We start from the raw sequence: 288,358 nt of genomic DNA, 5'->3' as shown, positions 1-288,358 counted from the left end.
AAAAAACACAAAAACAAAAACCAAAACCAACCAACCAACCAAACAAAAAAGACAAAACCAAATTACTTTTTTGTATCATCTTCCTATACATTTTTGGAATTTCATTTTTTTAGGCTTTATCCCTTAACAGTGCTAAAATTTACAGCTTTTCCTATGAAAGGAAGCAATTGTTGTGCTCCCAGTTTTCTGTCCACATTGAGGCTGCGGGAAAAATTTGCGATATTTACCAGCTCTGAAATTGCTGTATTTCTGACTGAAATGATGAGGCTTTGCTGTGCATCACCTCTCCCTCCTCCTGACAGAAATGTTATGAATGGGCCAGGAGACACATCTCCCTTTAAATGCCTTTATTAGGGCAGCTTTGGGTGGGGAGCCCGAGGGATCGCGCAGGAGGAGGAGGAGGTGAAACAGCTTTGCCAGATGATTGTGTGACAAATAGGTATGATTGGTGCTGACAAAATTAAAACTAATCAATATCTTAAGACAGTAGTGAAAATGTAACTTTTTAGGAGAAGAGGGAGGGGGAAGTTTCCTCCCCTTCTCCAGCAGATGTTCAGTAGAAAGGAAGAGACTGAGATAAGAAGAGATGCATTTATCTAGGAGACTGAAGAACTGGGGGAAGTCCAGGAAAGTATTAATTGTATTAAATTTATTGCTTTAGTGTTTCCAGTAAGGTAGTAGTATGTACAAATTTGGTATTTACTGACATAATATAGACCTAATAGGCATGTGTAAACAAAAGGGTCATTTACAGGACACTGAGGAGGAACACTGGTCTTCATCCCTGCGACCCCCAAAGGTGGGTAGAATCCTAAAAAGGGGGTGGTGGAGTATGTGCAGTGGAGGAGGAAATGGGTGGTGATGAGATCAGTGATGTAAATCTTACGACTCGAAAATAGGAGGGAATGGGAGGTGACCCACAGTATAAAAATGTTAATTTTAGAACATCTTACTGGTACGGTGGACAGGAGACGAAGCCCTGCTCTGTACCCCACAGGAATGGAACCCTGGATATAAAATTGCTTTTGTATTATATTGTTTTTAGAACCAATATTATCTACTATTGGCAAATTATTGCAACTTTTAAACTTGTTGAATGTTTAATTTTGTTTGGTTTTTTTTTTCTTTTTTTGATTGAAAAATTAAGCAGCACATCCATTTGTAACAGTTTACAGACCCAGAGCTTCTCTCTTTATGAGAGCTGCAGAAAACAACTAGCTTGTTGTAGGCCTGGGGTAGTCATGTGGAGCAGATGTTATTTAAGTCATGGTGATGAGGCAAGGGGCCCCAGCAAGTAGCCCGTGTTTTCCCTATTCACTGGTGTAGTTTGGAGTCCTGTCTGGGCAATGGCTCGCTGGCTCTAGGGGTTTTTAGGTGTCCACTCCACTTCCTCTGGGCACTGTCGTCCATGGGAGTTCTCTGGTTTGCATGTCTGGTGGTGTCATTGTTAAGATAGGATTAAGAATTTCTGTGACCACAAAGCTGGGAATAGAACCTCAGCTCTACTGCAGCCAGGATGTGCTTTCATTGTTGCAACCAAATCAAGTATGACTTTGCCTGGGTAATCGGGGGGGAGGAAGGATTTGCTATGTATTTTAGAAATAAAGCTATCCTCTACTAGGTCGGGTGAAACTGTACCTAATCATCATAAGATAGATGATATAATTGTAACAATTGTTGGTAGCTGAACATGATTATTATCCTAAACTAGAATCGTGAGAATCATAAAGGAAGATGTTTACCAAAATTCATGCTTGGGTGTATAGAATAGAACAATGGAGGTTTAATGTTTAGCATAGAGTTGTGTAACGAAATGGTATAATACAGGGCCCCTTTTGGGCCCCCGTTAGAGTTGGATTTGGGTGTGTACCCCGACTCCCAGAGCTCTCAATAAAGCACCTCATAATCATCCATGATTATGTGTTTACCTCGCTAACATCATCTCCATCAGGGCTGTGCGGGAGCAGTGGAGTCAATGCTCGACAGGAAGGATACAGTTATAAAATGGATGCCTGTATGGAGTGGGGGATGAGGGATAGGGGTAAAAGTGTACAAATGAACTTATTCAACAATATTTTACAAGTAAACTTGGAATGACTTATGGCGGTACGGAGTGGGGATGAGGGGCAGGCGTAAAGTTATACCCCTTTATGAACTTATTCAACGATATTTTACAAGTAAACTTGGAATGATAAGGGGATACAATTACAAGGTAGGGGATAAACAACTTGGAGCATTAGCAAGGGTAGAGTTGCAGGGTGGAGGATAAAACAACTAGGAGCATTAGGAACAGCTTTGAGGTAGCATTAACAGATGATACAAACATTAACAACGAGTAACCATTAACAACAGTGAACAACAGTGATTACTTAAGTACACACCTTGTAAGAATCTTGTGTTTTGGGGATTTATTCCCCACAGAAACAATATTGGGACAGCTACATAAACCCAACATCTTTGTTGGGAGGGAGGAAGCATTTTCGTTTTCATCTTCAAAACACCAAATACCAAACAATCAAATAAAAACCACAGGAACAAATACCCAATTTAAATGTTCCAATCCCCACCCCCCTCAAATTTTGGGATATCTTAGTTTTCATATTCCACAGGAGAGGGGAAAAAAAAAATCACTGTTTATCTTCACATTCCCTGAGAATGCATTTACTTTATGAATATTTCACTAATCAATTTAATGTTTTCATTAAACGGGCAGGCACAGGGAAAAAATTCTCTCAATTTTTCCAAAGCAACATTTGTTCCTAAGTCATTTCCTTGATCAAAAAAATTTTTTTCTTCTTAGTCTCCTAGAAAATTCTGTAAACAAGGTGTTCTGTGGAGCAATATTTATCTATGAATTGCACTTACATCAACCAAATCAATATCTGCTGGAAATGCCTTGCAGATAGCTGCAGCAGTGTCAATCATTTGAAAGTAGGTATCTTTTTATAGAAGGCTTCTCAGGCTGTCTTCTTGAACTTTCCTTTGAATTTTTGCATAAAACAAATTAGTCCTTCCATCAGTAAATTAGAAGATTGAAGCGAGTAGCTGTTCAAATCAACGTGTTGTTATCATTAGGCACCTCAGATCCATATTAAAATGTGGATATATTAGTTGTTTTTCCTCCTCATTCCCTCACACCTGATCATAAAGCTGTCATAGGTGCCTGATTTGCAGCTGAGCTGTACAAAAGGCATCAGTCTCTTCAGGCTGCCATGAAGGCACAGCTTCAGGTAGTTACACTGGCGATGGTGTGATTGAAGTAGGAGATGGAAAAAGGCGTAAATGAAATAATGTTCTGGTCAGACAAAGCAGCTCAGGAAAAGAAGTGTTTCCTTTTGTTCTGGACGTTGTTTAATCTTCTGGCACTTGGCTTATACAGAATTTTGTATGGTTTAGCTTTGATCTGCTTCAAATGTGAGAGAACAATCTGTGTGTTGGTTTAATGTCTCTCTCAGGGCGCTTTCCTGGTGTGCTTGGAATGAGGTGTTCACAACCTAATTTGAATCTGTTTTCCCTGCATTTGAATCCACCTATTCCTAACGACTTTTTTCCTTTCATGCATTTATATCTGTGGCATGAAGAGCCCATTCTTTGGAGTTATTGCTAAAAGAGAGTTTGAGAGCGTTTGAGGAAAGGCAAGAGTTCTTAACTACTTTGCGCTTAGTAAGATTTAACTGTTATGGTTTTTTTTGTCAGCTATGATTGTTAACGTGTCCTGATTTTGGTTTAAAAGCCACTGTCAGTGGGTAATTGTTGTTTTTTAAGTCAGTCTCATATATTTATACATATAGAGGCAGATCACCTCTTGTCTTTGTAGATACAATATTATAAAAGTATGCAGCGTCTTGTATCCTTGAGCCCAAATAGGGAAAATAACAGGTAGGGGAAAAGACTTGAGGCTCCCCTTTACCTTTGCTCATAGATAACCTGCTTCCCTGTCACGTGTAGACCTTCTCAAATCCTCAGGACCAAATAACCTTTTCCTGCTATTAAATATGCAGAAAATTCCAGGTGTTAACAGGAGTCAGAAGCACAAGCACAGCTGAAAGAGCCTCTCGTGAGGTGTTCCACTGCAAGTGCTTTAGGAGTGGTCACACAAATGCTCCTGCAGGGCTGTCAGGGTGGCAGCATACAGAGAAATAGGTGCTGTTATCTCAGGCAAGACAAGAGAAATTATTTCATTCGGGCGGGTTTTGTTTTGCTTGGAGGGAGCAGTTCAGGACAAACAGTGATTTGGGGACATTATCAAGTTCCAAAGCCAGGAGTTTGATTTAATGTGTTGTCTTTTCTCAAAGCACCAAGGGAATGCGTGCTTTGGACCAGTTGCAGAAAGGAAGCACTAGAAACTTGTAGTTTGTGAGATAAGCAAGTTTCATCTTTGAGTTTCTCTATAAACTTTGTGAAGAGAAACCACAGATTGCTTTTAGGAGTAGTACAAGTGGTGCAATTACAAGAGGCAAGAAAAGGGTGATGGAGTAGATAATTCTTAATATATAAATATGGTGAAACGGCTGTTTAGACAAACTCCTTAATGAATAGGGTAGAGCAGACAGAAAGGAAATTGTGCTATTTTGTCACTCACTAGATATTTCAACCTAGCCTCATCAAGGTTGATACAAATGTGTATTGAAACTGATTTGCTGATATTATAAGCCCTGAAATCACTATGTTTCTGAAAGAATTAAAGCCACTGATAACGTTTAAAAAGACCCCAAAAAACCAAGCAACTCTGCATTGGAAAATGGGTAATTTTTAGCCAAGCGTGTTTTTTCAAATGTTTATAAAAGAAGGTTGTGTGAGGAAATTCCTCTTTTTTTGTGCTTCCTTGATGGTTGGTGCAACTGTGCATGAATAAATGTTACTTCAAGCCACTTCAACTATAGAAAGGAGAAGTCCCAGAAGGCAGCAGTGTCTTTAAATGATGTAAAGCTCTGTGTCACTCTGAAAGCTATCTGTAAGGATATATACGATGCTGCATGTTAGGATGTACACTGGTGAAATTACTTTTTTATCTCTGTGCCTGTATCTCAGGGCTTATTCAGAGACTTTTGGCCACAGCTTGTGGTTTTGCCTCTTAAGTAGCTATGGAATTACTGACCAAAAACTGCTGAAGTCACTGAAAAAACTTATTTAAAATTGTGCTCAAGTTAACCAGGTCTTGTAAAATCTTGAGTTGAAGCTGATGTCATGGAGCTTAGAGATATTAAATAATTTACAAAAATCTTTTCAAACTTCTTGCTTTTCAGAATTCTAATCTAGATACTAAACCCTTTTTAAAAATCTTTTTTTTATCCTTTTCCTCAAGGGCCCATCATTCAGAAATGTTCTCCAGTGACTGATTTTAACACACTTAGGTAAGAGAACTAATTCATTTTCTCCCTGCAAAGTAGTGATTACGAAACAAAAAGAAAAAATAGAGAAAATTATACGAGCTGCAATCACAACCCAAAAAGCAGAAAACCCTAATAGCAATCACATTCATCAAGATCTTTAGGAGAGAATATGATTGTCCCAAGAGCTGCTTATGACTGGTAGAGAATGTGGAAATATTTATCTAGTCTTTAGGTTTGCTTGTGTGCTGCTTTCAGTAGAACATTGTGTACAATGTATGGGCTTTTTATTACTCAGTTCCTTTATTGTGGGAGCAGCTCAGGAAAGCAGTGCCACATGTGCCTCTCCCACAGCTGTATGGATGGCCCTCTCTCAGGGACACCTGCAGCAGCTCCAGCGCCCAGATGTGTGTGTGTGACACACAACAGGTGAGCCCCAAGTACTCCAGAGCAGCATGTTGCATTTGGGATGCATTTGGGATGTTGGTGAGGAATGCTGGTTGTAGTTCTCCACATTTGGATGATGGGAGAAAAGAGATTTGCCTTTCATAAACAGCTGGGTGGGATTATATGCTTTGCTGCTGTTTATTGTGTAAGTGCTAAAGTTTTTGCATGTAAACTCTTGTTACCCATCTTAAAATAAGAAAACTCCTGTAGGAGGAAAGTATGGTAATGTTTTCTGTAAAAGCAAATTTTATCAAGTTTTGTTCAGCTTTTCATAGCTCTGACTGAGAATATGCTGGTTTTTTTAACCTATATAAACCTAGAATGCCAGGAAATAAGAATTCTTGAAAAAATACTGGGTTAAATAGATTTTGCCTCTTGGGTACAAAATGGAACAAGGACGTGCTGTTTGTTTACCATGGTAACGCTTGGAACTGAAACCTTGGCTTGTGTTATCTCACAGTTGGATGAAAGAATACATTAAGACAGATTCAAATCAGAATTTGAAGCACTGTGCTGCTTCTAGGGTAGCACAGGTCTAGGTGACTGTGTGGGGCACCAGAAAAAAAAAGGAAAAATCTTGCCCAACTTTACTTTTTTCAGATTCTTAGCCATTATTGTGTTGTTCAGCTCATGCTGGCTGTGTGTGCTTGTGCAACCAATGGCTTTGCACCAAGCAATTGAGGCAATAATTGGGTAGGGATTCATCCTGCTCTGCTGTTAGCAATTCTAAACTATAATATAGATTTGGTCTGTGAACCTATAAAATGCTGTAAAGCAAAAGTAGGTGGGGATTGGAATGACAAGTTAGAAGATGTATCCTACAAGGGATAGATAGCCATTATAAATCAGCTAATACTGGAGAAGCACAGTAGATGTTTTCTGAACTCTGCTTTGTAAAAACGAATGGAAATGTAATGATCGGATCCAAAAAAGAATATGAATAAACACTCCTGGAAGCCCTGTCCCTTGATGCCAGCTCCTTATCCACTTGGCATTGTTTAAATCTGCTGATGCACTTATGAACTGCCTCAGGAGCTGGCTCTTCTGTTTTAATCCAATACACAATTGGACTGAGGTTTTCAAAGCAGATCATTGATTAAAACTGATGGGGAAAAGGGTTTCTAAATTATCTGCATGTTTTGAAAATTTTAGCCTTTGGGTGTTAATGTGCAGTCTTTAATCTGTCCTTAATCAACTAGAATTCTCACTGGGACTTTTGTTTGAATAAAACTACACAGCTTGATCTTTTGGCAAGAAGGTTTTGCAGGAAACCAGTTGCTGCAAGCAGAATTTGTGCAAGAAACCTTCTAAAGTACATGACAATGGCACCTTTTCCCAGTTTTAAGTAGCTGAATTCCTTTTGCTGATTGTGGTGGTGGGGTTTTGGTGAGCAAGAATAGACTAGTTGGTAATCTGAAATGCAAATAAAATGGAAATAATTGCTTCAGTTGATGTTCTGAGTGTTTCTAGTTAATGCTTTTTATGTCACAAAAAATATTTTCATATGTCATTGTAATTTTAATTTTCACTTACTACTTCTTACAAAATAGAGACAATGTTTACAGGGTAGTGAACATAACTGTTTGTGCTGCCTCTGTTTCTGAAGAGGCATTCTCAGAAAGATGAGTGCCATGATCTCCTGTTTAAGCACCATCAGCAGTGATGCATTTATCTGAATCTAAACTCCATAATTCTGTGTATCTATATATTTTTGCAAAGATATTTGTGACTCAAACCAAAATGCAACTCTGCAGTTAAGAAAATCCAGTTTACAGGCATGAAAGAAAGTAATGTTTTGCATTTTCTTTTTTGGCAGTTCAAATGATCCCTTATTTATTTTGAAGTGAGGCATAGCTACTCTTCAGATTTATGTTATGTAAAACAGTTAGAAAATCACATATATTAAGGAAAAAAATAAGCAAGATGTTCTGCTGTGATTGAAATCTTGCAAGACAAGATTTTTTTTTTTTTTTTCCCCCAGAAATAGGGGTGATGGGGGCAACATCCCACACTTGAAGTCTGGAGAAAAGATATAGGGACACCGTCTTACATAATGCAGTACTGCACTTAAAGTAGGCCTAAAGGTTTTCTTATTTAAAGCTCAGGGAAATTGCAGTCCTGTAAATTCCACTACCAAAAAATTCCAGAGATGCACTGCTTTCTTTACAGCTCTTGTGCATCAGTTGGGTTTTTGTTGTTTTGGTTTTGGGTTTTTTTTTTTGCATCAGTACTCCTGGAGCCAGGCTCTAATTTTTGCAAATGCTTTGAACTGTAGTTAACCTCACTTCTGTTTAAAAATGATTCTCAGTTAAAGGTACTTCTGAGAAGTGTCCACTGCCCTTTTGAATTCTTTCAGGACATTGAATGAGGGAAATACCATAAAAGAAGTAAAAGAATAGCGGGAAGCACTTGATTAAACAATGAAGTCTGTACATGTGTAGCTTCCCTACAAAGCTCTCTTTCCTAACACCAGCATATCTTTTATTTCTCTAAGAGTTCCTCGGTTTTGGTGGTGATTTATTTGGGGAACTACCCAAACAAATGTCTGGCGGGAAACGGAAGAACCAGGTGGCATTTGTCAAGAGATAGTTTTAAATTTTTCCTGCTGACAAAAGTGGCAAAGGTCTGTATCACACTTACAATTTCCAGGGTTCTCCTGACCTGTGGCATGATCCTGTTATACTTCTTGCTATGCCTCATCTGGGAAATCAATGATAAAATCCTGCCACAGGACGGGGCCTAGATTCAGCAGCATTCATCTCCATTTTTACTGAGCGCCGAAGTTGGGTCTTGATCAAGAGGTATTGAGGAAATTCATGCATTATTTATGTCTGTCTGTGTGGAGAATGATTTTCACAATGTATTTGTGTACGAGAGTCAAAATGATTAATGGAAACAGAGCAGTCACTTTATAAGGTAGAGACGAGGCTGGGAAAAAAGGAAGCTTGGAGATAATAAGGCTGAAAGTTGATATGATCAATGTTCACAAAATCATGAAGGTCATGGGTAAAATGAATACAGAGTTGTTATTTTCCTATCCTGCAACGTTTGAGCTGCAGAGTATTGATGAAAATATTAGGAGTTGGGCTTGAAGCTTAGGAGAAAGCACTTGGAATTCTGAGATTTATTGCCAAAGGAGGATGTGGAGGCAGATTCAAATTCATGGCCAAGAAGTTCATGTAAAGACACCAAGGGAATAGACAAGGGTATACTTTCCAATATATTTTGCCTAATAAGATGCCAGCTAAACATCCCAACAGGGATCTCCAGCATTTTTAATCTTCTGTATATTAAAAACTCTACCTATAGATAAACCCTAGGATTTGAAAGGAGATTTTCATTTCAGCTGGATTAATGCTTCGTTATTTCATGAGCAGAATAATAGGAAAGTCTTTCAAGAGGGGTGGTTTCAATCTGGAATGTGCAGCAGAAATCCACTGTTCAATAATTCTTCAGCATGTATGTAGATCAACAAAGGAATGCTAAGAAATTCTGAGGTAAATTTTTGGTGAATCTAAATATAACAGTGTGTTGGCCTGGTAATCCTACCATCTTGCTGCTTTACTCTTGCTGTCCCCAAAACAGGACACTTGAAATACAAAGCACATTGCAGCTGAGCTAGATGGGGTGTTTTGGTGGCTGGAGCGTGGAGTGTTACTGTGGAGCAGACATTTTTTCGAAATCAAACAGTAGCTGGTGTGTGTTTGGCAGCAGAACAATCGTGGAGGAGACATCTCAGTGTCAACGTGAGCTTGTAACAAACCTGCCTCTGTGGGACCACGGGCTGTTGTGTGACTGTAACAGGAGAATTTCAGTGTTCTGATATGTCAAATACCACTTCATAAAAAGGATTAGTATTTGACGGATGTCTGGTAATGGACATTTGTCTCTGGATCCCCTGAAACGGTGGCAGCTCTGAAACAAGTGTTCTAGAGGGGGCTCTAGGGATACCAGACATTAGATTCTCAAAAATCCTCTATGTTTTAATACGAAGAGTTAATATCTGATTTTGCTAACTTTCTATACAATGCATCCTTGACAGGTCATCTCAGAATTTCTGTGGTCTATTCTCTAACTTTAACCTAAGCTCTATAAAAGTGAGGGCCTGTTCAGTCTTGAAAAACTTCAAGTGAACCTGATCAGCTTGTCATACTCATGTGCTTTTCTTTGCTGTGCTGTGCTTTTATCTACCCCTAAGGCATTCTAATTTACAACTCCTTTTTTTACAAGGCTATTAAAGACATTTTGTGCAGTGACTTTACTTTATTATCTGATGCTCTGAAACACTGGGTCAGATAGAACAGCACTGCATCAGCTGGAACTTGATTTGAGGCAGGTTTGGGTGTGGTGTTTTTTTTTTTTTTTTTTTTTTTTTTTTTTTTTTTTTTTTTTTTTTTTTTGTTTTTTTTGTTTTTTTTTCCCTGAACTGAAATTTGTCTGATAAATTAAGCAGTCGTTTTTTGTGACCTTGCCATGCGATAAAATGTGCAGATGAGGGGAAACTGCAGCTTCCTGGGATTCACTGTGTGCCACAGATTTGGGTTTTCTTGTTTTTTTCCTTTTATAACAAAAGAGATAGCCCTCTGCCATTAAAAAGTATATTAAGGATCAAAAATTCACGATGAAAGAAAAAGGTAGTTGAAATGCAGTTGCAAATATTTGTAATGAAATTGTTAGACTTTTCATTAATGTGAGTAACTGGGATGATCCCTTGTTGAAGGAGATTTTCATCATCTTTATTTATGGAATCCATGAACAGCCTGAGGTTTTTTTCCTTTATCCACTATTTTCTTACAGGTTATAGGACTCTCATTTCTCTAGTGGTGATCCACTGCAGCTGGAAGATTTTTCAACTCTGCCAGAAAGATTTCTGACCTTGAATCAGTGATTCTGGCTGCAAGTGAAACCTGAATGAATTGCTTGGACCAGAGAACAACTGACAGCTGTAGCACAAATCTGAGTCCCATGAACATTGAATCTCGTATGACTGAGATCTCAGGCTGCAAAAATCAGTCCATCAGAAATCTCGTATTTTTTTCCTATGAAAGGATTTCTGAGAATAAAGTGGGAAGTTTTTTTAGAAAGCATATGAAGAGGAACTAAATTCTGTAATGAAGTAATGGATAGGGTAATTAGGGGATAAATTCTTGGGTACTTGATTTCTTACAGGAAAAATACTGGTTTCTAACAAGGAATTTTGTAATAGAAATATGAGAGAATGCATGAACTCTCTCAGAAAGCACAGAAAGGATGTAAAATACTGTCCTGACACACTGGCAAAGGCTATGGAAGATATCTGTATATCTTCTTAAAAATATCCAAGAGTTTAAGACTAAGAGAAGAAATGTGTAAGGCAAGAAAATCCACAATTTTGGCTGAAGGTCTGTTCTTACATCCCTGGATTCTTGAAGTCTTTCTTGACATGGAAGGAGGGTATTGACTATTCTATAGCATATCTGTTAATAGCATTTTGTAATTTTCTGTGATTGTTTTATTTTTCTCAGATGATACATAGTCTAGCTAAATAAGTGAGCTTGACTAGGTGTTTCACCATTAAAGAGGAGTAGTTAATGTATGGAGAACTTTCTCACCTACAGAATTGTGGTAGCATGAGCAATGAGCAGTGCCAGGTCCAGCCTTCTAGAAGCCCTTTCTGAGAAACAAAGAAAAACTTGTTTGGTTGAAAAGAACGTGTTGTACATGTCCCTCAGTTCTTAAATGAAAAAAAAAAAAAAAAAAAAAAGAGTTGTTGACAACTGACAGCTTGGAACCTTGTGTGTTACAGCTATTTCCCACTAAGAAATGGTGTTTCAAATAACCTGGTACCTCTGGCTAGAGTGCCTTGTAAAAGCAGAAATATTGCCTGTGGCTGCATTATGGATGTTGAAAATTGTGTGGTTCTGTGACTGCCAGTCCCATTAGAGGCTCTGTAGAGATCAATAATTGATGAAAAATCATGTTTTCATGCTGGAAAACATGCTTTATAGACAATTAAAAATAAAAAAGCCCCACGTTTTCTAAATCAGAAAAGATTTATAACAAGAAATATCTTTGGTTATATGCATTTGAATTAAATAATTCATTTACTTTTGTTGAGGTCTATGTGGTAAAGTATTACCTGTGCTCTGTAGCCAATATTCTTTTCTGTTCTTTGCACCTTTCATGTTATTGGATTGAAGCATTCTGCTGACCAGTGTCCTGCCAGCAAGGCTTTGTGTCAAAATTCCATTTGTGTTTTAAAGTAATCACTACCTGAAGGGGATTTGTGACTGAAGATGTCAGTGGCACTTCCTCTGTTTTATGCCCTGCTCTGAATGGACTAACAAGAGTATGGAAAGGTTAAGTATGGCTCTAGTGGCAGCTGACTCCAGGACTTAGCTTGGGATCTCTTACTTTGGCATTAATTTGGCATTTTATTAAATTGTGTTTATACCAACTGCTCACAGTCACTGGAACCAGGAGGATGGCTGGGCCTGGGCTCTCATGGCACTGCTCAGCCCTTACACTAGAGCTCAGGAAAGATTTAGTAATTAACTGTGTGTCAAAGATATTTTCAAGAGGATTGGGAGCACCTCCGTGGCTTGAGGGGGGAAAAGGTGGGTGTGAATCTGCCAGAGGCTTTTCCAAAGGAAGATGTAGAACCCCCTTCCTTGAGACACCCAAAATTCACAGAATCACAGAATAGCTGGGGTAGGAACGGACCTCTAGTCTAACCCAAAATTTAATGAGACAAGACCATAATAAGGAAGCTGACTCATCTTTTACGTTATCCTTAATGTATCCTTGAAGTTATCCCTGCTTTGAGGAGGAGTTAACAAGAAGCAAAAGCATAAAATCCACTATGAGTTTGTAATTTCATAATAATTTCAAAAATCTCATAAACATCTGTGAGGTTTCTTCTGCTTCTTGGGAATTCCCTCCATAGGAACTAAAAATCCTCCCAGATCGTGTGTTTGCAGACTACTAATCCAAGTCTGGATCCTATTTTACTGTTCCTGGGAGCAAGTCCCAAAGTACTTTTGTGTATCCTAAAGGCTTGAACATGTGAGTTTTAGAAAAGAAAACAATATTTATGTCCTTTCCTGATGTTTCAGAGGAATAGCTTATATAACTAAAGGGAAATTTTGGAGCATGTGGACCTATTTACAAAATTAAACACACTTATTAAAAAAAAAGGAGAGTTAGGACACAGAGAAAAAATAAAGCCCTGAAGCAAAGCAATCCATTATGAAATCCTTCAGTAAAAATATTCCTTTGATGTTAATTTTTATGGAAATATTAGTTAAAGTTGCATGTACTTCCAGAGAGCTAGGATATGATTTTATATTAGTTGTTAAACAGGTCATTAATATTCAGTGCCAAAGTCATTATTTTTCAGCAAGTAATGTAATTCCAAGCTGTCCAGAGAGAAAGAGTGAGTCTGTGGTGCACATGCTGAGAAATGCACGTGTTTGTCAAGGTGTGGGGTGTTCCTGGGCACTGAAAATCCCTCATCCTGAGAATGTTCTATTCTGCTGCATTTTAATGAGTGCTGCTGAAGCTCTGAATGGTCTGTCAGCACTTTTATTAGGCATCTTATTATTAGGGAGTTTATGGCTTGGCTATAAAGCCCTTGCTGTAGGCTAAAAGTAGTTAAATAATACTTTCAGAGCACTGTTTTGTGCCAAATTTAATTCAGATAGCTTTAGGCGTTTTTCCATGTTCATATCAGAAGGCAATATTCGAGTTCTGATTGAAATCTTTTGAAGTAGGGCAAGGCAAAATACAAATGGCCTAGACCTGCAGCTTCACTCACAGGAGGCAGCAAGACATCCTAGTACAGCAGAATGTATTTTTCATGGAATAACCATATACAGGGGCTGCAGCAGTGGGACCCAGTGCTTCAGGGTGAATGATAAAGTCCTTATTGAAACAGAATCCTGGTTTGCCTGGGTAGGGGCTTAGAGCTGGAGTGCCCTGAGGCGGGCTGTGGAAGCTCTAAATGATTCCCTCTGACAGAAATGGATGACATAGTTTCAAATAAAAACTCTTAATTTGAGACCCTGTTGAAAGATCCTGTTGCTTTTTTTCCTGAGTAGTACCCAGAGAACAGCTCAGCAGAGCAGGGAGCTTGCAGGACTCTGCTTTCCCTTTGTTCACAGTTTGCTGGGGCTGTTCTGCCAAATAAGGCAAAGAACTTTCAGGAGGAGGTGACAAAAAGTACTGCATCATTTTATTTTCACTTCAAGACCTTGGGCATGGAAGTGTATTATTCTTAACAAAGATTGTTGTCAGAGAAGTTGCATATGCCTGTAGCTAAAGAATCTTCAGCTTAACAGAAAAAAAAAAAAAAAAGAAAAAAAAAGAAAAAGAAAAAAAAAGATAAAATATAATAAGTTCTGTGAAAACGTACCAAGTGCTTGTTTTATTTCAGCACAACACGAGGGGACAGATTGCCACATGGAGTACATATTGCTTCAGTAATTCTCACAAAGTCTTTCATCAGCTGCCAGTCACAGGCAAGTTCCTGAGGGTGAAAAAACTTCCCCATGTACTTGTCAGCAGTGCTATGTCTGGAGAAACTTTTCTGAACTGATCTGCAGTGCCTTCCTCCCAAACCAGCATGCTGTGGAAATCTCTGGTTGGTTAGAAAAGCTCTGTCATGTAGCAATGTCACCCTGGCCACAGGTCCCAGTCTGTGCAGGCTTCTGGGTGTCAATGGACTGCTGTGGAGCAAGTTGAAGTAGAAGTTGGTAGAGACAGACAGATTTTATTAACCTGGTGGTGGTGGTTGTTTGGAGTTTTCTGGCGGTGTTTGTTTTTTTTTTTTTTTTTTCCTATAAGATTTGGTCCCTGAAAGCATGGAATTGAAAGAACAAAATCAGAACTGAAGGAGTTCTTCCTCTGTACACCTCTTTCATTTGCCTTTCATGTTCATTGCTTCACCTGTGTCCCACCGAAGGCAGCTGCCAGTTCCAGTGCAAAACATCACCTGGCAAATAGTTTCAGGTAGTTCCTGTGAGAATCCAGCTGCAGTGGAACATGAATTACATAGGAATCCAATTTATGCAGTTTCTAGCCAAAACCTAATTTGTAAGGTTTTGCAGGTCAAACAATTGTTTTTAAAATTAGCACTGAGTGGATATTAAAGGTGAAACCCAAGCGCTTCTGAACACAGTCAGGAATCTAATTCTGAAAATGTGGATGTGATTAATTGCATCAGGCTATTAAGCATTACAGTTGTGCTAAATGTTGGATGATGCGAGAGCATCAACCTCTTCATTTCTTCCACTCCATTACAGTGGAGAGTCCTCTCTGTAGTAGCTTCCAATTGGAACCACAGGTTATTCCTGTTGTTGAGTTTTCAACAGACTAATGGAAAAATGTAACAGATAAAATAACAGATAAAGGTTTCTAAAAGATTACTTAGTAGTCTTTCTTCGCATTAAAAATTAGGTAGATGGTGTTCAGATTTTGAGAACGCCTTCAAAGTAAAGGAACTGTCAGTTGCAATTTAAAATATTCTTTTTCCCCTGTCCTGCTAAAGAAGCTTGTTTATCCAACATCCAAGGCATCTGCACTTGCCTTTGAGTGTTCGCTTCAGTATATTCCTGCACAGAAAATCTAATATGTGGCCCACTGAGCTGCACAGTTTATAAGAGCTCATCTGCAACGTGGAGAGTTTTTCACTCTATTGATTTGTGGAAGCAGGACTGGGTTTTTGTCCTTCAGTATTCAATTTGTTTTCGCTACTGTTTTCATGAAGGGCTATTTTTGCCGTGCACAAATAGGTTGCTTTTTTCTGTACATGTTGAAGGTTTCAATTAAATACCCAACAGAACAAATATTAAGGTAGCAGTGGTAAAGATACTTCAGGTGCAGATGGCTCGAGCTAAAAGGTACTTGCATCACAGGATGTGATTCAGTCTGGAGCATTAATCCCTGCTCTAGACCTAGAAAACATTTTTTTCAAACTTGAGGAAACACTGTGATTTTTCAGCCTTTTTAATGCTTTCCTGTCTTTGAAGGAAACTGGTCAACAGTTTTGGAAATGTAAGGGCTGGAGGAGGGAGACTGGCACAGAGGGTGGTTATGTTTTCTGTGCTTCCTTAGGCAATCAAGCTCAAAATGAGCAGGGAGATGTGCACTTACACCAAGTCTGATTATATATTTCAAAGCCCAACTTTGTGCGGAAGTGCTTTGATGAATTTTTAAACAGTCTCACAGAAATTCCGGAAAAACATTTGTACTGCCTGTGACTTCAAAAAAGTAATACTCAATTAAGGTACTTTTTCTTGAGTTAGTAGTTTTTTGCTTGTTTTTTTTTTTTGGTAAATCCAAATGCTAACTTTTCATAATTACATCCTTGTTTCAGACATGATGAGTGAGCATAAGAAAACTAAAGTAGATGTTTAAAGAATGTATATATTCATAGAATATGTATATTAAGTCCACGGGAACAAAAGAAATATTGCTCTTGTTTTAAATAAATTAGAAGCATAGGATGAACACCTTATTTACATCATTGCAGATCCTTATCAAGTCTATCTCACTTTTATGGATGTGCAGAAACAAATTCTGTGCCCAAGAGATATTCTCCAGGTGGGGTGATGTGAGGACAGAAGGGAAAAATGACATTCTGTTGGATATATACCCCAGCAGCTGCTAAGGACTAGTCAGAGGAAATCAGGAAGAAGATTGATGAGATTACAAAAATAAAAAAATATGCCTAAGAGAGGGGTTTTTTAAGTGCTGGTGAGACAATTAAAAAGGGAAAGAAAAGAGGGCTTGATGAGCTCTGTACAAGTTTTCCTACTTTGAGGTGATGACAGTTCTGTCAGCATCTGTGCCACCTGTTTGAAAGGGTCTAGTATTCACTTGAACTTCTGAACTTGTAGTATTTATTGTTAGCTTGTATCTTGCTTTCAGCACCTGTAACTTTTCTAGTAGTCTGAAATATGTCAAACTATTGTTATATAAGGCCTGTAAACAGTGCTGATCAGACAATGCCTCTTTTTCTAGTTCAGAAGCAGAAAGAACAATTAGGTTTATCCAACGTGACTTTTTACATCTCACAGTCCATTACATTTCATCCAGATACTCCATTTTACAGATGGAGATTGCAGTAAACAAGTAAATTAAGCCAATTAATCTGGGAGATATTACTTTGTACCACACACTGAGTAGCAGGGATCATGATGCATTTGCTTTCAAGTATCTGCAGCAGCCAAAAAAATAGAGTGAGATATGCCTAGGTGGTATGAATTGCTGTTTGATAGATATTTCTGTTGCATTCCAGCTTCCCCTTAATCTGGCATCTCTATTAAAGAGAGTACCTGACAGCTGGAGATGTTCTGATTTTTTTTTTGTTAACAAGTAGCATTTCTTGAAACAATAATGAATGTCTCCAAAGGCAAGAGTAGTGATAATTCTTTGAATCTTTTTACTGGTCTTGTGCCTTGGAGTTTGTGCTTGTCCCTTCCATTTGTAAATCAAGATTTTTTTTAATTTATTTTAAGTGGTTCTGTACTATTTTATTGTAAATCCCTTCTTCCTTAGGTCTTTAAAACTATTTCAATTTGTGTTTTACTTGTGTTTACTTGTGACTTTACTCGAGTCAGATGGTGTTATAGCACTTAGGTGCATTCTCTTTTTCTCAACTTCTTATTCTTTCAGCTTCCCTGACGACCCTCAAAGACCTGTCCTATGGTAAAGGAATTTCTGAGCTTGGTTTTGAGATATTGCTCTTAGAGGAAAAAGGTAAACTCCCCAAAAAGATAAAACAAGAATGCTAAAAAATGAATGCAAAATGCATTTTAAACCTTTCCTAAATGACTGCAGGCACTATCAGCTGTAGCATCAGTTCCAGGGCAGGTTGTGGCTATCCAGTGTAACCAAAGAATGTTCATCAGGAGAAAAGAAACATTGACTCAAGCTGCAGTTTCTCATTAAAATCTGCATTTGATTGAGGCTTGCTGGCAATAACAAGGCAGACCCTTAGTTCAGTTCTGTCTTTAAGACTTAAAATTTCAGAGGTTATTCTTCTTAAAGGTTAAACATAAGTTACAACATGTTTGTTGTTTCTGAGTGGGAGAATTGCTTTCAGCAGAGACAAGCAAACTGGAAGAAAACAGGAAATGTCAAATAATTTGGCTTATGAGAAATCTGACTTTCTATTTCTGTTGTTTTGTGAATGCTCATAGCTTGAGATGGTCAAATTCACAAGTTACACCAATCTCACACCTCCACAAGCTGCTCTTGGATCTAGGGAGAAAGGGAATGTTGTGATAACACAATCCATCTCTGTGGCTTTGCATACTTCATGTTTCAGGAGCTGGCTAAGTAAGGTGAACAGTGGTAACATTAGTAATAGCAGGCATTGAGCTATTTCCCTGTGCAAGGACAGACATTTACTTATTTGACCAGATTTTTCCCACTGCTTCACTAATGGGATGTTCTCAGTTTGTGGCACACTGAACGAAATTTGGGAATGTAAAACTTTCTTAAACTGTCTTAGGTTCATGACTTTAATTTTTTCAAGACTTTAAAGTACTTTTGACAATTGGCAGATAGCTCTACAATTTACCAGAAAAAAGACCATCACAGTATGAGGAGACATTCAAGTGCATATTTTTTATGCTAAAAATAAGTCCAATTATCATTTTTTGTATCACAGCAGGCACTTTACAGAAAACTAATTTGTGAAAGCAGAGAAAAGTATGCCCATCAAGGAATATGTTTTAAAAATCAATATAGCAAGTAGATGTGTATAACTTCACTGCATCTATTCTCTTTTGCTGTATGTTTTTATGTCCCCATTCTGTCAGTCTGCAGTTTTAAACAAACAGTTCCAAATGCCACTGGTATTTTTGCGTAAAAGACAGAATCTGTAACCCTTCAGAGATTATATTAATAGCTGCAGCACTTTGCTGCATGTGGTATTTCAGCATTTTCCTTATATGCACAACCTAGGAGGACTAAATCTGCAATCACTAACCTTTCTTTTATTACTAAAAAAAAATTTGTTAAATTAAATGATGCATTATTAATAAGCATTCTTGAAAATGGAACCTAGGAAAGTTAATGCACTTTGTATTCTATTACAAAGAATAAGCTGCACTAAATTTCTCTGTCCACCTGTTCTGGCACTGTAATGCTTCCCTGTTTATTGTTCACATGGCTGATTATTTTAGCTTAATTTTTTGCTGTCTGTTTGCTTATTCTTTTGCAAGTATGCACATGTAAGCAAAGGAATTCAAGGCCAAGGTGGATGGAGCCCTGAAAAATCTGGTCTATTTTTAATTTCATAAGCATATCCAGTAGGCATTAGTAGTTTTCTATTCGTATATTGCAGCATAATAATCAAGAAAGATTATCATATCCAAAGATGCTTTTACAATCCACTTTATTTTTGGGGGGTAGGGAGTGTATTTCAAGGAAGGAATGTTGTGTAAACTTTCCATGTTCTTCAGTATTAGCTGGAACTTTTAAAGCCACTGCTGGAGCTTTGTGGTGCCAAGCCAGAGGGATCCTTGGATATTTTAAATAATTTTCTCAAAGTTTGGACAGGAGTGATTTATCATCAAATCAGTGCTTTAATATGGCATTGATTAGAGAATGTCATATGTGGAAATCTATTATGAGTTTTGCATCTACTTTCTCCTCTTGATGTTATGGAAACATTGGCATGCATGATTTTAGGTTAGTTTCTTTTCAGAGAGGAATAATGTCTCTCTAGTGAGCTGGTAATGAAACTGCTTGGAAACATGCAATTTATGCAGCCTCATGAGAATGCATTTTGTACTTTGTAGACCTTTCTGGGAAAATAAAGTAATTGCTCACCAGAGCAAATGTCTCCTGAATTCCATAGCTCTCAGGAGCTACCAGTTTTTCATCTCAGATGGGTAGCTGTCCTGAGTTTTGAAAAGTTCTACTTATCTGGAGTTTAACTTATGTATTCAGTTCTCATTTTGCATAATATATATTATGTAATAGATACTTTGGCTTGCATCTCGTGGACTCATTCCATGGCCATTGCACATAAAGAGGGGATCCAAGATATTGTAAGATAAAGTCAGTTCATTTTGTAAATGAAGCCCACTGATGCTTTTGGGAAGATCGAGGTGTGAAGCAATTTAAAAATATCTTAAGAAAAAAAAAACAGAAAAAAAAAAAAAAAACGGTTCCTTGCAAGGCTTTTGTTGTGGTAAAGAACACAAAGCTTGTGTTTGAAAAACCCACATATACTTGGACAGAATTGAGATTGCCCTTGTGTATGGATTTTTGGAAATGGTACCAAAGGAAATGTTACATTGCTAAAATGCGATTAAAAGATTTTTCTGTTTAACTGTTCAGTGGAAACCTAAGGTATGTTGCTGTACTCCTTGACTCTTTTCTCTAATATGAAGTTATGAATGCACATGACACAGATTATCTTCCAGAAGCATTTATAAACAGAGCAGTGTTCGGTGGTAGAATGGATGATGTGGTGATTCAAGCTTCTCTTTAGAGCTGTGGCTGGAGGTAATGGAAAACCCAGGTGTGCTAACAGTGCCAGAAGAGCTGGAGCAGATTTGCTGGAAGTTTTATAGGCTCTCCAAAACCACTGGCTTTTTAGTCTAGGCACTGGCTCAGTTGACTGCCTAGTGGTGAGTCTGATTTGGAGGCATTGGAATTCCATAGGTCACTAAATAACTCCATTTCTTGGGGGAAGCTGTTAGGACTCGCCCTCTGTACTAAGGTTTATATTTTAAATTAGTTAACTTACTGGTGTCCAGGATGATGCATTTCTGCCTCCTGATTTCTAAATAAGCCTTTTCACATGCTTGTGCAGTGTCTAGAAGCAGTAACAGGTATTATCCATAAGCAAACACCAAGGAACAGACTGGTGCATTTGTATTAGGCTTTCGTTTGGAAATTTTTCTTCTTGCTGTCCCATCATGAACTCTGGAGCTGAAGAGAAATTTTCTGTTTTGACCAGAAGACTTTGTTTCGTTTCAACCAAAGAAGCTAATCTAGGCACAGCTGCAGCCATTCATTTTTTTTAAGGCAAAATTTCAGATCAAAACAACGGAAGGTGTCATGACACGTTCCCTTACCTCACAAAAGTTACAGTAGGCTGGGGGCTAATGCTAATATTCCCCAAGAGTTAGATGTTATAGTACAAAAGCTGGCCTCTTCCTATTCTAAACACAAATTTAAGTCCTTAAAACTCCCTTTCCTGAGTACTCTAAACAAAATTATCTCAGTTTTGAGACTATAAGTGGGCACAGGCTTAGCAGCTTTTAAAAGTGTCAGCTTGGCTTTACTGTAACATCTGAGATATTTGCATCAGGCAGGAAAACTATTTATTTTGCCATCTCATCATGACTGTCCCTGTATTATATCTAGCAGCATTTTTCTCTAGATGTCCAGCTGTGTAAATTTGTTGCTTGAAAGAGAAAACTTCATATTTAATGAGTCCACATGGAGCTTTTGGAAAGTGAATGATGTGATTTTTGTAGCACTAATTTTTTCAACTTATGTGCATCAATTTCTTTGATTAAATGACAAATAATTTTCTTTTGTACTGAGTTATACATGGAGTTTCTACTTTATAGTTCCACACTTTCTATTGGAACCTTTTGGTGCAATGATTAAAGACCTCCTTTTCAGTCCTTTTGACACTTTTTTCCTATTTCCTGTGCTATGCAGTGCAATGTCAAGGATAAATACTTGGCTAGAATAGTGGATTTTATATAAATTATTCTGTAAGTGGTGTAAAATACTTAAGCAATTTAAAGAAATCTGCAAGGGCAGTGGCATTTCAAATTCCATGAAGCATGTTGCTCAAGTCAAAAATGTCCCTGATGCTTTCATTTGACATTCTAAATACAAATTAAAAGAGTCGTCAGGCAAGATTTCCCACCTTTAAAAGCTCAGAAGGAATGGAAAATGAGAAGTTAAAAGGGAGCAAACCTCTCTGGAGAGGTTTTTCAAATAGCAAGTGGGTGATTGGTGTCTCTCAGGGAGGAGTCTCAATATCCAAGAATATTTGGGGTTGAAAAGGACCTCTAAAGACCATTGAGTCCAGTTCCTACTGCTGCTTTATCTCCTGGCTGTTCTCAGCTCTACTGCCCCAAGGTAAGAAGAACAAACAAATCAAACCATCAGAACTCAACAGCAGTGATGTTTTTCTCTTTTATTTAGGGAAAAAAAAAAAAAAAAAAAAAAAAAAAAAAAAAAAAAAAAAAAGGTCTTCTGTGCAGAGAAAATGTCCAGGAATATAGAGCACTAGACATGCACCCATGAAAGAAATTAAATGCTCTGCTATACCCTCCCAAGAGGGAAGAAATCTGCAGGGTGCACAGGTGCACAGCTGTAGCTGTGTTTTGCACACTGTTTCTGTGGTGTTTTTATTTGGGCCTGTAAGAGGAGTGCACAGTGCAAGGACAATGGCAGAGGCCAAAGAGAAGAGGAAGTCGTGCAGTGGAAACAATTCTAAGTTTATTCCTTTGTTTGAATCTACCTTCCTAACAGAAGCCTAGGAGTTCTAACAATCAGTACAGTGACTATTTTTATCAACAGAGTTTAAAAATCAATATGGATTGTTTATAATCACTACAGAGACTATCAGAATCAATACAGAGACTATTTCTAGCAATCAATACAAAGAGTATAACAATCAATACATATTTTTTCTAAGAATTAGTTCAGTGACTATTGCTAACTATCAATACAGAGTATAAAATTATACAGAGTATTTCTAACAATCAATACAGAGTATTTCTAGTGATCAAGATGGAGTATAAAAATTATACAATTATTTTTAAGATTCATTATAGAGACTTTCTGACTAATACATAGACTCTTTCTATGAAGTAATAGAGTACTTTAACAACCAATACAGAGTATTTCTAATAATCAACAGGGTTTAAAAATTATAGTGATTATTTCTAAGATTCATTACAGACATTTTGTTCAATACATAGACTAATTCTAGCAATTAATCCAATGCATTTCTAACTATCAATCCAAAGCTTATAACAATTACACACATTACTTATAAGAATCATTAAAGAAACCAACAAATCAATACAGAGGCTATTTCTAACTATCAATACAAAAAGGAAACAGTTCACCTCACAAAGCACCAAGACTTTGGGGGTAAAACAAAGTGATTTCCAGGGCAGTTGGAACAGTCGACATGCAAGTACCCAGAGAGTTCTGTCCTGGAGTTCTGTCCGTGGAGATGGAAATGGCCCTGAGCAGGGGCTTGGTCAGGAAGGTCACTCCTTTGCAGGCTCTGTCCAGGAGTCCCTGGTCAGTGTGTCCTTGTCCTGTGTGCTGTGGCTCCCTGCCAGTGCTGCCTGCAGAGCAGGAGCAGTGCAGGGATGGCCAAGCCAAGCACGGTGCCCATGTGCCCCTGGATCCTCCTTTCCCAGTGCTGGAGCCTCCCGGCTGGCTTCCACGTCTGCAATTTCTCTCTCCAAGTGCAGCTGGTGCAGCCCAAGTCTCACCTCGCTCTCCTTCATCCTCTGCAGGGTTTCAACCCTGCCCTGGGGAACAATTCCCTTCTTTTCCCAGGGCCTCAGTTGTAGCAGAGTTTCTAAGAGATGGAGGACATGATTTGTATTTGGAGTGAAGTGTGAGCAATTCCAGACTGGGCCCTTTGGCCTGTGGGCTCCTTGGGTCTGCGGGACCTGTGGGCCTTTGTGGCGCAGTGGAAATTCAGGTTGTGGCACAGCAAAAATTCACCTCTCTTTCTTAAGGCATTTCGGGTACTAACGAGTGTTCACATGTAGATGTATAATGCTAATACAGTAGCCACCTTAAGGCGGGAAATGCGTACACTCTTTGTGTGCCTTGTAATGTCAATAAAGTTGTAAGAGGATAAATATGAATGCACAAACAATAAACGTCAGTATGGCATTTATCATTGCATCAGTGTGGATGTGTCGTAGCTTGGTACGACCTCTCAAAAGGACTCTAACTTTACTCAGTGGCTGGTTGATGCTCACCATGGCCATCAGCACCAGGCACATCTGCAGGATTCCTGCACCTGTGGCTGATTCTTCCTTGAAAGAGAGAGAAAGGAGGAAAGAGCCAAGATCCAGACTGTATTTCCTCAAGAAGAGAAGGGAAAGCAGCTCCCCACTGGAAGAAAAGCTCTGGCATCCTTGCTATCCCTGCAGAAAGGCTGGAGGCCAGAGGTGCTCCTTGGGGCACTCCTGCTACTGCTGCAAGTTCAAAGCCGGCTGCCCAAAGAGGCTCCATCAGCAGGTGGGAAGGAGGAAGGTGTGAGACCCAGGAAACGCAAACCTTGAAGAGCCAAGTTTGAGGGGAGGGCAGTTCAGCATGGAGAAGGACACAGAAAGCAAGCCCAGTTCCCCTGGGCAGGGGGAGGAGAGGAAGGGCCCCCCAAGCTGGCTGCAGACAGACCATGGAGACCTTGCCCAGATGTTGCCACATGGGCTGGGAAGAGGGAATGCGTGGCCCTGCATTCTAGCTGCTCTCATCACTTCTGACCCTGCCCCTGTCTTGAGACCAAGCCTGATGAACTCCTGCTCAGCATGAGCAGCTGGGTCCTTGAAGGGTCTAGTGTCAGGTCAAGGCTTCCTTGCCTTCCCAAAGGCCTTCCCGTGGCAGCCTTGGCCAGAGGATTTGTCTGCCCTACCTCCCTCCTTCCCACAGACCTGCCCTGATCCACCCTGTGGGCACACATTCCCTTCTCTGTGTCTGCCCAACGGGGTCGGTGGGCTCTGCCCTGAGCTGCCAGGACCTGGCAGGCTGCAGATGCCAGTGCTCAGCTACACCACAGCACTTCCAGCACCAACAGCAGCAAGAGCCTCTCAGCTCAACCTTCTCTGACTGCCCAGGAGACAGCCCTAGAGTCCATCTGTGGATTCCACACATGGATTCCTTGAGCCATGGAATCCTGGGGTCCCAGGCATCCACAGGTTCTGGTGCCCAGCTTGGCTGTGAAGAGAATGCAGTGAAATGAGGTTCCTGAGGAGGCTCTGCCCTTCAGGAATGGTCTGGAGAGTTTCACTCTATTGCCTGTCTCTCTGGATGCAGGCTTCTCTTGTTCATTCCTTCAGATCCTTGCTCTTTGATTCTTCCCCTTGGGGAAACATACTCTGAGAATGCTGGAAAGTGTCAGGAGTGCCATGCCTCCATCGCTCTCCCCAGCCCTCCAAAGCCAGAGGTGGAACTGGCTTTCAATTTTGTGTTGGAACATCCTACATCTATTACATCAATTATTTTCACTTTATTTCTTTATTTATTTAGTGCCTAATAAACTATATACCAAAGGAGAAGAAATGGCTTCTTCCTTATTATGCAATTTATTGTGGAGGCATGAAGGATTAGGGAATTTTTAGAGCTCACTTTTGTAAATAATGTTCTTTTGAACTAAAGTTCAAGGGGGGGGCCTCTTGACATATATGGCAGTGCTACCCAAACTAGTAGAGAGATGAATGTTTGGAAAGGAGAAAAGTTTGAAATCCTTGAATTCAGTGTCCAGTTGGCTTCAACAGCTCCAGTCTGTCAGAAGGTTTATATGTGCTCAAGATTTAGTATCCCCTTTCTTTATTTTGTGTGGAACAATGCATACTTGATGACTTCCAGTAAGACATGGAACCAAAACAAAGGAATTATAAAAACTGTGTGCAATCACGTGTCTGTACAATTGTATGTGGGAAACAGAATCCATACTTTTCCAGACTTAGGTTTTTTAGAAGTTGGCTTACATGTTTTTTTTTTTGGACTGATGTCCAGCTGTGGAATTTTTGGACATCTGTGTGTGTTAGACTTTCATTTCTAGTGGCTTTCTAATGTTTTTCAGCAGTTGAAAGTGAATTAGATTAGTGACTAGAAGGAAATTACTCTGTTTTTCAGCCTTGTCTCCAGTCTGTTTGTGATGATCATTGTAGATTTCAAGAATGCACAGTTAGAGTTTTTTTTAATCAGTGACTTACAGTCATATCAGTAATATCAGTGATATTAACTGACTTACATACAGAGATTAATGCAGTGGCCTCTTTTTTACTGTGTGATACTTGACTGTTTTCAATAATCATATTAAATCTCCTGTATTTGTTCTTTGTGTTGTGTTAGAGGAACCAATTCATTTGTGGTTTTTTTGTTTGGTTTTGCTTGTTTACCAAATTGAACTAAAACTGGACGGACATGTGGCACTGCAACATTTTAGCAAGTTACTTCCCATCATATATAGAAATTGTGTAACAAACAAATTGTAGCAAAAAAGTTCTGCAGAATTAGAGTTGAATACGGTAGGCACTCAAAATTTAGAAATACAGGTTTGCTAACGATGGAAAGCCTTCAACTGATATTTCCGACAGATTCTCTGGAAATGAGATCTAGCTTTAATTTTTTTAAGGAATGACTGTCAAAACTTCAATTTTATGAAGAAAATTTGTGATTTTATTCTGATGCTTTTGTGGGAAAAAAATTCTTACTGAAGTGTTTTATTTATTTAAAACTATTATTGATCATCAAAGCCTTTTTTGCTGGATCCTAAAGTATAGCATGGAAAACACTCTACATATTTTTTATTTGGCAGTAATTAATCATGCAATTGATATCAGGACCTGTCTAACATTTTTTATCGTATTCTCTCCCTTCCAATAGCTGCTCCCCAACTTCCATCTCAGATGATGGGAATAATGTCCTGTTCAACCATCATCAATGAGGTCTCTGTCACTAGGCTTTATCCACATGTTTTTCTTTTTAAAATATTTTTCTTTCTTTCTTTTCTTCTGTATTTCATGTCTTTTTTCTCCTACATTATTGCCTTAATGATTCTTTTAATTTCTGGGTTAGGAGTTTTTGTCTGCCATTAGACAACATCACAGTTTCAATATTGAAAAACCACAAAAACCTTCTGATGTTAGTATTGTGAACTGTTAATTGAAAGTAAATTTATAGGTTTCTCATATTGCTATGTAATAAATGAACAAGTTGCTCCTTCCTTACACAAGGAACAGCCAGGTAAATTCATTGTATTGCTCTCTTCAAAGGCTAATGAATGCTAAAATCAGCCAAAAAAACCAAAATTTGGGAAGCTGTGTACCAGGTTAATTTGTGTCAAAGCATGACAACTGAGACACATCATCTTGTAGGAGGTCTTGCACATCTTTTTTTGGAAATTTATAGATCCTATAGAGGTGTTTTTGAGATTGGAATGAGGGAAGAAACAGGCATAAAAATAAAACATTTTTAGCAGTTCCCAGTATATTGCTCTTGTCACTACTTGCTTTATTTATGAGCCTATTGGACCCAAATACATACTCACTCTTACCTATGACAAACTGACAAGTGGGATATAAAAATGAAAAGTTTTTTCCCTGAGCTGGTGGCTAAGGAATCATTGATCTTCTCTAAACTAACATTAATCTTGGAAAGGCAGCAAGAGGTTTATAGGTCTTCCATGGAGTTTGAAAGTGGTAAATTGGAAACCAACAACAACAAAAAAGCTCTTTTGTCCATATTCCTTATTTCTGGGAATATTTTATGACACTGTGGTTGCCAGTTGGTCATAACTTATAGTTCATTCAAGTTTTATGCTTGGATCATAACCAGAAACTCTATAAAATAATTAACTTGGGTAGCACTCTATAACATAATTGGTTAGAAAATTAAATGTCCTTTGCTGCCTGTGTCGTTAATGAAACTCTCAGGTGATGAGCTTTTAGACAATCCTCTGAAATATTCCATATAACAATAATTCGTGAGAAATTCCAAAATAGCAACAGACAGTATCTTATTTTCTTAGCAGATCAGGTAATTTTAAAGACCATAAATGTGCATGAAGGCAGTTATTTTTAGCTTTCTGAAATCAAAATAGCAGGGCTTGAGAGCATGATACGCAGACATTCGGGGGTGTAGGTTGTGTGTTTTGATTGCCATATCATCTAAAATCTTTTTCTGCATTTCCCATCCACAGTTCTACAGGAAAATTTTATGTAACCTCTGATGGCTTTTTTGTTGTTATGAAGAAGGACCTGAACTGGTAAAACTGAATTTGCATCCCAGCTAGGGCGCAGTTTTTTTTGAAGAAATTGTCAATATTTTAGATTTTATAAAATGAGTTTGTACATGGTGGATTAGTCCTTATTACACAGTAAACACATGCACCTTGCTTTTAGCTCAAAACTCCCCGAGAACCTGACAGCAGCAAACACAAAAATTTCGTATCTCTTGGCCTCTACAATAAAAACAAGCCCCCTCTCTCAGCCCCCCCAGTCTATCAAATGGGCATTAAACAGACTTTGCAGTTTAGCAACTTTCTTTCTCTATAATTAGTAAAATGCGTAAGCAACTTGCTCTAATGCAACTTGAGAACAATTTCTAAACTCTCCTGTTTTCCTCTGACAGATCAATGAAACATCTTACTGGGATTTACCTGCTGTTTTCTGTCCACTAATGCTTGGGGTAGCTCATGCCTGTGTGTGTAGGAGGGGTTATTCTCCTTATAGCCATGCTCTTCCATAATTCTGGAGGCATGCACCAGCCACCTCACAGGCTGTCATCACTGCTGCCACACATGAACAGCTCCTGAGTGAAACCTGGACATGCTTGCTGTGTGCCAGGAGAGTCAAGAAAATGTCCTTCACTGTCCATCTTTGGCCCTGCTTTTTGGAAATATGTCCATTTGAGTGTGGCTTCACCTCCATTACCGAGGTCTTGCCCATCTTTTATAAATACCCTTTTCAAATGTACTTCCAGGTTCTGAAATTCAGAAAGGCTTTCTTTGTGTTTTGGAGTGCCAGTTCAGAACGGGATTTGGTTTTCTTTATGTGGTAGGCCTGGATTCAAATGGAGGGGGCGTCTCGACCTGAAGCTGCGCTACATTGAGGTCCTGTGGTTTTTGTTTAAAGGGAGCTAAGGCCTGAACCATTCCCAAGTTTAGCTTTGCAGATGGAATCAAGTAGTTTTCAGAGAAGTTCAAGTCCCCCAGTTTACCCCGATTTAACGGGAGGGAAAGCAGACACAGAACCCCATTGCTCCCTACAAATGCACGAAGGGAGGTTGCAGCAAGGCGAAGCCTGGCCACCTCTCCCAGGTAACAAGAAACAGGACAGGAGGAAATGGCCTCAAGCTGTGCCAGGGAAGGCTAAAATTGACTGTTAGGAAAAATTTTGCAGTGAAAAAGTGGTCAGGCATTGGAATGGGCTGCCCAGGGAGGTGATGGAGTCACTGCCCCTTGGAGGTCTGACACTTGGGGACTTGGTTTAGTGGGGTTTGGCAGCGCTGGGTTAATGATTGGACTCAGTGATGTTAGAGGAGTTTTCCGAACTTTTTTTTCCACGCTTGAATTTTCCATTTTCCTCATCTCCCAGACTATTCTGGTGATTAAATTGTACACTACAACGAGTTCAAATTAAGAGTTTAATTTGGAACATTTCAACATTTGCATGATTATACAGTAAATTATATATAAAACAATGTATATAATGTATGCTGTAAGGTACCAAGCCATCTAATCCTAATTATGAATGTAAAATATTTAGCCATATAGTCATGATATGATTGGATAAAGAAAGAAAAGTTTATAATTATAGCATGCTTTTCCATGATGAACAGAGGCTCTAATAGAACTCTGGAAATGTACATATTAATAGTTTCCATTGTTCGTACATGAACAAAATATTTTGATGCCAGGGGAATTTAATTCTTTGGACTTACTAATTTGGAGGAAAATTTTGAGAGTTGGTAACATTTTCTTTCAACTATGAAGCACATATATTATTCCAAATGTGAACTGTGACTTCTATAGGGAAAGAAAGATGAAGAGATCAGTTTTGTACAGCTGGAAATTTACTTGATACTAGAACTTAATGGATGAAGACATTTATAACAGTATGATTTCACATCTTTTATTCATGTACAATTTTATCAAAGTATTTCCATCAGCCTGCTATTTTCATTTCCCATATATTTACATACACTTTCTCAAATAAAGTAAAAATCTGTGGAAAAAAAGATTGTTAAATTATTTTTTTTTGAGAGCAAGAAAATGAAAGTAAAAGAAAAGAATGTCAGAAGTTATGCTCTGGTATAAAATATAAAAGAAATTAAAAGATGGGGAGGCTGCAAGGTTTCGGCTCTATATTTTCTGTGTCTCTGTATTTCAGGCCACTTATCTGAGAGCACCTTTGATTCCCAATGCATTAAGAGCAGAACTCTCTCCAAAACCTCATTATGGGCACATAGATTCCTATTTCTAAATATTTGAATATTTTGCACTCCTAGGACTGTCTGTTAATCAATAGACTGTACAACAAGAGCAAACCAGCACCTCATGGCAACACATTGGTCAAAGGAAAAGAATCAATCCCATATTCTGTGCTGGGAAAAGGCTGTTCATGGTGTTCTTTTGAAAGGGAGGAGAGGCAAAGTTAATTCATTGAATAATATGTTGCAAGTGTCAGAGAACAGAACCAATCATTAAAAAGAAACTAATTACATTTGGATGGTCGTTTGGAGGGCCTGAGAGGGGAGGGCAGAGCCTCACAGCAGTTGTTTGTCCTTGTGGAGACACAAGCACACCTGACAGAGAAAAACAACAACAGTGAGTGATCTTTGCCTTGGGACAGACAAGCACCTGCATGTCCATCACCTGGTGACTTCTGGTGGGGCAGGGCAAGGCCAAGTGCTCAGAAAGAGCCCAGGAGCTGGTTTTCTTAGAAATAAAATGCCTCTTTCCACAGTCTGCAGTGAACATCCTGAGAAGAACATCCTAAAAATCCTTCACTGCCTGAAGAAGAAGGAGGTGCGCAGTTCTGAGGTGCTAAATAAATGTTGGACCAGGGTTATTTTGAGTTCTGTAAATAACTGGTGAAAGACATAGGTGTTGGAGAGGAAGTTTGGTGTAATTAACAGACCAGCAAATGTCTGTGTTCAAAAAGGAAGGGCATTCTGTGGGAAAGGTTTGGTTTTTACAACCATTTTTCTACCCTGAGAAGGAGGTGGAGGTGGGTGGAACAAGGTGCTTATATTAAAATCGACCTGTAATCCTCCAATGATCCCTTTGGTCCAGACAGTCTGAGCAAAAAAAAAAAAAAAAATGGAGAAAAGAAGTAAGCAGCTCAGTATGCAAATATGAAACAAACCTGTGTCAGGCATCCTTTCCAATGACAATCATGAGTGGAACATGAATAGCATGCTGACCCTTTCTTGCTTTTAGTTTGAGTACTTCTTGTGCACCACCTTCAACGTTCTGAGGAACAAAAAAAAAAAATCTGATTGTTGATGAGCACAAAATATTATGCTGGAATTAGAGAAAGCTTAGTGTGTTACAGTGTTAAGCACTCTGAAATTGTTCAGTCATATATAAACCACATGACATAATAAATGTGAATTATCATGCTACATATCAATTCTCATGTCCTGGGCTGTGGCTGGACATGGACTCATTTTATATGAGTACAGTTGGTCATTTTGAAACAATAATTATCTATTTTGGAATATCATAAATCAAGATTTTCAAGGGAAAAAAAAAAAAAAAGCTCTTTAATGGATGAATTGCAAAACTTTTCCAGACTCACCTGTGTTTCTTGGATGCTTTGGAAATGATGGGAGGAATATTTAGGATAGTATATGTTGGAATTCACCAATTGTAAATCAGTGAGACCCAGAAAAGACAGAGCAGGCCCCTAAGGGGACTTAGGGTGAGTCTGGAAGACAAAAGAGTTTGGCTGCCTCACCATGTGATGGTTCTGTTCTGGTCATAGATGAGTTACTAAAGTAACCTTGAGCTTATTGATGTTCTCTAAATGGTCCAGGTCATTAGAGCTCAGCTGGTAGTCCCACAGTTTTTTGTGTCAAGTTCATTTGCTTGCCTTTGTAATTGGAATTTTTTAAGGTACATATTAAGGCGTTTATTTGTGGCCCCTTTTTTTACATGATCATTTTCCAGGCATGCTACTCACAAATTGGTACAAAGGTAGGTCAGGTTTTGGCCTAACTAAACATGAGAGATTCTTTTACTAAGAATTTAAGAAGAACAAATCTTTAGAAATTGCAGAAAAGCATTCTTTTGCATGATGTTGTCATTTAAAAGAAAATGAGAAGTTAATACTAATTATTACATTGTCACATTCTGTGGGACTTCTAATTGCACAAGTTTATGTTAAAAATTTCCAAGAAATTCATGCAATGAACTGCCCTAGTTTGTCTTGGCTTTCTGTAATATTTTTGCAGGAGATTTAGACAGTAATCAAATCCAGACCTACTTTGTCTCAGAGAAAAACAGTGCTTTCTCTTCTAAACAAAGCTAATAGTTTTGAGATATTATTTTCATAGCTGTAATGACATTTAACCATGGGCCAGGCATTGTGTCCTGTGCTGGACAGGCAGAACAAAGCCTTTACTCCTAAAAACAGAGAACCTGAGGGTGGGTGGGAGAGAAACCCAGGTAGGTAGGTCTCTGTTGTGGTTCAAGCCCAGGCAGCAGCCCAGCCCCATAGAGCCACTCACTCTCTCCCCCACAGTGGGTCTGGAGAGAGAATTGGGAGGGGAAAAGCTACAAAACTCAGGGGCTGAGGTAAGGACAGTTTAGTAGGGAAAGCAAAAGCTGTGCACACAACCAGAGCCAAACAAGAACTCAATTCACTGCTTCCCACGGGCAGGCAGGAGTTCAGCCTTCACCAGCAGGGCCCCACCACAGGAAAGATTTGGGAACACAAACACCGTCACTCCAAATGTCCCCCTTTTCCTCCTTCTTCCCCACTTTCTGTACTGACCATGACATCCCATGGTGTGGACTGTCCCTTTGGCCAGCTGGGTCACCTGTCCTGGCTGTGTCCCCTCCCAGGCACCCCCAGCTCCCTCACCAGTCGCTCCCAAACAGCAGAGGCAGCCTTGGCTCCGTGTGAGCCCTGCTCAGCAAGAACAGAAACATCTCTGTGTTATCAGCCCAGGGTTCAGCACAAATCCAAAGACAGCCCCACAGCAGCCCCTGCAAAGAAAATTAACTCTACCCCAGCCCAAACCAGCACAGCCTAATATCACTAAGCAAGTGCAAGAATTAGAGAAGGAGAACAGATGAGAGAGCTGTCTGTGTTGTATGGTGGAAGGAAAAGGTGGGAGAAAGGAAAGAAGGTGAGCAGAAGCAAAAGAACCAGAGCATTTAATCAATTCTTGTTTTGAAGAAACATGCGAAATTCTCTTTGGGGGGGTAGGTGGAAGATGCATTTGGAGAGGTGGTTTTAGAAGAGACCTTATGGATGTGGAGTCTGATTAAAGCAGGTGAAGCAGAACGATGCAATTCAATGAGCTGAGGGACAACCACACAGTTGACATTTGGTAGAGATGCTGACCCCTGATGAGTACAGGCTGTGATAACCTGGACTGACTCTCTCCGGGGTCTTCTGGCTTACTGCTAGCTTGAAGAATGAGTTTTATGAGTCACCACAATCTGCCCACACCATGGAAACTCCTTCCTGTAAAGAGGAAGAATGATGGAGAGAGCTGAGTATGTAGTCACTGACAGAAATGTACGAGAATAAGAAAGAATAAGAGCTACAGAGTTTCAAAAAACTCTGGAAGAGGATTTAAAGCTGAAAATGACACCAGATTGTGTCGGAAACTACAGTCTGACCCCCCGGCATGAAGCAAGAGGAAATTGCTGCAAATTATGAATTAAATGAGATAATAATGCATATCAACTAATGAACTTCATAAAGGTGGCTGAATTTATATTAGAAATTGTTTTTAAAGTAGGTAGTCAGATCTGAAATGTGCAGCTTTGTTTGTTCTGTTATTTTATGCAGCTATCTTCTAGAAAGCCCAGGTGTGAATTCCTTTTCTTGCTTTTTTTCCCTCCCCCCTTTGAGATGCAGAGCTGATTACAAAGGCTTTAGAAAAGTTTGCTTCCTCAACAAAATATTTCAAGGTCATTTCAATCCTCTTGAATACAAGATTAATTGTTTTCCTGCAGTAAGACATTATATTGGGTATAATTGAATTCTGATAGCTTACTGCACGAGTTGCTTGTGAATGTTTACAAGTAACCGATTTTTCCTTCTACAAGTTCATACATAATAAAGTAGTCGTGATTTCTTTGGGCTTCTAGAGATGGAAATCAGCCTGTTTGCATGAACTGGGACCAAGATGCTCTGCAGCCTAAGAGCACAATCAGCAGTTATTTTGGGGAAAAGGTTCTCAGTGGTTGAGTGTTTGAATTTTGCTGGCCAAGCGGGCACACACTGCGTGGGGAATGAAGCAAAAAATTTTTCAGACTACTAGTTTCTGTTTTGCCCTATGCTGACTTCCCAATCCTATCCATGTACCATGAGAGTTAGATTGTTACTAATTCTTCGTGTAGGAAAACCAAGCTACTCTTGTAAAGCCCAAAGACCACCCAGTCCTGCCCTCACTTCTTTCTCTCTTGGCTGTTCTCAGCCTTACTGCCCCAAGGTAAGGAAAACAGATAAATACCTAAGCATCAGAACCCAATACTGGTGTTTCTCTTTTTATGTAGGGAAAAAAGGGTTCCTGTCCACTTATCCATGCATAATAGCCAGGAACATAAATAGGTAGCCATGCCAGTAAGGAATGAATACTCAAATAAAATTGCCTGAAGACATGGACTTGCTCTGCTACAGCCTCCCCAGAGAGCAGAGATTTGCAGGAGTGGTTCTGAAGGCCAGAATGAGCCCTTTAAATTACTGCTGCAAGTCTCCTCAAGAAGACTTTTCTTTATAACTGCAGTTCCCTTTGGATTAATCTCCTTGTCTTGCACATGCCTTAATACTGCTTCCATAATGATCTACTCCGTAATCTTCACAGAAGGCCTATATTTCTCCAGGTATTTCTTTCTTCCCTTGGTAAAAAAGGAGTTTCTGGTCTGTCTTTCTTGATTTCTTACACACCACGTGGAGAGTCCTTGTACTTCTAAGAAAAGTGGTCCTAAAATGTGGCCAGCTCTGCTGACTCTAAGGAGAGCTTCCCAGGAGATCTCATCCATTCATTCTTTAAACAACTACAAGTCCACTCTTCTGGAATTCAGAGTCCTGATTTTGCTCTTTGCCAAACCCGTGTTCCTTGAGATCAGGAGCTCGGCCAGGGCATGGTCAGTACAGCCCAGGCTGCCTCCAGTCCTAATTCCTCTCTTAAGCATATCTTTACTGCTGAGCACCACATCCAGTTATGCTCCTACTCCATTTGGTTTGTCTCATACTTGAAAGTTTTTCTTCTTGTTCTCCTGGACAGCTATATTTCCTTCCCAGGAGATATCTGGGTGGTTGAAATCCCACATCAAGATGAGAGCTTGGGAGTGTGACTCTTCCTGCAGCTGAAGCAGGACCTTGTGGACAGCTTGCCCTGATCAGGTGGCCCATAGTGCACCCCAGGCACACAGTGTGCTGTGCCTCATCCTTCCTTTGTACCCACGGGCTCTCAGCCTGCTTCTGGCTGCTCCTCCCAACCTATCCATTCCTTAACACCACCTGCAACACCTCCGCTCCTCCTCCCCAGCCTCTCCTAAAAAGAGCAGGTTCAGAAGCAGAGTGTCATTTCAGCAGCTTCCAAAACAAGATGATGGAAACATACGGTGGTGAGTTCACACCAGGCGACAGAGAATTCAGTGTTGTTTTTTGCCCCCTGATCATATGCATTGTCTAAATTTGAACTGCAGATTTGTTGTCGGGCTGACACACTCTTGATAAACAAATACTGGGATTTAATGAGCAAGCACAGAGTGTGGAATATCACAGGAGAAACGACACACGAGTATCAAAATGATTCTAATGGACAGTGAAGTGTTTGCAGCATAAATGTAATATTGTACACAAAGAGTCTCTGTAGGTAGCAGGATAATGTTCTTTGATGGTCTAACAGTTTCTCCTCCTCAGGGATACCTTGTAAAAGAATCTTTGAAATGTTTGTGTCAACCTATTTTCATAACTCTTGTCAGTTTTAGATGGTTCTTTTCAGTTTAGTTAAATGAATTTCACTTTTGACATATACTCTGAAGTGTAGTTCTGCTCCATAAAAATGACACTATTGGGTCCTATATTTACTTTACTTCAGCAACTAAATGTCAAGTGCATTTACTGTTGAAAGTGTTGCTTGATAAATCCTGTATCTGAAAACTCAGGCTATATTGTAAATGCTGCATGCTTTTGTTCCTTTTTTTAAAATCCATTTTTACTGATGCAGGGAAAGTTGTGCAAGAGAAATTGTGCTGCTGAACTTGCAAAGGTACAGCTGACCAGAACTCATTGGAGAACTGTTTTGATGATGCCCAAGAATGCAAATAAATCTATTTTCTTGCCCTTGTCTAGAAAAAAACCTCATAAGATAACATAACAAACATATAACATAACTCATGCTGGAGCTGCCTGGCCACATATTTGCTGGTGGTGGTGCTTGTGTTGCCTTGATTAAAGAATGAAACTAATCACAATAATTAGTCACCTTTGCAGAAATTCTGTGTTCAAAGAAACATTTCTAAGCATGTCATATCTGCTAATAATTAAACCAAAATATTCTCCTTAGCAGTTATTATAATGTGTTGTAATAAGAACAGGTGTTTTTTAATGAACGCACTGTGTTTTAAAAGGTTGGAAAACAAAGCCATGCAACAACTATTGGTACTTGAATGTTTATTAAAGGCTGTGCTAAGTGGGATTTTATAGCATACTTCCTACTGACATGGATAAGTCTCATTTGAGTGAGCTGCACTGGTTGTGGCTTCCCAAATTTTACTTCATTTCTCATCAACAAAGCCTGATTTTTAAAGAATCTGCAATACAGGCATTCTTGATCATTTATCTTGCTATGTTTTAAAAGTCTGTGTCATTGTAGAGCAACTGCTGCCCTGCTGGCGTCAATCTGAATTTTAGACTGGAACCTTATTCAGAGGGTGTGACATTTTAATGCCTTAGTCTTCATCTGTCAGATTCTTTTGGTTCTTTGTACAATGAAATATTCCTTTGAATTCATTCACTTTTTTAGGGACAATCTATTTATCCAGACAAATGACTGGATTTTTAAAAAATGGTTCTAACCTAAGGAATAGCATATCTGAAACCTGGAAAGGTTTATCTGAAAGTAGGTAAACAGAGCTGCATGATGAAGTTTTAAATTAGCATCTTAATCTAAGAAGCTGATCTTGCTGCTTTTCTGACAAAAATTGTGTCCTGAGGCCGCCCCAGAAAAATGGATTTTAGCACATGGCTGATGAACATGCCCAAGTGTGATTTACTTCAGCTGATGAACTTTCTGATTTCAGTGCTCCTCAAGTCAGGCTGACTGCAGTGGGAGAGATCCTGGTGTCTCCAAAGACCAGAAGATGGTGTATGTTTTACCACATATCTGGAAGCTGTGCTGAAAGACAGGCTGAGCGTATCTGAAGGTGAATCTTGTAGATAAAAAATCAGGCTGTTCAGGTGAAGGTCTGTTTTGACCAAATAACCAGAAATATGGGAACGTGTCTGAGGGTTTGGTGGTTTTTAATTTGCTTTGATTATTCAAGTAAAAAATTAAAAACAGGTATTGATCTCAGTATGATCCCTTGTGCAATTGGTTATTTGATATTTGCTGTATTTTTCCTTCTTGGGGTGCGAGGAAGAGATGGAAAGAGCATTCAGTGACTTGTAAAGCTCCATATAATTTCTGGTCCCATATCCCCTTACCAAAACTCCTGAGAGAACAATTTGTGGTCTGGCCAGGTAATAAAACAAGTTATTCAAACAGAGGGTAGCAACTGTGAATAATCCTGAGCGGATTTTAAGTGAAATGTTCACCCAAAAATGGTGCTGGATTGTTGTATAAATTTCTCTAAAAATATCTAGAGTGATGTAACAGTAGATGCTGTGAAGGAAGACACCTACAGTGTTTGACAGTGTATTCCCTAATTTCTGCTTCTATTTTCATTGGCTTTTTTGTGTTCCATGTGGGAAGTGGGCCTTGAAGGGAAGGGGGTTGGGATGGAAAATGTTCCTCAATGACACAGGAAATACCAAGTGGCAGCCAGACAGACATGAAATACTTCATTCCTGGCTTAGAAATTGTCAGATAAGATTCATACAACCTATAAAAATGAGACTTCTTGTGTTAGAAAGGGATACTGTTTGCCACAGGACTGGAGGGATCACCAAGGTCATTGGGGAGAGGAGAGAGGGCTTTTTCAGAACAGAGCATTCCCCTCAATGGGTGAGGTTTCAGCTGCTTCTTTCCCATACAATTCTTACCCCATTTTATATTTTTTTCCCATCATTCAGTCTTGACTGATTGATTTCAGCCAAACTGAGAAAGATGCTGCTGTTGAAAATATTCAGAGACAGGCAGCAAAATCCTCTCAGCAGCTGACTGATGTTGGACGCTGAATCTCATACTTGTAGGGGCTGAGCTCTGCCAGCAGAGAAATGTGTTCTAAAAAGCCAGCATTTTGTGTAGTTTATGATCCTGGGCTTGACTTTTCTAGGTAGGAGTTTCTCTTTTTGTTCCTCTTGATAGTTTATGAATTAAGAATGAGTGTACTCCTACAGATATGTAATAAAATATACAAGAAATGCTCTGCAATGTGTCCAGTCAAGGTTTTTGCAGAGTGTAGAGCTTTTGACATTTCACAGATTTGCATCTCAGTTCATGAGAGATTAGAGTTCGTTAGCACTTTTCACTCACTTAAAGCACGAAGGGGCATGAAAATGGAAATGCAGAGCAGACTGTGGATTGCTGTGATTCTTCTTTTATCTGTGGGAACTCTTTGTCCCAGATTCAGTGCTGTTCACAGTAAAACAAAAGTGGTTTGTCTCCTATGTGAGCTGCAAATTTCCTTCTGAATAAACATTTTAAAGATTTTATTTGATTAGTGTGTCTTCCTTTAGCACTTCAGCACCATCAACTGCCTCTTTATTTACAATGTTTTTGGGTTTGAACTTGACCCAAAAGTTTGTATATTCTGGTGTATTTGGAGACTTTCCACAACAGTAACTTTTACTCTTTTCCAAGTATTTAGTACTTGGAAATCTCAAAGATGTTTTTTCCAGAACACACTGTGAACATCTACAGGAGACCATTCTCCAGTTGCTCTATATCTGTTCTTATGCATATCTTGTTGGAAGGAATCCTTGCTAAAGCTGCTCTACACAATCACTGTGTGATTAGTAAGCATTTGAGTTTTGGATTCTCTACTTCCTTTTGGATGCTCCATCCACACAAATCCTTGTCTCAGTCTGCTGTGTGTAAACAATCTGAATTACTTCTCTGAATTATTTGGAATATTTTAAAGTGCCTACTGGAGAACTTTGTTCCCTTTTACAGGCAGTACTTACAAACCCAAAGGCTTTTCCCTATGATTTCTCACTGAGGGAAGATATAAACACAAGGCTTCATTACAAAATTAATGTACTTTCATTTAATCTAAACTGGATCAGATTTAGAAGCTAGAAAATGGATGAATGAGGTTGCTCTATAATTGAAGCATGTGAAATTAATAAAATTATCTTTAGCTTTTTTTTTTCTTTCATGCCTTTCTCCATTTCTAATTTATTGTCAGTGGTGCTGAAATACAGAGATTAAACTGTATATCCCATGTGAGGAATTATCTGATTTTCTTACAGAAATACTTTCAGCTAAATGTTGATGTAACTTCACTGGGAAAGTTCCTCAGAAATCAGGCAAATGGAAGCAAACTTTTTTCTCTCATTCTTAAAATTAAATCAGCTTTAAACAGATACCCAACGTTTTGGGTTTTTTAAAAGTCGACGTGTTCAATGTTGCTTTTTGCACACTTCCAGAGCTGCTAATTAAGGTTATGAAGGCAAATCCTGCTGTAATTTCGATTATTACACATTGCAGCTCCTTCCCAGGAAGCTTTACTGCAGTGAGTTGTGCTACCTACGATGTTAAGCTACAGCTGGCACGCAGGAAAATGACACAGAGAGCAGGCATTACACCACCCATGGTTTAATGCCACATAATAAATGACATTATGGGTCTCACAGAGTTTAGGAGAAGAGCAGCCAGTTGATTTACAGCACCGAATCCTGATCCCGTTAAAACCACTGGGAGCCTTGCAATGGCTTGGTTCATTCCAAGATCTGAATTGTGAATACTGTGAATACTGGCAAGTGTTCAACTACAGAACAATAGCAGAAGTATTTTCAGAATTTAAAAAAATATTAAAAATTAAAAAAAAAAAACAAACACTAAAAAATTAAGAAAAATTAAACTAAACCAAAAAAAACACCACCCCCCTTCCTCCCCAAAAAAATCACCCCAAAAAGTCCTTCAGTCCTTCAAAGGCCTTTTTTAGCAGATCAGTGATCTTTTATTTAAGGCAGAAAACAGAGCTGCCCATCTTCTCGTGCAAGCAAGGTGAGGATAACTTTATGTAGCTAAAATAGAGGCTCATCTAGGAAGTTTAGGAAGAAGCGGCATAAAGATTCTTTATGGCCTACACAGGTGAAAATCAAAGACCCTGCCTTAACAAAAGCTTGAAATAAACACAAATTTCAACAAATGAGCAGTTCTGCAGGTTAAAAAAAGGGCAAGCACTTCTTTACGGTAGCAAATATGCTTGCATATATATTGTAGCAAATTACTGTTCCCAGTGCAAATGTTTCTTGCAAAAATCACTTAATATCTCACTTTCCCCTCTGTTTTTATGCCTTTTTCATTGTTTTACTCTTGCCAATTTGCAGTTGATTTAGCTGAGCTCTCCTGCTTCAGAAGCAGCAGTAGATTGGTATCAGTAGATTGGTATCACCTGAAAGAGCTTCAAAAGCAAATGCTAAATTATTCTCAATGTGAATGTCCCCCATGTGATTGGGAAAATTAATTATATCAAAGTTTGTAAGGAAAAAAAAAATCTATTAAAGATTTGAAACTTAGCAGAACTTTTCCACTGTGATGAACAACTAGAGTTCTTTGGTTTTTAATTAAAAATTTAAAGTGACTATGAAATTTTCTTTTCATTCAAGATCAATATGCAAAAATGCAGCATCGGGTCTTGTGTTATGAATTTACCCCAAAACAAAATATTTTATGAGAGTCCAAAAGTTTAATGAAACTTTGTTTTTCCTGTTTTACAGCTGAGAGAGCTCTGCAGAAATATTTCTACAGTTCCCAAGGTTTCTAAGACTCCTCTAGTTTCTTAGGAAATTTATGCCTTGAAGATTTCTAAACTTAAGTTGCCACGTTTCCTTTAGTCTTTTTTGGGACTTTTGTGTTATGTTATGTTATGTTATGTTATGTTATGTTATGTTATGTTATGTTATGTTATGTTATGTTATGTGATTTCTAGCAATTATAAACAAATGTAAAATTTGGGAGGTTTTTTGGGAGGGACAGTGTTTTGTTCTTTTTTTAATTTTACCAAGCTTATCAAACTTATTGCAGTCATGATATTTTGTGTAGTGTTGTGAGGTGAAAAATAGTGATATTCCTATGTTTTTGCAAATTCTTTCTCTTTTAAGGCTGGAGTTTTCATAAACAGACAATACTGGTTTCTGTGGAGTAAAAACTAGGAAGAATTTTCAGTGAGAAGTAAATTTCAGCCCATTAGAAAAATGAGATTCTATTTCATGCAGTTGTCAGAGACTGGTGGTGAAATTTTTAGGGATGTGGGAAAAATATTGAAGCCTGTAGTAATTAATTTGGAGTAATTAATCATAATACAAGTTATGTTTGCTGCAGAATTTGTAAACAGAATTTTGCTTTAGAATAACGTTAAATATAACTTGATGTTAGTAATTTAATTTTCAGAAAGTCCAATAAAGATTATTTTTTGGTATTAAATTATTTCAGCAATTGCTTATAGTTTTGTTTACAGGGAAAATTTTTAAGTCTTTCACATATGTGAAATACATGTATGGAAACATATGGTATTTATCCCTCTTAAACAAGGCAATGGGTTTAGTACTTCTTATTACCATTTCCTAATTTTATGGTTCTCCTTTTTTTTTTTTTTTTTCCTTGTCTTTGCTGATTATTCTTCTAGTAGAAAGATTATCTAAATTGGAGAGGAATACAAGAATTTGGGGCATCATATCCATGGTGTTTATGAAAGTTCAACCAGGTAACATGAGCAAAATTTGCCTGTTTTATCTGAAATCTCATGGCAGGCTGGTCAACAGAACAGTTTTAACATAAATTTTATTTTTGGCCTTGTAGATTGAATAATTCAGAAGCAGATATGGAAGGTTCTGGTATTGGATAAAAAAGTATGTTGACTGTCAATGAAGTCCTAAATATCTTTTCTATTTAGATGGGCACAAAGAGCAAAAATAGGAAAAATGGGTATTAATTTTTAGATGAAAAATTTGTCTAATATAATTTCTTTTTCATGTGAATAAATTGAGAAACTGAGTTCTTTGAACTGAAGTGCTTCAGAAAATGAATGTGAAACGTAACTGTGGTCTGAAAAGATACATAAAAATTCAGGAGGAAAGAAAAGAACTGTGTTGCTTTTGATCTGCAATACTTTTTTTCTGCATCATCTTATTTACAGCTGGCATCAGCCTCTCCAAAAAGGTAAATCCCCTGAGTGGAGGCTGTGATTAGGGATAAGCAAATGTCAGCAGGTGTTATGAACTCTATTATTAGTTGCTTCAACTCCTGAACCATTCCCCAGCCTTCTGAGGCTTTTATGAAGCCACTCACAGGTTGCCTGAAAATTAGGAAATTTAGAAGGGCTTTTAAAAGATGCAAAATGATTTCTTTTTAAAAGGGCTTTAAAAAGAAAAGAAATCCTTCAAGAATGGTAACAAGGATGAATAGGAGCATTTGTGGAGAAGCCTTGGATAAAAGCATTTTTGGAAAGGGTATTGAAATACAATAAAAAATGGGCAGTTACTTCTCAAAAGTGTTTTTTCAATTCTTAACTGCTGGAATAGAAAAATAACTGAAGGCTTCACAGCACTTCTAGAAGTGCCAGGTTTTCCTGTTCTTTTTAAAAGGTCTTATTTTTGCCTCTTCCACATAAGAAAATGCTGGAAATGGAAGACTGTGCTGTGGAAACTTTCCTAAGAGATGTTTTGGTCTACAGTTAATGTTTCCATCTTACAGAATAACTGAATAAAGCAAGGGAGGGACTCTACCATCATTTCTAGGATCACATTTTAGTGCAAGCTTAAGCTATAATGATCAACTGCAACTTTTTTTTTCAAGACCAAGTGACTTTAATTGGGATTGGCTTTTATTATCACTGTTAATGTAAGAAGGCTGCATGAGTAAAGCTTTATTCCTTTAAAGCTGATTAAAAAAAAAAAATCTCTCTTCTTCACAGAAAATGCGTTCCTCAGAGTAAATTATCTCAAACAAAATGAGAATCAAATCAACTCATTTGCTAGGCATCTATAGGGAATAAACTAATTCTTGAACTTTTAGGCCATGTAGAATTTTCTTCATTACTTTTCTTTTTTGGTATGCACTACTACTTTCAGGTTTCTGTTCTAGCTGTGAGGATCAAAATAAAGTGAAAGTCTTACTTTCAGGTTTTTCTTCTCTTTCAGTTGAAGACGAAGAAATCTTTTAGGTCCTATTCTTGTCACAATCTAAGACCTTTCGTACAAAAATTTGAAACATCTGAAGCGGCGTGTGGTGTTTCTATGACTAGAACATCCAATCTAAATTCACCAATGAATAAAAAAATCATAAGTGTCATGAAAACTGTCTCATGTACCTTTTATTTCTTCCTGTGTGGCTTAAGGCCAGCAGACCAGTCCTGGCATTTACTGGTAAAATTTGCAAGGTTTTTCATGCCAGGTCATTCACGTGATCTGTTCTGTCTGCAGATCAGAAATGCAATAATGGATTAAAAGATCTTAGGGTATGCTATGATTTTTCATGGCCATTCATACTTTATCTTTAGCAATATTCTGACAATAGTTAAGTTAAACAAGTAACATGGGCTTGGATGTACTGGATTTGCAGGAATTCAAAATCCTATAAACGGATTAAGTAAGTGACTGCATCCCACTAAGGATTTAATTGTGGTACAACCTTTTATACATGTTCATATACTTGAACATTTTTGCTAATCTGGCTCATACTAGCTAAAATTTATCTAAAGACTAAGTCTGTTTTTGAGGTGGAAACCAAGAATTTCTTAGGAACAGAAATAGTCTTGAGGGTAGAAAAGGAAAGGCTGGTTTTGGAAGTCAGATGGAATGGGAGTAGGCAGGAAGCAGATGACCCACATGGGGTTGGGGCAGCAGTTCAGGGCCTCTGGTTTTACCAGTTAAACAAAACTGGTTTTACAAGTTACGGGTTTTTCCCACTGATGCTGCAGAGACAGCCTGCTTTGGTTCAGGGAGGAAGTTATTTCCTTCAGCAATTTCTCCTTCGTGTCTCTCTGATGGGTAAATTAATGAAACTCAGGGACTGGTGGTAAAAAATTTTGAGGGCTACAAACCTTGCCCATCAATGGAGGAGAAACTAATCTCTTCACAATTTGTGAATTCGTTTTTTTCTGTATGCAAAGCTCCTTCAGGTTGGGTGAAACTCCCGGGGCTAAGAGCCTGGATGATCCCTTTGAATTTCCTCAGGACTCTGCCCCCATGGCCACTTGATGGGGAGAGGCATCCTTGATCCAATTCTCCAGAAAGGAATTTTAATAATGCAAAAGTAACAAACAATAAGGCGTTCACTATATTCGGAGTGAACTGGAACAAGGCAGTAACATGGGCCAAAAGGCAGGGTCCAGGGTCAGACAGGGGTATTTATACAGCCCAGTGTGGGGAGGAGTCAGGGCAGGGTCTGAGGGAAGGGTCCGATAGGGGAGAACGATTAAGAATATTAAAATTCCTGCACCAAAAATCAACACAAAGAGCTAGGAACCTTCCAGCAACAATTTGCATACTTGAACTGAGGGAGCATGTGAGCAAGCCTCTGGCTTACTGTACTTAGAAAGGCGTTTTCCAGGGTGTTAGTCCAGGGTTTTCCTCTTCTCCAGGGAAACCACTCTCTACAGTTTGGAAACACCATGGCATTGTCAGGTATTTAAATCTTACATTTCCAAAGGCAGAAAAACAGGATGTGGGTGTGTTTCTGCCTCTATCTCTTATTCCCTCATAAACAGCCCAGGCTGGTATGAGCTGTGCTGCTGGAGAAGGGCAGTTTGTCTGTCTGTCCCATGTTTGGGCAGACAGAAGGAGAGCAGATCCCAGCTCTTCCCAGCTGCTGGAATGATGGGCAGGCTGGAAACGAGCACCACCACCTGCCTGGAACTTCCCCCAGACTCCTTCCCAGATGTGACAGTTCTGGCTTTTTTTTCTCCTTGCCCACATCAGGATGATTAATACCCAGGAAACACAAGTTTCGAGTTCAGACTTGGACGTTTATTGTTTCTTCTCTATTTACAGACTCACGAGGCATGAGCTCCAGCTAGCAGGTCAGAGAAATGAAACCCATAGAGAAGAAGGATTCAGACAATGCCCAAAGTCCTCCATCTTGACTCATTCGTATTACTATATACTAAAATGTTAAATCTATGTTTCCAGAATTCCAACACTCAGACATTCCGCACTCATCCTTCATCCTCATAAGGAAAAACCAGCAAGAATAGCTTTTCCTGTGGGCTAGCATTATTTCATATTTCTTCCTTTTTTTATTTTCTTTTGGTTTGCTGCAGATTTAAAAGCTGGCCTTGCCACCTCACTGCCAATCCCATTGTTGGTGGGGACTTAGAGAGCTGCAGCTCAGTGTTCTGTGTATCTCCTGGGATGGTGGCACTGAGGGAGGGGAAACTGCTGTCATGTTTTACATAAATAACATGTAAGGATGTACCCAGAGGTATTTACTCCAGATCCTCAAAGGTATTCATGCACCTAATTAATATATTGGAAATAGATAAATTTGGGGAATTGGCCACTGACTTTAATGGAAAGTTGTGGCAGTAAGGAGAAGAGATTTGGATGATGCTATCCATTCCAAGCCTCTTGAGAGTACTCAATAAAACTGACATGTCTAAGCTGTGAGAAAGTTTTCTGCTTTGGAAAGCCTTCTTCTTTTGTGTATGGATAAACACAGATTGACTCTTGTTCAAAAAAAAATTAAAAACCTAAAGGAAGTTGTACTTGGAAGAGTTCTACAGGTGTATTATTTGTACAAGATGTTTACCACAGAACAAAGTACTGTCATGAAAATTTGGGGTTTTACACCAACGCTGGTAAAAATTTCCAGATCCAGCATGGTAAAAAGTGTAAGGTTGATTTTCAGGGTAAGAATGATAAGAAATCTCTTCTAGTATACAGGCATATTATGTTTTAATCGTATTATGATTAAATGGTCAAGAGGTGACTGGAAAAAATTTTGGCAAAGTTTTAAGTCTTTCTGATGAATTTGCACTTCTATCATGTGTCATTAGTCATGTGTAAAAGACATAATCCACTGTCTTCTACTTGAAGAAGGTGCTCAATTTATATAACTCAGAATAAGCCATTTATGTTTGATGGACATAAATCATAATGTTTTTTGAGATGTGGAATTTTTGAGAAAGTCTCCCAAATTAATTATATTTAGTCATCAACTTTTTTTTTTTTTTTTTTTTTTTTTTTTTTTAAGATCCAGATTGTTTTATCTGCCCCTTAGAAATGTGTCAGAACAATAAACTGATATTTTAAGAACATGTCTGCATCTGGAGGCAAAGGATGAAAATTATAATCAAACTGTTTGAAAAGATGAGTTTTAATGTCTTACAGTTTCAATCTTGGTATGATAGACTTATTCAAATATCCCAATTCCAAATACTGCACCTGAACTGTAATTCAGCTTTCACTGTTTTATGGGCAGATTTGTTGAAATGGTTCCCACCAAGTTACTTATTTATGTGATTTCCTGATGTGTTAAGACATCAAAGAGGGGAAAATTCCAAGTGCATGTGACTGATTCCTGGCTGCTACGTCACTAAAATATTTCTAAGGGCAGGGGATTCCTTTCATTTTTGTGTGGTAGATAATTGTTTATCTCTGTTAAGCAGAAAGCTGGAGCTTCTGGAGGCTATCAGGTTCTGGCACAGAATTGTTTAGCCAGAAATAAAGACTTGTTTTGGAAGCACTGAATTCCTCAAGCATTAGTGGACTTCATCCCTGTCAACAGATTTGGGGCTGGTAGAAGTATCCCCTCTCCACACTATAACTGTTATCTAAAAATTTGAGAATCTTTTTCATGTTCTCTCGGGCCCTAAGTGATAAGAGAGATTTGAGAGACTTGAGGAGTCTCTAGAGAGGTAGGGTTTTCTTGTTTTGGTTTTGTTGTTTGTTTGGGGGTTGGTTTTTTGGCTCTTTTTTTTTTTTTTTTTTTTTTTTTTTTTTTTTTTTTTTTTTTGTGGAGGAGGTTTGGTTCATTCTAAATTTTTAAAAAGAAAAATATTAAAACTTAAGTCTGAAATTAGGTGACGATCAGGTTGAATGGAGTCAGCCAGGTCAAACAATGGTAGATATGACTATGAGATTAAGGAAAAATGCAGTAATAGGTTGTTATGTGTGTCCCGCCTAAATACCTTGTGCTGTGATTGAAAAAGAAATATGTAAATATTCTGTCAGGTGTGTGTGTGTGCATGACTTGCTGGTATTGCCTAAATGTTATTGTCTCCATACTTCAGCAGTATCTTTCAATCCCAGCTCCTCAATTCACGATGACAATTTTTCTAGGTCAATCTTAAGGAAGTATGAAATTTGGCATCAGAATTTAGGGCAGGGTTTATTCCTGTCCTTAACGTCTGCATCAGAATGTCTGGATTTTGAGTACTCCCTGGAGGATCTTTAATTATCCCCGAGGAAGCATTAATGATAGAGATCATCTTCCCACTGTGGGACAAGGGTATTGAACTATGTTGGTGCTTCATAAACCTCCTGGAAACTTCAGGCACTAAGACTAATTGTTGTTACAATACCTTTTTAGACAGTCAACTAAAAATGCAGATTTGCTGCTGCATCCCACTCCAGAGAATTAGCTAAGGTTGCCTTGTGCTAGGCCTGCATATTAATTGAGGTCTATCTGCTGGAACTTTCATATGGTCTGAGTAGCTTTTTTCATTAGAAGTTATTTTGGAGAGTTTGGTTTTGTTCAGTTAGCTTACAAATGCAATTAGAATTAGCATATATCCCTAAAGCTGTAATATTTCTTCAGGGAATTAAATTTTCAAGTAAATAGAAATGCTTTGATTGTGTTCAATATTTGCACATTTAAATCTGAGCTTGGCTCTTCATCTTGGGAACCTAAGTAAAGCCCAGCATTTTTATGCTTTAGGAACATTTGTGCTCTAGAGCTGTACTTGGTCTCTAGAATAAGTTATTTGCAAACCCAAATACTGGAAGTTGAAATCCAAACATTTTCCCTGGTTTTTCTTTGCTCCTTATGCTTTCCTCTGAAAGTGCTAAATAAATTCAGACGTTTCTCAGGCTGCAGCTTAGTCTTTGTTGAAAGCTTTGAGGGATTTAACACACTTTTCAACAGACCAGCCTCCAGCTTTTGGTATGTAAATAAGCTGCTGCTTAGCTCTTGTGTTTTATAGTTTTGATATAACAATTAAGGAAAAATTACGTAATCACCTCCTGAATAAATACCCTTTCTAGGAACTGGGAAAGTCAGAGAAGTTAAATTCTAAGCCAGTAGGCAATTTGTGCTAAATCCTGAATCATAAAACCGCTGTAAGAGCTTGGGTCCCTCCTTGTTCCCTGATAAAAGGAGGAATAGTCAGAAGTTAAATGTAATTAAAAGAGTATTTGTTCCTTTTTATTTCAGGATTACTTTGACAAGTAAAATATAAGTACTATGGCTGATAACATTAAATTTGACTTCTTTGAGTAATAACTCTCCCAAAATATTTTCCCTAAAAATTTTCTCAAAGAGCAATGTAATATTTTAGTCCAGGATTGAGCTGGATTTATTAACATTTGTTTAAATACATCTATCTACTTTATAGAGATATTTATGGGAAATACAGTAGGCTTAGAAAATACTTAAGACTTTATTGCTTTTTCTTGGATAGAACTAAACCCCTTGTTCTGCCATTTTGTGATTGATGTACTGTAGAACATAAATCCTCGATAACTAGAAGTGATTATCAGGTAGATGATTTGCTATCCATAAGAAATTACATTATTCATATGACAAAATTAATCATTACTAGGTACTATGATAATACAGCAGTGAAGGTCACTGTGAAGATGCTTTTAACACTTCAGTGAGGAAAAATTCATGGAGGTGCACGAGCTAAATATATAATTTAACATAAAATTAAAGTACGTATATTTTTTCCCTTTATTCCTTTCCTGACAGTCACATTCTGTGGTTCAGTTTGGCAATAGATTTATCTGAAAAAAACCTACAGAATCTGCTCTTTTCCCAGTGCAGGATGCCATTTCTGCAGCCTGAGACATGTGGTCCTTGGCTCTATGAACTGGGCTCTGCTTTTCTTAGGATCAAAGAATCCTAATCCACCATGTCAAAACTTTGGGCAATGGCAACTCTTGGAAAGGACTCAGGTTGCATTTATGCCTAAATATTTCAGGCCAGTGCATGACAGCAACAATGAAAAATAAAGAGGAGAAATGATGCATCAAGAAAATATAACTTAGTGGGACAAGCTGATGAAACATAGTATTTTATAGAGAGAATGATTCAGTTATGTTTATGACATAGGTGTATATATATATATATAACATTGTTAACTTTATTTCAAATACACAAGATAGTTCAAGTCTATCAGTTTTTTACTTTAAAAGTGGAGACTTTTTGTCATGCTTGGTTGATATTTGGAGTCCCTGGGTGCATGATCTCAGTTTCTATTTAATGTACCTATGCATAAAACAGGGAGAGTATGTACTATGAGAAAAAAACTGGAAATCAATGCAGCCTACTCAACATTACAGCATGTATTAATTTATTGGTCTGGGTTTCACTGAAACCCAGGTAGTTTATTATACCATTATCCAGTTACACTCCTATGCTTCTGATTTTCAGGAGTAGTTTCTTTTAAGCATTAATCTTGCTTCTAAATATTGCTGTGAAATTCTAGGTTTGAGGAACTGACGCAGAACAGACACTGCCATTGCTTTCCTTGTCAAGCAAAGCACATAAAAAAGTGGAATGAACTCTGTAGAGCTCTGCGCAATTACCAGTGCCACCGACTGTCTCTTGCATTAAGGCAACCTTTGAGGGAGAACATGAAATTATGAAATATGAAAATTTTCATTTTTTAAAAGAAAAAGCTCATTATTGTTCTTGGTATAATTTTCATCAGCTCCAGTAGGAGTTAGAGTGGGTTTTGAAGCTGGAGTGAACTTGTCTGAAGACTCATCTGTATTCTGAGAGTTGAATAACTGTTTCCTTTTCCTGGTTGTTCCTGCATTGCCTACCTATGGCTGAAAGCACAAATGCTGGAATGCTGTGCAAGGAGTTACTGCTGTGGGTGATGTGTTGCTGAACAAAAACTGGGATTCTTTAAAAGCAAATCCACACAAGTTGTGTGCTTAATTTTACAGGCTCCAGGGTGAGATGAGCTAGAGAATTGCTCTTTATTGCATCTCACTTCTCTCCCTTGGCATCCCTCCATAATGTTGTGTATCTACTTATTGTGTTTTATATTCAGCATCTGAATGAGCCAAATAATGCTCTTCTCCAGCATCTCCCTCTGAGCACAGACACCTGAAACACCAAGCTGCAAACCCCACTTGACTGAGCACATGTCCATGATGGGCAAATCGATGTGCAGGGAGTCCTTGTTCTCCCTCCCATGATAAATCAGACCAAAGCAAAAACACCATGGTGACAATCTGCCAGTTGAGTGTTGTTTGCCTTTGAATTAAATGTTCATGCATGTTGCTCATACTCATGGTTGAAATGTGTGATTATTGTCGAAGTATTGTTGATGAGCAGGAAAACATAAATGATGTTGCTCTTGTAACATCACAAACCTACAAATTCTGACATTGAGAACAAATGCAGTTAAAAATAACAATAGAAGTGCAAAAAAGGAGAATTATTATTGTTATAACAGCTTGTTTATTTGAAATTATGCACACAGTCTTTTGTGTAAATACTGTCTTCTGAGACAAATATATAACAAGATTGTCATAAAGTATTTCTAAACACTGTAAATTGGCTTCTTCATAGTATCTCATTCTGCTGTTGAAAGAACTGAAACTCAAAGAGGTCTAAGTGACTTGTCCGTGCTTAAATTGATATATTGGAAAAAGCTAATACTATGTCCTCAATAGGGGCTCAAAATTCCTTTCTATAGCCTAAGACTTATACAGGAAATATGGGCTGTCACTTGGCAAAGTTAACAATTTAGGCAATATTGAACACCTTCATCTGGAAAGACCAAAGATTAGATAGAAAGTTTATTCCAGTTCCTAGAAATTAAAGCACTGCCTCAAACAAATCTTGTGTTTCTCATGCAAAGCACAAGCTCCATCAGAGTGAAATAAAACCCCACTTTGCACAGGACCTGGCTTGCCCCAGCACTGCTTTGAGCTGCAGAAATAAATTTTTATTGTTGCCCAAAAAGAGATCACGGAATGAAGCTTGTTGTATCTTATTAAGAGATTCTCTGGAATGAGGAATTCTGGAACTGAAGCACAATTTCCAAACGGTGTTTTATGAACCCCATTTTTTCCTTGGTGTGTGTGACAAATTATCACATTTTATAAAGTGATAATCTGACCCAGCCACTGAGGGTCCAAAGTTCAATGAAGGCTGGGGGAAGTTAGCATCAAGGTTTGATCACTGCTCTGAATATTGCTACTTCCAGCATCTTCCAGCTTCGCCTGGAAATAAAATGTTGGAGGATTTGTAACAAAAAATTGAAAGGGACACAAAGCAAAATGCACAGATCTTGCGAAAGTGTTTTTATGGCGCACATCCTTATTCACAGAGGTGAATATATTCTTCCATTTTAAAACCAATTTGCATTAGAGGGAAAAAAACCCTGAGTGGAGACCATTTTTGACCACATTCATGATCTTTTGTAAAACTGATGTGCATTAAAGATTCACAGGAGTTTAAAAAACACCAACATCCCCTCATTAAAACATACTAATACCCCTGTGGTATCCATCAAGTGATGCTGCTTTAACCCCCTCCTCAGACTGGTTTGCTTTCACTATTATATATTCCTGTCTGTGCACCATGCAGCTAGGAGGCTGTTGCCATATGCACTTAAAAACATTAAAGAGAAATATATTCTGATGAAATGGAGATATTCCTGGTGTCTAGTAACTGTGCAAAGCATGTGGCATACATATTCCAAGTGGAGACAAGTGCCAGCCTTTTTGATTAGGAGCTTTCCTGCATTAATTCCTTCTGGAATTGCACTGTTTTAAGAATCTGTTGTGAAATTAGGGTTGTTTATTATTCTGTGTTGTTTCTCATAACTAGATGTCTCTAAGCATCTGGTGGGTGGGTGGCATTGACTGAGGATTTTGAGACTCTGTGTGATTCTGGCACCAAAGTTACCCTGTGGATTTAGCACCGTTTTTGTATAGGAGCCTGAAGTGACAGAACCCATAAATAATGTACAAAGCTGTACACTACAACAGAAGGATACAAAGTTATGCCTCCTGTTAGTATAGATTGGTCTTCTATTTAAAAAAAAAAAAAAAAAAAAAAAAAAAAAAAAAAAAAAAAAAAAAAAAAAAAAAAAAAAAGAAGAGAAGGAGCCATCTGAGAAAGTGCAATTGTGACATTAGAGATTGACTCACAGATACATGTGCGTTTCTGCTTAGCTATGACCCAATGTCCACCTACCAAAGGGTGTAATTAGATATTTTTTTATTTAAAAATCTGGTGATAGCAGGTAGATTTTAGAAGAATAGATAAGATCCCTCTTAATCTGATGACAGTATTTCCCTTTGGACTGGAGGTATTTGGGTTTCAGCTTTCTCTGGTTAATCAGCAACTGCTGATGAACTTGTCAGATCATTTAAAAATATCTTGACAATTTTCTATTGCAAGTGCCATGGGCATCATGACTTTAACTTTGACTAATACTTTCCAAACCTTACCCCTCTAGCTGAAGTGGTGGACAGCTCTGAGCTCAAGTGTTTTCCAAGTCACCTTAGCTAAGCATGACAGACTTAAAACACTGAGGAAATACCTTTTTTAGCATCACTATGCACAACACTTTTATTCTGTAGTTTAGTACAAATCGTTTGATTAGTTTCTTGCACATACTTTTGGAATGAACATAGCTGATCCTTTCCAAAACTCTGTTGCCTCAATGTTTCTACAACATTCAGTGTTGTTTTCTGCCTTCACTAAACATTCAGTGTGCACTTCAAGTTCTCTTTGCAACAAGACTAATGTTTTAAGAACCGACTTATGTAATGGAGCATTTGCCTGCCATTACAACCCAAAATATAGCTTCCCCACATTTGGCAGAACATATGTTCTGGGGGAGGGACAATGGCAAAGACCTAAAGAAATCTAAACATCTAAACAAGAAGTGAAACAAAGCAGCACAATTCATTAGTGGAAAACCACTTGGGGCACCAGTTAGTCTAATTCTCTATCGCTGTAGACAATTATAATCCCAGAGAAAGGTTTCCCTGGCAGCATTTCAGGGGAAGGCTTATATTTTCATTATGAGGGAGTACTCTTGAAAAATATCCTTAATTAGGTCAGGATTGACTGAGGTTTCTTTAACACAAGCTAAAAGTGTCTTCTTCTTTTTATTTTTTACTGTTGTCAAACTGTTTATTGCAATCCCTTACATAAAAATAAGAAGAAAGCTGATAATATGCAGAGAGAGATGATTTGGACATTGGTCTGTTGCTCCACCATCTCCACTGAGTCACAGTCATTTTCTGACCTTTTATTATCACCTCTTCTGAAATAGATTATTTTCCTTAGCTTTGGGAAGAGCCAGTAGGATAAGATGTCTTGATATCTTTCGTAGCCCAAAAATATGCAATTCTGCAACAGCTGAATCATCATCAGCTTTTAAAGAGTGAAGATGGAATTTTTACTGGGCTTATTTTCCCACCTAAGCCTTATGTCTCCACAAACCCAGGCTCCTAAGCAGAGTTCCATAAAACATGCCCAAGTGTGTTTGGTTTGGTGTGGATTCACTGCCTTTGTGAAATATTGACCTCTTGTCAGGGGTAGTTTACCTTCCTCCCATTTCCAGGGAAGCCTTCTGATCAAGCACAAAAACATAGGAAAAAGCCTTGAAAACAGTCTTTAAGTTACAAGAACTGAATGAGATGGTTCCTATTAATATGAGGATGGTTTGGCCACAGTCTTGGAATCATTTCTGGTCACTCCACATCCCAGAATGGGACATGCTCCAGCCAGAGATCTGGCATTCTTTCTTCACGGTTTTCAGATTATTGCGTATTATTAATCTGCTCCTTCTCTGAGGGTCTCTGAGACCACAGTGACCTAAAAATTATCACAAAGTAACTTTGGCACAAATGCCTCCTTTTTTCTGAGAATCTTTTATCTTCACACCTCTAATCACAAAAGCTGGATCTTGTAAAAGACGTGTCTTCCTTTATTTCATATTTGACTCACCCAAAAGACCACCAGAAACAGATACCACAAATGAGTTCTGCAACTAAATATTCAGGGCTGCAAATGTTTTTATTTGTTTTACTCACCTTGCCATTGGTTTTTCCAGTCTACACTTAATTATTTTTTTGGCTTTGACAATCATTTTGTAGATCAGTTATAAATATATTTCATCAAATTCTTGTTCTGTGTTTGCCAGCTTTACGTGAGACTTTGAGAACCACACAGTGATAAATATGAAAGTAGAAAAATACTTCTCCCCAACTCATAAGGGTTTCTATTTTTTTCCCAGAATTATGCTTTTGGCTTTTGAATTTTTAAATTATTAATGTGCACCTGCAGTGGTGCCACCTTTTATTATTTAGCATGTTATTTGTGGTAAAGATCAAAGTGTGACATTTATTTCTGCCTTTGAAAAAAATTGAAATTATGAAACAAACATTTAAACCATTGCTAAATGCTAAATGTATTGATTTTCTTGGTTGTAATGTCCTGCACTAGCTGCAGTAAATGCTGATGTCTTTACCAAGGGAAGGTAAATTATGTTGTATATTTTCACAAAGTAGTTAAGGCTCTGTGTGTGTAAGAGTGCATAATTTAACATCTGTTTCAGGCTGCACAAAGAAAACTCTGAAAAAACGAGATTATTAGAAAAAATATGCAACATAGCTAGCTTTTTAATTCTTTCAGGAGATCTTGCTGATGTCTTTGCAGCTTTAGGTGCTCAAGTCTTATCCTGATACCTGTCATGACCATGCTACTGATAGACTCTAAGTATCATCTGTAAATGGGCTTCAAAAGCTGTAACTCTTTTAATATGTAATTTTAAAGGTATTTTTGAACCCTAGTTCACTTATGGCCACTAATTCCAGGTAGACAGATGGGTGTTATTTACTCTTATCTTACAGTTCCTTATTTTTGATTGTCTGTTCCTCTGGAAATCACGAAGTGCCATGTTTTTTTCTCTGATTCTGGAAAAACCTACTCATATTTGTCTTTTCCTCAGTATGTTTCAACAGTTGTAATTCAAGCCTGTTTTGTGATTCCTATGAGCCCTCACACATTGCATAAATTAAATTCTGAGGACCTGTATGTGACCATAAATTGTTGCAGTCAGTAGAGCAAAGGAATACTCTAAGAATTTGCCACTCCAGGCAGTAATTTTAGGTCTAATTTTCTCGCAGAAAACCATTTATGAGTGACCCATTTTGTCTCCAGCTGTTCCTCATGATGCAAGGTGCCGTCTCTCATGAACAAAGATTTTTCTTAATGTTCCACAGTAATTTTTCAAAAAATATCATATTTCATCAAAGATAATTTAGATTTTTTTTCTGTGTGTTAGGTATTTCTGCTTCAACAACCTGTTGTTCTTTTAGCGACATCTTCCCTGCTTCAGTGGGAGCATTTGTAAAATGCAGGAATGTGGCTGTACTTTCAATTAGGAAACAAGGAAATCACAGGTCCTTTTGTTGATCTTTTCCCTTTCCACTACATATTAAGATGCCCAAATGAAGGTATTGAATTCACACAGCATGCGTGGCTCTGGCTTTTCATGTGAAATTTGAGGGAAATAGGACTGAGTGTCTAGGGAGAGCTAAGTCAGGCAGCATTTTGACTCCCCCAAAGCTCTCCCTGCATTTTCAGGCTGTGGGATATCTTTTGCTTCAGAGGTTTTGAGTAGTCTCCCTCTACGGTGGTTTGTCCTTTGATGAAATGTCCAGGTAAAGAAGATAGCTTATTTAATTATTTTTCTCTCAATTTCAGTACTCTCAGGCTTTCGCTTTTTAAAAAGGATATGGTTTCCATAGTTACAAGTTTAAATCACCTTTGATGCCATTACCTTTGTGCACATATCTTACAAAAGCATCTTGCTATGTTTTTTAGACAGTTTCAATTTTCGAATAATTTCTGAGGACAAGTTAAAATGTATTTTCTTTTCCAAGTGCTTTATAATTTTCAAAAGCTCTTATCTATATGTCTAGAACTTGTAGTAAACAGACTGCATGCATTTTTTTTCTTATCAAACAGTGGAAAACAATATTGCCCTACTAGTCTAGTTGGGATTTATTTAGTGACAAACCAAGAGAGGTACTTCTGTGCATGTTATTATAAACCTTAACACTTCAGAATAGTCTGTTGAAAGTTTTATAGCCTTTGCAGTGCATTCCTTGCTATGAAGTTTCACAAGACTGTTCCTGTGATCCAATCACAGTCATCAATAGCTGTGGTTATGATTAATTTTTCATAAATGGGTCTAATGTGGAACTGAGTGAGCAGTAACATGATTTATATCGCTGAGTGAAAGGACATAAAGACTTGCTTTTGACAAAATACTAAAAATTTCACTTTATGGCTACTGGATTACTGTCTCAAGTCATTTGTGGTGTGCATAAGAAACAGAGGATGATTGTGAGTTCTTAATAATGGAACAAATGAGTAGATACAAAAGTAGAAGAGATATATTTATGTACCTCTTGGAGAAGAAGCAAAACTTTTCTGTGTGAATTTTTTTTTTTTTTCACACATTTTACTAATGAAATCATTTAACTGTCAAGGAGGGGAGAAGAATGCACCAACCCAACTGTAGATGTATTTCATCCCTGTGATAATATCATAGTTTGTTAACCTTAAAGCCAATTTAGGATTTTCAAGGTCTTCATTCAAATAATTTGGGCAGCTGCCATCTTATGAAGTTTATTTTAGAACAAATTTACTTGACTGGTATTTTTGGATCAGATTTCTGACAATTATAAAGACTTTTGAAGAACAGTCTCTACAATAACAGTTTCAGGCCCATTTCCCTTAAGTTTGTTCTGGCTAAAATAATTAAATGAGCAAATCGAGCCCTTGCTATTTTTAGTCTGCAGTAATTTTAACTGCAGTAATTTTTTTGTAATTTTTTTTTGTAATTTTAACTGCAGTTATTAATTATTAATTATTTTAAATTATCCATTGGCAATTAATTATTTTTAAAATTAACTATTTTAAATTAACTATTAGCAATAACTTCATTAATTAACAAAAATTATACAAAATTATCTATTGTATGTATAAAATATTGTTATATTACATAACAACACATGATTTATTATTGTGGTTATTACTTATACTTCTACTAATTAATAAATATTTGAATGCTGTTATTAATGGCATTTTAAAATTTTAACTGCAGTCCTGCTGAAGGCATCCAGGTGAATCTGTGAATTGGGGTTTTTTTGGTAGAGGGAAGTCTGTTTTAGACTGGAAATTTTAAAAACACTGCAATGCACCAATGTCATACCATTTTTAATGGTTTGTTCTGCAGGTCTCTGTAAAAATGAATGAGGTATAAAACAATAAATAATATCCTTTTTTTTTTTTTTTTTTTTTTTGATTGCTAATGCTTTTCAAAGGTTATTCCACAGTAGTCCCACGCACGATACTTTCTTTATAATTGCCAAGTAGATTTGATAAGAAATATAGTTCATCTGGTTCTGATCAACAATGGCCCAGGAATAACTCAGTCTTGGAGCTGGAAAACTTCTGCCCTATTTGAATCCCGCTGGAAGTGAAAACACTGAATGGAAGACAAGTTGCAGGGGAGGCTGAATTTAAAATGGAACAGAATTTGTACCGGAAAACACTATTTTTTTCAGTGTGATATGAATTTTTTATGGAGACACCAGAGTTTATCTCAATTAGAGTGTGGTGCCATTGACATCATGGCCCTGTTTGGAAAAATCACTTCAAGTCTGGACTCAATGATCCTTGTGGTCTCTCCCAATTCCAAATTTTCTGTGGTATATAGGTCCATATGCACACCTTTTAATCCTATTTTTTGTGATTTATAACTAAAACATACAGAATGCAATTGCAACTGACCATGTTTATGTAAATGCTATGTACAATATTAGAATGAGATATGATCAAGGTTTAAATATTTATTTTCATGCATAATGCAGTTTCCATACAGTACAAGTTTCTGACAGCCAATAATGGACATTTGTTCGTGTTTTTTTTAAAGAACATTTCCATTGAATCAGCTGAAAAAAATACTTTTGACTTCTGAGCCTGTTCTGATAAACTCAGTTCCATGGTGCAATTTCCTCATATACTTACATTTGAGAGTAGAGGACTCCTTATTTCTGATAGACCCTTTCATCATAACCCTCTTGTGGAATTGTTTTACTCTAAGAAAACCTTAACTTTAACAAAAAAAAAAAAAACCAAAACAAAACAAAAAAAAACACCACCCAAAAATATTTTAAAAATATGGTTTTACCTGGTCATAAGGGAGAATACAATGCTTACAAATTATATTAGTTGACATTACTTAAAAGATTAGAAGTGAAATGAAACAGACTATTTTGAAAGAGAGGTTAGAAGTGAAATGAAACAACATTTTGAAGGATAAGAAGCAAATTAAGCATATTCTACTAACAGCAGAAACTTTTAGTTGTCAGCATAGAAAAGAAAAGTGGTATAAAACTTTTTTTGGACACTGGTATTTTACATTTGATTTTCTTATGTGACAGTGCAGAGTAATGAAAAAATCTCAGTCACTGAAGGGGATTGATGAAATATGGTATTATGTGATACTTTGCTTTCAGCAGGAGAAGACAGGACACTTGGTAGTTTGAGAAATCCATGCCCTGTGATTTATTTTTAAAAAGGGAAAAGAAAGATAGATATGTTTTGTAAATGTGTTGGATTCTAGGCTTGTCTTGTACAGCGGGGTTAGAGCAGCACACGTAATTCTGTGTCCAGAACTTCTCTTGAGAATTCTTCTGATTCATCCAGGACCATTCCAAGTGAATACCTGTCAGTTTTCAGAACCAAAATCTGGATGGAGCCTGTCACGCTTCATCATCCGCTCAGGCAAAAAATGCGACCTGGGAAACAGATACTGAAAAGAAAAAAACCGAAACAATAGAAGTAATTTGCTGACAATTTGTCAGTCCTCACTGTGCTTGTGGTTACTGGTGGATTGTGTGTCAGGGCAGGGGAGATCCTCTCCCAGGACACCAGTGAGCCTCTGGGAGATCCATCCAGCACACCACTCCCAGCTGCCATTCCCAGGCTTTTCCCAGCAAAGCACGTCTCTCTCTCTCTTCATATCAACGAGGAAAACTTGGAAAATACTTTCCCAAGCTGAGCCTGCAAACCAAACCATAGCGAAATTTAAGGCACCCAAACCCAGGAGCTTGCTGGAGACATTGTTTTATGGCATTCTGCAGGACTGCTCTCCCACACAAACTGCCCTTTATTCTGCAGGCTATAAAAACTCTCTCTTTCACCAGCTCATCACTGTCCTCCTCTCTCCCTGGCACCTCCCTCCTTCCTCCCCTTTAGCATCCTGTTTTCTTCATAGGTACCAATTGCTTCTCTCCTCAGAGATCTTCTAATCACTGTGTAGCCAACTAAGCTCTGAGGAATCGTTGTGAGCATGCATTTAGCTTTGTAGAAGAGCCCATTTTCAGACCTGCAGAAGGGCTGCAGGTTTGAAAGATTGGAGAGTTTTTTTCAGTAATGCCAGCTGCTCTGGGAAAAGATATTTCCTCCTCCCACAACCCCTGTTCTGCATTACCAGCTTGCAATTTTAGCTTTGTATGCTGATGACAATTAAAATAAGGTATGTCCACAAAACACACAGTGAAGTACATTGTTAACATACCTTTGCCTATTTGACTTTCCATCTGTTTACCAAGCAAGAAATGATAACTTTTAATGTATAGTAATTTTCTCCCCATGTATATGGATATCTGTATTTGAAATGTCTTCATATATGTCTATTTTACCCACTTGCTGTCAGATAGTTTAGATTCCTTTTTAAATTACAGAAACAAAACTTCCTTTGATATAAAAAAAGATGTGGATCTGCAAATCTTCAGAAGATTTCCCAAAGCTCCTTTAATATTTGAGCTGGAAGTCTGAGATTTAAGAAACTTTCTTGGAGAACTATTAGGGTTTTTTTTTTCCAATATCCCCAGCTGCAGAATCCCTCTGCAGGGATTCTCTGGGCAGTGACTATTTGCTCTTTGTCTGAGCTCCTGGTGATCCACAGGAATATCTAGCAATACTTGACATAATTTGAATTTCACAAATAAACCAAAGGAAAATTTTTCAAAAACCTTTCATTATGCAAAAGCTTCTTTGGAACCACTTTCTAGTACTTGCAGAGCTTTAGCCATTGCAGTTATAACACACTGCTATTGTATGATATTGTCTGTTCTTGTGTGATGTTTTTTATCTGTAGATGTTCTGCCTGATAAGGAACTGATCTACAGAGGGACATGGTGACCTCAGTGGCAGAATGAATTCTGGAATCAAGTCTCCTCTGAGTCCTGCATTCTCAGCTTGGCCATGCTCTCTCCTTGGTAGGACGTGGTGTCAGATGAACACCTGCCCCTTTAGAACTCACTGTACTTCCAAATATTTAAATTTGCATCGTGCTGGAGGTGGAAGTAGCTGATTTAGATTCCCAGGGACAATGGGTCTTGTGAGGGAAGTGTCAACAGTCCATAAACCACGGGAATGCTGCACTTGGCAGCCTGAGGTTCGAATAAACCTGCCAGCTGATGATGAAAGAAGATGCAATGGTCTAGCGTGGTACAGTAAATATTTCCTTTAAAAGGAATGGCTATTGAATACGGCAGGAGAACATGGGCAAGATCAATTCATAACACGTAGCAGGAGGAGGTTGTAAAGAGCTTGCTTTGGAAGACAATTCTATTCTGTAAATATCAGAGTGCTTGGAGTATAGCCTCTGCTTCCAAATGTGTCAGCGAGTTCACTGATGGCATCACCTTATACTTATGATTTATTCTTGTTTTTCTCTGTCTTGATTTCATGGTCAGCGCCAGAAATCCCAAAGAATTTTTCATCCTTCCCTTATCTACTTGGCTGTGAGGTTTTGTTGGTTTTACTTTCTGGGGTGTTGTTTTGTTGGGTTTTTTTTCCTGTTTAGTTTCAGCTTTGCGGGTTGTTTTGGTCTCTGAAGATGATGTCATTCTTGCTTTTGGGCCTGTTATGTTCGTGGGATGTGTTACTGCACTTTTTCCTTCCATATTTGCAGCCTAATTATGACCTATTCCAACCAGAATTGGCTGAATATTTAATAACTTACTATGTCACTAAAAAAATATGTTTTGAAAAAGAGGATGGATTGATTGCTTGATTGATTGAATAAATAATAGGCATGTGTAAAACTTGGTGCTTTTTTATAAATTACTTGTCTAGATATAAACCATTTCTTTATTCTTAGACAGTGCAAGTTGTTTTGTTTATGATCTTCCTGGTAAAACATCCAGCCTGAAAATTGGTTAAGAAAGGTTTTCTTCTGTATGAAAAAAAAATTATTTCTGTTATGACTTTGAGAGATCAGCTACTGAAAAAAAAAATAGGAACTTTATCACATACCTCATTTCTTGGAGAAATACAGAGTGAGCAGGTGAGAGCAACAGCCAATCTACAGGTGTTGAGCACTCCAAGGACGAAAATATGGTGATAAGAAAACACTGAATAGCTGGCTTTGAATAGCAAAGATGCCAAAAAGCTGAGTTCAGTTTGGTTATTGTTCATTAGTATTTTAGCCAGATATAGTCAAGCTAGAGGCACTGAGGTCAAGGTAGATACAGAAGAACATGCAATCATGTAAAATCAGTGACAGGTGATTCAATAAATTGCCAAGATTCTGAATTTTAGGTTGGTATTAATATTAATTAATTTAAATTAACACAACCTCCTGCAGAATTATTGTGTGGCTTAGTTGGAAGGAGCAGAGATGAAATTTCGGGGTGGGGGATTTATGGTTTTTTCTGTCCTGTCTGTAGAAACTGGGAAGTTCCTGAAGGCAGAGGCTGCTGAGGGAGAAAGCGGGGTGTAATTGGAGGGGATGTGACCTAGAAATGCTGCTCCAGGTTCACAGCAGTGAATTTTCTTAAGGATAAATGAACCTCATACTGGGCTTGGAGGAACCTGTTGTTTGCTCGGCTCTTGGGAGCTTTCAGGGATTCCCAAGACAGATCATGAGTAGCTGCATGGGATAAAGGGAGAGAATTTTTAAAGAATATATTTATTTTGTGATATCGGAAGGAATCTTGAGTTAAATATTCCAAGAAGCCTGGGTCTTTCCTTAGCAAACCTCCTCCCCAAAATAGACTCTGTGTGGAAGATAAGATTCTGTCAACTTTTGATCTTGAAAAATCCATTCAAGAGTGGCCTTAGTTTAAATCACATTCTGCCTGTGTTATCCAGAGCGCTGGATGGACTTTTCTAGATCTTTTGCAGCCTTTGTGCTGTTTCAAAACATGTGTTTTGTCCCACAGTTTCCCAGCTTCATTGAGGTTTTGGCCCAGTCAAGCCCAGGAGGAACCTGAACAGAGCTGCTCCCTCTGCCTCCCTTTCTCTCAGCACTGCAGTGCTCCTCCAGCAATATGTATGATGCTATTCTCACCATGTCAGGGACAAAATATTTCCATAAAATGCCCTGGAAATGAAAACTCTCTGCATTGTCAGTGTGAAAATATGCTGAAGGCATGCATGACTGAACAGGCAAATATAACGAGCTGCTGGGAAGTTTAATTTTGGAGATACATGGTATTGACTGACAGTGGTGTAAATGGCGAACAGACCTCTGCAAACATTTACTGTCATTACTTGTCACTGCTTGAATTTTTAAGAGAAAAGAAGTTGAGAACAGTGCTACAGAGAAGTAAGAAATCATTTTAAGTGTCTCCCAAGCTCTTTACTTTGTCTAATAGGACAGCAGATATCTCTGGATCCCTTTCTAAACATGCTTCAGACAGCATGGACTATATTAGAAAAGCCTCATTCTTGCTGTAGATAGAGGGGGATTTTAATAGCAAGAGGGTTATTATTCCAACTAAATCAATAGAGGGAGTTTCTATCTTGTTTAAGAAAAACTGACTGTCACTGCTGGAGCAGTGGGAAAGGAGAGAGATGCAAATTAGACTAATAGCTAAATCTATAGAAAGACACAAAGGTCTGAAAATGAGATAGGCACCTTGGGAAGTGCAATCCTCAGATTCCCTTCTTGCCCCCCAGTCACCAAAGGTTTTATCGTAGATTGTGTTGCAGTGAGTTTTTTCGCAGTCATCCAGAGCACTTCTCTTTTGCCTGAACAGCAGCATCCTCTGCCCTGGGGTCTGTGACCAATGGAATGTTTAGCTGATGAGGAAAAGTCAAAAGTCACTTTTGGTGACATTCCTCAACTTATTTCTCTTAATTTAGTAGAGGTATTCAGAATGCACTTACTGCAAAGTTATGATGGTAGGTGACCACCTGAACCCTTGGAGAGCTTTTGATCTCAATACAATTAATGTCTGAGTAGGAGAAGGAAAAGGTACCCTAAGTCTGTCTCCAGAAAATCCATTCCAATTCATACAACATCCTCCATCTCCTTTCTCTCATTTCAGCATCAGTTCAACTTTAGAAGTCTAAAATTTCCATCAGGGACTGAGAGTGCTTAGAGAAGATTTAAATTTTCACAATGAGCAGCTTCTTGAAAGACGAGGATCTGAAGACTTGCAAACAAAGCAAGGAGCCGAAACCCATTTGTCTCTGACATTCTACAAGAATATTTTAATCATTAGTTCTTGTGGAAGAGCGGGTAACCTTCCTGCCAGACATCTTGTGAACAAGATGTATCCCCCTGTTGTTGTTATTACTGTATTTAATTCTAGAAAATACTGAAGCTCCTGAGGTTAGGAAGGTGAACCCTACAGCCCTGAGAAGTTATCAAGCACCTGATGGTTGTGAGATTTAGGGCACCTGCCACCCTGATGTTTTATTTTGGCTGGGTTTTTTGGCCTCTGCTCTTTTGAAGAGTCTAATATTCACGTGATCAGTTTAGCTATTTACCTGAGGCACTTGTTTACGTTGAGGTCTAGGGCCTCTCAAATCAGGCATTGTGTAGCCAAGCATTGCATTGCACATTGTTGCTTTGTAGACAATTCCCAAGCCTTAAACAGCTAATTGAAATCATTGAAATCATAGAAGCAGAAGGAAAAAATACCCCCAAAACCCCAAAAAACCCCAAAAAACCACCAAACCTATTAAACACCCCCTATTACATCTTCCAGTGAGTGCAGGGGGGATATTCTGCAGCAGTTAATGCAGTCTTCTAAAATGCCACTTGAAAAAACAGGCTCCTTTCCTGGGGAAGCAAAAAGTAAGGAAGACTGCTGACATTGTGGAATGGTTTTTGTTTGTTAGGAGAGCCCATTTTGTGGAGATGAAGGGGAGGGGAGTGAAGGATTCCTGCAACCATTACAGCTCCAGCAGATGCAATATTATCCCAGTAATGATTGTTATGCCTAATGGTCATGGACAGCAACTTTATTTGTCCTAGAAAGTGCACAAAGGAAAGCAGTCTCCAGGATGTGAGGCTTCCTCTGTTAAATTTGCCATGGATGGTTGGGCTCATCAGTTTGCGTGGGTCTCTGACTGATACATCATGCTGGATGCTTTAGGCAAACGCACACTAATTAGTAGAGCAAATAGAAAACCCCGAGGATGCCCATGCTTAATGACATTGCCCATACTCTAAACCATCTCTACAACGAATTACTCATTTCATGGCTGTAGGCAGTGCAGGTTAATTTGTCTGTATCAGTTGCTAAGTTGATGCATTCACTTTTAGCAAGACGATGTGTTATGCCTTTCTAGGAAACTTTAAAATGCTTTTGAACAAAAAAAGTACCAGAAGTAACAGACCACGCCATTTCAGGAATTAAAAGGTAAGAGATATAAAGTCTACTGGAAGCTGAGAGTCAATAGGTGCTGATGAATTAGTTACCATATAAATGCCAAAAAGATCTGAGAAGGACTAAAAACAACTTTGAGGAGTGTTGAGTTAGAACACGACACTGATTCAAAACAAAGGTGGATTGTGCAGAAGGCTGTGCAGTTCCTGTGAGGAATGCTTTAGTCAGGTAATTGCTTTTCAATCAATCTCAGCAAAAGAAATGAGAAGTCAAATATGGAGAATTAATCAAATTCACAGGCATCTTTGAGGGACCTGTATAAAGCAAAGCTTGTTCTCACAAATGAATGAGGTGAAGATCATGGTCAAATGAGACCCAAGAGTTTCTGACATTGCTGAACTGTAGTCACTTAATTACCCACATGAACATGGGTCTTTGGAAGCATGAAACTAAATATCCTGCATAACTGTGCCAACTCAAGGCTTCAGTAGCAAAAGCAGGCTGAATATTGTTGCCTGAAGGATGATGGATCAATTTGCCCTCATACTGGCAGGTTGGGTGGGAGGCAAACAGTGAAGGGAGCAGACTGAGTGGAAGCAGAGGACCCGGTGTATTACACTGGAAAGTCAGGACTGCTCATTCTCCTTCCTCCAGCAAGATAAGAGGAAGAGAAAAAGCATCTTGTGCTGCAAAGACCTCTTATCCTTCCCTAATTAAACCCTTTTCTCAGCAGTGGAAGTCTCTGCAGTCAGCCCCAGCCACTGCAGCAGGTGTCTAGGCAGGCATGTCCTCACAGACAGGATTTTACCATTCAGTTTGCTACCAAAGCTTGACTGCCACCTCTTCACACACGTGGAGGGACATTACCAGTAGCTCTGTGTTTGCAGCAAAAGCTAAAATCTCACCCAACCAACCCCATCTTTGTTAACATAACCTTTGGTGAATGAAGAGTTTGAGGCTGTGACGGTTTACATTCTTTATAAGCATGTAACAGAGACTGAAATATAAACAAGCTTGAAGTAGCAAAGCTCTTGGCAAGCAATCTTGCCGAAAATAAAGGTCCTGCATCCTCACAGGCACCTTAAATAAACACCTTTATTTGACACACAATGTGAAGTTGTTGGTAATCAACATCCAAAGCTAAATTTGGAACCCAAAAATTGGCAAATCGGAGGCTAACAAATGTCTTAGTGGGATCCAGGAGGACTTCAAACTGCTTGCTGTTTCTCCTACTTCTTGGAAGTTGGGCATAAAAGCAGCTGGATTCATCCATCTACTACAGTCCTCTCCTGGAGAAAGGGGTTAGAAAGGGATTTGTGCCCTCTTGTGCATCTGTCATCCTGAAAGTATTCAGGTCCTGCTTGAAGACCTTTCCTGCCTTCTCCTCCACTTACAAAGCAGTGGAGAGAAGGAGAGAGGGAGACAGAGAGAGAGAAGAGCATTTTAGGATCAAACCCCTGAAGTTAGGGACCCGAGAGGTCTAGGCTCACTTTCTTTTTTCCACCGTTGTAATCTTCTTTTGTGGGCTTAGATAAGTCATTCGGTGTCGCTGCGCCTCAGTGTGCCTGGAGTGGAGGCGAAACGAGGAGCCCTGCTCCGTGTGCCGGGCTTTTCCCGGCTGTCGGAGCAGACCTCCCACGCTGCGTGGACACGATGTCCACGCTGTGTCCACGATGTGTGGACACAGAATTTGGCCCCCGCGTTTCTGCCACGGCCACTTTCCCCGTCCCTCTGTCTGTGCCTGTCCGCGGTACCCGCGGAGCCGCAGCCGGCGCTCGCCGCCCGTCACGGCGTTCAGTCCGTGATGTTTGCCGTGTCTGCCGGTTCGGAGAGCGACGGGAGGGCAGTTCTTTGAGCCGTGTGATCCCTACAGTAACTATAGACTTCGGCCGGAATGCGGGTGATGAATGTCGGTCTGTGGGCTCAGCTCTGCGCTGGGTGTCTGGGAGACAGCAGCGCCCCTCGCTCCGCTCCTGCACCGAGCGCTGGGAATTCAGCTCGCCTAAGTAAACACCACCCAGCCGCTAATCGCCCGCTGTGAAACAAAACAGCACTTCTGTTCGGGATCTGGGCAAGCTCAGCCATCCCTCGTCCCCTCCCCTTGGCCGCCGTCCCCTCCCTCTCTGCCCCCTCCCCGCCTTTCCCCTCCCTCTCGCCGGCAGCAGCCGAGCCGGTCCCTGCCACCGGAGCTGGGCAGCCTCCGGCCGGGAACGCTGCCGCCTGCGGCTGCCCGGGAGCGCTCCGGCCGTGCTGCCGTGTCCTGCTCTGCCTGTCCTGCCTGTCCTGCCGTGTCCTGCCTGCCCTGCCCTGCCTGCCCTGCCCGGCCCCGCCGTGTCCCCTGTCCCCCGCTCCCGCCGCCGCCCCGGCCGCAAAAAAAGTTGTGCGGAGCTGTGCCGAGGATGGGAGCGCATCTGCAGCCGCTGGCCCTGCGGCTCCTGGCGCTGACTTTCCCCTTGGTGGCCAAGGGTTTTCCCGACGAAACCTTGGAGAAAGCCGCCAAATCCGAGGGATACTGCAGTCGGATCCTGCGAGCCCAAGGCACCAGGAGGGAAGGGTACAATGAATTCAGCCTCAGGGTGGAGGGCGATCCAGAATTTTACAAGCCTGGAAACAGTTACCGGGGTAAGTTGGACATCCTCTGCATCCCACGCTAACGATAATGGTGAGGATAAGTGGCTCTGGAGCTGTAGCGTGTCTCTGCCTGTCATCCCCGGATCCCTCCTGGCGTGTGTGTAACTGTGTGGGTTAAGGCAGGGTAATGGCCCCCCACGCATTACTTTATTGGGGATGCTTCCATGACAAATGAGAGGAGTTGGGTTTCGGTGTATCACTTTACTCCCAAGCATTCCTCATTAAGAGGAATTTCCTTTCTTTTACGAACCCTCTCTGCCGGCTCAGCGCTCGCACAGGATCACGAGTTGCAGCGATGCAAAGCGCACTCTTCCCTCGTTTACCCACTTCTGTGGGATTTCTTCCTGTCCCTTTTAGTATAAGCCCGCTGCATGGGAGAAGCTTTAACATTCGGCAGGAAGGAGGAGAGGAAACTCGGAGCTAATCGTTCTTGCCCTGAAATATGAATGTTAATATAATGAGTTAGCATATGGGCAAACATGATGCGGCACACTGCCAGCTTCCCACATTTTCTATTTACGTTTATCCCACCTTTTTTTTAATATATTTTTTTTCTGGGTAAATGAACAGATGGTTCAAACAGGAAAGAGGCAGAGATAGTGCTAACGACCACTGTAAATAAGAGATGGAGGCATTCGTTCTTCCCTGAGTATGTCACATAGAACCCCTTGGAATGAACTTCCAAAGCACATTTTGGGAGTATTTTACTAATTAACAGGCAAAGACAGGTTTTGGTCACTGTTCTTGCCTCACTATATGTCTTTAGAAATAAACCTTCTTGGAATGTACTGCTAATCTTGTATTATGAAAGCACTTTTAAAAGAATTTGGACATTTTTAGGTGCCATAACTAACATACTTTTAGGGAAAAAAAATATTGGGAGATTTTTCGAAGTGTTTCTTGGATCCAGGGTAAAGAGCAATGTTTTCCCATTGCATGAACGTGGGAATCTTAGTATATACAGGGAGAAAAAAAAGTGTGGATGTAGCATAATCCTTGTGTTTCTTCAGAGGCTGAGAAATAGATCTGCAGCAGTGGTTCACCTGCCTTGAGCACCAGTCTGTAACTTTGCATGCTACTGATTTGACGTTCTCCCAAAAATTGTTTTATTTCAACACGATGGAAGGAAATGCACATTACCCACAAGCTGGGTAACTGTTCCAGGCGTTAGGGTTAGTACCTTGAGTCTGTAGGATTTCGTCTGGAGTGTCAGCTCGATACAATCTACCAAGCAGGACAAAGATGTGCCAAGTTTTTTGATAGTGACAGATGCAAACTTTCATTAAAAGTTTTGGAATTCACTCCTGTGAAAACTTTACTGGACGTTTTCAGTCATCTGCCAAAGAAGTTTCTATTGCCTAGAAATGTCAGGAGAAAGAAACTCCCAGATGAATTAGCATAACTAATTTTCTAGAGATATTAGGTCTTGGCATTAGGAACTCAATTAATAAAATCACATTAGGCTATTATAGCTGCTTGGGAGTGAGAAAATCACTGCTAATAGTAAAAGTTAAAATGTAGAACAGAATGTTTGCCTATGTTTCTGACACTTAGGACTGAAGTATTCAGGTGGCACATTGGGGTGTGTAGATTGTGCTTTAAAGACACATTCCTGAATGGTTGGAAGAACACAAATAGATGTGGCTGTAACATAGCAGTAGTTAAAACTGACAATATACAGAAAGTTTTGAGAGCTTGTTTTCAAAGGCATTTCCAGTTTCCAACTGGAACTTTATTACTGTTTTATGCAAAGGATGGAAAATCCAGCTAATGATTTAAAAAAAAAAAAAAAAGAGATATTATGACAAGTTTGTGGGCTTTTGTTTGTTTGTTTGTATTTATTTATCGGCAAATTACTCGATATGCGGCATGGCAGAAGACTTGCACAACCTCCATAGCACTGGGGCCAGATATTCCCGTTTCCATGGCCCCTGCCTGCATGGATGCAATCTGGATCCTTGGCACATTCCCTAGTGGGTTTTTGGAATAAAGTAGTATTTTCACGGTGGGTAACACAGGAATTATCTATACATACAAATGTACTCCGCTAAAGTGTCATTGTGGGGACATCCGTTTATCTTCACGCCATCGGCTGATGTGACACGGCAGGCTTTAAAGCCCCAAAGCCTGGAGGAAATATCCCAGCCTCTTGCAGTGTGGGGAATCAGGAGACCACAGCTCACGGCTGCTGTTTGCCTCTGGGGGGGTTTTAGGGCTCCCCTGCAGTTATTCGCCTTTACATCAGCCACAATCTATCTGCCCTGAGGGTGGATCTGTGTGTAAGGAGCTGTGAAGCCTCGGTTCTCCACCTCTGGAGCTGTGATGGAAAACAGCGGCCCTGGGCACCGAGTAACTTCTCTGAGTGGGTGTTCAGCTCCTCTGTCCGCCGACACCGGCAGCGCGAAATAAGAGCGCGTTCTCCCGTCAGACAATTAAAAATGTCATCCTGTAGGACCAGCTCCTCTCCTAGGACCAGCTTCATGGGCACACCATCCCAGGGTGGAGGTCTTCTCCTAGGACCAGCTTTGTGGGCACACCATCTCAGGGTGGAGGTCTTCTCCTAGGACCAGCTTTGTGGGCACACCATCCCAGGGTGGAGGTCTTCTCTAGGACCAGCTTCGTGGGCACACCATCCCAGGGTGGAGGTCCTCTCCTAGGACCAGCTTCGTGGGCACACCATCTCAGGGTCGAGGTCTTCTCCTCCCTGCTGGGCACCCTCGACCTTGATGGAGCTGCTCTGGCTGAAGGTCAGAGTTCTCACTGCATTCAGAGGCACAAATGAGCCTTGAGTTTGGATGGTGATACAGGGTAATGATCCTTGAAAATACTCAGTCCTGGCTTTATTGATTGTAGAGTTAGATTAATGATTGCATGAGATTTCCATGAAAAAAAAAAAAAAAGAGGTTTCACGCTATTAAAATGTAAATAAACTTGCTTCTACAAAAAGGCAGTAGTGTGCCCATTTCCCATGCCAACGTGCAGTAGACATACTTTCTGCTATGATATCATGAAGTTATTATTCTGAAGAAGAAAAAGAGTACTAGACTACTTATAATCTTTACATATACCTTCTGTGTGGAGACTGTTTCTGGTTTTAATGAGATTTCCACTTGTAGGTCAGTTCACTTTCTCAGGTTTTGAGGGAAGCCTCATTTGAGGTGTTGTGCTTCATTGCATTGGTTTGGGGACTTCTAAGGAGTTGTCGAGTCTTTTTCTTTCCATTTCTTTCTCCCCCCTGAACGTGCAAACACTTTGCAAACAAGCACTCGTTCTCTAACTGCATTAGCCATTCCCACATTTCACAAAATACGGATGAAATTTGGAACGGGTTTTTGTTGGTACTTGTGCACAACGTACAGCACAGGATGTGCAATTGTGTAGGATGAGAAAAGTCAGATTTCCTGCCTGCAACCAAAGGAGCGACCGCTTTGATCACCCACCTTCAGCCTGGGACACTGGGGAAGGAGGAACGTGTTGGAGGCGTGCGCCAAAGTGCAATTTGTAAAGTAATCAGAGGTTTGCCGGAGGGATGGAAGCAGACAAAAGTAACTGCTGCTGTGTAATCTTCCCTTTAAAGTGAAATCCCTGACTCTGAGCCTTGCGCTGAAGTTTAACTGGTCCTCGCAAGAAGTTCTCATTGTTCAGAGAGAGTTGATGGGTGCGAAGGCGATGCGAGCGAGGCGCAGCTGGCGCTGAAAACGGCGGAGCTGAGCCCGAGAACTCGCAGCTCTTATGCAAGCCCCTTGTAAAGAACAGATGCGGTGTGACAGCCTCCAGCGCTGCCCCTGCAGGGCCGAGTGTGTGCCGGGCTGCAGCCCCCAGCCCAGAGGCACAGGCTCCAGAACCACCGCAGGATCACCTCTGGATTTGGGAGCTCCTGGGAGAACCCCGGGGTGGCCACCTGAGCGCACGGCTGGTTCCGAGCGCTGGCAGAAACCTTCCCTGTCGGGGGGGGTTTCCTCACCCGAGCTTTGGGTGGTTTAAAGTTTTTGGCTCTCTAAAAAGTTTGAGTTGCGTCTGTGTAAAAAAGCAGAGTCTTTAAGGTTTGTTTTTTAGGTTTTTTGTGTTGTTTATTATTCGAGATTTTAAAATTTTCTCTGCTCTTAGCTGAGGTTCGGATAGCAGCTGGGACACGAGGCCACTGCCCCACAGATGGGATGTCCCCTAACATTTATAGAGATAATTACGTACTAGTTATATATTATTTTGTGCTAATGCCTAGTGCCTACACCAGAAGTGACATTCCACTTCGGTCCAATCCACTCTAACTACTTTATGCCATCACCGCCCCAAAAACTGGAGGATGAGGAAGAAGAAGTACATGAGGTACTACCCAAATTTCACCATCTTGTCCTCATTTATTTCTATTCTAAAAATTCTAAAACTATTAAATTCTACATCATTTATTGTGCCAAATTACAACTTTCACATCCTGGAAGTTTGTAATTACTTCTGCAATGCTGAAAGCTTTTCCCATGGACCAAAATCAAACCCGGTGTCTCCCTGGGCTCTGTGCCAAGGTCTCCGAGCCCCCTCGACCGTCTCCACACCCCCCTGTCCAGGGCTCAAACTCCTTTCCTCAGGTCCCAGGCCATCCAAGGGGATGTCCTGGACTCCAACACTTCCCAGTGCGAGTGTTCCCATCCCCGAGTGTTCCCTTCCCCGAGTGTTCCCATCCCCGAGTGTTCCCTTCCCCGAGTGTTCCCTTCCCCGAGTGTTCCCTTCCCCGGGTGTTCCCTTCCCCGAGTGTTCCCATCCCCGAGTGTTCCCTTCCCCGGGTGTTCCCATCCCCGAGTGTTCTATTCCCCGGGTGTTCCCAACCCCGAGTGTTCCCATCCCCGGGTGTTCCCATCCCCGGGTGTTCCCTTCCCAGCGCGAGTGCTCCCATCCCCGAGTGTTCCCTTCCCCGGGTGTTCCCTTCCCCGAGTGTTCCCTTCCCCGAGTGTTCCCTTCCCCGAGTGTTCCCATCCCCGAGTGTTCCCATCCCCGAGTGTTCCCCCGGTGTCTGGCCCAGCTCTGGGCTACCAAAGCCCACGTCCCCAGAGGTGTAAATGCCATTGCACAGCCCCCGCAGTGCCCGGGCGGCTCGCTGCCCTCCCCGTGTCCCCGTGTCCCCGTGTCCCTTCTTCCCCGTGTCCCCGTGTCCCCGGCGCTGAGCAGGGATGGACCCAGCTGAACCCTCCGCCTGGTTGGTTTGCCTTTGGGGCTGGATGTGTTCCCGAGCCCAGCTGTGAGCACAGCTGTCTGGATGGGGCTGCTGAGTGAGCGGCATCGCTCCTCGGGGTTAAAATGACTGCGACCGCAGCAGGGGTATTGCTAACCTCAGGCATGCAGAAACTATGAGTCAGGCTTTGGAATTGCCTTCGTGTGGTTTTTTTTTTTTTTTTTTTTTTTTTTTTTTTCTGATGTTTCTGGAGCCTTTCAGATCTTCTCTGTTTTATAGCTAGGTGTTCAGGCTTTTGAAACCTGTTTGGTCTGATCTGTAACTTTGTGAGGGAGATGAAAAAACTGTTGAGTCAATTCACAGCTGGATTCTCTGTTTGCTTGCACACATATTTAAGTATTTCTGGTGTAACCTTTTACTCACGGTGATTCAGAGTCTTTAATTGCGTATGATGTGGAAAAATTTGTTGCATGTAAAAGACCTTTACGGCAGTTAATTTCTAAGAATCACTGTTCAGGCAAGAGTAATGTGTTCATCTCTGTTGAGTTCAGCACTGTGCTGTTCTCAGTTATTGCAACTGAGAGGTTGCCTGTGGGTTTTCATTTAGCCAGAGCTGCAGAAGTTTGCAAAATTGATAATCATGCTAATCGTTGGGCAGAAAATGAATTAATGAATCAGAGCAATACTTTGTAAAGCAAGCAGAAATATTAATGGCATTATGCTTCTATCCCATTTTGGAATGTAACGTGAAATTTTCTTTCTCCCCCAAAATCACATTTAACCTCCTCAGAAGCCTCCAGGAAATGAAAAGTGTGTTGAAAATCTTGAGAGCTGGGGGACTTGCTGTTGTGCCAATCACTACCTGAGATTTGTACAGGTATTTGCAGGTTTATAGGTCAAAGCGTGGCACTTACACAAAAGTTTGAAAATTGAAATAAATCTCTCCCATCTTTTTTTCTTTTCCGCATATAGTCAGAAAAGTTAGGTGTTTGTACAAACACCCTGAGCTTTAGACCCAAATACAGCTGCATAATGCTAGAAATTTTCAAATAGTCTATTTTATATTTTTCCATTACTGAATTTCTAGATCAAAGAGCTCTCCATATATTCCAAGTGAACTCTGGGGCATATTTAAAAATCCCTGTCTTTTAAGGGCAAGCTGTAATTTTTGGCAATGGGATTGAACCCCTTGTGGCCTAGGTCTCTTGTGGACGCTCTTGTATGGAGCAGCCTTGGTAGCTGCAGTTTGCTCTGAAAACTGTGGGTGGTCTTCAGTTTTTATTGTGTCTGTCAGGGTTGAGGAGCGTGACAACAAAGTGGTGTGAGAGACTCTGTATTATGCTTAAAGCAAAAGCTACTGAAAACATTAAGAGTTCAATTTTATGTCTTTTTTAGTTCAATTCTAGAAAATTTTATTCCTAAAATTTGCCCCTGTTTCAGGAAAGGATTGCTGTAAGCTGTTGAAGTTGGTAATTTCAAAAGTTCTGTCCCATTCTCTCTTTCTGAGAGCATTCAAAAGAGCCTCAGCTGATGACCCTGAGATTATCTCAGCTGGTTAAAGCCTGGTGCTAAAAACATGAGTTCAATCCCTGTAGGGGCCATTCACTTAAGAGCTGGACTTGATGATCCTTGTGGGTCTCTTCCAACCCAGAAGATCCCATAATTCTGTGAGCTCAGTGTTGCTGGGTGGTGCTTGGGTGCTGCTGGTGAACAGACAGATCACACAAAGCTATCTTGCACTGGCATCAGATCAGGGGTTTAATCCCTCTGCTGAGCGTGGTCAAATCAGGTTAATCAGCATTGCATTGTCCGTGCTGTGCTGGTGGATCCAGCGCTGCCTTCCTGATCAGGACGTGTGTGTGAAGAAGGGTGTTTGCTGGCATGTGGGATTGTTTTGGCAATCAGAGCTGGCAGCACAACCTTTAGGGGCCAGCTTCAGCCAGGGGTTTAGTGTTGTGTCCTGTTTTCCCTGGGGATGAAGCAGAGGAAGGATATTTTGAGATTCCCCCATTTCCAGAAGCTGGAGTGCCATGCTGAATGCAGCTGAGCTGGAGCAGGCAGTGTGGTCATCTGGCATTACAGAGAGACTTTCTGTGCACTAAAGTACTTTGTCTGTGCTTAGAACTGGACAAAAACTAAGTCAAATATTTAGGGATGCTCCTTTACATTTAACACCTCCTCAGCCCCCAAAACAAATAAACAAAAAAAAAAAAACTCCTCACAAAGAAAAAAACCCTAAGTAGAGAAACCCCTTGAACATGTGTCCTCACCCTCAAACCACCACTGAAACAACCCTCCTGTAGATCTGAGCAGATTACAAATCTGCTCTAAGAAAAAACGTGGAGGGAAAAGAAAAAAGCAGAGGTATTTCATGCCAGTGTTTCTCAGTTTATGTGGAAACTTTGGACTGAACGTTTTGTATTCTGGCTGGCCTGGCGGCCTGTTGTCAGTACTCTACCTCTAGGTTAATGCCAGTTTACAAGCTGTGGAATGATGTGCAAGTGGCTGATTTCCCAATTAATGCTGTGTTCTCGTTATTTCCCTGTTCATCCCATCCCAGTGACGCTGTCTGCTGCCACTCCTGCCTACTTCCGAGGGTTCACCCTGATCGCCCTCAAGGAAGGAAAAGAAGGTGACAAAGAGGAAGACCATGCAGGATCTTTCCAGGTGAGAGAACTTTCCCTGACCTACACCCTTTGGAGTCTTCTTTACTGCTTTACTGCCTGGCTCAAAGGGGGGTTTTATATGCACCGCAGAATGCAGACTGTGTTTGAGTGAGCACAAATGTTTGTGGGTGTTGACACGAGGACAATGGAGCATGTTTTATATTCCATGCCTGTTCAAGGAGTCAAGGCTCCTGTAGCTGGACTTCAGCTTGCTTTCCCACATTCCTACAGTTAAAAATGAGCATTGATTGTTTGAACTAGAGCCTAGGACACCTGAACTGTTTATCCCAAGCGAATAATCGAAAGTGTTCTGTTCATATTTTGGTTTTTGTGTTTCTTCGCCTTGATATTTTTGTCCACTGAGATGTAGAATGTGACTCTGAGAAGTGTTTACCATGGCTGTAATGACTGTTTTATCATTCATAAATTAGATTCTGCTGTTTTATTTATGCTCAGTAGTACTTTACTTAATGAACACATTCAGTGGGATGAAATGTTTGTTATTAAAAGGATTAGAATCAAGAATGATGACTCATAAACTGGTATTTTCAGCTACTCCATGCAGGGAATTCTGGAAACTGAAAATATACATCATATTTATGAAAGAATGTAGAAATTATGTATGTAGGTTTGATTCTCACATGAGGTATTGTTTGCTGTTTGACTTTCCAGGCTTAGAAATGTTGTTGAATTGTATTGATTATGATTTACAGGATGTGTAATAGTATTGATAGTAATTTTAATAATGATTTCTGGGTGGAAGATTTCACTTGCCTCAGGTTTCAAGATTTTCAAGGGAAATAATTTCAAGTTCCAATTTTGGTGATCTGCAAGGAGACAGAAATTAACATCTGTTCCTATATTTCTTCTATATTTTTGTGTATAGCAAATGCTATGTGCAGATTCAATAAGTAATTACAATAAGTAATTGCCCAGTTTTCCTACTGAATTTGCTTAGAGGCCTCTGCCTGGTTTTCATGCATTTTATAAGAGAATCTAGAATAAATGGGAACTTCTTTGAGGTTGGAATACCTTCATCTTCCTTAACATGAAACAAATTCCTATTTGGGAGAAATCCTTTTAATATGGACTTTTTAATAAGGTTGGGTTTTTAAAGAATTATCTAGTATTGAAGGATCAGCTACTGCCGAGAAGTAGAAGTAGTGATGCTTCATCTATTTTAAAAGATGCTTGTCACCATTAATTTCTTCATTTCAGTTATTAATATCTCCGTGGCTGTGGCTAATGGGAAAAATTTGGCCTGAGTTTTGTCTTTATGTCTAATTCACAGTGCGAAACTCACTAAGCTCTGCTGAAGTACAGAGGCATTTTGAAGTTAGCAGAGTGGGAAGCAAATGGAAATTCTATATAAGGGAAAAAAAAAAAAAAAAAAAGCCCAATGGATCTCAGTGGAGGGAAGATTGTTTAATTAAGTGCATTGTATGGGCTGCAGTCTGAACTCAGTGCTCTTATTAGCAGGTGGGAGTTTCAAGGGTTATCCGTAACTAAACTTGCATGTCTGTGGTTTAAGCAGTACTCACCATGCTCATCTCAGGTTAGCACAAATCTCTGAAGTTTATTCACATGGTGTCTGCCTGTTCTGCCTCTGTGGATACAGATGTAAGATTCTCGTTTAAGTATTCAAAGAATGCTTGCAGTGGTAAATACAGACGTCCCTTGTACCATGGCTGGGCGGTAGCTACCAGAAGAAAAAAAAAAAAAGGATGTTTGCTTCAAGTGTTTGCAGTGTGTTTTTATTAAAAGTGAAGATGCCAAGGGTGGCTGAACAGCTGTGCAGAGTCAGGAAAAGCTGTGTGCACAGGAATGTGAACGCCACTGGCAGCTCTGTTCTCCCTGTGTTCAGATGGAGCATTTGTCATTCAATGAGCCACACAGGGCAACAGAACCCAGGGAAAATTCCTTATTAGTGCCATGAGACCAAATGCTGCTTCTGGGCTGCACTTCTGCCTCCATGAGGAGACAAACCCACTGCTCAGAGAGCAGCCAAAGCACAGCATGAAGCAAATTCTTCATTCACATTAGAAAACTTCCCGGTGTAACCAGGATAGAATGAAACAGGAGCTGACCAAATGAGGCTTTCCTTCGGTGACTTAGAGGCTGTAAAACACTGGACTTGCAAGCCTTTGAGTGCCACTTTCAAACTTTGAAGTGTGAGCTACAAGAGGCTTCACGGAGAAAACCTGGCTGCACTCTGTGGTCAGGGCCAGACCCCTTGTGTCAGGCAGTGCCTCCAAGCTGTAAAGGGGCAGGTGCTGGAGCAGCCAGGTGCTGAAGAAGGGCTGACATCGGGGTTTTGACATGGATGTGGTACACTTAGCAGGGGAAAGCACAGTTTTCAGGGGTCACAGCCCGGCTGGAGCAGGGGGAGTGCTGCAGCCCATCTGGACGTGCACCAAGCAGCTGCTGTGACCTCCTCATGGCTCACTTGCCCCTGTGAGACTCTGCAGCTCACCAGGTACAGTCAATCTCCATTAATCACCGAGCTGCAGGGCTGTGATCCTATAAATAGCTCGGCTGTTAAAATTCTTGGTTGGACGGACAGGTTTTTTTTTTTTTTTTTTTTTTTTTGTGTACACTTTCTGGTTACCCCTCTGCTTGAGACTTCTAGAGAAGTGTGGTGTGTACTCCGTCATTCGGAATCTGTTCTCTTCTGAGACAGCTGAGCCTTTAAAATCTGATTTTACTGTTTGTTTACTTAATGCAGCCAAACTTCCTTGTTTTGTTGCCCTGGTGGTACACACAGGACACAATCCAGCCTTCAAATAAATCACTCTGTCTCCCAAACACACACGTTAAATAGCTAAATTAAATATGGCTAGGGAATCCAAGATGCCAAATTCAGCCATAGAAATTTGGGGATATAGCGATGGGGCTCTTCCTTATGCCAGTGGTAATTGTACAGCTCGGCGAGGCTCTCTGAAAGCTTTGGGTATCTGTCCCATTGGGCTCTTTACACCAACTGTTCCCAGCTCTTGTCATGCAGACTGCTGATCCTTCTCTTTTGTGGGGTTTAGCAACAGCCTGCAAATCGTTTGGAAGGCAAATTAAACCCGAGGGCAGCAATCACCAATGACTGACTACAGAAGAGTGTCTGTACAGGCCATTTAAATTAACATATGCATGCAATGTAATAGGTTCACTCTGATAAATAATGTAGGATATTAGAAATGTAGAGCTGAACCTCATCTCATCTATTTTCTGTGTTCTCTGAGGAAGGATACCTATTCCATGAAAATTTTTGGTGGATGTTTTGCCAATCTGCTCTGAAATGTTCAACAAGAAGAACAAATTCATCTCTCCAAGTTGAAACACTTCAATATATTATATTTAATAGAAAATTTGAGGAGAACTTTTTAGATCTTTTACTAACATCCAAACTGAGTCTTCACTAATAGTGGTTAAATTGCTCTCTTATAAAATTGTCTACCTAAATTAAGATTTTTCTTGGTACTCTATGAGGAAAATAGTCTGAAGTTTCCTTTATTCTTCCTGCAATTCCACTCACACTCTACCTCTTCCTTATTCAAATTTTCATATTTTTATTGTAGGCCATCTTCTTCCAGCTTTGCTTTTGCTGCAGTCAAGTTGAGATTGCAGTCTTACATTCCTCAGAATTGTAGACAGGAGTCGATCTGGACTCTCAGCATAAAATCATAGAATTTGGATACAGTAATCCCTAGAGTGATATAGCTATGGGGTACCTTGGTGTCAAGGAAGGATCTCCTCAGTCTGGTTTTTTATTCTTTTTTTTTTCTTTTTTTTTTTTTTTTTTTTTTATTTTAGAGCTTCATCCAATTTATCAAGGAAGTTATGACCTACAATCCTGTCCTTCAGGATGCCATTCATTCCACCAATTACGGTACTATTTGTGGACATACCTGATAATTAAACACTCAATATAAAAAATGGTTTGCAAACATGATCTGTTTCCTTCATGCACAATGAGAAACTGAATCACAAACATTCAAAATTAAGCACTTCCTTGTACTGCTTTGGCATAATCACTTGTTAGATTTGTATCTTATACCTGCCTTTTTGTGATGGTTTTGTGTTAAATGCCTTCATCGTAATGGTTCTCCTGGAGGTGTCCTTTTGCCTATTTTGTGCTCTAGAGTGAACCAGAAAAAGTCTTAGTTTAGGCTGCTGAATTTAATGACCCACCTGAGTAAAAGCAATGTAAGAAAGTGAGCAGGCACAGCAGCAGCAAGAATGAAGGTTTCATTAAAGGTGTGGCATTTATAAGAGCTTGAGGCTGTGCTGAACAAGAAAACGTTTAAGGAAAATTGGAGTAGTCAGCTAAGTAAGGCAAGTAAGTGGTCCTTTATCTTTAGTCCCTGAAACAATAGCCCAAACATGCCCTTTGGTTTTGGTCACCCCATTCTTTTGACACTGTTTAATTGATTGATGTGCTCAGCAAGGCATTTAGATTAAAAGGTATTTTACAACCTCTCAGAAAAGCAGCTTCTCTAATGCTGTCTTCCAGCATTTTATAGGAATCTTACATCTTCTTGATACGGTGCATTTTGAAAGAAGCAGTCTTAAAAGGCTTTTAGCCATTTCAAATGATTTATTCTTGTATTTATAAGCAAAGGTTGTTTTATGGTTTTCAAAAGAATTAATGACTGTAATTATTTTCTAAGCTTTTAATATTAAAAAATCAGGTATACTTGGGTCATCTGGATGTTCTCTTAGGCTTGTATGTTTGGGTTTTTTAAGCTTGTATCCCAATATTAACTCATCAGGCTACTTTGTAAATTGCTTGTTCTGACGTGTATGAATTGATGTAGTTCTCTTTACCCAGTGCCCAGAACTTCCAAGTATTTCACTCATGTTTGCATTCTCTGCATTCCCCCGTTCCAGCATCTCATCACTGAAACAGAGTCTGTCATCTTACTGCTTAAAAGCATGTGGAGATGATGCTCCAGAGCTTTAATTACAGGAGTATTTTAAATAGCAAAGAATCAGAATATGCCAGGTATAGGATTTATAGACTGAGTAGGTAAACATGAATTCTGAGTCTGCAAAATTTAAATATCTTGTTCTTTTGCATTTGCAAGAGTATTCCCAGATTTTTTTCTTTCTATAAGAATCACTGCAACTATTATTGTGGGCATAAACCCCCTATCTGCTATAATGGAAAACCAAACTCTAGTTCACCTTTCCAGTAGATTGGAATTGTTTAACCTTGATGAGCACTCTCACACTTTTTTTCTAGAACTCCAAGTTCCATATCATGATATTCAGGGATTAAAAATGAGCTTAAAAATAAAAATCCAAAAAAAGGTATTTGCCACTGCCAGTTTTAGCACTGACTGGAAAATGTGAACACTTTGAGTGAGATTAAATAGAAATATCTCTGGTGCACTGGAAAAACCTCAACCTGAACCACTTATGGCAAGATTTTGGTTAAGAAATTGTCTCAGGAGGTAGTTGTGCCTTGCTTTATGACAGTAAAGGGTAATGTAAGAGAGTGATGAGCAGTTTTGATAGGCATTATTTGCTACTGATGAGGCTGAAGAAAAACCAAACTGGATTCCAGCTGCGCAGTTTTTTGCTTCCTTCCTTTACATTTTTTGTCCTGGTTTCATCTCTTGCTATGAATGAGACAAAAAAAAAAAATCTTTACATTGTGATATTTTTCAGGTTTTGCATGACCCAAGTCTGGTTTGTTGCACCTTGGGCACTCCCCCAGCTGATTGTGTACAGAGCTGCTGTGTCTTTTGGAATAAATGGTTCAAACTATAAACTTTTACGGCCAAAATTTGAAAATAGAAGAAATTTCTGAATACTGTTTTGTTATGTATTTTATTACAGTGGATCTTTGAACTACTAACACAGGTACAATGAGGAAATCAATCTTAAACTGTACTTGCAATGTAACTTAGCTCTCTGCTGAACAAAAACAGGATTCAGTCTCTTAGGCTGGGCTCACTCTTTGGTTGTCAACTTGCTCATCTCAGCTTTGCTGGAGTGCCTTCTCTAAGGGTTTGCTTGCTACATCACTACCATCACTTTAAAAACCAACTTTTTTTAGTTAATTTGCCTTTAGTTTATCTTCTGACATTTCTTTTTCTTCACCCTTTCCCTATCTTCCTGCTTGGCTGTGGAAAAAAACCATCTAACTTCTGGCTACATAATATTTAGCCCTCTTCCTTTAATCTAATCTTTTTTTTTTTTTTTTTTTTTTTTTTTTTTTTTTTTTTTTTGGTCTGCTGGGGAAATGCTTTTGCTTGAGAATGACTTCAAATGACGATTGTGTCTCAGTAAGAGCCTAAGTTTTTTGGAAAGGGTTATGCCTAAACAAATATTTAATTTGCCACGATTCAAGTTCTGTTTTGGAAAAATACCAGCCAAAACACAAACCAAAGAAACCCTCTGAAAACAGTAAAACCAAAACCAGGAAGCATGCTTTTTGAGATTGGTTAGCTGAAACTTCAGGCTCCTCTTCAGACCTGAGGCTTATCAGAGCTGGGTTATCTCAGGTGTAATTTCTGCCCTGCCTTGCACACTGTCAATGCAGCAGAGGTAGACTAGGTCATGGTAAAAGATCAGAATTGCCTCATTAAATCCCCTGCTCAAGAAAAATATCTATTAGTTTGTTCTGTTCTTTGGATTAGCACTGAACTGCAAGACTTCCCGGTTCTAAGAGGCTTCCAAAGAGACTCGTTAAGGAATTGTTTCCTAGAATTTGGCACTGACAAGTAACAAATCAATCCTCAAGAGAGGAAATGACACTGGAAGCACTGTTCCCTTCTGCCTTGGAGATTCCAGTCAGACACATCAGTGTTCAGACTTCCCATTCTGGGTCTCTCAGGGTTTGGGATTATTGGATTCTCTGTTCAAGTCTTGCTTCCAGTCTAGAGGCCAGTTTTGCATTTGCAATTGTCTCACCCTGAGACAAAGTCTGGATTCCTCTAACTCTTTATTGTCAATCAGTAAAAACTGTATGTTCTTCTCCAGGCAGTGTTTAAATGGACATATCTCTCTCAGTGACTCTAAGGGGATTTACTTCAAATATCCATTTATTTCCAGCCCAAGTAAACTCCCTATCTCATTGTTATTCCCTTTTTAGATAATCTTTCTTCAGATGGTGACGCCTGGGCCACGTGAAATTTTAGTAAAGACATTTAACCCCTCTGGCAACAGTCAGATGTTTTACAGGTGCCCTATGGCAGCTGTCATGGGCTATAACTCTACATGTATCTAGGCTCCAGGTTCATTGAAACAGCTATTCAGCAGCTCTTTCTTCATTTATAATGTTGCCATTAGGCTTTCCTCCCTCGATTTCCCTTTTTGTCACCCATAATTCAGCATTTAAGGCAGTCACTCTGGTTGGTTTCTCTACGGAGTGAGGTCAGCACGTTTATCTCTCAGCTCCTATTCCTCGCTGAAATGCTCCAAGAATTACCTCTGATGTAGTTTGCCATTCTGCAGCATCAGGAAACCTTTACCATGTCAGTCCCAATCAATGGGACCTTACAGCAAGTGTTTGTTCTTTGCACTTCCACTTTGCATCAGGTCAGAGAGCATTTACCAGGTATTCCCTCCTGACCTGGACTGTTTGAGCTATCACTGCCTGTAATCCTCACCGTGATAATATGGACCTGGACATGCGAGCTACCCCCACAACGGCACAGGGCTTTAAAAGTGTGAAAAAACAGATTCACTGTTTTTTGTGAATTTTAAGAAATAGGTTTAAGAAAAGATAAGACAATTAGGAGACAGAAAAAAAGCAAAGTACAGCCGGCCGGGTGACTTGGCATTCAGCCAAGCCCACAACCTGCTATTTCAGAGGCTTTCTTTAAATACCCTTTCTATTGTATCAATCTGTGGAATATTCATGTTTTTCCATAAACTAGTTTCCATATTCCAGGGTCTGTTTTGCATGGCCCCTCCTTGGGTCCCCCTTTTTAGAGCTGCGTGTTTCTTGGCTGTGTCTTCATCATCACCTCCAGCTCGGGCCTTGGTCCGTGCTTTCTTCAGATGGGAGATGCTGATAGTCGGTGTATCAATAGCAGAGTCTTCTTTACATGTTCATGGGATGTTATCCCAGCCAAACAGACAGTTTAAGCAAGTACTGTATCAACTACTACCACTATGCCTAATTTTCTTTACTAACAGCAGAAATAAAAACTTACATTCTTACCACAAAGTTATTAATCATATAGCACACACCTTGTGAAAAGCCAACTTTATAATAACAAATTGAAGGGTCATTCTAGGAAAATGTGTTTATTCCTCCACTTCTCTCCGAATAAGCACTGTTAGCTTCCAGCCTACAATGACAGACTAGACACTTGTGGAATTATGTCTGTGCCTAAGAGTCTTTTCTCATGATGGGTTTTCTTTTCCCATCATGTGAATTGGGACAGTGGAGATAGAGGGGAGAAGGGTGAATGGAGATGATGACAAAGGCTGAGGCTCAGCTTGACAGTTTCTCCAGGTTATATGGACTATAAGAAAATCCTGTTGTCAGTCTTCTGGACTTCTGAAGGTACACAGATGCCAGCAGAAAATCTCCCAATTAAATTTAAATTGTGGTCTTTCTTTTAATTTTTTATTTTTTTGAGTGTGTGTGTGTGTGTCTGTGGGCTTTTTTTTTTTTCCCTTCACTGTGCTGAGAGGTTTTGGTAACTTAGAAGCAGAATGGCTCTTTCAAATTCAGTTTACCTACCCGACTTATTCAGGAATGGCTGCTGTAAGCAAAATCCTTCCTCCAGGTTTCACGGCCAGTTCTCACTGCAACTCACTGCTGAATTAATTGCTGCTATTGCTGCTAGACTACAAGTGCTGCTTGCTATGCCTGCTGTCTTGAGAACTGCTTCCTGAATTCAGAAGGTGCTTTTGCATTATTAAAGTGACAATATTTTTAGCTTCCATTATTCCAGACTGCCTATGTAGCCTTCTCAGACCTAGCTGTGGACTGCCTTGACAGTCCTCCTTCTCAACTTTTCTCTTTCTAATGAGGGTGGTGACCTCTCAGTGTTTGCCAAGGATATTGTTTCAGCTTCCAGTGCTGCCCTGAACAGTTGTAATTGATTATTGTCTTTGCTGTGATAGCTCTGTCTCATGACCTAACAACCCAGGCTCGTTAGTCATCTGATCACTGTGTATTTTTCCTGCCCCAGAAGGATACAAGACCCTGCCAGGAAATGAGCATATCTCTGGGTTTTGGTGCATTCAACCTGTTTGCCTTTACTGCTTTGTCTTCACATACCTTCAGAGATGGCTTTGGGCATTTTGCTTCTTGCAGTGATGGATGGGAATCCATAATGGTGTCCTCAGAATGATGTGCAGGGGCTCACACAACTGGAAAATACGCCCCCTCATCCTAATCTCATCAGATGTTTTGCTTCAGTGCTAGTCTTTACCCAAGAGACTTTGCAGACGTGTTTCTCATCAGGATGCTTTGTTTTTCTTTGGTCTGTTTTCTCAGAAAAGTGTGCAGCAAGGCTGGGACGTAGCTTTAAGATTTTTTTTTTACCTGACCGAGTTGAGGCTATTTGGAGTCCCAGACTGAAAAAGCCACATAAAGTTGCTCTTTCTTTCATACTTCCACAGAACTTGTCTCATCTAGCATGATGCTGGACCACCTCAAGGTGAAGTGACCTCGTTCATCTCCATGAAGTCTGCAACTGTAAAGATATTTCTGGCTGAAAGTACTTACACAAAAGGTTCTCTTCAGACATACAGAATCAGTTATCAGAATTTCTCCTGCTCTGTTTTCTGTCATCCTGATTTCTTTCAATCTTTGCTGTCCACCTCAACCAAACTCAGCTTAATTATCTCCTGAACAGAGTGCCCTTCCCTTAAAGAGTTCAGAAAGTATTTGGATGATGCTCTTGGGCACATGGTGGGACACCTGGAGATGGTCCTGTGCAGGGCCAGGAGTTGGATTCGATGATCCTTGTGGATCCCTTCCATGTCAGCACATTCCGTGACACTGTGACTTTTCTTCTAGTCCCCTGAAACTTGCTCTGTGGGGATTTCTTGGCTATGGTCGTTGCTGTTCTAAGAGAATGCTTTCATGGGTGCTTTCTCACCTGGTAAGATGAGAACTTTGTTCTGACAGCCCTGCTGCAGGGCTGGCATCTCAACCAGGAGACGAAGCCAGGAGATCTGGCTTTCACTTCAAGCAGGAGATGAGGTTGTCTCAGTGCAGGGAGTGCTCTTGGCTTCTAGACAGGCTGAGCCAGGTGCTTTCCTCAGCTCCTCGTTTCTGTGTGTCTCTGGCAGGGAAACAGCAGAGAACAGCCATGAGTAGATGTGGCCTCACCACAGACCCTTCTGAGCCAGGTTCTTTCTCAAGCCAGGCTATGGATGTTCCCATTCCAGACTGACTTACAGGAGCTTGGCTTACTAATCAGGCTGTAAAAATTCAAGGATTTATCTAGAAATAATGTGTAACTTGCCACTGTATTTATGTAGTTCTGTTTTCTGAAATGATTCTTAACTCCTACTCCAAGTAGCTGTGCCTCTGCAAGGACCTGTTATTGGGAATTTCCCAAAGGGGAAATACACTTATGAACAGTCATGGAAAGGGAACAGAAATTTTTCTTGTGAGTAATTGTGTTCCTCAGAAGAGGGTCATTTTTTTCCCACTTATTTATCTCAAACCATCCCTCTTCTGCTCTGCTTTGTCTCCTTTTTCACTTGCTGTGAGAAAAACTGAAAATCATATATTCAGCTTCACTTTTCTCATGGTTGCATGAGAGGCAGGATGTGAATGTACACAACGTGTTCTGCAAAACCAGAATTTTCTGGATTAGGTACTTTTTTGGTTTCAATGGATAGAGACAAGTGACTATAAAATGAATACTGATACAAGCAAGATATTTAAACAAGGCATAATTACTGATAATCTGTTGAACTTTTGGTACAAAAATAATTATTGTGCCAGATAAATTCTCAAGCAATATTTGCCAGCAGATACTTTGTATTTTTTATGCATAGTTACTTTTGATTCTTCAGATGCCATTGAAATTTATTTCCAGACGAGAATAAATCAAGAATAATGAAGAAATTCCCGATCCAGTTGCACAAAAGCTGACGTTTGGCTCTTGAGAATGTTTTTCATAGTAGTCAGTAATTAGAAAGGGAAATTCCCTGCTGGTATAGAGCTACCATTTTGTTCCCTGCATTGTTGCTGGGGGTAGGGTTATTATGCAATCCCTGGCAAGCTTATCCTTCCAGACTGCTTACTAATTTGTAGGCTGTAGGTGTAAATTGAAAAGCCTTCATCCTGCTTCTGTTTACTTCACAGATTGAACTGGGCTCCAATTATTCACATCTATGTGAATTGAGGCACTGTTGCTGCTCTTGCCTCTTTTTTCTCCTTGTGGGTGGGCACAGTTCATTTGAACCTGCTTTTCTTTTCAAAAGAGACATCTAAAAGAATGAGTATGTAAGAGGTAGCTTTGGTACTTAGTGTTCTATAACTTTAATGGTTATGTATCTCCATACTACAGTAGTGTAGTTGAGGTTCCTTAGGAGACTGCCAGAGTTTATTCATTATTTGTCAGGCACACATCAGGGTTCTGTTCACTCATTTAATCTTTTTTCTTTTTTTTTCTTTTTTTTTTTTTTTTCTTCTTTCCTTCTACTTTCAGCTGGATGAGTAAAGTTGACTCTGCTCGTATGGGACACTTAATTATACCCATTATTGTTCTCTTTAGCCTGTTTATCACAAACTTACTTTAGCTAACAGACTGCTTTTAAATAGGAAGAATGCACAGTGGAGTAGACATAAAGCAGCAAAAAAATAACAAAAATGGAGAAATACTTTTCGCTACAATCTCTCTTGAGCAATCTCTCTTGAGGTCATTTTCCTGGGAAAATGAACTCCCTATTTTATGCCATTACTTGAGGAATACCTTCTGGAAGCTTCAGGGAGGTATTTTAAATCGTTGCTAAGGCAGCAGTTTCTCTCTTGTTGCTGTCCTTTTGCTCTGGCCTCTCTTTACATGATGCTGTGGGAATCCCACACGTAAGAGCAAAGGAAAAACCTCCAGTCAGTAAATCACCCCCTCACACTAATCCTTCCTGTTAAGCAAATCTGCCCACACATAGTGAATAAATCCCAGATTAAGATAATCATAAATGTTTTCTGTATTAGCTGCAGTGGGGTTTTTGACTGTGCAAAGTTTCTTGGCTTCCTTTAGAATCTTTCAGTAACCCAGTTTTATTGTCCAGAAAGGTTATACAAAGTGCTTGTATGAATTAGAATTGGGTTATGATATATTTAGACACTGGGCTTATATAATGGCCTTAGCTTCAATACTGTGTGTGTTCCAAACAATAATTTCTTAGACACTGTGTAAGGTTTCCCCAAAAGATGAAAAAAGACCCGTATGGTACCTTCTCAAGACTCTCTTATTTCTCTGTTTTGTTTTTTTTCTTGTAGTTCATCTGATGTTCCACTTATTACATTATTTGCAAAATGAATTAAACCCAGGTTTAATACACAAAGAGCCAGCTTTGTGTGGGGTGCAGATGTTTTGCAACTGGCAGCTTTCACAGAAAGGATGTTGTGTACATGGCAGGGTGTGTTTAGGTTCCTAAGCCCATTTGCCCTCTCTCTGCTGGCTATAAGAGAGGTTTGGGCTTTCCTCCTGGGAGGAGCAAACCTGATACAACCTGTGTGAAAGCTGGTCCTGAAGTTTTACCATTTCTGGTCATGTTTTTACATCTAAACACATCATGTCCTCTAAAAACCTGGCATATGCCTGAGCCTAATAGGCTAAAATTATATAAATATGGAAAGGAATATTGCAAGATTAAAAACATGATGAAAACATAAGGGCAGGAAAAAATGCTGAACTCATGGTTAAGATACTCGATAACATTCTCTTGGATATTGAGAAATTGTAACTAAATTTTCTCCAGCTAAATTTACTTATTGTCCTAATGATTTTCCCTTGTCAGTGCTCCACATTTGCGCATTTGTGTTTATAATACAGCCCTCAAATGTTCTTTTATGAAGTCGTTCTGATTAAGACTTCAAAGTTTTTACATGAACTAAATTCTGTAAATATGTTTTTTCCTGGAATGTGAATTTATGACATCCATTTTACAGAAGATTAGGTACTGAAGGAACTTGCTCAAGATTACACATCACCCTTGAGCCATGACTAAACTTCAGGGGTTGTGCTCTTCACATGCAGTGTTCGCCTCCCAAGTCAGGAATGTTTCAATGTTTTTCCTTCTCCTTGCATGTAAATATTGTCCATGCTTAAAGTAACAAATGCTTGTTAAATGCCTGACCTTCCAATCATGAGTGTGAAATATAGTAGAGAGATTTGAAAATAGGGAAGCACAGTCTAATTTTATGTATTTGGTGGGAACCGTGAAAGCAATTCCAGTAACAATAGCTGTTGTCCTGGTATGTATCAAAAAGATAAGCAAATCTTTCCTACTACAGGATTAAAGAGATGAACCCCCTCCAAATGCTCTCTAGGCTTAGTCACTTAAATAAATGTGTTTGGATTCATACTATCTTTTAGTTCTTCCTGTTGTTTGGCACAGAATCAGAAACAGCAACGTTGACTTGTACTTTGGGTTGCTGAAATGGATGGTGTAATGCCTGCTCTGCTCTGTGTAACATGGAAGTGTTGTGGTTTGGGGTTTTTTAAGTGAAAATAAAAAGCAATAACAATCTTATCTATTAAATCTTATTACTCACCTTTAATTTTAATTCTTCTCTAATTACATAGTTCATGTTCTGGAGATTAGGTGTCATTTATCAAGTGTTGGTACCTCCTGCAAATTTATTTTTCTTTTAGATGTGGTTGAATTTCTGACCATCAGGAACTGTGTTTCACTTTCTGACCCAGCTTTTATTTTTATCCTTTTTGCTCAAGTTGTTTAACACTTGCATTCCTTATAGAATTATTTTCTCAGCTACATGCACAAAATTAGTCTCCGAAAGATGGAAAAGCAGAGAAAAATACCAGATCCAGGATACTGACTTTGAGCTTTAAAAAACAGCTTTTCATTGAAATTTATTGCAAATAATTCAGAATTATATTGAAACTATCAAATGCCTCTGAACAAACACTGGTGTGATTGATTGTCCCCAGCACCCAAGACAAATTTCCTGTATCACCGAAATCCAGCCTGAGGAGTGAGAGATGGCTTGACACTCGTCATGAATTAGAGCTGACCTGCAGGGCAATATTCAGTTCCTGCAATGAAAATTTGAGTTATTTCTTGTTCTTCCATGCTCACATTCTGCAAATGCTTAGATAGATGGGTTATATTATTTCTGCCCCTTATGGTGAAGTTCTCAGATAAAAACTTTCACACTTACACACTTCAGATCCTCACATGGGAGTCAAGAAGAAAGGGACAGCTGTTTATATTCCTACACACCAACACTTTGTCTGTTTGAGAAGGTGGTTTTGTCTGGGCTCATATTTGGTGTTGCACTGTATAACTGCTTTGGAGAGAAGGAGAGTGAGAAAATGAAGTCATCTGGCTGAAAGAAGCTTTGTTCCAGGTTGGAAAACCAACCTGTAGCAGATAAAGTGTAGGAAAAAGTGTTAGGAACTGCAAAGATACAATTTGTAATGCATTAAAAAAAAAAAAAAAAAAAAAAAAAAAAAAAAAAAAAAGAGAGAGAGAGCAGAAGTTCAGAAGTTCATTGAATGCCTACTTCATAAAATCATGGAACACTGTAGATTGGAAGGGGCCTGGAAAGATCATGTGATCCAACCATTCATATGAAAGGGGGTCTGGATTAAATTATTTTGACCTTTGTCCAGCCACTTCTTGAAAACCTCCAGCAATGGAGACTACCACATTCCTGTGGAGGCTGTTAAACTGATTGATTATTCTCACTATGAAATATTTTTCTGATAGAATCACAGCACAGACTGAGTTGCAAGGGACCCCCAAAAGAAAATTTATTTACCACCCTCTCGGTCTATAATTACATATATTGAATTTCTACTCATCCTAATGAAACTTCAAATAGAACAACTTTATAATCTGGAAAACTGTAATCACTAGAATTCAGTCCCTTTGAGATTGAGATAAATTTGTGGTTTTTTTCTAATTTTTTTGTTGTTGCCATATGCATGGATGGAAAGATGAGAGCACAATTCTTTAATTGGGAAGTGTATCCACAGCCACAAAATTGACACACATAAAGAAAACTGTTATTGCAGAAGAAAACGTGCCAAAGCAGCAGGAGCTGAAAACTTGGTCTGATGCTTTTATATAAGGTTTTCTGAATCTTCAGAAATCAGCTGTCCCTTATGCAGCCTGTCCTGGAAATTAATTTAGAATGTGTAAAAATGTCAGAAGCAGATTTAACAAAATCACTGCCTTTTATTATTTGGTTTAAAAAAATTGTTTTATGCCAAGGTCTTGACAAAATTCGTGGTCTATGTGTAATATGGAAATAGCAGTAAGTGAATATTTCATTCAGTGTATGGCCCTGAGATTAGTTCAGTTATTACAGTGTTGATGTGTGTAGAAGTAGAATTTGAGACACTACCATTTCATTTTGCAACTCTACATTTAGAGTAGCTCAATTTGCAGAAGGATTAAGAATTTTGTTAGAAACCTTTACCAAATTTTTTTGTTATTCTACTTATTTCAGAATTCCTTTTTTGCATGTTTATTTCCAACAGAAGACATCTTAGACCATGTGGAAATACACTGCTTGTGTTCAAGAGAATAGAAAACCTCTCTGGAAAAAAACCACAGAAAGTACCCAAATCAAACAAAACCACTGACACACAACCTCACACACAGACTCATACAACCCCTGCAGCTTTTAGTTACTTTTCTGTTGCTCATGTCGCATAATGACCATTTAGTGCAAGACACTGTTCCAAAATGTATCTAAACCACGTTTTAATGTGAGCTTTTCTTTAGTCTCAACACTTAACTGACTTGAACTTCAGTCAGTGTTTGAGGAGAGCTTACCAAACCCTTGGAAAAAAAAAAAATATTCTGCCCACAAGAGTCTCCTTTTTGCCAAACTATGGCTTTACTGTCGTCTGAGTGAAGTGTGTGTTTCTCAGTCACAATCCTCTCAGACTGGAAGGAAGAAAGCAGAACTTCTTGATTTGGAAACTCTCAGCCTGCAGGTTTAATTTGCTGGAAGGGTGCTCAAGGTAACATGAAATTTGGCTTTATAAAGCGGCAGCCAGGGGAACTGATGGTGAAGAGAGCATACAATTTCTCTAAGGAAGGAACTGGAGAAGCTGTGCATTAAGTTCATCAGCATATCAAAAGGACAAGGAACCAGAGCCTGGATTTTTATCTCTTGGCTCTGTCTAAAGCTCAGGTACACATTCACGTGCACACAAAAAGCGTAGTGGCTTTATAATTGCTCACAACTCCTGCCAGAAACTCCTCCTGACTTCCTGCAGCTCTGCTGCACCAGCAGCATTCCTGACCTGACAGTGGATGCAAATTGCTCAGCAGAAGATTTGAGAGCTTTTTTAAGGAAGTAAATGCCTTCTTAAGTTTATCTGCACAAAGCCTGTAGTTCCAGATCACTGGTATTTCTGCTGTAAATGTGGTTTTAGCAGTGGATTAAGTCTCTCAGCAATAGATTATGTTCTGTACACAGTCATCCAAAGGCTACGAGAATTTGTGTGGAATCGGTTTGAGCTAGGTGGGGATGCGTATTTTGGCATTGACACACTCACAAGGAACATGAATAGCACATGTGCCAGAGCTGCTGATGCTTTAAAGCTCCAACACTGAGCAGGACAATAATGCTATTAAAAATATGTATTTTCTGTAATCCTTAAATCCCTTCTTAAGCGAGGAGCTCCAAGTGAGGGAGCTATTCTTGGCACTATAGTCATAATGCTGAGTAGCGTAATATTTCCTGAAATGAAGGTTAAATGAAAAGCCTGAACAAACTAAGTGACTGAGAAATGCTGATCCAGTAAAATGTGCAGACTCACATTTTACTATGTATTTCAAATGACCTTCATCAATTCTGGTGTTCCTAAGAGCAAGAAGAGGCAATTCCCTTGCACTTTACTGCCCATTGTTACATTGTATTGCAGAGAAGTGTCATCTCTATAATAATATTATTATTGATTATATTAGTGAAGAAGCCCCCTCTACCCTTAAGCCCATGTTGGACTTTATACCCCACAACGTGATAATCAGCATAGGTTCCTTTGGCTGGCAATTAAGGCTCTGACAAATGGAAAAGAGAGAATGGCTGGGTAGGAAGGCAGTCCCTTATCATCCCTCTGCAGGGATCACCTGACATGCAGAAAGGTGTCTCCAGTGCCCAAACTATGTATGTTGTTTGACCAGCCCCTATAAAATTTCCTCCTTGTCAGATCTTTTGTGTTCCTCCTCAAATTTAACATTCCTTTTTCTTTGATCGACTGGTGTTGCAACGGCATTCTTATCTGGGATTTTGTTCCTGAAATAAAAACGGCAGTTCCTGAGTTTTAAATCGAATTGGCAACAAACCTGGAGTTCCTTGCCACAGAAATGTAAATCCGGGATGCCACTATGAGCAGAAGATAAGGTCCACGTCGTCTTCTGTGTAAATCCACAGCAAATATTTCTGTGGCACCCATATTACTTATGCATTGCTCATTATGGGGCTAGAGATGTTGGTAATATACAACAATACAAGAAAGATCATCTTATCAAAAGATAACAGTGTAATTAATTTCAAATGGCGCAGACACATCATCAGTATCATTTAACGCCAACTTTATGAAAGTACTGTACTGCAGTAATTAGTCAGTAATGACTCTCACCCAGCCCATGTGATTTGTTCTGATAGCAACATGTTTTCTTGACTGCCCTTAGTCAAACTTTCTAGAATTGATAATAAGAATAGTGGATTTAGAATTAGATCATGCTTTCTCTCAAGTATTGTTGCATTATGAACACAAAAGCGTCTTTCTTTTTTTCTTATTTAAATTTCTTAACTGTGTAAAATAAGCTTGAAGCTTATTTTCAGGGTGAACAGAAGTTCTGGACCACTGAATTTAAAATTTGTTATTGACTGGACTTGAATGGTGACTGGAGGTCCTTACTGATGTGATATCTACTAGTCACAGTGGAGGCACATTCTTTCAAGCATTTATAAATTACATTTTTGTGCAAAAAATTCTGTGCATTGACAGAAGCAAAGACATGGGCACAGGCAAGTAATGATGGTCGCTGCAGGAACTGAGTAAAATCCTGGTACTGGTATGAAAAATTTCATATTGTTTTGATGAACTAGGAATGTGCTGACAAAATTTCAATTTGCATTTAGCAAGAATTAAAATGCTGAGTTTTGCTCACAGCAATTAGGCAGTCCTTCACCTTTCCACACACATGTCCATTGACATAACTCCTCTCTACCCTGGATTCAGTTGTGCCAGGTACTGAGCACTGTGCACTGGACTTTTTAATGGCCCTAAATTGTGTGCCTAGGATGTGACCTGGAAGTTGCTTTAGGTTCATATTTATACATCTTTGGTTTGTGCTGAGACAGAAAGAATCTGAATGAATTCTTCACCATGTGGATTTGGAAAATGTGTTTGGAATATGCTTTATGCATTGCTGGAGTTTGGTTTAAATGCACGTGCCCTGGTTCAAGACAACACAGAAGGTCTGAGGAGGAAGTTCAGGGCCCTGTTTTGTCCCTTTTCAACAAGGGCATTTGTGGTGGTCAGAAATAAATGCAAAATTAGTTTTGTGATTTGTTTTTTGATTGAACATTTATTTAAAAAAGTTCAGTGCTGGCACTCCTAGAACTGATGCAATTGCAGTCCTGGACTAGCAAGCAAATACTAGAAGGAATTCTTAACATTTTGGGGAAACTCTTGTCTCCCCAGCTAGAAACACCAATGTATTGCCCCTTTTAATGGAATATATTGATTTTCATATTTTTTGGGGGGTGGGAAAACTTTTCATTCAGATATAATTTCCAGGTTGAAGTAGAGATCCAGCACGAGCCGGATAAAATTTATACCTGGATGGGGAGGAGAAGGTTCAGATGTCCAAGCCATTAGAACGAGGATTGCACCAGAGAGGTCTGTAGCCCTAAAATATGCTTCTCCACACAGGACAGATTTCACTCAGCTTCTTTTCTTGCTTCTCTCTGTTTTGTAAAACCAATAAAACACTTCACTAGACCAGCAGGGACAAGTCTGGCTCGGTAACCTGGGGGGAAGGTCATCAAAATAAACAGAGCAGACAGCTGAAGACACATTTCAAAGTGCTTTTGATTACCTGTCTGCCAAGCCAGTGTTTCCTCTTGGTTCAGGACACATGTGGGGTGGAACAGTTCAGAAAACAGACTGGCTGAAGGCTACTCCTTTTGTAAAATCTTCCAGTGAACAGTGAACAGCCTAATTCAGAATGGATTTGTGAACCTGCATCTTCCATCTCACAAGCAGAGTCTTCAGTGCTGGTCTCCAAGCACACTCTAATAGAATGTCTCAGTTTTTTTGCAGGATAAATAAGAGAAATACCTAAATAAGTTGTCTTCTGATCCCACTGTGCAGCCAAATGAAAATATAAACCATTTTTTTGCAAACTAAAGTTCTTATTTTGTTAGCACTATTTAAATTTCCTTTTGCATTAATTGGGCCAAAATCCCTGGAACCACTGAAAAAGTACTTTGGTGTAGAAGACGTAGTCATCAAACTGCAGTTCTGCCAGATTCGTTTTTGTTCTGCTTCCTGGGTTCTGTGAGCATCAATGCACCGAGCTGGGACATCTTTGATAGAATTTGGCTGTTCTTTCTACTAAAGTGAGATTCAGGGTTAGTACACAGGGAGCCACTCCAACTTTATGTCTTCCATGGATTTCCCTGGCTTAAATTCTAGTTGACTCTCTAAGCTATTTTTCCATTTAATTTGAGCAATTGGTGCATCACAGAAGAGGCTGAAGATCTGGAATCTCAGATTTAATCTCTTCCCAAAGAACTCCTGTTTATGAAGTCTGAGAACAATTGAGGTGTGACAAGCTGTAAAGGACAATAAGTAAGTTATCATAGAGGCATTTAATATATTGGTTTGAAAAAGGAGCTCAGTGTCCATGACTGAAGGGGTTTGGGAAAGGTTGCTCAGCAATCCAGGTCATGTCTCATTTGCAGTCGAGGGTTGTGTGCTCATTGCCTTGCTTTATATGACTTTCTTTTATGAGGCTGCAAAAGCATTTTGTTCTTTAAACAACTTCCCAAAGCTTTTTATCTAACTGGAAAGTCAGATTAAAAGGCACTCTTTAATGTAAGGGAGCTAATTGCTTTACATGTATCTGGATATAGTGGTGGGAAATATATATTGGAATTAACAGCAGTTTTCTCTCTTTCCAGGAAAATGTCTGTATTATAGACTTGAATGAAAGGTCCAAACTGTACAGACTAAACGAAAAATATACAAAATCCTTAAACTTTAATTTTTTCAAATGATTTTTATTTTAAAACTGTTGATTTCTATACAGTATCCCCTTCAGCAAGCAATGTTTCTCCCAGGCTAGAGCATTTGAGACATCACCTATTAAATTTTTTTTTTTTACCAAATTTGAGTAGTGGCTATTTTTTGCCAAATAAATAACATTCACACTGAAATAGTTTGACAATGGAACACTGATGATAAACAGTATTTATATTATAAATATATTTATATATTGGAATACTTCCACAGAGAGCCCTGCATAGATCTTTGTTGAGGTTAACTGGTTATATTCTTATCTGAAATGAGTGTGTTAGTTTTGTCATCTTGGAAGAACTGTTGGCACTCTGATCCCTCCATTACATGGAAGAGAGAAATAAGAAATCCAGTGAGAGCCCTAAGTGCCTGTGTTCCTTTTTTTTTTTTTTTTTTTTTAAGTGTTGGATTTAATTTTCTATATCTCCTATTTTTGGTTGGCCTTGGGTCACCTATAAGGAACTGGCCAGAGGACTGCTCTGACTAATGATGCCTCTGTTCCCAGGGGACTGCTAAGGGTTACCACAGCACAGCCTAAACTGGTGTCCTTATCATCCTTGCTGGTTATTATTCTGTTTTAAGGCTGCAGTGGGACAGCTCTGCTTCCCAATCCTTGGAACAGAGTTTTGGAAGTAAAACGTCTTCATTTTCATTTTACGATCATAAAATTTAATCCTTTTTCATCTGCTATTTCTTGCTTCTTAATTTAAACTATACTTGGACCATAAAACCCCCTCTCATTTCATAGAAAAGCAAATCCATTTCTTTAGCTACTGCCTGAATGAAAAAACCCTATAGCATGTAAATTAATGTATTTGAATTGGTCAGCACAGAGTCTGGCCTCAGTAAATTTACTCTAAATTTAGGTCTAACTCAATTAAATTGTAGATCAAAGTGGGCCAGAAGTTCCGTTTCTTCAAACTAAAATTTTCAGTCTGTCCCAGAATCCATGCACATAATTTCAAATACTGTAAAAGTTGCTGTGTAGACTGGACACCGGACAGTGGGAATGAAGTTAAGCCATTTGTCAGGCAAGGCACAGAGTGACTCGATGCTTTTGTACCAAACATCACACGGAGTTGCTTTGTGCAGTTTCCTGGTGCTGGTGCCCCTGGTGCTGTGAGCAATTTGTATGCTCTGATGCTCATGCCAGGGTACTCTTTTAGACAAGAGCCAGCTGGGGCACTTTGGGTCTTTGTGTGCCAAGGTGTGAAGAGCAAGTTTGGTATTCAAAATAATTCCCAGTTTCTGGTGAGGGTTGTTGGAGACCGCTGGATGTGCTAAGCAGCTGGGATATTTGAAGGGATTTCAAAAGATGATAGAATTTGTGAAGATTTTGTGCTTCCCCTGCTGGAAATTGGTGTTTGCAAATTGTTTTTTAAATAGGAAATGAGAGAATTTTCCTTAGTTGAAGTAACCATTTCTTAAAGAGAATTATCAACAGAACCCACCGTGATTTATAGCTATGAGAATAATGACAACTTTCTGTGCCTGATATAGTTTCTCTTTTAGAGATGATAAAAATAATGTTATCTGGGAAAAGCTGGATTATCTGCCAACTCCCCTCCCCAGTAGTACAGTCTGATAAAGTAGCTTGACTCAATTTACCAAACTGTTTTCATAGAGATGTTAATATCTTAGTCAAGGAGGAAACTTCATGGGGAACAAATATGAAACTTTGGACCTTAAGTCCCCTCTTAGTGACTGCTTAGATGAAAACTGCCTCAATTCACAACACTCTCTACTCATTCATCTCTTGAGTTTAGTGACAGCATCCACTTAATTGGCCATTTTAATTTTACAAGCACAAATCTTCAGTGCAAGCTTTATAATTCAGCACGTTGTAACTTTAAGTTAACTAAGAGTGGTTCTGAAGCGAGAAAAAGACACAATATAGCCTTTTTCATTTACTAAATACTGTCAAGCTACCATCACCTCTTTCTGGCAATACATGTAATCTCTTTGCTCTTTTCATACATACCCAGGAAAGAGGAAACAGCTATATTGTTAACCTTCCCATAGCCAGGCTTGGGCAGGAGAAGCTGTTTAGTAAAGCTGGTAGTGTGGAGTGCTGTATCTTCACTGCACTTCAGGCTCTTGTCACCCTGAACTGCTTTCTTTCTGGTTTTGTTTGAGTTGCACCTTGAAACAGAGGCTGCAGCAGCCCTGCAGACCCTGCCTGCCCTGCAGGAATAACATAGCTCAGGTTTGTTTGGACTGAAGAGCAAAACACAGCGGATTCTTAATAGCAATTTCTTTTCCTCAGGTAATGATTACAGAACTAAATTTGATTTCTAAGTGCAACTTTCTGTGACGTCCATGTAGAGTTTGTGCTAGAAATCACCAGAACGTAGTGATAAAATTACAAGTGTATTTTAGCAATGCTTTTCCTCAGTGAATCTGCGCTTTTCTCAGTGCTTCAGAGAAACCCTAGATTATAGCCTAGCTCTAACCCTTATCAGACAACTCCAGCCTTGTGGTGCATTGCTAAGGATAGCCAGCCTTCCAGAGAGCCCAGCAGTGCACAGTGGCTTTGCACAACCTTGAATCATAGTCTGCAAGTTTGATTTACTGGCACTGCATAAAAAGTCCCAGTTCTGATTCTTCTGATTCTGAGCACAGAGTCTGAGAGAAATGCTGTGTCCTTTAGTCAGACAATGTGGTTATGTGAAGCATATCTTTGAGGTACAGTTTTTAAGCTGACTTTGTACATCATTAATTTTACATTCCTATAATAAACTATGTTCTAGATCAATCCCTAAAGGCCAAATATTATTGCTGCTACATAGACCCAATGTTCTTTTTGTAATTGGAAAGTTTCCTCAAGGAGAAGACAGTTTTGCAACACTCGTATTAGCTCTTCCAAAGAAGACATCTGCCCACAAAGATGCTTATCTTGTGAACTTTAAGCTGTGTTCTTTTTTTTTTTTTTTTTTTTTTTTTTTTTTTTTTTTTTTTTTTTTTCCCTTTAATTCTGGTTTTTCAGTAGAATGCAGCTGTTTCAGTGAGTGGAAAGTGATGATGTGTCCACAGAACAAGAAATGGTACTGAAGGTCCTAGGCAGTGGTTTCAACTAAGGAAGTGGACACATGCCAGTAGAGGGTTTATGTAACTTCATCTCCTTTTGTACTCAGAGCTAATCCCTTTCTTTGTGATGTATGGTCTTTTGAAATTTTTTAACTTTTTTTTCAGTACTGGTATAAATTTAAGGATAGAGCATGTAACTGCCTGGTTTCTTTGACTAATAGTCCACAGAAACCAGAAACAGCAACCTTTGTCCCTCAGCATGAAATGTTCCAATTCTGAGAGAACCAATTGTTCCTTTTTTTTTTTTTTTTTTTTTTTTTTTAAAAAAAAAAAAAAAACCACAAAAATAAGCAGTTATCCAGTCCTACTTTTCAGGAACACCCAAAACTTGTCCTCAGCCTCATCAGTGTTTGGAATATGCAAAGAATGTAAGACTGAACCTGGAGGTGGTAGATTTTCCCCTGTAGTATCCTTACTTTCATGTTTGTAGATTTATCCAAGTTCAGTCAAATTCTGCTTGTTGTGACACTCATTTGAATCCTTGTTAACCACAATAATCTTGTTCAGGATTTATGTTAGTTTTCCTGAAGGAATAAATTGGTTCAATAATACCACAATCATAATGGGAAAAAACCAAACCAAACCAACAAACAGAAACCACAACCCCCACCCCAGACCAATCAACCGAAAAAACAAAAAAACCCAAACAAAACACAAAAATCAAAACAAACAAAAAACCCCCACCCTCACCCACCAAAACAAAACCAAAAAAGCCCCCAAAACAACAACAACAAAAACCCCAACCCACAGCTAAACCTAACCAGAATATTAAAATCTAATATCATTGCATTTGTGGATTCAAATGGATAAGTCACACAGAGATCTCTCGCTCTGAGGGTTCAGATTCTTTGCCTGAGTGTTTATTTTTTGGTTTTTTGTCCAACATGTGGGTATTTTGCTGGCCCATTCTTGAAAATGTAAGGCTTCCCATTACAGATAACCTGGGGTTTAGAAGCTATGATTTTGGAAATGCAATGTTTTAATCTGCGTGCCTTTTCCCTGCCAAATCTTTCCTTCACGCCTATGTGGTCTGACTTGGTTCCAGAAAAAAAAATCAGGATTGTATTACATGTCTCTTTTTTCCCCCCAAAATTGGCCAGGATATTGTTGCTTTTCTCCTACGTGGGAGTGAAATAATATAACTCACCGCCCTAAAATATCATGTCATCTGTAATCCTGGAGTATAAATCAGGATTCCCTTCTTATCATTCCTAAGAAACTTTTTATAAAGAATTGAACCTCCATGGATACAGAAAGGAACCCCCCATCTTTTTAACAAATAGATTTGAGATGGTTTATCTGAAATCCTAGAATTTGGAAAATTCTTGGGTTTATTATATATCGTAAAATGACTTTCTTTAATCATCTCAAATCAACTGGCATTTGAGCCTTTTCAACTAATTTAGGAGTTCTGCACTGTAATCTGTCAACATTAGGAGTTTTTACTGGGAAAGCTTCTATCCAATTTTACTTCAAAGGACTGCTTTTTGGACGACCTTATGATTTTGTGCTCAGTGTTTTCCAGTAGACACTCATTGCATAAGTCTTCTGATTTGATGGTTAGTGATGCAGGAAATCGTGATGTAGCCTTGAGGCTCAGCCACTTCCTGTTCCTCCAGGATCATGTTTCAAAATGCAGCCAGAACTTTCAAATTAGTTTATTATAGAAATACTTGAGAAAACTCTTTACTTGCTAATTTTGCAGGAATTAGGTATGCAACAGAAGTGCAAAATACATTTCCATGTTTATTTGCTGCAAATGGAACAAGGATGTGCTTCAACATAATGGCTATCTAGAATCCAAACACGTATTTCAGCTTCTGCTTTTGCAGGCAAGTAATAAATTTGGCTTGTGATAACTACTCACAGCTGCTCACAATTCCTTCCTTTGTTTGTTGGCTTTGGTTTTGGGGCTCCTTGTGATTCCATTCACTCTTGGGGGGAAAAAGCAGGATGGATTGAACTGCAATAGGAGTTTACTTAATGTGCAAATGCACATGGATGAGTCTACAATGATGACTGCTGAAGGAATGATCTTTAGGGATATGAAAGCAGCTAAGTTCTTGATACCTGAAAATAGTGGTTTTATACTTGGAGAGTACCAACTCATTTCAGTTGAGCTTTTCAAGGAACATTCACTGGTGGACCATGTGCCAGGCAAGAGCTCAACTAGATTGGGAAAAAGTTTCATTGGTCATTGTGGAATAGCTTGTATCTGATCAATCCTATTCATACTTGCATGTGATTACATCATCTTGACCTGGATTGAACATATTCTTAAATGATTTATCCAAGAATGTGAGTTATACTGCAGCACTGCTTTGCATCTGACAAGGGAGCCAGTGTAATTTGTACAGTAATTTGTAATATTTCCATTTTTTTAGAAAAGCTGGCCTTTTCAAGAATTTTCTGATGGCCTCCTAAGAGCCTTTTCAATGGGAATTATCATGCTTTTGTATAATGTGCAATCGTATTTTATTGTGTATCAGATGGTATAAAATCACTCATTCTTCTCTGAGAGCTGCCATCAAAATTGGGTTTTGAGTGAGAATTAATTACTGTGAGATAGGGATAAAAGGTCAATTGATATGGTCCTGAAATACTTTAGACAACCTTTCTGAGAAATAAGTAGTCATTTTTATTTCTTTATTTCACTGATGCAGGCATAAGGCAGACAGAATAAGTACAGTTGGTGGCCGAAACTGAATTGTTGATCAGGGATTTCTTGGTGCTCAACTTACACACATTAAATTGCATCCAGCAGAAGTAGAAACTCTGCAATCAGCTTCAGCCTCCACTGGATCCCACACTTCCCACTGCTTCCTGTTAATTAAAACCCAGCAAATGTGCACATTGTGTTTGGTTACTCAGATTCTACGAAGCGTTAAAAAACTTGAAGCATATTAATTGCTTTAAATTTAAAACCCATTACCCACTGCCCTGTTGACCAGCTGAAGAGAGTTTCTCAGCACTCCTCTGGGCCAGTGCCACTTCATTCTGTCAAGGAAATACAGAAATGTTTGTTGGCTTAGCTAAAAATGTTTGGGAATTCCGGCTGCATCCTTGGGTGAGATAGTGAGGATGCCTGCTCACTAAAGTGGATCTGGCCCAATTAAAGATATTGCCTCTCTCTTTTTAGAATGTAAAGGAGTTTTTTTTTTTTTCAAAATACTTGTTTAATCTTATGTTTACTGCCAAAAGATTTTAATTTTTTTGAATAGTTTAATTGGGAAAAGTGTGTGTTTGTTTGTTTGTTTGTGTTGTTAGGACCAGGATTCTGAAAAGGCCCTTCAGAGCTGAACCTTGCTATAAATTGATAAATACAGCTTTTTTTTTTTTCTCGAAATGGTAAAGTTTGTAATTCATTGCCTGGATGTTGACCCAATGTTGTGTGAATTGTGGGCTTCATCAAATGAAACGGCCACTGAGCATTTTGAAGAAAAAATTTTGCAATATCAGAGCATTGTCTGTTTCCAGATAAAAGTTAACAGTTTCTGATGAAATTTCTTTGAGCTCTGATGAACAGAAGGCTTAAAGTACGATCCATGAAACACATATGCAGTGAGAAAGCTATTTTGACGTGACACCTTTGAGTAAAATCCTTGAAACACCAGTTCCAAATCTGCCTATCTGGCTTTTGACTTGTACCATTTTAACTTTTCTGTTAATCATCAATCAACCAAAAAAGCAAAAAACCTGCAGTTTGGACTAAATAACAGATTCTCAATCATCTGAAATTATGAATACTTTATTATGTTCAGTTCATTAATATTTACAGGAAGCTCCAGTAACCAAGATCCTTCAAATAAAGGTTATTTGAAGTGATGCTCCAAACAGTTTGAATTCTATTTACCCCAAACTGACTTATTCTTCTGTCTTTATTTTGTGAGCTTTTACTCTTCAATTCAGTGACAGTCTGCATGCTCTAAATGAATTCACTGAAGCAGTGCTGAGCTAAGCAGAGAGAATTAAAAATGTTCCACTCGAAGAAAACACGAACTGACAAAACACACATGAAAGATGTTGGCCATGCATGTCCTTATCTTTTCCCATTCTTTTCTTTACTCTTCTCTAGATCATAGATGAAGAAGAAACCCAGTTCATGAGCAATTGTCCTGTTGCTGTGACTGAGAGCACACCTAGAAGGAGGACACGCATCCAGGTGTTTTGGACAGCTCCTCCCACTGGGACAGGATGTGTGATCCTGAAGTAAGTATTTTAAGGCAAATTTAAGTAAAATTCAGTTAATAAGTTGAATATTTATTGGAACCAATGGAGTTCTTAAGTTTTTTTTTTCTCCTTGGACACGTTTGACCAAGTTTAGTTCCACTTGCACAGCGAAACATTAGCAATTTAAAGCCTAAATAGTCAAAAGGAACTCCAAGCCTTCAATAACCATTGAGTCAGCAACCTTGAACTTGTTAACCTTTTTTTTCACAATAAAAAAATCTAAACAGTCTTAATTTTTGAGATCAAAATTGCATCCCTCTGGTAGATAACAAACATGCTCTTAGTTGAGATGAGTAATAGGAGTGTTCTGCAAAGCCATGATTGTCTAAACAGACTTTTATCAGAAAAACCAGACCTTTTTGTTTAGAGGTGAATCCTTTTATTTTACACCTAGAGATCACTTGCTGATATTTTACTATTATTACACACTCTCATGTGGAATCATGCTTTTCAAGCAGTAAATAAAGATAACCCTATGTATGTTCACTTTGCTTTAGGGTCTCTCACTGGTCTGTAGAGCTAAAGAGTGCCAGAGAAACGTTGTCCTGTCTCTTAAGACTTTGTTTGCTGTGTTTAATTGGACAGATTGGTCAAATATTCGTGGACAATTGGGATTTCTTTGCTTGCTTTGAATTCATGTCTAGGAGAAGCCTTAAAATTTGCTTAGATGTGCCCTGCAGCAAACCAAAGTATTTCCAAGAGGGTTTTCAGTGCTGGGGATAGTGAGTTTTAGGCTTTTAAGGAAAGGCTATCACAAACGTTGTTTTGGAGATAGTGCAGGCCTATTCAGGAAAATGTGTTATTAGAATTGCAATTGATTTCTGGACAGGCTGTGAAATTGCCACCAGTAAAAATGGTCCATGGCTGCTTTGCTTTCACCCTGTGCTTCACTTCTCTTGCTGATGGGCATGAGGCAGACAGTTCCTTCTCTTCCGCATCTCTGAGGGTTATTTAGTCTCAACTCTGGCTCTGGAACAGTCTCAAATCTTTGGCAGTGTGCTTCTACTTGGTGCTCCTTAGTTTCAGTGTAATAATTTTAAGAATCTCCTGGTTTATTGTGTACTAAAGCAGCTCAAGAATACATTTACAGTCTTTACAGTGCACTCAGACAAGTGTACATCAGCCTGTAATAAAACTTGTTACAAGTTGTGTTATGTTTATAGATGGAATATTTCAAGAGATTCTTTGGCAATCCAGAAGATTCCTTGAGTGTTGCTGAGCTTTTTAATCAGTAAAAGCTCCTCAGTCTTTCCCCCAGGACTGACCCCCTCTTAGCTGCATAGCCAATATTGCTTGAGGCACTTGCTATTTAACTTAATTAATAATAAGGTGATGATGTTTTATATAGCTTTTTAAAGAGACAAGGTTTAAACTTTAATCCAGTAATGATGTTCAACAACACAATGTTTATGGATTTAGTTTTTTTTTTTTTTTCCATTACTGTCCTAACTAAAATTGCCATTACCAAAAAAACCCCCAAAAAACCCTTAAGGTATAATATAGATTTTTCTCGCTGAAACTTAAACATCTGCAGTTGTGGCTGTTTCAGAGGCCTGTCTGGGTCTTTTCAGAGCGGGAGTGCAGTAAAGTACCACCAACTGTAGGATCTTGACAAATGTTTCTTCTCTCTCCTTGCTGCCAGTCAGGTCATGCTGAGTGATCAACACTGATTTTTTCTCTGAAGTACTCGAATTGTTGCAGAAGAGAGGCTACAAAACATAACAGTCAGAACTGCAGATCTGATGGTCTGCACATGAAAGTACGAAATTGCCACTGTCTCAAAGAGTGTGCAGAGTGAACCAGTGGCTTACAGCCTTCTCAGGCTGCTGGATGTGCCAGTAAAACACTGAAGTGCCAACAAAGAGCTGGAGGAGCTCACTGGCACCAATTTCCATAACCCATTTGGGAAAAAACAAAGAGCAGCTTGGAAGTGCAGGCTCCAGGAAAAGGAATATGTTGGTGTTATGACCACCTATTTACAGTGTGCTGTGGGTGTCTTTGGGGTGTGTGTTGCTGAAAAGTGAAAAGAAGTTGTTAAGTACTTTTCAGGAAAAAATATATGAGAAATAGAAGCTTCCTTCCAATGAAGGCTTTGTTGACCTCAGAAGGCAAGGAACAGCTCCATGCCCAGGGCTGTTTAACGAAAGAATGGCCATTATTAAGAGTTGCTGATGCCAGAAATTAACCTGATAATGTGGCATTTGTTTGTGCTGCAGTGCAGCCCTCCATGGCCCCATGCACAGCATTCACTGCTGGCATTAACAACATTTACATTCTCTCTTTTGCATGTAAAGATTTGATGGCATTGGAGTTCACAGTCAGCCTTCTTCACAAACCTTCTTTATGGTCTGCTCCCGTAGAGCAGAATGGAAATTTTGGAAATAATTATTGGAACATCAGCATTGGAAAAAATTATTTCATAACTATGCTAGGTGAAAAAACCAAAATTCTGAAAGCAGATATTGTTTTTAAGACTTAAGTCCATACTCATAATGGAAAAATTTTGAAACCTTGAACTTTAAGGGAAACAAACCCTCTGTATTTTTCTTTCTTCTGTATGTGATGGGAGTGCAAATATTTTTTTAATTGTCAATACATATCTGATTCAATCCTTGCAGACTATGACAGTGTTTTTTTAGAATTTCCAACACAGAATGGCAACATTTTTGGACTCTGTTCTGGATCATGAGGATTAACTTTTTCCCTATGCCCTGATCTACTGACTTCAATATATTGAAAAGTTAAATGTAATCACAAGTTAAATGTAACTGATCCATAAAAACTTATTACAGTTTAAGTGCCAAGTAATGTAATTTTTTTTTTCTAGTGGTATAACTAAGTAGAGAGTCTTCCAGGAAGCTTTTCCTGAACTAGGGGTGAAGTTTTCTGTACTTTGTGAAATCTGGTAGCTTTGGTAGAAAGACTTGCTCAGATTTGGGTAGTAGCCTTCCCAGAGCTTTCTAGGCATAGTGCATGTGATCAGTGTGGCTATGACGAGCACAGAATAACACAGACAAATGAGAATCTGTAGCTGTAGGGTTCAGCAAGGGATTCTAAATCGTTTGACATGTGCACATGCCTGTGTGTAGTGCTAGATTTCCTTGAGATTGCAAAATACAAAGTTTAAGGGAAAAAAAACATGTTTGAATTTGACTTATTGTCACTGCCTTGTTTCTACAACACCTCTTTCTGCATGAAGACCTAGAATTGTGAGGACAAAAAAGAAGGAAATGGATTAACATATGATGTTGTGCTGTAATTGTTTAGTTGTGAATAATTCATGCGTTTTCTTCGTTCCCAACAAGAGATGACAGTGAGATACCCTAAAGATTTGAATCCTTCTGGACCCTACTGAAACTGCCAGGACTAAATGTGCTTCTGGAATGCAAACAATAGCTGAGGGTCCATTTATCCACAAATTTAGGCCTGTGCTTGAGCCTCACTGAGGACATAAGATAAAAGACTTTTATTTTACAGACTGCTTGGAGGACCCTCAAGCTTTAAGCCCTCTTTCCTATTTGTCTATTTGGACCTTCCAAGTTGTCATGCTTTGCACAGTCTGCTTGTTTCCACGTTCACAGTGCTGCTTTCCATGTTCACAGTGCACTCTTTCTCTCCCTATTTTCTTTCCCTTGGTTCTTGTGATTGATGGCACATCAACATGTCACACGTCAAGATGGGAAGGCCAGGTCATTCCTTTGTCTTCTGATAAAAGTTTCTGTTTTAAACTCCACTTGGTAGGTTTCTGAGCTCTTCAGAATGCATTTGCTTTCCAGGACCTTTGAAAGCCTACTGCTAAAACTTTCTTGAGAAATGTTTGTGTTTATTTTTGCAATGTGTGTTTATGCAGAAAATAATTACATAGACAACAGAGCTGTGGTAGAGCCTGGTGGAGTTTTCATCACATGGAAGTAGAGAAATTTTCAGGGTTTTGAACCCTGGTCAACCCATTTTAAAATTTTTTTGAAGTGAGTGAAAACTGTTTTAAGAAACACCTTTTTTTTTCTACATATAAACTTTCATGCTTGGTCTGGCCTCTTCTACTTTTCAATTTTCATAAAAATTAAAACAGTACACATGCTTTTTTTTTTTTTTTTTTTTTTTTTTTTTTTGTAATCTGACAGCGAATATTCAGAGGCTGTGCTTAACTCTATAAACAAAGCCCCTCCAAATAATGGAAATTTATCTTGTTATACAAGGAAAGTCTAAAGTATGGATTTCAGATAGTGATTTCTGCCATTGACCAAAAAAAGGACAATAAATGTTTATTGAAAGATTCTTAGCAGTGATGGAAAATTGCCTCTTTTAGGCTGCTTTGGATCCCAGGTTTCTAGATTCAGCTGATTTGTCGTGTTCCTCAACACAGTGTCTGAGCTGAGTGTGGTGCTGAGCAGGGAAAAGGTCTGACCCGGGTAACTGGTGGGAAATACAGAATAAACAGTTTTCTGCAAGTCCTTTAGAATTCTGTGATAGAATACAAGAGTGGAGAAAACGTTGTCAAGTTCTTAACTGTCACATATTAAAATTTCATGGTAGGGAGAATCTTGTTAATATCCAAATTGAGTAACTCTGTCAGATGGTGTAGATCTCATGAAGAGTCAAGTACTGTGAGATGGTAATTATCTTCTCCTCCTTTAACATTTGCTACTTTTCACCGAGGCTGAGATTAATTATGAAATTCAGTAAATGATGGCCACATGCAGATAAGTTATATTCAATTTACTATTTAGAGAAGAAACCGCAGTTGGCTCTTGAATTAATTGAGTTCTCAGACAACTCACGTGATTTGTATGGTAAATGTAGCAAAAGTTCCTGCAGACAAGTTATTTATTTCTGCTATACATATCGTGCTTAAACAACCAACAAATTAAAATCTGCTATCTGTAAATACTGTTCATTACCATTAGTACTTGCAGAAATGCACTGTGTTCATCGTAGTGACTCTGCTGTTTGCTTCTGGAAATGTGTTCTGAGCCATCTCTAGGGAAATGTTTTATAGTTCTTGAGGAAAAGCGTTGAGCTTCTTGTTTTCCTGAATATGTAATTATCGTCATGATTTTAATTACACTGGCTGTTGTTTGCATATAATCAGAGAGCAGTGGAATTTTACAGAATTGCAGCCTTCTAAATAAAAACTATGGCATATTTAGTGTATATCAAGAAAAATCTTTTAGATAGAGAGTTGTGCTACTGGAGCAAAGCTGTCCTGTCTACGAGGACAAATTCAGTTCCAGCCCATGGGTCTTGGATATAACACTCAGTTTCCAACCTCCCTGTGGATTCTGACAGTCCTCGTCCTCTCAAGCATCAGAACTCTGTGGGTGAATGAACGCCAGATTCTGAACATTTACCTTTTGATTTCTTGTAACTTCAAGCATTCTGTCATTTCTGGCCACTTGGCCTGGCGCTCCGAGTAAATGCTGTGCTGTAGGAGAGACTAAAAGAGGAACCACATGTCATAAAACCTCAGCAGCTCATGACTACATCTACATCCTGAAAGTGTCTTGCTGTGCAGCCAGATCTCTTCTCTACACTCAGAGCTCATGATGAGATCCCTGGTTCAGAAACAGAGCACGAGGCACCTGGATAACAAGGCCAGGAGTTCACAATAGCTTTGTGGTGTGTAGATTAATATGTGACCAAGTCATTAACTCTGTGTGAAGAGAAATGTTTATGAGGCGCTCAGAATCAAAGTGTATTTCAGAATTAGCCTCTCTTACTAGAAGTGTTGGTATAATGATTCCCACAAAACCAATATTGCATAAATTTGCCTCTAAAAGAAAGAATTCCACTTGCCCAACTGATTTACATGGGTGGAAGCTGCAGTGCTCCTGAAACTGTTGCCAGTCATATGAAAAAAACATCTGATAGATGACCACAGAGCTGAACTTAAAAAAACAATAAAAAACAAAGAATTTTGTACAGTTTCAGCTGAAAAATTTGTTTGGTACTTTTCATGTTTGTCCTAAATCCCTCATCAGTACCAATGAACTGGCACAGGGAAGAGAAGCTGGACGTGGTTTGAATTTATTCAGTTTACTTGGCAAAGGTGATGAAGTTCTCTAAGTAGATTCTTTGCTCCTCTCTGCTGTTTTCACCACTAAAACATTTTCTTTCCTTGCCTCCACTTATCCAATATGTACAATTTTTCTTGACTTTTTGGGGTACTTACCTGATTAAAATATAGCTCAAGTCTTTCCCCATATGCTTAATTAGATGTGTACATAAATGCTTTATGTGGAATGTGTTCTTTAAGTCAACACACTGTTTGCCACAAAAGATGTGAAATGGTGATCTTACGTGCTCCTTTAGGATTCCTGAATACTTTTGGGTTGTAATTCTTAAAGGAGATTGGAAATTTTCACTTTTTGAAAAAACACACGGTTTATTTTGAAGCAGATGAGTACAAATGGCACGTGGTTGATGAGCTATGAGAAATTCACTGTAAAGTTCTGTCTCTAAATTTTCCAAGTATAAAAACTAACAACACAGAAACTCTGTTTGTTTGAATCAGATATTAAATTTGTTATACTGTCTTTTCCATTCATCCTCTCAGATTGTCCAGACACTTCATGTCAACAGTTTTATCTGTTTATTAGAATACTAATAGAGGAGCAATTGAGCACAGTTGTAAAGCATTTACTGGCAGCTTTCCATTATGAGTAAATGTAACAGCAAAAGAAAAGCAGAGAACAACCTGCCCTCCTTGCCTAGCAAGAGCTCTGTTTGTGAAACAACAGGAGATAAGAGTGTTCACATTATAAATAACTTTATTTTTTTTCCTAGAAGGATCACTGAGTCTTCTGCATGCACAGAAACTTTTATAATAACTGTGCTACAATTATTTAAAAAAATCAATTCTTTATCTTCCAGCTAACTTCCACGTAACAGCATCTTCTGCACCTCATTTTTGATAGACATAGTAGCAGTACAGCCTAATATTTCATAGCTCAGATAAAACGTTTTATGTACACAGTTTAGGTATTTCTACACAATTAAGATAGCAAACTAAGATCTCTCTGTGCATCCTTACAGTCCAGAGGACAAATGCAACTTTGATAGATAGAAAATGTGCATTTTTCTATATGAGATCCTTTTGATGTACCTTCGTTTTGCCCCGTTCTTCACTTTTAGGAGATACAACAGAAATGTGCCCAGCTTTAAATGGCCAGAGGCATAGATTGGGAATGAATAAATTTGGGGTCATTGCTCTCCTTCAACTCTGGGTTATTATGCACACCTCAAATAATTTTTCAATTTTTTTCTGTTTTCTCAAGAGCAGCTAGAGGCCAGTGACTCTTTATAAACCACTGCAGGATAGAAAAGCTTGAATTGCTGTCCTGGTTCCCTAAAAATAAATTAAATTTTTCTTCATCCAGCAATTTTTTTTTTTTTTAACAAATAGGACAAAAGTTTAAACTTTTTAGTGAAACTATCTTAGAATCCTCTATTTTATCTCTTAGGTGAAACACCTACAGGGAACTTACTTGCATTAGGAAGAAAGACAAATGTGTATTTTTATATAGCTTCTATATTTATATCAGCTCTACTATTAGGTGTAAGAAGGTATATTTTTTCTCAATATATATGGTAGCAGCCCTCTGGATCTACCGACACATCTACTTTTAAAACCAAAAGTCATTTCACTTTCATTTTCCCAGAGGTTTAATATTGTTCCTTTAACTTCACAGTGAGAGCATGTGAACTTGGAAAAGTGTTATAAATGGATTTTCTTATAATTTTGTGTTCTTTTAGAGAATCTATTTTATGGTGCAATAATTAATGTAATCCTATAAAATCTAGTTAGATTTATTCATATGGTGTTTTGTTTGTAAAATGTAGTGTAAGCAAAACAGCTTAATGGTTTTGCTACTCAAGGATGGGTTTATTCCTTGAGCAGAGCAAAGCAATAGAAAAGCAATGAGAAAAACAGAGTAAGGAGAAGGGTGGTGGTCTTTCTGTAGCAGCAGGGGGAATGCAGTTATGGCTTTATTATGAAAGATAATATTCTAAAACTTTTTTAAACTATACCTTGAAAATGCTTAAAATAATTTCATATTTAAAAGAAAAAATCAGTGTTATGGCACATCTTGAGGTGAACTGAAGGCATGTGCAGTTACTTTCATTGGTCCTTATAATTTTTTTTTTCCTCACAAATGTCTTTCTGTAAAACAAGCTGTTTTGCAAAAAAAAAAAAAAAAAAGAGAGAAAAAAGATTGTTCATCGATGTGCAGTGGGGTAGGAATTCAGGCACTGGAAAAGTTCAACATGCCTTATGACAAGACACTGATGTCAGTCACATTTTTGATAATCATTGTGTTTTCTCCAGATTTCGTGGGTAAATGCTTCAATAAAAAATTAATTAGTAAGGTTCACAGTGGACACAAACACAGAAACGAGTCAGAATTCAACTGTTTCTTAGTTTGGCATATTACAAAACCACATGGGACATTTAACACTTTAATTTTTGTTGGCTAACCATTATCCATGCCAAGTTCCTTTGTCCTTCCAGATTCTCAGCGCTGGTCTAAGGACAATGGTGTGTTTGAATTGTGCATTTCAAAAAGTCATGAGAAGCAGAAAATGAGGTGCAGTGCTTCATAATGTTCCTACTTTCTGATTCCAAACTTGAAGATAACTAAGGAAGCCATAAAAAGTGATGCCAGAAGGGACTTGAGTAAACCACCCAAGTCCTTCCTGTCTGACTTTACTGTATGATAGTAGGGTGAACTATGATCAAGCTTCCCCTGCACCTGCGTATTACAAATCTAAATAGATGTATGGAAAATCAAGAAAATCAAGAAAGTTTTCCTTATTGACAAAATTTGCATCAGAGAAAGACAAATCTTCAATGAATTTTTAATTCTATTTACATATTATAGAGGAAAATGCAAAAAAAAAAAAAAAAAAGCTTTAAGATGTGCCGGGAGGGAAGTTCTGTGAATTATCTTACAGTAAAATCTGATTTTGTCTGACATTTTGCTCCCTGTAAGTGAGGAAATAAAACAGCAAACTGTGATTTCTTTCTGGCTGAGTCTCAAGGAGAGTCTGCATTTTCATAAACTTCAAATAGAGGGACGGAGAAAAAAAAAATCAGCCCTGTAATTTGCTTGTTGTTTGCTGTTTGTAATAAAAATCATTGTTAATTTAGGAGCCCGACAGCTGTAGGACATTTGCCATTCAGCAGCAGCTGTCAGTAGCACTCTGGTTTATTTTGCAAACAGATGTTTAATTTGACTTCAAGGCCATTCTCATTTTGTAGGGGAAACAAAGAGAGAAAAGGAATAAAAATAATAATGATAGCCATAATTTGATTTCCATTCAAAACATACAGAGAGTCACTATTGATGACATCAGAAGTGCTGTCATGTTTTTTTACTGAATGTTTGAAATCAGCTTTTTGTACCTGCCTGAAGTTATGCATGATAATTCATATTAAGGAATTAATTTGTCTTGTGTCAGGAACTGAAGGCTTTATTTTAGTGAAATGTGATGCCTTTTTAAAAGATGTATTTTATTCATGAATCAAGTTGTCATACTATTTCTGCAGGTCACAGATAAAAAGATTTTGGTCTCTGTGTTGAAACCAGCACTCCAGTGGGCCCAAATATGTTTTGCACATCAGTGCATGTGAAGGGCACGTGGCAGAGGGCAAATTATGTACAGCAATGATGAAAGGAAGTAAAAAGGAAGCAATTGGAAATATAAGTAGTGTAAGGCAGTTAATTTTTAATTTTAGTACCAAATGATGTTATCCAATATATGCCTAGTGACTGAGGCTTTAACAAAACCTGCTGTTATAACATTTTGGCAAGATCCTCCATTACTCAAAATGTCTGTTGACCCAGATAAAAGAATGTAGATGAGCCGTGCATATTCTCAAACCTACATCGGTAATTCCGAGACGTTCCAAAGTCTGATTTAAGTTTGCCATAAGTGTGGCACAACTGGTCACTAGCTTCCTCATAATGCAATCAGTATTTCAAGGTGTTCTTGTGAGGGCACGTAGGTGGTCTTGCAGTCAAATGTAAGAAGCTGCACTGCATGTGTGGGACAAAATTCTCCTTAGAAAAATTTTTCTAGCAGGCTGATGTAAGTATTTGGTGAAGGGTCTGTGTGCTCACAGAAACCTAGAGCAGCTCTGCAGGGCACGTTTTGCAATTACAATTTCAAGCTCTATTATAGTATGAAAGGCAAATGGGTGAATTAACAAGGTGCTGGATTCTGGCCACCCTTCCTTGGATCGAACAGCATTTGAAGTCTTGTGTGAGTTTACATTTTACAGCTGGAGAGTCCCTAAGAGCGGTGTGTAAGACCAGCCAGGGTCTCAGAACCTGAGCACTGTCTTTATCTTGATTCCTTGCTTCATGTGAAGCACCACAAAATCAATTCTGATTTGTTTCCTTAAAGGAACATCTATTTGTGTTATTGCAGTTCTTCAGAAATTCTGAAAAGCCACGCAGAAAAGGAATTGTTCTTTACAATGAACTGGCTGTGGAATTGATTGTTGTTGTCATTCTCGTTACCTGGGTTGACAATTTTAAGGCTACTGTGAAAGGATTGAAACGCTAAATTCAGCCAATAATTGGGCAGGCCTTTCCTTTTTTTTTTTTCCTTGCAGTAATTAGGTACCCACTTTTCCCATCTTTTCTACATCATTAGACATGCACTAAGGATCTTTGCTATCTGAACAGCAGCAGCCTGATCGCTTTTTTGCCCTGCTTTCCCAAAGAAATGGATTTGTTGCTCCATCACTTCACTGCTCCAGCAGAATGCAGTTTGAAGGCTTGCAATGCACCAGAAAGCACATTTGATTTTTTTTTAATGGTTTCTGGGTTTCATTTGCTGCAGAAAGGGCTGGGAAGCAGTCCTACGGAGGGACTCAGCTCTGCTCGTTAGAGGGATAATGAGCTTCATGCTCTTTCACTGCTGTGTGTGGAACCCCATGATAACTACTATCAACCAACTCATTTAAGTTTTACAGATTGCCCATCATATGGTTTCCCACCATAGATTTCTCTGAAAATGGAATATATATTAGATTTATATATAGGGAAATAAATCTCTGCTCTCTTATGCTGCAACTGCTTGGCAATTGTGGCTGAAGTAGGTGTATGATGATACAAAAAGCTCACATAAAAAATATGTTCCACGTGCAAAGGTATTGAGGGACCACCATCTCATGGTTGCTCATAAAGAAGTTGTCTTGCTCATCACGTTTAATTTAGACAGCAAAATATTAACAAAAGGCATTTTTCTAATTTCCCTGAATGAATTGTGGCCAAAACATTGTCTTCAATATGGTGAAGAAACACAAATAGTTATCATTCTTTCTGCTTTTATAATAGTAATCTGTATTTATGCAACACAATTCCGCTTACAACATGCTAAATATGTTCAGGCAAGTAAGTAAAATAAAGCTAAACTGAAGAGGAGGGAAATTTGACAGGTACTTGGATATGTGTTGTCTGCATTGTCTTTTTCAGTAAGTGACTTGGCTCAGTGAGAATAAAGTTCTAAGTGCTGTCCTTATAATTTTCTGGTTTTCCAGTGGCCACTCACACCTCATAAGAAATTCAGGCTGCAGGTCCTGTTCTGATTAAGTGAATCTGAAGCTGGTAATTGATTTCAGGAGAAGGTCAGTCATGTGTCACTAGAGTGTCACCAAACAGAAGCACAGGACTGTGGGACACATCTAGGCTTTCCAAACATCCTCCTCATCAGTGTATCTGGTAATTTTATGGTTTTAGTTTTTAAAACATGCATTTTTTTTTTCCTGCCTCGTTTTCAGTTCGATTGTTTGGTGGGAACAAATGACTCGCCACTACAATAAACATAGTCACATAGTTACACCTTACATTTTTGTCTAGAAGATCAGGAAATTTGTTTTCCTTGTTGCTTCAGTTTCAAAGCCTGGACCAACATTTGGAAATGTTTAGATGGCACTGCATGGCTCTCAATCTCAAACCCATAATGGATTCACCTATGTCCCATACAGGTGTCTGAAGGGGCCCCAGCTTTTCTCCACAAACTCTGAGCAATGAAAAGCTCTATTTCCTCCTGTATCTCTAATCACACTTGGTGTATTTCAATTATCCACATCAAAACTTCTCCCTCTTGGAGTTTCTAATGAAGTTTAAGAATCTGATTAACTGCACTTTTGTTCCAAATAAAACGTGGTAGGGCTGAACTCCAGCTCCTAGTCTATGCCTGCTTCTCAATATAAAGGGTGATTTATCATTCTAATCCCTGTCATTACTGCTTGCTACTGTTCACAATGCTCCTGTAATAGTCTTATTCATGTGCTCTCCTTGTCCTGATGATTGAGGGAGATACAGACTCTGGATCTTTTGCTTAATCCCTGCTCCTCTAAGCACAGTTGTAATCACTTCCTCTATGAAATGCTGACCTTTATCCGGATCAGTGAGACTTCAGGAACCCCACTGAGGCAAAAAGCTTCTTGAGACTGTAGGGTTTGTTTCCTCTCCCTGCTGTATGTTTTTGTGTAGAAAATGCTTTAAAATCACCGTGAAAAGGAATCACAATCTTCCAAGGAGTTTCATTAGCCCGGAGTGGTTTGGGGGGTTAATGTCTATGATTTCAATATAATCACACCCACAGTCTGACAATCCGCTGCTGCAGCAGAGATGTGCCTGGGCTCTGTTCTCACCCTTCCTGTGCATGTCTTGGGCATTTATTGATCCATTTCCTAATCTGTTTCTGTACCTTTCAACACTGCTATTTCCTTATCCCTGAGAGTCTTTTTGTGATTTTCTTGTGTTGAGAGAAATCTTTTTCCATCATTTACTTGCTCTGATGTAGCCAAAGTGCAATCAGTGCCACTGGAGCTGGCAGCGAAGCAGCCATGAGAAGGCTGTAGGATTTTGGCATTTTTAGGGCTGAAGTGCAAAAAACCAAAGACCCTGATGTACAGGTTCCCTGCCGTTGCATTCTCCAAAAACCTGTGTGTCGTGACAGGTAGAAGAATTCTAAAAGAAAGGCCTCATAAAATCAGGCCTGCTCTATTAAATTAATGGCTACCCTGTCGTCTCTTCTAAGTGTAGTTCAGCAATTTATAAGTTCCCATGCCAAAACAGTCTTGGTATGAAAACTTGTTAACATAACCACCTATTCTTGGGCTAAAAAATAAATGCACCTGCAATGATAAGAGATTTATCTCATGAAAATCAGTAAAGACAATATCTAAACAATACAAAAATAGAGATATTTGACAGACAAGTAAAATATCTTTTACTAACCAGTAGAGTAATTGGCAAGCAAGCCATTAGCCAATTCAAGTTGCACACGAGGTCTGTAAAAACTGTATAAAATGAGTTGTGAAAACAAGGAATTGGCTTTTCCTTCCATAAGGAGCATAGAGTCTCAGCTAACTTATCACAACACCTATGTTCCAAAGTTTGGCAACAATATTTGCTACAAATCTCTATAGCAAGGACTTCAGCAAGCAGAACAATTGTAGGAGCTCAAGGCACTGCTCTAACACTGTTCTTAGCCATTAACAGGCATTAAACAACAGGTAGGCAGAGAGGCTTGCTTAAAATAACCCTAATAATGCAGAGGAATTTCATGGATTAATTCAATATTTCTTTGATAATTACATGTTGCATGAGCAAGGTGGTCTTTCAGCTATTTCTTAAATGCAATTTGAATTTGCAGTCTTCCCGATATGCTGCCCTCTGAGGATGAGGGAAGTGGAAAAGTTACCAATAACAACACTGTTATTGATCCTTTATTTTCTTTCCTGTCCCTGCAGTCCTGTCTTTCAGCATAAACACCCTGGCATGATGTGGCTGGATGTTCAGTAGGCTGTGCAGTCCCAGCTGTCAGGGAGAGCTCTCAGAAGAGCCCAGGTAGATGAGATCTGTGTCTTAATTCTTGACAGATGAGATCTGTGTCTCGGCTGCACTAAAGAACTGACAGGTCTCTTCTGATGGCTCCAGTTCTACTCCTTAGCCTCAAGTACTAAAGACACTGCATCAAAAACTTCCTCAGGGAAATCTGTTAACAACAGTCAGGTCTCTTTTAAGAAGCAGGATTAAGCATTTTAATATTAAATTATCTTTGTTTCACTGGGTGTTAATTTGTTCCATTAATTGTGACACCTTCAGGCTCCTGTCAATTCAAATGAAGTGAAGATTTTTTTTTTTCAGATTTGAAAACATCAAATACTTTGTTCCAGTCTAGATTCCTCCTACTGACTGTGCACTAATCAGTATTTAATGAATGGGTGGATTTTGTTAGGGTATTGCTTTTGACAAATAAATTATTTTCTGTTCAAGCAAATAATTTACTCATTTAAACATAATTTCATTATATTGCTAGTTGAAAACTTTTAAAACAATAATAGGAGAATGACAGCTCTGTTATTTTTGTTTCATCTTCAAATTCTTTTACTTCATGCTTTATAAATATTAAAAATTTAGAACAATTTTTCAAATTTTTTGGGAATTTTTTTCAGGCTTCATTAACTGGACACTCCTGGTCATGCTTAAATTTTAATTCTTTTGGGTTCATTTTTGTTGTTGCTGTTGTCGTTGTTTTTTTTTAATATATAAATAATGTGGTGATTCTTTTTTTACTGCCCCATCCTGGAGTGGGAGAAGGTGATTCAAGTGTAGAGGGCAATATGAGTGGAATATAAAGATTATAAAAGCTACGCTGTAAAAGGGGAAATATGCTTTTGCTGTGTCTCAGCTGCCCATGTGGGCTGTGCAATAATGGCAAAATTCTTCTTGTTAAAGGAGGTTGAGCAGTGACCTCAAGTCAAGTAGGAACTTGGGGACAGGTGAAGGAACATATGTGAGGGTTTGAGATGTGGCCTTTGCCTGTGTGGTTTGTTTTCTTCCCCATCCTGCCAGATCAGGTCACACAGGCTGGCAAGAGGGGCATGGTTTGAACAGCCAGAGAAATGAAGTGTTTAAGTTCCCCGTGCAAGTGGCTGAGTGTTCTACAAGTTGCAGAGACCTTAAACAGAAATAAAATGCAGCTCAATAAGGGTTTTTTATTTCGCTTTATTTTTCATTTTGTTTTTAGGGTTTGTTAGTTAGCACACAGGTGCTTGGTGTTGGTTCTTATCACAAGTCAGCTGAGTTATCAGATAATAAGACTTTGGGCTCACTAGCCTGGAAAAAACCCTTTAGTCCCACCTTTGGTAGATTGTTTCCATCTACTCTATAAAAGCACTACTTAGGATAACAAGATAAATCCATCCTCCAAACACTCAATCCTATCCAATCTGTTCTGACTTGCCTTTGCAGTATAATTTATAATGCTTAGCTCTGAAATTTAAAGAGATTGCTGCAAAAAGTGGGGACTATAAAAGTGAAGTGAAGATATAGCCCATAAACAGCAATGGGCTTCGAGTGATTTTTTTTTTTTTTTTTCGTTTCTTTTGGGGTTTTTCTTGCAAGTAACAGGCGTTGTGTTCCTGTCAGAAATTATCGTGTCAGTACAGAGTTTTATCCTGAAGATTTTAGTTTTGTATTTATGTCCTGTGGCCATTCAAGCAAAGAGCAGAGAGAATTTGAGGAAAAACAGATGATAGCAGCACCTATAGCTGTGGTTACCCCCAGAGCTTTTTGTTGTATTGTATTCATATACTGATTATGATGGACAAATTAGTCCTGAAGTCAGTGAGCCCCCGCGTAGGTGTGTGGTGGCAGCCCCAAGTGTGGCTGCCAAAAGACACCAAAAGGATTTGGAAGCGAGAGGAAACTGGTAAGAAAATCTTTGCAGCTCTTGCCGTGGCGTTTCTCTGAATTGTATTTTCTGACAGTACATGTGAAATGTTGAAAAAATAAAACTAAACAAGGATAATCTGATGCGTATTTATGTACTGAAGCTTTTAGAAGTGGTCATGTTTTATTGTTTTTCATGGGACTAATCTGCTGAAGAAAAGATCCTCGCCTTGTGCAGGGATGTAAATGTGGAATTATGGCAACACTGGTAAACTTCATCTTACTATTACTGTGTTTTATTCAACATCAAGTCTGATCGGGTGGTTTAAGCTGTGTTAAAAACACACTTAAAAACAAACTAAAGAACAACCCCCACAAAATGACAACAAAAAATGCAGCTTTTGTTTTAGCTTCTAAGTTATGCATTAAAAAAAGAAACAGTTTGCTGCAAATTTTTAGAAAGCTGGCCCTTGTCAGTGATGGCAACTGACAGATTCTGGTGTAGATGGAGCCTGTCGTGGCTGAGACACCACACTTTCCTAAAGAAAAAAATATTTTGAGGATTGTGGTTTTCAAATATACAATCAGTGTAAAAAATTGCTGGACATCTATTGACTAAACAGTTGTATAGGCTTCCAGAGGAGTTTTAATTTCTATTTAATTAAAGTCTCCTAAATTTTGGAAAGAGAAGTAAATATTGTTGAAAAACTTCTGGGAGGTTGTATTTTCCCTGATCTTGTAAGTGCTTGTCAGAAACACAGGACTGGCTTTTTTAAAAAGACAACATAGAAGAAAATAAAATGAGAACATCCTAAATAATGCATTAGAATGACCAAACCCAGCAGCATCAACAAAATTGCAGTAGATGTAAATTCGTGGTTTTCACATCACTTTCTAATGCTAAAGTCAATGCTATATTTAGAAATTCTCTCAAAAAAACCCCTAACAAACCCCCCAAAAAAGAAAACAAACTTAACATCCTGTTAATTGTTCTCAGTAGCTTTCTGGGAGGGGGAAACAACTTATCATACTGTAATTAAATCAGTGAGGCATGGAGTAATTAAAGGAAATAATTTTGATAGCTAGAAGGGCAAGACAAGTTTAACTCACAGGTAATACAGAGCAGGAAAAGTGTCTTATCTGCAACTCTGTAGATTATTTCTCAACACTCAGGTAAAGCTTGGAGTATCCTCACCAGCTCTACAAAACCTGTTTTATTCGAATGTAACTCTAATATTGTACTTAATGGTTTTGATGTAAGCTTAAAAAATGTCATGGGAACAATTCTTACAAATCCTCTTCCTTACTTCTTTTGTCACATCACTACACCCACGGAGGTAATTTAAAATAAGAGTATTTCTTTTCATGCTAGGATTTGACAAAAGGATGAGGAAAACAATCTAAAGCTGTTTCTATGGGAAAAAAGAAAAAAAAAAAAGAAAAAAAACAAAAGAGAGAATGAAAAAACCTCAAACTGACTCCTCTGTTTCTGGTATGAACTGGAGCATTCCTAAGGCTGGCCTGAATTTTTATGGTTTATGACATTTCCTGTTTCTTAACATCCCAAATGCCATTTCTGTGTTTTTGGCAGAGCTTTTCACAGGAGGATGGTACAATTGTTGTGGAACTGGGCTGCAGAGGGACTTTCTTAATCCATGGAAGCTTTTCCAGGCAGTTTTTTCCCCACTGCCCACAGATATGGTGGGACCAAACCAAGCTGTGACAGGGACATTCCAAAGGGGTATTGCCAAAGCAAATATTATAAAATATTATCTAACCAGATATTCTTTCCTTTTCATGTGAGAACTAAAAAACAGAAATATTGACACATTTTTGACAATTCATTTGTTTGGTTTTCTTTATTAAAGCAGATGATTTCAGATGTAGAAATGCCTTTACCTTACAGTTTTGCTACTTAGTTTGATGATGGAAAAGCTTTAGCACAAATCCAGAAGCCTTGCCTTAAGAAAATGGGAAACAAACAGGATTTTTGAGTCAAATTTATTTCCTTCTTCCTTTATCTGTCATTTTCTGATAGTCAGAGAGAAAAAAGTCAACAAGAAAATCAAGAAATTGAAGATCCACTTTTATATATTAATATGGGAGAGAAAGCAATTGGATTGCTCCTTTCCCATTAAGCTCAGACAGCACTGGACGTTTGAAGTGCTGGGAAGGATTTATGTAAATAAAACAGATGTGTACCTTGTGCAAATTCTTAAAAGCTTTCTTGCCTCTCTCCAAAAGTTCACCATTCCATTGTTAGTGGGTTTTTTTGAAGCCTTGAAGCCAAAGGAAAGAATCCTTAGTCCAAAGATCAGAACTTCTATAGAAGAATAAAAATTATGTCCAAGAAAAAAAACCCCAGGGGAACAAAAGTAGCTATAAATGCTAGCAAATACACTGAGCAGATGTTTTGATCTGTGTTCTGTCTAGAAGCTGATTATTAAAACAGTTAATATTTTAAAGAGATTTACAATTGAGTATTTGTAGAGTTCTGTGCCTGCTTTTGATATTTATGCAGCCATATAATGTGCCCGCCCTGGTGCATTTGGAATCAGTACAAAACCTCCCATTTAAATTATTGGCTCACTGTATAGTTTCAAACACAGCTGAAGAGACAATGACTCAGAAAGCTGTGAAGCTTTTGTTATTAGAAAAGGAACTGTTCCCTTGACATTTTACAGTGACAAGCTAACTGCAGCAAAAAGAATAATACAAGTACATTTCAGGCTTCAAACAATCTTTCTCTATTTTCCTTTTTTCTAGAATAACTAGTAACTGCTTCTCAAATACCAGTAATACCTTTGTTATCTGCAGAACTGAGATCTTTATCAAACAGCTGATTTTGTATTTGGTTGGATTGAGATAAGAGAATAATTTAGATTGGAAGGGACTTCTGGAAGTCATGTAGTCCGTTCTGCTTGAAGTAGGTGTTGAACCTCAGTTTGGTTGTTCCCTCAGTAGGTTGCCTAGGCATGGATCTGATCAAGGTTTGAATATTTCCAGAGATGGATGTTGCACAAACTGTCTAAGCAGCCCATTCCAGGGCTAAAACTCTTCGATTATCCTTATGGTGAGAGAGGTTTTCCTTATATATGTATAGCATTTCCTGTGTCCTCACTTTCTGTCTCCTTGCATCCAAAAAGTCTTTAAATTTGGCTTTGGCTTTCAATTTGAAGGCTGGAAATGCTAAGGAGCATGCCACTGTCAGAGGCTGGCCATTAGGCTCTTACTCTTCCTGGTAGTTGTTCTGGTAGTTACGTTTGTTCCATTCTTTTCCCCTTTATTTCTTGCTAGAAACCCTGAAAAAGGTTTCTCATAAAGGACTAAGTGTTTTTTGCACCCTTTTCAGGTTGATGTAGCTTTAAGAGGTTTGCAAAAGCCTGTTCTTTGTTATTCTCCCTGGTGCTTTGTAAGGTGAAAAGAAGGATTCCTTCCTCTCCTACCCTGGCCTTGCCTCTTGGCAAAGAAAGCACAGCAAATCTGCATCTCATTTTTGATAATTTTACGGCTGGGACGTTGTCAAAGGCAGGTTACAAGACTGCAACAACACATCTAAGCATATACAGTCTTGCTTTTCTTCTCACGAGTGAGGAATAGCTCTAGACAGATTAAGATAATTATTTGACTAATACTGAAGCAAGACAAGAACTTGGCCCTTGCTGTTTAGAGTGTTAAATAGAAGTGATGGTACAAAATGTTGCTAGAAGAATGTGTGCTTGTGCTGGTAAACAAGGAACAGTGCCAGCTCCCAAAGCGTGTTGTCCTCAGGAGGCTCTCTGTCCATAGATTGCCTTTGAATTTAACTAAAATCTGCTTTCTTATGGAAGGAGGATAAAGTTTACATGTGAATTAAATTTTTATAGTCAAAAACAGTCAAAGGAGGTAGTCAAAGTTTATTTGGCACTAAATCTATCCAGCCTCCTAAACTGAGGAACTGAGGCAGCGAGGCTTAGAAATTTACATTTTGTTTGAACTATAAGCCTCAATAAAATATTCCAGATTTAATTAATTTTAGAGCAGCTTGTCTTTTGGAACCTGTGAATTGCTTTCAAAGACTTTACCTTATGCCAGCCTTTTTTCTAACTTCTGTTTTACGTGGTATTTGCACTGAGTTGCTGTCATATATCAGAAGTACTTATCTCTTTAGAATGCCATGTAATTTCCTATGAACAGCTGCTCACTATAGCTGTGCTATTTTTTGACTGAAATGGAATACAATTCCAGTATTTTAATATAAGATTTGACTGAAATATTGAATGCTCAGTTGACTGTCATGCATTTCAAGAACACAGGTCCTCACCATATGCCCATGACCACTTCTCTAGAGGTAAATATATTTCAGGCTTCTGTAAAATGTGATGAAATTGAAATGCAAGTTGAAATAAAATTATCTTATCTGTAATCTTGTATTGTATTGTCAGTACAAGGAAGCATAACCATGCTTTAGCAGTCATTTTTCACTCATTTTCTTTTTTCTTTGAGAAATCAAATATTTGAGAAATCTTTGAGTATTTCAATTTGTTTTCCTCCCCTTTGTAGAGCCAGTATTGTGCAGAAGCGCATAATTTATTTTCAAGATGAAGGCTCCCTCACCAAAAAAATTTGTGAACAAGGTAAGATAAAGTAAAATATCTTTCTGACCTCCTCATCATGTTTCACATTTTTCTCTTAACACATTGTCTCCAACTAAAATGTGGAGGTCTTGGACAGTTTCATCCAGGTTCCAATTTGGGATCTTCCATTCACTTATATTCTTCCTTATCACTTCCTTATCATTGTATAAGATGCTCCATCTTATACAAACTTTCTTGCCTCTCCCTTAAATGTGGTACTTGCAATTTTTTGCCTGCTCCTTGTGTGATATCCATTGGTTTCCAGGGCACTTTGTTATTGAATCCTGGGCTGTTTTATCCTTTCTCAAACCTAAATGTTGCAGTTGGTTATTGCAGCCCACTGGAGAATTCATTTACTTTGTCTGTTCAGAGATTTCGAGCCTATTGTGTTTTGAGATCAGCTGAATCTTGTCCTTATCAGATAACAACCAGAAAGAAACCCTTTTTTGAATCTGAAGATAACTGAAATATTAATGACTTCTATTAAAAAATTGTGGATTTGAATAATTCCATCCACTTATAAATTTGGTACAGATATTTCAGCGTTGTCTTTTAGCCTAATGGTAAACTTAAAACTAAATTAAAAAGACCCAAACCCATGTTTAACTTGGATTTATTTTCTGGAGTATTTATTACGGGAGCTTCACTGTCCTCACTGGTTTGGAGTTGCAGCCATTTCCAACAGGTACTTTGATGCTTTTTCAGACTCAGCCTCTGAAGGTGTGACTGACAAACCGATTTTGGACTGTTGTGCCTGTGGTACTGCCAAGTACAGGCTGACTTTTTATGGGAACTGGTCAGAAAAAACACATCCCAAAGATTTTCCACGTGAGTATCACTCTTTTCCTTGTACCACACAGAAACCCTGACGAGGGTTGGGGCTGATTGTGTGACACAGCATCACTTATTTACAGCTCAGCAGTGTAAATTATGGCAGATACGGGATCCTGCTGACACTCAGCGTTGAAAATCAGTGCCTCTTTCTGCACTATACATTACCAGCACATTCTATTGATTTGCCTGACATTTTGAGCTATGGTGTGTTTGAGATTGTATTTGCAAGATATCTTTGTGGGGAGAAAGAGGTTCCTTTCTTTTTTTGTGATTGAAAGCCTAGAATGACTTGTAATGTAGAGGTAGGAAAGAAGATTTTAAGAAAAAAGACACAAAGGACAGGCATCACACTAATATGTTGGTTTTTCAGCTATGCCAATCTACCTAGTTTGTTTTACTTCAAAGTATTTTGAATTATTTCAGTTAAATTCAGTGAGTTTTGAATCTTGCTGCCCAAGGATATTAACTGTATATCTAGATATAAGAATACTCTGTCTTCTTTGTCTTTGTTGGTTGAATACCCGGACAAAAAAACACCTTCTGAATTTGGCCTCTCTGGGTTTTCAAGTGTCTGAACTACAGAATCAATACCTTTGTTGCAAGTTTGCTTTCTGCAGTTACCCTAGTATCTGTAAAAAACTGGAGTTGCAAAATTGTGTATTATGCATTTGGTCTTTCATTACTGACTCCACAGCCTGTGGGAAAAATGGCCAGGAAAGTATTTAAGAACATGAGTCACATTTATAGGTCTTTAAAGTTCATTATGTTTTCTGTGGCTTATGATTAATATAGAGGCTTTTTTATGTTGATTTAAAAAAAAAAGTTCTTATTGTCACAATGTCAGAATATCCTCATACAACTCAAATATGGTTTGTGTCAGCTCACAGTTGTGACAGCCTAAGCAATGTTGCTTGTGTTGAGTTTGAAGCACAGGTTTGTTCAGATGCTATTGGTCAGCATAGTATGGGGGAGATAAAATAAGCAAAGCCAATAATTGCAGGAGTGCTCTTTTAGGCTGTTGGATGATTTAAATATCTGCTGAGTGTGAACTTTATGTGCACTATTTGCATGGATTCAGCTAGTGGTTGGAAATAGGCCATGAGAAAAGACTGAAAACTATGAAGTTACTGTGCCTTGCTGATGTAATATTGGAGATAAATGGCCTTTTCTTTTACATCAAAGTCGCTGAACTCATGAAAGGTATGGCTGCACGATGGAAATTAACAAGTTGCAAGAGTTTACCTGCTGTCTCTCTCCAGTTACAAAATGGTGAATTAAATCAGTATTTTACTTAAACTGGAAAAGTGAAAAAATGCCCATTTGATACTTACACGATGAATCCCAGAAATAACAGCTAATAAGATTTTGCATTATAATTTCTGAAAGTCGAGGGAAAGATCTCATCCAGATACAGTGATGTTAAAAATGAAAACTAATCATTGGCATTATTCTTAAAAAGGTTGGCCTTGTGCAGCAATTACCTTAAAAAAATGTTATTTATTGGGGACTGTGGTAAGTCACTAATTGTTTGCCAAGCCGCCAATAAAAATTTTGCTCTATTCTTGTACCATCAATAAGGTTGGAGTAGAAAGCAGATCATAAACTTTCTATTTTGCATCTTTTCTTTATTCTTCTGATTTGCTTTTAAAAACCCTGGAAGAGCATGCACTTTGTGCAAAGCATTTATTTTCTCTGGGTGCCACCCATTTTTGACAACAGCAATCCATATGCTCTTCATCATGATATAATACGGGCACATCCATGAAATATGGCAGAGGATAAATTCTTGTGTTGTGAGGAAAAATCGTCTTAATTTTTCTGCAAAAATGCACATATAGATGTATTGAGAATCTGAGAAACTACTCAAAGCTACAAGAACGAAGTGAAATAGCAGCACTGGAGAGCTGTCAGTGTTCTGCTTGCTGTCTTAAGACCTGGAGAGTGACATTGGATGCAAACCAGCTCTGGCTTCGTGCTGCTCAGATCATGTCATGCCAAGAAGTTTCTTTAATGGTTAGAGGACAAAGCTTAGGAAATACCAAGTTGTCTCTTTGTTCTCACAAGAAATGGATGGCTCCAGGTGAGGAGTGAAACATTGGTAGATGTAGCAGAGTTTGGTGAAAATTTGAGGGCGGGTGTGGTAGGACTTTGAGCAGCTCCTTTGGGCAGGTAGGGGGGCCAGGAGCTTTCTCTGCAGAGCCTTTAGGGAGGGCTGCTTGGTGTCACTGGCTGTGCCTCGGGGTGAGCTGCTGTCTGTGCCCTTGGGACAGACAGACCCCCGTGCCAGGAGCAGAGGATGGGCAAAGGCTGAGTGCCAGCATCTCTCTGGGCATGGACACAGTGCCACTGTGTGTTTAAGGAGCAGCTGGTAGACCTCAGGTCAAGAAACCAGCTCCTGAGGCTGTGGTCTCTTCAGTTATGGAGCAGGGAAGTTTTGGTTTTTTTCCTGAAGGAGGTCTCAATTACTGATTTGCATTAGTTGGTTCTGAAAACATCAGGGCTGCTGTAATTCAGAGCTCTGGAAGTGTATTTTGGTCCGAGTTTAGGACTAGGGAAGCTATGAGGGCTCTGTTTGCTGCTCTGCTAGGCCATATCCCTCATCTATCTATTCTGCTTCCTACATTTTTCTAGCTTCTTTCCCCTGCTGTTGATGTTCATTTTTTATTTCTAATCTATTTTCTACTCTCCCATGATTAGGTTCCTGCACAGGACTTTATACAATTCTCTGCACTGTCCTTTCCAATTTCATTGTTCCACCTCTCACGTCTTAAATTTGCATTCCTTTTATTTACTTCATTATTCATTTTTCATTCATTTATTCAGTTTGCAGCTGTTTTTTAGTGCTGCTCTCTACCTTTTGCACTGCAAAGAAAAATGTTAAATATTGTCTCACTCCATCATTCTGACTCCCTCATCTCCTCCAGTCTCAGCCTTGTTACCAGACTGTCTGCTTATGTGAGTAGTTCATTTTCTCACCCTTTTCCTTTAAGCCCATATATCTGCAGAAGGTTATTTGACACTTAAGTGAATTCATTTTTATTTCCAGGACTGTGGGACTTCTGTGACTCCTTATTTCTGCTCAATTCCCTTTTCAATTCCATCATACTTCCCTAACATCTTTTTCTTTATTTTTCTTTTTTTGTTGTTGTTGTTCAACAAGGCAAGAAGCAAGAATGGGAATCCTTTTGCTTAGCTCTACAGCTCTTACATTATAAGAAATCTGAGCAAGAAAACTCAGTGAATATAGAGGTGAACACACAAAAATTTGCATCTTCACTGCCTTCAGTAAGGAAAAAAACTCGCTTTTAAAACGGAGGGTGACTACTGAAGTCTCCCCTTGCAGGCTTCCTTCTCAAAAATATTTGACATAGAAACTTAATATTAAAGGTTGCTTAAACTTACCAAAGTGAGAACTTTAGTAGGAAAAGTCTATTCTAAGTCTCTTTGTTTAGAGGGGCTGCTTTATGTTCGATTTCAGTCAGTCACTGGCTCGTTCTTTCAGCTCTAGAGATGTGTATTGGTGTAGTGAGAAGTGACAGCATGCAAAAGCCTCAGGAGTGGGGACTTCAGAGCTTTATTAGAAGTCAGGAATTTTCCTTGGAGGCTGTATTGATGGTTGTTTGATTTGTTCTGGTTTCTTCCCCCGGAAAGGACGCACCAACCACTGGTCTGCCATCATTGGTAGCTCTCACTCCAAGAACTACATCCTCTGGGAGTACGGAGGATATGCCAGTGAAGGTGTCAAGCAAGTCGCAGAGCTGGGGTCCCCAGTGAAGATGGAAGAAGAAATTCGACAGCAGGTAGGTGCATTTTAGTGCATGCTTTAAAAAAAGGATACTCCCTTGGCCTGTGAACATTGACAGTGTCTGTGAAGGTGATTTCGCTGAGTAATTCTCAGTTCAGTGGAGAAGGAGTTCCGTGTGTCTGTTCCAATTCATTCCTACCCTGGCAGGAGTTTTTGTCTAGGAAAGGACAAGTGAGTTGCAGCATTCTGGACTTTGAAAATCTGTGTGCCATGTAAAGCATAAATCAGAGGTAGCGAACTGAAACTCATCTTTTCTGTCTTCATTTTGAAGACACTTTTTTACAAGAAAACTTTGAAGACAGCAAGCAATACCCCTGCCTTAAAATAGGGAATGATTATTTGTCATTTAGATTCACTTTGCAGGGTGCTACATTTTGCTTCTTGATGAATCACCTCATTTTGAGTTATACAAATATCTAAAGTGCTGCGTTTCCCTGTTCATCATTATTTATGTAGCACAAGCATTCTTTCCTTAATAATCCCTTCTACAATGAAAATAATCTCTTCCTTAATGTTGAACACATGCATGAAACCCTCTGTGCTTTTCTTCACTTTTTCTACATTTGTGTGGATCTTTCCTACGTTTGGCAATTCTGAAGATGGAGTCAGCAAAAATAAAAACAGAGTTCAAGATGATACTGTTGATTAATCATTCTCCCTCTTTGCTGCATGTTAAAGAGACAGTATTTTGAGACCTCCAGGGTAGGTTGTATATACAGGGTTACACTGAGAGATGAAAAAAAAAAAAATCAATTATATTTGTATAAACAGTATCAAACAACCTGAAAGACTGTTCTGAGAAAACTTGTGTAGCAAAAGGCTTTGTGCGCTAAATTTAATTTGCTTTTTTGTAATGCTTATGTGTATATAGTCACAGTACAAGAACAGCTGGTATATTTGACAAGGGAACTCCCAAAGCCAAGAAAAATAAAATAAAACCAGCTTATAACTTAATATATAAAAGGGATAGAAAAGGAATACGAAGGGGAAAAAACAATTTCAATGTGGGGTGAAATGTGATCGTGCACACATTGTCTCTTTAAACCATAATAAACCTTGGTATACCTGGAAATAGAAAGTAGGCCTTGATCCTATGCAGAAAAGTGGTTGGATTGTATCCCAGCAATATAATATAAACCCAGATGGATTAGAATTGTAGCAGGGTATTGTATAAACCACATGTAACATACCATTTTTTGCTGCTTACTTGGGAAATCAATATTTTCTCATACTAGGCCCACGTGGAACGAAGAAAATCAGCAATTTTTTATGGAAGAAGATAATTTCTGATAGAGTCTTGGTGAATACTTTATAAATAGGGCTTTGGCACGTCAGAATTGGGACTGTACAAAGATTATGTCTTCTCCTGAAGCAGCAGGAGCAAGAGGAAGGTGTTGGGTGAGGAGCATGCAAGGGTGCACTTGTGAAAGGTCATGCTGAGTACTGTGAGAAGGGCACAGAATTTGAGGGGAGTATGAAAAAAAATGAAAATCGTGCCTCTGCTTTCCAAATCTGTCTTCTTTGTCATTATGTGCCATGTATTTGCAAAAAGGAGATTCAGATCAGAGGAGATTGTGACTTTTAGAGTACATCAAATAGATAAATGTCTGCAATTTCAGGGGCTGCAGAGATTGAACGTGAAATTAGTGAACATTGCAGTGAATTCTAGCACCAGGATATGTGATTATGTCAACCCTGCAGGAATTCCCCTGGTTCTCCTGGGTCAGTTTATCCAAGTAACCAGCTGCTGTTCTAACTAAATCTCACCTATAACAGTGCAGCATGTCATCAAATGCCATAGTTTGTTTTTTTTTTTTTTTTTTGAGTTCAACTTTTTTTTTTTTTCTTTTTTAATGTGTACTTAAGCTGCACTAATATTTTTGAGAGATTTTGAGGTAAAATTCTGCAACCAAGACAGCAAAGTAATGCCAGGAGCTAATCTGCTGACATTTAAGTCAGCTGGTATTTTTATTTATTTATTTATTTTTAATTGCACTTTGTTCCTTGTAATATCCCTACCTGCCCAGAAATTTGATAATCTTGTTTCCTTCCCCATGTGTTGCAATCTTCCTCAGGATCTATTTGCTCCTTTTCCATTTCTGATTTTACCTTCCTTTCCCCCTCTCTGCTGTCCTACCAGCCTTGTGCTGTGGGTTAATGGAAGGATGCAATTCGTTGAAATCACCCTCCAAGCAGATTTGATGTCTTTGAAAACACAGGAAAGGCAATTTTTGTTTAATTCTGGTGCCTGGACTCAGAGCTCACTCACTGCAGTAAATGCACTTCTTCCAGAGCCACACTTGGATTTGGGAATCCACTGTGTGTCTGCTGAGTATTGTAGGCAGTTTCTTAGGTGAGCACATGGACACGAATTTATGCTACCAGCATCTGTCACTGGCATTACCCAAGGTCTTATTAAAGAAAAACAAAACAAAACAAAACAAAACAAGAAAACCAACCAAAAAACCTAATTGTTTCTGCGTTTTATCACCAAAATATTTACGGTGTATAAAACAACCAACAACAACAACAACAAAAGGTCTTTCTTTCAAGGAGCTTTGTTAAGGAGCTTTGTTAATTATTTGTTAATAATTACTGTGCCATTAAATAAAAGATCCTGAGGCATGAACACTTTGCTCCCAGTATGGCAGAATGCTGCATCAGCAGCAGCTTTTCTTCCTGCCCTGGCACCTGGGGCTGCTCTGGTTTGTGTCTCTACTGCCAAGAGCCCCTGGAGGGTTTTTGCATGGATGATCCTGGGCACTGTAAACTCGCTCTGTAGTTTGTTTATCTGGGAGAACTTAAAGGAACTAATCAGCCTTTTAGTTAAACTGTTCCTGGCAGCCTGGAAGGAAAGCCAGGGCACATAAGAGTTTTACTAAAACAGTCTGTCAAGTGGTTGATGTGTACAATGGGATAATTCATGCGTTAGACTTCAGGGGTTATAAATGAACAAACAAAGGCTGGAAGAGGAATTATGTGAGGGGAAGAATGTGCACTGACCTCACATACCTCTGAGATATATTCACACTTTCACTTGGTTTTGAGAAATTCAGATTTCTCCCCAACCCATTATTTGATAAACTCATAGGAAACGAATGCAGAATTTGAAAGGGAAATTCTACATTCAAATTGGGATTGCTCTGTTTAAACAAATGAACAAACAAGATGGTTAAAACATTAATCAGAAGGAGTAAAATGTAATTCTAATTCTCATATCCTAGGCTGATGAAAAAAGACTAAACTAGAAACATTGTTTTAAATATCTCTCACCTTGAGAGAAATAATTTGGTTTTGTCTAATTGTTTCTGAACAAATATTCAGTCATTTTGCCAGCAGTTCTTTTTTAAACCAAGATAAGTAATATTCTGAAGCTTGCATCTTTCTCCAAAAAATACACTGTGAACTGTCTTCATGGTCCCTACGGACCCACAGGTGACATTCTTACAGGTTTGGTTTAATGCCCTCTGAAATGTCAGTCAGTAGGATGACTTTTTAGATTGTCTTCAGCATCCTCAGATGAAAGCTGAGAGTGCCTCCAGACCTTTCAGAACAGCAAGTTCAGTTTTCCAGGAAGATGCCTGTAAAGTTTTAGACACAGGATAATTTAAATTGTCTGTGTGAATTGAAGGTGAAACTTGAAACAGCAAAAAATTCTGTAGAAAAAAATATGCATTTGTTATGACTCCATGCAAACATTTATCTTTACAAAATAGTCCCGATTTGGATTTTTTTAATTAAAAAAAGAAAAAGAGAAAAATTAAGGTAAATTCATTGTTGAATTCATCTTGATTGATTGATTTTTTTTTTTTTTTGAAAAGTAATTTCAGTATTTCAGTTGAATAGTTATCATTTTATGACCTGTTTTGTAAGGCAGTGCTGTATTCTTCCACAGAAGAATGGGGTCATTAGATTTTCCTGGCTGAAGCTGGTAAATCACCTGAATTACAAAGAGGAATCTGCAGGCTATTGATCACTTTTTTATTATAGCACTGGGCAAATTATTGTGTTTATTGAGAGAAGCTCAAAAGTTTGATTTTAAATCAGCTGTCATTGTGTGCTTAGGGAGGTTAAAATCAGCCAGCCTGGGAGGTTCAACTCAGTTGACTTGTGCTTGACAGAACAACTGAAAATTCTCTCTGAACACTTCACCTCAGAGACCAGGAAACCTCTGACAATACCTGGGAATTGGGCTGGGAATGGCACTTGGGAAAGCTGATTTTTGTTGAAATCAGTTCAGTCTGTGTTTGTTTGAAGGAACTAAATCAGTGACAACATGGCAGCTTGGCCTTCCTTGGAGGAGGAGATTGGAACGTATGAAGGGACTGAGGTTATTTTGCCATGAACTAATATTGATATTCCCGCTGCTGATGTTACTCAGCAGAAGGAATATCAAAGGAGCCAGAAGGAATTGGCCACCTGGGATGTTTCACCTTTGCCTGACCAAACAAACCTCCAGTGAGCAGCATCAGCACCCCCACAGAGCCCCTTTCTCTTGTCCTCAGCGAGGGCATTTTTGTTCCTATCCAGATGCCAGAGGCACCAGCCTCTCCCTGTTGAAAAGACAGGAAAATCATCATGGCCATAAAGCCTGATATGAAAAGCATGGCTGCTGCTCTTCCAGGCACTCCTAAACCCCTTTAGGTTTCTGTGAGAAGCCCACAGAAATTTTCAGTGGTTTTGGACTTGGTGAAGTAGCAGAACTCTGTCTCAGCATGCTTTCCACTTTAGTTACAGCCTGACAGCATGGTTTTAATGGGGTATTTATTCTAATTCTGGACAGATCAAGCTGCTCAGTCATAAATTGGCTTCTAGACTTCTGTTTGCTCAGTTAGACTCCTCTGCACTCCGTGTGTACAACTCTGCTGTGAATTATGGCACTTTTTAATGCCTTTTGAAAAGGCTGGATGGTAGATTTATCATGCTTTCCTTTTGGAAGATATACCTTATATAATTATTCAAAATCTCTGGCATTTTGGTAATTAGAAATTTTGAAACCCTTGTATACTGTGCTAAATTTCATAAAGTATTTCTGCCAGAAAGAAATAGTCATCTACTTATGTCATAAAGAGAAGCTTTATGTGCCAATAAATAACTCATACAACAGGGCTCAGAACACCTCTTCTAGGGGGGCTTCCATCTTTAATATTCTTCTGTTGGAAACTGTAATTAGAATGATTCAGCTGGTGTTGTTTTCTTTTAAAAAAACAACAAAAAATGTTCATCCCAACTCCATTCTTTTTTAGTATCTCATGATAATAGAGATGTGCTTTTCTAATAAAAAATGAGCTGATGCTGCATTCTGTGCCACAAAACACTTTTTTGCTGGTCTAAAAGCCATTGAAGGTAATGACTCTCACAAAATTAAGTTCTGACAAAACATTTTGAAGCAGTGTATTATTTTCTGGGCCAAAACATGAAAGATTCAACACACTTTTACTAGTTTGGCCAATAAAAACTGCATAGAAAACTTTGTGTTTGAGTCCTCTGAAAACCTCATTGTGCTAGGGATAAACTCTCAGTGGTTTGAGCACAGTCCTGGTGCCACGGTTGCTCCATGTGTGTTTCTTCTGTCTGTGAGGTTGTGAGAGCTGGCAGATGTTGAACACATTTTGTACAGAATGGCTTTTCTATTATTGTGATCCTCTCCCTTGTTTGGAACACCCGCCAAAACAGAGTTTTGAACTTTTATTTAGCCTTTGGTCAAAACTTTAGCAAAATAGTGGCTTAGTTAATAATGTCGTTTTTTCTTCATTTCCTTCTGCCTTCCCTCATCCTTTGTCAGCTGAAGGCTTTCTTTCTGATAATAAACAGGGACAGATAACACTTGGAAAACGAAACCTTTTTTTTTAAGCCTTGATTTTCTTTGCTTTTAACAGCCATTGCTATTTGATGCATCAGTAAGGCACCTTGATTTTTAAAACTCCACCTTGTGAGCTCTCATCTTGGTTAATGAATTCCAGAGGTTTCACACCTCTAACTTTTATGGGAGTCTTTGAGATTTTGCCCTCTGAATAATTACCCAGTAATTGATATGAAATGATTTGCATAACTAAACAATGAGTTATGGTGTTAAGTTAGCTCAACGTTTATTTTTCTCCTTCATTTATCTCAATTTGCCTTGCCACTTATTTTCTTCTAATCATCACAGACCCTCCATTTCTGACAAAACAGGGAGGAACACACCTTTTCAGTAAAATCCAGTAACCAGGTTCTCTTTGAATAAAAGATCTTCAAACATTTTTTTTTTTTTTTCAGAAGACAGACCCTCCAAAAATTAAAAAGTAGGCTTTACTCCAAGACCCATATTCTCAGTTAATTCTGATACTAATTTTTGTGGAAATAAGGCCAATCAAAATTTCTACCCTTTTTTCCATCTCTGCAATAGCTAAGAGTTCCATCAAAGCTTATGAAGATTTTCTCTGGCTCTTTGATATCTATCTGGATTGCAGCAAAGCAATGCTAGAGGAGGGAACACTTGCTCCTGGTAGGTCCATTCATTTGGGTGGCATGCAATAATTTTAGTTTCCCAGAACACAGACATAAAAGTCACAAGGAAATGTCACCTGTTTGGGACAATATGATTGGATTGCTAGACATTATTTGCTAATTTTAGTACTTTAAAATATCTCACCTTTTCATTTCCTGCAGTTAGATCTTATCATGCTATTCTGCTGCCACAAAATTATTACCATCCTGTAGGAGATTCATCCAGTGAAAAGATGTGATGAAATGGCTTTCAAATCATTTTCCTTCAGTCTATCACTGTAGTATTTTGAACACATGAGAATTTCAGATGATTCTTCATGTGCTGCTGATACTGAGGGACGAACACCACCTGACAGCAGAAGTTCAGCACTCCAAAACCAGGCTTTGGTTAGAGAAATTGGTTGTGTTAACTGCAACTGTTCTGGTTTGGAATGGCAGCTCTAAACCCTGATGTTGTGGGGGTTTTATCTTCTTTTCTTCCCGTTAGAGCCAGGATTAATACACGAGAGTGGCAGTTTTGTGTTTGGACTCCGTGTTTGTTGATTCTTATCTATAGCATAGTCTTATGAGTTGTGAGCTCTAACTGGCAAGGTAGAAAATGAAGACTCTCTCCAAGGTCTTCTTAAGCCTAAACTCTCCAATAATGAGATGACACCTATAATATTTATATTTGTAACCCAATAACTGACCACACAAGGTCCGCAATGCAGACCCTTTCACCCAGTTAGAAAAAACCACCCAAAACCAAGAAGAAGAAGCTGAAGAAGGACTTAGAGAACGCCTTAAATCTTCCATATTGGCCATGTATATTACTATACACTAAAACCTTAAGTTTTTCACCCTGTGAGATCACACGCTTCTATTCAAGCTACACACCCACAACCCCCAGTGCTATCACTCAATTTCGGACGCCTGTCCCATGGCCTCAGGTCAAACGTGGTGCCTGCTGGAGGGTCAGTGCCTACCAGCACAGAAAGCCTGAAATCCTCAGCCTCCAGGGCTCCAACAGGACGTGGCAGAGCAGCTGCATTTGAGTGACTCTGAGGCACTCAGGAGCAATCTCGCAGCAGCACAAGCAGAATGTTAAGTGACACAGACTACAGAAGGGGCAACGCCAACCATGTTGAGTTGTGTTTGTCAGGCACACAGAGCAGATGGTTGGGCTCCTCCTCCTATGGGAGACGCTTTCCCGAACTCCTGAGGACTTCAGCAAAGTCTGCTTTTAAAGGGTCAGAGTAGCACTAAAAATTAAATTAGGGACAAGTCGATTTCTCTCTGAAAGCTTTCCTCTGCAGTGGCTCAAGCTGTAATTAAAATGCAGTGGCTGAGTAGCTGGTGGCACTCAGCTGCCTATTAAGGAGATGCTGCAAAGGCTAAACAAGGGTCTGAACCCTCATTAGCAGCATTTGTCAGGAACCACAGGATCTTCCTTGTTTTCTCTCTTGTTGCATCGTAAATATTGTTCAAAGGAACAGCATGCAATAACAGTTGAGGCTGAAGAGTCCTACAGTTCATTTGACTTGCAAATCCTTAATTATTCAGAAAAATTTTCAACATAAAAAAACCCGAAGGAACTAACCCACAATGCAAAGTTTGTCATTCTGTTATTAACTTTCTTGGGGAGTTGTTCGCTTAGAAGCCTCAGTTCAGAACTCTCACTCTGTAACAAATTCTTATTTCCACCTAAATTTCAGCAGAAACCATAGAAAAATACCTTGTACAAACATCATACACATGAACATTAGCCTGTGTCATTTTCTAAGACAGCTCTTGTCAGTTAGATATCTAGATCACAGAGGCTGATTTTAAATTTATTTACAGCATTTAATGTTCAGAGAATAGAAATGTTCAGGTTTTGTGTTGCATCTGTATTAATATGTAATGGATCAACTGGTTCAAGACACAAAATAGGGAGGATATTCATAAGTATTTAAATGAACTTTGTCTTCCTAGATTGCTTCTCTAGCCTGAATTCTAAAGAACTCTAATGTGTTGTAAACCACAAGCAGGAATACTTATTTTTAGTGGGGGAGGAGGTTAATGTTGTTGACTAGCCTTCAGCTCAGGAAAGAATGACATGCTTGCAGACTGTGTGTTTCTTTGAAGTTCACCAGTCAAATATGGATAGAAAATAACATGTGCATAAATTTAGGGACTGGAATATCTGCTGCAACCTGAAACAGCTTCAAGGGTTAACACAGGGCTTGGATGAAAATGTCTAATACTGTAATTAACTGCTGGTTACAAACTCTAGATTCCTCTCTAGGTTAAGACAATGTTTCTGGATTCTCCCTCAGTCAGCTCTCTCCTTTAAACTCATTTCACCTTATAATATTCTTGCTTCAGTCAGTGGTATCTTCAAAGAAATGCCCTCACTTAGAGCACAGGGTGTATTCTGTTACCCCAGGAAGATTCTGTGGAAAAAAAAGCCACGCAGAAGTTACTGGAAAGGAGATAAGAGTGGAGAGGGTCCTATGCACGTTGTTCCTTGCATTGACATTCATCACTATTTGGTGCCAATCTTTTAGCAAATGATATAAAACGTTGGGCTCAAATAGGTATATTCATAACTAGAAATGTTCCACAGAAAATATGCTTTCAAATAAAAATGTGGAAGCTTAAGGGAGACACTAGGCTGTACCACAACAAGGAACTTGATGTTTTGCCTAGATAAGCACTGAGTACTTCAAACGTTTATTTTCTTCCTGAGTGACAAGAGGCCACTACTATATCTGGAGCTGTCTCAGGGGTGTTTAAACACCTTAGACCTTACCAGTACAGGAAGTCATCAAGTGTAGACAAATCAGTTTATACCTCTTAACACAGTTTCTTCTATAAAATACTCCTCAGTCTTAGGAAAGGACAAAAAATTAGCTAAGAGATTGCATAAATTAGTCTATTTACAGAAATTGAATGCATCTTCAAATTGTTGTCTGCGCTATATTCCCCTGTAAGCTGGCAATACTAATTTAGATGTTGAGAATTCAATGATTCTTTCATTCTTTTATAACAGAATTTTTGATTACTTTCAATACTTTTAGTGCCTTCAATGCTTTAAAAATATCTTTTTTAAGTGTAAGTACCAACATATAGAACAGATTTTTTAAAAAAATTCCATTCTTGAATTTTGTTGAAAAAAAGAAAGAGTTTATTAAGCATTTTTAAATTATGGACTGAAAGAACATTTGGGACACACAAATAATGATGTTGTTTTTATTCAGAAATCAGATCAATTTTGGGGGGTTGTTTGGGGGTTGTTTATTGAATATCTGAAAGATGTACCTCTAAAGCAAGCAAGAGTTCAGAAAGAGTGAGTGCAATTGTGCTTTAGGGTGATTTAAGTTAAATGATATGAGATGGGATTTTAGTGCTCTTTTTTGGATATATATCCCTACATTAGCTGACAGTGGAGGGACAGGGGAAGGGAATGGATGATTTCTTGAAGAGTTTAATTTTCAGCATACATTAATCAGAACTGCAAATTTCCTGTGAGGGTAAGAGGAGTGAAGACAGGGAAAATGGGCAGTCATGGGTTTTTCAGAAGGTGGAAGACAAACCCTTGTACTTCTAATCCAATTTGACTCGTATTCACAGACCCTTCGCAGTGCACTGTTTCTTGTTCCTTACACTTGTGCTTCAAGACATCAAACTCACGGCATTTTAGTGTTCTTCCAAAACAATAAATTCAGTTTACACACTCAGCTGTACCATTGCTGTTACTCCACACTCACAGCTTTAGTTTCTCACAGCAATTTTCAGAGCATGTGAATTTTTTTGCTTTTTGTTCCTCCAAAGCCGTGTGTTCTGCTGAAAACTTCATGATGTGATTCATGTTTTTAAAATAAAAACTAAGGGAAGAAATAGATCTTTGTTACCATCAGCCAGAAGCAATATTCACAAAGCAGAATGTGTGTGTATACAAATGTGAGCAAAACACAAAGACATACATGGTCATTTAATATACATAGTTTAATGTTCAGACACGCGGAAACTGTTTATAATAATTTTCTTATCTATGTAAACTACATCAAAAGTCTGTAGCTAGACACAGAAATGTAACCAGATCCACTCTCTAAAATCTGCTTGAGCATCACTAGCTTTTCCACTTTTATCAATCCCTTGTCATTGATCAATATACAGCCATGAATGGTTTGCTTTCTCGACCCAAGATGTACACACATCCCCAGTCCTTAGATAAAGAAATGCATCCAGGGATTTTTAAAAATTATTTCCCGTTGAGGCTTATTGCTATGTTCATTTCTCTTTGGCTTAAAAAAGTTCCATAACACTGCAAAGAAATAAAATCTCTTGGTTATTTAGGCTATATGACGAGACTTTGTGCTGAAATACTCAGGAAACAGCTTGTGTTGATGGAAAAATTGAAAGCTGAATTTTTTTCTAATGTATAGGAATTTGGATCCCACACACAGACTTTCTTAGAATTGTAGTATGGAGGGTTTTTCATTTTGCAAATGAAAAGGCAATTTTTTCTACATCCCATACAAATTCACTTTAGTAATCACTCCCTGAAAGTAAGGTTTGCTATGTTATTAGTCAAATGAAAAGGTTTCATTTGAGTTATATAGGCGAAGATGGTAGACACTTATTCATAAGATTAAAAAACCTGTCAGTAAATTATCTGTCAACTGACACTTTTGATATTTCCTGTTTCTTTTTCTCTCTCCATAAAATGTTGGGCAGAATTAGGGCACGTAACATTCATGTCAATGATATTCCATTTACTTAGTTTATTCAGGAGCCTCACACATGATTTATTCAGATCATTGAGGCTTTTGTAGACAAATTCAGAGTAGGAGAAAGATGGGGTGAGACTCTACAGGGACTTTTAGTGACAGGTAAAGGGGGAATGGCTTCAGACTGAAAGAGAGTAGGTTAAGATTGGATATTAGAGAGAAAATTCTCTATTGTGAGGGTGGGGAGGCCCTGGCACAGGCTGCCCAGAGAAGCTGTGTCTTCCCCATCCCTGGAAATGTTTCAGGCCAGGTTGGAAGGGGCTCTGAGAAACCTGGATAGAAGAGGGTGTCCCCGCTCATGGGAATGAGATGATCTTTAATATCCCTTCTAACTGAAGCCATTCTGTGAAGATGAGAATCCAGAGTTCTCTGTCCTGAGAGCTCCTGAGTAGAGGCAGCTTTCCCTGAACTACTGCATGTAGTATCAGTGCTCTTTAGATTCAGTTGAGAGGCTCCTCATCACTTTAATCACTTGAATCAGTTCTTCACATTTTCACAGCAGCCCCCATGATTTTACTTGGAAAGTCCTGTAAACTTTTCTCCTTGGAGCTGGTGTGTGGGTTTGGGATGTACAGATCTTTAGGGCTGTGTCATCTCATGTCACCTGACAGGACAGACGTCTAAACCAAAAGTACTGAAGAAGCTAAAGCCTCCCCATGTAAAATTCAGGTCATCATTTCAGGGTGAAATTCCAGGGGAGACAAGTATCCACTTTGATATGAGATGCTGTGTTTTCAGTTAAGCAGGATCAGAGTTTATTTATCTTTTTTTACCTGTTCTTTTGACCAAAAATTAGTGTCTAATTGTCTTGTGGAATCATGTTTATACTTTTGCAGTGCCTTCAGGAGAAATTTGTCTCAGCTCTTTTGCAACAGAGCTAAGGAAAATAGATGGAAAGTTCTTTTTCACTGAACAAAATAAGGAGAAAGCCTGCAGTGCTCCATATACACGAGTTGTTTTAAATGCTTCTCTTTTCAAAAGTTAATTATGTGATTGCTGCATTACTTAAGAGCTGAGAAGAGCATATCTATAATGAGCAGAATCTGAATAGATTTTTAATGCATCTCTTTCAGCTCTCCCTGTGGCTAGGAGTACTTATTGAGATGTTCATTTACAATAGATTACTGGTACTTTTTTAAAGTCCTTTCCCACTCTCCATAATTGATGTGTTAGTATACCCCCTTAGCATATTTTCCTGCTCATCTTTACTCCATGAAGATTAAACAGAACGGTCATTAGATCATAAAGCAATAAAATATTCACTTTGCTACTTACTCCAAAAAAGCTGTCAAATATAAAGATTGACTTTGCCTTCAGGTACATTTTTAATGGTCCTTTAAATATAGCCCTGAACCACTGTAACACAGAGTAACAGATGAAGAACTTCCTTCATCAGGGGGAAGTATATCTTAATTAGGTGTCAGGCCCAGAATTTTCGCTCAGCCCATGCTCTTCTCTGTGAGAGGTTTTTATCCATGGATATGTGAATTCATGACACAGTTGCAATGCAGGTTAAAATTAGGGAGACAATTTAGACTTTATTGCTTGCTATAGGACTTTTTAATAGGTTTTAATTAAAATGTCAAAGATCATATTATATATATCTATAGATATATTTTTTGTTCAAATAGCAGTGGAGAATATGAGTATGCAAAGATATGAAATAACCTAATTTTCAGTGTGCAAGCATAAATTCCATGTCCAAAGAGGTGTTCAATCATGAAACAACCCCCAAATTTTGTGTTTAGGAATTTAGGCTTGCAGAATGGTGCGTGTTTCCCTTACTCACTGTTCCTCATTGCTTTTCTCCAACACCCTCTTCTCCTAAGAGAGAATGTTATAAATGGTAAAAGTAATTTTCAAAGGGCGTCAAGGAAAACAGAGGATACTTCTATTTTGGAATTGAATGCTAACAGGTATAAAATACATAAAATACATGCAGCAGCATAACTGCAAAACTGTTCTTGTCAGTGAGGGTCATATTTACTACCCACCAAGCTAGATATAATTTGTAAAAGAAGTACAGTATTAATGACTGAGCCATTATTATCAGGAGAAATTGCAGCCACATTTATTTTATTATCTCTTTGTTAATATTGTCATGGCTCCAAAGTAACAGTGTTCCCAGACATTCAGAAAAGTCTCAGTATTCACTAATTTTGATTGTTAGTGAGTGTGAGTTCTGTCTGTCAGTGGAGGTTCTGGGCCACTTTTTTGTCTGCCCTGAGATTACTGAAGTAATTAACCACTTGATAACACTCAGAATTATAATGAAAAGCTTTGGAATATTCTAGCTTATGTTCATTGGCTTTTTTTTAGTGAAGTTGCTCATGTCTAAAATACTTGAGGTCTTCCATGGGAAAAGCTCTTTTTCCCAAGAAGTATGGTGTGTTATAAAGGCACTGTGTGATTTTGTTTTTTGGAGATCATCTTGGTGATCATGAAATTTGATATTTGTTTCTTGAAGTAAGGAGGGGTGTCAGCAGAATGGCTGCCTTGGACTTGTGAATGACAGACCTTGGCCTGTCTAGGAGACTGGTTAGAAGAGTTCTTTTGGAGGCATTCCTGAAGGGCAAAGGAGCCCAGGAACACTTGACATCCTTCAAGAAAGAAATCTCAAAAGGCACAAGAGCAGGCCATCCCCTGTGCTCCAAGATGAGCTGGTGGAGAGCACCAGCCTGGCTGAACAGAGAACTTTGACTGTAAATCAAGAAAAACAGAAGAGCTTGAGACTTTTGGAAGAAGGGGCAGGCAGTTTGGGAGGATGCACAAGGGTGCTGTGAGGCTATGCAGGGCTAATTAACAATTTTTTGCCATCAAAGCAACTACTTACTTCCATCAGTGCTTCAGTTTTGTTGCTGCAGATCCCTTCCTGAATGCTCCCAGATCTCCAGGGCTGGCACTGCCACCCACAGTGCTCTGATCTCAGCACTGCCGCCTCTCCCACCCTGGGGTGACAGTGCTCTTCTTTCCTTGACTCGGTGTTTGGACACTTCTCCCTGAACTTTGGTCTGCCTTGTCACTGAATGGAAGCACAGGCCCTCTGATGCTTCTGGCAAATGTTATTTCTCCGTTTTGTCAGTTTTCCTTGGGTGGAAGCACGTCCCTTGCTCATTATGTAAACCAGATAATTAGCTAATTGCTTGTGCTCCTCTTAGCGGTGTGATTGGATATGTGTCACTCTTGTCAGGGTTGGAGAATAATCTTCAGAAGGAGGCACTTTGCCCTGAAGATGATCTTCTGTTTTCACCATCAGTATCCTGGAGGCCCTGCTCACCCTCTGCTGGGTTCCTTGTGTTGATCCCACTGTCTTTTTATGGCATTTTATGGCTCTTCTTTTTATGGCATTGGACAACTGCATCCACTTAACCTAAAGCCATCTCTGTGCCCCTAGTCCCCTCCTATCAAAGGCAGAACTGCAGTGAAGTGCCTTGATCACCTCAGTGGAACGCCACTGGAGACAAGGGCTGGAATTATATTCCCGATAAATAATCAAGGGAATTTGATCCATTGACACTTACCTGTGAATGTTTTTGGCAATGGCACTGCCATTTCTTATGTTTTTGTTGTGCAAACGTGAGGAAATTTGTTCTTTACCTGTTCAGTCCCACCTTTACTTATCATCTCCTCTCTCTTTCTGATCTTCCTATATGTGCACTAAAAGCCTTTTATTAAACATATATGAACTTCTCCTGAAATTGTATTCTAGGCTTCTCTCAAAGAGTGCCTATGATTCAGCTCATCCTGGAGTGTGTCCCATTATTTGGCCAATTCTTTTGAACTTAACTGTAGAACTTTCCAGAGTTTGAAAGGTATGTATCCTTTTCCTTAAATAGGTGTTCAAACGAAGTGAAAGAATTCAGTTGCAAGCCATTAATTCATCCATAACGTTACATGAGAAAAATTTTCACCCTGTTTGTTTCTGTGGAAGGCGTAATAAACTGGCTTGTAAGTCCCTTGTCAGTTTTTATGTTTGCCTTTATGTCATTACAACATCTGTTTCAGAAACACCAGGCTTTGTTTCTATTCCAGTTTGTTTTGGCCAGTGTGCACTGAAAAAAAGATACTGTTAAATTTACAAGTAAATTATATGAATTCCTATATACTTCTATATACACTATAGTGTGTATATATATATATAGTGTATATATGTATATATACTATATATACTATAGTTCTATATACTTCCTATATAATAGGTTTTGACTGTCCAGATGGCAACTAAAATCTCTGACTTTCCCCATGTGTTGGTGACTTCAAATAGAAACAAAAATAACAACACAAACAGCAGCCCCCTCAGACAAATAACAGTTAAATTAATGGCTTTTCTTACCTCTACACCACAGGTCTGGCTGATAAAGCAGCAAGAATATCTTGTCATTTACAGAAAATAATGGAGTTTTGTGATCCTGTAAAAATTAATTTTTTTTTTTGTAGCAGAAGAGTTTGGGTCTTGTCCACCTAACACAGCCCTGCCTTTGTTAGCTAGAAGAACCTGCAGCCAAACTTCCACCTAAGAACAAAATCTGTGGTGGATGGGGCACTGAGAGGAGCAATAAACTCAATATATCAGTGGTTGCAGCTGAGGATCATTTTGTTTTCCTAACCTGCTGCTGCTGCTGAAATGGAAATAGCTGAATTCTGGTGGATATTTTGAGCAGGACAGCAGTTCTACCTGTTGTTTGCCTCTTAGATGAGCTCACTACTTTGCCATTTGACCTCATATAAATGATAAAATAACCCAAATTATTTTAAGGGATTAAGAAGACCCTGAAATATAGAAAAAGAAGAGGATATCCAGTTTGGGACTAGGCAGTAGTCTCAGACTTTACTGAGTCACCACTACACTTAACATTGTTTTTTCCTTGGGATAGTCACTTTTTTCCTCTGAATTTTATATATTATTTTTGGAAAAAGATTTTTTCATCCCCTCCTTCTCATAATGTTGGGAGAATAAATTAAAATACATTCATTTAGTGCATGTTGGTGCAGCATGTAAAAGTGCAGGAGGAGGGGCTGGATTACAATGTTTTATACATTTTGTTTAAAGGATGATATAATTCCTGGATAGCATCTGTAAAACAAGAATTCTTTTCCCACAGAGATATCCAGTAATATCTTCTATTCACACAAGATTCATCTAATGGTTTCAGAACGTGTTAAAACATTTAAGAAAACAAATTTCCTAATATTCAGACAACTGAGTCGTAGAGTTTTTATTGGTGTAGAGTGCTTAAGTGCCTTGCAAATGCTATATTATCAGGGAGCAAAATGGAAATCAAATTTTGGACCAATTTAGGGACAAATAAATTGGTAAAGATTTTCCTGGTTGCTCTGCAGAAAGTAGTTCATTACCTCCATCAATAAGAATTTTTCACGTTGATGTCTCTCCATTGTGGGCTTTCTCTAAGACTGAATTGTGAAAGAGGAGCATTGTGTGCCAGTTTTAAATAAAAACTGAGTCTAAGGGTCTTTTCTTTAGCCACTGCCTTTGAATAGCGTTTTTGACTGTACATGGCTTTTGGGGTAGCTTGAGACTTAACTCCAATTATGAGGTGAAAGAGGAAGTTCAATTTGGTTGGGAAGTTGTTGCTTCAGAGTTAGAGAGATTATTGACTAGTTAAACATGATGGGCAAAGTAGAATATATTTTCTAATTTATTTTTTTGCACGAGAACACAGACAGATGGAATTCTTTGGCTCGAAATGATGCCTTAAGTTTGAGCTTTGATGCTTTTCAGATTCTGTGCTGCCCAGGGGTGCAGTTCTGAGTCTCATATTAAGTTCTGGTGAGCTCTCTTCACAGAGGAGGGAGACAGAACAAATCCTTTTCCTGCTGAAAACAAAGGACAACTTTCAGGCCCAAAAGCACAAACAAGGGTGGGCTGAAGGGAGGAACAAGAAGGATGGGATCTCACAACCTGAAGTTGTAATTTGGGGACAGTTAAACCCCAATATGCAAATGGCCCAAAACTTATAAAAATGTAAGATTTAGTGACTGGTTGTGCATTTTGTGACCATTTTGGGTCCATTTTGGGTCCATTTTGTGACCATCTTGGGTGTACCCCCGGCCAGGCTCTTCTCCTGCCCAAGATGTTTCCTTAAAGGCCTTTTAATAAATATCTACTTTATTCACTGGCTCTGTCCAGTCTCTGCTCCAGGTTCAGCTTTCCCAAGGTCCATGGCCATGCCACTGCTTCCCTCCACACTGGGCTCTGCAGTTTTCCTCTGACAGCTGTGGCAGTCAGCCTGTGAATTCCCTGGGATGCAGGACAGGGATCATTTGTGGCAATCACCCTTGTCTGTGCTTCTGCAAAGCCTTCTAAAACATTGCAAAGAGCTTTTCGTCCTCAAGAAAGGAAATGTGTGCAGGTCCCCTTGATACCCCACGCAGGAGTGAAGGAGAGATGGATCATTCCAATATTTTTAAGGCAACAGGCAAACCACTCCATCACCATTTGAGGAGAGAAAGGGGATTCAGTAGGAATTAATTAAAATCTTATTAAAATTTTGGCTCATCTGCAAATGTGAATGGAAAGATTTTGACCCGTCCTTTCCATGATATCTCCCACTTGATGCTGCTGCCTTCATTCCTCCCAGTTTGTGAGACATGAGGAAATAAGATGGGTTCCAAGAAGAGGGATAATTCTATTTTCTTCACAGTGTGTGAGGAGAGAAAGGCTGCCATGTGTTGATGAGATCATCGCTTTAATAGCAGCCATTTATCTCTGAATGCTCTCTGGAGGTAAACACAACGATGACTTTTAAAGTTAAAAGCATAATTGAGCCTGGTTATTTTCCTAATCCTGTTCTTATTGGGGTGGATTGGTTCATCTGATCTATTTAAATGGTGATGAATGCAGAATATTTTTTTGAAGAATGACTTTTATATTTGTTTCGCCTTGATTTAGGATTCAAGAGAAGATTAAAAAAAGACTCCAAAAATAAAAAAAGCAACAAGACCATTTTTATCCACAGAGTTAAACCAGGATCTCCTCAGTATTAAATTAAAGAGTATCTCTCTTCAGATGTATTTATAAAAAAATTACTTCTAAGGGACATTTGTCCCATAAAGAACACTTTCACAGTCATGTAGGACAATTTCCTGTCCTAAATTGACATAAAATTTCCAGAATGTCCATGAAAATATCGACCTGGTGATAGTTTGGGTTTTCTTATGCATATTTCTCAGAATTTCACCTGTAAATTTTGCAAACAAGATAAAGTGTTTATCAGAAAACTTTCAGTGAAATAATCATATTATTTCCATAATTATTTATTCCCTAATATCCTCCTTCTTAATAAACAGCTCAAGAAGTTTGAGCTGTTGAAGTTTTCTCCTCTGAAATAAAAATACTGTTTAAAAATAGAACCCTCCCCAAACCTCGTACATAATTGTCTGCTTGTCATAGGCTTTTCCTTTAAGTTCTCACATTTACTTGACTTGAGTTACTGAGTTTAATAATGGTCAAGATGCAAGTATAGACAAGAAAAAAAAAAGGGATACTTAACACTGAGGAGAAATGTATTGATTTAATTAAATTCCTGTCGTATGCCCTAGGAAGAAATGTCAAATTAAAGCCAGTTATATTGGTTAGATATTTCAGATGTGACACAAATGAAGGCTTTATTAATTCCTAGCTTCCTAATTGTTTTATTTGCATCACAGCACACCATAGCTCTTGGATATGGTTCTGCTCTTGCCCTCCCTGTAATTACTTAGGATTTGGGCACAGGAGAGAGAAACTCAAGCCTGGCTCATTAATTGCTTGGTTTCTTTTAAGAGCCATACATTACCTGCAGGATTTATTTGATGACCACTGCTTTGCTGTTTCTTGAAGACTCAGTTCAGAATGTCTTTTATCTTATGGTACATCTTGAGGGCCAGGACATGTTCTTATCCCCAGTGTAAATATGAAGAATTGGGCACAGACAAAGCGATTTGCTGAAAGGCTGTATGTGAAATCTTTGCTTCTTGTACTGATCCATCCTAATTTATTCACAAGATTTCATACTGGTAAAATAGATTGCTTTTTTCTGGTTTTTTTTTTTTTTTTTTTCCTTTTTTCTTTTTAAATTTTCATTGTTTTGCTGTTACAGTTTACATGGTTCTTAAAGGAGCATCTGAAAATGCATCATCACAAGTGTGTGATGGAGCCACATACAGAATTAGTGATTTCAAACAAACCCACACACTTCAAATTAAGAACATGAATATTTTATTCTAAAAATTGACACTTCAAGCAGGTTCTGATTTTCTTCCTAAATCTATTTTTATGCTAGACTGATTTTTTATTGTGATGAGAGTGGAAAATCTATTTCATGCACTGAATGACCAACAGAAATAATATGAATGAAAAATGTCATGCCCAGCCTTTATGACCAGCATTGGGAAGCCAAAGATTTAATGTGGGATAGGAGAGAAGCCAAAATGATTTGGCTTCTAGAACAAAATTTATGTTGAGGAAGATGAAACGCCTGTGAGAGATAGTGGAAGATGGTTAAGGACAAGTCTGGTTCTGCTAAAGCAGTAAACCGCTAGATTTCTGTCACACTAATGAGAATTATACTGGCAAACAGCAGATTTCCCAGGGAGAGGTAATTCCCTTGGAGAGTTGATAGGCAGGATCCCCCCAAGCAAATATCCTGAATCACAGTCACGTATCAGCCTGTGCGTACTGTGCTGATGCTCCAAAACCAACATTTCTCTGTTACCTTGGAAGCCATTCTTCCCTTCTTTATCCAATGCACACATTCTTTCTGAATAACAGAAAGAATTCCTGGGAAACCCAGGAGAAAACAGAATGAAAAGAGTCTTGGTTAGTCAAACAATTTTGGTTTTGTCTTGGTGGGTTTTGTTTGTTGTTTTTTATTTTTAAAGAAAAGAAACAACTTGTACAGTGCCAGACACAATTTTTAGTTAAGATCTTTGCAAATGTCAATAGATTTTCATTTGAATCTCCCGTGAGAGCATTTCAGACCTGATAGCCCCGTCAGTTTAAACACAATAAAATTTTAAAAGAGCTATAAAAATAGGAAGATTTTTTTTTTTTACATTTCTTGGGTTGTGAGAATCTTACTGTACTTAGCTGCAAATGTGGCACAAGAAAATTTTGTCTGTATGTTTTCTCCCTTGTCATCAAGTGGGGTTTTTTTCTGTGTTGACCTTGTAGTTGTGACACTCTTGCCACTCTCAATCTAACAAATAGGTGAGGCCAACACTGAACCATGATTTTTCTTGGTGTGCCAGGAAAATGTGGGGAGCAGTCCTATGGATCCACCGTTGGTTTTCTGCTGCTCACAGCTTGTACAGCTCTGATGACTGCAGGATCTGAGCATGTGGAGCTGCAAGCAGAACACACCAGCCTGTTTCTAGACCTGTATCCTCTCACTTTACAGACAGAAAAGGGTTTTACATTTCCATGGAAAAGTTATTACTGCATATATGCCTTCCCACTAGCAATGATTCTGACCCTCAGAACCTTTGACTTCCCGTGAAATTAGACTTTTGTTAAAATGCTAATAACTTTTGAGTGGCTTCGTGCCGCTTTCAAATGCAAAATTGTGTCAATAAGGTGGAAATAAATTTAATAGGCTTAATGGTGCCTGTAGAATAAAGCAGCTTGTCTGTGACCTCCTCATTAAGGTGTTTGCTGACAATGCAGACTAACAGCAGTAGGACATTAATACTACTGCGTGAGGAATTACTTTACTTTAAAAGACTTCAGCAAATTTTCATGCCTTTACCGTCCCAATTCTGTCTGGCTGCTAGAACTTGTAGGTACTTCAAATACCTTATCTTCCTCCTTGACAGGGAATTTCTAAACATACATAAATCTGTGCACCTAATTGCTCTTGAGTATTTTTTTTCAAACATGTTTCCCAGGAAACAGTCTGAACCATAAAAATGCTGAACCATAAAAGTGCCACGACTGTGAAGTTAAGGCATTTATGCCATTTACACCTTCACTCTTTTCTTTAGATTTTGCTATACCCACCTTCTCTTTGAAACAATTAGCATTTTGAATGTAAAACTAGTGTGCAGTTAGACTGAAATTTAATCACCTGTTTCTTCTGAGTCAGCTCTGGTTTTATCTCAAAACAGAGCGTGCCTTGATGCAACAGCAGGAGCTCATTGTGCTGAAATGTTGTGCTTTGCATTATTCATGTGCAACACAACTCTTATTTTCCACCCCTAAAATAGTTAAATAAGTGTAATTGGGAGGTCCTGTAGTGCTTTGGGTGTGTCAGGACCGTGTGTGGATGAATTTGGAAGGTGTGAGCCTGGCATAAGGCACATGGGCACAGAGGGGCCACGGTGGTTTTCCAAAGGGGACCTATTAGTGTATATCAGCTTTTGCACCAGTCTCGTGTTGGAATGGTGGGAAATGCACTTAATGCAATAATTTGCCAGAGACAATTGCAAAATTGACTGAGAGTGAGCAGCTTTCAGGGAGTGATATGTCACACATGCTGTATTAACAGATGATGGTAATTGAAGCAAGATTGAAGTAGTCTAAGGTGAACCTTAATATTTTATGAATTTTGTCCAAAAAGTGAGAAAAGCCTCAATTACAAGAAAAAACCTAGCACAGGATAATAAACCTTGCAGTTATACATAGCTCTTCCTGATTTAATGAAATCCACCAAGAGAGTTTAAAAAAAATGCAGCTATATGAATGTGCCACGTGCTAGTATTGAAATTTATATATTAGAGATTGAGCAGGAGTATGGTCGGTGTTATTCAGGGAAATGCCTGTTGCATTTAATTTTCCTCAAGAGCTGCTTGTTTTATTTCAAAAAGAGTTTTCAGGTGCTTTACAAAATCAGTTTTTTTCTACTGTTACAGCTAGAACTAGTGTTATTTTGTATCACTGATTTTTCATTTTGGCAAATCATAACACAACTGTTAACACTGACTTTAAGGTGAAATGTGAGGGCTCAACATGGAGTGCCTCATTTTAAAACATAAATATTAAAAAAATTAAATATATACAAAAATATATTTGTATGTAAAATGAAGTTGCTTTTTCTCCAGAAATCTTTACACTTTTCTTAACTTAAAATATTTCTTCAGAGTAATTCACAGAGAAACAATGGGAAGTCTTTGGTCATGGAACTTCATTGTGCCATGTAATTTAGTGATACACCTTTATTCTTTTATTATCTCCAGTCATTGCAGGTTTTCCTCGCTTTGTCTGATCATATATAATGGAAAAAATGCTAATGGTTTGGAATAGTACTGCTTGGAATAAACAGAATTTTCTTTATGGTTTTCAAATGCCTTGACTCTATCTTCATAATTTAACTGTTTTCCAAACCTATTTATTGCTTTTTAAATTCCACAACAAATTAGTTTTGTCCCTTAATCATACAGTTCTAATATAATATACAATTTTAACCAAAAAAAGGGAAGAAACTAAATATCCCACGTCATGAAAATAATCTTAAAATCTATTTGTAAGAGCAGGGGAAAATGAGCTTTAGAAGAATTAGAAACATCTTCTTTGTGTGCGTGTTCATTTTTTGATTATACATTAATATTTCCAGTCATTTGGCTACAAATAAAAGAAGTGGATTTTTCAATTAGAAAAAGAAAATTTTAAAAGTCACCTAGCTCCTCGAGACCTTGAGTAAGACCTTGAAGACTATTACAGTTTTCATAAAACAGATTTTAACTGCGTATAACCTCCCATCTGTGTATATTTTACACTCTTTTTTACTCTTTAAACCAGTCTCTAAACCCAAGATGCTAATCCCTGCAGTCTTCACAAAGTATTTTAGGGTAAAATATGACTAGGAAGCAGCTTGCCTCCTGCTGGCTCCAATATTTTATATATATATATATATATATATATATATATGTATCTTCAGTGCACTGTGGCCCCTTCTTTAAGCTGAATTTTTAATTCCCCACAGCAGGCACTGTGTTCTGCACCTATCAATTACAGAGGCCAGGCCCTGGGAGCACAGATGAGACCTCAGCTTCTCAAAGGACTCGAATGCTTGTTTTTCTTTGTCACACGCATTCATTCTTCTTTAGCGTGGCTCTTGAACTGTCACACTGCGGTTAAAATATCTGAAAAGCCTCGATGTTCATTTTTAGATTGGTTTCCTAAGAAACTGCAGTTTACGTGATTGTGCTGTTCATCTGTCAGCTGTAAATCTGAAAACTACTGAGGAAACCTGAACAAAGGTTCAGGAAAACGAACTTGTGAAACTGGAAACGAGTTTGTGTTATGTGGAGATAATTAGGGACGGTTGCAAGGAGGTGAGAGGGGAAAGATGCAGATGAATTACCTTGCTCTAAGAGAAGGGCACCACACACAGAGATGCTCCCTTTCAGGTTCTCTACTTTGTGAAGCAAACCTCAAGCTTGCCTCTGTTGCCTCAAGTTTGCCTGCTTTTCACTGTTTGCATTTTGTTCTCAAGCAGCTTCAAGTAAACTATGTATGTTTTTAGAATTGTTTAAATTCTTCTCCTCTGGGAGGAGAAAGATGATTGATGGTGATGTTCACCAATGAGGTCAAAGAGGTGGCTACCTGTGTAACCAGTCTTGGCTTGTCTGTAAAATTGTATATAATATGGAGTCAGAAAAATAAAGTAGAAGCTTTCCTGCTTGACCTCCTGCTGACCTGCCTCGTCCTTTCGTGCTCCTAACAACAACCACAAATGTGACCCTCCATCACAAGCCTCCTTGCTGTAGTCACTATGTTAATATTTCCTATCTGAACAATACAAAACACTTTCCTGAAGTGCCAGTGAAAGATTTCTGCTTTTTCCCCCTCATATTTCTCAGTGGAGCTTGAGCCGTTAGAACATCTTCCACTGCTCTCAGTTTTCTGTACAAATAGGGGCAGAACCTCATTTTGAACTTTGCTGAAATGCAGAAGCAGCTGCTTCCCTTGCAGTCAGAGGTCTGTCAGCTCAGGATGAATCCCCATCACAGAATTACAGAATTGGTTTGGTAAGAGGGACTGAGAGAAAATACACCCATCCTCCAGCCAAATCAAAGGGGTCTCAGACTTTTATTTGGGTAATAAAACTGAAACCTTCAAAAAAGAAAACGCTTCGTCTCTTGTTGGATTCTGTCCTTTTGTTGAAGGATGGACCTGGTTCAGATGATGACCATCTCACGAAATGGGTATTGTCAGGTTTATTTCAGAGAGCCTGTTAGGTTGACAAATGGATTTCTCAACTGCCTCAAAACCAATAAAGCAGATTAGTGATTCTCTGGCTTCGTTAATTCTCCATGCATCACCAACAAAAGTTTTCCCATTTCCCTTGCATATTCTGAAGAATTATGGAACATTGCTATTTATTTCCAAAAATGCAGAATGGCAAAATTATGGACCCCGAATGTTAATGTCATTGTCTCAGCTTTTTTTATGCTTCTTGTGCTTCAGGTAACAACTTTAAATTTCTTTAGTCAGCATATTCAGGTCATCTTATAATTTGCAGATGTATCAGTAATATTTCTCAAAATTTCAGTCTCCCCAGTGACTGGATTGTGGCTTTCCTCTAAATGGTTGAGTTTAGGGATCAAGTTTCAGGGAGTGCCAAAATGGAACTATAGTGAACTACCGATTTAAACCAGTCTATTATTTGCTTAGGTGGCTGAATCTAAAATGTTGCTGGCCATTAGAATAAGCCTGTTAATTTCTTCATTACAATATCGTTTTCTCAGCTTTTTGAATTTTCCTTTCTTGGTCACTAAAGTTAATGTAGGTTTGTTACTGCTTTCCATTCTATATGCTGAGTGTGCCTAAAATTCTATCACTCCTGGTGCTGGGTCTTTTCCTCTTAATTTATGATCAAATAAGCAAACAAATATCTTGTCTTGCCATCCTTATTGCCATCTTTATTCATATCAGAGATTCTTGGGGAATATGTGTGAAATTTTATTTTCCTAGCATCATCATATTGTGCAAGCTTTAAAATTTTGGTTTTAAGTGGTCATTTCATAACCTAATCATGCCCTAGAGAGCCCATGACACTTCCAAACATCAGGTTTCCCTGTGCAGCATTTAATATTCATGAGGTGTCTACCAACCCTATTTATTTTCCTATTCTGTCTTTTAATAAATATCATTTTCTCCTTCATCTTTTTACCTACTCCAGTATTCATAGGAATAGTAACTCTCTTGTTCCTGGTTTAATCTATTATATTTTATATTAATTGCCCCATTTTGTTCTATATTACACTAAAATTTTATTTCTTTATGAAATAATTGACAAAAGCTCTATTGCTGTCTTCATAATTCTCCTTTTGGAGTATATCCCGTGATATATATATATATATCTGACAATAATATGATTCATTTTATCTCAGACCACAAATACAGGCTGTCCTATCTACCAGACTAAAGGTGTTTTTTTCTTTGAGTGCTTTACTGAAGGTAGGAGTCATCCTGTTTCTCTAGAAGAGACAGCAGAGACTTCATCTAATAGGATTGTTGACTACCTGCAAATGCAGCTTTTATGAACATTTATGCCTTTCCAAACCGTTTTTTTAGCATTGGCACTTTTAATATTCTAGATATAACATTTTTTGTTGTTGTTGTTTGAACGCCTGATAGGATTAACCCAAGTGCCAAAAATGACTCGTTACTCAGTTAGGGTGCCGTGGACTGCCAGACTGATGCTCAGTGCATTGAGCATTCACAGTTTTACTCACAGTTCTTGCAAAACCACTTCTGGAAATAAATATTCACAGCCTACCTCGCTTTCTCAGTTTTTTTTTTTTTTTTTTTTTTTCCCAAGCAGGTCTGAGCAAGAAATCTAAAAAGGACAAGGATAATCTGGCACCCTGGAGGTGGGAAAGAGTACATGGGAGAGTAGTGCTAAGAAACCCAAGTTTTCCTTCTCTACTTTATATTGTGGACAAAAAATTAAGTACCCTGGTTTTGTTTCCCTTTCTGTAAGGTGGCGACTGTAGAAATCATGCAGATGAATGAATTGAAGACTTTAATGCAGTCATAAATGATAATTATTGCAGCAATATATGGAAGGAAATAATCAAACTGGTGTAAAAGTTGCAATAAGATAAATTTGGCATAGTAGGAATCCTTGTAGCATTTCTTTTTTGGTTTGCCATGTTTGGGTTTTTTTTTTTGTAATGTAGCCTGAAATTTTGTCAGATATTTATCTTGTTTTCCTACTTTATTTAGAATCAAAGGATCATTTAGGCTGGAAGAAACTTTAATGCTGGGTCCAACCGTGTGGTCCCTTATTTGTCCATTTGTCATTAATCAATCTAGTCAATTAAATAATTGGGAAAAAAATAGTCAAAACTCTTGAGGCTTAACCAAATTATATTTTTAAGAGTATCAGTACACAGAAATCACTAAATTAATAAAATTTAAAGCTTTAACTGCAATAAACTGGAAGAAGAAGCTGCTAATAATTCTGGATTTGGGATGTTTGTTACATGCTGAGGAATCTGCTGATCAGTAAAAAAAACACCTGGAAAATAACCTTAAATATTAGGAAAACAGTACAGTTGAGTGCTACTGGTAGATGAGGCTTTCTGGTAAAAGAAATAATATATTAAGATAGATTTAGGAAAAACTTGAAGATGCCAAATATTTGGTGTGGTAATTCATAAGAACTTAAACCCATTGGATTATTTAGTATTAATTACATTTTTACAATGCAGGGAATTAACTCTGCTTTTATTACCAGATCATAAACATGAATCACTGAAATTTTATATCTGTCAGGGGATGCTCCAGGGAAACGAGAAATTGTTTTCTTTTTGGAATAAAAGGAAGGAAATTCTGATCAAATTTTACAAGCCTAAGACAAACCCTGTATCTAATCCAGCGAACAATTGAATTTCTAATAGCAAAGCTGCTTAGTTCTGTAGGCTAAATACGCTTTAAAGATGGTGGTTTATTATTTTAGTTCTAGGGATGCTTTATTTTAGCACTGAAGCAAAAGTAAAAGGAACCACATTCTCATTATTCTCCAAATTGTATGCAATACTTTAAATACCATGAGAAAAAGGGAAATGGATAACCTGTTGAAAGTAATGGAGTGGAAAATCTGGCAGGAGTAGAGCTGACATTTTGTCTTGTCACGCAATTACAATGTTTAAGTTAATAAGAGCACCTCAAAACAAATTTACACGTTTACTATAAGGCACCAGAGAGAATGCTCCTAAGGACCTTTTATTGCTATGGTTTTATTCAAAGAATTACTAGACTTTTAATTGCAACAAAGGTACAACTTCCTGGTTTTAAAATTAAAAACCAGCCCAGTGACCAAAGGGTCTGTTGCTAACTAGGTGAAAAGTCCATTTTCAGATCACAGCAAGGAGAGTGTTATGCACTGTCAACAGCTTCCTTTCAGTGAATGGTAGCCCTAATCCTTAAGGCAAAGAAGATTTTTATTTAGCTCACACACCTTCTCGAGGGCAGGGAGCTTAGTTGGAGAGCTTTATCCCATCAGAGGTATCTCAGCTGTGCTGGTTTTCTCCTGCCTCCTATTGTCCTGTATGAGCACCAAGGAAGCATCTCTGAATTTCTGGGAAGAAAAATGGCATAAAGCAGTTCAGATGTGCCTAATGCATCTTGACAGAGCAAAGAAATATTCAACCATGCATGATAATGAATTTATGGCATCCCCTGTATGGCATTTGGGGGGCCTAGAGCCTGATGGCCAATTCAGGGAGATTCCCATAGTTCTTCCTCAGTCCGTTCTCATCTCAGTCAGTTCTGCCTCCCAAAACCTTAGCAATTAATTTTAATCCTTATTCATTTAATCCTCCTATCTGCTCCTGAGCACATCACCTCTCTTCCTTGAGCAGCTCAGCCAGGATATTTTGCTGAGGCTCACTCTGGGGAGCAGATTCAGCATGATCATCCCAAAGAGGCTTACTTCAGAAGGAACAAAAGAAAAGAGGGCAAATGGGATCACAATGGCACACTGCACCTGCTAGAGTGAGGGGAGCTCAGCAGAGGTAATTGGGAAAGCTAACTCAGCATTTTCAAACAGAGAAGGCTGATTCTCAGGGGCTCTGAGCAGAGGTGTGAATGCCAAGCTATTCCTGCCCTGCAGCATCACACAATCTACAGCTGCAGTCCCCTCTCCACCATTTCTTCAACAAGGAATTTTTCCTGGTGGTTGGTCTCTAAAACCAGCTCTCATAAGGGGCTGTCCAAATTTTCTGCTTCCTGCCCAACATAAGAAAAAAATTACTTGTGATTTTTTTTTTTTTTTTTCCTGAGGATATTTTAGGAGAACTCTGCATGTGGCATGCGTCAGCTCTCATCAGGAATGGAGGGACATGAGGATGATCGAGTAGGTGAGGTTTCATCTGCACCTAGAGGAGTTAAAAAAATACAGTAAAACATTCCACCTTGAGATCTTGTGTAGCATGTTCCTAGGGGACACTGCCTATTGCTGCCTGTGTTCCTCTGCTCATCTTCCATCGAAATAATAGAAATATAAAGGAAAATCTTGGTTTTTTTCTCATGTGAGGGAAAAATCTTGCCCTTTTACTCCTTCATGATGAATTTCTGCTCAAGCCCAAATCTTGAGGTTTCACAGGCAATATGATAAAGTATGAAAATTTGATGTTTCTGTGTGGCAGGTTCTTTGAGGCCTGCTGGTTTCAGAAGACGGGGCTAAGAAGGGTTTCAGAAGAAGATGGCACTACGAGATTTCATTGAGGCAGCCTCAAAGTTCTCCCAAGGACTCACTGGGCTTTATTCTGGGTGTGGTTCTGTGGGTGGATCTGCCCACCTGAGACCCTTGCTCAGCAGCTGCAGCCAGGGATAACCAAATAATGCTTCCACCTTCAAATGAGCTTTGAAAAAACCTTTTTCCTCATTCCTTTCAAACAGGGCAGTCTACACAGAGCAGCCCTGCACAGCTGTATGTGAGCAAACCCTGCAAAGCACTAAAATCAAACAGTGCAGCTTCGTGAAGAGACAAAGTTTCCTGATGACATCTAATCCACTAGACGTAATTAGGAAGCACAAAACACCCAGATCTGAAACTCTTCGAAAGGGCTGCATGCTGCTGCAGCTCTGTCCAAATCCCTCCTGTTTGTACTGCCGTGTGGGTTTTAGCTCCAGCTGCAGGAGCAGAGTGTTTTACAGTCACAGAGGTTAATGCGGATTTTCTTGATGACTCTTCATGTTTTGTCACATTTTCTCGTGCAGTTCCCAAGAAGACAATGCATCTTCATTCCTGTGGCAGGGCAGGTGCCAGCTGAATGGGAATAGAGCTTGTGCTTATCTGTTGATACCTCAGTGGGAATAGAGAATTGTGAAATCCTTCTTGGCTGTCAGAGGAGCGGAGGCATTTTCCTCCTCTCCTCTCAATTCACTTTTCAATCTCAATAGCTTATTGGAATGACAGGGTATCAAAACGTCTGGAAAGCTAAAACCATACATCAGGCACCTGTGTATTGCAGAGGTCTGACAGTGCCAACAGAATAGATGGATCTTATATAATCTCTGTCTCCTGAAAAGAATAAAAGGAAAATTTTATAGGCTTGACCTGTGATCTCCAAGAAATAGTCTGAGTTTTGTCTGGGTGGCTTGGCAGGATTGGGTGCACTGAGTACTGTTCCACTTGGTATTTAATAAGCAGAAATGCCCCATGTAGAAGAGTAGATAAACATGAAGGAAATCTTCAGAGCAATGGTTCCATTTCTTAGAGCTGGATTTCATTCCAGTTGCTGATCTTGTTTCAGGAATCTGAGTTTCATTACCACACTGCCTCTGACATGTTGATAAGCTGGGCATCTGAAAGACTCAAGATAACTTCCCTCACCTCTTAGTTTTCTCTGAGACTCAGGACAGCTTGCTATGTTTCCTATTTTATCTTTTCAACTGAAGTGAATTGTTTGCTGCTTCTTTAACTCCATCCACCAGCTCAACACCTCTAATCGACAGGACAAAGTGTAATTTATGTGGAGCCCACTGAATTCCTGGGATGCTTCCCAGAAGTCCCCTCAGAGAAGGAGCACAGTTGGGAGAATGGATCCCAGCATCCATGGACTCCAAGGAACTTATTGTGTCTGCTGCCTGCCTCTTTTCTACCACTTCCTTGTAGTGACTGCACTGGCAGATGGAATTCTGAGCTTGCACTCTGGAGAAAGAGGTGGGGGTGCGTTTTTGGGAGGACCAAGTTGTTCCAGCAGGTCTTTATCTCACATAGCACAGCTTCTCCTACTGGGGAACCACCAGCTCGGTGTGAAAATCATTTTAATATTGATTCGGTGTCAGGGTAGCTGGGAATTCAGAGCTGCAAGTGGTGAGAACAAATCACCCAAATAAAAACAGCCTAGGAGAAGTGAGCACTGAAAACGTGTAAGAGACCTATGTGTACATGGAAATCTGCAGGAGTAACACGGTTGTCTATCAAAGATCCTCACAGTGTGAGGAATTGAAGCAGAAACATATGTAACGTGAACAAGGAAGTTTGGGGAGCTGCTGAATTATTCATTCTCTGGTTAAACTGCTACTTAGTGCTAGAGCTTTGCTTATGGAAGGTGCAGACATGCAGCATTTATGTAAACTTTGCCACGGAGGAAGAATGACGTAATGTGCAGGGCATGTTGGAAATAAATATTTCCTCATGCAGTGTAAAAATTAAACTGAGTCAGTTTACCGAAATAGAATTTTTTCTACTTACTGCTAAGAGTGCTTGTTGCTAAGTTTGTTATATAGCTGTATTTAGGAAATAAGATCATGAGTGAGTTGAGGGCAATTATGGTATAAGGAGTCTACTGTGCAGAGTACCAATCTCAAATAGATGGAAAAAGCTATTAGTAAAAAATGTTTCTTAATTAGTTCACCACAGAGCATAAAAGCATTATTATTGAAAGAAGAATCGTGGGGAATTTTTTTCTGTCTGATCCTTTGCCCTGGAGATGTTTTTTGTGTAGCCTGGCTCTGTTTCTTATCTGACTGCTGTCCACCACCCACTCTGGGGGTGCAGCACCCATTCTGGAAAGCTGCCCTCAGCAGTTATGTTTTTCTCAAGTTATGTTTTCCTCTACCAGCACTGCTTTTGAAATAATATTTGGAAAGTCAGGAACAAATTAAGGGTGTGTAGTGAAATCAAAAGTAACAATTAAAACAGACAATTAAAACATGTGAAACATGTGAGGATTTACTTAGGCTGGAAAACACTGGCACTTGATCATAATCTGCTTGTTCCAGTTGCCACAAGCAATTCAAGGACTGGTATTAATTAAAATACTTCTAAATGGGATGATACTACTCAGTTCAGTACTAATAGGCCTATTTTTCTGCATTTTTGTTCCATTCATCTTATATTTGCCTTGCCTTTTGCAAGCTAATTTGATGTATATTACTCCTTTACTATATATGACTCCTTCAATGATTTACAGAGCAGTATAAACAAAATTTATGCTCCTTTTGTGCATGCTCCTTTAAAACGGGGTGGATAAACCTATTAGGAAGATGGAAGTAGAGTATCCCTTATAGGAAAATATCAAGTCATAATTCCTTGAGATCTCAGAATTCACTTTGCAATGTCGTTTATATCTATTGGGAAAAAAAAGTAAAAAAAGAGAAGTTTTCTTCAGAAGGTGCCATGTTGATAAATACAGGTTTTTGTTTTGTCCCACCAAATTCATAAAATATCTGTCCTGAGCTTGAGGCTCCCCTGGGTTCTCAGGTAAATGGAGCTCTTTCCTAATGCTAAGCAAATGCTCTTCTTGACTGCTTCATGCCTCTGAAAGAACAATGAGAAATGAGGAAGGGAATGGGAGAGGCTTTAAATGTCTTCTTTTGCAGAGTCACATGCTGATTTACTAATATTTTAAATAGCTGCTCGCCTAACCAGCTATTGTTTTCAAGTACTTCTCATTCTTGTTGTGCACTCACAGTTATTTAGCCTTTGTTTTTACTTTGCAGTGGGGAGATTGGAGGGAGGTTCTGCTTGTACAGCCTGGAGCTATCTCAAGGAATGAATTTAACAGTGCCAATAAAAAAATGAGGCTGTTGTAAGCAGGCAGCATTCTCAGAGCCAGGAATGGATTTCAGTGGTTTCTGGATAAGCAAAGTCTGTTCCAACACACAGGACATGGCAGCTCCCCCATGGAGGCACACTGCAGATGCTGCAGGAGTTTCTTACAGCACAGGACAAACTTCTCTGGCCATATGAACACACCACACATAGGAGAAGCAAAAAGCCTCTCTTTTGCTTGGAATTTACGGCTTCCTAATTACAGATGGGGATACACTGTGATTTACTGCTTTTCTGCTTCATAGCACACTAACTTGTGTTTATATAATGTTTGGATGGTCAGCTCGAAGGTCCTAGCAACAGTTGTGGTAGAACAGCTGAACTAACTTATACTGTGAAGAATCAAAACCAGAGTGCTTTATTGATCTTTTTTTTTCTCCAGTGTTGGAAAGATTTAAAGAAGCAGGAGAAGGTTTGTAATAATATTGTACATATTTTTAATTCAGAAGTATCCTCCTTTGTAACAGGTATCTCCTACTTCTGTATTTTTAGAATTAGAGAAAAAAGGCTCTGATCTTATAAAATGAAGAATTTTTTACACTTAATTAATGTTATTCAGTGATAAGTTTCTGTCCCTACCATCTTAAAGGAAATAATACAGAATTTCCTAGGAAGTCATTTCCATATGTTTTTTTTGAAAAAGATCTACGAGTTGATCGATATTTAAGGATCAGAATCTCATGTCTGAGCAGCATCTCATGTGTCTGGCAGACTTTCTGATTCACATCTTCATTTTAACATTTGAAGTTAAGGGAGGAAACATCCATTTCTAATGAGCAAACTAATGGTGATTTAGGAATGTTTTGAAAGGATTTTGAAACTGAAAAAGAATCTGTGGTAGACAGGAGACTGAGTTAAAGGAGTACTAAATCTTTAAGTCCTTTACAACAAGATTTAAAAACAGAAATGTATGTTGGAATTTTTCCCAATGGTTTATGATTATGACTTATCATTTTGGAGGCAAATTTCTTTTTTTCAGAGATTTATGAAACACATAGAGACACTATGAAAAAATGTTGTTAAAATAGTAGTCTAAGATTTTGGCTTAACCTTTGAAAAATTAAATACCTACAAAAATTAGATGAAAAGCTGAGCAGGTCATATAGCAGGAACACACCTTTTATTAACAAATAAATGTAGATCCAGCTAGAAGGATGGGCTCCCATTGTGTTCCAAACTTCTAATTCTGGAAAATGGTATCAAGACCAAAATATCTCTTGATGCTTATTCAGGCTGTTAGTATCATCACTTCATGTCATATGCAGAAAATGCCAGCAATAGTAGACTTTACTAAGAATTGTGTTAATATGTGAGATAAAGTAAAATATTTCTCCTTTTCTGAAGTAGCACTGCAGTGTTAGCAGCAAGGAGAAGTAATAAAAAGTAACTTACTGCACAAATGCCACTCTGAACACACCCAGTGGAACTTCAGGTGAAAAATGGACCTTGTTTTTACATATATATATATATAAAGAATTCTCATCATGACTGTACATTGAAAAGTTATATTGGCTCGCATGGCCCTTGCTGTTTCCTAGTAAAACCTTAACTTTCTGGTCATTCTAGACTCAGAAGTTGCTCTCTCAACTGCTCTGCTTTCTCTTGACATAAAGTCTTCAAAACACAAAAATCCACTGCACCAATCCCCTTTTCTTCCCCTTCTTCATTTTTTTCAGTATTCCTTGAGCCCTACCTTATTGATTCACTGTTAGTGACTAAGACTCAAATCAAGGAATGAAGAGAAAAACTGCTGGAATGGCCAATATCTTCACAGAGTCAGGGTTGTTTCTTTTAACATTTAGTAAGATTTGCATAAACTTGCATCATTTAGAATCTGCGTTACACGTAATTTTCTCAAAATAAGCAATGAGATGATTGCTCCATACACAGATGGACCTAAACTAAATACCTACATTTATTTTGATTCTCAAACCTGAGAATACACTTGTGTTGTTTAGTTAAAAAATTCTGGTTTTAGCTTTCAATTTGCATTGAAGTGTTTCCAGAGCTGGCAGAGCCTGCCTTGGCTATGTATCTTTCTTGTACTCTCTGTGTTATACACCTACTGAGATCCTGTACTGCAATTACTGCCATATGGGAAAGAAAGTTTAATTTTACAGTGGAAATCCAGCACTGGCTAATCACATTGCCTGTCTAGGAGCAGATATGCACTAGGAGTAAAATCATCCTGTTAGATCTATCAAGCAAATCTCAGATAAGTAGCAGAGGCTGTGATTTTTTATGAGATTATCTCCAGAAACACTAATGTTATCCCCAAGATTCTTTCCTGTGGATTTGTCATTTGGAGTTTGCAATCCTTTTCTGGCTTGCCACCAAACAACTGGAGGAAAAATGGGAAGGGACATGATGCCTTGGGAAGGCTGACCTGGAATAGAGACCAGACAGGCCTAAGAGAATAACGCAGATATTTATTAAAAGGCCTTTAAGGATACATATTGGGCAGGAGAAGAGCCTGCCCAGAGCTACACCCGAGGTGGACCCAAAATGGACCCAAAATGGTCACAAAATGGACAAATGGTCATGAGGTCTCACATTTTTATAAGTTTTGGTCCATTTGTATATTGGGATTTAATTGTCCAATTACAGCTTCAGATTATGAAGTCCCATCCTTCTTGTTTTCTGTCTTCAGCTCACCCTTGTCTGTGCTTTGTGGACCTGAAAACTTGTCCCAGTTGTCCTTGGTGTCCAGCAGGACAAGGATTTGTTTTGTGTCCCTGCTCTGTGCAGAGCTGAGTGACACTGACTGTGAGCTCAGAGCTGCCCCTGGGCACCACAGAACCTGGAATACAGGGAAGCTCAAACTGAAGGCATCAGCAGGACATCCAGGGAATGCTCCCTGCAGGATTCAGCCGAGAGCTCCTCCAACTCAGCACGAAAGCTGGTGATGGGTATGGCCCGAGAGCCATATGCTTCTTGCCTAATTACAGGAAAAGTTGTCCCCTAAAGTTAGTCAGAGGAATCACGGGAATGCTGAGCAGCACAGGAGGCAGATGTTGGTGGAGCAGAGACAGCAGTGCTTTAATGAGTGCTGCTTGGATTGCATGACTACCTGTCAGCCACCAAGGGCTACAAAGCCCCTCTTTTGCAGGACCGAGGAGCTTGTCCACAGGCGCTAATTCCCAGCAGCTCTGCTGGGTGGCGGTTTCATGCCTTTGTGTTCACTGTCCCTGCTCTTCCCTCGTAGCTGAGGGGAAGAAAGTCAGCCCCCACAGCTGAAAGCAGAGGGAGCATCCCGAGCCACGCCCCAGCCCTTGGTGCTCACTGGAAAACATGATCCAAGGAAATCAACTATTGAACAGATACCATCAGCTTAAAGCAATCCCTCATAGCCAAGCTCCTACTCAGTGGAGGCAGTAACTTACAGAGCCTTTAAAATAGTACTTTTTCTTATGTAATTATATACCTAGCCATACACTTTCCTATATTACTACAAGAAGCATCATGTGTCTTTGCTGAAGTTTTATACATACAGGCAAGCAGCAGGTCATAACACATGTAAGCATGCCCACGTGGGAATAATTTATTTTTTTTTTTTTCCCCAAAGCCACAATGAATGTCCTTAGAACCAAAGGCTGATGCTAAGCCAGCACAACATGGTGCTGCATGCCCTGCAGGGCATCCCCACACCACTGCTGTAGCTGTCTGCAGCATCAGCCCTGCAGAGAGGCTGCCAATTTGGTCAAAAGGCAGCTGTTTTGAAAACTCCTCCAGGGTAAGATCCCTCCTAGCTCGACAGAGATTTGGGGCTTGTGGCTTTGGAGGGAAAATTCAATGAAATACTTCCAAAATGGCTACCACTCAGAGCTCTTCCCCTGTGCAGAGATTTGCTCTCCAGTTTTGCCTGTGGTAAAGCAAAGCTTATGTCTGCAGAGAACCTCAGGCCTCTTTTGATATCCTCTATGTTGGCAACACAAGTTGCTGTAAACGGTCATAATGTAAGTCAAATAATTAAAACTTTTTTTTTTTTTTTAAAAAGAAAAGAAAAAGATATTGTAGGCTGTGATACGGAAGACATTTTGTGTAACTTGAAAAACAAGCTGTAAATGCTCTTAGTAAAACTCAGAAAAGTAGTTTTATGTCTGTTTAATGTATTTATTGAAACCTACAGAGAGGTGAAGGTAAGGGTGAGAGAGGTTTGTTGAAGACTCTCAGGTAACTGAAGGACATAATCAAAGCTGGATAATGTAGGGATTTTTGCATTATTGAAGAAGAAAAATAATTTTTTCCTTATTTTGTAAGGATATATCTAGTGCCTATATGGTACCACTACATAACAGGTTCCTCCACAGGCTTCATTCATATTTGAAAGGGGCAAGGACAGATTGAGAAAATATAAAGTTGGAATGTTTTTCTCTCATAAGAAAGTACAAAACAGATCATGGGAAATGGAGGGCTATCGCTTTTCTGTGAGGAAAGCTCTTTAAGGTTTTGTATTATCTTGTGTCTTCTGAGAGGGAAAAAACCATTGTAACTTGGTTTTTAGAGCTTCTCATCTTCCTTTTCTCTAATTTTCTGCTTCATGTAGGTATATAGCCACTCAAAGCCCTCAAAGACACTAAATAAACATTCAACATTGCAATTTGAATTAATTATATTACTAAAAAGAACAGATGCCAAAAAAGCTCACCAACTTTCCTAACTTAAAGTTGTGCAATTTCCAATAGACAAAGATGGCACAGCAAAGGTTTTTATCACCCAAAAATAATAGGGAAATCTAGAATCTGCTACTATTGTGCAAACATTTTGTTTTAAAACAAAATAAATTATCTAACTTGCCAGCTACCTACCAGCAGCTAGTTTCCACACAAATGAAAATCAATTCTCTTCATTCCTTTCCTCAGATTGTGTTTCCCCTGTTTATGATTTAACTTCTGCATCAGTGTTTACATATTGCAGCCCAGTTCTTTTGGAAATCATTAAAAACTGTTAAAACCTGTAAATATGTTGCATTTGTAGACATGGGATGTTGAGTGGGAGAGCTGCAAAGTACTTTGCTGAATAAAGACAGTATTTCAGTAACATTTTCATTGAAAATCAGACAGTTTAATGTCATTTCTGATCATGCCTTCTGCTTCTAAATTATTCTGAGCTTAGTTTTTCCCCATTTAAAGATTGAGTTTGTGAATGGCACTGAGGCTATTAGGATCTTGGATTTGGGACAAAGTGCTTACAGGTTGGAGCTGCTTCTGCATTGAGATGAAGAGGTCTTTCCTGGCCGTTTGTGGAGGAGGATTCTGTGATCCAGTGCAGAATTGACCAGATTTATTCTGCTGGGTGTATGGGCTGGACTGGGAGGAAGCACTGAAGTCAAAATTGTAAGTTTGAGAGTCGAGCTGGGTGACACCTGCTATGCTGAGGGGCCATTCTTCTACAACCCCAAGTGTATCCAAACCTCCTACACTTCGGATTGTAACATACAGGAAATTAAAAACTTTGGTGCCAAAGGTATAACACTGCCAGGAATCAAACATCTTAAAATACTTGTGTTTGTGCTATACTCAAATTTTCCCTGTTGCTTGTTTTGAAAGTAGCTGGGTTTTGTTTTTTTTTTTTTTCCATTTTGCATTAGGTAATGCTCTGTGAATAACAAGGGTAAAATGTAGTTTTTAAAGTTTTAGGACTCATTTTCCTGCACTATTTTTGCTCTTTATTACATTTTACCTCTAGAGATTTATACTATAGACTAAAAAGCCCTACAGGAGACTGAATCATGCATGAACTTTATACAACTTTCTGTTTGAACCTGATAGGTTTTTTCTCATCTTTCTCATCAGAATGATCAGTGTTTTACTGAAGCGTTGGCAGGCGGGGAGCAGAAATTGTGCCAGCTGATGCTAACATTTCAACAACAGCAGGAGGGAAAAAAAGACAATAAAAGAAAGAATAGCTGGAGAATATACTGTTTTTCTGGAATTATGTCTTTTTCTCAGAGTGCTCAGCTCTCCTTGAGCTGAGGCTGCTTCCACTCATTTCTTAATGTGTGAGCACAGCCAGGCTCAAAACTGTTTTAGGCTTCAGCTTCCAACTGCTCCATTTATCTCTGGCCTGACAAGGTAGCATGGTAACCATTGTATTAAGCCACAAGAGGAAAACTCATGAGATAAATCGTGGCTTTTCCCCCTCTGTTCTTTATTCTTGTTTTTCTGTAACCATGTAGAGCAGGCACTGTAACGTGTTTGATGGAGTTAGTAGCTCCCGGCATATGAGGATGATGAAGTGATGTTGGTTACAGTTTGTTGTGACAAATATTTGTATTAGTGCAGCTTTATCATTTGTCCCTGCAGCTCATAAAAAGCAGTAATACAACTATTAATATGATGTTCATGACTTGCAATAAGCAGACCAATGGTTCAGCCCATGGAGGGCTAAGCAGAGACTGATGATTTTTCTGGTGATGCTGATTCCCTCACCAAGAGCTAAGAATATAATCTCTGTGTGCCCTCCCCCTTGATAAAACCTCACTGTGTTTGTTTCCTGTATTTGCCATGCAGTCTGTTACTTCCTGAGCATGTCCAGAGTTACATATTTTGGAATATGATCTCTCTAAAAAAAAGCCCAACCTTCTTAAAACAAGAAAGTGTTAGCTGCTGGTATTTGACAAAGACAATTCCTGCCTTGTCTATTACAACAATATATCTTTAGAAGTGGTCCTGAGTCATAGGGCAGCATTTCTCAGACATTGAATTTCTGGTCTCCAGATAGATGAGGTTATTCTTTTTCGGTTTGGTCTTGCCCTGATGTGCAATTCTGTGCTGTTCCAAGTAAATCTGACCCACTCATATTTAACTGGTACAGACTAAAGCCTGAACTTGTTATGGATATTGGACTGACTTTTATAATGATCTTTTTTTGTTTATACATTGAGTGGTGTGTAATGATACATGAATGTGGGCATAAACCTTACAGTTAGGAAACAGGGATATAAACAATACTTGCTTTGCCTGCCTGATCCCCAAAAAAGTTAAACAAAGTTTTATTCCTGATACGTGTAAATTTGTTCAAATGTCCTGCTCTCTGTTACTCCAGTGAGGATATTTTTATTTGTTCTTGCTTTTGGTTGTTCCTTTCAAAATCTAAAATATTAAAGTCCATCAGTCAAAATTTTTCATTCTAAATTGAGATTTCTATCAACATTGTAATTAGAAGCTAACCAGGTACTTATGTAATAGGCAAAAAGCACCTGTTAAATCTGTGTGTACTTTACAAAAGAAAAAAGTGTATTCTTTATGAGGACATTGACTTATGCCTGGGGAAGTATCTTTAAAGATTTGATTGTTTATAGCAATGTTCAGGAAATCTCTGTCTTCTGGGGCAGCTGCTCGATACCAAGGACAATGTCAGTGCCAGATTTACAGTGTCAGATTTTATTTAAAGCTATTTAGAGCTCACCACTTATTTCCACTGATGCTTCAGCAGGTTTAGTTTGAAAAACCTGGATTGTAATGTCTGAATATTTTCATTCTCTATCTGAAAGGTTTTTCTTACGAAAGCGTTTTGAAAAGACATGTTTGAGCTCTAATGTTTTCTTTCAACAAGAACTAAACCACAGGCAGAATGGAAGTGAAAAGCCAGGATGACACATTTAGATAAACAAGGAAATGCAGTTCTCAGAGAGTTCAAGTGAACCAAAATGAAATCTGAATGAAAGAAAAAAAGTATGGCCGTCCATGGAAGCATAAACTGAGGTGAATGAAATGTACAGAATGCTAAGGGGACTCATAAGGAATTATACAAACAAGTAAAGCATGTGGGACAAAAAAAGGTAAATATATGTTTTTGTAAGAGAGACCTCTGAACATTGCTAGTCAAACTGAAATGGATCCAAGTTTCTTCAGTGGTTATCACTGCAGTCAGGATCAAGACAATGTATTCTTGGCAAGTATTTTATGTGAAACTTTATTATATTAAGCATTATGTCCTGGAAATAAGAGTGAGTGATAGGCCTAAATTACAATAAGTTGTTGTCTCTGAATTATATCTGGGAAAGCTTACGAATGGAGTCACAAGGATGCTAAAAGAATGAGTATGAGGTGTCATTGTCAGTCACCTTTCTGGAAGAAAAACACTGAAAAACAGCTTTATACATAATGTAAGACTTTGTTTGTTTATTTGTTAGTTTGACAAATTAATCAGTTAATACCTCATACCTAAGAAAGCCCACAAGCACTGTTAGAAATAAGGTTTGGCAAACATTCATCTCTATGGTAGATGTGCGGAATTCATTGCTGTGACCCTTTCTAAAAACTTATTTCAAAACTCGTGATGAATGTTGATTTTTATATACACATTTGGCCCAACTAAACAGTATAGAATAAAAGAAGTGTACTGAGTTTTGAATCCTAATTGCCTGGGCTTATGAAGAAAAAGTGTCATAGATGCTGAATAGTTATCCTCCCTGGGTTTGTGATATGTTTCTGTGAAGGGCCAGGCTCTCATCACACAGGTCTGGATATATCACAATGTCTGTTTCAGTGATCTTGGCAGTAATTACTCAGAGACACTGCAAGACCTCCTTCCCATGAGCCCTGCTGATAATTGGTGACAAGTCAAATGAATGAAATCTCCCTGCTTTTCTGGGATCAGCAGGAAGCTGCTGGAACATGGGCAGTTTCTCCTATTTTTCTGAAGCCATATCTAACACACAAGAGCTGCTTATCTGTGCACACTGTCTTTTTTTTTTTTTTTTCTTGCTACATTTCAGCTTTATGGCTTATGTCCATCTTTTCCATAAAACTCTGACAATTTCCAACTTCATTTTGAATATCTGTATTTAAATGCAGATTTTGTCTTTGTAGCCAAGACCAAGTTGAAGGCATCTTTGAAGAAATGTTAATAAGAGTGCTGTGGTGAGGCACTGCTTCTTAGGCATATTTTCCTTCTTAAGAACATTTCTTTGAAATCTAGACTAAAAAAAAAAAAAAAAAAAACCATTTTGCTCTTATCAACATTGCTTTAATGTGTTCAGAATAAGATGCCTGCATAAACCAGAAAATTGATGGGTGATAGTGAGCTACTCCTTTATTGTGCTGAATGTGGGCGGGTCTGCTTTAGTGCAGTCCAGAAGGGGATTTTGAAAGAAACAACTTTATGTTCCTTTTCTTCTTCTTTATAATTTAGCTGATTAGCCTCCTGCATTTACTGGAGTGGCACGCCAGCCCTGAGCATGTGATAAACAATGCTAAAACCTGGTTTATCATCTGTGAGGTAGAGGTGCAGGATGCTGCATCAAAGGAATTACTTGGCTGGGAAATGCTACCGGGGTGGCATGAAATCCAATACTTAGAAATTTCTTTTGTCAGAAAAAAGGAAAAGAGAATGCAAAACCTGTAAAATTGCACTCTTGGGTGAAATTGGAGAGAACCTAAAAAAAATTGCAGGTCCTGAAATATTCTGTCTCTTACAAGACAGAGGGGAAATGTTCTTCAGTGAGAAAAGATCATCTGAAAAGAAAAATGTCACACACAGGACCGCTCAGGAGTTACTGTGACTAGTTGCATTTGCCGAGTTACACCAGCATACTCAACAATTGCAAGACAGCTTTAAGATTACAGAAAATTCCTAGTAACTTTATTATTCTCTCTTAAAAACAGGTAAAGTCCTTTTAACTGCATTCGGTATAATTTTTCATGAGGACCCACTGGAGTTAAATTAATATATTTCTAGAGACAGCTCAGTCATCCCAAATCATTTCTGTCTGGTGTTCAAGCCCTTGATAGCATACTTGGAGTTTGAATTGAATTCTGGAGAGACACTGAGCATGCTAATTAGGTTCTCTTTGTGCTCTAAGAGGGAGGAAAAGCAGAAGACATAGATTTTAAAATTTCAGTTGAGCAGCAGTTGCAGTGCACATTCATCTTTCCTACAATATTATATGGAATTAGAGGTAGAAATTTCTAGAATTGACATGTTCAGTATCCTATCTGAATTTGTTAAAGGTGTATGTGGCTTTTGGATAGTATGCATCGAGTACAGAGTAGTTTTTTTGAACTAAATTTGAAAAAAAAAAAATACTAGCCTGAGTGTCTCATTTAAATGTTGATGTATCTGGGTGCTACACCACTGTTTTATAATATTGAAACTGCACAAGAACTTAACTGAGACAAAAGTACTGAACACATCAGCTAAACAGGGGAAAAATATTTATGTTGGCTGATCCCTGTTTGCACAACCACGACACTTTCTTCCAAATCAGTTTGTACAAATGGGACAACAACAGCAGGAGTGGTCTCAGGAAGGATGATTAGGGGAGGCAAAGGGCTTTGTCTGCCTTTCTCACAGGCACTGGGGCAGGAGGGCAAGGCTGAGTGCCAGGAGGCATCCCCCCAAGTGCACTGGGATCAGCACTCCTGGGGTTTGGAGCAGCACTGCATGCATCAGCAGATGGGATGAGGACAAACACTTCCTTCTGCAAACATTACTGGGGCTGAGAGAAAAGCCAGGGAGCAAAGACTTTCCTGCATCTTCCTGCCCATGCTCCCAATTCTGGTGCCAAGAAGAGAAATGATGTGGAACAAAACAAATTTCCTCATTACTGATCCAAAGAAAAATGAAATACAGCCTACGAAAGGAACAAAAGCGGTATTTATTGTCATGCATGCCAACAAGCTCAATTGGCAGAGGTTGGTAGCACACTGAGGTATCAGAAAAGCACAAAAGAAGGGCAGGGGGAAAAGAGAGAGCAAGCTGGACCCTCTGGAACCTGCCCACACTGGCAGTGTTGGGAGCGAGGAGCTGGGTGAAGGAGATGGCTCAGCTGAGCTGGGGCTCCCTGCGGAGCTGCCTGTCCCTTCCACAGCAAGAGGGGGAGTCCAGGGGATGCCTTGGGAGGGCTGCACCTGGAACAGGGACTGGACAGAGCTAAGAGAATAAAGCAGATATTTATTGAAAGTCCTCTAGGGTACACCTTGGGCAGGACAAGACACTGGCCAGGGCTACACCCAAGGTGGACCCAAAAAAGACACAAAATTGGCAAATGGTCACGAGGTCTCACACTTTTATAAGTTTTGGTCCATTTGCATATTGGGGTTTAACTGTTCAATTTCAGCTTCAGATTATGAAGTCTCATCCTTCTTGTTTTCTCTCTTCAGCCCACCCTTGTTTGTGCTTTTGGGCCTGAAAACTTGTCCCAGTTGTCCTTGGTGTCCAGCAGGAAAAGGATTTGCTTTGTCTCCCTGCTCTGCGAAGAGAGCTGAGTGACACTGAATGTGAGGCTCAGAGCTGTACACCTAGGCAGCACAGAATCAGAAAAATATGAAAGCTGAAACTTAAGGCATCACAGGCACCTACCACCAGCAGAAACATTATGTATCTGCCAGAAAAAAGGGATCTGACAGCTGTGAGACGAGTTGGCAGTAGGAAAACTCAGAAAAAATTAAGCCCCAGATGAAAGTGAATTGAGGTCAAAACAGGAACAGATGTGCACTAAAAATAGAAGGACAAGAAAAAGATAGATGCAAAGGTCCTTGCAAGTAGAGCAGGAGGGAGAGACATCTTATTAAAGGAGAGATGGAAAAGCAGTGATAATACAAAGGGAAAAAATTGCAGCACAAATTAAGAAGCGTTTTCTTTTAATTTAAGATATTCTTATTTAGCTCTAACTAAATCACCCCTTGACTCTTCGACCTGCATTATTACTCAGAAAAGCAATGGGCCTTATGTAAGGGGCACCAGTGTAGATGCTACTGAGCACCTCTGCACACTTGAGATAATGACATAAGGGAATTGATAGAGTTAAAGTACAGCCTACATCTAGTTCTAATTAGACAAAAGATAGCAGCCAAATTGCCACAAAAATTTAGATAGAGAATTCAAACAAGTAATGGCAACTGTAGAAATGTATAACTTCTGGGTTTAGTACAATTCCCTGAACTCTCCCTAATTCTCCACTTTGCTATTTCTTCCCAATAATTTCATACAGCCTGGGGAGCCAGACCTCAGGCACACCTGCATTTGAGCCCCCAGCAGGTACCTGGCTGGCAGTTTCCATATGGCACTTCTGGGAAAAGGAAAAGGGACAGAGAACAAAAGTGAAGTTTCCTTCCAAAAGCAGCAGAAAGAAAGGACCATAACCAACCCTATCAAACTCCTTTAGCCTTTCCCTCCTACAAACACAAAAGCCTGTAGGAGGAAAAGTATCAGTTCTGGACATTTCCCTTTGGGTTTCCAAGTGGAGTGAGTGGACTCACCAGTCTCGTTGTGTAACTTGCAAGTATTGGCGTGCAGTAACCAGTGACTATCAAGCAATATTTATCTTGGCATTTCCAGTGAATTCCTCAAAAACCATCCCATTATTCCCAAATATCTAATTTTCTTGTTTCACTCAAGTTGTTTTTTAAAACAAAGCAAATCTGAGCTAAACCCCAAAAGCATTCCTACAGTGCGACATGAGGGCAACAGTCTGACCTTGGGAATAGATTGTGGTTGCTTGCTGAGGAACAACAGTTTGAAATGATGCTTTGCATAATGCTTTGCATAGAAAAATATTCTGTATTAGCAGGAAGAACCAATCTTTTTTCCTCTGTCTTAATGAACATTAATGAATAAAGATTTCATTTTATTGTTTCTGTCCCTATCATTACTATTTTTATGCCAAGCTGGATTTTCTAAAAGCCAGGTGACGGTAGTCTTACATTATTTTTTTTTAATACTCTTTTTCCATTATATTCTCATGTTTACAGCAGATTTTCTCCTCTTCTTCCCTTTAGCAGTTTTGTTATTATTCTGCCTTTAAATTCCTTCAAGTGGTTTTCAGTAAGCTGGTTGTATGGTCTTTCATCAGGTACAAAGAAAACACTTGGCAGATTCTCTGCAAGTAAAAAAAACCATTTTGGTTTTTATGGCAGTGCTCTAAAAACAAATTTAAAAATATAGTACATTGGTCCCAATTAGCAAAATTAGACTGGTAATTATCTCACCCAAATCGTTGGTGTAGATATATGCTCTTCACTTTGGAAGGTTTTCATTATTAATTTCTCTTTATTTGTGGCAATTTATTAGCAGTCAATCCATTAGTCATCTTATCCATTTCATGGATCTCCTTTCAAGGGGAAGGGTAGACCACAGAAAAGGCTCTTTATGACTTCTCTCTGTCCTCCTGCCTGAATTTCTAATCCCCTTTTTACTTGTCTCTGACCCCACATGTCATTTCCCCTGTATTAATGATTCCACAGTTCTTTTAGCTGCTATTGTATTGTTTATATGGAAAAAGATGTGTGGGTGTAATTACAGGCAGTCCTCAAAAGTAGCTAGTATAAAAATTTGGGTTCTTGGGAGTTTTTCCAGGTTTTTTTTATTTCCTGTGAGACGCCAAACCAGTCCATGAACAACACATTGATGACAGACAGGGAAGGCAGGAGATAAGACATAAATTTGAGACTGTGATAGAGGTAAGGTGTAGGAGAAGATAATACAGGTGACCTCACCCCTGGTAAGTAACTGCTCTGTTAATTACCCAGTTCAGCCTCACCCCTGATTGAGTCACAGCTGTATCCAATGAAGAGAAGTGTGATAAAACGGAGTGCGTGAGCTGGGGAGGATCATGGAGGGACTTTGAGGAAGAGGGGGTTAGAGGGTCATGGAGAAGAAGGATCTCGGGGAGAGAGAATCACTGCTGTGAGGTCAGTCTGGGGCTGCAGTCAGAGCCTATTGTTCGAGCCTGCAGTCACAGTCTAGCTGGGTCAAAGCCTGCAGTCAGAGTTCAGCAGGGAATAACCAGCAGTCAGAGGCTGCAAAAGAAACCTCCAGCAGGAGCTTGCTGCAGGCAGAGTCAGGGGATGGTTGGAGTCAGGGTGGCTGAGCTGTAAGGAGGAATAAACCAGGGCCCTTTTCATGCTGTGATGAACAAGGAGTCTGTGTCTGGGCTCATTTCTGCCCTCTGACAAGAGGGCTGCTGCAACAATAGGGTAAAGACAATTAGCTTCCAGAAAGGGGCAGGATATAAGTACAACCTTGGTTCTTCCCACTTCTACTTTGCAAGGCGATATGATAGAGGGCAAACAAATGAAAGGTGTAGTTTTGGGCAGAGGAGGATGTGATGAAGCTGGTAAGGAAGGGAAGAGAGCAGAGAGCCTGGCTTTCTTTCAGCAGGTCGACAGAGAAAAGGTAAAAATACTACCAAGGAGAAAAAATGAAGCTGTGGCAAGTTTTCAGTAACAGCAGAACAGATGCCTTTGCTCAGGAGTTGTCCAAAAGGACATTAAACATGGGTAAAGAAAATTTAAAAGTAAATAACCCTGGCAAAGTCCTTGTGTGTAGGGGAGGGAAGAGGCAAAGAAATGATTCCTGGTGTCAAAAGGATGCTGAGGGCTGTGACTGAGCATGTCAATATGTATGTACGTATTTGTACATACACTAAAGTTCTTGTATTTGCTCCTCGATAAAATATGCAGCGGTAACAAGATAAACACACACCCACAGAGTGTCCCTGAGTTAAAGGCTGCATTATGGTCCCATTGCTGAGTCACAAAATTGACTGTTTGCAGATATTTCACAGACAAAACTTTCCATAATCATATTTTTGGTTGATTAGTCTGGGACTTGTTATTTAGTTAGGGGTCCTTGACTTAGGACTCTTGCTGCCTCTGTTCCCTCACCAGTTCTTTCCTAATTAAACAAATTTCTGAAAGATCTGCTGGATGACTGAGTAATTTTAAAAACTGAGTAGAGATGTCAAAACTTGTTCTTTAGGCTTGTAACTTCAGAGTTAAGTATGTTAAGTCAAACATAAAGCCTGTGATGGAGTTGAGTTTTAATACTTAATCTGCCGCCAGTGCAGCCCAAGTCTCTCAGGCACTTCTGGGAGCCACCTTTCAGGGCTCATCCAGTCCTGTCTGGGCCACTGAGCTGGGAGCATTTTCTGTTTGCTGCCTACACCCAGCTGCAGGGGCAACAGCGATCTTTAGTTTATTGCACCTTTTTAGTGTAGCTCTGGGTGATCCCACTTCCAGAAAAGTAGAGCATTGGACTGCATTTTGTGGCAAGCACCACTAAGCCACCTGCCTCAGGACACCTGGGACACAGGTGACCTCCTCTTCAAAACAGAAACAAAACCTATTGATTGGGGAGAAACATCTGCTGAGTTGGCTTAACTCTTTTCTGCTCCCTGAGTTCTGGGTCCTAAACTCCTGTGATGTCAATGACCCAATGCTGGGCCATCCCCAATGCACAGCCCAAACTGCCTCAGGGAAGGATTGTATCTAGTATCTGTTATATTTAATTTTTGTTCAGTTGGGTTCTAATTAATTAATTTTCAGTATATTATTAAATTAATTTTTCAGTATATTATATAATTGATTTTCAGTGCACTTAGCCAGTGTAGCTCCTCATGTGGAGAGTGTTTGTGCTTACCCATTCCTTAAAAATAAACCTGTTTCAGCTTTTGGAGAAAGGTCACTGCTGGAGATTCCTTGTGTAAGTCTTAATCATATTTTTTGGTAGTGGATTCACCCTGCATGCACTCTGAAAGCAGCCTCTGTAGAGCTCTATGTACTTCATTTGTAATGAGTGTTAGGAGAAAATTTCAGGGGATTTCAGTGGAAATTTTCAATGGATTTCAGAAACAACTGAAGTGTAAGGAAAGGCAGTTTAAAATTCTCATGCCATATGTGGGACCCAAAGCTTCTATGACAGCTGTGAGCAGAGAATATCTAGGTGAGAAGACCCATCTTAAAAGAGTGTTAATTTATAGAGAAGCATCAGAGATTGATAGTTCACATGATATATTGCTATAGCAGTTTTCACAGATGTATTTGTAGTTTTCAGGCTCCTGACTTTGTGGTCTATCCACCGTTGAAGTTTTCTTAAAAAAATCTTTGCAAGTTAAACTGTGTTCTGAAATATGGGTGGAGTTCTGGACTTGTTCTCAATTATTGATTTCTGTGTTAATATGTGTTAACTGTAGGAAACAGGCCTTTCCATTTGCCTACCTGCAATTTGCATGCAGTCTCACATCTTTATTGTCTATATTCCCCTGCAGTAAATAAAACTATCCTTGACACTGAGCAACCGGATTTTTTCCTAGATTATGGCCCCGATTTCACTGAGCTATAGCCCTTGCTAGTTTGGCTAACTTGACATCTAACAAGAAATCAGTGAATGTTTCTGTTAATAAGAAGCAGATAGGCACAAGTTTGCTCGGATTTTTAGCTGAGAGAAGAGAACTGATGAGCAAAATGCATTCTTAATTCTTCAATCAGACGATTGGACTCTGAGCTCCCCAGGGTGGCAGAGTCACTGAGTGAAGCTGTCAGATGTTTACAGCTCAGTTTTGAGCGCAGAGGCATATATAATTGAAATTATGTTTCAAGGGGATCTGTCAAAGTATTTTTGGCATATGGAATAACATTCACTTAGTGAACAATTTGGAACCACTGTCTCTTTCATCCCGTTAAACATCCAGATGTTCCACATGTTTGTGTTCTTATTTGCAAGGCAGAGAAACACCATTGCCACTGCAGAATAAGGCATGGAAATGGAAATGAGGCAGATATTTGCTGCCTGTTTGGGGTGAGATGGCAATGCAAATATTTGCAAGGCAGATACACTTTCTATAAATTTTTTAGATTTTTCTATATTAAATTCTCATCATGATCTGGCTTGCCATAAAATTTTATTTCCATATAGGAAGTATAATGGTGTGTGTAAAGCACACAGAAATGACACAAAATGCTACAGCATGTGACTCGTAATTAAATGACAGCTCTGTTATTAGGGTGATGGATATCTGAGGAAATGGAAATAAAACAGCAAATGCCACTGATAGGCCTAGATCCAAGTGGAATTCAGCCAAGACAGCAGTGCTGGGAAAGTGGTGCATCATCAGCTGGGAGATGATGGCTATTTGAGAAACGAGTTTTGCATCCTCAAATTCCTAACTCATCTCCACAGCTTTACAATTAATGCCTGGGGCAGCCTTTCAGAGGAGATGCCAACGTTTAAAAATTCTGCTGATACACTATTCTCTGCCTTATAAAAGTCATCCTGCTTCTGAAAAGTTAAGATAAAAAAACTGAATTGCATAAGGAAAAGGTAAAATCCCAAGCTCAGCTGGCCATCCTGTGAGAATGGTGTTAGTGGCAAAGAAACAGTGAGAATCAAACTTTAGGACTGTCAGGTTCCCATCTTTCACATGCAAAAAAGTTATAATTAATTATAGTGCAAGATGATATAATATATAATAACATTACAGTGCAATATAATATGATGCAATAGCTGCTGAATGTATTTTATATTTAGGTCTGGAAATGTCAGTAACTTGGATCTGTAGAGTGAAGAGTTTCTGGAGTCAGAATTCTGTCTGTTTTTTCCAAAGCTCAGTGGAGAACAAGGCTTAGAGGATTTTGGCACACAGATGGCAACAGAAGGTTTGATGCAATGGAGTTTTAAATACATGGAATAAATACAGCTGAAGCAATCTAACAGTGAAGTAGGAGACCCTAATTCCATATCTGTTGTTCTCATCTCACCTGAAGAATCCTTTCACTGCACAGTTCCTACCATAACAAGTAACTTGACATTTGATATCATTATAGAGGCTGTGGCCTGAAAATAGCAAAGCTGTTTTCCTGTTTATTATCAGTTTTCACAGCCCATAGGGTCTTCCAAACCCCCGATTTTGGACAAAAATCATCATACCCTAAATACTTCAATTCCAAATAAAACTGCCCCATCAGAGATATTCTCATGTTTAATAGCCTTCCTGCTAGAAACTTGCACCTTAATCCAGAGCTGAATTTCTCACACAAGAGCTTTCAGACATTGGACATTCTTAGGACTTTTTTTTTTTTTTTTTTTCCCAGATTGGATAAACCATGTTTTTGGACTTTTTTCCCATGTCCAGAAACCCATATCTGCACCATGCAGAAATGTTAAACCAACTGCTCCCAGCTCCAAGGAAACTCCATTTGTCAGGATGTACAAAGCACTGGAGGAGATTTCCATCAGACTCCTGCTGCAAAGCTGTTCCTTTCCATGGAATGGTGTGGGAGCCTGAGGGTGCCTCCAGAGGCTCTGTCCTCGGGCACCTGCTGGGAACAGGCATGACAGTGATTTCATGAAGACAGGAATCAGCTCTGCCAGGAAGATTTCCAGGGGGTTGTGTCCTGGCACAGCCCCAGATGTGCCCAAACACACTCCTTGCATGAAGAAGAGGGCTGTTGCCATTCTGTCTCTGTCGGTGTAAGGAAAGTTTCCACTTTCTCCTCAGATCCAATTTTTCAGGGTCTTGTTCGTCACAGAGTCTCTCTGGAGCCAGGGCTGTGGAGGCCAGGAGGAGACAGGTGGATGAGTCTGTTTCTGCAGGGCTCTTTCAGGGCTTGGCACAAAACCCTGCCAGAGAGGAAAGCAGCTCTGTGCTGCTGCTGGACCTCAGCCACTCCTGAGATGCTCCAGGAAGGAGCCAGGATGTTGCTGGGACTGCAGCTGGCCACGGTCACTTTGGACAATTGACAACTGGAAACAGCCCAGAGTAGCTCCTCCTCCTTCTCCTTGAATTTTCTGGTCAAATCTCTTCAGCACACTTGTATTTGATCTGAATTTCTTAGAGGATTAGGACAATTAAACCAGTATATCCAGCATTATCCATTTAAGAAGATGATTGTTAGTTTGAGAAATAAATGAGTTTTCTAAGGGAAGTTCTCTTCCTCAAAGGAAAATGTAAATGTCAATCCTTGTAGTCCTTGTGCATTTAGAAAGAACAATGCTAATGGGAAAATAGTGTTTTCTCCTTGTTACTACTGAGAAGATGAAGTATGGAAATCTGACCAATATTTTAGTTTGTGTTAGTTGTATAAAACCAAGCACTAAGACAAAGAGCAAACTTTCGAGTCCTTACTAATTCAATTTCATAACCAAGAAGTGATGAAAATTCACCCAGTGCATTTTTCTGCCTGGTTAATAGGGACAATATATCCTGTCAGAACTGAGCTTCAAATTGATCTCAGCTTAAGACAGTCTGGCAAGGATAAGTATTTAAGGTGCTTCTTTTCTTTTTTGCCAGTAATTACATAGGGCAGCAGTCTTGATTTAAACTTTGACTCCCTGAGGTGAAAGTGCAAGTCTTCTAAATAGAAATATGTATACAGGACTTGTGTGTAATTAGAAAACAGAAAATAAATAGGAAATAGCTTTTAGATTTTTCAGACGCAGTGCTGGGCACATCTAAGATGTATTAGAAGTAGCAGAAAATGAAAACTACTAATTTTGCTCTATGCTAGAATATTTTTTTACCAAGTTTCTGGAGGAAGGTTTTTCTGTAGCCAGTTACACCAAGAATTCAGAAATGCTAACTTGTAATTCAGCTATTTCACACTCAAGTGGTTCCTGGGACAGCAGGGAGGTTTTTATAAATACAAGGTGGGGCAGATATTGTACTGATATATGCCCAGTGAAAATGGGTTCCTCATCTCTGCCTGTTTGAGATAATCACAGGAGAAAAGACTGGTAGTGAAATGCCATTAAGTCTGGTGCTGCCACACTCTGGGGATCTTTATCTCCTGCTACATTTTTTTTTAACTCTATAAACTCAGAATAAAATCAGGAGTGCACTGTCTACGACAGTTTGGAAATAGTCTGTCTTTCTCAGTTGCTCTTGTGCTTGATAAAGAAATATGGCAGTTGTCCCTGGCAAATCCTGCTGTCAGAATAATGATGTGATACAGCCTGTCTGGTTGTGTTTAAGCACTGATAAATAAACATATCCTTTTTATTCCCTCTCCTTCCCCCAACCCTGCTATGAGGTTCAGGATTCAGGGCACTCACATGTCCAGCTTTATATATTATGTGTCTAAAAAGGCTGCCACAAAGTTATACAAGAGCGAATGCAGAAAAACTGAGAATCATCTGACTGTTAATCTTATTTTTTTTTCCTCTCTTTTCTGGACACCTACAAAAGTTGAAGACCTCTTGCTGCAAGTCAGCTTTTCACTCCTCTCCTTCCATTCACTTTTTTTTTTCTCTCTCTCTTTTGAAAAAAAGGGAGAAGTAAAAGCTCCTTTGGACAGCTTAAAATACTTGAGGTGATAAAACAGAAAAAATTGAAGCAGGCAAATCTTTCTTAGGCCTTGAGTAACTGGGGAAAAAAAATCAAAACCAAAACCAACTCCTGTTGCAAAATTTTGCCATGTTACTGGCAGAACATCTCTCCAAACTTCTAACATAGGTCTTCATGTCAGAGAACACTTTGGGGATTGGAAAGATGGGCACTGCAGACTGGGACATGTGGGGTTTGGTCTAATTGTCATCTCTTTGTTGCTTCCAAGTTACTTTCAAAAAGATACTTGTTTAGAAGTTGCCTTAAAGCAAATTTAATGAAGGTAGTAAATTAATCTTCTCCTTACTTCTGGAGAAGATTAATTATTTGAACACATTTCAAATAAATTTGGGTCGAATGGCAGTCTCATCAATAGCTCTTTACAACATATAAATAAAATCTGGGATATTTTTGGCTTAAAGAGCTGAAATGCTTTGATTAGTAAGCAGAGAGTGGGTCACCTCCTTAACTCCACAGGACAATAAATAGTCATGACTCAAACCTGACTACCTTGGCACATATAACTTCCCTTGCTTATTGCTTTTGTGTGCTAATGTGAGCACTGTGTTTTACAGTTCCTTCTTTCTGCCTTGATATTGCCACATCAATATTCTGCTGGATCCCCTGATCCTCCAATTCTTAATGAGAAAATAATATTTTTGCTTAAATAATATAGTTGCTGAAAATGCACTTTAAGATGGGTTAAACCATAAGGTTTCAAACAAAGAATTTGGGCTTTGAGGAGAAGGGATGTGGACCACACTCTCTAAAAACTGAATAAAACTTTCAGGACTAGGTCACCAGTTGAAAAGTTCAGCAGTGCTGGCAAAAAAAGTTTTAAATCCTATTTTTGTTTTTGTCAGTGACAGCCAAAGAATGTGTTTGGCCTTTTAAATAGATTTAAGCTTCTTGAATCACAGAAATATCGTTTGATGAGACAAGGACAGAAATAAAGATAAGGTCAAGAAGGATTGCACTTTATTCTTGCAAAGTGAAGTAATTTAATTGTTTTAATTTACAATAAGATGCAAACAATAATTTGTTAATTCAGATAATGAAATTAAAACTCCTCATGAAAATCTTGAATGTATTTGCTGAACATGTTTAATATTTTCGTAGGAGAAATTACAGGAATTTCCAAAAGTTTCCTTAAATGTATTTTTGATAGGTCTATTTTCCCTAGTTCAGGAAATAACATTTTATTGTTAACGCTTCCTTTTTTTTTTTTTTTTTTTTTTTTTTTTTTTTTTTTTTTTTCCCTTTTGTGTAATTCTTTAAATGGTAGGTGCAGAGATACGCTGAAAAAACTACAGTACCCCACCACATGGGATCTTAATGAAATAAAAAAAAAAAGTCCTGTTCTCTTTGCAAACTTTCAAGATGTCTTCCTGAAAGAAAGGAAAGCTTTTAGGGCTCTTGGCTGTGAACTTCCAACTGTCAGAAATGTCTTTTTCTTTTCAAATGGATCGGAAAAAGGCAAAGCATAAGCCCCCCACCTCCATAATTTAAAAAGCTTATATCAAGATTTCATTATCAGCTCTTATCCATTTTGTAAGCTTTTAGGTGGTACATTTAAGTCTGAGTTATGACTAGCGTTGGCCTTAACCTTTGAATTTCCTCTTGAAAATCACACTGCCATTAAATAGCAAAAACTAATAAAACTGAGTGTTCACTCTTAAGACAATTAAAAAAATACTTGACAGTATTGAGGGCCAAAAGCTGACAGCAATCAAGATTTGGCTTCATTTATAACATTTGTCTGCATTAATAACTAATGCCATAAAAATGGTTCCTTGGAAAACAGGAAAGAAGTAGTCCAAATGAGCAATTAGGAAGCCGATAAAATAGTATGTTTCCTTCATATCTTTATGGGCTCATTTTCAGGCCATTAGGCTGCAGATACACTTATTTGGCTGGTGACTATTTCATGTTAAAATTCTAAGCTTGACGAGCTATTTATTAAACTAATTCTTTCTAACTGGCAGTATAATTATGTGAGGGATTATTGTCTTTTCATTCCTTTTTCTGGAGTGATTAGCTTGTGATGCTATAAAGCTCATCTCTGAGAGTGACTGATATTTATAATGTTTTAATTAAATTTGGATTGGGAAGCAAATGGGAAAATTTACATTCAGTGTATACGGTTGCGTCAGACATGTTTGACGGCACTTGTCTTTTTATTAGCTTAGAATAATTAGTTGGGGTATTTATGTACTAATATTACCTAATTAACTCTGCAGCAAGGTAATTAATTAAGTTAATGGCTGTCCAAGAAAAAAGAAAGTGTTGTGTATAACGAGATGCTTTGATTTCACTAGATTCTTCTTGGTTAAATGGTTTTTCAAATAGGTGTTTCTTAAAGGGGTTCAGAGAATGTATCTGTTTTATTGGAGAGGGCAATTTCTGCATTTTACCCATGATAAAACAAGGTCCAGTGTAAATCATGCAGGGAGAGAGCAGAGGAATTAGATGTTCTTCCTTTACAAAGGAGCTGCTTGGTGAGGTGTGCTGCATCCATCAACAGCAATTCCAGTTATTACATTTTATGGAATTCCATCTTTAAATGGAAGTTTTAAATTCCAAATGCCTCTTTTTTTTTCCAATATCCCTTATTGCAGCATTGTGACATCAGTGAATAACAGCTTGTGTGAGAATGTTGGGCACTGAGCAGATAATTTAACCAAAACAAAAAAAAAAAAATTCAGCACAATGACTTCCCAAATTATACATGGTTTTCCCCATTAAATTCTTTTCTATAGACTTGGTCTATCTCGCCCTGAATGATTTAATGTGTCCTGTGACAATAACCACATATTTAAGGTAACTCAGGGGTCATACCTGGTCTTTCTGTCAGTTTTGAACCTGAGCACCATGAGCTTTGTGTCCTTTAACTCTTAGAGAAGGTGATTCTCATCCAGTGACTGGAGTTGTCTGTGTATGCCATGAGCCTTGCTGGGTAGTGGTTTGGAGTGGGGGTTCTCCCACTTCATTTCTTTCTCTTTAAAAGAGCATTAGTTCCTTTTCCTCAGCTAAAAAATGTGAACATTCACATTTCACATCAGTTCCTAAGAGTTCTGTGCAGTAAGATTTATATGTTAATCAAGCAGTAGCAGTAGGTGAGAGATTTTTTGCATCAAATGGGATGCAAAAAAAGGAAAGGTTGGGAAAAGCAGCACACACAAATGCCTGAAGGGCTTAAATTAACAGCTGTCACTGAACTCTGGAAAGTGGTTCTGTGAAAAGGATATGGCCATCTCTGGCTCCCAAAGACATCTGGTCGGTTTGGGGGAGGGAAGAGATACGTCCACTCAAATGTCCAAAAGGTCAGGCCAGAAACCTGCAGCTGCCCAATTCGACATAAGCAGCTCCTTACAGATCCTTGTAAAGCTTTGAAGGACAATTTCTCCTGTCTTTTCTAGTGCCAGCTTTGGTAGCCCTGCCCTTGGGAAAGCTGCTGTCCCTAAAGGAGCTCTCAATGCCACACTCTTAATCACTCACATAACCTCTTGTACTTTTCCTCACAGATGTTTTATTTTTGTTTACCCTGCTGAATGGTCCCCAGCAGAAGCCATCTCAGTCTTTGCAGCTGTTTTGAACACCATCCTGTAAGCAAATTGTGTGCTAATGTTTATCTCTGATAGTTTATCATTATCAGAAAACGTCGTCGTGCCTTTTTATTTCTAGCTAGTGAGTTCCAAATGATATGTATATATCATAATAATTCATGCACCATCATGTCTCAGTGCCTAATTTAAAAACTGATGACTTAAATTAATCAGTGTTTCTGCCAGTCCCTGAAATACCCTCTTACTTTTGTCATAACTTAACTAGAGAAGCTCCTTGGTTGATTCATAAGCCTGCTGCTTAATCTAAAGACCTGCAAGTGACAAAGTTGCATTTCTAATTTATTTAGAGGTGGAGAGGTTGTTTCAGAATGGCCAAGGTTATAATTAGGCTTTTCTTACTTGAACCATTGGGACCTTGTTCGTTTTTGTGGGGTTTTGGTGGGATTTTTTGCATACCAGATTTGAGAACTAGCTGCTATCTGAAGTATTATCACTGTTGAGGTGTAAAAAACAGGAACCAATTAATTCCATAACATTTCTGCAAAGGAATTTGGTAAGTCTAGTGTCCTAAATCTTTCATTTAGAGGGTCTTTTTACCTTACCTGGATATTTTTGCATTTAAAAAGATTTTTCCCCCTCACCTTTTTTTCACTTTTTAATTTTTTTTTTTTCATATCGAAGTCATTACTAGCATTTGTCCACATAACAAGGTTACAAACACTGTAATTTCCTTTTTCCTACTTGTTATTTGCCAGATTATACACAAAAGTCTGAATTAGTAGTAATCATGGATCATCTTAGTTAATAAGGTGCAGTTTCCTAAGCCATTTCCAGAATTATTTTTCTGGGTCCCATTCTTTGTCGTGTATATTCTACATGCTTTGTTCCTAAAATTCAGGTATTATATTTCGATGTATTTATAAACCTCTGCAGGGAATGAATCAAGCTAAACAAGTTATCCTTACAGTCCAGAACATCTCTTCTTGACTTTCTGCAGCATGCTGCCAAATTTGTCATCGTATGAAAAATTTTTATCAAGATTTCCATTTATTTTTCTCCCAAGTTGCCTCTGTGGTTATACACAGCTGTGTGCTGAGTCCTCATTCCTAGGGAACTGGGAAAGAGGGGAATCTGCAGATCAGAGCATGTTATCTGTGTCAGCAACTTATAATCTCCCCTAGTAATGAGTTTTGAGAAGGCGTGTATGTATATAAAATGTGTATGTATTAATTTTAATAATAGTGTGATCAAAGACACCAATGTATTATTTATAATCTTCTAAAGTGCAAGTGTCTCCTGCACCAATTTTTAATGCATTTCCATATTCTCTTGTTACTAGGGAAATACCATTACCCCAACTTTATTACCTAGATAAATATTTCAGTAACATAGTGCATGTTTTACACTGCCACTGGAGTAGAGATTGTAGGATCCTCAATAAGTGGCAGCTCCAGGCATGGGTGGTGTCTCAAAACCTTTTTATTTGTCCATACACACACAATTCAGACCTCTTCATGTGTGAGGTCACTGATTGCTTAGAAAAAAAATCCTCCAGCATCAGAAAGACTAGAAATAACAATCTAAAAAAATAATTTAGACATCCACAGACAAAACAGTGCCTCCATCTCTCTGTAGCCTTTAAAAAATTGCTTGTCTTCAGGATCCCATCCCCAGTGTGTACCCAGCTGTGCCAGGGCAGCATGTTCCAAAAGTCAGAACCTGAGCAGCCTCCTTCCCTTGGCTGCTGCAGAGGCACAGAGCACAGGAGTGGAGCAGCCTGGTGCTTTTCCCTCGTTCCTCTTGTGGTTGCAGTGGGCTGGGGGCGGGTGGAGCAGGGGCTGTATTTTTAAATAGCAGTGGTTGACACTTCTTTTAAATGCTTCCAGTAGCACCAGCACATGAACACAGTGACTAACAGTGCCTGACAATTTCAGTTTTGCTGCACTTATGGCTTTGACAGGGCTTGACTCTCTGCCAATTCAGTTAGAAACAAGGTTTATATCCCTTTTGTCCCAATGGCTTTCCAGATCCTTACTCTCTCTCTTTTTTTTATTTCTTTTTCTTTTTTCTTTTTTTTTTTCTTCTTTTTTTTTTTCTTTTCTTTATTTTTTCTTATTTCTTTTTTCTTTTTTCTTTTATTTTTTATTTTTTCTTTATTTCTTTTTTTTCTTTTTTCTTTTTCTTTTTTCTTTTCTTTTTCTTTTTTCTTTTTTTCTTTTTTTCTTTTTTCTTCTTTTTTTCGTTTTTCTTTTTTCTTTGCTTTTCTTTTTTTATTTTTCTTTTTTCTTTTTTTTCTTCTTTTTTTTTTCTTTTTTTTTTTTTTCTTTTTTTCCCCACGTTTCTTTCTCTCTCAACTCTGACTTCTCTGGGGTAGTGGCCACAATCAGCCCTTCCCCACAACTTGTGGCCACCTGCACTGTCTCTGCAGTTAAATAATGAGGATACATTCCAAGAAAATAGGAGAGAGGGGCATAACTACAACATGAAATTATCTGTTGCCTCCACGATTTTTTAGTAAAAATGACTGACTTGAGCCTTACATGCAATTGCTTGGCACTTCTAAATATTAAGAGTGGAGTTAGCCTGTCCATTAACAGCCTGTGCTGTGACTGTGGTGTTTCTGTGTTCCCTCAGCCTCTTTTCGATGACATGTGTACTCCCAGAAATGAGCAGCAGAGATTTATCCTTTACTGATTCCAGGCATGGTGTGGGGACAAAACAGGCAAAACTTCTCTGTTGAAGAAAACCACATTTTATCAAGAAAATAAAGGGAAGGTCGAGGACCAAGGCTGAGCTTCTCACTAATTCATCATATCTCCTTTCCAAGTTTAAGCCCATGAGTGTCTATAAATATTTCTAATTGTTACTGGGACGAAATAAGGTTGCTGAAGTTGGTCAGAGGGCTTGAGCTCCTGTGTCCCAGCTCTCAGGAGCTGCAGCTCTTCACAAGCTGGGCTAAAATGAATTGCTGATGTTAGCTTATTTTTAAAGAGTGGAGAATGGACAATGCAAATCTCATTATCTCTTCTGTTCTGCTTCCTGGGACTACAAAGACTCCCCTGGCACTGGGGATTGAGTTATTTCTTCTCTCTGAATGCTGCTGCCAGGTCTGGGCTGGTGATGTTACTGGGTATTAGAGAAATGGTGCCACCTCTTCATGTTCTCCCGCTTGTTGATGGCTTTTTAATCTCTTTATTTTTGTCTTGTAGCCACCCCACTGGCAGAACGTTTGTGAGAAATACAGATGTATTTTTTCTCCGGGTAAATTGATTGCTCAGGGCTATTTGGGTTTCTTTTGTGAGTTGTTTTTTGGTGGTTTTTGTAGGGGTTTGTGTGTGTGTTGGAGTTTTTTGGGGTTTGGTCGGGGTTTTAGTGGTTTGTTTGGTGGGTTATTTTGTTTGTTTGTTTGTTTTTTGTGGTGGTGATTTGGGGTTTTTTGGTTTTTGAGGGGGTTTTGGGGGGGGGTTTTTTTTTTTTTTTTGTGTTTATTTTTTTTTGGTTGGTGTGGTTGTTTTTGGGGTTTTTTTGTGTGGTTTTTTTTTTTTGTTTGTTTGTTTTTTGTTTTTGTTGGGGGTTTTTTTGTTTTTTGTTTTTTTTTTTTTTTTTTGTCTGCAGGCACCAGTACTTCATTGTTAAGGAGAAGGTAAAGATTTAAGATAGGATAGTAGGAAAAATACCAAAGGAACCAACATAAGCTGCCCCTCTCCACAGACTGCACAAATTTCTGAGCTTTTATTGTTTAAATCAACAGAATGATCTTTACTTGTGTTAGAGGCATAGTTCCCAACATAGACATTTTCTAGAGGAAGATTGTAAAGTGAGAGCAGAACCCACAACAGCTGATCCCAGCATGAGTGGTCAGTTGCTAAAAATCATTTTCCTTTGACAACCAAATACCTTTTCAGCTCTTCTGGAGTGAAAGAATGAAAGAACAGAGAACACCCAAGGAAATATTGTGGAGCCTAGAGAAAGAGTGGCTGCTTATTGGGCAAAAGAACAGTTTCAGAGTGAAAACATGTCTGAACTATTGGTAGTCCATAATCACTGTGTTGTGCAAAAGCCTAGAAGCTGCCATCTGGCACAGAGAATAATGAACACAAATGATATGTTCATAGTGAGGAAATTTATTAGCATCACTCTCGTGAAATGGCTGGATGTGGCTTCCCATTTGCCATGTTTTTTGTTTTTTGTTTTTTGTTTTTTGTTTTTTTTTTAATAATTATCTACTCTCTAGTAGCAATGATAAAAGGACATGAAAACGAACCAATAGGAGTTTTAAGGGGACTTTTGTGATATTTGTAATTTGTAATTTCTCAGAAGCACTAAGATAATTTGGGCCACACACTCAAGGCAGCTGTCTAGATTCTCTTTAAGAATTTCCCATCCCTGAGGGACACCTCCACCACGTTTGGGCTCAGTCCCTCACTATTGTCAGCAGGTTTTCATCCCCACAGGACATTCTCCAAAGGATGGATGCAGGAGGAGAATTTCTTTGGATAGGCACAAGACAGATCCAAATAACATTCCATTATGTGGAGATTTGCATCTAAGTCAGTCTTTGATCATATGTTGATTTGATTATCTCCACTCTATTTATAAACATTTAAATCTGCAGGACAGGCTGGCCTTCAAACACGTGAAAACTGCATATGAATTTCACATATTTATATACATTTTTCTCTGGTGTTGCAGCTGTGCTCCAGTTTGGAAGTACTTTTTCCTGTTACTCTGGATCAGTACAGAATTGTGCTTTATAACTTTTTTGTTTTGGAGTCTAAGACTTTTCTGAGAGATAAATATTGGATACTCGTTCACATTAAAGTTCAAGTAGGGTTTTATGGGGAGTAATAACAGAAATTATATTGAAGTAGAATGAAGAATTCCAAATATTTTATTGACCTGAGCTCTGGTAAATTCAATTCCAGTTTCATTTCAATGAGTTTTCTGGCCCATTGGAGCTGTAATTTGTTAGGCATGATTAATACTCTTCTACTTATAATTTTTCTATGAGACCAAATATATATTAAATAGAACTAAAAATTCATAATTAACTGCACTAAAATGTCAGCTCAAAACCTCTGATTATAAAACAAAACTTGTATCTTTTGTTGTTAAATTTCTATGAACAGAAACAGCTGTCCTGAGGTACCTACAATTTATGTCTTATTCTCAAAATGACAAATTTCTATATAATTTAATTTAGTTTGCTAGAAATATTTGGTCTTTCAGGTTTTTTCAGTGTAAATAAATTAAGATAAAAGCCAGCTGACACTGGCCATTCTTGGATCTTCTGGAACTCATTCCAGTAAGAACCACTGCAGGTTTGAAGCTGTTCAAAAAAACCCATAAATTTTTCTGTGCAAACCTCTGCCTCTAGCTGGAGCAACAGTTAATTCTGATTAAAGATAATTAAAGAAAGAGTTACACTTCATTGATTTTTCCAGCTGGTTTTTTTTTTATATTTGGGCAGTCTGAAGACTAGAGGAACAAAGCTCATTTACAGCTCTTCAATATATTGAAAATATTCTCAAATTGCACACCTGATTATTAAACCAGATTGTTGATGATGCCTCCTCCACACTTTGCTCCTGAGATCAAATGAAGATCTCTTTGTAGTGGCAGAGAAGAACAAAGATGCCCTGTTGTAACTGCAGTGTGGATAATAATAATAATAATAATTAATAATAATCAGGCTGCTGTGTCCATCCTGCCTATCCCTGTGGTGTGGGAATAAGGCATTCAGAAGCATTAGGATTATTTTCAGTCACATACAAGGCAAAAGTTTGTCTTCAATCGAATGGAAAGAGATTTTTGGCGGAAATGTTTTGCATGCTGAATGCAAATCCTAGAGGAGGCTGACAGAAACATATTCTAGTTAACATTTGATAATAACTGTAAATGAAATATTTAATTATGAGCATAAGACAACAGCTATGTCTGTAACCTTTTTGCAGCTGGGCTGATATCACTTTTCCTGTCTTTGACAAGAAAATTAATTGTGTTGCTGAAGTGTGAATTTAAAGCAGTTGAGTGCCCTTTGTTTTTCAGCAGCACTAGTTTATATTCAGCTGTTGAATACAACCGGGTGAGGTTCCTGCGATTCTGAGCAATACTTTCGATTATTTCTTCCTGTGTCACAAGGTTCCTGATGAACTTGGTGTCCCCCAGGGCCCCTGGAATTGCTGCTTTCCACAAGTGCTTTCCAACCAGTCAGCCCTGGCACATGGGGTTGTTTCTCCCAAGGTGCCAAGACTTTGTATTTCTATTTTTTCAACTTTACAAAGCCCATTTCTCCAGCCTGTGCTTCCCACCACATACTGTCCCTCCCTGTCCTTCCCACTGTGTGACAACAGGCATGGGCCAGCCACCCTGTGCCTCTCAGGACTGCATTTTCCAAGCACATCATATTCTTTTTCCAAGCATGTAATATTCTTGGAGTACAAAATGATGGAAAAGGATTACTCTTACCTTTGAGAAACTGGTTGTGATGGGGGCAAAAGCATCTGAATGCCTTTGTGAATACTGCTGCAGTTTGAACAAGGTAATGTCCTGATGTGAGCTCTACAGCTCTAATTGTCAGCTACAGACAGAACTAATTGTCAGCTACATCTTCCTTCACTAAAATGTCATTGTTTTGGTCTTGACTGCCTTATTTTTCATAATGTCTTAGGCTGTTTGTACCTCAAAACCCAAAAGCTGTTAAAGATATGATTATTTCCACAGAAAATCAGTTATCAGTCTGAAAATACATCAGGTGAGAGATTTTGATTTGCTTGTTGAAGATTTTTTTTAATTATGGTTTTTAATCGTTCCACTTTCACCTCGCACTCTCTGGAGTATCAAAAAGAGGCTTATTCTGCTGTTTTATTGCTCATTCCACAAAGAAAGACATTTAAAACAAACCTGGTTGCAGTTGATAAAGGTCATCATCAGCTCCCAGGAGGAGAGGGGCTGTTCACACGTGAGAACAGTTTACATTTTTGAGAGAACTATTTCAAAAGGACTCGTGCTCTCCTCCGGTACAAGAAACCAGAGAGGGCAATTTCAGAAATAATGCAGTGGAGAAGATAGTTTTGGGGTTTTTCTGGATGTGCATCACAGATGTATTGAGTGGAAGTATTTGAGGACATGTCCATTAGAAGTTTTTCACCTGTGTTGCATGATGGAGCAGATGGAAGCTTTGTGCTCTCCTGGTGTGTCATTATGTGAGGCAAAAAATGATCCTCGACCCAAAAAATGCTCTTTGTGCTCCCCGCAGCTGGAATGTACTCAACTGATCAGCACAATTGAAAAAAAAAAAAAAAAAAAAAAAAAGAGGCCATCGAAATCCCCAAGGCCCAATTACTGCACCTCTCCAGTGTCTCTGAAGTGAACGAGTGGGAGCTGTTACTGACAAAGAGCTGAGAAATGAGCAATAACTCCAGGCAAAAACTGCCAAACCTGGTCACTTCTTGAGGTTGCTAAAGGAGCTCTGGCATCCTCAGAGTGGAAAGAGCCTTGTAGGGGTGTAGGAGACTGTAGCAACCCCTAGGTTTTAGCAAATATTCCACCTGCAGAATCAAGGGAATAAAGGGAAAACCTCTGACACCAGCCAGCTTTTCTGCAACAGCTGGAAATTTCTTGTCATTACTTCGATTTATAAATATTTTTTCAGTGTGCTGTCTGTAATCACTGTCTCAGTCCATATGGATGCACAGCATCTTCCTTCAGTTTGGTTTTCTTTATAATTGTTGGAAAGCAGCCTTAGCTCATTGGGGTGTTCCTGGAATGGCGTAGCAAACAATAAGGGGTTGTAATGGAGCAGTGTAATATAATGTAACAGCAGAACAAACACCAAAGAAATCAGCATTTCGGCTAAGTGACTGCTGCACTTAAACCCAGCAATAACTGCAATCTAGGGTTACTGGCAATTCTGGAGAAAAATGCCCTTAAATGAAGCAATGACTGAAAATAACCTTAAAAAAAACCCTTCTAAAACCTAACTTGGGTTGAATACAATTCAAATCAACCTCAAAACCGTCCTGCTCTTTCAGTGTTTGGTTACAGTTTTGAGTGCACAGGCAAAGAACACTCCACACAGAAAGAAGAATAAATGTGGTGAAAAGGACTTTGGGGGATGTTTTCAGTCTTTCAGTCTTTTACTTACCAGGACTTAATGTCCCTGAGCTGTGCTATGGTCAGAGGGATTATGCAAAGTCACAGGAGCTGCCAACAAGTCAGATATTTTCTAACTCAGCATATGGCTGATAGCTTATTTTTTTCCGCTCCTTTGGGTTTTTATTATGTTTGGTTTTCTACCTTTTTTTTTTTTTTTTTTTTTTCTTTTATTGGGAGGTTTATTTCATTTATATGTATGGCTTATCCCTAATGCATTTAAATCTTTACTGCATCATCTGGGAAAAATAGAAGATGAAAAGCCATGTAAATCTGTTTATAAACATGTTACTGAGCACAACTCTTTGCCAAGGGGGGAAGCATCCAAGATGTTTTAATTGAGAACCAAGTTCAAGCACACACATCTCATTTCTGGCTATCTCCATGTATGAACAGCACTGCCATTTATCCTCAGGTCTCCACTGAATCCATTTGCAGCATTATAAACTGGGACACACAAGGATGGTAGGTGCAGTGGCTGAGCAGGGAAAGTATGTTCATAATAATCAAGCAATAATCAATGTTCATTTTCATAAACAAGCTACAACCTAATCAGTCCCAAAGCAGAACAAAGAGGAGGTTGTGTTATGTTACTCAGGGAATGACCAGCTGTGAAAAAAAATTATTTTCAGTGGATTTTAAAAAGGTCAGAATAAAGAAGTATCAAGTTGAAGAGTTCATCTATTTTTTTTCTCAGACTAAAAGAGTTGAAAGCTTTTTGCCTTTCTTCAGAGAGCAGAATGATTTTGATTCAAATGAGAGAATTGAATATTTAAAAACTGTCAACAAAACACATCGTTAAGTGTGCACACATTTGTTAGGATCTATGAATGTAACTCATTTCCTATTCGACATTCAACCTGATTTTTTTCTTTTGAGGCAATTTTGCATTTAATGTGATAAATCATGGTGTCTGGGCTGACAGGGTGAAACAGTTTTATTTGTTCATGTCAGAGGGATGCAGTAAAAAATTTTCTGAAACAAGAATTGTGAAATACTGGTTTTGGTTAAGATTTTTGCAGTTGGGAACACTGATTTCTTATGGGTAGAGTTCACACAGCTTTTTATTTAACTAGCTCATTCTCTAAGGGACAGATTTTCAGGTAGACTTCCATATGCATAAATATAACCTGACCATACAAATTACATTATTTACATGTAAATAAACTCCACATTACTGCAAACATATCAAGAAAATTGACTCAGTGGGGTTAAGTACTGAAAGTATTGTTTTTTTTGTTTTTCATCAGCAGAAAGCAGGAGTGGTAACAGAAAGCAGGAGTGGTTTGGGGGTTTTTTTGTGGGGGTGGTTTGGGTTGGTTTTGTTTGGGGTGGGGTTTTTTTGTTTTGTTTCGGGGTTTTTTGGTTGGTGATTTGGGGTTTTTTTCTGGTTTGATTTGGTTTGGGGTTTTTTTTGGGGTTTTTTTTTGTTTTTTGACAAGTAGGGGTTATTCAAAAAACTCCAGTCAGAAATGTGCTTGGCATCGTTTGGATATAGACATATGAAATTTGTCTGGGGACTTGGTTGGCAGGGCTCACTCTTCGTGTAAGGCAGAGCCACATGCTTCTCAAAAACCCCACAGAGCTTCCAAAGCAAGACCACTCCCACACATTCTCCTTGTGCATCACTCCAATGGCGTGTCTCCATGCTGTTTAGGTGCACAAAGAGACAGAAATGGAGCTGGCTTTTCAGTCATGCATAATATAGATAATCATCCTGCCTCCCACATCTCTTTTGCATGCTATTTAAATGAGACTATTGCCTACTTTTTAGTCCAATTTTAAGCCAAAGTATCTAGTGGCTTAATAACAGCTGTTTCTCTTTAAAATGCACTTAGAAATCCTGTTTTGGGTGCTAATTTGCTTAAGGATGGAGCCAAACTACATTTTCTGTTTAATAGGAGCTCTTTTTGCATTTTAATCTTCTCATCAACAGTAACAGGCTATGGATATATAGAGGCAGGGTAGCGCTTTTTAAGAGGGGGCATTCCTAAGGACTCATACATGATTTTGTGAAGTGTGTGAAGCATTTTAAGATGCTTCTCCAGCACCTCCAGTATTTTAGCTCACCCAGTCAAAAAAGCCTGCTTCACTGTGCTATCTGTGGCCCATTGGAATAGTGACTGAACTCAGAGTGGCCCAAATAAACAGGCAGCCACATCAGTGTTCAGCAGCACAATGTTTGCATTTCCAGTGAACTGGAATATTCACTCCGTTTCCGTGGGGCTGTTCTGTGTTGGGGCTTTTTTGTTTGGGCGTTTGTTTTCCAAAAAGTGAGACACTAATGGCTGTCTTCAGCTCCCAGAAAATTGGCCAGGGAAATGGAAGAGCAGCAGATTGAGGCAAGGCTCCCAGTGCTGCAAGAAGCCCACGATTCTGGGCAGGTGCCACAGCCAACAGGCAGTTTGGAGAGACAAACCATCAGGCAAACCATCCTAAGACTCATGGCTTGAGTGAGGAGCTGAGTCCCCATTAGGAGCATATGCAGTGGGCTCCTGGATTTGTCAGGCCCCTTTGTGAGCAGATTAAATGAGATCCCAAGCTCCCAAGCAGCTTGCTAGATGGGAAACTGAGTGTATTTCCAGCAGAAAGCTGCCCAAGTTGGGAAGGAACTCATCAAAACAAATATGTATTTCTACAATCTCTTTTGATCTCAGCAAATTAGCCTTGTTTCACTGGAAAATTGTCGTCCAGCTGTAATGATATTAGCTCTTGATTTACCCAGTGTCTTGGACATTTTTCCAAATTTCCTGTTCTGCTACGAACACCACTTAAGGCATAAGAGGTTGCACTATGAAAGGATAATACATAACATATTGCCTTAACTTGGCTTTAACTTACTGCCTTAATCTAAATGCACTCCTCTCTCCTCTTTTTCTGCTCCTGTCTCCTCAGTGTTCCTGGTTCTAGGATAGGAACTTGTCAGTCCTGCCAGCAGCACATGGTCGTGGCTTTGGATTACATGGCAAAGCCTTGTGTTCATTGTGCAAGTGACTCACCCCTTCTGCCAGTCCAAATTTCTGGTATTTAACAGCACAAGGTCTGCTTTGATGAGCTAGGCTGGCTGAAAATCCTTCTATGCACACAGGGACCGGCTGAGCAGAGACTGAGGAATGTGGGGGAATAAGGCACATAGAGATGCTTCCTCTACGAGAGCAGTGGTTTGGGCACACCCTGAGCTGCTTGCAATGACCTGAGATGACTCCAAACCCACAGGAGCTTAACCAGGGACTTAGTCAGGGACTAAGGATGACCCAAAGCCAGGTTCTGTGAAATGAAACCTGTGTGTGTGTGTCTCTCCTGCTGTTTGGTGGCAGCCCCAGGCATGAATTCCCACACTGGCTTTTAACTTGGTTCTCTGTGGCAGCAAAGAGATGTGCACAAACTAATTCATCCTGCAGAAAGAAACCATCACCTGCCCCTCAGCTTAAATCCTCTTGGACAATCAACAGGGACAAAGCAAGGGAATTAGGAAGGAACTCTGTTGCCATACCTACAAAGCCATTAATTCCTAAATGGTTTCACATATAGAAACCTTCTTTCATTTCCACTATACCAAGTATTATTGATTTTTGCTGTTGCAGCAGTGCCTTAAAGACCTGACCAGGGCCTCCAGGTATAGATGTGTTATATTTTTATAGGCATGCAAGACAGAGATAATCCATGCCCTAGGCAGCTATCAAGTCAAAAAGCAGCAGGATGTTAAAAATATATGGGGCGAAGAGGGGAGTAATGAGATAGGTAAACCTGCACAGGAACCAGCAGACAAGAATAATACTGAAACAGGAAGATGAAGTTGCTGTTTCTCTCATACCACGTGTGAAAATTAATTAATGTCAATCACTGCAGCATTATGGGGTAAAGCAGTGATTTTAGTGCTTAGGATGTGAATATTTCACTAACAAAAGGTTCTCTTGTTCTTGCATCAGGTGTACAACAGGTTGCTGTAGACCCACCAAATGCCATCTTGTTAATGCATCCACATTGGTGTGTTTTCATGGTGTTTTGGGATATTAATTAGCTCAGGCAAAACAGCAGGGGTAGCATTTTGAATGCTATTGGAAGTATCTAAACCAAAAAGCAGGAAGTCACATTTTACTCTGCGCTGCAGCACATATTCAAATCTGAAAGGACTGCTAATAGGAGTGCTTGGAATGAGGCTCTACAGATGAAGGCTGTGGAATTTATCAGGGTTAATTCCAGCCAACAACAGTGTTTTGATAACCACTAGATGCGGCATGTTCATACAAGCCTCCCAGGTCAGATCCACTCCTCCTGGAAATCCCTGTTCCAGTTGTCTTTGTTCAGCATTAGAGAGAGATCTGTACCCTTTAAACTTCTGTTCTTAGAGCACTGGCATATTGATTTTAATTTTTGGATCTCGTTTGTTCAATTAGTGTAATTGCATATGAATATTTCTTCTTTGTCTTTCTTTTTTCCTGCAATGTTGCCACAACTCAGTCACTTAGGAGCCCTGGGAGTGTCTGAGCCTGAGCTCCACAGCAGCACAACCATAGAGGGTTCAAGGCAATCAGTGAGGTGCATCAGTGGTGGCATCCTCCTGTCTTGGAGCGACATCCCAGAAAAACGCTACCAGGAGTGATAAGAGCCCGTTTCTAAGCCTCAGTTATCATTCTTGTACTTAGTGGGGGATATATCTCTGCACCTCTATTTCATGCACAGATTATCCGTGGATTTAAGGTATGCAGAAATTAGATCAGGACCTGGAGATCTGAAGTGTGTATACATAAGCTGCATCTTTTTATCTTTCAGAGTAGAAAATCTCAATGTTCACTGATTCAGTGTGTTCATTGAATACCTATCTTCTTTTTATTTCTTTAAAAATCATAACTACCCCTTCTTCTGTCTCATTTAATACAAACACACATCTTCCAGTTTTCAAGCATGCTGTTTTCCATGCCCCCATAGCAAAAGAAGGAATTTCTTGTAAAAGTTCAGTTTGCAAAAATACTTGCCACAATAAATAAAGAAAGGCAAATACTTGAATGGAGACATTTAGTGCTTATGTGAAATACCAATCATTTTCTATTGTCAATAATTTTCTATTCATTATTGTTTGAAATACCATCATGTGTGTGCGTAAACAGAGCCCTGTTTGTACAAACAATCCAATAAAAGCACTCACATATGCTATAGTTCCTGATAAAATTATGTGTTTATGCTACACAGTCAATTGGCGGAATGCATGTTGGAAATTACAGCACTTTAACTGCAGGTTAAAATGTGTTATTGAAAAGTTTATTGTGTGTTTTAAGTATAAAATAGCTGCATTATAACAGTAGTACTAACTTTTAAATACTATTAATGGCTAGTGCTCTGTTATTTCATTAAATAGAGATCTGCTTCTTCTAAAATAATTTCTCAAGCTGTTAGGATGGTTATTTTCTTTTTAAGGCAATGTGTTAGAAGTACCATACTGCACAAAAGCAGCTGTAATTCAAGAGTCATTTCTCCATTCCCCAGACAATAAGAACTTTATGACAAGAACTTTGCCTCACAGATATGTAATATAATGAATAAATGACAAGTTCTTACCAGATAACAATGTTAGATCCTTTACTGTGCTTGGGTCCTGACTTACAAAACAGCCAAGAAATGTCAAACACTTAGATAAATAAGCTCTTACTGAATTTTAGTTCTCTGGACCCCTGCACACATTGATGAGAACAAGTCCTTTACCTCCACCAGCTAAAACGCAGCTCACCCCTGAGGCAGCTGCTGCAGAAGCAATGTGTGGATGAGAAGATAAGCCTGCAGAAGGTGTTAACCAGTTCCATGCTGGTTGATTCGTTGCCAGTGCTGAGAAGAGACGGTCCTACAGACCCCCAGCCATCAGCTGCCTGCTAAGCTGGATGGAAATCCCTGGGATGAATTCAATAGGGGATTATTTCAGGTCTTTTGTTTAACAGTGACTCCTGAAGTTATAATGTATTCCAGAAGAAATTGTGCTCCAAAGATGAATAAGCGATTGATTATTTTCACTGAAGCTATTTTAAGAAAAGCTATCTCCCACTAAAACGGAAAATCCCATCTTCCAGCATTGCATGCTGATAAGGATCTTGGACTTCCTTCAGTCACACCTTAATAATAGCAGCAATAGCTTGTGGTGATTTTAAGAACTGGGTTTTCCAAGGCCAAATTCCGTGTAAGGCATTTCAGTTCCGCAGCTTGGGAATAAAAGCCCAAGTTTTTTGGAAAGACACAATAAATACTGGAGGTCCTACAAAAAAGATGGGCCTCTTGCTTCTCAAAGGAGCAAAGCATCCAGGCGCTTTATTTTTAAATACAAGCAAATGTAAATTTCTAAGTGAATATAACAGTGATTCCTGTTAGACGTGTCTTCTGAGACTTTGTCTTCTGTGAGATCTGGAAGTTAGACTAATAGATGGCAGCATGTCCCACTGAGCCCACTGCAACGGGCTCTCCAACTGGGAGGCTGAAGACTGTTGTGCCTTTTTCCCAATCTCTTTCTTGAATGGTCCTTTTTTGACTCCCAGACATCCTTAGCAGTATATTTCCCAAGTATCACTTTGAACTAAATGGACCCACTATTTCTCTCCCTTTTAAAATTTTCTGAGACAGATGTCAGCAATAACCTCAATACTCCTCTGAATCTTTCCTTTTTCTTCTTTTCCTCTCTAAATGAATCAAGGTAAAATCGTTTCTGAAGCTGTTCAGGACATCCAGATGTGGCCTAATAAAAGGGAGAAAAGGATGTGACCTTCAAGAATCTGCCATAGTTCTTTTACCCTTGCTGGTTACAAATCTGTTTCCATTTCGTACAGCTACCTAGATGGTTCTTTGATCTTGGAATGCCATAGGTGACCGTGATGAGGAACCTGACCATCTAAAAGCACAAAAGTTGCAAACACTTGTGAGCTGCTTAACAACCCATTTTATTTTGTTAGGCTTGGAGCCCAAAGTTCTCCAGGAGCTTTCCAAACATGGAGATGGATCCCATCTTTGACTTTGTGTCATTACTAACAAAAAATTGTTGATGTGTTTGTCTCACTTAATACAACCTCCCATTATGGTGTTCATCATAAATGAGTGTGACTGAAATTCTCTACTCACTGCAATACACATAAAGATCTTTTTTCACCTTCAATGTGTTGTTCCAGCATAAAAATCTGTGAACATGGCCATGAAAACTTGCTGAATGTCCCTTTTTCCCCTCCCTAGTGTGTTAATGAAATAGAAGAAGAAATCATGATGTTGGAATTTATTTTTTTAATGATTATGCTTCAGATAATTACTTCATAAGTCATTTCTAGGCCCTAGAGGTTCCCGTGACACATCAGAGCTAATGTTGTTGTTAAGATAATGGAATTAAGTGGAATGTAGGTGCTATGGATTCTGAAATGCTGGCACTGCATTCATGAAGCCTTCTGTGGGCTGTAGAGTGATGGAGCTCCTAAATATCTCTCCCCTTGTTTGCCTAGGTAAGCAAACAGATGCAAACCCAAAACATGCAGAGTTTGAATTCTGTAAGAATGAATTCTGTAAGAACTCCCTACTCAGTACAAGCAAGGGATCACAGCAGGAACAAATGCTTGACCTCTTGTCTTTTATAACAAAAGTTAGACTCTGTCCTCAGAAATGCAGATAAATATTTATATCTGAAAGGAAGGGTTCGACCCAAACCAGAGTAGAGTACATGGTTAGCATTTCTCTGAGGCTTGTTTCTCACTGTCACTCCATGGCTGGAGAAGGGAAGGGTGCCCTTTGGAAGTGGTCAGGAAACTCTGACAGCCAGATCACTGCTGCTCTGAATGTGGCTACAGGGCACCTGCAGCCTGAACATCTCCACAGGAGTGAGGAGATGTCACTGCTCAGTTCCAGCTGCAGTCATGCCTGGCTAATGGGCAAATGGAGACTCTGGTGCAAAAGGTTTTCTTGGGGTGGCCTCTCAGGTGTCACCACTTTGGGGTCTTCCTGCCCCTTCCTTCAGAGTCCAGCAGCGTGGGAGGAAAAAGGTTGGAAACTGCTCCTTGGAAAACAGTTTTGACTGATCGTAACACATTTTTCAGCAGCCAAACCCATCTCTAGTGCTGAATAAGTAAGGCTCAGATTCCAACTCATATCAGGACTCTCACAGCAACTATTTTGCTGCTGTTTGCTCATTACCCTAAAACTTTTGCTCCTGCCCTTTGTCCCCTCCTCTCTGTTCTTTTGAAGATGAATGCTGTGAGGAACAGGAAAAGACTTTTAGAATGACAGTAGTTGGGAAAAAAAAAAGAAGAAAAAAATATTACAGCCCACTATGAAATTACCCTTGTGCTGCACTGGGATATTTTTGGCAGATACACAGAACCAAAAGAAACAGTGACCACAGATTTTATTTGGCTACTTTTCAATACTGCATACTCCGTTAAAAAAGAAAAAAAGTTACAAAAAAGTACAATATGTTGTTCTCCATTCAGCCAGATTAACAGTGGCCAGTAGCACAGAAACTGAAAGCAATTACCTGATCTGGAATTGGTGGACAATTTTATCCTTTGTGGTCATAAAGTTTCCATGTCATGAAAGTGCATCAAATATTTAATAGAATTACATAAATATTTTTAATATATGATGCTTCACGTATATGTGAAAGAAACAATATACAGTGCATTCCCAGGATATTTTTTCATGAAGTATTTCCTAAAATCAGCTCAACAGAACATGGATAAACCTGTACCTTACCACATTCACCAATGCTTTCCACTTCCATTGGCTAGAGTGCATTTTTGGAATGGATTGTGATGTTTTGGTTCTTACTGATTATAATATCTCCCTGGAGAAGTACCAGTTTACCTGTATGCTTAATATTTCCCCAGATGCAGCACAAATGTGCTCCTGCAGACAAATTGCATGCATATATCAGAGGCCAAGGACTTTCTCCTAAGGACTTAGTCCTCTAAAAAAGGACCTTCTCCTAAGATCCAATCCCTAGTCTTTAATTTAGGTGAGCGTTTGATTCAGGACTTGTCTTTGCAGCTGAAAGAGAAAATCAGTAAAGCAGTCGCTCAGGCTTTTGGAAAAGAGACAGAAATAATCTTGCCCTTGTACCATCCCTGCTGGTCTTTTTAGCAAGAATCTCCCAGGAATACTCAGCTAGGACACACTTCAAGGAAATTACACCCTTTATCATCACACTGAAATGTAAAACATCTGGGAAGCGTGGTGATATTTTCATCAAGAATGTTATTGTAGGAAATTCTTGCATTAAGGAATTGTGAATTAGCTTATTTTCCCTGCTCAGATGCTGAAGTTTCCTTTATTTGAACACTACCTTTAAAGTAGCTATTAGGAAAACAACAGGGCCACTCAAATAAAATAAAATAATATAATTAAAAAGTAAATCACTGCTGACACCAAAGTGTATTTAAGAGCAGCTGCAGTCAATAAGATGGTTGGATTTTAGTTCACAAAAATGTAAGGCATGCACCCACATGGGACTAATAGTGCTGGGTGATTTACTGTGGAAGTTCTGTTGTGCAGAACAAAGCAGGAGCAATGCTTTGTGGACCTGAAAGTAGAAGAAGAAGCTGTAAATATTTCAAGCTTTTTGTAGGTTCTTGTGGAGCCATAGGAAGCAGTGATTAAGAGAAGTCTTCCAGAAGGATTGATACAATTGGGACGGGTCAGGAAGAGAGAGGCATTCAGAGCAGTTTAGAGATCCCTGCCCCTGGAAAATGTACAAAGAACTACATGAAAACAGGTGGAAAGTAAAAAAAAAATCCTAACTACTTCAAAAGTTTGATCATATCTTATAAAGTGTTAAATTGAGATTCACCTGGTCATGCTCACAGCAAGTAAAACCTTCTTCAAAAAGAGTCGTAACTTTTGTATAATCCGGTTATTTCAGAACTAAAGTAGCGTTATTCATTAACAGTATCTGGCCTTTCAAACGTTCTTGCCTGTTGTATAGACCAATTCTGACTCAGAGAATGAATAATTGATAAGGTGTAAGCCTGTGAGCAATTGGGATCTTTCAGATCTTTGAGTGAGAAGGAGATTTGCTTTCATTTCCAAAATGAGCAGAACATTTTGGAGAAATTGAAGCCGTGTGGTTCAGAGCATTAAACCTGGCTCTGTTCCCAGAGTTTTCACAAATGTTTGTCAGAAGCGAGGAAAGTCTACAGGAAGAGAGAATGCTTAAAATTTCAGGTAATTTTAAGTTTGAACACTGACTGTGTTCAATTAATTAATCAGCTGGGTGGTGGAGGAGAAAGACCATTGTGAGAGAGCAGGAACTGTTCATCAGCAGAGAGCACTGGATCTAAGTTCCCAGACTTTGAAGATATTTTGTAGATTTTCCTGACCATCAGAATAGATCTTACTGGAGACTGGATTTTTTTTTTCCCTGACTGTAGGATTTCTTCCTAGATCGTATTCTATCGTCTTTTTTATTTCATTTGCAGAGTTCATGTGGAATATAATGTCCTCTGTTCAGATTTTATCACAGCAAATCAGTAAATAGCACTGTACAAAATCTATCGGTGTGCAGAAAACTTTGGTTTGATGTTATGACTGTCAAGACTGAATGGAGTGGCAAAAGGTCACTTGTCTTCTGACTGGAGTAGAGATGGATGAGGGTGAATTAATAGTTGGAAAGAATTTTTTTTTGAAGGCTGATTTTTTTTCCAAGCATAGGTTATAATGCAATGAATCAAGAACAGGATGAGACATAGCAGGTGTCCAGCTTTTTGGATGGTACTGGAGGAAAGGGATTGTTTAAAATTGGTTAAAAACCACCAGGAACCCATCAGGAACCCATGGAAAACCCCAAGAATTCGTGATGACCACCAGAAATTCTGAAAGATCCCGAAGAACCCAACAGGAACCAAAAAAACTCAACTGAGAACCCCAAAACATGACCATGAATCCCAAAAATCCCACTGGAATTCCATGGAAGCATCCAGGAATCTAGAGAGATCCCCCAAGAACCTCAAAATCCCCCCAGGAACCCATGGAAAACCCCAAGAGACCATCAGAGCCTCATAGAACTCCCCACCGAATGGGTGACTCCAGACCCCAAATCCCCCCCAAAGGCCCAAATTCCACCCAAATGTCCCTAAATCCCACCCAGGTGTTCCTGACCTTCATCCTGAAGTTCTCCAGAGTGTTCCTCACCCCCAGTGTCCCTTCCTTAGATAAGTGTCCTTGTTTATAAGCCATTTCTAACCAGGTGCATATCACAGGAGATCCTTTTGCATTTCCCACCTGTGCCTGCTCAGGGTCTGGTTTGCAGTGTGCCTTTTAGGTTGCTTTCACGTGGATTTTTGCTTTGTGAGAAGTGTGGTTTGAGCCATAATTTATCCTCATTTGTTAGTTGACACAAAGTTAACACAGTTAATGTGTTTCTCAGACAACTTGATTGTGCTGGCTGGATTAATCAATGTTTTAACCACAAACTCAGATTGGTAGTGGATGGTGCCATGTTTGCATGTAGCTGCTTTGGTTTTCAGAAAGTGGAGCAACGAGTCATTCAGTGTAGGAGAGGAAGTTTGGTGTCCCCACCTTTCTCTGTGGCTTACCTGGTGTCACTTGAAGAAGGGCTTTTACACCAGAGCAGGGACAGTGTCATTGTCAGGCTTACTGTGGCAAGGTTGTAGTGTCATCGTGGCACTGAGGTCAGTGCTAGGGTCTTGGCAGCCAGGCAGACAAACATTTGTTCAGGGTGCTTAGAAAAAATACCTTCTGAACTGTAAGTGATGTGTTTGTTCTGCCAGCTTTTCTGTAGTTTGTGTGCATGATGGTGCAAACAGGAGAGCTCCAGGACTCTGTCATTTAAAGGCATTTTAATATTGTTCAAGGCAAGGCACCATGAAAATACAAAGTGCTATTAATTGCCTGGTAAGGCTTGAGATAATGTGGCAGTAATTGCATATTTAATAGACTCACACCTTTTACTTCTACTGTGGTGGAACAACTCAGCAATTCTGTTGTGAACAAACATTTCCATCTGTTTATTTCAGTGTGCAACTGCAGCGTCATGAGAAGGCAGGAAGGGACAACCCTGTGAGTTTTGGGTCCTTTTGCATTAGAAACATGAGTGCTGCAAACATTCATTCTGATTAGCAACAGGGTGATGTGCTGCTAAAGTCACTCCAGTGGATAGAATCCAAGCACTGACTTGGTAATAAGATGTGGCGTTGACCAGGCTTTGCTGCTCCAATTATTAACCCCTTTGGAAGTTTGCCCTTCAATAAAGTGGCTGTTCTAATCTCTTTAGAGATGAATAAAAGGAAAACAACTTGATTTTATTTTAAGGGATAGCAAAGGATTTTGATAAAGTGGCCTAACACTTTCAGTAGGGACCAGTCTGGCCTGGTGCTGTTTTGTACAAATAAAATGGTGAATGATGGTGGTGTCCAGTGTTCTTCTGGAAACCTCTAGCAAGAGCCTGGTATGAGCAAGGATTTGAGGGAGAGAAAGTAAAAGATGAAGGAAAATAAATGCCTGATCTAAGATAACTGAGCACAATTCTAACACTGGACAATCCTGATCACAGAGTTACTACAAGAGTTTATTAGAGACCTAAAGGAATACAAATTAGATGATCACAACAGAAATATGTACTTTACTATGGGAATGGGAACTACCAAGGCTTATTAAACATGCAATTACTGTGACTGTTTTGAAACTGAACATGCCGTGGGATATTTAAAATGCCTGTTTCATGGCACAAGAACGCGTTGTGTCATTTCATGATAACATGGCTAACAGCTAAGCTCTGAAATTTAAACCATATATCAGAACATCAGCTTTAGAGATAAGCATATGAACAGGGCAGTGTACACATGATTTTGAAACAACCGCATGAAATAAGAAGGGGTGCACCTCACAATTAATATTTTTTGAGGAAACGGCCTTAGAGCATGTCCCCTAACAGTCAGTGGTATCTCACAGCTAAAACTGAAATATTTTTGTTTATCCTGACCTCACTGCAGTGCTTGTTTCTCACTGATTTCTCACTTTTACAGTTAACATTGTGAGTAGAGTGCAATATGGCAAATACCTGCTTTTAGAGTGCTAAGCCTCTGTTCATGGTCTTTAACTTCAAACTATTCTAATAATAAAATAATTACGTGAGTGCTGCACTCAGCAATTTGATATCCATAGGCTCTTGCAGAGCACTTTAGAGAGGTGCCTTTAGATAAACACCTTCATGTCTGGTTTATTACCGAGACAACATCAACCATTTCTATCTGGTTACTGCAGGATGACATGCAGCATTGTGGGTCCAGGGTTTATCTCTGAGTTTTCTCTTCTGCTTTTGCATTTCTAAATAAGCAAATAGAGACCCAAACAGTACTTTCTACAGTGGAATTCATAGCTCTTCCCTAGTATGTTAATTATATCAAGTGCAGATGTCGCTCTAGTAGCTCTAGTCACTCCTACAATACTTAATGCTATAGTATGTAATTCCTCTTAAAATAAAAATTCTACTCGGTGGCACATGTAAAGTGTAGTCATATTAACTGATGTAAAGATACTTGGAGCTGTTTAAGCTCAATTGCTGTGGGCACCAGGTAGGGAGATAACCTTCATCTCACTTCCCACACTTCTCTGAGGGAACAGTTAGAGCTAAATAGCTTACAAAAACAAGCAAACAAACCAACAAACACCCAAACCCCGAACAAACCCACAACAAAAAGGCCATTTCTCTGCTGTTTAACTGCTGGAAAGCAAGAGGGAATCCCCACAGATGGATGACATTACTCACGCTCAGACCACTGAAATTTCTAAGTAGCAAGGAAATTTTCAGGGCCAGTCTCAGTTTCTGGGTTTGCCCCTGTTGTTGTGGATGGGGAGATGCACTTCTTGCAAGACAGAAGCAACAATATTAACAAGGTTCAGTGATAAATTGCTCCAGTGGTTTAACAAGGTCCACCTGAATATTTACTGCACCGAGGATGGGGTCAGACAAAACTGTCAGGGAGATGCTCCCACTGAGCCACGGGGTCCAGAAAAGACCCTCTTGCAAATCCTCTCTGGGAAACGGGACAGGAGAGTTCCTTGTCAGAGAAAACCAAAATTGTCCCACTGCCCCAAGAGCCAGTCCTGCCTGCAGGACGGGCAGTGCAGCCACTCTTCTCCTCTGTCTCTCTGTCCTCACCCACAGGGGTGCAGAAGCAAAGCAGAGTTCAAGTTCAGCAGCAGAATCAAGGATAGTCCTTGGAGTCACACAGTTCAGATGGAGCTGCCTTTCGAGGAGAAAGGAGCTGCAAGGAGAGGAGGTGGCAAAGGCAGCCCCTGACAGGAAAAAAGAGCAACATCTCCACTTCTTGGGAAAATCCCTGACAGTCCTCTTAAAACCCTGCTCTCCTAAGTCCTGGCAGACATGGAGATTACTATCCCAAATCCCAGGCCCAGGTTGTTGTGGTCAGTGAACCCTGAAGCAGGTTAATGTCAAAGCACAAGCTGTGAGGCTGTGCCCCAGGAAGGGCTCACACAGCAGTGCCCTGTCACAGCACTGCTGAGCTGGCTGGGGGCTGGGAGGGGATGGAAAGCTGATTTCCCTTAAAGAATATTGACTTCCAAACTACAGAAAATATCCTTCATGGTAGGATCCTCAATGCCTTAATTTGCTACAATGCTATATATATTTTGGGCTTTTTGGTGAGTTTTGGTTTGGGGTTTTTTTTTTTTTTTTTTGTTTTTTTTTTTTTTTTTTTTTTTTTTTTTTGTTTTGTTTTTTTTTTTGTTTTTGTTTTTTTTTTTTTTTTTTTTTTTTGGAAGAAATGGTAAAGAGTGGCTCAGACTCTTTACCAGGCAGACATATTATCTTTACTGAAGGGAAATTAGGCTGTTGTGATTGCCTCTGTACAGCAGCTAAAGCACATTTAGAAAATTTTATTGTACATCCTGAATGGAATAAAACCCCTACATTGATTTGTCAAAGTGCTGCCAAGGGTGAGGAAATCTCACCTCCTGAGCTCATTTGCTGGTCTTATTTAAAACCCTTTGCTATTATCCAAATAACTACTTCTCCTCTGCTCAAGCTCCTACGTTTGGCTAATGTGTGAGCAGAGCATCAGGAAGAATAATGTCCACTGACACCTGGAATCTCAGTGCCAGCATTTAGCAGATGACAGGATTGTTCTGTGCCCCTGTTCCCTGAGCTGCTTCTCAGAGCAGACCCAGCTTTCTCCTGAGGCTTCCTGCTGATATTTAGGCAGTTGGATTTCATTTATTCCTAGCATGCCCAAGAGCCTGTCTCAATGCTTCCATCCCTGACTGTTTTGAAACTATTTCAAGGAACCCGAGGAAAAAAATGCTGTGGTTACCTGAATATGAATCTGATGAGTGAACCTAGTGATTTACACCAGTTTATCATTATCTCCAGTGAGTGCAGGTTTTGTCTTGCCACACAGTTGCATGCAGCTGCTTTATTGCACACAGAATGTGTTGGATTGGTGTCTAGGGCTTTCTCCCCCAGCTTCTTTTCTGGTAGCCAATCTTCTGAGAGTTTAAAATAGCAGTAGCTTTATAATGCTTAGGTTTAAAGGTTAGGTTAGCCCAAAGGATCGATGGAATTGGGAAAATTAAGACAGGAGAAGGCCAAAAGGCCATGTATTGGATAAACCTATTAAGCAGAGGGTGGGAGTTGCACCATTTAAGGTCAGCTTCAAAATCTAGTTTGATTCCCTGCTTTAAAAAGTAGCCATTGTGAACTGTAGAGCAAAGATTTTTCCCTTGTGTTTGGCAAAGTAATTTAGGATCCCAGAATGTTTCTGTAGTCCTAGAGACAGCAAAACATTCAGTGTAGAATGAAGCAAAATGTGCAGTAGAAACTCAACATGCAATCAAGAGCTGGATTCCTGAGGGAGAGTCTTTTCTAAGGAATCTGCTCAGGCAGAGAAAATGAGAGCTCAGATCCTCAGAGCCTACCTGGGGCTCATTAACACACACTGCTAAGCTTTATACCGTGCAAAACATGAATTACTGCTTTATTAGGAACACCCCAGATTATGAAACTCCACCTTAATGGAAATAAACCAGAGCACCTGATTTTTAATGTTGCCATTAGCAACAGCTCTGTTATCAACTTCTGCTCACATTTCACCTCCTGAAGCCTCCACCTCAGTGAAAGGAAACCCTGCAGGACAGGTAATGCACAAGGCTGTTGATGCAAAGTCAGTCACTACCTTTGGGACATAAACTTAGATTAACAATGGACACATTATATTTTGCATCCCATCCTGGTAATTTTCTTTCTTTTTTTTTTTTTTTTTTTTTTTTTAAGTCAGGAGTTATAATTCCTGTAATACCCTTAGAAAGCTTATTTTAAAACCTGCAATGTCAGCTGACATCTGTGCAATCACCATCCCGAAATGCCAACACGTATTTCCATGTTACCTGGGAAATAGCTGGACAATGCTCACATTTGGGGAAAATTGTCAGACTGATTATCTGGCAGAGAGGTTTTTCTTTGTGAAAGTGAATGCAAAATTGCTAAGTATCCAATTCAGGAAAGCTTTCCTGTACAGCACAGCAGTTTAACTGGGACTACGGTGCTGGGTTATTTGCTCTCCTGAAGCAGGGATGTTTTCAGGCAGTAAAATTCAGAAATGGATTTAAATGCTCATCTTTCCTTCTATTTTTATTCAGTGTTGCGGTTTGAAAACAAACCAAGTGAGAGGCTCTAAGTCAGAAATACAATTTAATGAGAAGAAAAGGAATAAAATAAAATAAAATAAATGCAACAATACAAAAAGGAAAAAAAAAAACAAAAAAACCCCCAAAAAAACCCAAACCACTGCCAGAGTCAGAATACAACCTGATCAGCGTGATGGAAGCAGTCCAGGTGAGGTGGTCTTCCTGAAGCAGTGATCTCATAGAAAGGTCTGGGAGCTCTGGTCCTCTGGGAATCCAGTGGGTGAGGGCTGCTTCTACTGTCCCAAATCCCGGCTTATATCCAGATGAGAATGCTTGGCTCTTCCCCATGGGCTGAGCATCTCACAATGGGATGATGAGTCATACAGGAGGTCCTTGATGGCCCATTAAAGAGAGATAACTCCCAGAGGGAGTTATCTATGAGTCATGGGCCATTAACTGAAGATGGTGGTAGAATACATCCTAAACTACAACCCAGGACATTCAGTTTCACCCCAGCAGTATTTCTTTATCTATCTCAAGCCCGAAGTTGTGTTGTTATTGTAATTGACTGGTTATTATTAAAACCCTGGAAATTCCCCCAGACTTTCATAACTGGTGAACTGAAAAACTCCATAGTTTGTATTCCCTCAAGATTTTGTATTCCCTGAAATGACACTACCTATTTTTGAAAGAAAATAAACAAGGCTTCTTAATTAAAAAAAAAATGGCTATTTGTACAGGGAAGTACTGAATTTGTAGGTACTATGATCAAAAAATGAATTCCATTCAGGCATGTTTATATGTCTTATAATATGTGTGGTTTTCTCAGCTGCCACAAAATTGCTGTCATAAACACAGAGAAGTCAAAGTAAAATGGGCAAACACAATCCTGGTATAATTCCACTGGCTGAAATGCATTTTCACAGTTGCTTATGATAATTCCAAACCTGTGCTACTGGCTTTCAGTATAATCTGCCTGAACCTAAGTCAGTCATAGATTGAAACAGAATTTAGTTGTCATCAAATGATAAAAATAAGTCTTTGTCTCTAATTATGGGTGTTTTTCCATCTCAAATGAAGAAATTTTTGACTAAAAGCTTAACCTTTTCAAAGACATTCCTTTGTAAGAAAAAGACCAGTAGTTGTACGTACTCCCCTAGAAACACCTCAGCATGTTGAATTGAATCTCAGCACTGCTTTTAGCACAGAAATATTTTTTTATCATACAAAAGTCACCTACTCCTTTTTTCTTTTGAAGTTTTACACATTTCAGAAATGAGTCTACATCAGTGTCCCTTTTCATTCAAATACATCTGCAAGACTGAGGTAGGAAAGTTTTCTACAGATTTTACGAACAGGAGAAAACAGGCCATACTTTGAGTAATATGCTGTGGAAGCCCATAATTTGTTGAGCGTTCATTAACCAGGCTTTTTGCATTAGATAATGCTTTAAAGGCAAAATAGGGTTTTTATTCTTCTCTGTGATTTCTTTGCATCTGCACACAATGGAGGTGGAAAAAGGACAATTTATACCAGTCACAGAAGACTGATCAGATTTTAAGAGCATCCAACAATCCCTCCAAAGCACTACATCATTCTAATTTTTATAGCATTTGGTTCCACACAGAACTGTGCAATACACTTTTTCATGCTCCCTTTATCTTTTCTCTTTTAATAAGAAATTATTTTTGAGGGGAAGGATGATCCTGCAGGGGAAGATGCTATCTTAGATATGTAGGTTTGTTTCCAGAAGACATTCAATTCATCATCCAGGAATTGAAGATAATATTGCATTTTCTACTTTTTGAGAATCTTGTGAAAATGAATCCACTGTGGATAGAAAGGCATTCAGATAGTGTAAGGAGCATTGTGGAAGGAATTACATGTTCTCTGCTCCAAAACAATGGAATGAAGGCCAAGCAGCAGCAGTATGAAATGAGTGAAATTGAGCTCTGGCCCAAACCAGGTGTTTTTCATTCCCACAGTTCATTGGTTCTGACTGATTTTGATATCAGGTAACACATTAATTTGTTGAACTGAACCATTGCAAAGTGCTAAGTGAACTGCACAGTGATAGTTTCTAATGTTATTTGGCAGACCCAAAATTAAAATAGCAATACAACTTCTAAAAATAGCTTGGAAATAGTGTGGAATAGATGCTAATCATGTTGGTTACCAAAAAGTAGCACATGGAATAACTTACAGGGCTTTCTAGATCCTACTAATCTCTCTTTCATTCCAGAGTCATTCAGATCGTACTTAAAACTTTTGCTGAAAGCTTTCATTACTTTTTAAATGGGTTTTTACCCTTCAAACGTGTTGGCTTAAGTCCCCTTGGTTGAGAAAGTCTACAAATCAAGTTCTATCTTTAATGCTGCTTTTTTGAGCAATGTCCCACTTTCTGTTCTTGAAGTGAGGAAATGCTTTTCATCTTTTGTAGGTGCACAGTAAAAGGTTTTAACTTAGCAGTGGTTTTATGCCACAGGGTTCTGTGTGCTGCCATTTAATTACTTTATTCTGCATGAGCATTCATTTATACATTGCAGGAACAAATGGATGTAAAGCAAAGGATTCATTTTTACCAAGTTCAGAGTAACAGTAAGGCTGTCAGTATCAGAATGGCATTATCAACCTTTTAAAATCATGCCATCAGGACTTTTTGGAGAACAGTACTTTCATAGGTGACAGCTATTGAGTCAAACACTCAGCTCCACCTTGAACAGCAGTGTAGAAAGTGGATGTGGAGAAAAGGAAAAGCGTTTGCAATTTTTTGCATGTTTTAATTTAGGCCACAATCCAAATTAAATTGAAGTCAATCTGGAAACCACTTTGACTCCACTGGAATTTTTGAGCAAGTTTTAAGCACGTGGAAAAGGAGTCACTCGATTTCAAATGGAAGCTGGAATCCCATAATTGTATGTACAACTGGAATTGCAGAAGCAGCTTGAGCAGAAAGACTGAGTTTTGTCAGTGATTATGTCTAACCACACTTGAGGGACTTTCAAGGGACTCCAAGCAGGAGCTCTGGTGTCCTTCCCTTTAACTTCTGACAGTGTAACATTTTGACACTCCATCATTTTGCAAACAATCTCATATTCTTTGCCAAACTGTAAGAGTTTGATTTCTTTGAATAATTTCTTCCAAGATAAATACAAAACTGATGACAACTTGCAACATACCACAGTGAAAAAAATCCCAGTTCTCTTTTCCATATTTTGGTGGAAATGTGAGGCTTTGTTTACTTAAATTACTTTAACTAAAGGAAAGCTTTGGGGATATGAAGAGAAGAGCAAAATGGGTACAATCTAGGACAGCAAGCACTAAGAAAATGTTAATAAAATTATATTTTCATAGTATTTTAAAAATGGTTGTTTTTTTTTTTCCTCTACTGTAAAGTCTATGCATTGGTTTATTCAGGCAGTTGGGTTACATCAACTGGTTATTTATTACTAATTTGCGGGTTTCTCTTCAGGCATTTCATATCCTCTCAGCTTCTACCATCTGCCAATAATTATAGCTGAAGAGATTGGCCAGCAAATCCAAGCACAGCATCCTTTCCATTGATTGCTCTCCATCCGTGGACTGTTCACAAGGCTGTGAATTCCTGGATAACATCAGCTTCCCTGGCCTGTTTAAATGTATCATGTTTGTCCTCAAACACGTGGAGGTCACCTGGAGGGTCTGTGATGCTGAGAGATTTGGTTATCTTCATTGAAGGATAGCAGACTGGGTAGTTGTAAAAGCAAAATTCTTTGTTGCATGGCTAAATCAGTCCCAGGAAGGCAAAGTTCTTAGAGTCCACAGCAGTATGCAGAAGCCTTCTAACATAAAGTTTCTCAGTCCCCAGCAGAAGCAGCAGCCATAGCACCCCTATTCTGTGTCCCATAAGCACTTTATCGGTAGCAGCTGCAGAAGCAACAACAGCAGCAGCATTTGTGATGTTTCATGAACCTGTGTGCCCTGAGCACTACTCAAACTAGTGCATACTTATTCTGTCTTTAGCCAATCAGGTACCTACAGGAGTTTTCTACAGTCTTGCTGGACCAATCCTAAGCTAAGAGTGATGTGTGACAATATTTGTAATTTCTTACGCAATTTCTACACATTCTGTCTGTTCTATCCAGGAATTTTTAGCAAGGCTGCATTATTTTTGTTATGACAAGAATTTAACTAGCTTTGCAAAAGGCAATGTTACTTAAACTTTAAACTAGACTTAAGGTGTTTTTCTTGCTAACTGATTCAGTCTCTCATTTGCTAAGGCACTTAAAAACCTGTCTTTATTTTAAACTAAACTTGCATTTCTACCTCACGTCTGTGTGGATTTATGTATTCTAGTTTTACTGAAGGCTCTAATTCAATCCTCACATTTCTGGGCACTCCTGGACCTGTGTGGGTTTGGCCCAGGGGGATTCACACTCCAACAGGTCTGGAGGCAGAGGAAGGTCGCTGCTTTCTGGAGGAGCTCCCCAGCCTGGGAATCCCTGCAGAAGGCTGGGGAGATGCAGGACAGTGGCCACACGTGTGTGGCTGTTAGGGACATGAAAGAACGAAGCAGGCAGCAGAAAGGTCAGCAGGAAAGCTCTCTACTTTTTATTTTTCTGACTCCATATATATACACTTTGACAAGCAGGCCAAAGATTGGCTACATAAGCAGCCACCTCTTCCACCTCGTTGGTGAACATCACCATCAATCATCTTTCTCCTCCCACAGGAGAAAGATGTAAACAAATAGATAAATTCTAAAAACATACATAATTTTTTGAAGCTGTGTGAGAACAAAATGGAAACAGTGAAAAGCAGGCAAACTTGAGGCAACACACGGGGGGGGAAGTGGGGCTGACACCCCCAAGCCTGGCAGCCAGACCTCACTGGAAACGTTGGGAATGTGCATGACGGAGACACCTGCATAATCAGCAGATCAGTCTGGAATAGTAACGACTTAACTCAAGCTGTATCTTTAGCCTGTGTAATTGGCAAGGAGCTCTAGGTATGAAAACGTGTATTTTTTTTTATTCCAGGCTCAACAGAACACCAGATTCTGCAATTTTATTTATTTATTTATTTATTTATTTATTTTCCCTAAACTTTTGTTTCAAGAAATTTCCCTAAATTCAGTGCTTGCATCTGAATTTCCACCTCCCTTAAAATTTCAAGGATGTCTGAATGCCCCCCAAACTGTTCCTTATTTTCTTCCCTCTGCACTTACTACTGGGCTGTTAGTCACTGCTCACCTGCTCTTGGTGTTCATTTTTAATCTGAATAGCATGTGTTGAGATGCTTTCAGACATGTCTGGTTTTGATGCTAGTGGCATAATTACTGCTTGCTATAAGATAAGCAGCATATTACTTTAATAAATGTAATCATCTATGCTCATGACAGACTTTCAAAGGGATTTAAAATGCACAGTTAATAATTTTGAGTGCAAATCTCTTCTTAAGGCAAGTAAATGAGCTGGAAAGTTCTAGGATATTGAAACAAGGAAAATTAAAGATTAAGGAAAATTCCATTGTCAGAGAGAGACAATGTCCATTAACTTCAAACCTTTAACTTCATTCATTTAATCAATTTCTTTTTGAGCCACCTTGAGTCCAAAACTGTCTTTTTTACTTTTGAAAGCATGGAGTTGAGAAGAAGGCTGCCCTAGATAAACCTGGATGTGATGAATCTCTCTTGCATGGACCAGGCAGGCTGGGAGAGAGTGTTGGTGCTGTTCAGCCAGGGTGTGCCTGCCCCAGAGGATCTGCCTGCTGGCACAGCCCTGCTGCCTGCTGTTTGATTGCTCCCTGCCATCACAAAATTCTCTTTTTTCTACCTGTATCAGTAGTGTGGGAGCTTGGTAAAATATCTTTATGCTCACTTGCCTTTGTAGAGTTGGATTTTCAGCTGTCTTAACTCAGGACACTTCATGCAGTACATGATTTTTTCCCAGGCATCTGTATATAAGTGCAGATTTCCAAATAATAGATTTTCGAATACAGATTTTCCACTGAAAGTGATTTCCAAAAAGTGTCTTTTCCATACACTCAGGCTAAGAGAGAGGTCATGCCAGATTTATATTCCTGAGGCTGAAAGCCTCATGTGTGAACAGAGAGGGCCCATCAGCTCATAATGCTCTTGCTTTGGCAAAAAGAGGGACTCAGAAAATACAGAGAATGGTGGAAACAACCAGAGAAACCTGTTTTCTTTGAACTGGGATGTGTACAGACTAAGGCTACTCTGGGGTGTCAGAACTATTGCTATCAAGCAAGAAATGGCACTGTTATCACTAAACTGAAAGGTCAGCTCTGCTGGAAGTGCCAATTACTGGTAATATATGGAGTGGGGTTCTTGGTCTAATTGGGAAATGTTTTTAAAAGCCAGCAGAAATCAAGGGAGTGAATTGTGAGATTTGTGTCCCTCCAGGTGACTTACTGGTGAGGATTCCTAAGGGAGATGGGGAAAACGCTCCTGAAGAAGTGTGATGGATGTCTTTTGGGCATCGGAGCCTTGTTAATGACCTCCTGCCTTTGTCCCAAGTCTATTGCAGCAATATAAAGTTTAAAAGTGCTGATGCAAGGATTACAACAGACTTTCAGAAATGATCCTTGTACAGTGCTTTGTGGGCTTCCATGGATGGCTGCTGCATTTCACCCTGTGATTTTCACATGCATACATCAAGAGCAAAGAGAACGTGCCACCAGTGCAGTGCATCCACCATGGAGCCTTTCCATCCTTCCATACATCCTTCCATGCAAAAGGGTAATAAACAACATATCATACACAGGCTGTGCCAGCTTGCCCAGAGCAGCAGCAGCAGCCTCTAGTTTTTTATCTGTAGGTCTATGTCATGTCATTAAAAGCAATTTTTCTCTCCTTGCTTTGTATCAAGCTGGTGAATTCCTGGTGGAAGCTTTCCCTCAGCCCGTGATGCCAAACCCACCATTGTCTGCAAACTGCTGCTGGTGTTTAAAGCTCGTGGTCACAGTTTGATCTAGTGCCTTGCACTTTTTTCTGCTGTAAACCATGTTGCTCTGGTTGTAAAAATGTCCTTTGTCTCTTTTCACAGAGCGATGAGGTTCTCACAGTCATCAAGGCCAAGGCACAGTGGCCAGCCTGGCAACCTCTGAATGTGTAAGTAAGTAGGGAATTGTCTGTCCCAAGTGCTTTGTGTTGGGTAAAGAAATAACCAAAAAAATTGTTGATGGATGAGTGATGGATGAGTTTGATGAGTTTTCCAACTTTTTTTTGGTTGTGGTGTGTGTTTGGTTGGTTTCTTGTTTTGTTTAGGTTTTTGTTTTTTTCCCCCACATCTGCTTCTCTCTTTATTTCCTCATCAGCATCTCTTCATTTTTCACACACATTGGTTGGCTAACTTCAGCAGAAGGAGTATCCCATGGAGTTTGTGCCTCCCATATTTAAACAGTGATGTTTATTCAATGCTTTCTCAAGTATGTTATACTGTTCTACATGTAGTAGCAGCACTTTTTGGCATCCTGTCTCACACTCTGTGCAATGCACTGTTACAGCAAACCCTCATCCACCAACAAAAAACTCTCAGAGGACTAATTTTTCAAAATGCCAATCTGAAACACTCCATGATGGCCTCCTCATCCTGGTGGTGCTATAACATAACCATGGTTGTTTTGCCAAGTGAGGCAGGAATTTGCTTCCCAGGATCCTGACTCTGAGCTCTCTAGACTCAGCAGAAAAGAGGAGAAAACTTTTTCAGGAGGCTCTTGAATTTCCTGGTGGCCCTTCAGCGGAGGTGTCAGAGGAGGGGTGGTGGTCCCTGGATAACTTGGCTCAAAGTTCACACTCATTATCCAAGCCCAAATGAGTGAGACCTACAAGAAGTGACTACAGATGAGAACATGGTAAAAGGGATCTGAGCTGACAGGAAATAAGTCCTTGGACAAGCAGGGCAATTAGTTTACTGCAAGACTGTACAGAAATATAGTCCTGTTTCCTATTTCCTGGAAGCAGTTAGTGAAGCACTGTGCCTGACTTTGTCCTCTGTATTTCAGAAAGTATGTGAAAACTTGAAGGTTAGTTAAATAAAAACAAAAAACCTGCAAAATAGTTCAGTTTTCAGAAAACATCCCCTACCCTAAAGGGGCTTAGGAACTCTTAAGCAGCTTAGGACTTAAGCTATTCACTTTATCCCTTTCCCCCCGGACAAAAAAAAAAAAAAAAGAGGTTAGGAGGTGAACTCAGCTTAAATAGTGAAAAGATTTCTGATAGCTGATCCCTCTTTAATCTTGAAAAACTGCATCCAACAAACAAATGGAAAAAGGAAGCTAAACCCAAAGTATCAAAGTATGAAATCCCTCCTAGCAAGGAAGCTAAGGAAATTCATGACCAGGAAATGATTTGGGAAAAAACTTTACCACTGGGACTAGCCTTGAGAGCAGCTTACCTGAGCACAAGATGGATTTTCCATCCCTAGAATATATTTTAACCCTGAGACAGGGTCGTAGGCTCTGCACGGGAATTGCAAGTTAGGCTTTCTTGGCCTGTGTAATGCAAGAGATCCCAGAAATGGCATTCCTTATTTATGGTCTTATCCTGGAAGCTCCCAGGATTTGGATTTGGTGGTGTTTGCCATGTAGCAGCTATGGATAGCACTTTTTTCCTTGCTGCCTTCTTTCCATTCATTCCAAATTAGGAGTGGAAAATGGAATTTTTTTTTTTTTTAATGGAAACTTTTCCATTGTTCTGCTCTGATGAGTTCTCAGTCCTAAAGCAACATCTACATCTGATGTTTCTGTTTTCAAGGTGAACAATATCACATGGAACTGGCTGCTGTGGCTGCTTGGGAGACTTTGGCATAGAGCAGATCTGTGTTTTGTTCACAGAAAGATGGAGAGAACATCTCCTGCTCCAAAGTCTCAATGCATCATCTTGAATATATTGCACCACAAAAATTAATGCTAATTAAGGTGTGTTTCCCCCATCATAATTCCTAATTTTTATACAGCCCTAAGAAACTACACAAAAATCTGAGTAGTTCAGAACAACTTCAGATGCTTTTTAAGGCATGTTCTTTCACAGACATAAATGCCTGCAAATATTTTTGCAGCATCCTCCAGATGTTTTTCCAGTCAATCCTTACCTCATTCTATGGCAGCTCTCACCTTTCAGTAACATCAAAAAGAATAAATCTTGTGGATTTTGCTTTCAAATGCTCTGCAGGGGTTCCCCTAACCCTTCACTTTACAGGTAGTGTTTGGTTTTTTGCTTTTTAAACAGTATTTTTTTATCGTATTTTGACATGGTGTCCTGCTTTTTGATTCCACTTAAAAATATAATATAAGCTCCACAAGAGGAAAAAAAAAATCCGTTATCTTTTAACTGTGGTAGGTTTTACATTTTCTATAGTGGATTGTCCTTCTTGGAATTTAGATTAGAGCTGTGCAGGTATTGGATAATGACTCCTCAAGATAAACATTTTTGCTATTATTATGTGCAGCACAATCATCTTACTAATCAAGAATCGACTAAAAGTCATGAATATTTCATTTTTTGCAGAATCCTTGGTTATGTATGTAATGGATAATAGGGTGTGATAGTAGTGCCAAAGTGGCATTACAATGTGCCATGATAAGCACAGCACAAAACCTCTCCCAAATGTGCTTCACAGCAATTATAAAATGCACAATCATATAGTTTTATGGAGGTGTGTAGCGTCCAAAGTTGGAAAATTCAGCCTGCTTGCACTTCAAAGTTTACTTTATGATTCCATGTCATCTCCCAGTGTGATATAATGCGGAAACAACATCCTGCCAAACTTCACTGTCTGTTTTTTGTGGGTCCTCTCCGCAATGTGCCTGCTCTTTGCCACTGTTTTCCATTTTTGTTTTTCTTCCTATCACTCATCTGCATCATCCTTAATTCAATTTCTTCTGTCAGGTCACCAGCATGCAGAAAACTCTCCTGAGTTTTTCCATGTAGGAGACAGTTTAGGGTGATTTTTGTGAACCAGTTTTTTATGGCTGTCTAACTGAAAGAGCATCACCAGTGGCATGAGAAGGATAAAACATTTTGCTGTTGCTTCTATTTGAGCCACCAAGCCATGGGTCTGAAATTCTGACTTTAAAGGACTCACAGGGAGTGCATTCTTCCTCAAGCACACTGGTATCAGTCTCCAGCATGCTGCCAAATCAAAGCAGTTTTTCTTATCTTTCTTGTATAAACAAGTGCACAGCTCATTGCTGCCTCCCCCACAGCCATGTTTCGGGCAGAGTCAAATCTTATTTTCATACCCAGCTGCAAATCATTGGCCTTTAGCAGTGTGGAGGATAAAACACATCAAAACCTGATAGTACCACTGGTATCCAAATCTGCATATCTTACACCTGTAGAATAAACAAGCCATGACAGAAAAACTTGGGATAGATAAAGAAGGCAAGATTTTAAAGCTAATATGCATTAAATTCATCAGGAGCGAGTATCTTTTTAAATTTTGCTTGGAATTCTTTTTCCCAAAATATATGCCTGCCTTTTCTTTCTTTCTTTTCTTTCTTTCTTTCTTTCTTTCTTTCTTTCTTTCTTTCTTTCTTTCTTTCTTTCTTTCTTTCTTTCTTTCTTTCTTTCTTTCTTTCTTTCTTTCTTTCAGTTATTGTTATTCTTTTGCTCCTTTTGTTTCAAATCTGGACATCACTACTGAGGCACAAAAGGAGAATTATTTGAATTGCAATTCTTGTGTCTGATCACTTTTTTAATATTCTCTGTAAGCCAGGGAAGCACATAGCCCTGTGCCACATTGTGGAATCTGAAATTCCATGTACAGCCTACCACTGATAAATACAAACAGGGATCCCACAGAGGATAGAAATTATTCTCCACTATATGAATTTAAAGTTTAGTAGGTCAACCTATAGAAAACATATTTCAATGCAAAAATTCAAGGTATTTTATCTTGGTAAATGACATGGTGAGAGTACCTGACATATAAAGAGGTTAGCTTTTTTGTAATGTATACAAGAATTTTCTTACTTCTCTCTTACTTTTTTTTTTTTTTCTTTAATGCAAAACCTCTTTTTCTTTCAAGTCTTTTTGTTGCCTCAGTCCATTCTTAGTCACAACCAACACAGCTCGAAGTGAAAGGCGTTTTTCTTCATTATTATTCTGAACTATCTGAAATTTAGAAAACTGTCCTTTCCTTCCCTGTTGCCCCTCCTGTTTCCATCCCACCTCTCCATGCTGTCTGGGGGAGTAGTGATGGTCCTGTGCCTCCCCAATGCCTCAGGCCCAGACCTGACTCTCATCCTCACCTGTTTAAGCAGCTTTATTTCGTGATTATAGAGGTTAAATATTCTTTATTTCGAGATTACCTGAGAACCCTCCAGCAAACACTTGTGAGGTTTAGTGGGAAGGAGGTCTAGTCCTTTATAATTCCCATGGATGGAAGTATTTAGCCCAAAGTTTGTAGGTTAGTACTGCTACCTCATCATCCTCTAAAATTATCCCATCCACCTCTTTCCACTTCAAGTTTTGCACATGTGGGATCCCTTTTCTCTGACTGCAGAGGTGTTTTCCCTGGCTTGCACAGAGGATATGAGGAAATGGGACAGCATATTCCTGAGTATGGGGTTTTAGTGTTGTTATAGGTAACGTGACTGAAACTGTTCCAGAAATCAGAGAGTAATCTATGGAAAATTCATGGAAAAAAAGAAAAACTGTTCTCATCCAAAAGAAGTTTGAGTTGATAGATCATACAAGCTAGAGGGAAAAATACTGACATGCTTGGCTACATTTTCCTTCCTTTATTTTTGAATAAAAGCTCTTTCAATCTTCCAGAATTCCTCTGCCACCTTTTGACAAAAATTTTTGGTGTAGGTTTTGATCCTGCAGTGGATTTGCTCTGACCACTAGGTTTCCATTACAGCTTTTGGCAATTGGAAGCCAAGCCACAGCTGTGTATATTTGGTCTTTCTGTGCTGGCTTGCTTCTCGTTTTACTTTTATTTTACATACATTTATAACTTTTACTAGGTTTTTTTCTTACTCCACTGTAATTTGCTGCTGGTCCTCTGTCCATAAAACTTTTCTTCCTTAAAACAGCCTCCACGTTTAGATCAGTGAATGATGTGATGTTGTTAGATGTTGTTAGATAGAGAACTCTGTCCTAGGTCGGAGTTGAAACTCCTCACTGTCTTCTGAAATGAAATTAAATGAAATAATTCCTTTTCCTCATCTTATTCTTCTTTGTTAAACAGATACATTTATTGTGTTGTAAACACCTAATTCAATTCCTGAGATGCTTACATACTAAAATAGTTGTTAGTGACATTATCACATGTATTAAAATACAACCAACTGCCTGGAGAGCAGAAATATCTTGCTGTCTTGCTCTATTTCCACTTTCTTTTTTTTTTTTTTTTCTAAACTCCTTTACAGTACATAAAACAGAATGCATGAATTAGGCAAATTTGAAAAGAAAACACGTAGATTTGTGGGGTTTTTTTTGACTGTTATTTACTGAATTCAACTTAAAAACCACAAAGTTGCTGTTCAACCAAAGATGCACTTTTAAAGTAAATTATAATTTACTTGCATGTAGTTGAAATTCATTTTCTATTGCTTGCTTCGTTTTTCTCCACTGAACATAGGAGAAAATTACAACATTTGCATTAAATTCAAAATAAATGGAGTTGTTCTATAGAAAAAAGTTTCAAGCAGACATTTCTTTTTGTGATGTCCTATAAAACGAATATGTGATTTGAGGAATCTTTCTAAGATTTTCAGAAAATCTGATAGACTTAGTCTTAGTTTTCAGGATTTAGGTAATTGATCTGTATATCTGTCCGTCTACAGAATTTGAGAAATTACCAGTTCATCTAAGTGAATTATCTTTTTCCCTCTAAGCTGCTTATATGGATAAAACAGGTGCATAGAAACCACAACTAAAGCTGGCATTTTTCTCTGAATAAGACCCATATTAAAATAAAAAAAATATTTGTAGGCTGAAATCAAAATCAGTACCTTGTTTTTCTACCTACCTTTGGAGTGATTTGTTTTGGAGAGATTAATGTCTGTTCCTCCACTGTTGGAAGAAAAAGGAACAGATGTACAGAGAGGATTTGTGGCCTTGATCGGTGATTGTACTGGAGGAAAAAAAGATTTTTTTCATCTCCCTGCTTAGTTGTTGCCTCAGATTTTGGTAAAACCAAGCTGCTTATTCCCTTGTATCATGTTTTTATTTTTGAGAAAGTCCACTGCAGTTATGCACTGTAAATGCCAAGGTTCAAATAATTAAGTAGTAAATGCCAGTTATGTTTTTTAAGGCATGTCAGGTAGCGCTGAAACATGCTGAAACGTACCTTAATGACCTTCCCAAAGAGCTGCTTTCACTTTCTGCAGGGAATGCTGCACTTCTTGTAGGGCCAGAAGGTGTTTGCTCAGAGCCTGCGGCGTTTGTTCAGGTGTTTGGGAAATCCACACCTTCCAGAGAGGGTCCATTTCACCGTGTCAGTAGGACATGGACCCACCCAGGGGTGCTCTGGGCCAGCTCCTGGCTCATTGACTGCCTGGCTGTGGATGCACCAAACACAGACAGAAATCCTCCCTCTGCATTCCCCTGGAGCCAGATGTTTGCTGTGTCTCCCTCGGAATCCAAGTGGCAGGGCCAAGTGCTGGTCTCCACTGAATTTTAATCAGCATTGAGAGGGGAAGGTTCAAGTCAATGCACCTTTCAGCTTTGATAACAGAGAGGCTTTAGATGAAAAATAATAAAATTCCCAGAGCCCTGCAGACTGGAGACCTGGCAATGTCTGTGAGTTAATTCTGGGAATGAGTCTTCCTGGAACGTCTTATTAGGGATTGATAGAACTACTCACAGGTACCACAGCAAATTCCTCAGGGCTTGCAAACTAAAACTCATTGGAAAATTCCAACCAGTTCCTATCCATCCACTTAAAATATTTGAAATTGTGCCTTTATTTACATTAAAATATTATGGAGTCACAGAAGTTTAGTTTTGCATTAGGTGAATAAATTCTGGTTGGTTGCTCATTTTCAGTTGATGTAACCCTTGTGCTGTCCCATTAAGAGTGATGAAACTATTTCCTGGCTTGCCAAGCAATACATGAAAAGGTGATATTGGTATCAGAATGTAATTTATAAAAATGTACAATAGAAATGAGTAAATTATTCAGTTGCTCAATTAATCAGGTTCTCATACTACCCAACTGAGATTAAAAATAACAACAAAAACACACATTTGAACGTGCACATTTGAGTTTGGGTTTAAATGGCATTCAGAAAGGCAAAATACAGATGAGCTGTAATTACCCAGCTGTAATGGGCATTGTCTAAATTATATTTGTTGTTGTCTCCAAAGGGATAAGAAAAGCTCATATCATAGTCCTTTAATCATCTCTGCACTGGATGTCATTAGTATTTGGTTATACAAATTGATTGTAAACACTGTTCCACCTAATGGTTTGAAAAATAAATCACGTATGGATAATTTGTTTTTGTGTGACTAAGAGTCGACAGACAGTTTTATAAAAATAAGGAAGATGATTATTTATTGCTCCTTCTTGTATTGCTTATAATGCTTGTTTTTCATGCTGTTTGTTAGACATTTTCTCCTAGGTGAATACTCCATTAATCTGGTTTCCACTTCCTCTGTACTTTTAAAATAGTTAAACTTGTGCATTTTCTTGCCTTCTGAGTTTTTATATCCTTCCACAGCTGCATTTAACCCATTGAACACCTTATGGTGTGCCTGTGGCTGAATTACCTTTAAGGGTTTTTTAATTAAAAAAAAAAAAAAAAAAAAAAAAAAAAAAAAAAAAGGTGTTATCTCTTGTTATAGAAGTAACAGCATCACTCCCCAGAGATCACTTCAAAAGCAATTACTGATTTAAAACTAAAATCTAAATACAGAGCTAAGGTAGAACTCAGCTATTGCCTAAGCAAACTTTAATGAACTTTTAGGGATTCCTGGGGGCAAAAACATCTTCTGTTGTTAATTGCAGCCAGCAGCTTGCAGCAGCAAAAGCTCTCTGACCACAATGGTGTGAACATTACTTGGCACATGGTTGGGAAGACTGCCAAAAACCTCAAACCAGCCACTGCCATTAGAGCAGCAGCATCCCTGTGCCTTACCCACTGTGAATTCACAGTGACACCACTCCCATCAACAGCAGCTGCATCCAGGGGAGCAAAACTTCCAGCAAAGAAACAATGACACTTGCACAAGCCCATCTCATTGGTAACAAGCCACCACAAACGACGAAAAATAAAAGGAAATAAAACTGCTGGCAGCTAAGGCATGAAAAATTGAAAGGAGGAGCAGGCTGATGAATTGTCTGAGCTGCAAATTCCTTCTCAGTGGCTCGCCATTGTAATGAGTGAAATGTGGTTATATTTGACGCCTCATTGGATTTATGTTATCCTAAAAGAAAATACCTTTTTTTTTTCCTGAAGAGTTATGATGTGCTTTTCTCTTGACAGATGAGTTGATTTAGATTTTGAGATGCTTCAAAGTATTTTTTAAATTCCCTAAGTGGCTCTCTCCAACTCCAGCTATGCTGTTACAAGAATAAAAGTTGTAATGCTGCATTGTATGGGCCATATTTTCCTTCAACAGGCACTCTGGGAATATTTTAAAAAGATTTTATGTGAGGTATGTCTTGTCTAAACTTTAACCCCTGCATGCTAAGTATGCAGATTGAAATTTTCATGCCAAGCTGGAGGAAAATACAATATTTTACTTGTGTTTAGAATGTTCTAATAGCTGTTTATTGATTGAGGTTTTGTGTTGCCATCCTTTGGAAAAATGACTTGACAGTCAATGAGTGGAAAAACTCCAAATCTGACTGAGTTTAATGAATGCACAGAAATCTCAGTGTTCCTGTGACTGCTTGGTAACATCTGGTAGCTCATTATTCCTTCAGAAACTGACCTTATCTGAGATAAGCCATAAATGGATGAACACAAATTCTGCAGAGGCCACAGTGAAATCCAGAGAAATGCAGTGAGAACTAAATCAGAATGCAGAGCTCAGGCTGATGTGGGAGACATTTTTGGATTGAAGATTTCAGGAATAAAAAACAATTTCTAATAGTTAAAAGTGAGCTATTTTGGTGAAAATGCCACTGAACAGGCATTCGAACCCTATATCCCAGCTGGCAGAATTCCCCTTGCAAGATAGAATCAGGTCCTGAATTTATCTAATAACACATAAACAGACGCAAATGTGAAAACCTCATTCTTTGTCACAATAATGATGTTTTCCTTACATTAATTACAAGTAAGAAAAAAAAGCCCTAAAGCCCTTGAAGCCCTAAAACTAAAAAAAAAAAAAAAAAAAAAAAAAAAAAAAAAAAAAAAAAAAAAAAAATTAAATTCAAGCTGACTTCCTTAGAAACTAGCTTCTTTAAAGTAAAAGCTATTTTAGGAAATATAACAAAAGGCATAAAGAAGCCACTTATCAGAGGAAAAAGACATTCTATATAAAAGAAGAAAAAAGTACTCCAATTCAAGTTAAAATCTTGTTCAAACTTATGCACTCAATTTTTGGATGAGATCTTTTGTCATAGCTGTGTAGTACAAATGCTTCCTCACTGGGTGTTGTGCAGTGGCAATGAAAGTGCTTTGTCTTTTAAAAACTCAGGTTTCATAGTCAACTCCTCAGAAGGCAATGGGAGTGCAATCTTTAAAAAAAAAAGTATTTCTGCCTTTGGATTTTCAATAGATCTGGCCAGAAATAAACTTTGGAAGCAAAAATTAATAGTCCCATAACTTGCTAGCCATCCTCTGGTTACCCACTCCTGCAAAAAAAAGATATGTCAAGAAAAAAATGAAAATACTATGATCTTTCTCATGTAATCTTTTATGAACGTGGATGTACCACTGGAGCATTGAAAACCATACTTCCTTCAGTTGTTTCATGATACGCACCCCAGGAATTTAATATGATGATAGCCTGAAAAGATTTCTGTTGCTTTCCCCCAGATATGTTGCGCTATCAAGCAGCTGCTTTTATACTTGCAAGGCAACAATTTGTTTCAGTGGTGCCACTGGAGCCTGTGTCTTTCCTTTTTTTATTTCTGTAAGTCTCAGGAGGGGCTTTCTTCCCCAAGGAGTCCTTATCTCTGTTGTCATCTTCCACTGTCACATTGTGCTGTCTACCCGAAAATGGGGTAAGAGCCAATGCCTGTCAATCCTGCTGTAAATTAGGTTTCCTTCCCTAAAATGACAGCATGGTACCAGGAAACATTTTCAAAGTTTGGAGGTTTTGTGTACAAAATGACAGAGGAATGAGGAGGCCAGACAGAGTCTCTTGTTTCTATGGCAACGCAATGATGTGTCTGGCTCAGCTATTTTCTCCTTTTGTGATTTTATAGATAACTGGGATTCATCCAGTGAAGTTTAATATTGTCAAAAATAGAATCCAAACCCCCAATCTAATCAGAAACAGTAGTGCAGAAAGGACAATCCAATATAAAAAAAAAAAAAAAACACAAGAGAAAAGTCAGCTGTGACTTTCGATATCATGAAGAAAAATACATAAATTTCTCCAGAGCTGTGAAATAGTTCCGAGTGCTCCAGCTCTGCATTTGGCCAATGCTTAAACTGTATTTTGTGTCAGAAAATTTCCTGTGCTACATCCTCCTTTCCTGCTGCATGTCATTCCTTTACACTCTTGGTGTCCTGTCCTACAGACCCCAAACCCTCAGGTGATCCCTACCTGTCTGACTTTGGAAAGTTTATTTGTGTCCCTGAATTCCTGACAGCTGGATGCAGGGGAATATTTTGTTGAATGAACAGATTATCCACCAGCATTTAAAGCACTAATTAAAGCACTTTGGTTAAAAGGCTTTGACTTTAAAATGGAGGCCTTCATGTAAGAAGTGGGCCTAAATGGAAAATGTTTTCTTTCATCTTAAAAAAATTAATTCTATTTAGTGTTTTGTGGTTTCTTTATATATAAATTCTATATTTTTTTCCACAATGTAGATGTGTTTGTCACACCAAACCAAAAATCTCAGAAGATATATCTCAGCGATAATGCATTTTTCAAAATTCCATCCAGAATAACAGGCATTTTTGTTTGAGACAGACTGACATTGGGCTCAAAGTGAATGTGTAGATTTAATAATGATTATAAGATAAAATCTTTAATCATATGAATTTCCATCTTATTGATACTTCAGGAACTTAACAGCAGTGAGTGAACCCAACAAAACACACTGCCCTCACAACTTGGTTTTTCTATTTTAATGTCTCTACAGAGCTCCATTTAAATGAGGAAATATCTCAATCTCTTATTTTTTTTCCCCAGACATCAGGATAAAACTCTGCTGAGTTGTGTTTTAACAGCTCAAGGAGACAAATTTCTGCCCCTCTTGGCATCCAGGTTATTGTGAAGTACCCTGTTACCTGAATCCGTGTCACCTGGGTGCCATTTAGAGTTAGATACATTTAATAAGGGTTGACTAAAAAATTAAATATCCAAAAACTACATCACACTTACAAAAACTACCTCACGCTATAAAAAAGGGTTATCTTAAGTGTAATGGGTATTACTGAGATCTAGGGAAACTTCATTGTCTAGCAGATGGTCTTGACACCCACGATAAGAAATTCATAATGCAATCTCAGGGAAAAAAAAAAAGAGTTCTAGGTAAGAACATATGTGTTTGTTGGAAAAGAGAAAAAAAATTGTATCGATCATTTTTTTTTCTCAGAGCAAGCACATATGGCAGCTCCATTTTATGTCACCGTTTACTTTCTACTGAAAATTCAAATGTCACCAGGCAAGGAAAAAGTTGAGTATTAAAACATGGAAAAGAATTAACCAAGAACAATCCCTGCAATAACTTTATACTCATGGTTGATAGAAATTAATGGCCACCCAGTTAAATCAAACTTCCTCATCCCATTCTGCAAACATCTCATCCCTTGCTTTTTTTTTTCCCCTCTACATGTTCCTCCCATTGGTAGTTACAGTTTTATGATTACTTCCCAACCATCTGCTGTCTTTCCTTCAGCCAAAATAATTTCCCTTTATAATATGGTGAGCAATCACGTCAGCGTCATTTCCATGCAATTATATGTGTACTCACCAACCCCGCCTCCTTATTCTTGTGTAAGTACTCACTGAGTACACTGGGATGATTTGCCATTTCAGTTTCTAGTGAACACAACTCTATTTGCAAAATTTCAACCCTTTTGCATTTTATTATTAGTGAAATGATAGTTAAACATTTGCTCTGATTCCCATCTCCAGACACCAAAAGGCCTGTGCAGGTTGGGTGGAGAGGGATGCTGGATGAACAGGAATGGACATTGTATTAATTAAGGTGCTGGGCTTCTTCAGAGGTTACACTGGGACTGGGGAAATGCAAAATGCAATTCCCATCTCAGGATATTTGCAAATTAAGTGGTTTTGAGAAATAGGACAGTATTACTTCAAAATTCTTTAAAGGATTTTGAAGGAGTATCCACATTTTTCAGGTATTCCAATCGATAGCCTCGTGGTATCTTCTGTTAAAGGGAAATATTTGCTGTAACCCAGCACCCAGAATAAGTTAAATTGGTAGCAAGTCAGGGCTCATTGCTGAGCAGATCATAAATAGATCTGTTTATCTGATATTGTTAACGGGGAGGAGAGGGTCAGACCTCAGGCTGTGACAGTTCTCATGCCAGGCTAAAGAGCTGCTCCTCTTTAGGAAGCAGGGTTTGCAGACCAGCCAGGTGAAAAGGGAGACAGAAGATACAAAGCAGCAATGCTCTCAACAACATCCTGTGGGATTTCCCTTGTAAATACAGCTGTAATTACTCCAGGCAGACAATTTTTAGCCCCAAAGCTCCTGCGAAACAAAGAGAAATATCCTGAATGCATCCAGTGACTCCTGAAGCATGGTTTGGTTGTAAATGCACAGTAAAAAATCCAAGAAGGGGCACAAAGCTCTTCTAAGCAGGAGTAAATATTGCCAGCACCATAACCACACCCTGTTTGTGATAAACTGCAAGGGACACACAAAAATTTGTGCAGTTTCAGAAGCTGCAGTCCTAACCTGAGGTACCTGAGGGGTTTTTGCAGCGTGGAAAACCTGCTCACATTTTTTAATCACATCATTAAGGTATGCCCATCGATGAATGAAGGTATTAAATCAAATAACAGGTGTGTTAGTGAGTAAATACATCATTATTATCTACAGTAGCCATCCAGGGATGCTTAGAGGACAATATGAAAGAGCCTGAAACACGCACACAGAGTCCCTTTCTTTTGTAATGCTTTCTAAAACCACCTTAGATTAATGATATTTTAGAGGAGCATTTGTTCTGATGAATGGTTTAAATGCCAGTGGTGATGATAAATCCCCTAGTTCAATATGTAATACCATACCCACCCCTTTTAACTGGTTATAGCAACATTCTCATTTTAAAAGTTGACATAACAGGTTGTTATGTAGGGGTTTTCATAGTCCAAATGCTAAATGTATTAGAAGTTTTCTGTCTTTCTTCATTCTTTCATTATAAAATAAAATAGCCAAATTCCTATTGTCACCTCCTGTGTTGTGGTGCTCAGAGAAGCCAAAAGCTTGACATTAATGTGCTTTTCAACTTTTTATATGGATGTCAGCCAAATTTCATTGATTCAGTGCTCATGTTACTGCAGCTTTCCTTCCCCTGGCCCTTTTGGGACATACACGTGCTTAAATTACTCATTAGTTAAAGTGCTTACCTGCCCTGCATTCAATCAGAATTAAGATTCTCCCCCTCCTTCTGTCCAACCTGAAACTTTGGGTATATGTTCAGGTGTTGATCTCTGTGCATATAACTTTGTTGTTCATGTAGTAATAGCAGTTTCCATCACTTTATAAATGGTTTTCTCAGTAATACATCACCTAAATATACCATCGAGTTGCAGACTTCTAAGAGTATTTTCCATTCAATTTTCCGTCTTAATGCTCTTCCTCTCTTTTCTTTGAAGCTACTTCACTTTTCAGGATGTCCTGACTTTAAAGTGTATCCAGTAAAAGAGATGTTGTGTAAGTGCTGCTAGTAGGAAGTTCAAGGGTGTGGAGTGTCTTTCCATGCTCACACTGTTATTTGTATCAACAGCAAAAGGTTCTAAAGATGAGTAAATCATCCTGGAAATTGTAGACATGATGCAGTGCCAGTCTCAGAAAAAAAGAAGGATACCGCTTTTGCTTACTAGAGGTAGAATGGAAAGTTCATTTAGTATTTCTGAATATTTTCATGAATAGTTTTCATGACCATGTAGTCAGCTAAACTCTTAATTAAAAAAAAAAAAAAAAAAAAAAAAAAAAAAAAAAAAAAAAAAAAATGTGTTTTCCCATCACTGAGACAAAAGCAGTGGCAATGTGCTCCACAGTGCTTTCAACTCTCTGCCTCTGACAGGCATCAGACTTAGAAGAGTTTCTGTGTTTCCAGTTTTTCCTTCCTGTTTGAAAAGGCTACTGCATCATCCTGGGCACAAGTGAGATCAGATCCCAGTATACTCAAATAAATCCAGGATCCAGACCATTAGAATGGGGTTAGGGTGGTTAATGTGGTACCTTAATGCAGCTCTGTGAAAAAATCTGGAGAGGTGTAAGATATTTCCAACAACCTTACTCTCCATATAGTTATTCAGTACATGGTACATATCAGATTTTTTCCCCCTGAATAAAATCTATATTGAATTAAATCTACTGTCTGAATTAGAATTTAATTTCAAAAGGGGATAAAATCTCAACCCTATAAATAGTGTTATTACCGGGGGGGGGGGGGGAAAGTATATGCTCAGGCTGCCTTTTACTTCTTATTTTACTTTGCTAATCACTTATTTTACTTCATTAATCAAATATTAAACCAAAATAACCATAAGGTTTTATTCTGCCAAGTATTATTTTTGTCATTTTATTCAGCAGCTCTATACAACCACCTCATCTTTCTCATGGATCTCAGTAGAGCACAACAGTATTGATTCAACACTCAAAAATGTGTCTTGCAGGAAGCTGAGTTTTCTGTTGGTTTGTCTAAGACTCCCTTAACCCTCACCCCCAACAGTGATAGCAACTAGATTGTCACTTAGGGAGAAAACTTGTGAAGCAAAATCATGTTAGTGCTCTTTCAGCCTTAAAAGGGAGAAAGGAAAAAAAAGCCCATAAAATAGAAAAAAACAATAAAAACCTGCAGCCCAAAACACCACAAAACACAAACACACAAAAACGGTGAGGGAAAAAAAAAAAGACCATTTTCCTACACTGCTGAGAATATGGCATCCCTGTAGCTGAAGATCCTAATCCTGCTAAGAAAAATAAAATTGGATAGAAACAAAGAAAATGGAAAAGGTTAGGATGCAGGGTGCTGCCTGGTACTTGCCTCACTCTGTGCTGTGTGACAGGAATTGCCAGCAGGCTGCTCAGGCTCACAGGGGAAGAAAAAGACTGTCTGCTTCAGCCAAGGAGAGCAGGGTTCCCCTGCCCCGTGGGGCTCTCAAGGCTCCCACCTGGCACTTTCCTAAGGGTCAGGATTTGCTCTGTAACTCTCATTTGTCACTGGTTTTAGACATTTATTTGTGCAGGGGAAAGAAAAGGGACACATTTGTCTCTTGCAGAAAATTCACAAGCTATTTACACTTTAGGCTTTCCATGTATTTTCCAGACGTGCTCAACCTGTTGCAGAAGAACACCTTCTAAAATTTTTAAAGAGAAAAAAGATGATCCAAATTCCCATTTTATTCCAAGTGTCAAAAATTCAAAAATTCAAAAGTTGGGGTTAGGGTGTAGTGAATACATTTTTGTGCTGGTTTCCTTCATGGAGATCCACAGTGCAGTCTTAGGGCATTTGAGCCACATGTGTTGCTGAGGGATGCAGGAAGAATTTAGGTTCCTGCCACCTTCATAAGTCTGTCATTCATGTGCATACTGGAAACAGCTGGAATTTGTCAGATTATTAAAAAGCTAACAAAACCCCGAGAGTTTTCTCTTGTGTAAGCTCAGTCTTATAGCCCATGCCTATCCCCACACCTGGATAGAAGTTATGGGTGCTGCCTTAGATCAGTCCATTTCCCCTCAATTGCAGCAACTCAGGAAGGACTCTGGATTTTGGACGTTGGGCAACATTAAACAACTGTTGTTCAAGTTTGTATCCATACTCTTAATAAGTATTTGCCAAATTTGAGTGCATTTGGAAAAAGGCTGCACAGGAGTGGAGGAAGGAAGAGAACAAGCCTCCATTTGTCCTCTGTGAATTTTCACCTTTCTGTCTTCACCTGTTCTGGGATAAAATACAGTAAAATGGCCATAACATTTATCTATCTGCCCTAACAGAAGAGCAGAAGATAGGTGATTTTTTGGCAAAGTGCTCTGAATGGGAAAACTTCAATTCAAAAGTTCAAGTTTACTGATATTTAACACATCCAAAGTCTTGGAGGCAGAGTGAATCTCACACTGAAGTGTTCCTTAACAGGGTTTCAACAGTGATATGATTCTAATTTAAATACAGATATAATTTAAACACACACGTATTTTTATGTATATTAATATCATGATGAATATTATGTTCTGCCATGTCCATGTTAGACATATCCTCCATCTAAGATCAGCTACATGAACACACATCTCTCTGTTTCTTTTACAGAAAACAAATATAGAATTGAACATTGAAATATAGAATTCCTAGAGGGAATTTGTAGAAACCCTTATAATGCAGTAAATCCTTTAGCTACTTGAAGTCAGTTAATAGGCTTTTTAAGACTAATCACAGCCCTGTGCTTGACAAATATATCAGGATACTGCACTCACGGAGGGAAGCTGATACCACCATTCATTATTTTATGACTTTGCATTAGACAAACTGAAATCACACTTCTATCTTTAATGAAGGAAAAAAAAAAGTCATTTGCATTTCTTTCTGGGAAAGGCAGGATTAATGACTTCAAATACTTAGCAACTCTTCTACTCAGAGTCTTTAATTCAATGTGAGATAATTTACACAGTAAGAAACAACTTCTAAAGACTCTGGAACAGAAGTGGCAAGAACATTTTACACATTACCGAATCCTTCTCAACTTGCCTCTTAAAGAGGAACTAAACATGCTAACTTTGAGACATCTTACTTTTGAAACTTCATGATAACTACTAAAAAATCGTTGTCTTTGAGCTGTTCTGGTTTTCTTAATGTACTGAGAGTGCTTTGAGCCAGAAAAAAACCACCACAAATAAATACCAAATTTTTTATAAGCATTTATAGGAAGAATAAACTCCTTATGACTCCAGTAGAACAGTGTCTGTGCACTATAATGCATGCGTGGGCATTATTATTGGTTACCTAACTAAAATAGGAAGGACAAATCAGACTGTAGAAACGTCTCACATTTAAAATAAATGTTGTCTTTAAATGCTCTGAACCAGTCTATCTTGGCATAAAATTGGAAAGAAAAAATAATCAACAAATCTTCGGCTTGAGTCTATCAACCAATGCCCTGTAGCTCAAGAAAATTTGTGTTGACCAGAGTTTAGAACAGAATTACCAAAATAATATTTTAAAGAATTCTGCATTTGTTGCTTCTCATGAGAAAAAAAAAATGCCACGAAGGGTTCCAGCTCTTCATTTGCCAGCAGGAGCCTCCCTCCAGGGCTGGCTTTGCTGCTGTTTGCACAGGGATGTGGCAGAGCCCGGGGTGATTCAGCAGATTCCTTCCCCAGGGAATGGCCGGCCAAGCAGGGATGAACTGAGGAGCTCTCACAACCACTGCAAAGCCTTGGCTGAACCCTCCCGGGCTGGCAGGGACAGCTCCTGCCTCGCTTACACCAGCATTAAAACTCGACTGCTGGCTTCTGTTCAGCAGCACTTCCAAGAACTTCTGGTGTTAGAACTCATATTAGGTTTGGGGGCGGGGGTAAAAAGGTGAGCCAGCAAATCGAGGTATTTCTCTGCTATTTTAGCCCTGACCTTTGCAAGTGTTTTGACAGATTATTATTATTATTAATAATAATAATAATCCACTAAGGCATAAGCACAATTTTTGCAAGTGTTTTGACAGACGTTTTTATTATTATTATTATCCCACTAATGTGTATCAGTCCACTTCCCCTTAATTGCAGCAACTCAGGAAGGACTCTGGATTTTGGACGTTGGGCAATATTAAACAACTGTTGTTCAAGTTTGTATCCATACTCCTAACAAGTATTTGTCAAATTTGGGTGCATTTGGAAAAAGGCTGCACACGAGTGGAGGAAGGAAGAGAACAAGCCTCCATTTGTCCATTTGTCCTCTATGAATTTTCACCTTTCTGTCTTCACTTGTTCTGGGATAAAATACAGTAAAATGGCCATAACATTATCTATCTGCCCTAACAGAGGAGCAGAAGATAGGTGATTTTTGGCAAAGTGCTCTGAATGGGAAAACTGTGGCAGGCTCAAGTTTACTGATATTTAACACATCCCAAGTCTTGGAGGCAGAGTGAATCTCACACTGAAGTGTTCCTTAACAGGGTTTCAACAGCGATATGATTCTAATTTAAATACAGATATAATTTAAACACACTCATATTTTTATGTATATTAATATCACAATGTTATCAAGCCAAATTTTTGCAAGTGTTACAACAGATGTTTTTATTATTACCCCACTAACTGGGATAATGATAATCTTTTCAGAATAACGATCCCACCAACGCATAAGCACACTGCAGCAGCTCTGTGTTTCTATATGTCCTTGCCCTGTTCAGGCACAGACCTCCCTGGGTGATGCTGAAGCTTTCTGGATCCAATTCCCTCTGGCACCAAGCCTGGCTCAGTCATTAACCCTCTTCCCCTGGATTTGCAGGAGAGCTGCTCCCTCTGCTGAGTTTTCCGTGGATCGCCACCGGCACCTGATGTCCTTCCTGACCATGCTGGGCCCCAGCCCCGACTGGAACGTGGGGCTCTCTGCCGAGGATCTCTGCACCAAGGACTGCGGCTGGGTGCAGAAAGTCGTGCAGGATTTAATCCCTTGGGATGCTGGCACCGACAGCGGCGTCACCTATGAGGTGCAGGCACTCTCTGTAATTTCTTCAAATGTTCAATGTTCAAATGAAATAGTCGATTAGGTTCGAATAAGGTGGTCAAATATTAAAAAAAAAAAAAAAAATCACCTCAGAGCAGTGAAGTAGGGAGCAGTTTGGTCCATGATGATGCCTTCCGTGCTCTTATATTTTTACTCTGCTGAATTTTTTTTTTCTTCAAATGAAATAAAATTGGTTTAAACAGATGTAAGCTACACTTCATGTGGGTTGTTTTGCCCGAGTTCCTTCAGCATTAGCACTGGCAGGATAATATGAAATTCACCTGGGGATTATTACCACGGGATGGCAGGACGGGTAAGGCTGGAAGGAAGCAGGGTGCTCCAATCTCTCTGTTTAAGCAGGGTCATCCTAGAGCAGATTATTAAAGGATTCTATAAGTTCTTAAATAACTCCAGTAAGGAAGGCTCTGCACCAATTCTGGGTGATCTTTTCCAGGACTTGGTCACAGCTCAATAAAGAATTTCTTGTTTCACCTGTTCTGTTTATCTATTAAATGAACAGAGGGCTTTGGTCACAACCAAGCCTTTGGGTGCTCACTCCTTTTGTACAGACCAAAGCAGTGCCATCAGCAGCTACATCAATTCCAGTTTAGGGCTGTTTTCAATCCGATGCCAACTGTTCTGTTTGGCACAGGAAACTTCAGCTATTTCTTACAACAAAGCAGAACAAAAGCAACAAAACCAAACCAAACCAACAAACAAACAAAAAAAAATCCCCATGCCAGTAAGTATGAATATACCGAGTTCACCTCACATTGGAATTTTGCAGTTTAGCATTTCAGAGAAGTTTTAATTTCTGCACATTAATTGTATTATTAACTATTAGTTTCTTTTATAACTTTTTTTTCTTTTTGATGGCAGTCTCCTAACAAACCTACGGTGCCTCAGGAGAAGATCAGACCTCTTACAAGCTTAGATCATCCTCAAAGTCCATTTTATGATCCAGAAGGAGGATCTATCAAGATGGTGGCCAGAGTTGTCATTGAGAGAATTGCAAGAAAGGTAAAATGTATAAAATAAAATTCTCAAGCAAGCAAAAATGCACTTCATAAGCCAAAAAACCAATCAATTCTTTCTCCCCCTTCCCTCCAAATCTACACTTCTCAACCTACCCACAGCAAAGATAACAGCAGAAAGAAAATTAAACTGTCTTGAGATCTTAGTTCTCCTAATTCTGGCAATTATTGCACCTGCTTATTTGTGAATTTTCTTTATGCATGCCTAGGAATTTGAAGAGAAGAACGTGCTGCAGACACAGTAGTGCCTCACAAGGTGCTGGTTTAACCCCTCATGGGCGAGTTTCCTCTCTACACTGTTCACAATCTTTTTTTTTTTTTTTTTTTTTGCAGGGGGAGCAGTGCAATATTGTTCCAGATAACATAGATGATATTGTGGCAGATCTAGCACCAGAGGAAAAAGATGAAGGTACATTTGAAATGAGTTTGCGCGTTACTAATAATTTATATTTTGTTCCATTCCTTGCTGTCGTTTGCAGAAAAGGTACAAAAAGGCTTAGGAGAAAAGTGATTTTCAGTGTCAAACAGTGATTTAGGTTTTCATCTCTTCTGGTCTCTTCTATTAGCATTTCCTTGTACAGAAAATAAATACCTAGGAGATGACAATAACAATACAGGCAATAGAAGAGAGAAGGGGGTTCAAATTTTTTTTTTTTTTAAGAAAGTTGGCAATTGGCAATTCTTTTTTCTTCTGGGCTAAAATGGAGAGGACAGAATGAAGAAGGAAATAATGTATTCTATTGGAATCTAAAGTAATCATCAAAGGGAAGAAAATGGAAGACCATTTTTAACACTCAATGCCTTTCCTCACTTTTCAGATGATACCCCTGAGACTTGCATATACTCAAACTGGTCCCCATGGTCAGCCTGCAGCTCCTCTACCTGTGAAAAGGGCAAGAGGATGAGGCAGAGAATGCTTAAAGCTCAGCTGGACCTCAGTGTGCCCTGTCCAGACACCCAGGACTTTCAGCCCTGCATGGGTCCGGGCTGCAGTGATGAAGGTAACCAGGAATGGAAGGTGGAGAACACCTTGTAGAATTTACTTTTCCTTTGAAGTTCTCAAGGATGTCGGTTGCCATAGAATGGCTTGAGCTGTGGCCAAGAGAAAATTGATGGAGAACATGAATGGAAGCTGTCTGTGGTGCATTCAGCTGTGTCTCAGCTGTGCCAGGGCCTGAAGTACACAGAAGTATAAAGGAGAGGAGGAAAGGGTGCAGTGGAGGGGAAGTGTTGTGGTTTGAAAGCAAACCAAGTGAGAGGCTCTAGGTCAGAAATACAATTTAATGAGAAGAAAAGGAAAAAAAAATAAATTAAATTATACAAAAAAGACCACTGACAGACTCAGAATACAACCTGAGCAGGGTGGTGGAAGCAGTTCAGGTGAGGTAGTCTTCCTGAAGCAGTGATCCCATAGAAAGGTCTGGGAGCTCCAGTTCTCTGGGAATCCAGTGAGTGAGAGCTGCTTGTACTGTCCCAAATCCCAGCTTATATCCAGGTGAGAATGCTTGGCTCCTCCCCATGGGCGGAGCATCTCACAATGGGATGATGAGTTATACAGGAGGTCCTTGATGGCCCATTAAAGAGAGAGAGCTCCCGGAGGGAGTTATCTCTGAGTCATGCACAAGGCATTGATGGGCCATTAACTGAAGGCACCCCAGAGGGAGGGGGGTTTGGGAAGAGCCCTGCTCCAACAACTGGATTCATCAGTTCATGAAGATGGTGATAGGATACATCCTGTACTACAACCCAGGACAGGAAGACAGCATGAAAGGCAGCATAAAAGGGATGCTGCACACAAGTGGGCAGCAGCTCTGTCAATGCCCACAGCTGAACACTCTCTGTCTTTCAGATGGCTCCACCTGCATGATGTCTGACTGGATTACGTGGTCCCCCTGCAGCGTCTCCTGTGGAATGGGCACCAGATCCAGGGAGAGATACGTGAAACAGTTCCCCGAGGACGGCTCCATGTGCAAAGTGCCTACTGAGGAGACTGAGAAGTGCATTGTAAATGAGGAATGCTGTAAGTTTGTATTCAGCTTCATTAAATCCTGCCAATAGCAGGAGCACTGCCCAAACCATTTTTTATATGACTCTTACTGGGGTTCCACAGAGCTCCATCTTAGGCCATGTGCTCTTCAATACCTTAATAGAAGACTTAGATGCAAGATTGGAAGAGATACTAAGTAAATTTCCAGATTATTCAAAACTGGGAGGAGCTGCCGACTTTCTCAAAAGCAGGGAGACCCTGCAGAGAGACCTCAGCAAATTAAAGAACTGGGCAATCACCAACACATGAAGTTCAACGAGAGAAAGTGCAGATTTTGCACCTGGGATGGGGCAACCCTGGATGTATGAACAGACTGGGGGATGAGAGACTGGAAAACAGTGCCAGGGAAAGGGACCTGGGGGTCCTTGGCGAGCTGAATATGAGTCAGCAGTGCCTTGGAGCCAGAAGGGCCATCTCTGTCCTGGGGACATCAGGCACAGCATCCCCAGGCAGGCAAGGGAGGGATTGTCCTGCTCTGGGGCAGCCTCACCTTGAGTGTTGGGGGCAGTTTTGGATACCACAGAATAAAAAAAATTATTAAGCCATTAGAGAGTGGCAAAAGGAGGCCATGAGGAAGGTGAAGGTCCTTGAGGGGAAGCCATGTGAGGGGTGGCTGAGGGCACTGGGGTCTGTTCAGCCTGGAGAAGAGGAGGCTGAGGGGAGACCTCACGGCAGTTACAAATTCCTGGTGAGGGGAAGAGGAGGGGCAGGCACTGATCTCTGCTCTGTGATGACAGTGACAGGACCCAAGGGAATGGCCTTAAGTTGTGTCAGGAGAGGTTTAGGTGGGATATCAGAAAAAAATTTGGGCACTGAAACAGGGTCCCCAGGGCAGTGGTCACAGCACCAAGCCTGTGTGAGTTCAAGAAGTGTTTGGACAAAACCGTCAGAGACATGGTGTGACTCTTGGGGGTGACCCTGTACAGAGCCAGGAGTTGGACCTGAAGACATTTGGGGGTCCCTTCCAACTCAGCTGATCCTGTGATACATGAACAATTTTCTCTGTGCCCTTTGACCAGCTCCCAGCAGCTGCCTTGTCACTGAGTGGGGTGAGTGGGACGAATGCAGTGCCAGCTGTGGCACGGGGATGAAGAGACGGCACAGAATGATCAAGATGACCCCAGCTGATGGATCCATGTGCAAGGCAGAAACTACTGAGGCAGAGAAATGCATGATGCCCGAGTGCCGTGAGTGTCCGGGAGCTCCCCTCCCCTGCTCTAAAAAGAAACATCATTTCTGACACATTGCCCCAGCACACAAAGAACACAGCTAAACCAGAAGGAATGCTGCTTTTCGTTGTCCTCCTTAAAATTAGGAGAAAAATCTTAGGGACTGTGCATTAGGTAGCACATTCACTATCAGGAGGAGAGCATCACTAAAAAAACATTCAGCAGTGTCCTGCTGCTGTATGACTCACATAGTGGTGTGTGCATAAGCAAGCCATACCCAAACAACTCTAAGTTATGCAGTATGAGGTCTATTTAACCATAAGACTAAAATAAAACAAATAAAACGGTGTCCTCCCCTTTTAACCCATGAAAACTTCAGAAACTGAGGTGTTTCTTTTGTGCAGTCAGCCACATCCTTACTGTCACTATTAATTTCTTAGGAAATGTCAAATTTTCATCAGAGATAATTTTAAAAATATTTTTTGGTAGATTAAATATGGAAGTTTCACTCTTTAAACTAAATTCAGTTGACTTTCAGTTCTGTTCACTGCAGCAACCTTTTCTTTTTCTATTTTTACGGAAGTTGTGATTGAAACATAGCTCCTTAAACTATTTATTCCCCAGATGCACTGAGAGCCAGCAGATATTACTTAGATACAGAAAAAGATAGCAAAGATATTTAAATCAAGCAAACCTTTCAATTTAATAGAAAATTTTCTGAGCTTCTTCAGCAGCACCATTCAGCTTGTGAAAAAAAAGTATAATTGGCTGATGACAGATAAAACGTAGCACATTTTCCACCTGTATTATTTTCAAAATGTATACCTTCATCATTTATTTATAAGAAATGGCTAATAAGGAGAATTAATTACCTTTTTATTTGCTACCAGATACCATCCCCTGCCTGCTCTCTCCCTGGTCTGAGTGGAGTGACTGCAGTGTAACCTGTGGGAAGGGAATGAGAACCAGGCAGAGGATGCTGAAATCTGCTGCTGAGCTGGGAGACTGCAATGAGGAGCTGGAACAAGCAGAGAAATGCATGCTGCCAGAATGCCGTAAGTTTGGGAAACTCCCTGGGAAGAGGAGGCTAATTTTGTGTCAAAATCTATGGACCAAACCTCTATCACCACTTCTTTGTATCACTTCTGAGATAGGCAGGGTATCAACTTTGCATTGTTTAAAATTATTATTATTATTATTATTATTATTATTATTATTATTATTATAATACACTTTCAGCAACTGAGAGCTGAATTAGGTCCGTGTCTTAATATCAGCTTTGTCCTACTTCACCCCATAATTCCCAATATTTCCATGGGAATACAGCTCTGCATGTTGAATACACTACAGCTCCAGGCAACTCCCCAGTAAGAAACAAGTCAGAATTATAAAAGATGGTTGATCACTCAAATGCAGATCATGTGCAAAGAAAGAAAGAAAGAGATAATTGAAATTACCTGTGTGATTCTTTTAGCTCAGAAGAAGCACAAAAGAAGCTTTCTCCACCTTTGATACACCTCTGAATGTTATCACTTTGCAACCTGCCACTGGATGTTGTGGAGGCAGCTGCAGAGATATTTTTTACCTTACTCCATTAAAATCCCCCACTTCTTGGGTAGAGCAAATTTTTAGTTGCTTTTCAGGCTTTGTGAAGTGTGATAGCCTAAGGCACTGCTGAATGAATGAGATATGATTGCTTTTAGCATCCTGTTGCCAGCTGGTTTATGAGGTTTTATCATAAATTACATTATTTTTCACAGAAAGTATTGGTTAAAAAGGCTTTTACACTGTAATTGCTCATTCAGCTTTTCCCAAATAATGTGAAATATCATTTTGATTATTATTCACTGGGGCTGTAAGTGTTAAGCAGTGCTGAAAGATGAAAACTTTCAAGATATAATGGTATTAGTGAATATGGCTTATTGCATAACACTGCCAGCAAAGCAAGGCTCAGATCTCAGAGGTAGCAAATTCTTTTTAAATATAACTCAATTTTCAACAGCTTTTCATTACAAAACAGACAGATGGGTGAGAAAATTGAAGAAGGCACAGGAGAATTTTTTTATACATTCTTTGTAATTTTAGTGATCTGCCAGCACCACTCTTCAAGAAGCAATGGAAGAGCGTGTCAAATAACACTTCTGTTAGAAATGGACTCAGAAAATTTTGACATGCAGCCTCCAAACAACTTCTCAGGAGACTGGAGGCTTCAGAAAAGTTCATGTAGTTGGGGTGTAAAGATTCATCAGGCACACACCTGTGTGTTTCTTGTTCCTGTGTTTAGATCTCATGGATTTTGTGTCACTTTTTTGTGTTCCTTATCCCCTGCAGCCATCGACTGTGAGCTGACGGAGTGGTCACAGTGGTCTGAGTGCAACACCTCCTGTGGCAAGGGCCACATGATCAGGACGAGGATGATCAAAATTGAGCCCCAGTTTGGGGGAACAGCTTGCCCTGAGACTGTCCAGCGTACAAAGTGCAGAGTGAGGAAGTGCCTGAGGGGAGCAGGGATGGAAAAAAGGCGCTGGAAGGAGGCCCGGGAGAAAAGGAGAAGTGAACAAGCAAAGAAGAATTTAGATAGTGAGCAATATCCAGGTGAGTGTGAAACCACTTTGAGTACATTCGTGCCTTTTCTTGCATGGCAGGAATGTCTTAGTTTAGATAGACAGGTATCTGCCAGGGAAAATTGGAGTCTCCCTTGAAATGGAGAATCTAAGCCTCCCCCAACCCTTTTTCCAAATTATTATAAATTTGCAATTAAAAGGCTGTCAGGCAAAGATTTTGGGAATAGGTATAGCAATTCTTTACTAGGGATATTAAAAATACAAATGTTGTGGTACAAAAGAATAAGCAAACAAACGAACAAACAAGAAATCCTAGAAAACCCTGACAGAATCAGAAATACAACCTGACACCCTGCTGGTGAATGTGTTGGAAACAGTCCAAAGTCAGCCCTCCTGGAATGGCAGATGTGGTCCTGTTGGAAGCAGAGATGGCCCTCTGGAGCCAAGGGTCCAGAGATGGGTCCGGTCTTCCTTTGGGAGTCCCATGGGAGCAGTGGATGTCTGGGGACACTTGTGGCTCCTTTTTATCTAGGTGGAAATGGTTTGACTCCTCCTCCCTGGGTAGAGCATCTCACAATGGGATGATGTAATGTGTCGTGTCATTGGTGAGCATTAATGGCCCATTAACAGAAGATATTCTCATGGAGGTAATGGGAAGGTGGACAGAGATAAGAAACAATGCCCACTTGATTTTAACAGCTGGCTTGTTATCCAGAAAGACTGCCCCTTTGTAATTCCCTCCCTTCTGGAGTTACAACAGATAAAGAAAAAACACCTCCCCAGCTAGGTTTCAACAGATGGAATAGAATAATTTTTTGTTTTTTCTTTTTTTGGTTATAAAACCCAAGTCAAGAACTCTGTGAGCAGCTCCACCTTCAGCTGTGAGAGCATCTGCAGTGCTTCCAGAAAGGGAAAGCTTTAGCTCTGCAATAAAACACAGCCATTTTCAGTGCTTGCCCATCACCAAAACCACCCAGCCTAGGCTTAGGGCACCATGGAGGAAGGAAGGCCCACATCTATCCATGTCCCAGCACTAAAAGTATTTTAGCTACTCCACACAAGAGTGTGAAAAAGTTTAAACTTCACACCCGGCAAAGGACTGATTGCAGTTTCTGCAGATCTGGGTGGTAATCTTTACTTCCAGTTAGTCTCAAATATTTAAAATATTTGTTCCTGGATCCAATGCTGAATTTTATAACTGAACTAATTTCCACTTCACTAGTCTGTTTCAGACTCGGGCTGCCCCAATAGATGTGCTCAAACTGCTTTTCAAATGGGGACAGTATCGTCCAGTATGGATTCCTCAAATCAACAAGACATATCTTGTGGTATAATTAACACTATCTGGATAGGAATTACTGCTAAGTTGTGGCTGACGCTTGTCTGACACTTAACAAGTTCATAATTTCATTTCATAATTTTATCTGTCTTTTGTAATGTAGACACTAAATTTCTTTTTAATTTTTCCAGTGTTTGACAAATGCAACCTGATTATACCTAGCAGGGGTCACTAAAAACTTAACCAAATCACTTTTTTTTTTTCAGTTTGTAGGCTGAAACCATGGACTTCTTGGACAGAATGTTCTACCCTCTGTGGAGGTGGAATTCAGGAGCGCTACATGATGGTAAAGAAGAGGTCCAAAAGCACTCAGTTTACCAGCTGCAAAGACAAAAAGGAGCTAAGAGCATGTAATGTTCATCCTTGTTAACAAAACACAAGGTTCCAAGTGATGCACTCTGAGCTAAATGGAAAGTCAACCTTGGTTTGTTTTTTTTAGAACAACAACAACAAAACGTACAGTGTATATTAGTTTTCATTTTTTGCAGTGTGGTTTGCTTTTTTTAGTCTTGCTGGTGCAAGAAAAATATTTTATAAATATTTCCTCACAGATTAATGCTGAGAGTAAGTCTTTGGTACTCCAGCCAGCCCTTAATGCATAAAAATAGTAAAGTCATGGTGAGTTATTAACTAAAATACAGACACATCGGTGGACATGGAATAGCCATATAGAAATAGCACTTGTGAAGACATGAGATGCATGCATATTAACAAAACTAAGTTAAAGTGACAAAGTTTCATCTGTGGGAGGATTTCTCTCAAGATTTCATTTTGAAAATCCAAAGCAGTGCCTCTGTCATTACACAACTATGCCAAGGAGTAATTTCAGTAATGCTGGTTCAATAACATTAAAGGTGCATGTTTATCTTTTTACACTGTTGGGTTAAGCTGATAGCTGTTGTTATTATTATTATAATAATCCTAAACACTTCTCTTCACATGGATGCTGTGGTACATGCAAGAAGGTCTTTTTTTCTTCAAAATTTTAAAAGAAAAGGATTTTTTGCAGCTCGATAGTGATGTCTGACCGCCACACAACCACTGTCAGGACAGCACACAAAGAAAACATGCAAATATCACAATATGTGTACAGTCCATACTGCATCTATCCATTGCCTTTCAAAATGGACACAGAACTAGTAGAAATTGGTCCAGAGTGTTGCAACAGCTGTGCCACAGGATGTCTTCCATATGAGAGACACTAAAAAATTAGATTCAGTTTCACAAGGATCTTATTCACAGGTGAAGAGGGAGACAGGTTTATAATTAAACAAAAATGGTAGAGAAAAGGTGAGCCAGGCTCTCATGCATCCCTTAAAACTGAAATGAACCTCTGAAAGGAAACAATGACAGTCTTTTAAAAAAACTGATTATAGATTGGCACATTTACAGCAGTGTCATTTATGTCTTTTTCAGTCAAGAGTACAGGGTAATCTAAAAATCACTACATTTGTGAGAATTACCCATTTATGGATATCCTAGCCAGGTTAAATGCCCTCCCTGACTACTTAAGAGATTAAAATACTGCTTGAGATTAAAAAATACCTCCTTCTAATTGCTATTTTACCCATGTCCTGCAGAGTTTAGCTGTCATCCCTTCACTGAATCGGGTATAATCAGGGAGACCCTTGGGCCCCACTTGCTATTGGAATACAATCTTTTCCTGTAATTTGATTTTCCTGTAATAATCTAACATTAAGAGGGGAAGGTGATGGGTTACCTTTTGATCCAGGCAAGGCAGCATACCCCTATATCTCTACAGAAGTAAGAACAATGCACTGAAAATAAAGACTGTTGATGCTGACTCTTAAGCTTATGAGAGGAAATGAATGGAGAGATTTTTTTATTTTTTTTAAATGGCCTCTAAACCAGCCTTAAGTAATTTGCTCACTTCCTTAACACCTGGTCACTACCCTGAGGTTTTAAATATTGCTGGGCACCACAAAACCCTCTGAACTGCTCATCTTCCCCACCACCACCTTCCTGGGGATCCTCTGTACCCGAACAGGCTCATTGGGCTGGTGGGATTAATTGTGGGGCTGCTCATCAGCATTTCTCCACTGAACACTGCAAGGGCTGCTCAGGACTTCCACAGCTGTCACATCCCACCCCCTCTCCAGTATTTTACTGCTTTCTGCAGATTTGGAATGAAAGAAAGGCCAGAGAAACAATGGAACCAAGGGCAGTGTGAACCCTCTCCTGCTGCTGCTGCTAAATGAAATGGGTGCACACCCATAGCCAACCAAACCAGGAGAAAAGAAGAACACAGCAAGGGTTAATGCTAAAACCAAACATTTCACTCTTTGCACAGCTTGGCTCAATTAATAGTATTAATTCATATAGTTTGCCTCCTTGTGCCTGTTCAAAAGTCATGCAGTTTATGTCTCCACAGCACTGCCATTACAGCATAGCAGTAAGACTGTCCCTCACTATGCATTTAGGACCTTACATTTCACTTTTATGGCCAAAAATAAAGAAAACTCAATGAAAAAAAACCAAAACAGTAGAATGATATTGGTACTGGAGGAGTGACCAGCTGAGCATATTTTGGGTGAAGAAACTGCAGAGAAGGGCTACAATGATCAGTGCCAGGAGCTCGGCCTGGGCAGAGCCACATCTCTGGCTGAGCTGGCAGAGGGTGTCCCAGCTGAGGCTGTTCACTCAGAAAAGTAATCTTTGGCCATAAAATGTGTTGCAGAGTGCTTTTAAAGGCTTTGAAGGATCTGTGAGCCTGGGGCAGAGGGAGCAGAAGAAGTTTCTCCTGAAGGGAAAAAATTTGCTGAGTTCAGGAACCAGATTTATCTCATCAACTTTTACCACTTGTTCAAGCTTATCTTGCAAAACCGTGTCTGTTTCAGCAAATAATTAAACCTAGCATTGTATTTTCATTTTCACATTTGTTCCAGTTCATCAAGCTGTTTTGTCTGCTAAATACTCCCTTTGCCAAAGGTCACATGGTCCAAATGCACTTATGGAAAACATACAACACCTTTCTGATCATGCCCACAAAGCTGTCTATTAAAACAATCTGGCATGCCTTTCTCTGTGCTTCTTACCAATTTGATTCTCCACATTCTTTTTTTCTCGCCCTCTTAGAAGGCTGTTCAGTGTGATTTCCAGTCATTTCTCTTAGGTTCATTAAAGTCCTGAATGTTGCAAATCCCTTTTTCCCCTGCCTTGTTAATAGATGAAATAACAAGGCAATTGCACCGGGTCAGAAATGTGTGACCACTCCTGCTTAGGTTCAGCCCTTCACACTTGTTTTTCTGTTGAAGCATTTTACAGATCACTTGTCTTTCTTCTAACTTGATACAAGAGAAACATTTAGGCTTGTTACATTTTGTAAAAAAAATTAAAAAAAAAAAAAAGAAAGAAACACAAAAACAAACAAAGAAAAAAAAAGAGGTTGATTTTCTATTCAGAATAAAAATAAGCTCTGATATACAATATGTAGAAGTCTTGCATTGTTACTGTAAACTTTCTAGTAGTGCAATAGGCACTGGTGATCAGTCAATAAAAAAGAACTGTTATTGTTCTGATGTCCTGAATAATCCTGCTGAACTCAAAGCACAGATGTCACACCAGTTTTGTAGACCACAACTACCAGATCTTAGCATTGTGCGTACCTTTTTTTTTTCTAATATACAAATAATAGAGCCTTTACATATAATAAAAAAGAAAAGTTAGGGGCTTAACAAATGTACAGGAGGACTCTGTGTGACATGAGTTAAAGTTTTGTTTGATTGCATTTTTAGATTTCCTTTGTTGTTTTCGTTTGCTGTGAAATTATGAAAAAGCTACCATGAACATTTCTTACCAAAGTCTTGTGTAGATGTTTTGTAGCTGTCTGCCTAACACATTATTATTATTATTATTATTGTTATTATATTATTATTGTTATTATTTTGGAATAAAGACATCTTTACTATGAATTTTACATTTGTATGAGATTCTGTTCAAATTATATGATTATGTACGCCAAAATCCCATTTATTAATAGGACTCAAGTTGTGTCCTTATTTACATTTTACTCCTGTTCAAGGTAACAGGAAATCAGGAGTGAGTGGATTTTAGTAGAACCAGTCCTTCTTTCTATTTGGAAGTTGTTTGCATCAATGTCTTTGTCAAATAGTTTGTTGTTCTTTTGAAATCACTGGGCAACTTAGGAGCATCATGGAATGTATTTGTGCGTTACTCTCATGTGGGTTTTGTCATTGTTGTTGGTTTTTAATAAAAGAGAAACTATTTAAGAGAACACATTTAAAAGCCTGGTGGTACATGAAAGGAAAAATCGTTAAAAATAAGCTCTCAAGAAGTCTGAGATTTTGTGCAACTTTCAACTGGTCTTTTGTGCTACTGGAAAACTGTTTTGGGACACTGCAGGTGCAAATGTGCTACTGATAATCACCCAGAAATCATGGAGGTGAGGGGGCCCCCACAGCAATGCTGCTGCTCTAGAAATCCAATTGTCTGTAATGTCTGCAGCCAGTTAGAAGTGACCAGTGTGTTCACAAAAAAACCCTCCACCCTAAAACTGAAGTGTAACCGGGCTGGGGGGAAGCTGGAGGTAGTAACTGAAATGTGCTAAAAGCCCTAAACCTCTCACTACCATGTTGAAGGCACTTAGTGTTCTTTGCTCCAGTGCAAACCCCTCTGATATTTTTAGTTCAACACATTCCACCATGGGACTCAGCCCCTCGGTGTAGTGTTGTGCAGAACAAGGCAATTAAATCGAGCGGAATGATGCTGGGTCCTGCCTCTCCTGCTTTCCAAAAGACAGAACAGTTTGTGCCACAGCTGCTGGGCATATTGCTCAATGGGCAATGACACTTCTCACACGTGGTCCAGGTGTCCTCATGCGGCGGTGCCTGTGTCTCCAATTCCAGCCAGCCCTGTCCACAGATAGTGGACACAGTCACACGCTGGTCTTGGCTTGCCAGGAGCGAAGCGTAGCTGGGCAGGAGGAATGAATGCAGGGACTCTCGAGGGGTAAATCCAATAGGAGTTTATTGGTGCTCCAGATGTGGAGTCCTCACCTCGGGACACCAGCCTCAGAGGGACCCTGGGGGCTTCTTTACATCAGCTTTTTAAGGGGGGTGGTACACAGGGGAGGGTTCAACCAGGGGCCAATGGGGTACAGTAAGGGTGTGGCTCTTAACACAGAAGACAGGTGAGAGAACCATACAGGGGACAACGGGAGGGGGAAGCCTGGATCTTGTCCAATCTCTCGACACCCTCCTTGGAACTTTCTGGACTCAAGGAGAGGCCCCAGAGTGACAGACAGGATCTGGAGGTTCTGTAACAGATGATTGGCATATAACCAAAACTGGGGTAAAACCATATAGGGAGGAGCATGGGGGGTTACAAAGAACAAACCATTACAGAAAATCATATTCAACAAATCATGAACATTAAACATAAATGAACACACCATCACATCCTCATGCACCTAAAATGTTAATGCTGGGAGCTCCGTATTCTCCTCTTCCTCACTGAAGCCCTCAGCAGCCTCAGTTTCTCTGCCATTAGTAATAAACTTGCAAGCACTGAGGCAGGAGAGCCTTCCCTCTCTGAGGAAGTGCCACATTTGCACAGGGAGCAGAAATTAAGCCTGTCATAATTCACAGTTTGCTTCCTTTTCATGGCAGGGTGTTTTGAGGTAGGTCTTTTAAATTATAGATGTTATATACATTTGAAATAAAGGCTAAGAGCCTTAAACCCTCACCCAGCATGGCCCAAGTGCAAAAAGCACCCCAAGGCAGCTTGATGTGTACCAAACCAGCTGCACCTAAAGTTAAAGTGCCTTTTTATCTGAAAAAGAGAGAGAGAGGGAGCACATGCATATAAAGCCAGAGATGGCTCTATCACAGAAGCCTTCTCAGTAATGCTCCCCTTCCCACTGATGCTGCCAAAAATACTGTGACATTACAAGGAGGATATACAGGAGGAGCCAGTGGCACTTCAAAAAAGTCTCCTTAATTAACCTCCCCAGATGCAACTAATGAGACTGGGGTTAGGATTTACACCTCTTCATAAGCCTTGAGCCAAGAGAGCTGGGCCAAAAGCTAAAAACATAACTAACACATCCCACACTTCACTTATAAACCTCCAGGTAATCACATATTACTTTATCCACGCAAGTCAGAAGTTAAAAGGATAAAAATCAGGTTTTTTTCCTTACAGTATCCTTAAGACCACTTGGGCAGTTAGGGAAGCAAAGCAGTTTCTAGAAAACAAAGAGTTAGATAACAAGTTTAAAAAAATTTGAACATGGTCTAGCTCATTATTTCAAAGAGCATAAAAGGTTATGAATGGTAAAATACAATTTTATAGTACTTGCATGAAAAGATACACAGAAAACAAGGTGCATAAGTATAGAAATGGTTCTCCCAGAGTAAACAAGCAGCTGTACTATTTAAAAAAATCAAAATATTTGCACTCGTTCTCAGATGTCTTCACTGAAGGGAAAGAAAAATTTGTCAATTAATCTACTTGCAAATATATATAGTTTTATACTTTTTTGCTACGTTTCAGCTTCCAGTTTACACGCACCTTAAACGTCAGAAATGAGGATAAATATCTGTAAATGGTTCATTCCTGGAGGACACAGCAGTGTGCAGAGAGGAATCAACGCATCCACACACAAAAAGACCTGAAATGTCTTTACTGGAGAAATAAAATGACATCCCACTAGATGGCGCTGGAAGCCAACACAGACAGCTGTGTATTGGGGCGGTGGAAAAGAAAAAAAGAAAAAAAGGTAATAAAATGCAACCCCCATGCAAACAACCGAGCCTGTGTGCAGAGTACCAGCGTGGGAAGGGACTCTCCGACCCTAAATCAGCATTTTTCTCTCTCTGTGTGCCCACTCCCTGCTTTGCTCAGAGATGCTCGAGGGTGCAAATCAGCTGGGACCTTTAGAAAAAATGACAGCAGAGCTGGGGGCTGGAGCCAGGATTCCCGAGGGCTGGAAAGGAGGAAATCACCGTGGCTGAGGCCAGGGTTAAAGATGGGATTTTGAGGCCACTGCGACTCAGAACCCACTTTGGTGCCTAGTTTCTTCTGGGGCAAGGTTTCCTGTACTGAGACAGTAGAGCACCTGCTATAGTTGTGGTGACATTGTTTTATTCCCTGATATTGCATAAAGAGAAGCATTTTTGAGATGGAAACCGTTTAGAACTGCTAAGAAAGCTGAATAGCCTGCTACAGCCTGTGCACAGAAATGCAGCCCCAGCCCTGTGCTTAATTTGAATGCAGCTCCATCACACAGTTCTCCTACCTACACAAAATCTCTTCTGTGCTCAGATAAAAGCAGAACTTACAGGTCTGGAAAGTTTTGGGGTCTTTTTTTTTTCCTTCTTGAAAATCCTAAAGGAGGCGTTTTCTTTGTGGAGAGCCACTCAAAAAGAATTACTGTGTCACAATTCAGCCATCCCCACACCATTAGCAAAAGGAAAAGTACCTTTGCGATTTATTATAAATAATGCAAAAAAAAAGAAATTCTGCAATACTTTTTTCATCCAGGTCATGTCCAGAGCCATTTCCCAAGTGATGCAGGCAGCATCAATTTCCTGCCCTCCTGTAAGCAGGACTTGCAGCACGTGTTAGGATGCATTCCACCAAAAACATCCCAGCTGGAACCAAACCATGGTGGCCCAAAGGCTGGGCTGTGTCCCAGCAGGAATTTCAGGCTTATCACAAGTATTTGTTCAGTGGTCCCTGAAAGTTTTGTAGCTCTGAATCAGAGAAAGAAAAAAATAAACCTTAAAAAATTAATCTTTTTGGAGGTTAAACAAAACTCAAAGAAAAACTTCATACAGGAGTACCAATTTAGAAACATTTTTGCTGCGGCTGAATTTGAAAAGTCAAAATGCATTATTTAATTTCACACAAGCTAACTATCTCAAAACAGCTTTCTCTCTTTTTTTCCACTAAAGTACATTTTAAAATTAGAATGGTCTTACAAGTCAAGAAGAAAGCAGCCTTGTCTATTGTGATGTAATTTGAAAAAGGCTTCAGCATGAGTCACCTGACAAAGCAGAACATATCAAGCTCTTCATCAAAAAAGATAAATTATTATATTTTTTTTCTATTTTTGTCAATCAGGAAAAAAATCCCACAATTTCAATTTTCAATAAGAGCAACAGGTACTCATATTATTCCAAGTACTTGTTGACAAACCAGTTCTAATTTGTAAGAAACACTGCTCTGCTAATTAAGATACAAATTTTCACTGGTGATTACAACACACACTACTCAAAGAATACTCCTAACATTTTTATTTTAAGAAGTATAAAAAAAAGCTGATTTTCTTATTATAGAGTTTTAAATATAAAATATAACTGCCAGCCAACTCAATAGTCCTTTAAAATAATAGATTTCTCATCTAGATCTCTTTTTTTTCAGTTTATATTTAGACCATTAGCTGAAAATTTATGGCAACACTGGCTTACAGAGAGCATCCTACCAAATTTAAAGAAGGGCCAAGTTGGGAAACAGTAATTTGTAAGCAGACCTGTGCTTCCATAAATGCTTTTGTGGCTGTAGGGATAACAGGACACCTGGGAAATCAGTCTCAATAACAGAATTTGCTTCCTTTTGTATGGCTAGAAAATGAAGTACTGCATTTCTCCTAAAGCACTATTAAAGAAAAGAAAAAAAAAAGTCTTTGGTATTTCTACTTTCTATAATTTTAAATACATACATAATTAACAGTTTGCCTTCCTGAAGAAGTTTGCTCTCAGATGAAATTTTTAGAGCTTTGCATTCCTGGGGTGACCAAACCCAGAACACCCTCTCTAAGCGGGGACGACTCAGTTACACTTGTCAAGATGCACCATCCACGTGTTTGATTCATTCCAGGGGAAAAAAAAAAAAAACAAGAAGCCTGATTTCAATTAATACCTCGGCTTCCTTCAAGTCCCAGCTTGAAGGTGTTTCCAGAGGAGAGATGTGCAGGCAAACCCCAGGGCTGGAGTGCAGAGGCAGAGCCTCAGGCTGCAGGCGGCAGCATCAGAGCAGCTTTCTCTGCTCTTCCCCAGCCTCCCACGCTCCAGCAGAGGCAATGCCAGGAGATGAACAGCAGCAGGCAGAGCTCCCCGTGAAACAGCAGAGCCCTTTTGGCATCGATGTTTTTAAGCTCAGACACACAAAACCCAGGCAGGCTGGGCGCAGCGAGCGCATGGGACAGTGCCAAAGCTGATGGGGCAGGGCACTCACTCCTTCAGCCTCCTGCTGACCTGGCTTGGAACTGACTCCCTGCACATTCTAAAGGGCCACCATCCCTCGAGAGCAAGGTTTCTCTTTTAGTTAAGACAGCACTCTGCAGCAAAGTCACTTTGGCGTAGATCCGAAAAAGGAGCCCAACTGTTAAAAGCATCGGTATTGTCACGCTTCAGCTCCAGGTGTGTGGCCCACAGAATGTGCCTGCAACATCACTGCAGGCTTCTGGAACCTCTTGCTGAGTATCCTGGAAGAGCCAGGCCTCTCAGAAAGGATCCCATTGATAACCAGCAGGAAATGGATTGGCCAGCCCTCAGTTTTCAAACTGCTCCTTTAGGTCTGTCATCTTCCCTGAGCTACACCGCTGGCATGAAGGGATTATGTTGGAGCAATTGGGAACTGGGTGACAGAAGGACAGAAAAGCCAGAGCAAAGCACAGGGTCAGCAGAGAAAACTTTCCTTGTGATATAACAAAACCTGTTCCCTCTTCCCTCCCCTCAAATCCAGTAACACCACAACACCAGAAAAGCAAGAACTAGGTTGCTATGACTACTTTAAATTAACCACAACACTTTCTCCTTAGCACTTTCCCTCTTCAAAACCTAGTTTCTGATCATATGAGCATTAATCAAAAATGTTCTGTCATGGTACCAATTTAACACATATGTAGAATTGTTCAGGTATTTCAATAATTCATTTAAGAGAACGTAGAAACACAGAATTGTTTACATTGGAAAAGGTCTCTCAGATTATCAGGTATTGTTTTGCTCACAATTTTTTTTTTACACCCCACCATGCATTGTACAGGGACTTAGGATTCAGCTGGGAGAATTCATTTGTAAAGGGCTGTCAACAGTTTCTTTTCTACTTTTCTTTGCCTGTTGAGGAGTGGGTTGGATCTTCTCTGGTATTCTTCTCTGGCATGTGGATTATTTAAAAGGTGTTCACACCTTTCTTGTTCTCTATGTATTTCTTCAACGTAATAATAATAATAATAATAGTAATAATAATAATAATATCTGAAAACCTCTGCAAAAAAGGATCTTTCCCTGTTAGAAAAGAGGGCTGACAAAGTGAATTGGTCATACTTTCTTCCCAAAACAGGGTTAACGTTACGCAAGTTCGGAATCCTGTTAGTAAATTGCATTACATTATCTCTGTTTGGGCACAGTGAAATTGCAAATTAACCCCCTTTAAAAGTGGGTCAGCTCCCATCTCCTAAAAGATCAGCACCGTGTGATCAATCTTAACATCGTTACCAAGTAATCTGCAGGAAAGTGCTTGGCAGACAATGGGCTCTGCCCGCCTGCCCGGGGCTCCTGCTCTGTGATTAATGGTCCTGCTAGTCCCCATTTCAGCCCTGATAAGTTACACCTGTCCACCACTTAGGCAGGCGGCCTCTGGGATTCCAGGAAGCACTAAAAATCACCAAAAACCAAGGGAAAAAAAAAAAAAAAAAAGAGGAGAAGTGTTCTCAGCACTATGAGGAAAAGTTGCTGGAAGTTCACATTTCAGACTCACCCTCTGACATCCATATCCTTTCAGTGCTTTCAATGTAATGCTTTCCAGATGTGCACCATGCTTTTTATGTGTACAACTCTGAATCTTTGTTTACCATTAAAGGTGACTTTTGCTGTTATATTCTTATCCAATCTGCCAAGAGAACAAAATCTATTGTCTAAAGATCAGAATAAGTTAGGCTGCAGTCATCCAAGTACTGGCTGGTACATCTGTGTAATGTATGGACAGTGGTTATTTCTGTGATGCTATTCATTTAAACCAGGTATTTTTGCCCCATAATATTTTCTGGGAAGGTTGCTGGCTGAATCACTGTTGATTTATTGCCATATGTGAGCCATCTCTTTTGACTGCTGCCAGTGCTGCAGTTCCTCTGGACACAGAAGGCCAGCAGCAGGCTCTCAGCTGCTCAAGATCTCTGTCTGTCCTTTGAGTGGAGTTTATACATGACAGTGGCTTCATTTTGGATTAAATGCAGCTGTGAATATTATTAATTATCAACATAATTATAAAATAGTTCCCTCAGCCTGTTGTTTCACATTATGAAATGCTGGGTGGATGAAAAGGCTTAATGGCCTTGACACCTCCTTATTTTGGGCTGACTATGAGTCCACCCCACCTGGTACAGCATTTCTGCGGTTAAATTGGGTTCTGGGCACCACCCTGGCTTAAAATGGAAGCACAAATTGAGGGGCTACACATTAATGCCCTGGAGCAGAGACAAACTGGGGCAGTGCCAATAGTCTTGAACACCCTCCTGTGGCTTCAACAACACGTGGTAGATAGCGCCCATGATGCAGAGGAAGAATCATAAAAATGCAAAATATAACTTCCATATAAAATATAAAAGATACAACGATATAAAACTTCCATATAAAATGTAGCTTCCATGTTAACAAAAACCCAGGGCTGTTTGCTCCATCTACTCCAGCACTTGCAATAACAATGGCAATGAACAATGCAAGGACAGGAGCAGGGAGGAGTTTTACCTCATAATTAAATTCTGAGGCATTATATTGTTATGCACAGCTGCAATTTGTTTTATTTTCCTGACAGAGATTATTTCCTGATAGTTTTTTTCCAAACAGCTGAGAGGCTGGTGGTGCCACTTGCTGGTACTTTACAACTATAGCCACACAGAGAATCACAGTCACAACAGAGCCTACATGTTCATTCCCTGCCCTACAAAAAAGCCCTTTTAGAATTAAGAACATGATGGTTCAGCACTGGAAAAAAACATTTCCTCCAAATCTTACCAAGCAAAATAATGGCTGGGTGCTTTCAAGGTAATTTTTGGTGTTTTCTCAGGCCGCACTTGAGTTAATGCTCATAGCTTAGTTCAGCACTTTTCCTCCATGAGTCTATGGAAGTCAAAATGCTCAGTGACTTCAGCAAGATTTCAGTGTCTAACAGGAAATAAACACAATTTCTTGGGCTTTCTTTGCTCTTTTAGAAACTCTTCAGGATCCTCTCTTACTCTTTTTGGTTTAAATAGTTAAAGAAATGTTAATCTCTCTGGAAGCCCCATAAAACTGAGTGTATGTCTGGCTGCAAAAAAAAAAAAAAAATAAAAATCAGCAGAAACTGTATAAAAACATAATATTCACATGGCTGATACTTAACTTTTCAACAATTTCACAATTCCTTATCTCTCCAAGTTACACATTTCCTGCAGCCAAGAGATGACTAAAATGATTTAAGTGAATTTCACAACTTTGCAGATAATAACTGAGAACAGCAGGCAAAATTGCAGCACAAAAAACCCCAAACATTTTTCCTCTCCTCCTCAACAGGACTTCATCTCAGCAGCTTGCCACATAAAATGAGCAAACCTTCCCAGTACAAAAAACCCAGCATGAATCTCATGATTTTTAAATTAAGGCACGTGAGGAGTTTTTTTTTTCCTTATCCAAACCCACTTCCATGGTTTTTTGGGAAGCATGAGTGCCCCATGGAAAGTTCTTGCTCCAACCCTGAATGGACTCTGCCTTGTATGTGCCGGAAAAGGGGGCTTCTAAATGCAGACAGCTGCTCCTGCAAGGTTTATTCACAAGAATTTCGAGGGGAAACATGCAGAAGTAGAGTCGCCACCCTTCCCTGCCCAGGAGGTGGTGGTGGTTCCCATCAGAACCAATCAAAAAAGCTCCTCTGAAGGAGGTAGGGAGAGAATTGCATGTTGGGCTGGCACAAGGCAGGAGGCAGGAAATCCAAGGAGAAAGCACATGGAGGAGGCTCAGCTTCCTGACCTGCTCTCCCCAGGACTGAGGAAAAGGGCTGGGATTACACATGTCCAGATGGAGGAGGGAGAAGCTCCCATGGAGTGGGTCAGCAAAGAGAGAGGCCCCCTCATCCCAGCCCTCTCCACAGCCCTGTGCTGAGCCCAGGATTTGAACCATCTGTGCTAGATCCCCACAGCAACAATCTCATATTTCTGTTGGCCACAAAGTTGGAAACAAACAGCAAGAAAGGGATGAAGTGTAACAAAGCCAAAGAAGTGACAAAACTAATTTGAACGGCTGGGGAAAACAGAGCAAATACATAACAAATATCACTTCAATATCTCCTTGCCCCAGTGAATTGACAGACAAAATCAAGGATGACTCAGATATTTTTCCAAAATTTTTACAAACTGAGCTGTTACTCACAAATCACTTGATTTTATTTTTCTAGACATCCTTTGATTTTGTTGTTTTGGGCACACACTTCATACAGGAATGGCTTTATTTTACACAGAAGCATAACAAAGCGCCGAGCATTCCCATGATCTGCTTCTATTCTGTGACCAGTTTTGGTGGCTACAAAAACAGTTTTCATAATATACCCTTTAATTTGTTTCCACTGATAATTTTTTTTTTTTTTTTTTTTTTTTTTGTGGTGGAGAAGGGTTATTTCCTTAACGTTTTTCCAAGAGAAGGTAGTGCTGTGGTTTGAAAACAAACCGAGTGAGAAGCTCCAAGTGAGAAATACAATTTATTGAGAAGAAAAGGGGGAAAAAAAAAATAAAATTCAATGATATAAAAAGACCACTGCCAGAGTCAGAGTACAACCTGAGCAGGGTGATGGAAGCAGTGATCCTGTAGAAAGGTCTAGTAGCTCTGGTCCTCTGGGAATCCAGTGAGTGGAAGCTGCTTGTACTGTCCCAAATCCCAGCTTATATCCAGGTGAGAATGCTTGGCTCCTCCCTGTGGGCGGAGCATCTCCCAATGGGATGATGAGTCATACAGGCGGTCCTTGATGGCCTATTAAAGAGAGATAACTCCCGGAGGGAGTTATCTATGAGTCATGCACAAGGCATTGATGGGCCAGTAACAGAAGATGGTGATAGAATACATCCTAAACTACAACCCAGGATAGCTAGGCCAAGAGATCTTATTGTTCTTGTATATTTGCATCCTTCTCCTACCCCAGGACATTTCATTGTCAATGTTGGACACGTGATTCTTTTGTTCTTGGAGTTTTGGAGTTTTTGGTTGGTTGGGTTTCTTTTTTTTTGGTGGGGGGGGGATTGTTTTTGTAGTTGTTGTTTGTTTGGTTTTGTTTGACAGTTTAAAGGCTCCTTGACTTTAACATCACAATGAGGTAAAAGAGAGTTTTGGCCTCGTGACATAACTCCACTGACTCCAGTGGAAGACCAGCAAAGACCAATCTGTTCTATGGCATTCTCTAAAAAAAAAAAAAAATTAATTAAAATATCACATAACTTCAATGTGAATTGTAAATCCAAGCTATTTGATCCCACAAAAAACCAAACTATTAAAGGAGGAATTATGTAAAACCCTATGAATCCTGATATGGGCTGTCATTCCATGGTGGATCAGGTACAGCTTGTTTTGCTTGAGATTTCAAAAGCCCTGTTTTCACTTGGATCCCCCTAGGGCAACAGAAATACTTTTTTCTTCTCCTCTGGTTAAACTGTTTATACTTGTCTTACTTCCCAGAGCTACAGCATGGAAAAACTGGATTTTCTTCATTAAAAATAAACAGGAATTCTCTACAATAATAACCTGCTCTTCCCTTAGAATAAAACCAGGAGAGGATTGCTACTTCACTTTAGCTGATATTGCCTTGAGCAACCTGGTCTGGTGGCAGGTGTCCCTGTCCATGGTAGGAGGAGTAGAACAAGGTGAATTTTAAGGTCCCTTCTAATCCAAGCCATTCTGTGATTTTACTCAGAAGTAGAGAAATGACACATTGCATCCATTTCTGTCTTTTGCCAGCTCTGCCAGTCCATATTCTGACACTGTATATTTTATGAACACGTTAAGTTGTGAGCAAACGTGAATAATTTAATGGTCCAATACTACAAAATCAGCATTCATCCAAAGCAAATAGGAAGTGGAAAGAAAGAGGAGGAAAGCCCTGGAGAAGGGAGCGTCTGTGGAAGGAGGTGGTGGAGATGTTCTGCTTTTAGATGATGGAACCATGACAAAAAGTCAACATTTCAGGCCACCCACTCACTGTCTCTGACTTCCCCTGTCTGACATTACCCTACATCTGTGGCAGGACATATTTTTAAGCTGTCCTAGAATTATGTCATGCAATAACCACACCCCTGTAAATATAGATCTTGTCATCACCAGCGAAACAAAATCAGCTTTTATACCAACATGAGCTTTTAACCCAGCCAGTAACATGATCAGAGGGGAAAGGAGAGAATAAATCTTGGCCTCTTCAAATGCAACACAGGTTTTAGTGCAAATCTTGAGTGCCTTAAAAGCAGAACCACAACTCACACATTACTAGAAAAAGAGTTGGGAGAAGGGAGAATAGTTTTCCCAAAACAGTATCAGCATGGAGACAGTATAATCCTGGAAAATGTAATGGGGGGACACTAAAGGAATAGCTCATGGTTCTACCACAAAAGAAAAGGCTGATAAGTTATTCTTCTGGTGTCTTAAATTCTAGATAAAACTTGATTCTATCCGTTTGTCTCCAGGCATATTCAGGCAGCAGTGGGTTCATCTACTTCAGTTTCCATCACTTACAGCAAAATTTTCTCCCTTTGCAAAGAGTTTAGGTGCTGAAAAGGCAGGAGAAGGGAAGGACTATGCTAAAGGGAATATACAAAGTTGTAAAGATTTTATTTTCATATCCATATAAGAGCATAAAACAAGCACTGGAAAATAACATATTCTGAACCACAGTTGCTTTATATACATCCTGGTGGTGTTTCTCCTGTGAGAGTGGTCCTAATGTATTTCTCATCTGCTCCACAGATCATTTTAATTAAAGCATTAATGGATTTCAGACTCTCAAAGCCAGAGTATCTATATCCAGCCTCTGTCAAAGTCTGTATCTTCACACACACGTGTTCCCATATGCTTTGTTCAGCCTCACATTGAATTAATCAAACACAGCAGCTATTCCTAATGGCTTGTGTTAATCAGCTGCACCCATCAGGGTGCAGGCAGGGCTGGGGAGCCCTGCCACAGCCACACGTGCTGAGCCCAGCTGGGCCATGCCCCCTGTCCCTGTGTGCAGCTCACATCCATCCCCTGCTGCCACCAGCCACCAACCCCTCTCTGTCACCAGCAGGAGATAACAACTGCAAGGCTGAGGCACTGAAATGCTCAGCTTTGGTGTGATCATGGCAGGAATTTCACCTTTGCCAAATCCAAAAAAGCAGATTTTTGTAGCTGTGAAAAAATACCCAACTACTCTGTCGTGTTTCCTCGGCTGTTTTTCCAAGGAAGCTGTGTTTTCTCTCTAACCCTGAAATATCTCCTGCAGTGCTACAGAAAAACATGCTCAGATGATTATTTTCATATTTTTAACTACATGAGAATCCTCACATTCTACACATTTTCCCCATTTCCAGGGCAATTGGATTTTGGTGGGTGATTCACATAACTGAGGCTTGAGCTTAACCCCTTTGAATGCATCCATCATTTTGGGTGGGATCATAAGTAATGGTGCCTCTCAAAACCTAAATAACATACTCGAGTGAAACACTCATCTGTTATGTACATGTTTCCCATCCAAACAGCTTCACCTAATAACTCATGAAAGCCTTTAGTAGAGGAAAATGATGAGATTAAACATGATGCTTTTTGATACACTTGCTCTCTTCCATCTCAGAAGAACAGTATGAGCTAAAGCCATTCATTTTGTGTAAAGAGATCTCTATAATGCTTCATCTGCTAAACAATTTCATTAAAATCTCTATCCCTGGTAGAAATGAGGTGCAATTTAAAGCAGTCAGGGATTTTGGCTGCCCTTATCACTACAGGGGTGCAGCAATTCCATATTTATTCAGTCTAACATCAATGAGATGATCTGTATGTCACAGGACTTCCCAGGATGTGACTCACGAGGCTGAACTCGTGAAGAACAAAGTGCTGTCCTCTCACCACTGCCATTTGTCACAGCATTTGCAAGATGCTGGTACCAGACAAGTACTGGCCAACAACAATTATGGCTGCATAAATGAAAAGCCATTTCAAAACAACAGGCCCATGTCACCACTGAGTCTCAAGCCCCATAACGTGGTTTGCTCTTTTGCAGACACCGGTTTCAGAAGGCTGGAGAAGAGATGAGGCAGCTTTCATCACACCAAGCAAATTAGGGAATACTTTTCCTGCCAAACTGAGAACACGGAGGTGGAAATTTCTCTGCTGTGGTACGAACATCCGGAATTCTGGCACTACCAACATTTTCAGAGGTTGATTTGCCTTGAAAAAGTAGGCTAGAATGTTGTGCAAGGAAGGTTCAGGAGGTACTTGCTGATGGCTTTGAAGACAGTGTTAAATATTTTGACTTTCACAGACAGTACAGGAGTATACATGTAACCTTACCTCCAAAAATCATGGTGTGCTGTGCATACATCAGAAGTTAAATCTCACTTGACTGTGAAGATACTGCATCCTTCAGCTCATAAAGCAGCAGAAAACAATGTGTTCTGAAAAAAGAAATATTTCTTGGAAACTCAACTGTCTGCCTCATATAGGATGGATTCAACATACACAGGTATTGGCCTCACGAGTGCCACGGGCAGGATGGCACAAACCAGAGGCACTTTTAGAGGCAAGACAGTTCACTCTCCCCTCATAACCCCCAATCACTCATCTAGCCCTTTTAGCCAGCTCGTTCTCCTGGTGCTTTTTGTGCATAGCTTTGGGAGCAGCAGAGTGATCAGCTCCCCATGAGGAGGCTGCTGGATAAGGAAGCCTGCTGCAGCAGAACAGCTGTGGGCTGTCTCGGGGAGGGTTTCCTCACCTGAGATTTAGGTGGTTTAAAGTCCTTGGCCCCCTCTAAAAGCCCAAAGTCGCGTCGGTGTAAAAAAGTAGAGTCCTCAAGGTCTGTTTTCAGGTTCCTCGTGTTGTTTATTATTTGATATCTCAGAATTTCCTCCAGCCGAGGTCCAGACAGCAGGGACACGAGGCGACTGCCCCACAGATGGGATGTCCCCTAACATTTATACAGATAACTGTGTATTGGTTATTTACTATTTTGTGCCAATGCCCAGTGCCCACACTAAAAGTGACATTTCTACTTTGCTCCAATCCACTCTAACTACTTTGTGCCATCACCACCCCAAAAGATTGAGGACGAGGAAGAAGAAGTACATGAGGTACCACCCAAATTCCACCATATTGTCCTCATTTACCTCTATTCTATAAACCTTAAAACTACTGAATTTTGTATCTTCTACTGTGCTAAACTGCTGTTTGCACATGCCAGTGGTTTGCAATTCCTCTCTCTGTGTTGGAAGCCTCTCCCAAGGACTAAAATCAAACCCGGTGTTTTCCTGGGCTCTGTGCCAAGGTCTCTGAGCCCCCTGGACCAGCTCCACACCCCCCTGTCCAGGGCTCAAATTCCCTTCCTCGGGTCCCAGGTCATCCAAGGGGATGTCCTGGACTCCAGCAGGCTGGAGATGGGAAAAAAGAGTTACAATCCTTTGCAGTGACTAAGGCTGTTCAAATATTCTCATATCATTGCTGCAGGGCCTGTTTTGGGGTTTGGTGCTTCCTTTTCTCCTTTCTCTCTGCATGGTTTCATCTCTGCTTCCTGTTTGAAGTGCACAGGGAGTTTTCCTGGTGCCCACACAAACGTTTCCATAGCCAATATTTAAATACAGGAGCGGAGTCCACATTAGTTATTACAGCAAACCCTGTGAGGATGCACAGCACTTTAGAATCCAGCAAACAAAGTTTCAGCCAGGTTTTATAAAGGGTGGAAACGCCACACCGGAACAAACAGTGGTTTCACTCTAACGAGTGGCCTTGGCAATAGGATTGAACCAAATCTTGCACCAGGCAGAGCTGCCCCAAGGAGAGCACCTACATCTTCAGGAGCACCCTAAGACTGAAGCAACCCTCTCCCATCCACCCATAGACAAAAGGTGATTTGATTTGAAATGCAACGTGGCTGCACAACTGAGCGTTAATGACCCTGGAAAGCTTTTGAAGGTGCTGAAGAGAAATAATTCTGAACAGGGATTAGCAATGGAAGCTCCTGCATGTTTCTCAGTAGCTGAGTACAGCTGTTAAAAAGTAGGTTTGGAGGTTTGGAGCAGAGGGTTTATTTCTGAAATAACAGAATAAGGAAGGCTTTAGAAAAGCTGAAAACACAATGACTGAAAAATCTTCTGAAAATACTGAAAATAACAGAGTTCAAGGAAAGGGGAACAACAAGAGGGGTGCTATGCATTTGCACACACATTTTCTGTTTTGAAACCCTCAATCTGGGGAGAAAAAAACCCTATTCTCAAGAAATAGTGTTCACCACTCTCCTGCCCTGATTTTTAAGATGCTGGCTGGAGGTCAGCATTAAGCAGGGCACCGTGACACCCAGACAAAGGGTGGAATCAATTGTTTTCATTTCATGTAACATGTGTAATATATTCTGACACAATTTTCTATCTGCAACACATCTGAAACATTATTTGACATAGTTCTCCTGTGTTTATTATCTGTCTAGGATCACTCTCTCTTTCCTCATACACATCATCTTGCAGAATGACTTTCTGAATCAAATTCTGGTCTCAGTATGGGTGTATTATTGCTCTGTGTAGAACAGAGATGTTGTTTGAGAATACAAGAGAGGCTCATACTGTAGTTGTACAAGCTCCTTTATATCCGTGCCCTTTGATCAGAAAAATGAAAGGACTTTTTTATTATCCAGGTGCTCTTCAGCTGCTGACACCCTGACCAGCATTGAGCAGCACATTATCTCCCTCAGATCCCTTTCCTGAACCTGGATCTGGGGTCTGACACTGCTAACACACACCTCTGGCAGGAGGATGAGTGAGATCCCCAAAACACAGGGGATTTCAAACCCAGGTACACGTTCCTGGTCCTACATCAGGGAATAAAGGCCACACAAAGCTCTTTCACTCAGCAGCATTTTCTCTCTTGCTTCTGAAAGCTTTCAGACCCAAATTCACCCTCCCCCCACCAGCAGGCACCACAGGTTACCTACCTTAGACCATACGGGCTGTGTGAACAGAGAGCCAGGGAACACAGGACTGTGCAGGCATGAAGCAGACCACGTTCTGAAATCACCTAATTCACATTCCAAAATCCCCAGCAGTAGCTGAAACAGCCCTGGAATGAGAAATGTTCTGCCAAAGGTCACTGAGCCACCAGAGATGCCCTTTTGCACCAGCCCCTGTGCCTGCATCCCTGTGCCCAGCTCCTCACTGGATCTTTTCTTCTGCTCTCCTTATTTTTAACCTCTTCCTGCCTTCGACCCTTTTCTGCTTCATTCCATGAGCCACCCTGTCCCATTCCCCGTGGTTTCTGTGTCCAGCTGAAGGACAAAAACACCCCTAAAACATCAGGATCTTACACTCTCAATCAGGACAGTGTCTTCCAAGCTGTGTAGTGTATTTTCCTGTGGCAGATTTAGCTACATACAGAAGATTGCTACACACGTTTAGCATAATGCAGCTTTAGTAAAGTCCCTTCTATTCAGTCCTCCTGCTTTGCTTCCCTCTTTGTGTCCCCTCTAGGTGGAGGAAGGAAAGTGTTTTGGGGATTGTTTTCCCCTAGAGAAATCCAGATTGCACCTGCATATTTTTTCTGACAGACACTTAAGATAGCAGAATTTATATCAAAGTTTAACAAGAATTCAAACTTTTTAATGCAAAAGAATCCCATACAAATGGAAGCCTATAACAGAAACCTTCAGGGCAGTAGGATTCCCACATTTCAAACACTGAATATTTTTCTGAAGGGGAGAAAGCTTTCCTCTCCATGATCAGAACTCACAGAAATTGTTGAATCTACAGAAATGAAGCACGGGGCCACTAAAACACTTCATTATTCCTTCTGAGCACTGTTCAAACACCAGTATTTACCTCTGAGGCTGTAACAAAATTGCATGTTTCTGCTCTGGCAGGAGGAGCCTTCCAGAGTCAATATCCATATTACTGTGGGAAAACACATTTAATCTCCACATAAACTCTCCGTTTTTTTTTTTTTATTATTATTATTATTTATAAGACAATATGTTGGATAAACCGCAGCAGCAGCTCCATCTACGGGTGGTGTTAGCAGGAAGCTGCTTTCAGAGAGCAGCAATTTGCAAGTCAGCCTTTTGAAAGTGAAGGTAGGAACACAGAGCAGCAGCTCGCTGGGCTGAGCAGATCTGCTGAGAGTCACCCCTTGAACCTCTTCCCTGGGCTCCACACCAGCCCGTGGGCTCAGCACCCAGCTGTGCCTTCTCTCCAGCTCACAGACATCATTTTTTACTGAACTCAGTATTATCTCCAAGCAAGCACGGGAGAGGTTTCAATTTAGGCACTGCACAAACACAGAGCTGGAAGGAAATACACTTTTCAGAGGAGGATAAATTATCTAGACCAACAAACCTGGGAAAGAGCTGGAGGAAAGAGTGGTGCCACTCAGTTCATTCCCACAAATGTACAAAGGTGAAGAGTGCTAATGGCTTTACAGACTTCTTGAGAGAAAACACTGATTTATTGACTATTCCTGAAGGTGATATCATATTAATAACATCATTTTCCTCCAATTAAAGGTTTTCTATTGTAATAACACTGTAATCACAAGTAACAAAGGAAAAAAAAAAAAAAAAAAAGGATAGACAATTAAGGCCAGCCTGCTTGGAATGTACAAGAAGATAAGCACTTATTATATCAATTTTATATAGTGGGAGTTATTAATTTGGCAATTCAGTTGCTCAGGGGCTGTGTCATTAATAATCAGGTGATTATAATGAAACAAACACTCTCACTTGTGGAATTAGACAATGAAACAGCCCTAAAGTGGAAAAACTGAATTACAACGTTTTTATTTTCCTCAGATTTTTGCAATAAAGTCAGTGCATGGACTAAATTTTGGTAGCAATTTCTTCTTTTATGTCTGTATTACATGTGCCTGTCTTTGCCTTTTATTATTACTGTTAAAACTACATTATAAAAAGGACAGAGCAGAAATAAAGCTGGAAAATCTGATGAAGTACAAATTATATATTTTTTGCTTTCAATGCCTTATCCTCTTTAAAATTAAGCTCTCCCATTAAGCTAGCAGTGCCCTGTCACTGCATTGCCTTAGAATAATAAAAACATGCAGAGAAGCCATATCTGCTTCATTATCCCACTTTCCAAAAAGTGACCCTGCTGGATTTAAAGAGCAGTAAAACTTCAGCAGGGTTGGTCCCCATACTTTGAGGGATGAGGGATTTTTTTCCTGCCGTGGTGTCTCAGAGCCTCTCTGTTTTGAAGACTCTCCTTTTCTTTTCAAGTGTGACAAAAAAGTTAAAAAGCCTCACAGCTTCAATGCACTTTCTAAATATGCCAGGCAGTGTAATAAAATAAAGAACTTGTCATAAAATCACTTAGGTTGGAAAAGACCCTCAAATCCTCAAGACAAACCATAAATCTGACCCATCCCTACAGCCTTCCCTGCTCCTGGATCCTTTGACAATATCTGCAACAGAAATATGCTCAAGTTTTGATACGCCACAGTTTTATTCTCTATTGATACAGTGGAGGAACAGGAAATACACTTTTAAATTCCAGGTTAAAATGACAGAAATTTTAAACAAACAGTTGGTTTTTTTCACATATACAAAATATTTTTTAAAAAAAGAACCTAATGAGGAAGCTGAAAGAGCAGTACCCTGGGAAAAAAAACAACAACTGGATGTGAAAGTTTGAGAAAAAGATCTCAATAAGGTATTATTTCATGGTTTTCTCCTAAAAATGTTACAGGAACTCTGAGAAGTTATCTGCTGGACAAAACAATTTATTTTCCTAGCAGCAGACCATTATTTAGGTTCACTGTGTTATTCCATTACCATATGGCAGGCAACTGAGGACACGGTGTAATAAAATTTAAAATAAAAAGGGGAGTTTCCCCTGAACATTTGAAAGAGAACATCAGATCATATAACCAACATCAAAGCCTATTATATTTTATGAATTTAAATTATCGATACTTTTCATAAAAATTATAACCTTCATCTAGCTATGATTTGAACACAACTAATATAAAAAGCAAATATATTTATGATCCTTTATGATCACTATGGTCTGCTTCTTTTCTTATGGAACATATTCATCCAGTTTACAAATGCAAAACTTCACTGAAAACCACTTCAACAGCAAAGAGTCAAACTGCTGGATTCTTGACTTAATTCAGCCCACGTCTACTGAGAAAAGGGCAAAAAAGAGGGCGTCCCTCTAGTAAAATAACAACACTACTATAAAGCAGCAGCCATCTGGTATGGGTTGCTAACTAACTCTCTTTATGAATAAATCTAGCATAAACTTCACAGCTCAGCAGAAATTAAAATCTTATACGGACAAAAAGGATTTGGATCATACCTCCAGACTTTTGCCAAATGACAAATGAACCAGTTTCGGAAGGCTGGAAGAGCAGAGAGAAACACATATGCTGAACAATCCCTCAGACAAAGGAAGCTAAACTCAGATTACTTCAATTTCCTGAAAGGTTTCAGCAAAGGTTATACAGGATTTCAAATACAGAAAGTAAACAGGACAAGAACAAGCATATTATTGCTGGCATTTCTAGCATTTCCTAATTTGGGGATGTAAACACTGGGAAATCTCTGCATAGTTTCACTGTTTAAATCCATTGATGGAAGGTGCACTGACGTTTTTGGTCAGTCCATTTGGCTTTAGTTCAGAAATAAGGTTTATTCAAATTCTGCTGAGAACTGCAAGGGAAAAATGGAGGAAGAACAAATGATTTGTGATTCTGTCTTCTATTGAAGGTGAGTGATTTTTTTTTCCTACTCTCTCAAAGAAAGAGAAGACAATAATGCTTAGAGCACACAGCAGTGGCACAGTGCCAAGGTGCCAACACCATTTTCATGGTGTTGTTTGGTTTGGTTTGGTTTTGGGCCTTGAACACGTCACCATTGTGGCCTAGTTCAGACACTTCATTCCCATTTGGGAGGTCGCTCAAACACAAAAGAACTATTGGAATAATTGCTCCAAAACCCCAAAATATATTTGTTTGTTACGTTATCTGTAAAGGCAATAGCTCACAATACATGAAAACAAAGGGGAACTAAAATTCCCGCCATGCTAGGGAAAAACAGGCAACGTTCCGCTCCTTTACTAAAAAAAAAAACGAACAAAAAACACCCAACAAAACCAAAATTCTGCCAAAGCTTATTACTTATACGGAATGAGGCAAATTTTGTGAAGTTGGGAGATCAGTTGTATCAGTAAGGCAGAGTTCATTGTCATTCCAGCTCATAGTTTAAAAAGGTAATTTTTATGATTTTCTTTGATCTCTGTAGATTGTCCCTTTTACTGTCAGAGCCTATTGGAAATTTTGCTGATGAGATAATTGTAGAATTAATAGATTCAACGTGAAACTTGATTAAAAACTGCCCACTGGATTTCAAGAGCAGAAACACAAGAAATACTCAGTTGTCTTGCTGGAATTCATCTAATTTGAGGGGGAATACTTTGTATAAAAACTATACCAACCGGACTCAGGAAAATCTGTTGGGTTCACACAAAATAATTTCCTTTTAAGCCATGAGAGTCTGCACTGGAGGAAAATCCCAAAAGAAACAGGGCATCCAGAAAAATATAATTTTCAGGCTTTTTGTTACCACCCAGACCACTCTGTATTATGTGCATTTTCAGGGCATGGAGGAGATCGTGTATTTTTCTTTCTGAAAATAAAAATAAAAATAAAATAAAATAAAATAAAAAAATTAAGTAATCCCCAACACTTTCAGCTCTAATTTGTCAGATTATCTTGGCACCAAGTAGATAACAAATCATGACCCAGAAGTTCTTTTTCACTTAAGATGCTTCCTCTGAAGGGTTCTTTCCTTCTGATTAAAGATCTGAATCTTTAAATTGCCCTGATTACGAAGTGCCAAACAACCCAGGGCACTGGAGCATTCTCAAGAAGTCCATCAGCATAGGCACAAACCCTGCAGGGGCCTGAAGGACGTGACAAAGGCACGGGGCAGGAGTGGCTGCCAGCAAAACCCAGCCAAGGCAGTGCCCATTTTCCCTCCCACAGGTGGCATTTTCAGCTAGAAGAGCTCAAATTTTGGCGAATTCATCTTTAGCTTTAAATCACATGACCTCGTCTTTTCCCAGGGAAGCTCATCTCTGTGCCAGCTGCACTTTGTGAGGCAGGTCTGATACTGGTGGCAACAAAGCCAATAAATCCATCCTCCTTCAAAGAGCATTTTTGGATAAAATGAAGAGAGGCTGTTTCTGCTGGCGGAAGCCTCCTGTCCATGAGCCTGAGCTTCCCCCTTCAGCTGGCTCTTTAGCAGCAGGAATGCAAGCAGGAATCATATTGTGAACAGTCTGACTGCTGCAAGGCTGCTCTGCGTGTTTTCATGTAAAAAATACAAATTAGCATGCGATTCTTCAGTATATAATGGAAGCAAATTGCCTGGAAGAAATCCTGTAGCTACTCACTTTACAATTTAGTTAAGACAAACATTTATTTCCAGTCAGAAACAACACAGAGATTTTTTTGACAAAGGTGACTGTGGAACTGCTGGAGTACAAGGAAAAGCTGGTACCAAGGAAAACAAACACACATTTACAGAAAGAACCCTTATTTTACAGCTATATAAATTATGGAGTCTCATTGTCTGGGCTTAACTGTTGTAATACTTCTGACATCACCATAATGCTTGAAGAAGCCCTCTTTTATGAAGGAAAGAACCAAAATAATTTCAGTCCCTGAAACAAAATTAAAATCCTTTTCCAAGCAAAGTTTCCTTTGAACAAAAAGGAGAACAAAAAACTCCACAAACCCTCTCAAAGGTTCTGTATGTGCCAGCCTGGCTTATAGGAAAGGCCTTCAAACACATCAGCCAGGCACAGACAGCAGAGGGGAAGCAAAGATTAAGAAGGTCCTGGTGAGTTAGCTTCCAGATCCCAGCAGGAAAACCACAGCAGTCAGGACATCGTGTATGCACAGCCACAAAACCTTGTACATCTAGTTTTTGATCAGGTAAGTTTACTCTGAGTTCAGGCCATTTGAGCCACACATATAAGACTGAGAAGAAAATAAGCAAAATACTAAAAAAAAAAAGACAAAACAAACCAACAAACCCCAAAACCCTAAAAATCCCCACTCAAGCTAGTTTCATGTTTTTGCATATGAGTCTCCTACTAATAAATACATTTTTAAAGGGAAAGTTAGAGTAAATATTATCACCCTTCATCTCTTTGTGTGCTGAATCATATATTCCAATTTTTTACATTCCATTTTAGTGCAGATCTACGAGGTAAAAACCAGTTAACACAATTTGTTTTACAGAAACAAAGAGGAAAAGGGATTACAGTTTACTCTCACATTAGCAACCATCTGAGCACAAGCACATTAGGATAACTCTATTCCATTAGAACCTACACCAGTCCCCTCCTGTCTCCTGCCCGCAGGAATGGGAAAAAAGTTCAGGTGTGCTCTTTTCTCCAGCAAACTCCACCAGTTTCCTTGCCTGTGCAACAAGGAAAAGAATAATGACACAACTGAGCTTACTCTGCACTAAAAAAGGGACAGCCTGGGTTTAAATGCTGCAGAATATTATCTCCAGGCTTTACCAGTCCCTGGTTTTTTTTGCATTTTCACACACCTAACTTCCCATACCTGCACTTGGAGCAGGATCCCAAAGGGATGTGTGTCGTCATGGGACACAAAAGAAAGATGAGAGACTCCAAGTATATCAGAAGGCAAAGAGCATAGAAAAAAAAAGGTTTTATTGTCTAATTCTTACTACCTTTTATAAGGTGTTTAGATACAGACTTAACATGATTGGTGAATAGGAATGACACCTCTTTAATGCCATTGGTTAAACTAGAGAAATAGCAAACACCACCTGGGAAAAGATTGTTTTGAGAAAGGAGAGTTGTTTGCCCAGATTGTTTTGAGAAGTTTTCTTGAGAAATTTTTCCTTGGGAAAATGTTAGCAGCTGCTAGCAGGCTAAAATCTCTCACATCCAGAAAGATCAGGACCACAGATAGGAGTTGTGAGCTGTTAAAACAGAACCTAATTTTTGGATGAAGGTCAGTGTCTACTTAAAGGCTGTGTTTCAGCTGGAGATACAGATGTATTTAAAATAAAGAGCTGATCAGCACGTCAGGCCGGGCTTGTATAAGTCTCAGGGCTCATCCTCGTGAAGTTCAGTATGTCAGCAGGAGCCAGAGATAGCACAGTAAAGAAATTCCCCCTGCCCATAAAAATCATCAGTTTCTCTAAACCAGGAGAAAAACATGCCTTTTCCATTTGCCTGATTCCCTTTGGTTTCTTCTCAGTTTAGAGACGCTGTTGCTGAAGTTTATACATCAGGTCACATCACTTCATCTCAGGGAACCTGAGAGCAAGAGTGAACATTAGGAAGTGTGTGCATTTACTCATGCATTGCAAAGCACTGAAAAACTGCACAAATATTTAGATGTACACAGGCAAAGGGGTTAATTTTTACTTTTTTCCTCCTATGCACTAATCACATGGAAATTTCCAGCAAATTACAGGCATGGGCATGGACACACACCAGCAGGAACAACAGACTGAAACCTCAGAAATCAGTGTAAACCAGAAGTTCTGAACACAACTGGTCAGCATCAAGAGTCAGAGGTGTGGACCAGCTGCAGACTCATGGCTGTGGAGAGAGCAGAGAGCTTTGCACAGATTGAAGGGGTTTCTACCTTTTTGCTGGCTGAACGAGCCAACAGCTGGAGCAGGCTGCTGCTGAAAATTCTTAGCAGTAAAAGTAGCTGTTAAATCTTGAATTAGTTTGAAGTCAGGCTCATTAAATTCGGAAATGAGCTACAAAGATGTTTTCAAAGAGGACGAGCAAGTGAGACAATTTTTTATTACTTATTAAGGAGGACTTTTCAGTAGAGGTCATCTTTGTAACTATGCAAAGCAATAAATATAACAGATTTACAGCTGGTTTTGTTTTCATGACAAACACCCAGGATTTGATGGGAGTACAGAGATCAAAGATTGCTTGCTTTGACCAATATCTATGTAATATTCTGTTTTCCAGCGCACAGACAGAAAAAACCACGAACATAACATTCTCTTCTTCTTAAAGGAAATAATCCGTGTATTTACATTCAAACAAAAATAATGAGACCTTCTGTTCAAGTCGTCTTAAAACCTCTCTACGCCAATTGTACAAAGACAGGCTTTGATCAAATTCTGGCACTGGTACAGCGAGTTCATCTGCTGGAAGATTCTGCTGGTCGTTTCTTGTAGGTCCCCTCGTTCATTCACACATTTAATCTGCCTGCATTGACCCAATGAGCGTGAATCAATAGTGGCAAGGCAATGGACTGAAATGATCATCCAGGCCACTGTGCCACTCAGTGCTGTGGGCTCTGCCTTGGACCTGGAGTTTACCTGTGGTCTCCAAGCAGAGGGCATCACTGCCTGGCAGGAGCAGTGGTGCTGGGCAGGGCAGAAGCCCACACCACCAGCAGTGATTTTTGGGATTTGATTTTTCCCTCCCCTACCACCAGGCAATTCCTCATTTCAGAACATGGTGTATTAGGTTGCAAAGCAAGATGTAGCCAAAAGTATGTATTCTATTACCATCTGTTAAAACCAGGTGGGGCAGTGTTTCTTTATCTCTTCTATGAACCATCCTCCCTCCAGGGGATATCTGCTGTTAATGGGCCGTCGAGGCTCACTGCATGGCTGATACAATGACATCATCCCATTGGGAGATGCTCCACCCAGGGGGAGGAGCCAAGAATTTCTACCTGGATAAAAATCTGAGAGTCAGAACACCAGGGCAGCCTGTTTGCACTGGATTCCCAGAGGGAGACTGGACCCATCTCACCACCACTGGACCTTCAGAGGAAAACTACATCCTTCTACAGGATCATCGTTGCTCCAACAGAACCACATCTGTCACTCCAGGAGGACATGATTGGACTGACACCAACACCCTGACCAACAGGGTGGGTGTCAGGTCGTACTCTGACTCTGTTAGTGTGTTCTTTTTGATTGTTTGCTTTTTTGGTACTACTACATTTTTAGTTTAATATTCCTAGAAAAGAACTGTTATTCCTATTTCCATTTCTTTGCCCGAGAGCCTGTTAATTTCAAAATTATTATAATTCAGAGGGAGGAGGTTTACATTCTCCATTCCAAGGGAGGCTCCTGCCTTCTTTAGCAGACACCTGTCTTTCCAAACCAAGACACATGGGTAATCCAGAAATCCTTTACCCAGTGCCTACCACCAGCTGCCTCTGCAATCAGGGGACTTTAATGCACCCTGAAATGTAAATAATGCACATCACACAAATACCTTTCCTCAAAATCTTGGGTCTGGTTTTAGCAAGGGCGTCCACAGCACCACAAATAGCTTTTAATGCATTTTAGTGTGGCCACAGGACAGCTTTGCAGCCACTGGGCCCTGCACACAGCCATCATCACAGGACCAGATGCTCTTGCACAGCACCAGCACCAAACCTGGACTGCCACAGCCTGCCAGTACCAGCGTGCTCTGCTCAAGGCAGCAGAATAAATCACAGCCACCACAGAGCAGCACTGGGTGGTTGCTTTCAGCAGATGACAGCATATTTTTATTTCCAGAACAACAGAAAATAGAGATTTTGAGGCTATGAGAAAGCATGTCAAAACGAGAACTTTTTGCTTCTGAATAATTCTTTTCACTAAAGCTGGATCAGCTTCAATAACAAATAACTGGGGAAAAGAGACTTCCAGCAAACCTAGGAAAGATGTGACATGACACCCCAGCAGAGAAAAAGAAATTATCTGTGAGAGAATGCAGAAGGGAACATTTTACATCACTGCATGTTTTGTATATATGTAAAATATATTTTTGTATATATTTTTAATTTTTAATATTTATGTATATATTTTATGCATATATGTACACACATGTATGTATGTACAGTATAACTGTGTGTAGTGCATGTTTTTATAATATTACACATATTATACATTCTTATTCTATTACACAGCTGAGCTCCCTGAATATGCCAAAGTGGAGTTTATCTCTGACTTCCAACCCTTCCCTCTTTTAAACATGCAAAGGACTGGTCTCCTTACTCCAGAGCATGAAATCTGGGTAGAGGTGCTCGTACTCAGCAGAGAGGCTGCAGAACATATCAGCACCAGCAATGTTGTCTGCCACCTTGGTGAAACATCCCCACATATTTTGAAATGCTCTTCATGACAGACAGGCTTCGCAAGGCCAAAACCAGTTTAGCTGATTATTTTCAGTACATATTCCCCCAGCACTCAAAAGATTTCAAAACCTGACAACCTATTGCTGAGAAGTATATCCTTTCTGATTAGAAGATCTAAGACTCCAAATTTGGAATTTTTTCTGCATTACTAAAATTAAAAGCACTGAGAATGAAAAGTTTCATTTAAGTCAATCCTCAGTTTAACATTTCACATTGTCAACTTTCATACTCTTTTGTCAACCAAAAAATGTGACAAAATCAGTGTAAAGAGAATAAGAAATAGCTAACTAGCAGAACTTAGCTGTAAATACCACCACAACATGCAATGCTCCTGTGATTTGGCAAATATATAATCTGTTGATGAAATGCTCCCTTAGGAAGCAGTCTGTCTCAAAAAAAAAAAAAAAAAAATTGGGGTGATTAATTTAAAAACACATCAATAAATAACTTAAAAGTTATTCTAATTTGAAAACGAAGTACTGATGCTATTGCTTCTCACTGCTAGAAAATCGGAAGAAGCTGCCAGAAATCAAATACACTTTTACCTTTTTGAGGATGAGCTCTGCCATAAAAAAAAGTAGTCCGGAGCAATAGTTTTTAATTTTACTTAAGTACTTTTCATATAGTGCCTCAAACTGGGAGTATTTAACATTTCATTCTAAATGCTTACCTGGACTCTGAGATTTTTGAGTTCAGCTTCAAAGACCAGCACCAGCTTTTCAAGCTTTTTCAAGTGTCATGAAGCAGGAAGCTGTATGATTTAGGTGGGTGAGTGAATGTCCCAGTAAAAAAACATCAGCTTTTGAGTAACACTGAGAGCAATCAGCTCCCAGTTTGAATTTCAAAACCTCCAGGTATCTAAACTTGCAGTCTCCCAACATCCCCAGCACTGCTTTTTTTGGGAAGACCAACTTTACTATTTCTTGAGAAGCACACGAGCAGGGAGCTGGAGACTGCTGAGGCACAGGACTTGCTCGGTCCTCCTGAAGGCTGCCTTTGAGCAAAACTATGGGATATATTTTCCCACTTGAGGTCTTGCCATGAGGACACAGCCCTGAGAGCTGTAACACAAAGCACCTTCCCCAGCCCCTCCCTCCCTCGCTGCTCACACTCCTGCAGGCGGTGGAGGAAGGGTGAATTATCTCCAGAGGAACCTGCTGCTGTTTCACTGCCGAAGCTGAGGCTCAAACCACCGAGCTGCTACATCAAAGATCATCCCACTACCTTCACTTTCAGTCCATTTATGAAGAGTGCACTCTGTGCGCCTCTTTAACGCAGACCAAAGGGACCAAAGCTTCAGCAGATGGCACAGAAATACGTGTGCTTCTAGTGCACAGAGCCAGGCTCCTGGGGCTCTGATTCCATGGCAATGAGTTAATTTTCACTCCTGCTCTCTCTCAACTGATTCAAAGTAGGTGCTCACAGACTGGGCTGCACTACTGCTGCCTTGAAATGCTCTTCAGATGTGCCTAACCTTATTCTGCAGCACCTCTTCCACCACAATTTAAGTTCATCCAGAAACCATCTTATAGTCCGTATTCTAAATCTGGGTTCTGGATACTGTGCTTCTACAATCAATACCAAAAAGTGTTGCAACACTTAAATTCAAGATAACTTGGATTTTTATTTTGCCTCCTTTTGCAGTCAGCTATTAATCCATATGATTATTCAAGTTTCAATATAAAATTCTTAATTCAAAGTACAAAAAAAAAAAAAAAAGGCATCTCAGTTAAAAAGAAAACAGCTTACTTATTTTATTAAGTATTTAATAAATGACTGATAAATAACTAATGCATGTTGACTAAACACATAATTAAATAAATAAATAAATAATGTTGATGCGTTTTTTTCCAAACATATCTAAGAATCTGGCAATTCCATTTCTAATCCCAAATGCATCAAGATATTTAAAGAACTGCACTCCAGTGTTACAGAGCACTCTGGATACAGGACCATTTGTGCAGAGACTATTTATTAGGTCCTAGCTTGGAAGACTTACTACAGGGAAAAGCAAAGTCATGCCAGGATGTGGTTGGCTTGATAAATAATGGAAGGAGATTTCATAATACAGAGCTCTATTATTCCTTCAGCGTAAAGTGCAACAGAGGAGGAAAGCTAAAAACACAGGGGCATAAATTTGTCCTAACAGAGAGCCCGGCAGATTGGTTCCTCAAAGGGGGCAGGACTGGGGTTTGTGCAAGGGCTCACAGTCCCCTGGCCAGCCCTGCACTGCCAACGAGGGATGATACAGCACGCAGCTTGTCATGATTTCAGCTGAAAAACAAACCAATAAATGACATTGCATTGTTCTTCGGGAGGGATGAGAAGCGCTCCAAGGTTTAGCTGCCTTCAGAACACCACACTGCTAGGCAAGGAGCTGGAAAATACACGGGAATTTTTGATGCAAATTAAATGCATTTAAGATCTTTAAAACCTTTGTCTCGTTCAGTCTGCAGTTCCGTTTTTGTAACCCCTGGCAGGGTTCAGCCACCTTGCGTTTTGTCAGTGCTCTCTCTCCAGCCATCCACCACTGTGTCCAGCTTCCCTTCCGAGGGGGAGCGTGGGGCTGTGATAGAATCACACAGCAGAGCTCTTTGAACCATTCAGGGTTGTCTGGGCATCCCTTTGCCATCCATCATCTAGAAATTTATACTGCTTTTCAGATCAATCAAAGGAATTAAAGCTTTTTAGGACATAATTTCTTTCCCTGCAATTTCTTTTCCTGGCAAAAGAAAACAGAAATTCAATCTGTTTTCTCAGAAAGCCCAAAAAAGTATTACACTATGTCCTCACGCTCAGACAGCTGAGCATAAAGGTGTCTGGCTCTATATATCTTAATTTTCTTCTCCTGGATTCAAGAACAGCCATTGCATGGATGTTTTTAGACCATTTTGATACCATTATAGCATTGCGGTATAAAAGCACGTTCAAAGCCAGCCTGGCTGAGGCAGAGATCATTTCCTTTGGATGCAGCCCAACGCAATCAACATCTGGAGGAAACAAAAAGCCCCTGTAAGGGCTTACAGAGCACAAACGAAAGAGCGGCCCGAGGGGCAGATAACCAGTTTACACAGAGTTCTGCACTGTACCCGTGCGATCGAGATGGAAAACAGCAGCAGAAAGCAGACTGAAGAAACTCCAGTTTAGGATTGGGAGGTGTGTGTGAGATCCAAGGGGGCACACTGCACCGAGGGCCATTCCCCACGGTAGGCAAAGGGCTGAGCAGGCACTGACAGCTCCCTCAAAGCCCTTGAGCTGTCACAGAATCCCCCCAGGAGAGTCCGGGAGCAGCTCAAAGGACCTGCAGGATGAAGCACTTTGGAAACCGCCTGCAAATTGTAATTTGAAACACTCCCAACTCCCATCACCTGCCTGCTGCCACCAGCAGCACCTGTGTCTGCCCACCAACAAAATGCTCTGCTCTTCCTGAAAGGTAGAATTTACTTCTGAAGTCTCATTTCATTTAATTAATGCCTCTCTTCACCCTTAAAGCCTAATTCTGGGAGTTCTAAAAATGAAGCACAAAGCAAAAGGGGGGAAAAAAAATCAGCTTTGATCCCCATTTGTGAATAATTTTGGTTTAATAACAGTGGCTTTTTGGTAGTGACCTAAGCATACCTTGTTTAGTTAACTGTTTATCCAAAATAACTTCTCTGGGTCTAGCCATGGTCCCAGGGCACTTCTGTGCTATGTAAAACTCTAAAGTACCATTCCCTGCCTGTCTCAGTAACATCACATCATAAAAATACCAAACTTTCCACCATATCTTCAGGACTCAGCCGTTTGGTTTTTTTTTTAAACCATCCTATGCCATAACATGAAGCATCTATTACTGCACCAGGCATAAAAGACCTCAGAGATTTCTAATAGATCGAATGTTACTAACCCAGTCTGACATCAGAGGACTCAGGTCTAAAGTGTTTCCTCAGAGGAACAAATGTCTGTAAATAACTGTATTGTGTTAAAAGGTCTGAGAGCAGCCACTTTACGACCTGTCCAGTGCCTGCTTTGAATGTGCTTCCCTGTAGAGACTCCAGCAGCATTTTATATATTTAACAGTTTCTATGGAAAGAGATTTTTATCCCACAGTAGCTGCTGTCTGGAGGCATTTGCTTGGAATATATTTAATAAAAAAACCAAAACAAAACAAAGCAAAAACCAAAACAACAACAACAACAAAAACAAAACAAAACAAAAACAAAACAACCTTAGGAGAAATAGCCCCATTATATTTCAAAACCAATCACTTCTGTCATAATTCTGCTGAGACTTTGCCAGAATCCTCATGACAGAATCCTCACTCTCCACACTCCATGTTCTCCATTGCTACCATCAAAAACATCTGAGACGAAAGAGAGTGAAAAATTCAGTATCACCACTATGAATTCTTCTGTTCCAGCTGCTTTGCTTCTCACTTCAAATTACAATCCTCTACATAGCCACAACATCCTAGGCAATCGCATCAGAAGTGATTAAGATATTACACAAAAATGAAGGATTATCAAACTGAGGGAATCCTGGCTGGAGTACAGAGATGAACAGATGAGTAACTCTGATCCTGCATGGAAAATAAAGAAGTAAAATACATGTTCACTGAAATAAACTACCAGCTGTGACACAAATTAGTATTCCTCTCTTGACTTTCCTGGAGCTATGCTGATTTACATCAGGCAAAGGTCTGTTCCATGGTTTAGCCTTGTCATCAGTAACTTCTTTCCAAATTATTAACTGTGTGCTGGAGGCCAAGGAGGCAAATGGTATCCTGGGGTGCATCAGGGAGAGCACTGCCAGCAGGTCAGGGAGTGACCCTGCCCTCTGCTCAGCCCTGGGAGGCACATCTGGAGGGCTGTGCCCAGCTCTGGGCTCCTCAGGGCAGGAGAGACAGGCAGCTCCTGATGAGGAAGGGACTGGAGCATCTTTTATCAGGAAAGGCTGAGGGAGCTGGGCCTGTCCAGCCTGGAGAAGAGACAGCAGAGAGGGGACATCATCCCTGTCTGTCTGTGTGCAGGGAGGGGTAGGAGCATGGACCAGACTCTGCTGGGTGGTGCCCAGCAATCAGACACAAGGCAAGGAGCAAAAGCTGATCCATGGGAAGTTCCACCTAAACCTGAGGAAGAGCTTCACTGTGCAGTGATCAGACACTGAAACAGATTGCCCAGAGAGGCTGTGGAGTCTCCCTCACTGAGATATTCCAGACCCATCTGGCCACAGTCCTGTGCCATGTCTTTCTGGCACGGCTCTGCTCGGGCAGGGAGGCTGTTCCAGGTGTCTCACTGTGGGCCCTTCCAGCCTGACCCACCCTGTGATCATTTTCTGAGTTATTTCAGTTGTCTCTTCACTGCATCATCAGCAACACTCTTCAACATGCACACAGCCTCCTCCCTGACATCCTCAATGTCAGCGTCATTCCACAGTGACTGTCACATTAGACAGTCCTTCTTGAAAAATGAAACACTTCTAAAACAGAAGTTGTTTAGTGTTATACCAGTTATTCACTGACTATCTGACATGCTTGCTTCAAGTAACTGTTCTTCCTCTTCTAAATAATTTTGGAGTTTATCATCTTTAGTAAGCAATACATTTTTGAAATTCTTAGACTCCAGTTCCAGCCCCTTTACCTTCCATATAACAAGGCTGTATTCTCACTGAAAATGCTCTGAACAGCAAATGACAGCCCTTCATCTCTCTCACGTGGCTATCAGACTTTAGTTTGCTAGCCAAAAAATGACTGCACATCTTGTTTACCACACACATTGAACTTATGCCTTTGTATTTTTCTCTCCATGTTGACTGGAGAAACCACAAGGCAAAGACAGAGGACAGCTGTAAGGTAATAAACCGGAAGGATTTACTGGAATCTTTGGGACCAATGTCACCCTTTTTAATTCATGTGTTCAATATTCTCATCTCCTAAGTAGCTGCCTGTATACACAACCTTCTCAGGAGATCATGCTGCTAAAAGTCAGCTTGCACAGGCTAGGGGCACAAAGGGCTACCTTGAGGTTTTAAACACATTTACTGTGAGTGGCACAAAATAATTTTGGTCATCTACCAGCTGGATTTACTCCATGCAGACTTTTGAAAACATGCTTCCTATGCTGCACATTTTAGACTAAATTGTTGCCAGAATAAATGAAATAAATTAAATAAATAAAAGCAGAAGAAATTCCCCTGCTCCCTCATGTGAATATCCACATGGTAGGTGTGAGAGGATGAGAAGGAATAACTAAGGGCATGACTTGTGTGCACTTAGACTGGACTCAGTTTCTATAGATTCAAAAAAGTATGAGATGATGCTTGGATTGTGTTCCCCCTGCCTTCCAGCATGCTGACATTTGCTGAGCTTTATTGCTTCTGAAAGCACCCTTGCAGCCATTCCATGAGACTTTACAGCCTCCCAGTGACTCACTGCACATCAGCTGCTCTTGGAATCTCTCACGGCCACTTGGGACTGGCTTGAGCTAATGTTAAATGTGGCTAAGAAAAAGTTTCTGTGCTGATGGCGACATGGTTCACATCACAAGTGCACCCCGAGACCCTGCCAGCCTGAACTGGACACTCCTGCCTGGCCCTCGGAGCACACCACATTAATGGACCATGCAGAAGAAACAGAAGAGAAAAAAAAAAAAAAAGAACTTGCAAAGTCTTGCTTGAAGCTCAAAACACTTTTTTTGACTCTCTCGAGCCAGTACCTTTCACCAAACCTGGTCCTTCAGCCTGCATGTGCACTGAGCACTGAGACACAACACAGCCTAAAGCTGCTTAAAATCACATCTCTAAGATTTCTCCAGTGCTTGAGGGCCTTCAGAGCCATCTTCTCGGTACTGCATCCACCACTTTTAGCCCTCACTAGAGGCAGGTTCTCCAGCTGGGAAAAACCCAAGGTGCAGCTCATCTCAGAGCCCCTCTGTGAACAGAAGTTTGGAGGTTACCAAATCTTCCCTGCTCCCACTTGTTTCAGACCCAAAGTGGAAAGCTGAGGAAACTGAAGATCCACGTGGTTTTTTTCTTTTCTCATTCCTCACAACTTGAGGAAGCTGAACCACTTCCATTGGGCTGAAACCACTCACTCAGTTGTATCAAGTGACATTTTGTCTGCATTTCTGTTTTTAAGGGCAGCAATATCCCACGATGGAAAAAATGAATGAGTACTCCCATCTCGTTCATCCCACTGGACACAGAAGCTGACTGAAACAAATGCAAAGTGAATTGCCTATATATTAGCAGACAAAGCTGAGTCCCACAGCAAACAAGCATTAAATCTATTTCCTTGCTGCCTAAACCCCAAAACCTCTGAGAAAGAAATAACCAAAAAATTTAAAGGCATGCTGAACTTCAGCCTATTTGGAGGCCTACTGTGCAAGGGGCTACCACACAAATGAATACGATGAAACCTACACAGGAAATATTTTTTTTCTCTCATTTCAAAATGGGCTGAGGTAAAAGAGACTATTTTATCTGGTTCTGAGCTGAAATGACTTGTCTCAATAGTTCCTTCAGAAATGTCTTGCTTATGTCTAATAGGTTCACCTGTAGCAGAGCTACCCTCCTACTCATAGGTGTTTGCAAGGAAAATTAGGCATGTTACTGTGGTTAAAAAAAAAAAGACACAATTCTGCAACACTATCACCCCGATTCAAGCTTGGAGGAATTTCTGCTTTCTCCACCACTGAGTGCATTGCTCACATCATGTGTGGTGTGTACATGTCTGTGCTGCCATCTCAGCCTCTGAATATTTACTGGGCTTTTATATCCCACTTCAGCCGCGTCTTCGACTCCCCACTCGTTCACTTCTCAGCGTCTGAGTAGGCAAACACACCACAGTTCTTCTGGGTCATAACTTAAGCCTCCAACCTCCTGACTAGCTCCTCCTGCTGATTTACAGGCTTAAACCTCTGCAACTACCACTGGGGTTTGCAACTTCCGCAGCAATCTAATACCAAAGGGAGTAATTACACGAAAAACCTATGCTTCCTAAAAATAAAACCCAAGGTTATTCAAAGGTACAGAAATACAAACTCGTCCTGGAGGAGGCAGAAAATTAATTTCTGATACATGCATAGTTTACCTAAGCTGCAGGATGACAATTTACACTCGTACAAGATTGGACATTCGCCCATTATTGCTGTTGCTTCCAGGATCTGATAATTTCCTCCTCAGCTTGTGCTGCTGGTATCCATGGCAGCTGTGCATCCCACTGGGGGCCTGCCCAAAACACCCTCCCAGAAAGGACACACAGAAAGTACAGACAGTGGGCAGAGGGAAGAAAATAACACAAGGTTTGGAAGATCAGAGACTTCTGAAGGCAAAATAAGCGAAATAAATAGACATAAGTGATAATTAACATCTCACTAAAATAAATGCTAGAAGGCAAAACAAAAGCAACCCCCAAACAATAATTCTGCAATAATGAGTAAATAGAGTATCCTGCATACTTTTTATGCCCTTTTCCCTGCATTTTCCTCACATACAGGCAATTGTATCATTAAGAGCCAGTTCAAAGGACGTTATGCCACTGGTACCCAGAGGGTAGTGGAGAAGCAAGAAAATCCCAGGTGTTTTTCCCAGGGACCCCTTCCTTTATTCCAGCCACTACCAGCTTTCCCTGAACATAATTCAGTCATACAGAAGGAACACAGGATTTTGCAGAAATGCCACATCAAGATTCTCCCAGTGAAGGCAATAATTTAAAAGTCAGTATCTTGTGTAGCAGGACCAAAGTGGCACAGGGGTCAGGGCTGGCTGGGAGCACAGGGGCAAAGCCAGACTTCAAGCATCACAAATTTCAGGATTTGTTAAGGCTAGGAAAAAATGCTACTATGTTCAACCAAAACCTTTACCAATAGCATGCAAACCTCCCAGAGGCATTTCTAGTACAAATCCAAGCAAGTTATTACTCAGTGCTGTACCACCTGAACATCTGTGCTATTTATGTTAAAGGATAAAAATCTTTCCCCAAAATTTTATCATGAAACCCAAATATTATTCTCCTGAATCTCCTCTTGCAGAAAAATCTGGTGGAAGATGTGAAAATAAGTGTCTGACAAAACAGCCAGATAATAAGGAGCCATTTAAAACCCTCCCTAGTTCATAGAAAGAGACCTATTGATCAGACTATGTGATTGATCAAGGCCTAAACCAAAGCCCTGTAGGGTTATTTCTGCCAGACATTTCTCTTTAAATCTTCCACAAGAATAAACTGCAGCAAGGAAAATTCAAGTTCTGTATTTCAAATACGAGGTGATTGAGGAGTTCCAATCACCAAAATCCTTGAAAACCACTGAAAACTTGCCACTAACTGTGAACTTTTGAGAAAATAAAACTGGATACAGCAATTACTGCTGCCACTACTAAGACATTAAGCAGGAATTTCACGGAGAGCATTAATAACAAAACAAAGCAAACATGTTATCACAATGTCTGAGGGAGTGAATTTCTCTCCACTGCATTATTTCTATTAATAAACAAGATCAGAGAGAAAATACACTGTTTGAGAAATTATCCTGATCATTCAGCTACTTCTAAACTCCAAAGAAAAATGCCCCTGCAGTATTTCTCACGAATGCTAATTAATTTTCTGTAGCTAATCTCAACAGATCTGCGGGATCCAGAAGCAGCTTGAGCCTTTTGAGCTGGGGCAGACCATAAAACCCTTGTCAAATTCTTGTTCTGGAAACCCACACACCGACCCAGGGATGGGATCTGGTGCAGCCCCAAGGTCCAGGAATCCTTGAGTCGTGATCTTCCTTCCAAGGAGCTCATTAGAAAATGCTAATCCATTTTATGGGAAGGCAGCAAAGTAAAAGGAGAGCCATTACTTTGCTGCTTCCAACGGTTTTACTACTAATTTTTGCATTCCCTTTTCTCCTATTTTATTTTTATCTGTTTTGGATTGCCCATGATTACAGCAGTGAAATTTAAAAAAAAAAAAAAAAAACACCACAACAAAAACTTACTTGAGTTACAGGAAACAGACAAAAAAAAAAAATTCACAGCTCAAGCAAACAAACAAGAAAATCCAACAAAAATTACAAAATCCTTGCCTGAGAGGACAACATAGAACTTTTTACTTCTGCTTGATAACTAATGGAGTACAGTAGATGATCAGCCATTAATTATCCATTGATAACAGAAAAAATTCATCATCTTAAATGGGAAGGGCACTTAAACTTAGGAAAAACCTTTTGGGAACAGTACCTTATCAACAGAAAGTTTGGGTTTGCAATTTATAATCTATTCAACTAAGGCCAGCATTTTCTGCCCTCAAAATAAGAGAAAATAGATTTTTTTTTCACCCCTGTTATTCCAGATTTTTTTTCCACAGTGAAGTCCCTAGGGCAAATGGCAGTATAAAGTAAATTTAGAAGCCACTCCCATCAGGGCTGACTGCAAAAGCCAAAAAGTTACTTTTCTATGAGCTTTTGACACTGAAATGCTCACTAAGTGCCAACATGTAAGAATATGTTGACACAAACTTAGTTTGAATTCAAATGGTTGAACAAAACACTGCATCTTACGTGGTTTTTCCTTTTTACTTTAGTGCCACAAGAAGTTCAAGCCTCCTAGGAAACTGTTATGCTGGGGGTATTAAATGCAAAGAAAAATGGGGCTTACACTCAACTCTCTCATTCAAATGGAAAAAATGGTAAAAGTCTAAGCCTTAAAGCTTCTAGCCTTCCTCTTTCAAGCTGGAGGACAGCTGAGATCACCTCCCAAGAACTCACAGGAGGAAAACCACTCCAGGCTGAGAGTGTTTGGGAAGCTGCTCCTGACTCCTCCTGGGGCTGCTCCCCAGCTCCTTCGTGTCAGCTGCATCTGCTGTGTGAGCTCTCTGCTGCCCTTCTTCCCCTACACCACCAACCCGATAATGAGTATTTCCCAACAGCCCTCCTTCCTCTCCTTAGAACAAAACACAAGGTCCTTCTGATGTTCTCGAGGATCCTGAAATCTCTGACAACGCATGAGCTGTTGCTCATGCCAACGGCTGTGGTTGAATTTGAGGATCTATCTCACAACATTTCCTAAGCTTGGGCTTCCACTTCTGCTTCCTCCTGCCTGCAGGAACAGCAAAGCAGTTCCCAGATCTTTGGGAAGTTGAATCAATTAAGCTTGAGTGATTCATGTCTTTAAAACACCTCGAAATTATTGTACGACAAACTGAGCTGCATCGCTAAGTTAAGTTACTGGGATTATATTTTAAGAGATGATGTGAGTATTAAATAAACAAAACCACAATTTAATGCTAAAAAGCAGCACAGCTAGACTTATTGCAGCCTGAGGTAACAGATATGCAATCAGTATTTCATCTAAACAGATATACTCTAGTAGAATTACTGAAATTACAATACCCAATGCTGTTCTCTGGAGAGAACTTTATTTCTTGGAAAAAGCTCTTTTTTACACAAGCACTGCCTTGTCTATAAAGTTTGCACAAACACCCTGCTCAAATAAATCACCAATTATTTTAATCAGATTCTCCAGCAAAAAATCCCCTCAGCCATGTGCATTACATCCAGAGACAGCACTGATAAGTGCTCATCACAAAATGCTAATTGCATTCCATCAAAAATACTCAAACAGCCTATATGATTTCAAATAGTGCATGCCATTTCCCTCTAATTGGTCTAAAAGGAATATTTTTCCTTTACCTTTGGTGTCCATGTGAACTTCAAAATTGTTCTGGAACTCGACAAAGACAAACACTTTGATGTTCCTTTGCGTTAGGAAAATCTTTACCCAATAAATTACAATTATGTAAATATTAGCCCCTCTGGGGTAGAAGTTCCTTTTTGAGACATAAGATGATTAGAGCAGAAAAATTATTAGATTTGTCCATGACCACACTACACTTTCCTTCCTCAGGAAATTCTGTTATCAAAGACTTTAATCCTATTCCCACTAAAACAAGTAAATTCGGCCAAGGAGTTAAATGGAACAACACTTCATTTCACCCATTCAGGCAGCCCCCCAAAAGCCTGGGGATGATAGTAACATCCCCAGCGTGAATATTCAAGTCCAGTTTTCAACGCTGTGCTCTGGGGAATGGTTTCACTCCTTCCCCTTTGTGCTGACACAGAACCTGAGAGCTTCCCCCAGAAACTGCAAAACGCTTCTGGAGCCAGCTGGAAAGGCAGCAGGGAACAGCCACATCTCGTGGGAGGTGCAGGGGATTGATGGCCTGCTGCAGGGGCAGCACACAGCACTGCTCTTGACATGAGTGCTCGCTGGGTGACGGCCTGATCTGATGCTTGGAGGAAAAACATGTTGGTTCCTGCAACCGCAGTTACATCACCGAGTCCTTTCCGTCCCCTTTGCACAAGGCACAGCTTGTACCCTGCTCCCGGGGGCTTTATTTTGAGCTTAAGAGGCTGTTTAGGCAGCAGGCAGTTTTTTCTGTTCCATCTTTGCTTGTGTGATTACGAACGGCTCCAACAGAGCTTAACCTCCTTAGTCTGGGAGCAGACCAGCTGGTTTGGGATTCGGTGTAGCTGTTTCCCTACGGGTTTCCTCATGGCTCAAGGCCATAAGACAGTCAGTCCTCAGGAATGCAAAGGAAGACAGAGCCTCTTACCAGCAAGCACAGTGGATTTGAGCTGGTTTGTAGACATACCAGGCTCCAGTGAGGGAAAGAGGAAGCATTATCTGAAATTTAAGGATTTATCTTCAAAACCCGAGGCCAGAGAATATAGCCTCCTGAATAATTTACACATGAATGTTCTGAAACACATTTAGGAGAATGAATTAGGCTAGAGGTCAGGGTGGAATTTTTAAGAAAGCTTTTTCTTCTGTACATAGAATAAAACAGAAAGTGAATAGTGTTACATGTTCCTATCAAAACACAGAGCACATACCCACTTAGCCAAAGTGTTATGGCAACTGAAGTGTCTACCACAGAAATAGAACAACATGCCAGATTCCAAACATGTTGAGAAGCTTTTGAACTATCTTCCAGAAGGGAAATCACTATTCCATAGGTTTCAGGTCTTGTGTCACCTGCTTCCAGCCCGTAACACCTGTTTAAAATACTTTCATACATACATGCCACATGAAAAGAACATATTTCTTTAGAAGCACAAAAATAATTATCTAGAACTTTGGGCAGTGCTGATGGGCCTCAAAAATTCCTAAAGTGTTATGGGAGTGTTTGAGGTTCACATCCTCAGGTGGGGGCTCTTGCCAGCCTAGCTGTGGAACATAAGTTTCATTTTTGTGTCTATCACATCTGCATTGTGTTACACACACGCTATGATGTGTATATTTGTGTTTATTAGGGTACACAGAGATTAATCTTGTTTCTGTTCCCTCCAGTGCTATATTATTTTTGCACACAAAATTGGAACTTTTGAAGGTAGTTAGAGTTCACCAGCATTCACATGAAGAAATTAAGCCAGTGGTGTCTGCTGACTTTAAGGGGAGCTCCTGGTCATTGGAACCTAAAACTTTCCATTCCTGGAAGCATTACCTGAATATTTGAACAAAAAGTTACAAGTTTCACCCAGGTTTTCTAAGGGAAAAAGCCCTTGCAGCAGAGAGGGATAGTTGAACTCCCAAGGGTGGCAGAAGAACTCTGGGACCAAAGATATTCTGCTGCCAGTGATGGGCAGGTCCAGCCCACAAGCCTGCTGAAGTGCCCATTGTAACTGATCCGTGCACTTGAGTACAAAGGAGATTAAATTTTCTTTCTGGTCTACTGAATATGACTCAGTCACTCAGCTTCCTTTTTTTTTTTTTTTTTTTTTAAAAGATTTTTGAAGAGAAAGAGTACAAAAGCTCTGCCAATCATGTTTGCTTTATCTTATCCCTCACGCTCCTTCATCCAAGAAAAGCTGTAAAATATTCTTTTCAGCTTGTTTACCTGAAGTTTCACAAAATCCATACCATTTTGAAAGCCTAAAAGCATTAAAGGAGAATTTCTTTGTAACGCATTGCTAAAGAATGCAAATAAACTTTCACAGTGGCCTGTAAGTACCTTTCTTTACCAGGTAACGTTAGCAGGAAAAATATGTTACAAAATTTTGTCTCAAGAGCCTTTTCTTAGGTTTGTCACCTTCCCAGCGCTGCAAAGGGAAAGCACTATCCAAGAGAATCCTTCTAACCTTGAGAAACATGGCTGGGCATCACCCAGAAAGGATTTATTCTCTTTTACAGAGAGGACTGTAGCTACATTCAGGTATTTGCACACCATTGGAACCAAGGCTCTGTTCTCCCTTATTGCTGAGTGATAAAGTTGACTGAGATTACAGCTCCAGACTTTGGCCCAATCAGTCCAGCACAGCAGATGTTTCAGAGAAATCCATTACATGCACTAAAATAAACTCCACAGTGCTATTGCTGCTGCTAATAGAGCTGCAGCTTAACTCCATTCTTACTGAGGGTAATAGATTATCCTGTAACTGATTTCAGCCCATTTCAATGTGGCCATTTTATGTTAAGGCACGATTCAACAGCGTTAGGGAAAGGAGAACCAGGATCTACTACTCATTTTGTGCCCCTCATTAGCATCTCAAAGAGAAGCAAAGCAAAATGAGCAGTTTTAGCAAAATAAAAGGTTTAAAAGCATATTTTTGTTTTTCTCTTTTCTTCAGCTTGATGGGGATCTGCCAGAGCATTGCACTCTAACTATGTGAATGTGGCCCCTATTAAAAAACTGCTATTAATTTTAACTTTCTCAGCAATACTATCACATGTCTAAATTGCTTTGGAGGCTCTCCAACTGATTTGAATGGTATCTGATCTTAACCAACTTTTCTTACCCTTATTTAAAGAGTTAGTATTGCACCAATGTACAAATTTGCAAATATTGTGGCAGCTGTTTGGACTTTTACAAAGAATTAAAGGATACATTTAATCAGCACGTATTTCTAATTTGTGGTCTTCATCAAATCAGCATCAAAAAATGCTAGTACAAAAAATTAAAATAAATAACAATCAGTGATCTCCTTTATGGCTATTTATCATTCTTAAGAAGTTACAGCCTCACTTATCACTTACAAGGTTTGGGACCTGCTTTCTAAATGTCAGGGCCATTTCTCCATAATTTTCCTCTCAGCACTGCAGCTTTTCCTCTGCCAGTGATTTTCA

The 288,358-nt window shown here is 39.4% G+C and overlaps 1 protein-coding gene across 1 annotated transcript; it reads left to right on the top strand.

Moving 5' to 3' along the window:
- The first annotated feature begins 67,311 nt into the window (after nucleotides 1-67,311).
- On the top strand, nucleotides 67,312-246,260 carry SPON1 (spondin 1). The gene is made up of 16 exons (XM_066320483.1): nucleotides 67,312-67,555; nucleotides 75,289-75,395; nucleotides 102,998-103,131; nucleotides 123,393-123,466; nucleotides 124,172-124,294; nucleotides 127,952-128,100; nucleotides 215,784-215,848; nucleotides 234,517-234,718; nucleotides 235,615-235,755; nucleotides 236,103-236,178; nucleotides 236,588-236,770; nucleotides 237,619-237,789; nucleotides 238,836-239,003; nucleotides 239,876-240,040; nucleotides 241,317-241,580; nucleotides 243,095-246,260. The coding sequence occupies exons 1-16, from the start codon at nucleotides 67,333-67,335 to the stop codon at nucleotides 243,256-243,258; spliced, it is 2,409 nt and encodes an 802-aa protein (XP_066176580.1). The 5' UTR covers nucleotides 67,312-67,332; the 3' UTR covers nucleotides 243,259-246,260.
- Nucleotides 246,261-288,358: the final 42,098 nt, after the last annotated feature.

This window comes from Sylvia atricapilla, chromosome 6, assembly GCF_009819655.1.
Source record: "Sylvia atricapilla isolate bSylAtr1 chromosome 6, bSylAtr1.pri, whole genome shotgun sequence".
Classification (NCBI taxonomy): Eukaryota; Metazoa; Chordata; class Aves; order Passeriformes; family Sylviidae; genus Sylvia; species Sylvia atricapilla.
The sequence above is the reverse complement of the archived record's forward strand: the minus strand, read 5'-3'. Positions and strand labels throughout refer to the sequence as shown.

Bases quoted from the DNA above. Each gene is read 5' to 3' on its own strand.
- SPON1 (XM_066320483.1), top strand. From the start codon at position 67,333: ATGGGAGCGCATCTGCAGCCGCTGGCCCTGCGGCTCCTGGCGCTGACT. The intron at 123,467-124,171 runs GTAAGATAAAGT...ATGCTTTTTCAG, and splicing joins CAAAAAAATTTGTGAACAAG to ACTCAGCCTCTGAAGGTGTG. The intron at 239,004-239,875 runs GTGAGTGTCCGG...ATTTGCTACCAG, and splicing joins ATGCATGATGCCCGAGTGCC to ATACCATCCCCTGCCTGCTC.